Source organism: Hyla sarda, chromosome 3 (assembly GCF_029499605.1).
Source record: "Hyla sarda isolate aHylSar1 chromosome 3, aHylSar1.hap1, whole genome shotgun sequence".
NCBI classification, from domain to species: Eukaryota; Metazoa; Chordata; class Amphibia; order Anura; family Hylidae; genus Hyla; species Hyla sarda.
The window spans coordinates 324,586,027-324,822,230 of record NC_079191.1 but is presented as its reverse complement, the minus strand read 5'-3'; the positions used below and the strand labels follow the sequence as shown (position 1 = coordinate 324,822,230).

Below are 236,204 nucleotides of genomic sequence, written 5' to 3'. Positions count from 1 at the left end.
GTGCAGGACGGAGCCCCGTGCTGCCCACCATCCCCTCAGTTGAAAAAAGTGCCCCTTGCCCCCTTTTCTGTGGCCCCTTGGCAAAGAAATCACACAGGGTTAGCTTTAGATTAGGTAGGGACAGGTTAGGGTTAAAAAAAAAAAGCCTTTTTTTTTTCGGCGTACCTCAGTGGGTGTCCGTGGGTCCGTAGCACCTTTAGCTGCGTGACCCCGGCCCTGCTGGGTCGCTGCGGTCTGCCGCCAGCCTTTTTTTTTGGCGCAGATCTTTTTTTTTTTTTTTTTTCCCTAAGCGTGTGTGCGGACCCTCTTAGTTATAAAAGAGCGGTCCGCCACCGTTTGTTAAAGCCCACCCGCCGCTGATCAGTCCCGTAGTACTGATCAGCGTTTTTTTTGTGGTGCCGGCGCTTTTTTTCGCGTTTTCTAGTGCTTTTTTTGCACCCATAGGCGGTCCGTGCCACCAGTAGCAGGCGTGTACTGTGTGGCCGGACCGTACCTGTGTATGCGGCGTGCCTCACCGCTGTCAGTGATTTATCACTGATCAGTGTTTTTTTTGTGGTAAAGGCACTTTTTTCGGTTAACGCGTATTTTTTTTTTGCACCCATAGGCGATCCGTGCCACCAGTAGCAGGAGTGTACTGTGTGGACGGACCGTACCTGTGTGTGCAGCCTGTCCCACTGCTGTCGGTGATTTATCACTGATCAGCATTTTTTTGGGGTTCAGGTGGGTGCATTTTTTTTTTCGGGGTAAAGCGTTTTTTTATTTTATTTTTCGTTTTTTTTTGTGTGGGGGTCTGTGAACAAGCCACCAGCCACTGTTCTGGGCTGAGTGGCCGGACCCCCCACTGACTTCTGCGCCCCCTGCCGCCACAAGCGCTAATCAGTGCGCACACCACTGATTAGATAAACGCTTTTTTTTGGCGCAGGGCTTTTTTGCGCTAGAAGTCCCCTTTTTAAAAAAAAAAAAAAAGTCCCCTTTTTATTTTATATTTTTTTTTTGTTAGGGCGGGTTAGGTTAGGTTAGGCTAGGGCGGGTTAGGGCGGGTTAGGGAGGTAGTATCGCACCACACCACACCACACGCAGCACACACACCAATAAAGTTTTCCCCCACACACACACACCGCCGTATCCCCATTAGAGTAGGGAAATGGCCCGCAGAGTGTTTTCGGCGGAGGAGGCATATGACATAATTGCCTCCGACACCGAGAGCGGCTCAGAGGACGATGAAGACCCCACCTTCCTTATTTCATCGTCCTCCTCATCATCTAGTTCTGATGATGAGCCACCAAGGCGGCGGAGACGCCGCCGTGCGGTGCCGCAAACCTCCTCTGCCCTTGACCCTGTGCCCCATGCTAGTATGAGTCCCCCTGGCGCTCATACTAGTGAAGCCCCCCTGCCAAGATCACTGGTACATCGTACCGGAGAACTTGACTGGGCTGAGCCAGCGGACCACGAGCCCGTGATTCCTGAGTTTGTTGGCGACTCAGGAATCAAAATTAACATCGCCGGGTTCACTGAAAAGGACTTTTTCGGTCATTTTTTCAGTGACGACTTTGTTAATCTAATGGTTACACAGACGAATCTGTACGCCCAACAGTTCGTCGCCGCTAACCCGGGCTCACTTTTAGCTAGACCCGGCGGCTGGACTCCAGTCGATGCAGCCGAAATGAGGACCTTTTGGGGCCTCGCGCTGCATATGGGTATAGTTAAAAAACCCAGTGTCAGGCAATATTGGACTGGGGACGTCTTTTACCAGACACCCCTCTACAGTATGGCCATGGCACGCTCCCGGTTCGAGGCCATTCGGAGATGTTTGCATTATGCTGATAATGCGGCATGTCCCCCCCGAACTGATCCCGCGTATGACCGCCTGTATAAAATCAGGCCGGTCATCAATCACTTCGGGGCCAGATTTTGGGAGGCCTATGTCCCGGGGCGGGAGGTCTCTATTGATGAGTCGCTCATCAGCTTCAAGGGGAGACTCAGCTTCCGGCAATACATCCCGACCAAGCGAGCGCGGTATGGCGTGAAGATGTATAAACTTTGCGAGAGTACCTCCGGGTACACTTGCAAGTTTATAGTGTATGAGGGACGAGATTCTCGTTTTGAACCCCCAGAATGTCCCCCCACTCTGGGTGTTAGCGGGAAAATCGTTTGGGGCCTTTTGCACCCATTGCTAGATAAAGGTTACCACCTTTACGTGGATAACTTTTATACTAGTATCCCTCTCTTCACATCCCTCGCCGCCAGATCCACGGTCGCTTGTGGGACAGTCCGGAAGAATCAAAGAGGCCTTCCGCCCCATCCCCTACATGCTCCTATCCCCCGGGGTGAGTCCCGTGCCTTTTCCCATGAGAACCTGTTGTTGGTCGGGTATAAGGACAAGAGGGATGTCCTTATGCTCACCACAATTCATGGGAATGGCAGCACCCCTGTCCCTGTGCGAGGTACCGTGGGACCGGTCCTCAAGCCCGATTGTATTCTGGACTACAATCGGTATATGGGGGGAGTTGATCTTTCTGATCAAGTCCTCAAGCCATATAATGCCATGCGGAAAACACGTGTATGGTATAAAAAGGTTGCGGTCTACATGGTACAGGTTGCCATGTACAACTCTTTTATACTGTACCAGAACGCTGGCAACACAGGGACATACCTGGAGTTTCAAGAGGTAGTTCTAAGGGCCCTCATCTTTGGTGACCGCCAAAGAGCGGGTCAGAGCACCTCTGGAACTTCAGTGCCCCGGATCGTCCCCGTCCAACACTTTCCAGGTGAGGTCCCCCACACTGGAAAGAAGGGACGATCTCAGAAAAAATGCAGAGTGTGTCACAGGAGGGGGATTCGGAAGGACACCACTACTCAATGTGACACTTGCCCCGATCATCCGGGCCTCTGCGTTAAAAACTGCTTCAGGGAGTATCACACTTCCATGGAGTACTACATTTTTAATCCTTTTCCCTGATTTTAATTCCCCAGAATTCGGCTCCAATGTACCAGTCCAGGGTACATTGACTTCCAAATTTTATACCAAAATACCCTACCCACAAAAAAATCAAACCCAAAACTCTTTCCCAATGCCCCTCATAACATCTTTGTCCCCCAAAAAATGGGTTATGGGACACAGAGTCAACGGCATTGGAGGTTTGCAGTTGCCTCAAATGCGCAACGCTCTCTCATCCCACCTGAGCGGGTTGCGCATTTGAGGTAACAGAATAGGGACGGCCCCACACATCCCCTTCCCAGAATGATGATTCAGAGTATAGGGTTTGGGGCGGGCATCATTTTTACTTTTGGCTGTACTCTGGGTCATCATTCTGGGAAAATAATTGGCATATCAGTTCTAAAATTGCAATTTTCTTCCCCCCATAGTACTCTTCATCCATTCCTGGAAAATAAATGAAGGGAACACCCGTCTGTTCCAAATCTCCACTTCAACCTATACAGCTTCCCTAGGGGGTGTACTGTTTGTAGTATTCTCACATATGGATGTTCCTTTCTTGTATTTTCCTCTGAATGTATGTAACTGTTAGGTCCGTAACAAACATCCACCTCAAATGCGAAGAGTTCTCGCTGAGCTCTGTCGTATTTCCAGGCGACAATTCGGAGTCACATGTTAGTTGTTCCCAGAAAGATGAAGCAGAGCATAGGTTGAAAATTGCAATTTTCAAAAGCTACCCTTCATTCATTCCTGGAAAATAAATTTAGGAAACACCTGTGCGTTAAAAATGTCCTCTTTACCCCTATACCCATTCCTCAGGGTGGGTACTTTCTGTAATGGTGTCACATGTGGGTGTTTCATTTTTGTATTTTCCTCGGAATGTATGTAACCGTCAGCTACTGATATGCCATAGGCCACAAATACAAAGTGACCTCTATGACTTCTGAGCCTTGTTGTGCGCCCGCCCAGCATGTTACCCCATATGTGGATGTATTTTTATAGTCAGGTGGAAAAGCCCTCAAAAATTTGTAACCCAATATCTCATATTAACCCTTGTGAAAATGTAAAAAATTGGATAACGCCAGCATTTTAGTGTAAAAAAATCAAATTTTCCAATTTATGGACCACTTTTCAAAAAACCTGTGAGGTGTTATTTCCCACTGTACCCCTTGTTACGTTCATTGAGGGGTGTAGTTTCTAAAATGGTGTCAAATGTGGGTTTATTTTTGCTTTTGGGGGCTTTATAAATGCACGGGACCCCCGACTTCAATTTCAACAAAATTTTCACTCCTTCTATTCTGAGCATTGCAGTGCGTCCACAGAGCAATTTACATCCACATATGGGGTATTTTTTTTTCTCAGACAAAATTGTTCTACAAATTTTGGGGGCCTTTTGCCCTATTACCCAATGTGAAAATGAAACATTTGGGGTAACACTATCAATATAGTGCAAAAAAAATCTAATTTTTCACTTTTACGGCCCACTGTTCAAAAAACCTGTGAGGTGTAAGTACTCACTGTATAACTGTTACTTTCCCGGAGGGGTCTAGATTCCAAAATGTGATGCCATGTGTTTTTTTTTTGCTGTCCTGGCACCATAGGGGCTTCCTAAATCCGGCATGCCCCCAAAGCAAAATTTCCTTCAAAAAAGCCAAATGTGACTACTTCTCTTCTGAGACCTGTAGTGCGCCAGCAGAGCACTTTTCACCCCCATATGGGGTGTTTTCTGAATCGGGAGAGATTGGGCTTCAAATTTTGGGGGGTATTTTCTGCTTTAACCCTTTGTAAAAATGTAATTTTTTGGGAAAATCAAGCATTTTAGGTAAAAAATTTTATTTTATTTTTACTTATGCAAAAGTCGTGAAACCCCTGTGGGGTATTAAGGTTCTTTTTACCCCTTGTTACGTTCCCCAAGGGGTCTAGTTTCCAAAATGGTATGCCATGTGAGTTTTTTTTGCTGTCCTGGCACCATAAGGGCTTCCTAAATGCGGCATGCCCCCAGAGCAAAATTTCCTTCAAAAAAGCCAAATGTGACTCCTTCTCTTCTGAGACCTGTAGTGCGCCAGCAGAGCACTTTTCACCCCCATATGGGGTGTTTTCTGAATCGGGAGAGATTGGGCTTCAAATTTTGGGGGGTATTTTCTGCTTTAACCCTTTGTAAAAATGTAATTTTTTTGGAAAATCAAGCATTTTAGGTAAAATGTTTTATTTTATTTTTACTTATGCAAAAGTCGTGAAACCCCTGTGGGGTATTAAGGTTCACTTTACCCCTTGTTACGTTCCCCAAGGGGTCTAGTTTCCAAAATGGTATGCCATGTGAGGTTTTTTTTGCTGTCCTGGCACCATAAGGGCTTCCTAAATGCGGCATGCCCCCAGAGCAAAATTTCCTTCAAAAAAGCCAAATGTGACTCCTTCTCTTCTGAGACCTGTAGTGTGCCAGCAGAGCACTTTTCACCCCCATATGGGGTGTTTTCTGAATCGGGAGAGATTGGGCTTCAAATTTTGGGGGGTATTTTCTGCTTTAACCCTTTGTAAAAATGTAATTTTTTTGGAAAATCAAGCATTTTAGGTAAAATTATTTTTTTTTTTTTTACTTATGCAAAAGTCGTGAAACCCCTGTGGGGTATTAAGGTTCACTTTACCCCTTGTTACGTTCCCCAAGGGGTCTAGTTTCCAAAATGGTATGCCATGTGAGTTTTTTTTGCTGTCCTGGCACCATAAGGGCTTCCTAAATGCGGCATGCCCCCAGAGCAAAATTTCCTTCAAAAAAGCCAAATGTGACTCCTTCTCTTCTGAGACCTGTAGTGCGCCAGCAGAGCACTTTTCACCCCCATATGGGGTGTTTTCTGAATCGGGAGAGATTGGGCTTCAAATTTTGGGGGGTATTTTCTGCTTTAACCCTTTGTAAAAATGTAATTTTTTTGGAAAATCAAGCATTTTAGGTAAAATGTTTTATTTTATTTTTACTTATGCAAAAGTCGTGAAACCCCTGTGGGGTATTAAGGTTCACTTTACCTCCTTGTTACGTTCCCCAAGGGGTCTAGTTTCCAAAATGGTATGCCATGTGAGGTTTTTTTGCTGTCCTGCACCATAGGGGCTTCCTAAATGCGGCATGTCCCCAGAGCAAAATTTCCTTCAAAAAAGCCAAATGTGACTCCTTCTCTTCTGAGACCTGTAGTGCGCCAGCAGAGCACTTTTCACCCCCATATGGGGTGTTTTCTGAATCGGGAGAGATTGGGCTTCAAATTTTGGGGGGTATTTTCTGCTTTAACCCTTTGTAAAAATGTAATTTTTTTGGAAAATCAAGCATTTTAGGTAAAATTTTTTATTTTATTTTTACTCATGCAAAAGTCGTGAAACCCCTGTGGGGTATTAAGGTTCACTTTACCCCTTGTTACGTTCCCCAAGGGGTCTAGTTTCCAAAATGGTATGCCATGTGAGGTTTTTTTGCTGTCCTGGCACCATAGGGGCTTCCTAAATGCGGCATGCCCCCAGAGCAAAATTTCCTTCCAAAAAGCCAAATGTGACTCCTTCTCTTCTGAGACCTGTAGTGCGCCAGCAGAGCACTTTTCACCCCCAAATGGGGTGTTTTCTGAATCGGGAGAAATTGGGCTTCAAATTTTGGGGGGTATTTTCTGCTATTACCCTTTTTAAAAATGTAAACTTTTTGGGAAAACAAGCATTTTAGGTAAATTTTTTTTTTCTTTTTACATTTGCAAAAGTCATGAAACACCTGTGGGGTATTAAGGTTCACTTTACCCCTTGTTACGTTCCCCAAGGGGTCTAGTTTCCAAAATGGCATGCCATGTATTTTTTTTATTTTTGCTGTTTTGGCACCCTAGGGGCTTCCTAAAGGTGACATGCCCCCCAAAAACCATTTCAGAAAAATGTTCTCTCCAAAATCCCCTTGTCGCTCCTTCCCTTCTGAGCCCTCTACTGCGCCCGCCGAACACTTTACATAGACATATGAGGTATGTGCTTACTCGAGAGAAATTGGGTTACAAATAATTGTAAAAATGTTCTCCTTTTACCCCTTGCAAAAATTCAAAAATTGGGTCTACATGAACATGCGAGTGTAAAAAATGAAGATTTTGAATTTTCTCCTTCACTTTGCTGCTATTCCTGTGAAACACCTAAAGGGTTAAAACCCTGACTGAATGTCATTTTGAATACTTTTGGGGGTGTAGTTTTTATAATGGGGTCATTTATGGGGTATTTCTAATATGATGACCCTTCAAATCCACTTCAAAACTGAACTGGTCCCTGAAAAATATCGAATTTCAAAATTTTGTGAAAAATTGGAAATTTGCTGCAGAACTTTGAAGCCCTCTGGTGTCTTCCAAAAGTAAAAACTCATCAATTTTATGATGCAAACATGAAGTAGACATATTGTATATGTGACCCAAAAAGAAATTTAATTTGAATATCCATTTTCCTTACAAGCAGAGAGCTTAAAAATTAGAAAAATGCAAAATTTTCAATTTTTTCATCAAATTTGGGGATTTTTCACCAAGAAAGGATGCAAGTTACGACAGAATTTTATCACTATTTTAAAGTAGAATATGTCACAAATGATATCTAAAAGCATTCCAGAGTTATTAATGTTTAAAGTGACAGTGGTCAGATGTGCAAAAAACGCTCTGGTCCTTAAGGTGAAAAAGGGCTCGGTCCTTAAGGGGTTAAAGAAGTACTACTGCGGAAAACTTTTTTTTTTTAAATCAACTGGTGCCAGAAAGTTAAACAGATTTTTAAATCGCTTCTATTAAAACATCTTAATCCTTCCAGTACTTTTTTGGGGCTGTATACTAAAGAGAAATCCAAAAAAGAAATGCATTTCCTGTGATGTCCTGACCACAGTGCTCTCTGCTGACCTCTGCTGTCCATTTTAGGAACTGGAGAAAATCCCCATAGCAAACATATGCTGCTCTGGACAGTTCCTAAAATGGACAGCAGAGGTCAGCAGAGAGCACTGTGGTCAGGACATCACAGGAAATGCATTTCTTTTTTGGATTTCTCTTTAGTATACAGCCCCTAAAAAGTACTGGAAGGATTAAGATTTTTTAATAGAAGTGATTTACAAATCTATTTAACTTTCTGGCACCCGTTGATTTAAAAAAAAAAAGTTTTCCACGGTAGTACCCCTTTAAGGTGAAAATGGTCTGAGTCCTTAAGGGCTTAAGCAACAGCTGGAGGCACCCTGGTGTTAGTCTCGGCTTCCATTTAACACCAGGGTGCCTCCAGCTGTTGCTTAACTACAACTCCCATAATGGAAGTTGTAGTTTTGGAACAGGGTGCCTTCAGCTGTTGCTAAATTACAACTTCCATCATTTCCAGACAGAGAAAGGCTGGTGGGGGTGTAGATTCCCTGGCCACCCGGTCGCATACAGTATACCACCCACCTGATGGGGGTGTAGATTCCCCAGCCACCCGCACGCCTGCAATCTACCACCCATCTGCTATGTGTTGCAACTACAACTCCCAGCATGACCTCACTGTAAGGGCATGCTAGGAGTTATAGTCCTGCAACAGTTAGCAGGCGGGTAGTAGATGCGGCCGGGTGGCCGGGGAGCAGAGCTTTACAAAGAGTCGCACATAAGTTGCAGTTGCAACTTTTGTGCGACTTTGCAAAAAATGCAGCCAAAAGGCAAGTCTGACCTGGCTTTCACTTGAGACCTTTTAAAGGGGGTTTGCCTGTTTTTATTTTGCCTACGTGCGAAATTCGCACTTCATTAAGTCCCCACCACTGCAAACTGAAAACTGAAATTTGCTTAGGTAGGGCTGATTGGTACTTGTATGCTTACCCACAAAAGTCGCACATAAATTTGGTTAGGCACGACTTTTTGTGCGACATTTTTGTAGGCAAAAAAAAACAAAAACAAACTGTAAATCTCCCCCAATATCCTGCAATCGTGGAGTAGCACCAGCAGGCGTGGACACAATTTTCTGTAAAAAGGTAGATTATTTTTTCCCTTAAATCATTGCTTTCCCTTAAATCAGTAGACCAGAGACTTCTTTTCCTTACTGAGCCCAACTAGAGTAGAAGTGCATTAGCAAGGGGCTCAATTAGTTGGGATCTTCCTTTAATGAACTCCTCCACTGAAGTGAAGATATTACACTAGGGACGCTTGCCTCTCTTGTATAGAGGAAGAGTGGTGCAGTTGCCTACGGAAACCAATCAGATTGCTTCTTTCATTTTTCACAGGTATCTTTAAAAATGAAAGAAGCAATCTGCTTGCCATGGGCAACTGCACCACTCTTCTTCTGCACAGGTTTTGATTAATCTCCCCCAATGGGCCCATTGGGGGAGATTTATCAAAACCTGTGCAAAGGAAAAGTTGCCCATAGCAACCAATTCAATTGCTTCTTTAATTTTGCAGAGGCCTTGTTAAAAATGAAAGAAGCCACCTGATTGGTTGCAATGGGCAACTTGGCAACTTTTCCTCTGGACAGGTTTTGATAAATCTCCCCCATTGTGTGTTAAAGGGGTTATCCACCATAAGGTGATTTTACTACGTACCTGCCAGACATTAATGGACATGCTAAGGCTGGGTTCACACTACGTTTTTGCCATACTGTTTTCAATCCGTTTTTCTAAAGAAAACCGTATGGCAAAAAAACGGATGGAACAGTATGGAAAAAAGTAAACCGTATGCGTTTTTAGACAGTATACTGTTTTTAAAAGTGCATACAGTTCCGTCAGTTTTTATTTTAAAAAAACCCATACGTTTTTGAAAATGTTGTCCATTTTTAATGGGAGGGGTCTTGGGTGGGGACTTTAGGATGCAAATGCGCATGTGCAAAGTAAAAACGTATATGTTTTTCCCGTATGGAACCGTATACATGTGCGTTTCCCATTGACGTCCATGTTAAAAAAACGTATGCGGTTGCAGTATGGTTTTTAAACCAGAGACAAAATTGTGGTCAACCACGGTTTTGACTCCGGTTTAAAAAACGTACTGCAACCGCATACGTTTTTTTTAAACATGGACGTCAATGGGAAACGCACATGTATACGGTTCCATACGGGAAAAACATATACGTTTTTACTTTGCACATGCGCATTTGCATCCTAAAGTCCCCACCCAAGACCCCTCCCATTAAAAATGGACAACATTTTCAAAAACGTATGGTTTTTTTTAAAATAAAAACTGACGGAACTGTATGCACTTTTAAAAACAGTATACTGTTTAAAAACGCATACGGTTTACTTTTTCCTATACTGTTCCATCCGTTTTTTTGCCATACGGTTTTCTTTAGAAAAACGGATTGAAAACAGTATGGCAAAAACGTAGTGTGAACCCAGCCTTAGGAAGGATCTGCGCTTGTCTTGGGGATAAATGGCTATGTTGTGAGATTACCATAATACTGTGGCTAGCTTTTTGTGAACTGGTATTTCCTGTTTGAGTTTTCTTTTTTGCCTACAAATCCCATAATTCCATTTTCCTCCCTCCCACACATAAGCCCCCCCCCAACCCATTGAAACATAAATGAGCTGCATCCATTCAAAAGACCTGTGGTTTTCAATCAGGGTGCCTACAGCTGTTGAATAGTTGCAGATTGATCTTTCTCCCACCAAGCGATCCCTCCACCCATTGAAACAGACAGGCTCCCTGTCATCAGCTGACTAGTAAGGTCTGGTCTCGGCTGCATTGCAACCTGGGAAAAATCTGAGATAACAGCCATTTTGTATGCTGTTAAAAATAAATATTGGAGTGAAAATCACATAAGAATTGTGAGAAAATCATCACACACAGGTACAGACACTATATTATAAACTACACTAACTTTACAGACCCTAGGGGCACCAAAAGCCAGAAGAAGACCAGGACCGGAGGACGGGACTGCGATATTGGCGGCACCAGGGGAGCGGTGAAAGTGCAGTTACTGAGGGGAACACCTTTTCATACATTCCTCCCATTGCTTTGCTACCGGTACTCTGGGAAGTTCCTCGTGGCAGCTGTCCAGCTTTCCATTCATCCCAGACGCTACTGTAGGTGTTGTGCTCTAAGGACCCATCTTTTTCTTCACCCTGATTTACCTTTTGTTGCCTTTTTATTTCTTTGTATTAATTTACAGCCCCTGTAGCATAGACAAATTTTAAAAAATCCTGGACTACCCCTTTAATTTATAACCTTAGGAACTTCCATTATAGAACACTACAGCGTTCCCCATTTATGCTAGAAAAAAATGTACATGATCCAAGCTTGGGCCATTTTATATTTTTATTATTACTTTTGGTGTTAGAAAAAATTTCCTTCTTCACCACTTATCATTCTTTAGATTTTACTTCCAGATATGAAATGTTTAATTTTTGCAACTCATTTTTTCTGAAATAGAAAGGAAAAAAGTATGAGCTTGGGGGCCATCATCATATACATTTACTACTAATCTATGGGAAGAAAAAATTAATACATAAGGTTTCCACACAGGCTTTTTTTTCTGGTGTTTTTTTTTTTTTTTTTTTTTTTAAAGAAAACTGCCACTGCAGTTTTTGAGTCAAAGTCAGATGAGTTTGCTTGCATTGACTACAATGTTATAATAACTGTTTACATTTTCAAGGGAGCATTCCCACTACAATATGGCTGCCGGATTTGTGCCAGAATCTATTCATTTGAATGAGCTGAACAGGGTCAGATAGTAACTCTGGTTGGTTCATTTTTGAACCGTATCAGTTTTATTGCCAGACTAAAAACCTTTTCAGACCACGGTTTTCAGTTCGCCAATAAAAACTAAAACGGTTAAAAAATGCACCAACCAAAATCACTATCTGACTCGGCTCGTTTGGCTTATTCAAATGAATGGGATGTGTCTGGGATACCGCAGAGACCAGTTTTTAAATTTCCCCGCCGGATCCGGCAGCAGTATTGCATAATTGTAGTGAGAATGTAGCCTAATCAGTAAGCATATACAGTGTACATGTAGCAGGTGTTAGCCAGCTCACCCTCTTGCCACCGGAGTGCACAGACTGGCGCGGACCACGCCACACTCGGAGGCACTAAGAAGAAGATTGTCCGGCACAGGAACCCTGGCGAAAAATAGATGCTTTATTGAATAAAATCTGGTGCAAAACAACCATGTATGAGTAAGGCCTCCTGCGTGAGGATGAAATGCGTCACCCTGTGATGTGCTGTTGTTTTGCACCAGATTTTATTCAATAAAGCATCCATTCTACGCAAGGGTTCCTGTGCTGGACAATCTTCTTCTTAGCATATACAATTTAGTATGTAAATAAACTGCTTTCTTTTAGAAAAATCTCTAGCCCCCAAATAATTGATTGAGACATATTAAAAGTGTACATGAAAAACTGTATAAACATTGTAAGAAAATGTGTATTAATCACAAGGGTACTAGCAGAACCTTTATGATTGTGGGTTTGAAAGGAATTAACCCTATGGGTACAGTGGCGTACAGGTACGCTCTTGCACCTTAGGCCTTAATGCACCATGGTGTACCTGTACGTAGGAGCTGTGTTAACTTCAGAGAAGTTAGTGTCGGCTACTATCAATGCCTTTCACGGCATCCAAAGTGAAAGTAAAAGTTGTCGGTAGGTCAATGGAGCTCATAGTACCCCCGAGATGTGATTGCAGAGTTTGATGGGCTAAAAGGGTCCCTTTACCTGCCTCCTGCTACAGATCACCAAGTCACTGATACATCCAGATTTAGCCAGGCTATATCAGATGATCATCGATCTCACTGTTTAATGTTATGCCATAGGCATAGCATTATACAGTGACTGCACTGTAATGATTGCATATAGAATTCTTTAAAAAGACTTAAAAAGTATACAATAAAATCACATTTATTTTCCTATATAAAAAAAAGAACAATAAAGGGGTACTCGCCCCCTAGACATCTTTTCCGCGGGACCCCTGTGCTCAGACATTTAATCCTTATTCCTTTGGATAAGTAGATGTGTGGATAAAATTAAATGTATAAGGACTTCCCAAACGGCGCTTCTCCTCCCAGGAAGAATGTGATAGCAGCAGCTCACAGTGTAAAAGCTGATGATTTATTGATGCAACAAAAAGTTTCGAGCCCGTACTGGACTCTTCCTCAGGCATAATAACAGGGTTTGACACACAGTTTAAAAGACTCGTGGAACAACTTCAACCGGGTCAAAAAGGTCATAATACATGAATAAAACTGTACATAAAATGAGACAATGTAAAACTAAAATTACCTTTAAAACCTATAGGTTAATATGACAGGCATATGAGGATCACATATACAGTCCCGCTCCTGGGTCTCTGACAGCGCAACCTTGTAATCAAGATCGCGCTTCTACTACTGTTTATTTACACAGCCTTGCTTTCAAATTCATTCACATCCAGCTGCAGACAGTGAGCACCGCAAATGTGACATCAGCACTGCCTAATATTACATTCCGCAGTATTTTAGCTGTCTTTTAATATTTATGTGATCCTCATATGCCTGTCATATTAACTTATAGGTTTTAATGGTAATTTTGTTCTTTTTAACCTGTTGGGGACGAAGGGCGTATGCATACGCCCTTGCGTCCTGGTACTTAAGGACGAAGGGCGTATCCATACGCCCATGGGAATTTCGGTCCCTGCCGCGCGCCGAGCAGGGACCGGACCGGGGGGACTGCTGATATCTACGTGCCCCCTGCCCCCCCCCCCCCCATGTCGGCGATTGGCGCAAATCGCAAGTGAATTCACACTTGCGATTTGCGCCGATTCCTGGTCATTACGGGTCTATGGTGACCCGGTGACCCGGAATAGAAGGGGGATCGCGGTTGTCTAAGACAACTACGATCCCCCTACAGCGATAGGAGTGAGGTGGCAGGGGTGCCACCCCTCCTATCTCTGCTATTGGTGGTCTAGACGCGACCACCAATAGCAGATCGGGGGCAGAGGGGTTTACTTTCGTTTTCTCCGTCCTGCCCACCCACAATAGGCGGGGCAGAATGGGGAAAACGAAGAGGACCAGCGCCGACGTTCACTTACCCCTCCGGAGGCTGCGGGCGACGGTGATCTGCGGGCGGCAACGGAGATCGGCGCGGGCGGTGTGCGGCAGAAGAGGACGGCTCCCTGGATCCTACGGAAGCCGGTAAGTTGCCTAGCAACATCTGGAGGGCTACAGTCTGAGATTGTAGCCCTCCAGATATTGCAAAACTACAACTCCCAGCATGCTCAGACAGCTGTTTGCTGTTTGGGCATGCTGGAATATGTAGTTTTGCAACAGCTGGAGGGCTGCAGTTTGAGACCACTATATAGTGGTCTCTAAACTGTATCCCTCCAGATATTGCAAAACTACATCTCCTAGCATGCTCAAACAGCTCTTTGCTTTCTGGACATGCTGGGATTTGTAGTTTTGCAACATCTGAAGGGTCACAGTTTGGAAATCACTGGGCAGTGGTCTATAAACTGTAGCCCTCCAGATGTTGCAAAACTGCAAATCCCAGCATGCCCAAACAGCAAACAGCTGTCTCACCATGCTGGGAGTTGTAGTTGCGTAACCTCCAGCTGTTGCAAAGCTAAATATCCCAGTATGCCCTTCGGCGATTAGTACATGCTGGGAGTTGTAGTTTTGCAACAGCTGGAGGCACACTGGTTGGAAAATACTGTTAGGTAACAGAACCTAACTGAAGGTTTTCCAACCAGTGTGACTCCAGCTGTTGCAAAAGTACAACTCCCAGCATGCACTGTCAGTGCATGCTGGGAGTTGTGGTTTTGAAACAGCTGGAGGTTTGTCCCCCCATGTGAACGTACAGGGTACATTCACACGGGCAGGTTTACAGTACGTTTCCTGCTTCAAGTTTGGTCTGCGGCAAATTTTTCGCCGCAGCGCAAACTCCTAGCGGGAAACTCACCGTAACACGCCAGTGCGAATGTACCCTAAAAACACTACACTACACTACACTAACACATAATAAAGAGTAAAACACTGCATATACACCCCCTTACACTGTTCCCCCCAATAAAAATTAAAAACATATTGTACGGCAGGGTTTGCAAAACGGAGCCTCCAGCTGTTGCAAAACAACAACTCCCAGCATTTCTGGACAGCCACTGACTGTCCAGGCATTTTAGGAGTTAAGCAACAGCTGGAGGCACCCTGTTTGGGAATCACTGGCGTAGAATACCCATATGTCCACCCCTATGCAACTCCTAATTTAGTCCTCAAATGCGCATGGCGCTCTCTCACTTCAGAGCCCTGTCGTATTTCAAGGAAACAGTTCATATACACTACATATACTCCCCCTTACACTGTCCCCCCCCCCCCCCAATAAAAATGAAAAACGTATTGTACGGCAGTATTCCCAAAACGGAGTCTCCAGCTGTTGCAAAACAACAACTCCCAGCATTTCTGGACAGCCACTGACCGTCCAGGCATGCTGGGAGTTTAGCAACAGCTGGAGGCACCCTGTTTGGGAATCACTGGCATAGAATACCCCTATGTCCACCCCTCTGCAATCCCTAATTTAGTCCTCACATGCGCATGGCGCTCTCTCATTTTGAAGCCCTGTCATATTTCAAGGAAACAGTTTAGGGCCACATATGGGGTATTTACGTACTCGGGAGAAATTGCACTACAAATTTTGGGGGGCTTTTTCTCCTTTTACCCCTTATGAAAAGGAAAAGTTGGTGGTTACACCAGCCTGTTAGTGTAAAAAAAAATTTTACACTAACATGCTGGTGTTGCCCCATACTTTTTATTTTCACAAGCAGTAAAAGGAAAAAAAGCCCCCCAAAATGAGTAACGCAATTTCTCCTGAGTACGGAAATACCCCATATGTGGGCGTAAAATGCTCTGCGGGCGCACAATAAGGCTCAGGAGTGAGAGCACACTATGTACATTTGAGGCCTAAATTGGTGATTTGCACAGGGGTGGCTGATGTTACAGTGGTTCTGACATAAACACAAAAACATAAATACCCACATGTGACCCCATTTTGGAAACTACACCCCCCACGGAACGTAACAAGGGGTATAGTGAGCCTGAACAGGTGTTTGATGAATTTTCATTAAAGTTGGATGGGAAAATGAAAAAAAAAAATGTTTTCACTAAAATGTTGGTGTTACCCTAAATTTTTCATTTTCACAAGGGAAAATAGGAAAAAAGCCCCCACAAAATTTGTAACCCCATTTCCTCTGAGTAAGAACATACCCCATATGTGGATGTAAAGTGCTCGGCGGGTGCACTACAATGCTGAGAATAGAAGGACCGCCATTGGGATTTTGAAGAGAAAATGTGTCCGGAATTGAAGGCCACATGAGTTTACAAAGCCCCCATAGTGCCAGAACAATGGACCCCCCCCCACATATGACCCCATTTTGGAAACTACACCTCTCGTGTAATGTAATAAGGGGTACAGTGAGCCTTTACGCCCCACATGTGTCTGACAGATTTTTGGAACAGTGGTCCGTGAAAATGAAAAATTGTATTTTTCATTTGCACAGTCCACTGTTCCAAAGATCTGTTAAACGCCAGTGGGGTGTAAATACTCACTGCACCCCTTATTAAATTCTGTGAGGGGTGTAGTTTCCAGAATGGGGTCACATGTGGGGGGGGGTCCACTGTTCTGGCGCCACAGGGGGCTTTGTAAACGCACATGGCCCCTGACTACCATTCCAAACGAATTCTCTTTCCAAAAGCTCAATGGCGCTCCTCCTCTTTTGAGCATTGTATTTCGCCCGCAAAGCATTTTACGTCCTAACATGGGGTATTTCCATACTCAAAAGAAATGGGGTTAAAAATTTTGGGGGGCATTCTCTCCCATAACCCTTTGTAAAAATGGTAAATTTGGGGAAGAAACCACTTTAGTGAAAAAAAATTTTTTTTCATTTACACATCCGATTTTAACGAAAAGTCGTCAAACACCTGCGTGGTGTTAAGGCTCACTGGACCCTTGTTACGTGCCTTGAGGGGTGTAGTTTCCAAAATGGTATGCCATGTGGGGTTTTCTGCTGTTCTGGCACCATAGGGGCTTCCTAAATGTGGCATGCCCCCAAAAAACCATATCAGCAAAATTCACTATCCAAAATCCCATTGTTGCTCCTTCCCTTCTGAGCCCTCTACAGCGCCCGCCGAACACTTGACATACACATATGAGGTATTTCCTTACTCGAGAGAAATTGGGTTACACATTTTTGGAGGCTTTTTCTCCTATTACCCCTTGTAAAAATTCAAAAACTGGGTCTACAAGAACATGCGAGTGTAAAAAATGAAGATTTAGAAGATTTCTCCTTCCCTTTGCTGCTATTCATGTGAAACACCTAAAGGGTTAACAAACTTATTGAATGTCATTTTGGATACTTTGAGGGGTGCAGTTTTTATAATTGGGTCATTTGTGGGGTATTTCTAATAGGAAGGAAGGCCCTTCAAATCCACTTCAAAATTTCGATTTTGAAAATTTTGTGAAAAATTGGAAAATTGCTGCTGAACTTTGAAGTCCTCTGATGTCTTCCAAAAGTAAAAACATGTCAGCTTTATGATGCAAATATAAAGTAGACATATTGTATTTGTGAATCAATATATAATTTATTTGGAATGTCTATTTTCCTTACAAGCAGAGAGCTTCAAAGTTAAAAAAAATGCAAAATTTTTAAATTTTTCATCAAATTTTTAAATTTTCACCAAGAAATGATGCACGTATCGACAAAAATGTACCACTACCATAAAGTAGAATAAGTCACGAAAAAACTTTCTCGGAATCAAATTTATAAATAAAAGCATCCCAGAGTTATTAATGCTTAAAGTGACAGTGGTCAGATTTGCAAAAGATGCTCCCGTCCTTAGGGTTATAATGGGCTCCGTCCCCAAGGGGTTAAACTGTGTGTCAAACCCTGTTATTATGGAAGAGTCCGGTACGGGCTCAAAACGTTTTGTTGCATCAATAAATCATCAGCTCTTATACCGTGAGCTGCTGCTATCACATTCTTCCTGGGAGGAGAAGCGCCATTTAGGAAGTCCTTTTTACATTCAATTTTATCCACACATCTATTTGCCGTTATCCAGCTGACCTTAAGCCATCTGGAAAGGACACTGTGGCTGCTGACCCCCATCAAAACAGCGATTCTACATGCCTGCTGAGGTGTTGTGCCCTGAGCACAATGTCATCTGGTAAGCCTCCAATCTCAATTGTGCACTTTACCGCCATCTTAACCGCCTGCACTAGGAGCGCACCTTTGTTTTCTCTTCACTTATTTATATCCTTTGGATAAGATGTCTAGAGTACTCCCTTAAAGGGGTACTTCGGTGAAAAACTTATTTTTTTTTAAATCAACTGGTGCCAGAAAGTTAAACAGATTTGTAAATTACTTCTATTAAAAAATCTTAATCCTTCCTGTACTTATTATCTGCTGAATACTACAGCGGAAATTATTTTCTTTTTGAAACACAGAACTGTCTGCTGACATCACGAGCACAGTGCTCTCTGCTGACATCTCTGTCCATTTTATGAACTGTCCAGAACAGCATATGTTTGCTATGGGGATTTCCATTTACCCTGGACAGTTCCTAAAATGGACAGAGATGTCAGCAGAGAGCACTGTGCTCATGATGTAAGCAGACAGCTCTGTGTTTCAAACGGAAAAGAATTTCCACTGTAGTATTCAGCAGCTAATAAGTACAGGAAGGATTAAGATTTTTTAATAGAAGTCATTTACAAATCTGTTTAACTTTCTGGCACCAGTTGATTTAAAAAAAAAAAAAAAAAAAAGTTTTTCACCGGAGTACCCCTTTAACTCTCTGCCACATGATGTTAAACAAATTCAAGGAGAGGGGGCCTGGATTTTTTTTTTTAAACAAAGTATAATATTAAAGAATTTGGATACTAGAGATACAAGGGATGTCATACCTGTCATGAGGCAATTGGCATCAGCCTCACAGTGTTTTTTTTTTTTTTTTTTGCTTTCCTCTGGATTAACACAGTGAACTCAATAGACTCTAGACTTTTTTTCAACCTTACAAACTATGTTACTAACATATTTGGTATCACCGCATGCGTAATTGTCCAAAGTATTAAAAATATTAAAATTATAAACTGGTGTAAATGACAGGAATGTAAAAAAAATACCAAACACCAAAAGTACAGATTTTTAGTCACATCAAGTATCAGAAAAAATTAATAAAAAGCGATCAAAAAGTCCTATCAAAACAAAAATGTTACTGATAAAAAACTAAACTACAGATCATGGCACAAAAAATTAGCCTTCATCCATCCTTTTTTATTGCCCCATTCTGACCCTTATCATTTTTGTTCAGCCTATGAGGCTAAGGGAAGGGTAATGACAGTGATTTGTAGTTTTTATAAGTACCATATTGAATTAGATGGGATTTTTTGATTACTTGAAAAAAATTCTGATAAAGGATGTGACCAAAAAATCTGCAATTCTGGTATTTTCACAATACTGTTTAACATGATAACCAAGTCCCATTGGACTTTCTATTAATGTCAATAATAATTAAACCATAATTTACATGTCCATAAACCTCTACTTGTATTACTCAGTAGCAAAACCCCTTAGACATTGTATACTAGAAAAAATCTTGTCCATAAATGCAATATCAAAATTAATACTTTATTTACTGAGACATTGATATATAGAACAAAATCATGAAAAAAATCATGCCATGTATGAAATATTTGAGAAAACCAGTATAGATTGTTGGGAAGCACCTGAAATATGGTTTAACAATACACATATGTTTATACATCAAGATTATCAGAACAAATATAGTTCATATATAGTTCATAAGTATGCGGAACCATATATTCATGGTACTGCCACCCTAGAGAGATGTTGTACCTGTTGCACATAAACCCACACTAGTTCACAAACTTTCTATGCATGAATAAACATGGAATCCATATATACACCAGGGGGGAAATACCCATAGTTTTCTACTGTGGTAATTCTCCTTAACTCCAATGCACATTGTGTGTACTTTCTCAGTTCTTTATTAACATTTCAGTGGTATATAGTAATTTGCCCTATTGATGTATATATGGCTTCCATATCTTTATATGATGCAGTCCCTTCCATTAATCACATTATATTTTAAATATTTCAGACAATTCCATGTACGGTGATCCCAATATTTTTTTTAATTTATTTTTTTTACATTGTTTAGAAAAAGAGTAAAAGGAGTGATTTGTATTTTTTTTTTTAAAAACATTTTATTCTTTTTATTTTTATTTTTTTCTCTCCATGTTTTAAGTCCCCATTAGATTGCTTATACTATTGCATAGCACTGATTAGTTAGATCTGATAGCAACCATCACTCACTGTCTTTGAACCAAGCTCAGCTGTTAAGCATGCTTCATAACTGTATGACATACATTTCAGCACTGCCCATCAACGCATCGGCAGCTGTGACAAAAATGTACATCATAGGTCATTAAATGAAACTAAATGAATGCTGTGCTGTGATGATTGCTGTTGGTCAGTTTTTCCTTTAGATCATTTTATAAATCTTTCCCGTTATGTATATGCTGTTTATTTTGAATATTTTACCTCCCTTTCCATCATTTTTGTAAATGTACATTTTCTCTCTGTGGAAAGGCACTTCTGGTGTGGAGCTGTAAAAGAGTGTTGTAGTTTACCTGTTCCTTCCTCTCCCCTCTCCCAGCAGAGATCCTCACAAAGACTAAAAGACTGAAGAATTAAAGGGGTATTCCAGTGAAAAACTGGCTCCAGAAAGTTAAACAGAATTGGAAATTACTTCTATTAAAAAATCTTAATCCTACCAGTACTTATCAGCTGCTAAAGTTGAGTTGTTCTTTTCTGTCTGATCACAGTGCTCTCTGCTGACACCTCAGTCTGTCTCAGGAACTATCCAGAGCAGGAGCAAATCGCCATAGCAAACCGCTCTGGACAGTTCCTGAAACAGACAGAGGTGTCAGCAGAGAGCACTGTGGTCTAACAGAAAAGAACTACTCAACTTCAGCAGCTGATAAGTACTGGTAGGATTAAGATTTTCTAACTTTCTGGAGCCAGTTGATATGAAAAAAATAGTTTTTCACCGGAATACTCCTTTTAACTCATCTTCCCTGTTTTACCTACTCTCCTACTATTTGAATGTTAAGAGTTCCTAACCACAAAACCATATGCATGGAGCTTGTTTGTTCTCTCCATATTTGCATGTCATTTTTCCATACACTCCATTTTGCTCCTACAATGCAAAACCGTATTGTAAAATGTTTAATAGTCAGTTTCTACAGTGTATGTGCTACATACAAAAAGTTCCACAAACATTGAGTGAATAGATGAATTATACTTGTTTAACTCACTTGTGCAAATGCTCTGCTTCTTCAATGGTTTCTGGAAGTGCACATCCTTTTGTTTCAGGGAGTAACAACACAAGTATCCCAGAAATTATTCCTATAACAGCTACGTATAAAAATGAAAACATGTGAACTAATGTATCTCCAGCACGTGTAGCATAAACCTTCTTTTTGCAGTTCACACCAATGCATATCAAACACAGATATCCTTACTCATGTCTGAAATGTATTGGTGTGGTCTTTGGAAAGAGGGTTGTTGTTACATATCTAGATTTTTAATATAGATTAAATAAAGGACTTTTTAATGACAAACTGAATTACACATATTGTTTCTCTTATAAACTAAAGAGCAACTATGTTATGGAGACTATTCACATCACTAACCAACTTTCAACCCTTGGCACCTGCTGTATCCTTTTTACAATGTAAAAACTGTCCAAAATTGCCAAACACATTTAAACAAGGTGATTATTTTATACATTGGAGGAAAAGAAAAGTAGATGGAGCCCTAGGGACAAATATTACACTGTACTTGCAGAATGGGGATTTGTCTTTACTAGCAACCTTTCACTATTGTAAAAGTTATACTATTTGTTGAAATACCCCATTTAACTGTTTCCTTCTTACCAAATACTATAAGTGGTAATTCTTTCCATATATTTGCTAGCCGGTAAACAATGAATGGTGTTATGGTTCCACCAAGATCACACATGGATGAGCAGACCATTACGCCAAGGTTCCTGAAAATTACATAAATATGTAAGATAGCAATGTGACAATAGTTGTAGAAAGACAATTTTCAGAGGAGGAAAAGGCATGACCATGTTGCTTGGATTCATCTGAGGTTGGCTCATTTAGGAAATAATGTATAGCTAGTAATGCTCACTCCAGAATATTGGAAACAATCGTTTAGTTCAAACAAGACAGGGCTCTGTTTTAGTTAAACTATATGAACAAGAGTATTGGCCTCTACCTCTTAATGACTGAATTTAAGGTGTTTTATTCAGTCCCATTGTGACAGGTGTATAAAATCCAGCACCCACCAATACAGTCTGCCTTTACAAACATTTGTGAAACAATGGGTCGTCTAAACAGCTTACTGAATTCCAGCATAGTACTATAGTAGGATGCCACTATCACAATAAGGGTGGGTTCGCACTACATTTTCACTGTACAAGTGCCGAATCCGGTGGGGGGGACAAAAACCGGGCGCTCCCATATCAGAGCCGGACCCAGCCCCTATCTAATGCATTTCAATAAGCCGACCGGAGTCAAACGGTGACTCCGGTCGGCACATTTTTGCCCCGTATCTGGTTTTCTGACCGGACCTAAAACCATGGTATTGGCGCAAGCCCATTAGTTACAGTGACCTCACCATTGCTTTTCCTTCCAGCAGAGTGCCTACAACTACATAATGAGGTCTATTGATTTAGAATGGAATGCTCTAAAAGATTGGTGCAAAGTGTAGGTGTTCCAATACTTATGTCCATAGTGTATGTATGAATATTAAGAGTCTCCAGCCGCACAATTGGGCTAATCAACTGTTTCAGGAATTGCTATATAAACAATGTTGACATGGTGTTAAGTAGTAAAACAACCAATGGGCTTATCAGTTACAAAAACTTGTACTTTGAGAAATACATTTGTACCCCCAGAACACAAACACAGGGCAAAATGTATTGAAGTTAAAATATGCACCTCAGGGAACTTTATTGCTTGTTTTATGTATCATTGATGTTTGTGATTGCTTGTTTTTTGGTGTTGGTATCTTTGTAGATTCTCTTTATCGCTGTTACGCCTAGCGCTCCGGGTCCCCGCTCCTCCCCGGAGCGCTCACGGCGTCTTTCTCCCTGCAGCGCCCCGGTCAGTCCCGCTGACCGGGAGCGCTGCACTGTCTTGGCCGTTGGGGATGCGATTCGCACAGCGGGACGCGCCCGCTCGCGAATCGCATCCCAGGTCACTTACCCGTCCCGGTCCCCTGCTGTCATGTGCTGGCGCGCGCGGCTCCGCTCTCTAGGGCGCGCGCGCGCCAGCTCTCTGAGACTTAAAGGGCCAGTGCACCAATGATTGGTGCCTGGCCCAATTAGCTTAATTGGCTTCCATCTGCTCCCAGACTATATCTGCTCACTGCCCCTGCACTCCCTTGCCGGATCTTGTTGCCTTGTGCCAGTGAAAGCGTTTAGTGTGTCCAAAGCCTGTGTACCTGAACTTCTGCTACCCATCCTGACTACGAACCTTGCCGCCTGCCCCCGACCTTCTGCTACGTCTGACCTTGCCTCTGCCTAGTCCTTCTGTCCTACGCCTTCTCAGCAGTCAGCGAGGTAGAGCCGTTGCTAGTGGATACGACCTGGTTGCTACTGCCGCAGCAAGACCATCCCGCTTTGCGGCGGGCTCTGGTGAAAACCAGTAGCTTCTTAGAACCGGTCCACTAGCACGGTCCACGCCAATCCCTCGCTGACACAGAGGATCCACTACCTGGAAGCCGAATCGTGACAGTAGATCCGGCCATGGATCCCGCTGAGGTGCCGCTGCCAAGTCTCGCTGACCTTACCACGGTGGTCGCTCAGCAATCGCAGCAGATTGCCCAACAAGGACAGCAGCTGTCGCAGTTGACCGCCACGTTACAGCAACTTCTGCCTCTGCTACAGCAGCAACCATCTCCTCCGCCAGCTCCTGCACCTCCTCCGCAGCGAGTGGCCGCTCCTAGCCTCCGCTTGTCCCTGCCGGACAAATTTGATGGGGACTCCAGACTCTGCCGCGGATTTTTGTCTCAGTGTTCCCTGCATATGGAGATGATGTCGGACTTGTTTCCTTCAGAACGGTCTAAGGTGGCGTTTGTAGTAAGCCTTCTTTCAGGAAAGGCCTTGTCTTGGGCCACACCGCTCTGGGACCGCAATGATCCTGCCACAGCCACAGTCCAGGCCTTCTTCACTGAACTCCGGAGTGTCTTCGAGGAGCCAGCCCAAGCTTCTTCTGCCGAGACTGCCCTGTTGAACCTGGTCCAGGGTAATTCTTCCGTTGGCGAGTATGCCGTACAATTCCGTACTCTTGCTTCAGAATTATCCTGGAATAACGAGGCTCTCTGCGCGACCTTTAAAAAAGGCCTATCCAGTCGCATCAAGGATGTGCTGGCCGCACGAGAGATTCCTGCCAATCTGCAAGAACTCATCCATCTAGCTACCCGCATTGACATGCGTTTTTCTGAGCGACACCAAGAGCTCCGCCAGGAAAAAGACTTAGATCTCTGGACACCTCTCCCACAGTATCCGTTGCAATCTACGCCTGGGCCTCCCGCCGAGGAGGCCATGCAAGTGGATAAGTCTCGCCTGACCCAGGAAGAGAGGAATCGCCGTAGGGAAGAAAATCTCTGTCTTTACTGTGCCAGTACCGAGCATTTCTTGGTGGATTGCCCTATCCGTCCTCCACGCCTGGGAAACGCACGCACGCACCCAGCTCACGTGGGTGTGGCGTCTCTTGGTTCCAAGTCTGCTCCTCCACGTCTCACGGTACCCGTGCGGATTTCTTCTTCAGCCAACTCCTCCCTCTCAGCCGTGGCCTGCTTGGACTCCGGTGCCTCTGGAAATTTTATTTTGGAGTCATTTGTTAATAAATTCAGCATCCCGGTGACCCGTCTCGTTAAGCCGCTCTACATTTCCGCGGTCAACGGAGCCAGATTGGACTGCACCGTGCGTTACCGCACAGAGCCCCTCCTCATGTCTATTGGACCCCACCTTGAGAGGATTGAGTTCTTTATTCTCCCCAACTGTACCTCTGAGGTCCTCCTCGGTCTGCCTTGGCTCCGGCTTCATTCCCCCACCATTGATTGGACCACCGGGGAGATCAGGAACTGGGACTCTGCCTGCCACAGGAAGTGCCTCTCCCCCCCTCCCAGTCCCGTCAGGCAAGCCTCTGTGCCTCCCCATGGTCCCCGTCCTGGTGTCACACTGCCCCGTGCCAGGCCTCGCCCTCTGCCCTCCCTCCCCATTCCCACTCCTGCTGTACTGCCTGCCGTTGAGGAAATCCTCCATTCTTTCCCGGTGTCCTCATCCCAGGGGAGGCAGTTACCGGACAAAGAGAAGGGGAGACCTAAGGGGGGGGGTACTGTTACGCCTAGCGCTCCGGGTCCCCGCTCCTCCCCGGAGCGCTCACGGCGTCTTTCTCCCTGCAGCGCCCCGGTCAGTCCCGCTGACCGGGAGCGCTGCACTGTCTTGGCCGTTGGGGATGCGATTCGCACAGCGGGACGCGCCCGCTCGCGAATCGCATCCCAGGTCACTTACCCGTCCCGGTCCCCTGCTGTCATGTGCTGGCGCGCGCGGCTCCGCTCTCTAGGGCGCGCGCGCGCCAGCTCTCTGAGACTTAAAGGGCCAGTGCACCAATGATTGGTGCCTGGCCCAATTAGCTTAATTGGCTTCCATCTGCTCCCAGACTATATCTGCTCACTGCCCCTGCACTCCCTTGCCGGATCTTGTTGCCTTGTGCCAGTGAAAGCGTTTAGTGTGTCCAAAGCCTGTGTACCTGAACTTCTGCTACCCATCCTGACTACGAACCTTGCCGCCTGCCCCCGACCTTCTGCTACGTCTGACCTTGCCTCTGCCTAGTCCTTCTGTCCTACGCCTTCTCAGCAGTCAGCGAGGTAGAGCCGTTGCTAGTGGATACGACCTGGTTGCTACTGCCGCAGCAAGACCATCCCGCTTTGCGGCGGGCTCTGGTGAAAACCAGTAGCTTCTTAGAACCGGTCCACTAGCACGGTCCACGCCAATCCCTCGCTGACACAGAGGATCCACTACCTGGAAGCCGAATCGTGACAATCGCTTTAATGTATATGATGCGCAACTGAGATCTGTCTTGTGTTGTAATTTTTGGAATATGTATGTTCATCTTAAATGGTCTTATGTATTATTATGAATTCATTTAGTTAAAAAATAAGTAAATAGATTGAATGCACATAGATGTGGTTTGTGGTAAACTATAGATAAGATAAGGTTTTGCACTAGTCTTAGGTTCTATCATTGTGTCAATTTTTCTCCTAACACTAATTAACTTAAAATGATAAGTTACATTTATCATGGTTAAGGCCAGCAGTTTGAGTTCTTTACAATGTGGGTACAAATAATACACACATTTTGTTTTTTTAAATCTAAAAGTTTGATATTTACTAACTCGGTGGTACTCAACTAGCGCAATGCTGTCCAGACCCAGACTGTGGCCACCAATTGTCAGGACTGGCACCATCTTCAGCCGATTCAGGTAATAGGGCAGAAGAAGCACAGCAGCACAGATCATTAATGGGCAGCGCACAGTTTATTAGAGTGACACAGGGGGGCTTAGGGGCACAATTCATTAGGGGAGCATAGTGGCACAGTTCATTAGGGAAGTGATACAGGGTGTATTAACCTCTGTTACTAATGTGTAAATGTCATCCTTTGCACAATGGAGGTGGGACCCAGCATCCCTGCCTCAGTCCCCTCAGCTCCTATATGCCCACCCACCTTATGAATATTCATGGACCCCTTCGCTATTGTGAGCCGGAAGTAGGTGAGCAAATAGGAGCAGAGGGGGGGGGGGGGTAGGGAGGCAGAGATTCTGATTATGTCGGATCCCGTCTCCATTGTGAATTTAGATATTAGCAACAGAGGCTAATACACCCTGTATCTCTGGACCAACGGCGACAATCCGAGTAAATTATACATAATTTTAATCCGGTTCACCCACACCATATCCCTGTGTATTTAATGACCACTAATATGCCTTTTTAAGGAGGTCATACTAGGTACAATTCTAGCCTGCCATGTTTCAGTAAGGCCGTGCAACTATACAATGTAGGGATCGCGGGAATTCAGCAGTCAATATAACAGCCGGGCTACCACTGTTACTACCAGAAGTGGAGAAACTGCTCCTCTATACCAGGTTGATTAACCTCTTACATATAGTGTGTTTGTGTAGACCATTTATCTGATCAGCTCCCTGGCAACAAAATTGCCAGTGCCAATGGGTTTCTAAAGCAGCCTGGGGCCCCCAGGATTGCCATGTGTGTATGGGTACCTGTTGTTCTGCTGAAAGGCAGAATATTCTACTCTACTGCAGTATTGCAGTGTGTTATATCAGCAGAGATGACAGGTGAAAGCCCCCTTGTGATGAGGAAATGAAATAAAATAAAATGTAATAATAATAATAAATTACTCAAACCCCAAACATTACACATTTTTCATACATAAGAAAATTTGCAAATGTGTTTTATGCATGGATTTTTGGCTGTAATCTGCATAAAAAAAAACTGTTGCGTTTTTTATGCTGTTTTCTCTCAGAGTGATGAGTAAGCAATATATAGTTTTTTTTTATGCCCAGACAACCCCTTAACGACTCAGCCCATTTGGGCCTTAAAGGGGTACTCCGGTGGAAAACTTTTTTTTTTTTTATCAACTGGTGCCAGAAAGTTAAACAGATTTGTAAATTACTTCTATTAAAAAATCTTATGCCTTCCAGTACTTATTAGCTGCTGAACACTACAGAGGATATTCTCTTCTTTTTGGAACACAGAGCTCTCTGCTGAATCACAAGTACAGTGCTCTCTGCTGACATCTCTGTCCATTTTAGGAACTGACCAGAGCAGCATATGTTTGCTATGGGGATTTTCTTCTACTCTGGATCCTTCTTAAAATGGGCAGAGATGTCAGTAGAGAGCACTGTGCTCATGATGTCAGCAGAGAGCTCTGTGTTCCAAAAGAAAATAATTTCCTCTGTAGTATTCAGCAGCTAATAAGTACTGAAATGATTAAGATTTTTTAATAGAAGTAATTTACAAATCTGTTTAACTTTCTGGCACCAAAAAGTTTTCCACCGGAGTACCCCTTTTAGGACTCTTTTATATTTTCATCCACAGATTAGTATGAGTGTTTATTTTTTGCACAACCAGTTGTCCATTGTAATGCCATCACTCAATGCCATCACTCACCATAAAATGTATTGCGCAACCAAAAAAAATACTATTTGTGTGGGGAAATTAAAAAGAAACCGCAATTGTGCAAATTTTGGAAGGTTTAGTTTTCACGCCGTACAATTTACCGCAAAAATGACATGTTCTTTATTCTGTGGGTCAATATGATTAAAATGATACCCATGATAACATACTTTTCCAAATTAGTACGTTTAAAATCCTCCTAAGTTGAAGACCTATAACTTTTTCATTTTTCTGTATAAGCGGCGATATGAGGGCTATTTTTTTGCGCCGTGATCTTTACTTTTTATTGATACCATATTTGCTTATATAAAACTTTTAATACATTTTCTATCAATTTTTTTGGGGAATAAAATGTTATAAAAAAGCAGCATTTTTGGACATTTTTTTTTTGTACGTTCACGCTGTTCACCGTACGGGATCATTAACATTATATTTTAATAGTTCTGATATTTACGCACGTGGCAATGCCAAATATGTATATAAATTATTATTTTTTTTACTTTTTTGGGTGAAATAGGGAAAATGTGACAATTTACATTTTTATTGGGGGAAGGGGTTTTTCAAATTTGTTTCCCTCTTTTTTAATTTTTTTTTAACACTTTATTAGTTCCCATAGGGGACTATTTATAGCACTCATTCAATTACTAATACTATTCAGTGCTATGCATAGGGCATAGCACTGATCATTGTTATCGGTCATCTTCTGCTCTGGTCTGCTCGATCTCAGACCAGAGCAGTAGGCCCGTGGAAGGCAGCGGAGGAAGGTGAGGGGACCTCCGTCTGCCGTTCTGGATGATCGCATCGCCACGACAGAGATGCTGGCCATCCAATCATCCATTTTAGTGACTGCAACGCTGCAGATGCCATGATCTATATTGATCACGGCATCTGAGGGGTTAACGGCGGACATCCACGTGATCGCGGATGTCAGCCATTACCGGCGGGTCCCTGGCAGCTATCTGCAGCTGGTATCTGCTGCGCATGACCCGAGCATTGCTCTGATGCTTGCAGTTATGTATAGGAAGTAAATGTACGTCCTGGTGCGTTAAGTACCACCTCACCAGGATGTACATTTACGTCATGCGTCGTTAAGGGGCTAAATGTGGAGAACCTACCATAATACATAATGGGGACAACCTACCTACCCAATAAGGGAGAGGGACTACCTACACACTGTGTTGGGCACAAAATAGGAGTACTATCAGACTGTGAGCGACGTCATAGGGGCAGCAATGCCATTTTAGCTTTATGGATGGAAAATTTGTTTAGGGTGCAGAAAAAGTGCAGAGTTAAGATGTTTGTCCGGCAGATTCAGCACAGATGATTTGTGTTTGGAAATAGTAGTCATGGTGGTCTGGGCCAGATGGAGAAGAAAAGGGAAAGTAAAACAACTCCAATCAGAGAAGACACCACTTGTGTGTCACTGTTTGTAACTGTGCTGTATTCTCTTATAGGTTTTGTGCTGGTATATACACTTTGAAGGAGATTTATCATTCTTTTCAAACGTATGGCTTTTATTTGACAATTTTTTTTTTACTTACTTTTGCTTACATGCGACCTATTTATCAAATAGTCGCACGACCTTGATAAATAAATCACATGTAAGTAAAACCCGGGAAACCCAAAGCATTTTTTTAAAGCAGAAAAGTTTTCCCTTATGTTAATAGCTGAAGTTCTTTATCTACCCTTTATTACCAGTAGCGTTGCTAGAGAGTGATTGGGAGGGGGGTGTACCACATCGGGTGACACCCTAACTGGCCTGCCTGGCACTAAATAGCTGCACTCCAACTATCCCGCAACAACCCATCCACCCGCCTCATAAAATAAAAAATATGAAAAGCATACTATGCCGCACCATGAATATCTGTACTCTGGAGGCTTTTTTGTTTAATTTTGAGCCCGTATTTTGTGATGTTGGTGGGCGGAGTCTTGCGTCAAGAAGGAAGACAGAGCAGCACCAACAGGCACATAAACAATAGTGAAGCCACAAAAGACAAAAAAACGGCTCGGTACGTTACCCACCCCAAAATGTGCATGAAGCTGTATTACTATGGATGTTTCTTTTTTTAAGGAAACATATTTGTGCCACATATGGGTTATTTACGTAGTCTGTAAAAATTCTTACACAATTACCGTATATACTCGAGTATAAGCCGACCCGAGTATAAGCCGAGACCCCTAATTTCAACCCAAAATTCCAGGAAAAGTTATTGACTCGAGTATAAGCCTAGGGTGGGAAATACATCATCCCCCCCTGTCATCATCCAGACCCGTCATTAACATCCTCATCATCATCACCGCCTGTCATCATCCAGACCCTCATCATCATCATCACCTGTTATCATCCCACACCCCCCTTCATCATCCCCTTGTCATCATCCCCACCCCCCTTCATCATCATCCCACACACCCCCCTTCATCATCCCCACCCCCCTTCATCATCCCCTTGTCATCATCCCCACCCCCTTCATCATCCCCTTGTAATCATCCCACACCCCCCCTTCATCATCCCCTTGTCATCATCCCACACACCCCCTTCATCATCCCACACCCCCCCTTCATCATCCCACACCCCCCCTTCATCATCCTCTTGTCATCATCCGCCCGCAGTGGTCTTCAACCTGCGGACCTCCAGAGGTTTCAAAACTACAACTCCCAGCAAGCCCGGGCAGCCATCGGCTGTCCGGGCTTGCTGGGAGTTGTAGTTTTGAAACCTCCGGAGGTCCGCAGGTTGAAGACCACTGCGCCCTTCGACATCATCCAGCCCCCTCTCGCCCCCCTTTAGTTCAGTACAGTACTCACCTCCGCTCGGCGCTGGTCCGGTCCTGCAGGACTGTCCGGTGAGGAGGTGGTCCGGTGGGATAGTGGTTCCGGGCTGCTATCTTCACTGGGGACGCCTCTTCTCCACGCTTCCGGCCCGGAATAGAGGCGTTGCCTTGACAATGACGCAGAAGTACGTTGGCAATGAACGTACCTCTGCGTCGTTGTCAAGGCAACGTGACTATTCTGGGGCCGGGCCCGAAGCGCTTAGAAGAGGCCTCCCCGGTGAAGATAGCAGCCCGGAACCACTATCCCACCGGACCACCTCCTCTCCGGACAGTCCTGCGGCACCGGACCAGCGCCGAGCGGAGGTGAGTACTGTACAGAACTAAAGGGGGTGAGAGGGGGCTGGATGATGTCGAAGGCCGCAGTGGTCTTCAACCTGCGGACCTCCGGAGGTTTCAAAACTACAACTCCCAGCAAGCCCGGACAGCCGATGGCTGCCCGGGCTTGCTGGTAGTTGTAGTTTTGAAACCTCTGGAGGTCCGCAGGTTGAAGACCACTGCGGGTGGAGAGTTCACTCGAGTATAAGCCGAGGGGGGTGTTTTCAGCACGAAAAATCGTGCTGAAAAACTCGGCTTATACTCGAGTATATACGGTATTTTGTGCCTTATTCTATTTTAACACAACATTAATTTTAGAATTTAGTGGGTACGCCAGCATGTACGTGTCCTAAAATTAACAAGGTGTGCAGGGTGTATTTTTAACCTTAAAATTAGAAGAGTAATTAGTTATATAATTATTTTTTTCTATAATTAACATTAACGTTAATGTAGTAGCTTTGTTTCATGATGCAGAACAAGAACAGTTGTTAAAGTGGGTGTTAATGTTCTTTTCTGCAGACGTATGCGCTTTCTGTAAGCCAGGTTGGACCTGGAATACGTATGCGACTTTTAAATGGAGATGTGACTTTTTTTTCCCATATAAATAGCGACTATCAAATTTGATAAATACATGACCACTGCAAAGTAAAAAAAAAATTACTACGTGAGCAGTTTTCAGAAATGTGCGTTGGAATAAGCAAAAAGTTGCAGCATGTATAGAAAAGTCGCACGTGTGCAAGTTTTACGCCCAAAAAAATCTACTATGGAGCTTGAAAAATCTCCTTCTATATAATCACTGAATGGGGGTAATGTTGATCTTGGTATAGTGATTTTATTCAGTAGCTGTATGATGGTATTACTTACACACTGTTTATTGTCAATGGTAGTATTCTTGGTATGGTGGTATCATATATTGGCAATAGTAGTCTTTGTATTGTGATTAACCATAGTATATATAGTATGTGACTGTGTAGTTGATATAATATTTAAGCATTTGAAATTGTGATGGAGACCTGTATGACTGTGGAATTCTGGGAACTGGAAAATGGGCACCTAGGTGTGGGTAAGATAACTTCAGTTTAAAGTGTATGAACAGAGCATTGGGGTGCTACTAGACACTTAGATAGCAGCAACTTAGCTTCTTAAGGGCACAGCTGGTTTATGCCTTGAAGATTTATAGTGTTGAGCGGCATAGGCCATATTCAAATTCGCGATATTTCGCGAATATATGGACAAATATTCGTCATATATTCGCTAAATTCACATATTCGTAATATTCACGTTTTATTTTTGCATATGCGAAAATTAGCATAAGCGAAAATTAACATAAGCGAAATTTGGCATATACGCAAATTTGCGTATGCGAAAATTAGCATATGCAAAAATTAGCATAAGCGAAAATTCCCCATATGCGAAAATTCGCATATGCTAATTTCCGCATCTGCGAAAATTCGTGCGCCAGTCTCACACAGTAGTATTAGAGCCTTCTTTACACCACACAAGCTGGAAGCAGAGAGGGGTGATCACTGTGATGTGTACTGTGAAAAAAAAAAAAACGAATATTCGTAAGTGCGAATATGCAATATTCTTGAATAAAATTTGCATTGCGAATATTCGCCAGCAACACTATTGAGGAAACAGCCAATATTAAGTTTTTGTGTTTTTTCTCCTCGCCTTTTGAGAGACATAACTCTTATTTTTCCATCCACATCTAAATACCATGTGAAGGCTTGTTTTTTGCGAGACCAGTTGTACTTTGTAATGACACCTTTTACTTTGACATAAAATGTACGAAATATATATTTGTGGAGGGAAATAGAAAAAATGTTTTTACACAGTACACTTTACAGTAAAACTGACCTGTTATCTTTCTTCTGTGGGTCACTGCCATTGCAATTATATCAATATTTACAGTATCTTACATAAGTGAGTATAATCCTCACTTTTTTAAAGTATTTTATTATATCTTTTCATGTGACAACACTGAATAAATGACACTTTACAATGTAAAGTAGTGAGTGCACATCCTATATAACAGTGTTTAAAGGCGTATTCTAGGAATTTTCTTTATTTGACTATGCTATAGAGGCTGTAAAATAAGTGAAGTTTATAATGTAGAGTATGTACCTGTGTTTCATGGATGGTCTCGCAATTCTTATGTGATCTTTGCCCCGAAGATTATTTTTAACATACACAATGAGTGTTGTCTCAAGTTTTCCCAGATTGCATTGCGGCCCGAGACATTACATCACTTGTAAGATGCTTGAAGAAGAGCGCTCTGCTCCTCGCTACATCTGACTTCCGTGGTCTCATTACAGAAAACTTCTATTCTCTTTCTACCCATGGTATGTTACATAGTTCCCTTCTATACTGAGGCATGCCACTTCCTACCACTTCTCATAACACCAGGTGTTTGCCCAGTGGACCAGGCCATCCGCCAGGCCGCCCACTTGTCGTGGACACTAGGCCCCATTCCGTGTGACACCGATGCCAGAATGGAATACCTTTTCTGGGTAATCACATCAGGGCATGGACACAACCACTAAGAGCAGCAGACATGGTGCACGCAGACATGCCACTGATGTCATGAATGCATTCTTGCCCTGACTGCTTCGCAAGAGCAGAGGAACTATTCTATTTTGGTGCCGCCTGCCACACTTCAAGTTACAGCACAGTGCTGCTTGTCTACTATAAACATAGGGGTCTGTGAGGGGGGCACAGGAGTCTGGAGGAGGGGACAGTGGGGTCTGGGGAAGGAGACAGAGGAGTCTGGGAGCATAGGGGTCTTGAGGAGGACAGAGGATCCTGAAGGAGGACAGAGAAATCCGGGGACCAAGGGGTCTTGAGGAGAAGAATAGGGGGGTCTTGGGGGACAAGGGTTGGGAGGAGAATGATAGAGGGGTCTGGGGTGGACAGGGGTCTGGAGGAGGAGGATAGAGGGGTCAGCGGGACATGAGGCTTTTCAGGGGCAAGGGAGTCTGGAGTACATGTACTGGCTTAAACAGGGGGACACGTCTGGCACTGAATGATTTGAGTCCTGGACGGCGTAGTGTGTTACTGGTGGTAGACTTTGTTACTTTGGTCCCAGCTCTCTGCAGGTCATTCACTAGACCCCCCCCCCCCCCCCCCCTATAACGCTGATCCATGCAAAGCTATGGCTTGGCAGGGATCAGTGTAAAAGATCAGTGTGTGCAGTGTTATAGCCCCCTATGGGAGCTATAACAATGCAAAAAAAAAGTGGAAAAAAAAGTTAATAAAGGTTATTTAACCCCTTCCCTAATAAAAGTTTGAATCACCCCCCTTTTCCCATAAAAAAAACTGTGTAAATAAAAATAAACATATGTGGTATCACCGCATGCAGAAATGTCCAAACTATAAAAATATATCATTAATTAAACCGCATGATCAATGGCGTACACGCAAAAAAATTCCAAAGTCCAAAATAGCGTATTTTTGGTCACTTTTTATATCATGAAAAAATTAATAAAAAGCGATCAAAAAGTCTGATCAATACTAAAAAATACAAAAGTCAATACAAAAATGTCCAATCAACACAGCGCAAAAAATGAGCCCTCATACCGGCCCGTATGCAGAAAAATAAAAAAGTTATAGGGGTCAGAAGATGAGAATTTTTTACTTATAAATTTTCCTGCATGTAGTTATGATTTTTTTTAGAAGTACGACAAAATCAAACCTATATAAGTAGGGTATCATTTTAACCGTATGGACCTACAGAATAAAGATAAGGTGTCATTTTTACCAAAAAATGCACTGAGTAGAAACGAAAGCCCCCAAAATTTACAAAATGACATTTTTTCTTCAATTTTGTCGCACAAGGAACTTGTTTTCCGTTTAGCTGTGGATTTTTTGGTAAAATGACTAATGTCACTGCAAAGTAGAATTGGTGGCCAAAAAATAAGCCATCATATGGAATTTTATGTGCAAAATTTAAAGCGTTATGATTTTTAGAAGGTGATGAGGAAAAAATGAAAATGAAAGAGTTATGAAAAAGAGTCCTTAAGGGGTTAAAGAAGAAGTTACAGGTCTGTGAGAGCCAGAAATCTTGCTTGTTTGTAGATGACCAAATACTTATCTTCCACCATAATTTGCAAATAAATTCTTAAAAAATCAGACAATGTGGTTTAATGGATTTTTTTTTCTCATTATGTCTCTCATAGTTGAGGTATACCTATGATGAAAATTACAGGCCTCTCTTATCTTTTTAAGTGGAAGAACCTATACAATTGGTGGCTGACTAAATACTTTTTTGCCCCACTGTAGGGATCTGGAGGAGGACAGAGGAGTCTGGAAAGACATATGGGACTGGGGGAGGAGGACAGAGGGGCCCAATGTGGGACATAGAGGTCTGGAGGAGGATATAGGGGTCTTGGGGGGAAATAGAAGTCTGAAGGAGGAAAACAGTGGTCTGGAGGAGGAGGAGGAGGAGGATAGAGGACATAGGGGTCTGAGGGACACAGAAGGGTATGAAGGAGAAGGAAAAAGGAGTCTGCCAGAAGATATAGGCATCTGGAGACACAGAGGGGTCTAGAGAGAAACAGGGGTCTGGAGGAGGAATTGGACTTCTGGGAGAATACAGTACAGCTAAACTGATAAAAATTTATATGGCAGTTTTATTTTCAGAGTACAGTGTGGCAGGGTTATATTCAGGGAATATGGTGTGCAGCAGTAATATTAATTATTATTAAGTGTCTGCCATGGTTATATTCAGTCGGCAAAGTGTCTGGCAGGGTTATAATAATTATTGTCTTCATATTTATGTTGAGGATCTGCAGACAAAGTATAAAGACCACAGAGAAGACATCACTGATATTATTGTGTATTCTACCAGACTGTCCAATCAGTGCTGTAGTCACTTTCACATTCTGAGTGCTCTGCACTGCAGGAGTACACACGATTTGTGCGACCCTCAGGTATAGTATGTGACTGCACGCTCCCGTCTACAACATACTTAATACCGCCCATGTCTGCAAGTCGCAATCCCAATGCAGTACTACACTGCAGCCTGCTCTATACATCTAAGAATGCAGATGCAGAATTAGTTGGTAGAGAATATATTCTATGTGCTTGGGAGCGCAAGACTATTGGCTCTGTTGACAGATCCTGACACTGGTAACGCATTGCCTTTTTTACACAAAGTCTGGCTCCAGCTTATTTTAAAGCCATTGGCTCTAGCTTGTTTAAGGTAAACGATGGTAGGAAATAAAATTTCTTGGCAAACTCATTTTCCTTCTAATACTATTATTAAAGGGGTTCTCCGCTATAAGGTTATTTTAAGTAAGTACCTGGCAGACAGTAATGGACATGTTTAGGAAGGATCTGCGCTTGTCTTGGGGCTAAATGGCTATGTTGTGAGATTAACATAACACTGTGGCTAGCTTTTTGTGAACTGGTATTTCCTGTTTGACTTTTCTTTTTTTGACTACCAATGCCATAATTCCATTTTCCTGCCTCCCACACATCAGCCACCCCACCCATTGAAACATAAATGAGCTGTATCCATTCAAAAAGACCTGTGGTTTTCAATCAGGGTGCCTACAGCTGTTGCATTAGTTGCAGTTTGATCTCTCTCCCACCAAGTGATCCCTCCACCCATTGAAGCAGACAGGCTCCCTGTCATCAGCTGACTAGTGAGTCAGGTCTTGGCCGCATTGCAAGCTGGGAAAAATCTGAGACAACAGTCATTTTGTATGCTGTTAAAAATAAATATTGGGGTGAAAATTACATAAGAATTGTGAGAAAACCGTCACACACAGGTACAGACACTATATTATAAACTACACTAACTTTACAGCCCCTGTAGCATAGTCAAATAAATTTTTAAAAAATCCTGGAATACCCCTTTAACTAAACAATCACTTGTGCTGATAGAAGTGCTATTGCGTAAAAATAATAGACAATTTACTATTTATTATATGCTCCTATCTCTTAGTAGCCTGATGTATATAATTCTACTTTTTCTACAATAAATAAGTCGGTTTACTAATCAGATTTATTGAATTGTTCTTATAATGTTTTGGAAAGACTCATAGATGTTAAATATAAGAGAGCATCTATAACTCATTTTATTTATTTTATACTGTAATATTGAGTTCACACCTGATAAAAGTTGGATACAACTCAGCATTGACCAAACAAATCATCTCGTAAGAAATTGTAATGCCCATTCTGCTTACACATCCAAGTGCTATCCTGAGCCCAGAGATTTCTATAAAGGAGAAAGACAAGATAGATGTTGCACAATGCTAAATATGCTATAAAAGTTTTGACAATAATTATTCATTCTATTAAGTACAATAGATAGGTAACTTAAATGAGTACTGTAGTGCTTTTTTTTATTATCCCATCGGGCCCGAGCTGCGGCCAGCAATAAGCTGATCGCATTGTGACGTTCCGTGCACAGGAAGCACAAAGAACACTGGGACCAGGCACAGGAAGGTGTTTGTTTTTTTTTTTAACTTTTTGCAGCCTGGGCACAATGGGTTACAAAAAAAAAGCACTACAACCCCTTTAACATAGTTCATTGTTAATTATATATACCGTAGGTGAAATAAGCATTGAACATGTCACCATTTTTCTCACTAAATATATAGGTGATATTGACATGAAATTTTCACCAAATAACCAAAGAAACCAAAACAAATATGCTCAGAAATTAAGTATAATACTAATGGACCCAACAGTGCTCACTGGAACATTCAGAAGTTTAGAAATTTAGATAATTGCAGCGAATAAACAAGATGAATATTATCTTGTCCCTATTAATTTAAAACTACAGTATATTCACTAACACCGAGTACACAAGGAATATAATATTTAAACATAGCTTAACATGTTTAAAATGTTCTAGAAAGTGACAACATTTACATTAATATTTTATTATAATAATGTATTGTTATTATTAATTAGGATTAACACATTTGTCATTCATCAACTCTTTGTGTCAAAAAGTGATGGGCTATCTTCTGCACATGTAATAGGGGATGTGTGGTAACGACTGATGCTTGCAAAGAGCCACATATACAATCCAGCGATAACACATGTGGCATTCCCCACACATTGTTGAGCTATGTAAAGCTACCCCTTGAGAGTGTGGCACTCCTTTTTGCCTCATAGAGGAGTGCCTCAAGTGAAGGACACCCTCTATAATGTCCAAATGCCCTAATAAGGCATTTGGACAGAGGTTGTCTTCATGAGACAACTCCTGTAAATTTGATATAGTAAGGGCCTGTTCACACAAAAAATTTCCACCTGGAATCTTCACATAAAATTTCTGGGTGGAATCCACTTTGTAGCAGCCTTCCATTGCTGTCAGTAGGATTTTGCTGGAAAATCTCCATTGCAGAAATGGTGCTGATTTCTGCAAAAAAAAGAATGAACATGTAAATTCTTTAAAGGGGTACTCCGGTGAAAAAATTTTTTTTTTTTTTTAAATCAACTGGTGCCAGAAAGTTAAACAGATTAGTAAATTATTTCTATTAAAAAATCTTAATCCTTCCTGTTCTTATTAGCGGAAATTCTTTTCTTTTTTAAACACACAACTGTCTGCTGACATCACGAGCACAGTGCTCTCTGTTGACATCTCTGTCCATTTTAGGAACTGCCCAGAACAGCATATGCTTGCTATGGGGATTTCCTTTTACTCTGGCAGTTCCTAAAATGGACAGAGATGTCAGCAGAGAGCACTGTGCTCGTGATATCAACAGACAGCTCTGTATTTCAAACGGAAAAGAATTTCCACTGTAGTATTCAGCAGCTAATAAGTACAGGAAGGATTAAGATTTTTTTAATAGAAGTAATTTACAAATCTGTTTAACTTTCTGGCACCAGTTGATTTAAAAAAAAAAAAAGTTTTTCACCGGAGTACCCCTTTAACCCCTTAACGACGCAGGACGTAAATGTACGTCCTGGTGACGTGGTACTTAATGCACCAGGACGTACATTTATGTCCTGAGCATAACCACGGGCATCGGAGCGATGCCGGCATCATGCGCGGCAGGTCCTGGCTGTGGATCGCAGCCAGGGACCCGCCGGTAATGGCAGACACCCGCGATCCCGCGGATGTCCGCCATTAACCCCTCAGATGCCGTGATCAATACCGATCACGGCATCTGCAGCATCGCGGTCACTGAACAGGATGATCGGATCGCCCGCAGCGCTGCCGCGGCGATCCGATCATCTTGCACGGCAGACGGAGGTCCCCTCACCTGCCTCCGCTGTCTTCTGGGAGTCTTCTGCTCTGATCTGCCTTCCCGCAGACCAGAGCAGAAGATCACCGATAACCCTGATCAGTGCTATGTTCTATACATAGCACTGAACAGGATTAGCAATCGAGTGATTGCTTTAAATAGTCCCCTATGGGGAATATTAAAGTGTAAAAATAAAAGTAAAAAAATAAAGTAAAAAAAATTTGAAAAACCCCCTCCCCCAATAAAAACGTAAATTGTCCAATTTTCACTATTTTACCCCCAAAAAGTGTAAAAAAAATTATTTTATATACATATTTGGTATCACCGCGTGCGTAAATATCCGAACTATTAAAATAAAATGTAACTGATCCCGTACGGTGAACGGCGTGAACGTAAAAAAATAAAGTCCAAAATAGCTGCTTTTTTATAACATTTTATTCCCCAAAAAATTAATAAAAAATGTAATAAAAGTTTTGTATAAGCAACTATGGTATTAATAAAAAGTACAGATCACGGCGCAAAAAATGAGCCCTCATACCACCGCTTATAAAAGTTAAAGGTCTTCAAAATAGGGGGACGTACTAATTTGGTTAAAAAGTTTGCGATTTTTTTTAAGCGCAACAGTAATAGAAAAGTGTATAATCATGGGTATTATTTTAATCATATTGACCCAGAGAATAAAAAACACATGTCATTTTTGACCATAAATTGTACGGCGTGAAAACAAAACCTTCCAAAATTTGCAAAATTGCGGTTTTCTTTTAAATTTCCCCACACAAATAGTATTTTTTTGGTTGCGCCATACATTTTATGATAAAGTGAGTGATGGCATTACAATGGACAACTGGTCGCGCAAAAAACAAGCCCTCATACTAGTCTGTGGATGAAAATATAAAAGAGTTATGATTTTTTGAAGGGGATGAGGAAAAAACGAAAACGTAAAAATAAAATTGTCCTTAAGGTCCAAATGGGCTGCGTCCTTAAGGGGTTAAAGAGTGCCTATGACTAAATAAACATTTCTACACTAACTTAAGCTATGTTCCCTAACTACATCTAACACCTTCCCTGCCCTTAAAAACTTTTTAAAGAGCTTTAAAAAGCTCTGTAACTTACCTATCTTCTTGCAGGAGGATGTGGGCGTGCCCCAGCAGGCTCCGCGTCACTGAAGCCTGCTGGGGGGGGGGGGGGACTGCTTCCTCCCTCACTTGGGGGGGGGGGCATGGCAATAGTACCTGCTTATCCTCAGTGTACGGGGCGCTGCTTGTCCTCACTGCCCGGATGCCTGCTTGTCCTCAGTGAATGGAGCGCCGCTTGTCCTCAGTGTACGGGGCGCCGCTTGTCCTCAGTGTACGGGGCGCCGCTTGTCCTCAGTGTACGGGGTGCCGCTTGTCCTCAGTGTACGGGGCGCCGCTTGTCCTCAGTGTACGGGGCGCCGCTTGTCCTCAATGCCCGGATGCCTGCTTGTCCCCAGTGTTCAGAGTGCCGCTTATCCTCGGTGTTCAGTGCCCTGTATGTGAGCACAGCGCTCCCGCCTGTCTGATTGACAGGCGGGGAGCTGCGCTGAGCTGGTCACGTGCTCAGCCAGCACTGCGATTTCGGACTCACTGCCAGGCCTGCGTGAGTCCGAAATCAATGAAAAGCTTGCGGCTAGGAAGACCCCTAGTGGCCACATTTTCAAAACTAAAAAACACATAAAAGGAAGCATTTTTTAAAATTAAATCTAATTACAAAGTTGTTCTATATACAATCAGCTCTAACATATAAAAAAAAAATTGATGATGGGTACTCTTTAAGGACCCAGGGTTTTTCCGTTTTTGCATTTTCGTTTTTCCTCCTTGCCTTTAAAAAATCATAACTCTTTAAATTTTTCACCTAAAAATCCATATGATGGCTTATTTTTTGCGCCACCAATTCTACTTTGTAATGACTTTAGTCATTTTACCCAACAATCTACGGAGAAATGGGAAAAAAAAATCACTGTGAGACTAAATTGAGAAAAAAATTTGTACATTTTGGGGGCTTCCGTTTCTACGTAGTGCATTTTTCGTAAAAAATGACACCTTATCTTTATTCTGTAGGTCCATATGATTATAATTATACCCTACTTATATAGGTTTGATTTTGTCGTACTTCTGGAAAAAATCATAACTACATGCAGGAAAATGTATACGTTTAAAATTGTCATCTTCTGACCCCTATAACTTTTTTATTTTTCCACGTATGGGGCGGTATGAGGGCTCATTTTTTGCGCAGTGATCTGAAGTTTTTAACGGTACAATTTTGTCATTGATAGGACTTATTGATTTTTTTGTGCGAACGCCATTGACCGTCCTGTTTAATTAACGATATATTTTTATTACAAACTCCAAGGAGAAACAAAAGAGACCGTGGCACTCACCAAAGATGCTTGAGACGACTTTATTCACCGGGTGACACTGCAGGGAGACAAACGGACAGGACAAACAGGGGTGCTTCTGGACAACGGAACCGTTTCGCGTACTTTGACGTTTCAAACGGAAGACCAGTTGAAGCGTCAAAGTACGCGAAACAGTTCCGTTGTCCAGAAGCACCCCTGTTTGTCCTGTCCGTTTGTCTCCCTGCAGTGTCACCCGGGGTATAAAGTCGTCTCAAGCATCGTTGGTGAGTGCCACGGTCTCTTTTGTTTCTCCTTGGAGTTCTTACCTATTGTGCTGTATTGGATCCGTGTTGCACCACTCTAAGCGGACTGTCAGCCGGTGAGGAATCAGCTGCTTGTTAATTTATCCCGGAGGAGTGTCTGCAGTGCCGAGGTTGTCTCTTATGTTGGGATATATTTTTATAATTCGGACATTCCCGCACGCGGCGATACCATATATGTTTATTTTTATTTACACTGTTTTTTTTTTTTTTTTTATGGGAAAAGGGGGGTGATTCAAACTTTTTATAAGGGAAGGGGTTAAATTATCTTTATTCACTTTTTTTTCACTTTTGTTTTTGCAGTGTTATAGCTTCCATAGGGACCTATAACACTGCACACACTGATCTTTTACATTGATCACTGGTTTCTCATCAGAAACCACAGATCGATGATTCTGCCGCTTGACTGCTCATGCCTGGATCTCAGACACTGAGCAGTCATTCGGCGATCGGACAGCGAGGAGGCAGGTAGGGATCCTCCAGCTGTCATGTAAGCTGTTCGGGATGCCGCGATTTCGCCGCAGCGATCCCAAACAACTCCCTGAGCTAACCGGCATGCTTTCACTTTCGACGCGGCGTTCAACTTTGAACGCCGCGTCTAAAGGGTTAATAGCGCGCGGCACCACGATCAACGCCGTGCGCTATTAGCCACGGGTCCCAACCGTTGTTAGAGGCCGGGCCCGACCAGCTATGACGGGGGGCCACGCCGTGGCCCCGCGTTATAGATCGGGAGCGGACTCATGACGTCCATTAAGAGTTTAATACTTGAATTGCCTCTTTTGCATCCACTCCACTAAGTACTGGATCATTTAATGTTATATAGTACAGTATAACTTGTAAGTATCACTAGAGATCTGCTTATTGATTTGTATTTTAAACAGCCAATCATTACCTTCAGGAACAAAAGCAGTAACTAGACATGTCAACCCTGTTATTGTACACGCCACTGCCCATGGGTACCGTCGTCCAATACGATCCACTGTAACAATTATTATTAGGGCTGCAGGAAATTCAACCAAAGCAGAGATAAAAAAGTCGAAGTAAAAGTTACTGCTTGTACTTCCCATGTGCATTATTAGCCCCTGGTAAATAACTGCACAAGAAAACCTGAAGACAAAGATGATTAGAGATTAAACTTCATAACCTTGCAAAGTCAATAAAGGGGGTTCTTCAGGTTTTTTTATACCTAGGTTAGGCTACTTTCACACTGTTGTCTGTCTCTAGCAGTGTGAAGCCCGTTATTTTAGGATCGAGAAAAGCCGGAGAAAAAATAGTGCTTGCACCGTCTTTTTCTCCGGTTTTTCTCTCCAAAAATAACGGCTGCTATTGCATACAATGGGGTCCATCGGGACCCATTATTTGCCAGTATGCTCCGGCAAAATGAAAAAAAAAATATTGAAAGAGGGAGTTTGACAGCCGAATTTGCCGGAGCATACCAGCAGTGTGAAAGGGACCTTAGGCTGTCCTTGATTACTGGCATCTGAACTTTGTGCCTCTTCAGCTCAGTAACACTTAAAAAGTGTTCCTTTATAGTTTTTTCGGTATTGTTTCCACTGGTTTTGGTAAAAATGCCAATCAATATGAGGCTTATATAAGTGGAAACATAGCCTTAAATACAGTAGTCACATAGACAGTATAGCTGAAAAAAGACACACGTCCATCAAGTTCAACCAAATAAAGTGTTATGCTGGTATATACTGTATTGCATTTTGTTGCACTAAGCCCCACAGTGTCTGCGCACCTTGTGGTCCGTGATATAATTGCCAAGCAGGCCATGGTAAACTGGGCAGAATAAATAATAGTAGCCTGGCTGCCAGCTTGGAGGAGGAGGTGCCAACATCAGTTAGGACCCATAAAGAACCTAATGATGATGCAGGTGTGTGCATTTTGGTTCTGAAGTGCTGTGTCACAATAGTGGTAGAAGGGGGTAGAGGTAACTCTATAGGAGGTCAGTGTTTGGTGCCAAACAGAAACTTAGCTCTGTTATATCTGTATGTTAGGCAACTCATACATTAACCCCTTAAGGACGCAGCCTATTTTGACCTTAAAGGGGTACTCCGGTGAAAACCTTTTTTCTTTTAAATCAACTGGTGGCAGAAAGTTAAACATATTTGTAAATTACTTCTATAAAATAATCTTAATCCTTCCTGTATAATTAGCTGCTGAATACAACAGAGGAAATTCTTTTCTTTTTGGAATGCTCTCTGATGACATCACGACCACAGTTCTCTCTGCTGACATTATTATAATAATACCAATGCTTTATTTATTGTTGTCCTTAGTGGGATTTGAACCCAAGTCCCCAGCACTGCAAGGCAGCAGTGCTAACCACTGAGCCACCATGCTGCCCTTAGCATGCATCTGCTATGCATGGTTGCTAAAATGGACAGAGATGTCCGCAGAGAGCACTGTGTTCGTGATGTCATCAGTGTTCCAAAAAGAAAGGAATTTCCTCTGTAGCATTCAGCAGCTAATAAATACTGGAAGGATTAAGATTTTTTAATACAAGTAATTTACAAATATGTTTAACTTTCTGCCACCAGTTGATTTAAAAGAAAAAAGGTTTTCACCAGAGTACCCCTTTAAGGATGCAGACATTTTTTGCAAATCTGACCTCACTTTTAGCATTAATAACTCTGGGATGCTTTAACTTATGAATTTGATTCCGATATTGTTTTTCGTGACATATTCTACTTTATGTTAGTGGTAAATTTTCGTCGATACTCGCATCACTTCTTGGTGAAAAATTCCAAAATGTAATGAAAAATTAAAAAATTTAGCATTTTTCTAACTTTGAAGCTCTCTGCTTGCAAGGAAAGTGGACATTCCAAATAAATGATATATTGATTCACACATACAATATCTCTAGTTTGTGTTTGCATCATTCAGTTGACATGTTTTTACTTTTTAAAGACATTAGAGGGCTTTAAAGTTTAGCAGCAATTTTTCCATTTTTTCATGGAAATTTCTAAATCAGAATTTTTCAGGGACCAGTTCAATTTGAAGTGAATTTAAGGATCTTTATGTTTGAAATACCCCATAATGTACCCCATTATGAAAACTGCACCCCTTAAAGTATTGAAAATGACATTCAGAAAGTTTGTTAACCCTTAAGGTGTTTCATAGGAATACCAGCAAAGTGGAGGAGAAAATTTCATATTCTTGTAGACCCATTTTTTTTTTCATTTTTACAAGGGGTAGAGGAGAAAAGACCCACCAAAAATTGTAACCTAATTTCTCCCGAGTAAGGAAATACCCCATATGTGAATGTAAAGTTCTCTGCTGGCGCACTACAGGGCTCCGAAGGGAAGGAGCGACAATGGGATTTTGGAGAGAGAATTTTGCTGAAATGGTTTTTGGGCGGCATGTTGCATTAAGGAAGCCCCCATGGTGCCAGAAGAGCAAAAAAAAAAAAAAAAAACAACATGGCACGCTTTGTGGAAACGTAAACCCTCAAGGAACATAACAAGGGGTACAGGGAGCCTTTATACCCCACAGGTGTTTGACAAATTTTGGCTAAAGTTGGACATGAAAATTAAAATTGTAATTTTTTTCACTAAAATGCTGGTGTTACCCCAATTTTTTATTTTTACAAGGGGTATTAGGAGGAAAAGCCCCCAAAATTTGTAACCCCATTTCTTCTGAGTATGGAAATACCTCATATGTGGATGTAAAGTGCTCTGCAGGCGCACTTCAAGGCTCAGAAGAGAAGAAGCGCCATTGGCCTTTTGGAGAGAGAATTTGGTTGGAATAGAAGGGGGTCATGTGCGTTTACAAAGCCCCGGTGCTGCCATAACAGAGAACCCCCCTACATGTGACCCCATTTTGGAAACTACACCCCTCACGGAATGTAATAAGGGGTGCAGTGAGCATTCACAACCCACAGGCGTTTGACAGATCTTTGAAACAGTGGGCTGTACAAATAAAAAATTAAATTTTTAATTTTCACGGACTACTGTTCAAAAAATCAGACACCTGTGGGGTGTAAATGATCATTGCATCCCTTATAACATTACATGAGGGGTGTAGTTTCCAAAATGGGGTCACATGTGGCGGTCCACTGTTCTGGCAGCATGGGGGGCTTTGTAAACGCACATGGCCTTCAATTCCAGCCAAATTCTCTTTCCAAAAGCCCAATGGCGCTCCTTCTCTTCTGAGTCCTGTAGTGCACTTTACGTCCACATATGGGGTATTTCCATACTAAGAAGAAATGGTGTTACAAATTTTGGGTGGCTTTTTCTCATATTACCCCTTGTGAAAATGAAAACTTTGGGGTAACACCAGCATTTTAGTGAAAAAAATCAAAACTTCCACTTCCCCAAATTTTAACGAATATTTGTCAAACCCCTGTGGTGTGTTAAGGCTCACTATACTCCTTGTTATGTTCCGTCAGGGGTGTAGTTTCCAAAATGGGATCACATGTTTTTTTTTTTGCATTTATGTCAGAACCGCTGTAACTATCAGCCACCCCTTTGTAAATCACCAATTTAGGCCTCAAATGTACAAGGTGCGCTCTCACTCCTGAGCCCTGTTGTGCGCCCGCAGAGCATTTTACGTCCACATATGGGGCATTTCCGTACTCAGGAGAAATTGCAATACAAATTTGGGGGGGCTTTTTTCCTTTTACCTCTTGTGAAAATTAAAAGTAAGGGGCAACACCAGCATGTTAGTGTAAATTTTTTTATTTTTTTACACTAACATGCTGGTCTAGACCCCAACTTTACCTTTTCATAAAGGGTAAAAGGAGAAAAAGACCCACAAAATTTGTAAGGCAATTTCTCCCGAGTATGAAAATACCTCATATGTGGCCCTAACTGTTGCCTTAAAATACGACAGGGCTCCAAAGTGAGAGAGCGCCATGTGCATTTGAGGCCTAAATTAGGGATTTGCATAGGGATGGACATGGCAGTGTTCTCCAAACAGGGTGCTTCCAGCTGTTGCAAAACTCCCAGCATGCCTGGACAGTCAATGGCTGTGCGGCAATACTGGGAGTTGTTGTTTTGCAACAGCTGGAGGCTCCGTTTTGGAAACAGTTTCCCGCTGGGAGTTTGAACTGTGGCAAAAGTTCCGCTGCAGCTCAAACTCCTAGCAGGAAACTCACTGTAAACCCCTGCCCATGTGAATGTACTCTGTACATTCACATGGGGGGGGGGGGGGGCAGACCTCCAGCTTTTGCAAAACTACAACTTCCAGCATGCCCTTTGGCTCTGCATGCTGGGAGTTGTTGCTAAGCAACAGCAGGAAGCACACAGGCCTCACCTCCTGCTGCCAGATCCTGCCACTGCTCTGGACCCACCGGTAAGGTGACCCCCGCCAATCTCAGATCAATCATGAGTATCGTGAGGTGGCACCAGTGCAACCTTACTCCTGGTGAGCAAGGTTGATAGGTGCAGTCTCTCACAGCACCAATCACCGTTATTTTCCGGGTTACTGGGTCACCAGTGATCCGATTGACCGGGAAAAACCCTAATTCGCTGGTTGGAATTGATCTGCGAATCACGGCCATCACGCCGACAAGGGGGGTCTCAGGACCCACTGGGCAATATGCCGGAAAGGCTGCTGTTAGATAACAGCAGCCATCCCGGTCCGATCACCTTGTTCGGAGACGCGGTGATCAAGGAACGCTGCGTGGTAAATGTATGGCGCTGTGCGCTAAGTACCTCTTGGCAGCGCCGTACATTTACGGTGCTCATCCTTAAGGGGTTAAATTATCAACAATACCATAAATAAAATGATCCTTACCAGATGTACATAAGAATAAATGTGTATTTTCTGATTGTGGGTGTTCTGAAAAGATCTACAAAAGATGGAACTTTCTTATTGTCTGTTTCTTCTTTTTCCATTAGACTCTGTACATAAAATATAGAAAAAAATAAAGATGTATGTAAGAGGATGTTAGGTATATTTTTTTTTTATATAGCTGGTACAGGCTATAACTCTTTTATCTTGGCTGATTCAGGTTGTTCTACTTTTGTCTAGAGTTTTGTCTAGTTCATCAAAACTTCTGACCTAGCCTATCTGTGTTTTACATTTCCCCTGCAGTGGTTGTCTGTAACATAAACAGCTGTTTGACTTCTCAAAAAAAAAAAAAAAGACGTTTTTCTTGAATATTGAACTCAAAAAGAAAAACAGATGGTAATTCCCATTCAGTAAATATTTAATGATGTCTGTGATAGTGTCACGATGCCGGCTGGCAGGTAGTGGATCCTCTGTGCCGGAGAGGGATTGGCGTGGACCGTGCTAGTGGATCGGTTCTAAGTCACTACTGGTTTTCACCAGAGCCCGCCGCAAAGCGGGATGGTCTTGCTGCGGCGGTAGTGACCAGGTCGTATCCACTAGCAACGGCTCACCTCTCTGGCTGCTGAAGATAGGCGCGGTACAAGGGAGTAGACAGAAGCAAGGTCGGACGTAGCAGAAGGTCGGGGCAGGCAGCAAGGATCGTAGTCAGGGGCAACGGCAGGAGGTCTGGAACACAGGCTAGGAACACACAAGGAAACGCTTTCACTGGCACAATGGCAACAAGATCCGGCAAGGGAGTGCAGGGGAAGTGAGGTGATATAGGGAAGTGCACAGGTGAACACACTAATTGGAATCACTGCGCCAATCAGCGGCGCAGTGGCCCTTTAAATCGCAAAGACCCGGCGCGCGCGCGCCCTAGGGAGCGGGGCCGCGCGCGCCGGGACAGGACCGAGGGAGAGCGAGTCAGGTACGGGAGCCGGGGTGCGCATCGCGAGCGGGCGCTACCCGCATCGCGAATCGCATCCCGGCTGGAAGCGGAATCGCAGCGCCCCGGGTCAGTGGAACTGACCGGAGCGCTGCAGTGGGGAGAGTGTAGCGAGCGCTCCGGGGAGGAGCGTGGACCCGGAGCGCTCGGCGTAACAGTACCCCCCCCTTGGGTCTCCCCCTCTTCTTAGAGCCTGAGAACCTGAGGAGCAGACTTTTGTCTAGGATGTTGTCCTCAGGTTCCCAGGATCTCTCTTCTGGACCACAACCCTCCCAATCCACTAAAAAAAAGGTTTTCCCTCTGACCTTTTTAGATGCTAGGATCTCTTTGACGGAGAAGATGTCCGAGGAGCCGGAAACAGGAGTGGGAGGAACAGATTTAGGAGAGAAACGGTTGATGATGAGTGGTTTAAGAAGAGAAACGTGAAAGGCATTAGGGATACGAAGAGAAGGAGGAAGAAGAAGTTTGTAAGAGACAGGATTAATCTGAGACAAAATTTTGAAAGGACCAAGATAGCGTGGTCCCAACTTGTAGCTAGGGACACGGAAGCGGACATATTTAGCGGAGAGCCATACCTTGTCTCCAGGGGAAAAAATGGGAGGAGCTCTTCTTTTCTTATCCGCGAACCTCTTCATGCGTGATGAAGCCTGTAAGAGAGAATTTTGGGTCTCTCTCCATATGATGGAAAGGTCACGAGAAATTTCATCCACAGCGGGCAGACCAGAGGGCAAGGGGGTAGGGAGGGGGGGAAGAGGGTGACGGCCGTACACCACGAAAAATGGGGATTTGGAGGAAGATTCAGAGACTCTGAAGTTATACGAGAATTCGGCCCATGGAAGGAGATCTGCCCAGTCATCCTGGCGGGAGGAAACAAAATGTCGTAAATAATCACCCAAGACCTGGTTAATTCTTTCTACTTGTCCATTGGATTGGGGATGATATGCAGAAGAAAAATTTAATTTAATCTTGAGTTGTTTACAGAGAGCCCTCCAGAATTTAGACACGAATTGGACGCCTCTATCCGAGACGATCTGCGTAGGCAACCCGTGAAGACGAAAAATGTGTACAAAAAATTGTTTAGCCAACTGAGGCGCTGAAGGAAGACCAGGAAGAGGGATGAAATGTGCCATTTTGGAGAATCGATCAACGACCACCCAAATAACAGTGTTGCCACGGGAAGGGGGTAAATCAGTAATAAAATCCATACCAATCAGAGACCAAGGCTGTTCGGGGACAGGCAGGGGATGAAGAAAACCAGCGGGCTTCTGGCGAGGAGTCTTATCCCGGGCACAGATAGTGCAGGCTCGCACAAAGTCCACAACATCCGTCTCCAGAGTCGGCCACCAATAGAAGCGGGAGATGAGTTGCACAGATTTCTTGATGCCCACATGACCTGCGAGATGGGAGGAGTGACCCCATTTGAGGATTCCGAGGCGTTGGCGTGGAGAAACAAAGGTCTTTCCTGGAGGAGTTTGCCTGATGGAGGCTGGAGAAGTGGAGATCAGGCAGTCAGGAGGAATGATGTGTTGCGGAGAGAGTTCAACTTCCGAGGCATCCGAGGAACGAGAGAGAGCATCGGCCCTAATGTTCTTATCGGCAGGCCGAAAGTGAATTTCAAAATTAAATCGGGCAAAGAACAGAGACCACCGGGCCTGGCGAGGATTCAGCCGTTGGGCAGACTGGAGGTAGGAGAGGTTCTTGTGATCGGTGTAAATAATAACTGGAAATCTTGATCCCTCCAGCAGATGCCTCCATTCCTCAAGTGCTAATTTGATGGCTAGAAGCTCTCGATCCCCGATGGAGTAGTTCCTCTCCGCCGGAGAGAAGGTCCTAGAAAAAAAACCACAAGTGACAGCATGCCCGGAAGAATTTTTTTGTAGAAGAACAGCTCCAGCTCCCACTGAGGAGGCATCAACCTCCAATAGGAAGGGTTTGGAAGGGTCAGGTCTGGAGAGCACGGGAGCCGAAGAAAAGGCAGACTTGAGTCTTTTAAAGGCGTCTTCCGCTTGAGGAGGCCAAGATTTGGGATCGGCATTTTTTTTGGTTAAAGCCACGATAGGAGCCACAACGGTAGAAAAATGTGGAATAAATTGCCTGTAATAATTGGCGAACCCCAAAAAGCGTTGGATAGCACGGAGTCCGGAGGGGCGTGGCCAATCTAAGACGGCAGAGAGTTTGTCTGGATCCATTTGTAGTCCCTGGCCAGAGACCAAGTATCCTAGAAAAGGAAGAGATTGGCATTCAAACAGACATTTCTCAATTTTGGCATAGAGTTGATTGTCACGAAGTCTCTGAAGAACCATACGGACATGCTGGCGGTGTTCTTCTAGATTGGCAGAAAAAATTAGGATATCGTCCAGATATACCACAACACAGGAGTATAAAAGATCACGAAAAATTTCATTAACAAAGTCTTGGAAGACAGCAGGGGCGTTGCACAGGCCAAAGGGCATGACCAGATACTCAAAGTGTCCATCTCTGGTGTTAAATGCCGTTTTCCACTCATCCCCCTCTCTGATGCGGATGAGGTTATAAGCACCTCTTAAGTCCAGTTTAGTAAAGATGTGGGCACCTTGGAGGCGATCAAAGAGTTCAGAGATGAGGGGTAGGGGGTAGCGGTTCTTAACCGTGATTTTATTAAGACCGCGGTAGTCAATGCAAGGACGTAGGGAGCCATCTTTTTTGGACACAAAGAAAAATCCGGCTCCGGCAGGAGAGGAGGATTTACGGATAAAGCCCTTTTTTAAATTTTCCTGGACGTATTCAGACATGGCAAGAGTCTCTGGGGCAGAGAGAGGATAAATTCTGCCCCGGGGTGGAGTAGTGCCAGGGAGGAGGTCGATAGGACAATCATAAGGCCTGTGAGGAGGTAGAGTCTCAGCTTGTTTTTTGCAGAAAACATCCGCAAAGTCCATATAGGCCTTAGGGAGACCGGTTACTGGAGGAACCACAGAGTCACGGCAAGGGTTACTGGGAACCGGTTTTAGACAGTCCTTGGAACAAGAGGGCCCCCAACTCTTGATCTCCCCAGTGGACCAATCCAGGGTTGGGGAATGAAGTTGAAGCCAGGGAAGTCCAAGGAGAATTTCAGAAGTGCAATTGGGGAGGACCAAAAGTTCAATCCTCTCGTGATGAGGTCCGATGCTCATTAGAAGGGGCTCCGTGCGGAAACGTATGGTACAGTCCAATCTTTCATTGTTTACACAATTGATGTAAAGGGGTCTGGCGAGACTGGTTACTGGGATGTTGAACCTGTTGACGAGAGAGGCCAAAATAAAATTTCCTGCAGATCCAGAGTCCAAGAAGGCCATAGTAGAGAAGGAGAAGGCAGAGGCAGACATCCGCACAGGCACAGTAAGACGTGGAGAAGCAGAGTAGACATCAAGGACTGTCTCACCTTTGTGCGGAGTCAGCGTACGTCTTTCCAGGCGGGGAGGACGGATAGGACAATCCCTCAGGAAGTGTTCGGTACTAGCACAGTACAGGCAGAGGTTCTCCATGCGGCGTCGTGTCCTCTCTTGAGGTGTCAGGCGAGACCGGTCGACCTGCATAGCCTCCACGGCGGGAGGCACAGAAACGGATTGCAGGGGACCAGAGGAGAGAGGAGCCGAGGAGAAGAAACGCCTCGTGCGAACAGAGTCCATATCTTGGCGGAGCTCCTGACGCCTTTCGGAAAAACGCATGTCAATGCGAGTGGCTAGGTGAATGAGTTCATGTAGATTAGCAGGGATTTCTCGTGCGGCCAGAACATCTTTAATGTTGCTGGATAGGCCTTTTTTAAAGGTCGCGCAGAGGGCCTCATTATTCCAGGATAATTCTGAAGCAAGAGTACGGAATTGTACGGCATACTCGCCAACGGAAGAATTACCCTGGACCAGGTTCAACAGGGCAGTCTCAGCAGAAGAGGCTCGGGCAGGTTCCTCAAAGACACTTCGGATTTCCGAGAAGAAGGAGTGTACAGAGGCAGTGACAGGATCATTGCGGTCCCAGAGCGGTGTGGCCCAAGACAGGGCTTTTCCAGACAGAAGGCTGACTACGAAAGCCACCTTAGACCTTTCAGTGGGAAACTGGTCCGACATCATCTCCAGATGCAGGGAACATTGGGAAAGAAAGCCACGGCAAAACTTAGAGTCCCCATGAAATTTATCCGGCAAGGATAGGCGTAGACCAGGAGCGGCCACTCGCTGCGGAGGAGGTGCAGGAGCTGGCGGAGGAGATGACTGCTGAAGCTGTGGTAGTAACTGCTGTAGCATAACGGTCAGTTGAGACAGCTGTTGGCCTTGTTGCGCTATCTGTTGTGACTGCTGGGCGACCACCGTGGTGAGGTCAGCGACAACTGGCAGAGGAACTTCAGCGGGATCCATGGCCGGATCTACTGTCACGATGCCGGCTGGCAGGTAGTGGATCCTCTGTGCCGGAGAGGGATTGGCGTGGACCGTGCTAGTGGATCGGTTCTAAGTCACTACTGGTTTTCACCAGAGCCCGCCGCAAAGCGGGATGGTCTTGCTGCGGCGGTAGTGACCAGGTCGTATCCACTAGCAACGGCTCACCTCTCTGGCTGCTGAAGATAGGCGCGGTACAAGGGAGTAGACAGAAGCAAGGTCGGACGTAGCAGAAGGTCGGGGCAGGCAGCAAGGATCGTAGTCAGGGGCAACGGCAGGAGGTCTGGAACACAGGCTAGGAACACACAAGGAAACGCTTTCACTGGCACAATGGCAACAAGATCCGGCAAGGGAGTGCAGGGGAAGTGAGGTGATATAGGGAAGTGCACAGGTGAACACACTAATTGGAATCACTGCGCCAATCAGCGGCGCAGTGGCCCTTTAAATCGCAAAGACCCGGCGCGCGCGCGCCCTAGGGAGCGGGGCCGCGCGCGCCGGGACAGGACCGAGGGAGAGCGAGTCAGGTACGGGAGCCGGGGTGCGCATCGCGAGCGGGCGCTACCCGCATCGCGAATCGCATCCCGGCTGGAAGCGGAATCGCAGCGCCCCGGGTCAGTGGAACTGACCGGAGCGCTGCAGTGGGGAGAGTGTAGCGAGCGCTCCGGGGAGGAGCGGGGACCCGGAGCGCTCGGCGTAACAGATAGGATCCTGGGTGTTGTCCTCATGGTAGGTAGCGCACGCTCTTTGCTGTTTAATAAGCAGGTGTGATGGTAGGTATGCGGTGCAATAGTAAATCCAATTGGTCACACTGTGGGTAGTCAGTGGTGATTCCAGTAACTAGCTGGACGCGTTTCAAGACCTTGTATGATATACAAGCTGATGAAGAAAAGACTACCCATAGTGTGACCAATTGGATTTACTATTGCACCGCATACCTACCATCATGCCTGCTTATTAACCCCTTAAGGATCCAGGGTTTTTTCCGTTTTTGCATTTTCGTTTTTTCCTCCTTACTTTTAAAAAATCATAACAGTTTTGCACCTAAAAATCCATATGATGGCTTATTTTTGCACCACCAATTCTACTTTGTAATGACGTCAGTCATTTTACCCAAAAATCTACAGCGAAACGGAAAAAAAATCATTGTGAGACAAAATTGAAAAAAACACACCATTTTGTAAGTTTTGGGGGCTTCCGTTTCTACACAGTACATTTTTCAGTAAAAATGACACCTTCTCTTTATTCTGTAGGTCCATACAATTAAAATGATACTCTACTTATATAGGTTTGATTTTATCGTACTTTTGAAAAAAAAAATCATAACTACATGCAGGGAAATTTACACGTTTAAAATTGTCATCTTCTGACCCCTATAACTTTTTTTATTTTTCTGCGTATGGGGCGGTATGATGGCTAATTTTTTGCGCCATGATCTGAAGTTTTTAGCTGTACAATTTTTGCATTGATAGGACTTATTGATTTATTCATTTTTTCATGATATAAAAAGTGACCAAAAATACCGTATTTTTCGCCCTATAGGACGCACCGGCGTATAAGACGCACCCAATTTTTAGGGACAAAATCTAAAAAAATAAAGATTTTTAACCCAATAGTGGTCTTCAACCTGCGGACCTCCAGATGTTGCAAAACTACAACTCCCAGCATGCCCGGACAGCCGTTGGCTGTCCGGGCATGCTGGGAGTTGTAGTTTTGCAACATCTGGAGGTCCGCAGATTGAAGACCACTGCAGGAGGAGGTAATACTCACGTGTCCCCGCCGCTCCGGACCCGTCACCGCTGCCCTGGATGTCGCTCCATCGCTGTTGCCGTGTCCCCGTCGCTCCGGAACGTCTCTGCTGCCGGCCGGGTATCCTCGCTCTCCGTCGCCGCCATCACGTCGTTACGCACGCCGACGCACGTACGCGACGACGTGATGACGAGGAAGGAGAGCGCCGGCCTTACAGGGGATCCCTGAACGGAGAAGACACCGAGGAGGTAGGTAAGGTCCCTCCCGGTGTCCTGTAAGCACTAACCCGGCTATTCAGCCGGGCTGTTCGAGACCGCCGCGGTGAAATCGCGGCGGTCCCGAACAGCCCGACCAAACAGCCGGGTTAGTGTCACTTTCCCTTCAGACGCGGCGGTCAGCTTTGATCGCCGCGTCTGAAGGGTTAATACAGGGCATCACCGCGATCGGTGATGTCCTGTATTAGCCGCGGGTCCCGGCCGTTGATGGCTGCAGGGACCGCCGCGATAGGGGTGTATTCGCCGTATAAGACGCACCGACTTTTTCCCCCCAGTTTTGGGGAAGAAAAAGTGCGTCTTATACGGCGAAAAATACGGTACACTATTTTGGACTTTGGAATTTTTTTGTGCATACGCCATTGACCGTGCAGTTTAATTAATGATATATTTTTTATAATTCAGATTTTTTTTTTAACTCCTTAAGGACCAAGCCCATTTTAACCTTAACCTCTTAAGGACCGGAGGTTTTTCCGTTTTTGCATTTTCGTTTTTTGCTCCTTGCCTTTAAAAAATCATAACTCTTTCAAATTTACACCTAAAAATCCATATGATGGCTTATTTTTTGCGCCACCAATTCTACTTTGTAATGACGTCAGTCATTTTGCCCAAAAATCTATGGTGAAGCGGGAAAAAAAATCATTGTGCGACAAAATTGAAAAAAAAACGCTGTTTTGTAACTTTTGGGGGCTTCCGTTTCTACGTAGTACATTTTTCGGTAAAAATGACACCTGATATGTATTCTGTAGGTCCATACGATTAAAATGATACCCTACTTATATAGGTTTGATTTTGTCGGACTTCTGGAAAAAATCATAACTACATGCAGGAAAATTAATACGTTTAAAATTGTCATCTTCTGACCCCTATAACTTTTTTATTTTTCCGTGTATGGGGCGGTATGAGGGCTCATTTTTTGCGCCGTGATCTGAAGATTTTAACGGTACCATTTTTGCATTGATAGGACTTATTGATCACTTTTTATTCATTTTTAAATGATATAAAAAGTGACCAAAAATGCACTATTTTGGACTTTGGAATTTTTTTGCGCGCACGCCATTGACCGAGCGGTTTAATTAATGATATATTTTTATAATTCGGACATTTCCGCACGCGGTGATACCACATATGTTTATTTTAATTTTTATTTACACTGTGTTTTTTTTTTTATTGGAAAAGGGGGGTGATTCAAACTTTTAATAGGGGAGGAGTTAAATGATCTTTATTCACTTTTTTTTTTCACTTTTTTTGTGCAGTGTTATAGGTCCCATAGGGACCTATAACACTGCACACACTGATCTTCTATGTTGATCACTGGTTTCTCATAAGAAACCAGTGATCAACGATTCTGCCGCATGACTGCTCAGGCCTGGATCTCAGGCACTGAGCAGTCATTCGGCGATCGGACAGCGAGGAGGCAGGTAGGGGCCCTCCCGCTGTCCTGTCAGCTGTTCGGGATGCCGCGATTAGCCGCGGCTATCCCGAACAGCCCGACTGAGCTAGCCGGGAACTTTCACTTTCACTTTTAGCCGCGCGGCTCAGCTTTGAGCGCGCGGCTAAAGGGTTAATAGCGCGCGGCGCCGCGATCGGCGCTGCGCGCTATTAGAGGCGGGTCCCGGCTTCACTATGACGCCGGGCCCGCCATGATATGACGCGGGGTTACTGTGTAACCCCGCGTTATATCAGAAGAGCAGGACCAAGGACGTACCGGTACGTCCTTGGTCCTTAAGGGGTTAAGGACCAGGCCAATTTTTTAGCGTTTTCATTGTTTTCTCCTTGCCTTCTAAAATCCATAACTCTTTTATATTTCCATCTACAGACCCATATAAGGGCTTGTTTTTTGCGTGACCAATTGTACTTTGTAATGAAACCTCTCATTTTACCATTAAATGTACGGCGAACCCCAAAAAAAAATTTTTAGGGAGGAGATTTAAATGAAAAACACAATTTTGCACAATTTGGAGGGTTTTGTTTTTACACAGTACACTTTACAGTAAAAATTACATGTATTCTTTATTCTGCGGGTCAATACGATTAAAATGATACCCATGGCTAGATACTTTTATATTTTTGTTCCGCTTAAAGAGGTACTCCGGGGAAAACCTTTTTTCTTTTAAATCAACTGGTGGCAGAAAGTTAAACATATTTGTAAATTACTTCTATTAAAAAAATCTTAATCCTTCCTGTACTTATTAGCTGCTGAATACTACAGAGGAAATTCTTTTCTTTTTGGAATGCTCTCTGATGACATCACGAGCACAGTTCTCTCTGCTGATGTTATTATAATAATAACACTTTATTTATTGTTGTCCTTAGTGGGATTTGAACCCAAGTCCCCAGCACTGCAAGGCTCTCAGCATACATCTGCTATGCATGGTTGCTAAAATGGACAGAGATGTCAGCAGAGAGCACTGTGCTCGTGATGTCATCAGTGTTCCAAAAAGAAAGGAATTACCTCTGTAGCATTCAGCAGCTAATAAATACTGGAAGGATTAAAATTTTTTAATAGAAGTAATTTACAAATATGTTTAACTTTCTGCCACCAGTTGATTCAAAAGAAAAAAAGGTTTTCACCGGAGTACCCCTTTAAAAAAAAAAAAATCTAAAACTTTTTGTACAAAATCAGTAATCTAAAATTGCCCTATTTTGACCACCTATAACTTTTTCATTTTTCCATATATAGGGCAGTATAAGGGCTCATTTTTTGTGCCATCATCTGTACTTTTTATCGATACCACATATATAAAACTTTTAGATAATGTTTTTTTTTAATAAAATGTGCCAAAAAAGCTGCATTTTTGGACTTTTTAAATTTTTTACGTTTATGCCATTCACCGTACGGGATCATTAACATTATATTTTGAAAGTTCGGACATTACACACGCGGCAATACCAAATATGTTTATTTAAAAAAAATTAAGCTTTTTGGGGGTAAAATGGGAAAAACTGACAATTTTTATTTTTATTGGGGAAGGGGATTTTTCACTTTTTTTTACTTTTTATTTTTACATTTTTCAACTTTTTTTTTTTTAATTTTTATGTCCCCATAGGGGACGATCTATAGCAATCATTTGATTGCTAATACTGTTCAGTGCTGTGCATAGGACATAGCCCCGATCAGTATTATCGGTGATCTTCTGCTCTGGTCTGCTCGATCTCAGACCAGAGCAGAAGACCCCGGGAGATGGCTGGAGCCAGGTGAGGGGACCTCCGGCCGCCATGCTGGATGACGCCGCGGCATCTGAGGGCTTAATCGCGTACATCCGCGCGATCACGGATGTTGGCCATTACCGGTGGGTCCCTGGCTGCTGCTAGCAGCCGGAACCTGCCGTGTATGACGCGAGCACGTTCCCATGCTCGCGGTCATACACAGGATGTAAATGTATGTCTTGTTGCGTGTCCCGCCAAACCAGGACGTACATTTATGTCCGTGTCATTAAGGGGTTAAATGGGAAAAGGGGGGTGGCTCAAACTTTTAATAGGGAAAGGGTTAAATGATCTTTATTCATGTTTTTTTTCTTCACTTTTTTCTTGCAGTGTTATAGCTCCCATAGGGGGCTATAACACTGCACACACTGATCTTTTATATTGATCAATGGTTTCTCATAAGAAACCATTGATCAATGATTCTGCCGCTTGGTTGCTCATGCCTGGATCACAGGCACTGAGCAGTCAGACATCAGGAGGCAAGGTAAGGGACCCTCCTGCTGTGTCACAGCTGTTCGGGATGCCTTGATTTAGCCGCGGACATCCCGATCAGCCCCCTGAGCTAAATGGCAATGATTGAACGCCGTGTATAAAGGGTTAATAGCGAGTGGCACCGCAAACAGTGCCGCGCGCTATTAGCCAAGGGTCCCGGCCTCCCGCGTTATAGAACGGGAGCGGACTCATGACGTACCGGTATGTCATGGGTCCTTAACCCCTTAACGACGCAGGACGTTTATTTACGTCCTGCGCCGGCTCCCGCGATATAAAACGGGATCGCGCCGCGATCCTACATCATATCGCGTCGGTCCCGGCGCTCATCAACGGCCGGGACCCGCGGCTAATACCATACATCGACGATTGCGGCGATGTGCAGTATTAACCCTTTAGAAGCGGCGGTCAAAGCTGACCGCCGCTTCTAAAGTGAAACTGAAAGTCACCCGGCTGCTCAGTCGGGCTGTTGGGGACCGCCGCAGTGAAATCGCGGCGTCCCGAACAGCTGACCGGACACCGGGAGGGCCCTTACCTGCCTCCTCGGTGTCCAATCGACGAATGACTGCTCCGTGCCTGAGATCCAGGCAGGAGCAGTCAAGCGCCGATAATGCTGATCACAGGCGTGTTAATACACGCCAGTGATCAGCATAGGAGATCAGTGTGTGCAGTGTTATGGGTCCCTATGGTACCTATAACACTGCCAAAAAAATGTAAAAAAAAAGTGTTAATAAAGGTCATTTAACCCCTTCCCTAATAAAAGTTTGAATCACCCCCCTTTTCCCATAAAAAAAATAAAACAGTGTAAAAAAAATTTATATAAACATATGTGGTATCGTCGCGTGCGTAAATGTCCGAACTATAAAAATATATCATTAATTAAACCGCACAGTCAATGGCGTACGCGCAAAAAAATTCCAAAGTCCAAAAAAGCATATTGTGGTCACTTTTTATACCATTACAAAAATGAATAAAAAGTGATCAAAAAGTCCGATCAAAACAAAAATCATACCGATAACAACTTCAGATCACGGCGCAAAAAGTAAGTCCTCATACCACCCTGTATGTGGAAAAATAAAAAAGTTATAGGGGTCAGAAGATGACATTTTTAAACGTATATGTTACGCCGAGCGCTCCGGGTCCCCGTTCCTCCCCGGAGCGCTCGCCTCATCCTCGTTGTTGCAGCGCCCCGGTCAGATCCACTGACCGGGTGCGCTGCGGTCCCGCCTCCAGCCGGGATGCGATTCGCGATGCGGGTGGCGCCCGCTCGCGATGCGCACCCCGGTCCCCGTACCTGACTCGCTCTCCGTCGGTCCTGTCCCGGCGCGCGCGGCCCCGCTCCCTAGGGCGCGCGCGCGCCGGGTCTCTGCGATTTAAAGGGCCAGTGCACCAATGATGGTGCCTGGCCCAATCTTCCCAATTAGCTTAATTAGTTTCCACCTGTGCACTCCCTACTTATACCTCACTTCCCCTGCACTTCCTTGCCGGATCTTGTTGCCCTTGTGCCTAGTGAAAGCGTTCCCTTGTTTGTTCCTAGCCCGTGTTCCAGACCTCCTGCCGTTGCCCCTGACTACGATCCTTGCTGCCTGCCCCGACCTTCTGCTACGTCCGACCTTGCCTTTGTCTACTCCCTTGTACCGCGCCTATCTTCAGCAGTCAGAGAGGTTGAGCCGTTGCTAGTGGATACGACCTGGTCACTACCGCCGCAGCAAGACCATCCCGCTTTGCGGCGGGCTCTGGTGAAAACCTGTAGTGACTTAGAACCGGTCCACTAGCACGGTCCTCGCCAATCCCTCTCTGGCACAGAGGATCCACCTCCTACCAGCCGGGATCGTGACAGTAGATCCGGCCATGGATTCCGCTGAGGTGCCGCTGTCAAGTCTTGCCGACATTTTCACGATGATCACCCAACAAAATCACCAGCTGGCATACTTGTCCTCCGTGAAACAGCAACTGAAGTCACAGTTACAGCAGCTGCTGCCACTGACACAGCAGCTGCAACTGCAACAACCATCTCCTCCGCCGTCTCCTGCAACTCCTCCGCAGCGTCCGGCCATGGATTCCGCTGAGGTGCCGCTGTCAAGTCTTGCCGACATTTCCACGATGATCACCCAACAAAATCACCAGCTGGCATACTTGTCCACCGTGACACAGCAACTGAAGTCACAGTTACAGCAGCTGCAACTGCAACAACCATCTCCTCCGCCGGCTCCTGCAACTCCTCCGCAGCAACCGGCCGCTCCTAACCCCTGCTTGTCCCTGCCGGACAAATTTGATGAGGACTCTAGACTCTGCCGTGGTCTCCTTTCTGGAAAGGCCTTGTCTGGGGCCACACCACTCTGGGACCGCAATGATCCTGCCACAGCCACAGTCCAGTCCTTCTTCGCTGAGGTCCGTGGTGTCTTCGAGGAGCCTGCCCGAGCTTCTTCTGCCGAGACTGCCCTGCTGAACCTGGCCCAGGGTGTTTCTTCCGTTGGCGAGTACGCCATTCAGTTCCGTGCTCTTGCTTCCGAGTTGTCCTGGAATAGTGAGGCTTTCTGCGCGACCTTTAAAAAAGGCCTATCCAGCAACATTAAAGATGTTCTGGCCGCACGAGAGACTCCTGCTAACCTACATGAACTCATTCATCTTGCCACTCGCATTGACATGCGTTTTTCCGGATGGCGTCTGGAGCTCCGCCTGGATATGGACTTTGTTCGCACGAGGCGTTTTTTCTCCCCGGCTCCTCTCTCCTCTGGTCCTCTGCAAACCGTTCCTGTGCCTCCCGCCGTGGAGGCTATGCAAGTTGACCGGTCTCGCTTGACACCTCAAGAGAGGACACGACGCCGCATGGAGAATCTTTGCCTGTACTATGCCGGTACCGAACACTTCCTGAAGGATTGTCCTATCCGTTCTCCCCGCCTGGAAAGACGTACGCTGACTCCGCACAAAGGTGACACAGTTCTTGATGTCAACTCTGCTTCTCCACGCCTTACTGTGCCTGTGCGGATATCTGCCTCTACCTTCTCTACTATGGCCTTCTTGGATTCCGGATCTGCAGGAAATTTTTTTTTGGCCTCTTTTATCAACAGGTTCAACGTCCCTGTGACCAGTCTCGCCAGACCCCTCTACATCAATTGTGTTTACAATGAAAAATTGGACTGTCTCGTGCGTTACCGCACGGAACCCCTCCTAATGTGCATCGGACCTCATCACGAAAAAATTGAGTTTTTTTTCCTCAGGTTCTTTGGCCCCAAGAAGAGGGGGAGACCCAAGGGGGGGGGTACTGTTACGCCGAGCGCTCCGGGTCCCCGTTCCTCCCCGGAGCGCTCGCCTCATCCTCGTTGTTGCAGCGCCCCGGTCAGATCCACTGACCGGGTGCGCTGCGGTCCCGCCTCCAGCCGGGATGCGATTCGCGATGCGGGTGGCGCCCGCTCGCGATGCGCACCCCGGTCCCCGTACCTGACTCGCTCTCCGTCGGTCCTGTCCCGGCGCGCGCGGCCCCGCTCCCTAGGGCGCGCGCGCGCCGGGTCTCTGCGATTTAAAGGGCCAGTGCACCAATGATGGTGCCTGGCCCAATCTTCCCAATTAGCTTAATTAGTTTCCACCTGTGCACTCCCTACTTATACCTCACTTCCCCTGCACTTCCTTGCCGGATCTTGTTGCCCTTGTGCCTAGTGAAAGCGTTCCCTTGTTTGTTCCTAGCCCGTGTTCCAGACCTCCTGCCATTGCCCCTGACTACGATCCTTGCTGCCTGCCCCGACCTTCTGCTATGTCCGACCTTGCCTTTGTCTACTCCCTTGTACCGCGCCTATCTTCAGCAGTCAGAGAGGTTGAGCCGTTGCTAGTGGATACGACCTGGTCACTACCGCCGCAGCAAGACCATCCCGCTTTGCGGCGGGCTCTGGTGAAAACCTGTAGTGACTTAGAACCGGTCCACTAGCACGGTCCTCGCCAATCCCTCTCTGGCACAGAGGATCCACCTCCTACCAGCCGGGATCGTGACAGTATACATTTTCCTGCATGTAGTTATGATTTTTTCCAGAAGTGCGACAAAATCAAACCTATATAAGTAGGGTATCATTTTAACCGTATGGACCTACAGAATAATGATAAGGTGTAATTTTTACCGAAATATGCACTGCGTAGAAACGGAAGCCCCCAAAAGTTACAAAATGGCGTTTTTTTCCGATTTTGTTGCACAATGATTTTTTTTTCCGTTTCGCCGTGCATTTTTGGGTAAAATCACTAATGTCACTGCAAAGTAGAATTGGTGACGAAAAAAATAAGCCATAATATGGATTTTTAGGTGGAAAATTTAAAGGGTTATGATTTTTAAAAGGTAAGGAGGAAAAAACGAAAGTCCAAAAACGGAAAAACCCTGAGTCCTTAAGGGGTTAAGGGGTTAACCCCTTAAGGACGCAGCTCAATTTCACCTTAAGGACGCAGCCCTTTTTTGCAAATCTGACCACTGTCACTTTATATATTAATAATGGGATGCTTTTACCTTTCATTCTGATCTTTTCAAGATGGGTGGTGACCATGGTGGCCATTTTGAAGTTGGCCATTTTGAATCCAACTTTTGTTTTTTCAATAGGAAGAGGGTCATGTGACACATCAAACTTATTGGGAATATCAAGAAAATACTGGTGTGCTTGGTTTTAACGTAACTTTATACTTTCATGAGTTATTTACAAGTTGATATTTGTTTACAGCCATTGACATGTCGCCGAGGTTAAAGGGGTACTCCGGTGCTTAGACATCTTATCCCCTATCCAAAGGATAGGGGATAAGATGCCTGATCGCGGGAGTCCCACCGGTCCGGGGACTGATTACCAACCGGGTGCCGCGTGCAAGATCACGGGGGTCCCCAGTGGCGGGACTCCCGCGATCAGGCATCTTATCCCCTATCCATTGGATAGGGGATAAGATGTCTAAGCACCGGAGAACCCCTTTGACACCTGAGGAGTGGATATAAATAGTTTTGATGTCTGGTGAATGCAGTAACCGGGTCATTGCAGCAGATTTCAATGCAAGACACCCTACGAGACCACCCATCTCCCATGCTACAGTTAGCAAACTGCTTGCTAAGTTTCGTGAAACTGGTTCAGTGTTGGATTTGCCAAAATGTGGACATATGAAATCTGTCACTAATGAAGAAACATCAGTGGCTGTCCTAGCTTCATTCAGCAAGAGCCTACAGCGTAGCACTCGCCACATGTCACTGGAGAGTGGCATTAGTCAAACAACCCTTCGGCAGATATTAGCTACTCACAAATGGCACCCTTACAAACTCCAGCTACTGCAGCATCTCAACGAGCATGACCCAGATCGGCGCACTGAATTTGCAGAATGGGCAAAACAAAAATTGGAACAGGACCCTCAGTTTACGCAGAAGATTTTGTTCAGTGATGAGGCAAACTTTTATGTGAATGGTGAAGTTAACAAACAAAACCACCGTTATTGGTCTGACACTAACCCACATTGGATAGATCCCTCCAAGACTGTTGGAATACAAAAATTGATGGTATGGTGTGGTATAAGGGGTACAAAGATAGTGGGGCCATTCTTCATCAATGGAAACCTCAAGGCCACTGGATATTAGAAATTGCTACATGATGATGTGTTTCCCTCTTTATGCACTGAAGCTGGCACGTTCCCTGACTTTTTCCAGCAAGATGGTGCACCACCACATTATGGGTGTCAGGTCCAAGCATTCCTAGATGAACAGTTTCCTGGAAAGTAGATTGGTCGTCGTGGGCCAGCTGAATGGCCCCCAAGGTCTCCCGATCTGACCCCCTTAGACTTTTATCTTTGGGGTCATCTGAAGGCAATTGTCTATGCTGTGAAGATACGAGATGTGCAGCACCTGAAACTTAGGATACTGGAAGCCGGTGTTAGCATTTCTCCTGTGGTGTTGCTATGAGTGTATGAAGAGTGGGAGAAGAGGGTTGCATTGACAATCCAACACAATGGGGAGCACATTGAACACATTTTATAAGTGGTCAGAAACTTGTAAATAACTCATGAAAGAATAAAGTTACGTTAAAACCAAGCACGTCATTGTTTTTCTTGTAAAATTCCCAATAAGTTTGATATGTCACATGACCCTCTTCCTATTGAAAAAACAAAAGCTGGATTCAAAATGGCCGACTTCAAAATGGCCACCATGGTCACCACCTATCTTGAAAAGTTTCCCCCCTCACATATACTAATGTGTCACAAACAGGAAGTTAATATCATCATCCATTCCCATTTTATTAAGGTGTATCCGTATAAATGGCCCACCCATGTTGGCATCATGAAGTTGACATGTTTATACTTTTTGAAGACATTAGAGGGCTTCAAATTATAGCAGCAATTTTCAAACTTTTCACGAAAAATTCGAAATCTGAATTTTTCATGGAACAGTTAAGTTTGAAGTGGGTTTGAGGGGCCTTTCTGTGAGAAATACTCCACAAATGACCCCATTATAGAAATTGCACCCCTCAAAGTATTCAAAATGACATTGAGAAAAATCAAAATCTCAATTTTTTACACTAACATGTTCATGTAGCCCAATTTTTTTCATTTTTACAAGGGTTATAAGGAGAAAAATCCCTACAAAATGTGTAGCCCAATTTCTTTTGAGTATGGTAATACCTAATATGTTGATGTAAAGTGTTTTGCAGGCTCCCAACATGGCTCAAGAGGGAAAGAGCAACTGTGGGATTTTGGAGGGCGAATTTTGCTGAAATGGTTTTTGGGGGGCATGTTGCATTTATGAAGCCCCCATGGTGCCAAAACTATGGGAAACTACACCCCTCAAGGAACGTAACAAGGGGTATAGTGAGCCTTATCACCTCACAGGTGTTTGACAGGTTTGCGTTGAATTTGAATGTGAAAATGAAAAATGTGATTTTTAACACTAAAATGATGGTGTTACTCCAAATTTTTCATTTTCACATGAGGTAATAGGAGAAAATGGACCCCTAAATGTGAAGCTCAATTTTTCCCGAGTAAGAAAATACCCCATATGTGGACATAAAGTGCTCTGCTGGTGCACTACAGGTCTCAGAACAGGAGTGTCATTGGGCTTTTGGAGAGAGAATTTTGCTGAAATGTTTTTTTGGGGGCAGGTCCCATTTTGGAATCCCCCATGGTGCCAGAACAGCAAAAAAACAAAACAAAACACATGGCACACTATTTGGGAAACTACACCCCTCAAGGAATGTAACAATGGGTATAGTGAGCCTTAACATCTCACAGGTGTTTGACAGGTTTGCGTTGAAGTTGTACGTGAAAATTAAAAATTAGATTTTTAACACTAAAATGATGGTGTTACATAACATTTTTCATTTTCACATGGGGTAATAGGAGAAAATGGACCCCAAAATTTGAAGACTAATTTCTCCCGAGTAAGGAAATACCCCATATCTGGACGTAAAGTACTCTGCTGGCGCACTACAGGTCTTAGGACAGAAGGAGCGCCATTGGGCTTTTGGAGAGAGAATTTGGTTGGAATAGAAGTCAGGGGCCATGTGCGTTTACAAAGCCCCCATGGTGCCGGAACAGTGGACCCCCCACATGTGACCCTATTTCGGAAACTACACCCCTCACGGAATGTAATAAGGGGTGCAGTGAGCATTTACACCCCACTGGCATTTGACAGATCTTTGGAACAGTAGGCTTTGCAAATGAAAAATAGAATTTTCATTTTCATGGACCACTGTTCAAAAAATCTGTCAGACACCTGTGGGGCGTAAATGCTCACTGCACCCTTATTACATGCCATGAGGGGCGTAGTTTCCAAAATGGGATCACATGTGGGGGGGGGGGCACTGTTCTGGCACCATAAGGGCTTTGTAAACGCACATGGCCTTCAATTACAGTCAAATTCTCTCTCCAAAAGCCCAAAGGTGCTCCTTCTCTTCTGAGCCCTGTAGTGCACCCGCAGAGTACTTTACATCCACATATGGGGTATTTCCATTTGGGTGGCTTTTTCTCCTATTACCCCTCAATCTCAGACCAGAGCAGACGATGCCGGGAGACAGACGGAGGCAGGTAAGGGGACCTCTGTCCACCATTACAGATTATCGGATCCCCCGCGTCAGCGCTGAGGGCGATCCCATCGTCCACATTAAATGCCGCACTTCTGCAAATGCCGTGATCTGTATTGATCACGGCATCTGAGGGGTTAATGGTGTGATGGCAGATGTCAGCCATTATAAGCAGGTCCCTGGCTGCTATCAGCAGCCGGGACCTGCCGTGCATGACCCGAGCATCGTTCTGATGCCCGCGGTTATGTATAGGACGTAAATGTATGTCCTGATGTGTTAAGTACCACCGCACCAGAAGGTACATTTACGTCCTGCGTTGTTAAGGTGTTAAAATATTTACAAAAATGTGAGGGGTTACCTCACTTGTTTGAGATACTGTAATGTCTATGATGTGAATCAGTATTTTTATGTAAAAAGTTGGGTAACAGCTAAAAGAACTTTTGTGCTTTCCCTGCTCTGTCAGTAATTAATAATTAAATCATAGAAAACATTATGTCCTTGAACTCAGCATCTCTATTTATATAAATCTATATAATCATGTACTGCCCTAAGAGTTCCAACCTCTGTGAAGACAGATTATTTATGTGCTCAGAATTTTTAATCTGTTTACAGTAAACCAAACTGTATATGTGAGGGGCGCACTGCTGGCATTCTTTATTGTGGAACTCTTTTATGTGATCATCCATAGCCAGAATAGAAAGTGCTATTTACTTGTAGAGCATCTGGAACTTTTTTCTTATTTCTCTTAGCAATTTGCTTGATAATTGCATTAGCTTCAGATGTACGGTTTTGGGAGATGAGCCATCGAGGGGATTCTGGAACACACCTATGACAAAAGAAGTGAATCTATTGATATGATTTATAAAATATAACATTAGCTTTTAATTGTTAATAAACCAGGTGATTGCATCTATGATAAATATGAACAAAATGTATCTGGATTTCAGTACATAGGTCTCTGCAGGGCTTTGCATGCATTTATTTTCTTGGTAATAATTTGGAAAGGGGTGTAGAATGTTATGAATAGTTTATGTACATGGCAATGGTTTGTAAGGACACTCTTTATGGAAGAGCTCTGCAGGTCTGTATTACCCTACAGTTTAGCAATATCCTGTGTGCCTCTATGATATATGAGTAATACCTCAGTTATATTGCATTCCCTAACAAAAACATTTGTGTGTTTCTGTGTAAAAGCAAAACACACACAGGTACCGTAAGGACTATAGAATTTTATAGGTGCCATACCGTAGATCCGTTCCTCACAAATTCATAATATCACCATTTATATAACCCTGAAAGAAATGTACTTTTGTCAAAACAGGCCATTAACATCAGACTGTTGGCAACCTGACTCCTGGCACTCCTGACAATCCACTGTTTTAAGAGACTGTCACATTTAAAGATTCACCAAATAAAACTTTTAATATAGTGTTCCCTGTGTAATTAGCAGACACTTTCCCATTCACTTGCTTTTTAAATAAATATGTTTAAAATGAAATAGAAAAAATGGCCACTAGATGGCTCTGTTCCCTACCACAGTTAATACAATGAGTTTGGTCTCCTTCCAGCCTGGCAGGAGGCCAAACTCAGGAAGTGCTTCTCTGCACTGAGCTTGATTGACAGCTGCACATAGCCTCACTGAAAGCTGCAAAGAGCCTCACTGAAAGCTGCAAAGAGCCTCACAGAAACATGCATAGAGCCTCACTGAAAGCTGCACAGAGCCTGAGGTCTTCTATTCATAGCAGCACTGCAATGATGTGAGGACGGAAGTGGTCCCCCAGCAGGCTTCAGTGATGTCATTCCTGCTGGGAAACTGCACTATGTGAGCAAGAATAAAGGTATGATTTTTTTGTTAAGGGGGGGGGGGGGTGTTAGGAGTAGTTAAGGAACATAGCCTGAGATAGTTTAGTAAAGTTTATTTGGTGACAGGTACTTTTTAGCAAGTGCTGCAGCTATTTCAATATTTAAATTGTCAGCATGTTAATTGATTGTAAACGCTGTACTATTTGTAGAGCTGGTACAAGGTACTGCAGCAGTGTTCCCTTTACTTGAATGGGACCTTGCAATATTCCTATAGATAGTACCGTGTAGGCGATGTGAACATTAAACAGGCTGCAGCGCTCACACTAGCACCAATTTCAAAGAACTAATGGGTAGAGGTGCCAGGAGTTGGACTTCAAAATATCTAATATTAATTGCCTATCCTGAGAAAACGGGCATCAATTTATAAAGATTGTACTCCTTTTAAAATAGTGACAACTGGCAATTCAGTTTGCTGTATAGGTGAGCCAAAAAACAAATAATCATTAAATATATTCTTATAAAGGGTTGTATGAGCTATCAAGTCATTAAACTAACTGATCTGTTTATGAAATGTGAAGACAAAATGTGAAGAAATTAAAGGAATAGAAAATTAGCATGAATAATTTCCCAGTTAGAATGATATTAGTACAGGAATTTACCAGTAGTATGTTAAAAACAAAAAGTTTGGCAAAGTGACAGCAAGTTGCAGCCATCTCCAATTAGGAATGCCATAGGCCACTCCTGCTAATGCTAGAAGTCCAACAGTGAATGCCACTTGGTACACAATTCCTACTGTTCTTCTGTGGTCCAAGCCAACAAATTCTGCAACTAAAAATAATGACATATGTTATTACATTTATGGAACCATTGTGTGAAAAAGCATTTCCAGTTGTTACAAATGGCAAACATAGTTTCGGCATACAAAATACTAAAACTTTCCAATTTACCCTCTTACAGTGTTTAGTTTTTACAGGTAATATTAAAGGAATCCTGTCAAACCGTGGGCAGCACAAAACAGGTGCAGGGAGGACGATCCCAACGCATTATGATTTATTCTGAAACATAGTCACCGGGACCGGTGTAGCTAGTCATTGGGGTGGGTCCTATCAGCTTCAGTCCTCGCCACCAGCATTGAATGATGCATTTCTCCCTATACAGAGATACAAAACAGTAGGCAGCAGCACACTCTGGGGGGGTTGCGTTCCATTGAAGTTACTATAATAAAACTTTTTAATGTTTTTTTCACTACAAGACAGTGCTGTATTGAACTTTTTAGGTGTTGTTTTCTAAACAGAGATGGGTAGAGATGTGTTACTCAGGGTGTCGGGGCAGAGAGCAACCGTTAAGCCTGCACCTCATAACTATTTAGCTAGGTCTAGTCAGTTTTTTTTTTTAACTGTGATGTCTTGAAACACCAAGCGTTATAGCACTTATAGTGTTCAGGATTGTGCTCCCTGCCAATGTTTCATTCTGCTCGTGCGTTTGGACTGCATAAAACAGGTGATAGGTTCCCTTTAAAGTCTAAAATTAGCTGAAATGTCATGGATAGTGATGTCGCGAACAGAAAATTTTCGGTTCGCGAACCGCGAACGCCCGCAATAGTTCGCGAACTGGTCTAACCGCCATTGACTTCAATGGGCAGGTGAATTTTAAAACCCATAGGGACTCTTTCTGGCCACAATAGTGATTTAAAAGTTGTTTCAAGGGGACTAATACCTGGACTATGGCGTGCCGGAGGGGGATCCATGGCAAAACTGCCATGGAAAATTACATAGTTGATGCAGAGTCTGGTTTTAATCCATAAAGGGCATAAATCACCTATTATTCCTAAATGGTTTTGAATAATGTGCTTTAGCCCCCTTTAGGCAGCACATAGAGCCCCCCTTTAGGCATCACATAGTTAGATTCCCCCCTTTAGACAGCACATAGATTCCACCATATTAGGCAGCACATAGTTAGAGCCTCCCTTTAGGCAGCACATAGTTAGATCCCCCTTTAGGCATCACATAGTTAGATTCCCCCATGTTAGAACTCCCCTTTAGGCAGCACATAAGATTCCCCTATATTAGGCAGCACATGGTTAGAGCCCCCCTTGAGGCAGCACATAGTGGGATTTAAACACAAGGCCCCAGCGCTGCAAGGCAGCAGTGCTAACCTCTGAGCCACCATGCTACCCTTAGCATACATCTAATATCCACGGTTGCAAAAATGGATAGAGATGTCAGCAGAGAGTACCAGAAAAAATAGGCATGTACACATGCCTGAAAAATGTGGTATTGTTGCAGCCGCTTCTGTAGCAGCAGCCATAAAAATTGCAGCACCATAACAATTGCAGCAGCAGAGGCCAGAAAAATTAGGCATGTACACATGGATGAAAAATTGGGTATTGTCGCAGCCGTAGCTGTAGCAGCAGCCAGAAAAATTGCAGCACCATAACAAGTGCAGCAGCAGAGGCCAGAAAAATTAGGCATGTACACATGGATGAAAAATTGGGTATTGTCGCAGCTGTAGCAGCGGCCATAAAAATTGCAGCACCATAACAAGTGCAGCAGCAGAGGCCAGAAAAATTAGGCATGTACACATGTATGAAAAATTTGGTATTGTCGCAGCTGTAGCAGCGGCCATAAAAATTGCAGCACCATAACAAGTGCAGCAGCAGAGGCCAGAAAAATTAGGCATGTGCACCTGGCTGGAAAATCTGGTATTGTCGCAGCCGCTGTAGCAGCGGCCTGAAAAATTTCTGTTTGTTTTGCCAGGCAGAAAGTGCCCTAAAACATTGCGGCTTGAACCCTAGTTGGTGGCGGATAAGTCACGCAAGTCATCCGGCATTCAGAGTTCAAATACAGCAGCGTGTGGACAATTTTTAGGCCAAGGCAGCTCATCTGATCAGACCTTGTTCAGTCAAATGTATCGCCCAGTGTCAGTCCCTTCGGGATCCATCCCTCATTCATCTTAAGAAAGGTGAGGTAATCCAGACTTTTTTGACCAAGGCGACTCCTCTTCTCAGTGACAATACCTCCTGCTGCACTGAAGGTCCTTTCTGACAGGACACTTGAAGAGGGACAGGCCAGAAGTTTGAGCGCAAATTGGGATAGCTCAGGCCACAGGTCAAGCCGGCACACCCAGTAGTCAAGGGGTTCATCGCTCCTCAGAGTGTCGATATCTGCGAATAAGGCCAGGTAGTCTGCTACCTATCGGTCAAGTCGTTCTCTGATGGTGGACCCCGAAGGGCTGTGGCGATGCGTAGGACTTAAAAAGCTCCTGTCGGGATCCGGACTGCCGGCTGGTGAGGACACAGGAGGTGGATCCTCTGTGCCAGAGAGGCGATGGCGCGGGTCGTACTGGGGAATCGGTTTAAGTAGTTACAGGTGTTCACCAGAGCCCGCCGCAATGCGGGATGGACTTGCTGCGGCGGTAACTGCCAGGTCGTGTTCCCCAGTAGCGACTTGACCACTCTGGCAGCTGAGACTTGCGCGGTACACAAGGACTAGACAGAGGCGAGGTCAGACATAGCAGAAGGTCAGGGCAGGCGGCAAGGTTCGTAGTCAGGGGCAACAGCAGAAGGCCTGATACACAGGCTAGGGAACACACTATAACGCTATAACAATATCTCGGCTTAATGAGGAGGAGGACCAGCAAGCCCATCTACCAGAAAAAGATGGGTAAGAGCCAGAACCAATGGCACTGATTTTGTTTAAAAAGAAAATGTGGTATTTAATTTACTGACTATTATGTCAATAGATGATATCGTAGAGGACTTTCAGTTACTTACCAACGCAATCTTAGCTAGTATGCTAACCTCAGCATGCACAGGGGATAGATTGTAGGGTGCCAGAGGAGCCGCAGCCACACCAACATATATTAAATGTTCCTGGATAGATTCTAGCCAGGCGATCAGGTGTATAGTACCAATGTAAAAAAAGGGTTTTGAGTGCTTATTCAATGTGAGTAGAACACTGAAAGGCTGCATGTGTTGACTGAAAGGCGTGTTGCCATTCCGCAGTTGTAAGCGACCGACCAATATCCCTCTCCCAGAGACAGAGTTGGTATGACTTATTGAAGGTGTTCGTTTGTAGCAAATTACTATTACTATCTACAATTCAAGATCTAAGTCTGGAATTGAGGCTTTTATAACATGCAAAGGTACGTTTTTGATATCTGCCATCGCAGAGGATTGAGAGTGTCTGAGATAAAATGACCAGGCCTCATATGAAGTTTTAACTAAAGGGTTATCTAGGCGTGGACTTTGTATGTTCTAAAAGGGTAAAAACCAGAGATCCTTGGTAGCATATGGTGAAACAGTTTGGTCTTCAATATGGACCCATGGAAGTTTGGAAGGTCTGTGCCACCAATGCTTCAATGCAGAGACCATCATGGCAGTATAGTAGCTCCGTATGTCAGGTGATCCTAGGCCATCTACTTGTTTGGCTTTAGATAAAATGATCGCAGACAGCCTTGGTCTACCCCCAGCCCATATAAAAGAGGTGAGAATTTTCTGTGCTTTAAGTTAAAAAAAATTGAGGGAAGGGAAATGGGAAGGGTGCAAAAAAGATGAAGAAATCGAGGAAGAAGAAACATTTTAAATGTGGCAACCCTTCCCCTCAGGAAATGTCAGTTGTAGAGAGGGAAGCAGCTTCTGTAGTGATTTTAGACAGAAGTGGTTCATAGTTTTCAGAATACAAATTGCTATGGGGGAAGGAGAGCTGAACACCTAAACAGTGAAGACTGGTTGTGCTTAAGTTGGGATAGAGTGGGTTGGGGTAAATTGATGGGGAGGTCTTGAGTTTTGGATTTGTTAAGGTGATAATACGACAAAGTGCCAAAAAAAAGAGATATTTCCATGACTGCTGGTAGGAACAGAAAAATTGGTAAGAGTGGGTATGATATCGTTAGCATATATATATATATATATCAGAATGATCTCAATCAAACAGCTAGGCATAGATATTGTAATATATAATATAACTTTTACTAGATATCTATAAAATCATATACAAAGACAATGTGATATACAACAACTGTGACAGTTTATAACAGTGAAAAGGACTCAACAATTTTACAAAAGCAGATTCATGCTTAATTGATAACAACTAATAGTGTCAGCAAACTAGCTGACCGGGAGGGAATAAGGATACAGGTGAGTAACCTGAACATTAAATTTCCCTACCTAGTCTTAACCCTTACCCTTACTATTATAAGTGTGGATGGGGAAAAGGGTGTATATATATTAACCACTCAAATAGAATACAATTAACAAGATATTACAATATTATGTACAGATTTCTCATGCTCCATGATCCTACGCGTTTCTCCCATATGTTTAGGATGGGTTCATCAGGGGTGGAGGAGAAATTATGAACATACTGTAAAGCATGTAAAAATTGTGGATTGTGCTTGAGGGGGATACATATAAAAGATGAATAAAGCAGTCGCTGTCGGTCCCAGTCAGAGGTGGTCATAAGCAGTCATGTTGAGATGTATGCATAAATGGAGTGAGGGTATAATAGTAACATAAATGTATCTGTCTCACACAAATGTATATATAAATACACAACCAAACAAAGTTATAACTAAATGCCCAGGGGTTTATTGATCTGATTTATCATAGGATCCATGATAAGTTTGATCTTATTATCTTCATTTATTTTACATCCATTTTCATCATAACTATTGTCTTACCAGTCAGTAAAGTCATTTTAAATAGTTATATTAGTGTTGCTATCATGCTCCTACATTTATCTGTTATAGCACAGGCTACTATACATTATTCACACTAGTCATGATTACTGGGCTATACCTTTGCCCCGGCCACTAGGTTATTTCATTTTAGATCCATCTGATCTAATCAATCTCCATACATATAGTATTGTCTAACAGCACACAGTTTACATGTTCCATCCGCCCTATGGAGCACTGTGCGCTCCACTGTGCACATCATTTATGCACAGTGGGGGACATGTATCAAAGATTTTACCCCTGTTTTGTGTGTATTTTTTTGCGCAAAATTTTGCGCAAGCCCTTTTTTTGCACATTTTTTTGCGCACGTTTTGGTAGAGCATGTCCTCCAGATGTGGCCGAATCAGGGTACCTTGGAGTGACATCTATAGTACGCATGGATTTATTAACTGCGTACTTTTCCTTTACACCAAAATTTTTGCCGCAAGAGCTGTTTTTTTTGCGCAAATATAAGCCATCTTGGACTTAACGTAGCAAGATGCTCTAAATCATCGATTCTATTTTCCAAAGAGTGGATTGAGGAGATTACTATATTTACCCGCAATTTATGAAGCTCATTGCGCTTGATTGATAAATTTAGCGCTTCTGCACATAATTTAGAATTCGGGAAAAGGGGTAAACTGCTTCTACCATACACAAATAATGATACATGTCCCCCAGTGTTCGCACAGTGGAACGCAGTGCATTCCACTCACTAACTTGTGGATTGAGTATGCGCTTCACCTGTGCGCATCACTTCTGCCTGCTGGAACGCACTCAGCGGCACCTGACTTCTGTACAGGGCGGTCTGTGGGCTGCGGACGCTTCCGGTCCTCATTTTTGCGCAGTGCTCGCACAGTGGAACGCAGTTCGTTCCACTCACTAATTGGTGGTCAGAGCATGCGCTTCATCTGTGCGCATCACTTCCGCCTTTTGGAACGCACTCGGCTGCACCTGACTTCTGCACAGGGATGGGCTGTGGTCTGCGGATGCTTCTGGTCCTCGGCCCATATATCGCAGACGCATGGTGCCGGTGGCAGCTTTCCCATTATGCAGTCATCTGGGCTGGTAGGTCCGCCACTACCTTCTTCTATATCATACCCGAATAGCCAACTAACTCTGATGCACACTATATATATCCTTCACGCAAGGTATTGTTCCTTTAACCCCTTAATGACCACGGATGTAAATGTACGTCCTGGTTTGGCAGGACTTCCCGCACCAGGACGTACATTTACGTCGGCAGGTTCCAGCTGCTATCAGCAGTCGGGGACCCGCCGGTAATGGCTGACATCCGTGATCGCACGGATGTCCGCCATTAACCCCTCAGATGCCGTACTCTGTACAGATCACGGCATCTGCGGCAATGCGCATAATAAAATCGATGATCGGATCACCTGCAGTGCTGCCTCAGCGATCCGATCATCTGTAAAGGCGGACGGAGGTCCCCTCACCTTGTTCTGGCCATCTCCCGGCGTCTCCTGCTCTGGTCTCCTGCCAGGCACCCTGGCTGGGAAACAGTGTTCTCCATAACCTGACACTCTGTGAAACTACAACTCCCATCGTGCCCTGACAGATATACAGGCTGTCAGGACATGTTGGGTACAGTAAACTCTCAAACTTTAACTCCTAACATGTCCTGACAGCCTGTATATCTGTCAGGGCATGATAGGAGTTGTAGCACCCGGGCTGGGAAACAGTGTTCTCCATAATCTGTCACTATCTGAATCTCTGGGCTGCATCTCCATCCTGCAACACTGCCGGGGACCATCTGGAAAAGCTGAGTAGATAAGAGTGTAGGGTTTGAAGAAATATGTGTCCAGGCTGTAAGGCTGCAGCAGTGAGCAAAGTGAGACTGCACCCCCCCCCCCCCAATCAACCAATCACAGTGACTCAGCAATTTCATTAGCTGTTCAGGACACAGAACGCTTCAAGACAGTTTTCTTCACTACACTGGGAGCGAGCACAGCAGGGCTGGACCTGAAGAAAAAGTCCCTGACGTAGGCAATGAGCAGGACGTTTCTGACTGGCATGTGTCCCAGAAGGCAGGAGGAATCCCCTAGTGGACAGTTTTTTGACTGGCTTTTTCTACATGAAATCCTAAAAATGTTCAGATGAAAGCAATTGCAAAACTTATTGTTTTGCAATCCTTTATAACATATCAAAAGTTTTTATATCTGACAGTGCCCATTTAATCTGATATTTAAGAGATCTATGGAATATGACTGTTACCTGGGCCATATGGCCCCCTCTTAAGTGGGAATATGCAGTATATCTTGCAGTCTCGACTACTGGGCATCTAAGTTAGGTAAGATTGCCACCAACCAACGTGGGCACTTTTTAAGAGGGGCTAGATTGTTTACTTAAGCGTTTTTTATGCTTGTTTCTACACAGCTATCAAAGTTGGGGGTATCTTTGTATCACTGTCCCCAGACAATCAGACTGTCGTTTTCCATCTCAAGAAGTAAGGAGCATATAGCCTCCTATTAGTATTGTATCAAACAAAAAGTTACAGAAGAGTGAATGGTATTTTTTTTACTCAATTCTATTCCAGGACATCATAACAGATGCACAACTACGTCCAACAAGTGAGCATCTCATTTAAGACCACTGGGCATTTAGCTATAACTTTGTTTGGTTGTGTATTTATATATACATTTGTGTGAGACAGATACATTAATGTTAATATTATAACCTCCCTCCATTTATGCATACATCTCAACATGACTGCTTCTGACCATCTCTGACTGGGACCGATAGCGACTGCTTTATTCATCTTTTATATTTATCCACCTCAAGCACAATCCACCATTTTCACATGATTTACAGTATGTCCATAATTTCTCCTCCACCCCTGATGAACCCATCCTATACATATGGGAGAAATGCATAGGATCATGGAGCATGAGAAATCTGTACATAATATTGTAATATCTTGTTAATTGTATTCTATTCGAGTGGTTTATCCTGTTGGGGACGGAGGGCGTCCCGGTACTTAAGGACGGAGGGCATACCTGTACTCCCTCCGTATTTCCGATCACGGACCAGGAGGACTGCTGATATCTATCAGCAGGCATCCCGTGACATCGCCGTGACCCCCCCTCCATAACGGCGATCGCCATGATTTGCCGGTCAATTCGCCGGCAGAAGGCAGCTCAAGAGCAGCAGCGGCAGGCGCAGGAAGAGCTGCGGCAGAGGAGGAGACTGCGGGCGGCAGTGAAGATCCTCTTTGGTGAGTGATCTTCACTCTGGCCTGCTTGAAGTTACAAAACTACAACTCACAGCATGCCCAGACAGCCTTTGACTGTCTGAACATGCTGGGAGTTGTAGTTTTGCAACATCTGGAGGGCCACAGATTGGAGACCACTATGCAGTGGTCTCCAAACTGTGGTTTCCAGATGTTGCAAAACTACAACTCTCAGCATGCCCATACAGTCCAGGCATGCTGGGAGTTGTAGTTCTGTAACATCTGGCCCTTCAGATGTTGCAGAGCTACAACTCCCAGCATGCCTGGACATTCTTGGCATACTGGGAGTTGTAGTTTTGCAACACCTGAAGGGACAGAGTTTGGAGACCACTATACAGTGGTTTCCAAACTGTAGACCTCCAGATGATGCAAAACTACAATTCCCAGCATGCCCAGACAGTCAAGCATGCTGGGCGTTGTGGTTTTGCAACATCTGGCCCTTCAGATGTTGCCGAACTACAACTCCCAGCATGCCAAGACAGTCTAGGCATGCTTGGAGTTGTAGTTTTGCAACATCTGGAGGGGTACAGTTTGGAGACCACTACTTAACGGTCTCCAAATTGTTCTTCCCCAGTTGTTGCATAACTACAACTCCTAGCATGCCTTTCGGCTGTCAGTGCATGCTGGGAGTTGTAGTTTTGCAACAGCTGTAGGCACACTGGTTGGGAAACACTGAGCTAGAGTCTGTTTCCTAACTCAGTGATTCCAACCCGTGTGCCTCCAGCTGTTGCAAAACTACAACTTGCAGAATGCACTGACAGACCGTACATGCTGGGAGTTGTAGTTTTGCAACAGCTGGAGGCACACGGGTTGGAATCACTGAGCTAGAGTCTGTTTCCTAACACCCCACCTGTTTGCGTACAGCTGTTGGCTGAAGGACCCCCCCCCCCAAGTGAATGTACAGGGTACATTCACACAGATGGGTTTACAGTGGGTTTCCTTCAACAAGTTTGAGGTGCAGAAAAATTTCTGTCGCAGCTCAAACTCCCAGCGGAAAGCTCACTGCGAACCCCCGTCTGTGTCAATGTACCCTAAAAACACTACACTACACTAATCCAAAATAAAAAGTAAAACACTACATATACATATACCCTTACAAGTCCCCCGTTCCCCCCCCCCCAATAAAAACTTCTCATACGGCAGTGTTTCCTAAACAGAGACTCCAGCTGTTGCAAGATAACAACTTCCAGTATTGACGGACAGCCATTGACTGTCCTGGCAGGCTGGGAGTTTTGCAACAGCTGGAGGCATATGTGGAAGTAAAATGCTCTGTGGGTGCACAACAGGGCTCAGGAGTGAGAGAGCGCCATGTACATTTGAGGTCTAAATTGGTGATTTGCACAGAAGTGGCTGACAGTTACAGCAGTTCTAACAAACGCAAAAAAAAAAAAAAAAACACGTGACCTCGTTTTGGAAACTACACCCCTCAAGGAACGTAACAAAGGGCATAGTGAGCCTTAACACCCCACAGGTCTTTGACGAATCGTCCTAAAATTTGGACGTGAAAATTAAAAAATTTTTAAAAAATCTTGAAATGCTGGTGTTACCCCAAATTTTTCATTTTCACAAGGGGTAATAGGAAAAAAGCCCCCCAAAATGTGTTACCCCTTTTCTTCTGAGTAATGAAATACCCCATATGTGTATGTTAAGTGCTCTGCGGGCGCACTACAATGCTCAGAAGAGAAGGAGCGCCATTGGGCTTTTGGAGAGAGAATTGTGCTGAAATTGAAGGCTGTGTGTGTTTACAAAGCCCCCATGGTGCCAGAACAGTGGACCCCCCCCCCCCACATGTGACCCCCTTTTGGAAACAGGGCCGGACTGGGGATTAAAACCATCCCTGGAAATAATTGCAGACCAGCCCCACAGCATCGCGTCAGCCATCGGTAGCCACGCCTAGATTTATCCCTTTACAGTACACACATACATACATATATATATATATATATTTCGAATAAATAAATTGCTACTGTATTTCACTATGCTGGAGGAATTTATATATGTGTCAATTTTCCATGCATTATAATACTGAATATGTCTATATAAGTCATACATTTACCAAGTAACAATAGTATAGGAGGAAAGGAAATATTACCATCACACTGTAACTGACCAAGTCCTCTATACTTAGACTGATATTAACAATAATGGCACTATAAAAGGAGGAATATTATCACCTTACATATTACCATCATACTGTTACTGGCCAAATCCTGTATACTGAGACTGATATTACCAATAATATCAGTATACAGGGAGGAATATTATCACCATTTATATTACCATCATACTGTTACTGACTAAATCCTATATGACAGTTTTTCCCAACCTTTTTCGGCTCGGGGCACCCTCCCAAAAAAAAATTTTCACGGGGCACCCTGACCGAAGTTGACGAGCAAACAAAAAAAAAATTATGTTTAAAAAAAAGCTGCAATGCACACAAATTCCAATATCTATTTATCAGTGGGCATGTAGTTTAAAGTGCTGCTTTATACTGCAACTCACATGTGACATCTTCTCTGATCAGCGTCGTTCTTCTGGTCCGGACCGTCCTGACCATTTCCTCCAGCCACAACTTTTCACCGTTAAACCTGTAAAACAAATCTATTAGGCTTTGCACTTTACCAGCATTTTACAAGTGAAGAAGAATACAGGGGCGTATAGGTGTAAAGGGGTAACAGAGGGGGTGTACATGGGAGACAGGTGTGTAGAGGAGTATACGGAGGAGATAGAGGGCTGTACATGGGTGACAAAGGGGTGTACATAAGAGACAGGTGTTTAGGAGTATGGGGGTGACAGAGGGGTGTAGGGGGGGGTTTACAGTGGTGGCAGAGGGGTGTAGAGGAGTGTACATGGGTGACATAGGGGTGTACATGGGTGACAGAGGGGTGTAGAGGAGTGTACAGTGGTGGAAGAGGGGTGTAGAGGAGTGTACATGGGTGACAGAGGGGTGTAGAGGAGTGTACATGGGTGACAGAGGGGTGTATATGGGTGACAGAGGGGTGTAGAGGAGTGTACATGGGTGACAGGGGGGTGTAGAGGAGTGTACATGGGTTGCAGAGGGGTGTAGAGGAGTGCACATGGGTGACAGAGGGGTGTACATGGGTGGCAGAGGGGTGTAGAGGATTGTACATGGGTGGCAGAGGGGTGTAGAGGAGTGTACATGGGGGACAGAGGGGTGTAGAGGAGTGTACATGGGTGACAGGGGGGTGTACATGGGTGGCAGAGGGGTGTAGAGGAGTGTACATGGGTGACAGAGGGGCGTAGAGGAGTGTACATGGGTGACATGGGGGTGGACATGGGTGACAGAGGGGTGTGGAGGAGTGTACATGGGTGGCAGAGGGGTGTAGAGCAGTGTACATGGGTGGCAGAGGGATGTACATGGGTGGCAGAGGGGTTTAGAGGAGTGTGGGTGACAGGGGGGGTGACAGGGGTGGACAGGAGTGACAAGGTGGTAACAGGGGGGACAGAGGGGTGTACATGGGTGGCAGAGGGGTGTAAAGGGGAGTACATGGGTGATAGAGGGGTGTAGAGGACTGTACATGGGTGATAGAGGAGTGTACATGGGTGGCAGAGGGGTGTAGAGGAGATTACATGGATGATAGAGGAGTGTACATGGGACATAGAGGAGTGTACATGGGTGACAGGGGGTGTAGAGGAGTGCACATGGATGACAGGGGGGTGCACATGGGTGACAGGGGGGTGTAGAGGAGTGCACATGGGTGACAGGGGGGTGTACATGGGTGGCAGAGGGGTGTAGAGGAGTGCACATGGGTGACAGGGGGGTGTAGAGGAGTGCACATGGGTGACAGGGGGTGTACATGGGTGACAGAGGGGAGTAAAGTGGTGGCAGAGGGGTGTAAAGGGGTGTGCATGGGTGGCAGAGGGGTGTAGAGGGGCGGCAGAGGGGTGTAAAGGGGTGTGCATGGGTAACAGAGGGGTGTAGAGGAGTGTACATGGGTAACAGAGGGGTGTAGAAGACTGTACATGGGTGACAGGGGTGGACAGGAGTGACAAGGTGGTAACAGGGATGACAAAGGGACAGAGGGGTGTACATAGGTGACAAGTATGTGGTCAGAGGGGTGGACAATGGGGGGTGAACATGGGTGATACGAGGATGGACAGGGATGACAGTGGGGTGGACAAGGGTGACAAGCAGTTAAAAGAGGTGTGGACAGAAGTGACAAAGAAGGGTGGACTGGGGTGACAGAGGGGTGAATGGGGGGTGGACATAGGTGACAGATGTAGACAGGGGGGGTGGTCTGAGGGATGGAGAGGGGGGGGGGTGAACATGGGTGACAGGGGGATGGACAGGGGTGACAGAGGGGTGGCCAAGGTGGACATGGATGACAGGAGGGTGGACATGGGAGATATGGGGGTAAACAGGGATGACAGAAGGGTGGGCAAGGATGACAAGGGGGATAAAAGAGGGGGGACAGAGGGTGGAATAGGGGGTGGACATGGGTGACAGGGGGTAGACATGGGTGAGGGGGGATGGACATGGGTGAGGGGGGGATGGACATGGGTGAGGGGGGGATGGACATGGGTGAGGGGGGATGGACATGGGTGAGGGGGGATGGACATGGGTGAGGGAGGGGGGGATGGACATGGGTGAGGGAGGGGGGGATGGACATGGGTGAGGGAGGGGGGATGGACATGGGTGAGGGAGGGGGGATGGAGATGGGTGAGGGGGGTGGGATGGATATGGGTGAGGGGGTGGGATGGACATGGGTGAGGGGGTGGGATGGACATGGGTGAGGGGGGGATGGACATCGGTGAGGGGGGATGGACATGGATGAGGGAGGGGGGATGAACATGGGTGAGGGAGGGGGGATGGACATGGGTGAGGGGGGATGGACATGGGTGAGGGGGATGGACATGGGTGAGGGAGGGGGGAGGGGGGATTGACATGGGTGAGGGAGGGATGGACATGGGTGAGGGAGGGGGAGGAGGGGATGGACATGGGTGAGGGAGGGGGGATGGACAGAGGTGAGGGAGGGGGGATGGACATGGGTGGGGGAGGGGTGTGGAGGAGTGTACATGGGTGGCAGAGGGGTGTGGAGAAGTGTACATGGGTGGCAGAGGGGTGTAGAGGAGTGTACATGGGTGACAGAGGGGTGTACATGGGTGACAGAGGGGCGTAGAGGAGTGTACATGGGTGACAGGGGGTGGACATGGGAGATATGGGGGTAAACAGGGATGACAGAAGGGTGGACAAGGATGACAAGGGGGATAAAAGAGGGGGGACAGAGGGTGGAATAGGGGGTGGACATGGGTGACAGGGGGTAGACATGGGTGAGGGGGGGGATGGACATGGGTGACGGGGGAATGGACATGGGTGAGGGGGGGATGGACATGGGTGAGGGGAGATGGACATGGGTGAGGGGGGATGGACATGGGTGAGGGAGGGGGGGATGGACATGGGTGAGGGAGGGGGGGGATGGACATGGGTGAGGGAGGGGGGATGGACATGGGTGAGGGAGGGGGGATGGAGATGGGTGAGGGGGGTGGGATGGATATGGGTGAGGGGGTGGGATGGACATGGGTGAGGGGGTGGGATGGACATGGGTGAGGGGGGGGATGGACATGAGTGAGGGGGGATGGACATGGATGAGGGAGGGGGGATGAACATGGGTGAGGGAGGGGGGATGGACATGGGTGAGGGGGGATGGACATGGGTGAGGGGGATGGACATGGGTGAGGGAGGGGGGAGGGGGGATTGACATGGGTGAGGGAGGGATGGACATGGGTGAGGGAGGGGGAGGGGGGGATGGACATGGGTGAGGGAGGGGGGGATGGACATGGGTGAGGGAGGGGGGGATGGACATGGGTGGGGGAGGGGTGTAAAGGGGAGTACATGGGTGATAAAGGAGTGCACATGGGTGACAGATGGGTGTAGAGGAGTGTACATGGGTGGCAGAGGGGTGTAGAGCAGTGTACATGGGTGATAGAGGGGTGTAGAGGACTGTACATGGGTGATAGAGGAGTGTACATTGGTGGCAGAGGGGTGTAGAGGAGATTACATGGATGATAGAGGAGTGTACATGGGACATAGAGGAGTGTACATGGGTGACAGGGGGTGTAGAGGAGTGCACATGGGTGACAGAGGGGTGTACATGGGTGGCAGAGGGGTGTAGAGGATTGTACATGGGTGGCAGAGGGGTGTAGAGGAGTGCACATGGGTGACAGGGGGGTGTAGAGGAGTGCACATGGGTGACAGGGGGGTGTACATGGGTGGCAGAGGGGTGTAGAGGAGTGCACATGGGTGACAGGGGGTGTAGAGGAGTGCACATGGGTGACAGGGGGGTGTACATGGGTGACAGAGGGGAGTAGAGTGGTGGCAGAGGGGTGTAAAGGGGTGTGCATGGGTGGCAGAGGGGTGTAGAGGGGCGGCAGAGGGGTGTAAAGGGGTGTGCATGGGTAACAGAGGGGTGTAGAAGACTGTACATGGGTGACAGGGGTGGACAGGAGTGACAAGGTGGTAACAGGGATGACAAAGGGACAGAGGGGTGTACATAGGTGACAAGTATGTGGTCAGAGGGGTGGACAATGGGGGGTGAACATGGGTGACACGAGGATGGACAGGGATGACAGTGGAAGGGTGGACTGGGGTGACAGAGGGGTGAATGGGGGGTGGACATAGGTGACAGATGTAGACAGGGGGGTGGTCTGAGGGATGGAGAGGGGGGGTGAACATGGGTGACAGGGGGATGGACAGGGGTGACAGAGGGGTGGCCAAGGTGGACATGGATGACAGGAGGGTGGACATGGGAGATATGGGGGTAAACAGGGATGACAGAAGGGTGGGCAAGGATGACAAGGGGGATAAAAGAGGGGGGACAGAGGGTGGAATAGGGGGTGGACATGGGTGACAGGGGGTAGACATAGGTGAGGGGGGGATGGACATGGGTGACGGGGGGATGGACATGGGTGACGGGGGGATGGACATGGGTGAGGGGGGATGGACATGGGTGAGGGGGGATGGACATGGGTGAGGGGGGGGATGGACATGGGTGAGGGAGGGGGGGATGGACATGGGTGAGGGAGGGGGGGATGGACATGGGTGAGGGAGGGGGGGGATGGACATGGGTGAGGGAGGGGGGGATGGACATGGGTGAGGGAGGGGGAATGGACATGGGTGAGGGAGGGGGGATGGAGATGGGTGAGGGGGGTGGGATGGATATGGGTGAGGGGGTGGGATGGACATGGGTGAGGGGGGGGATGGACATGGGTGAGGGGGGATGGACATGGATGAGGGAGGGGGGGATGAACATGGGTGAGGGAGGGGGGATGGACATGGGTGAGGGGGGATGGACATGGGTGAGGGAGGGGGGAGGGGGGATTGACATGGGTGAGGGAGGGATGGACATGGGTGAGGGAGGGGGAGGGGGGGATGGACATGGGTGAGGGAGGGGGGATGGACATGGGTGAGGGAGGGGGGGATGGACAAGGGTGGGGGAGGGGGGATGGATATGAAACAGTACCATAAGAAAGCCATTTTTCTTCTCCGTTCTTCCCCTCTCCTGCAGGGCACCGACTCAGGGCTCCGGCAGGGCAATCATTCACGGCGCCGTAGGGGAGAGGGGAATGCTGGGGCACGGGTCACTACAGCGGCCCGGCGCAGCTTCCGTATACTTCACCCTCTCTGGGCTGCAGGGGGAGGGGGAAGCTAAGGGAGGCTGGGGGGCGTAGGGGTACGCTGAGGCCTAGAACAGCGGCCCCTGATCATGTGACTCCGACTCCTCCATGTGACTGATCACATGACGGTGACATCATCGCAGGTCCTGTTAGCCTCACAGCACACACAAACTTCCCTCCCCCCCTGTGGCGGAATCACTGCGCTCTGGATGCGCAGGTACTGGGTTGAGTGGCGGGGCTGGGAGCCTACAGCTCATAGCTCCGCCTCTCTGTGGCCACTTCACACAAGGTCCTGACTTAGTGTCAGCACCTTGTGTGAGTGAGCAGCCCCTGTGTGGCCGCACACGGGCCAGTGTAGTGCAGAAAACCGGCCCCTGCCGGCCCACTGTGCGGTCGGCCCACCGGAAATTTTCCTGGTATCCCGCTAGGTCAGTCCGGCCCTGTTTGGAAACTACACCCTAACGTAATGTAACAAGGGGTGCAGTGAGCATTTACACCCCACTGGTTATTTTTATGTCCCACTTTAATGAAAGTTCGTCAATCACCTGTTGGGTGTTAAGGCTCGCTTTACCCCTTGTTACGTTCCTTGAGGGGTGTAGTTTCCAAAATAGAGTGCCATGTGTTTTTTTTTTTTTTTTTTTACTGTTCTGGCATCATGGGGGCATCCTAAATGCGACATGCCCCCCAAAAAACCATTTCAGCAAAATTCGCTCTCCAAAAGCCCAATGTCACTCCTTCCCTTCTGAGCCCTTTAGTGCACCCACAGATCACTTTACATCCACATATGAGGTATTTCCTTACTCGAGAGAAATGGGGTTATAAATTTTGGGGGGCATTTTCTCCTATTACCCCTTGTGAAAATGAAAAGTTTGCGGTAACACCAACATTTTAGTGTAAAAAAATCAAATTTTTCATTTTCATGTCCCATTTTAACGAAAGTTTGCCAATCACCTGTGTGGTATAAAGACACAATTTACCCCTTGTTACCTTCCTTCAAGGGTGTAGTTTCCAATATAGTGTGCCTTGTGTTTTTTTTTTTTTTCTTTACTGTTCTGGCATCATGGGGGCTTCCTAAATGCGACATGACCCTCAAAAACCGTTTCAGCAAAATTCGCTCTCCAAAAGGCCATTGTCGCTCCTTCCCTTCTGAGCCCTTTAGTGCACCCACAGAGCACTTAACATCCACATATGATGTATTTCCTTACTCGAGAGAAAATGAATTACAAGTTTTTTTTGGGGGGGAGGCCTTTTTACCTTTTAGCCCTTGTAAAAATGAAAAAAAAAATCTCCATTTTGCTGCTATTCCTGTAAACTTTTTGAATGTAATTTTAAATACTTTGAGGGGTGCAGTTTTCATAATGGGGTCCATTATAAGAGATTTCCAACATAAAGACCCTCATATATTCACTTCAAAATGTAACTGGTCCCTGAAAAATTCAGATTTTGAAATTTTTGTGAAAAATTTGAAAATTGCTGCTATACTTTGAAGCTATACTTTATGATGCCAACATAAAGTTAACATATTGTATATGTGAATCAATATGTAATTAATTTGACATGTTCCCTTTCCTTACAAGCAGAGAGCTTCAAAGTTAGAAAAATGCAAAATGTTCAAATTTTTTCAGAAATTTTGACATTTTCACCAAGAAATGATGCAATTAACGACACAAATTTACCACTAACATAAAGTAGAATATGTCATGAAAAAACAATCTCAGAATCAAATTTATAAGTTAAAGCATCCCAGAGTTATTAATGCTTAAAGTGATAGAGGTCAGATTTGAAAAAAATGCTCCCGTCCTTAGGGTCATAATGGGCTCCGTCCCCAAGGGGAAATATAAACCCTTTTCCCCATCCACTCTTATAATAGTAAGGGTAAGGGTTAAGACTAGGTAGGGAAATTTAATGTTCAGGTTACTCACCTGTATCCTTATTCCCTCCCGGTCAGCTAGTTTGCTGACACTATTAGTTGTTATCCATTAAGCATGAATCTGCTTTTGTAAAATTGCTGAGGTCTTTTCACTTTTATAAAGTGTCACATTTGTTGTATATCACATTGTCTTTGTATATTATTTTATAAACACCTAGTAAAAGTTATATTTTATACTACAATATCTATGCCTGATTGGTTGAGATCATTCTGATATATAAATATATATATATATATATATATATATATGCTAATTCCTCTCCAAGGGTATTATTATCAGGTTCACCTAGAGGGGTGTTTCCCTCTATCTGTTTAGAGGGGTGTTTCCCTCTATCTGTTTCTTTGGTTCTTAATCGTTAGTGTATAACAAGATGGTCTTGATACCAGAGATCCGGCCATCTGATCTAAGTCTGTGCTAGAGGCTCTATGGACAATATATACACAATAGGGGGAGAGAGAGCACCCTTGTCGGGAGCCATTAGTAATGATAAATTCATCTGAAAGGGCACCATTAGCAAGGACCTTGACAGTCAGATAAGAATATAGGGAGGAAATGGCAGAGATGATATTGCCCAAAAAAAACATGGAGCGGGGAACCGAGAAAGGCATAAGACAAGCGGAGCCTATCGAATGCCTTCTTGGCGTCCGGGGCAAGGACCAAAGCAGAAGTATTTGACTTTTCAAGAGGATAGAATATATTTAAGAGTCTCCTGGTGTTGTCAGAGGCCTGATGACCAGAGACAAAAACTGATTAATCAAGGTTGATCAATGAAGGGAGAACTAGCGCAAAGTGGGTGGCTAACAATTTGGCAAATATCTTGACATCTTGATTTAATAGGCTGATGGGGCGAAAATCCAAAGGAACATAAAAGGATTTACCAGGTTTGGGTAAGGTAGTTATGGTAAGTTGTAGATTTTCCTTAGGTAGCTCACCTGAGGTCATAGCGAATTGGCCAAAATCTCTGAGGTGGGGTGAAAGGATGTCTTTAAAGCTTTAAAAATAAGAGTTTACACACCCATCTGGGCCAGGAGCTTTATCGGAGGGAAAACATTTGATAGTAGTTAGTACCTCATCAAGAGAAATGTTGCAATTTAGTGAAGAGAGCTGTAAGGCAGAAAGTGTAGGAAGATGAAGGGCTTGAAGGTAGTACTGAGTGGCTTGGGATATGTAGGGAGGGGAAGAGATAAAATAAGAGATTATTTAGATGATAATAAAATGATTGAAACCCATTGGCAATATTTTGTGGAGAGCAGTTGGATTTAGTAACAGGGTGAATTAGATATGGTATTTTGGACTTGAGTTGCCGTTTTTTCAAGCAGTTGGCAAGAAGCTTACCAGCTTTGTTATTTTTGGAATAGTATTTGGCTTGCAGTTTTCGGAGGGCCTCCTCATAGGAGAAAAGAAGAAGACACCTAATGTCTTTTCTGAGAGTGGTCACCCGGGTGGCCATAAATCCGGAGGAATTAGATTTATTAGCAAATTCAGTTAGTTGAAGTTGTGTAAGAGTTCCTGTAAGTTTTTGATCCCTCTGATGTTTAAGGATTGAACGATGTTAAAATCCCTGCATACTACCAGAGAACCCCAAGGCTGTTTATGGACCATCTCCAATAAACCATGGAGAAACCTAAGCTGACCAGTATTTGGAGCTTACACTGAAACAATGGTTAACCATGTGGCAGTGCAGCATAGTATCACAAACCTTCCACGTGGGTCAGATGTAACATCCATTAAAGAGAAGGCGACCAATTTCTTAAAAGCTACTGCGACTCCCCTGGACTCAGAACTGTAAGCAGAGTAAAACATTTGTAGATAAGCAGTGAGAGAGGTGGTGGATTTCCTTCTGAAAGAGATGGTCTCCTGGATGCACAACACATCACAGCCCTGAGACTGATCCCTTCCAGAGATGGGAGCGTTTGTGAGGCACATCGAGACCATTCACATATAAGCTAGCCATAACAATTACCATTTATAGATAGGAAGAGAAATGCTGAAGATGAACGGTGGAAAATACATGTATGGGGGACAGGACACCTCTCCCAGCCAGCATGTGTATGTCAAAAGAAAAAATAAATGGTACCATAGATTTAGCATAAGAAAGAGACCACTAAAAAACAGTAATCAAAACAAGCAGAACATTCAAGGTGTTTTGAAAGTGGAACTCTGTGAGCTCGGTCTACTTCTAGTTCCTGAGAGGTGCAATCAGGTAATGCTGCCTTCAGCAGGGATCTGACATAATTTGGAATGTCAGGTGGTGTGACAGACTCGAGGACACTGCGTCGTCGCTTTATGCTATTATAAAGTCCTCCAAATCCGCCGCTTTGGCTTGTAAGGCAGCAATGTCAGCTCTCATGTCATCACATGAGTCTATAAGTGAGTTATAAAATGTGGCAAACTCACCAAATTTGGTCTCTATGTGGTCACTCTGTCCCATAGAGCATGGACAGTAGTATGTAGAGGATTAACCATGAGGTGCATATCTTGCAGGAAACATTTTTGTAAGATTAGTAGCATGTCTCTCATGGCTGTATCAGTCAAGGCTGAGTTGGAGACAGAGAGATTCTAGAGGATTATCCTCCTCAGCAGGGTGAAAAAGCAGTGAGTCCCATGATCCTACCTTAGTGCCAGGTTGTGTAGCAGAAAGCCTCAGGCGCTGCTTTGCTGGGCTTTGAGAGGGAAAGCTGGTAGGAGAACTAGAGGCAGCTCCTGGAGTGGAGCAGCCGCCATTTGCAGTTGTAATGTCCTCTTTGCTGCAAGAGGAATGAGGAAGGACTCCCGAAGAGCCATGGGAGCTAACCCCAGAGACCGATAGGTGCAGGGCCGGGTCTGAAGTGGAGCGCCTAGGTAGAAGGAGCTGGGGAGTGCGATGCACTGTACCTGTCCCTGTGCACCATCAGCGCCATTTTGGCTGAGGACCTCTCGCCGGGTAAAGTAGAATTTAGCCAGCGTATCTTGCTGGACGATTTAGCTGCTTCTTCTAGGCATGTCGGGTAAGTGTTAGGAACGGGCAAGTATAAAATACAAGCGGTGGTTTGCTGAATATTACTCGCTTTTTCAGGTTTGCGAGCTGAGCTCCTCTAGCGCGCGTCCATACGCTTCAGCAGCCAGGCCACGGCCCTATTCTTTGAAATGCTGGTCTTAGTAAATCCCCCCTGTGTCTGCACTGTATAGATGTATGTATAAACAAACAAAAATACAGGTTTCCCTATCGTCTCTCCAGCAGCACACTGAGGGTTAACACATTCTTATTCCTTAATTGAATAAAGTAAGTTTAATAACAATTAAACTATTGAGTAATTAACAAATCAGGCCATAGCCTGACCAGCATTATATAACCCCCCCCACCCCCACCACCACCACACACACACACACACACACACACACACACACACATGCTCTTATGTCTATGAAGGGGATTCTTTCAGCTCCAGCTCTGCTCCAAGGTGTCTAGGTGTTTCCGAAGCACAGATATAATCATGGCTCTACCTGGAGGTGCTTCTGCCGTATCCCATCCTGGCAACAATCGGTGCCAGGGGCGTAGTGCAGCAGTGTCAAGTACGATGTATCGGCATGCCTGTTATTTCACTGCATCTCACCCCACTTCCAGGTCAGCTGAAACCCTGGATATCTGTCAGAACTGCTCCCAGGGAGTCGTGATTCCAGTCCAATGTTCAGGAATTCTTTGGATAGTTCAGGTCATAGCAGGCAGAGGCAGTTTCGAAGGTACAAAAATGCGCTTACCACACCCAGTGCGGGATCGGCTCAGCAGGTTCCTCTTGCCGCCCCTGTCCTACAGACACCTTCTGTTATCTTCAGCGGAATTTAGGAAATGTGAGTTAGGGTCTTCAAATTAGGACGACTTTCTCATAAAAGCTCCAAATTATTACCTACTCCACAAAGAAAAAAACCTTATCTCTTATTAAGAAAGTGAAGAAAACTGGGGAATTTGTACCTAGTGACGAGAACCTACCAGTCCACGAGACCATGTTCTATTTTCCTAAAAAAATAAAAACCCTTTCCTGTCTGCTCAAACCCTCTTGGACCCCTTTATACAGGCGGATTGGACCAGACCTGATAAGAAACCTGACGCAGGGTACAGGTTTATGTCTGTCTATAAGTTGGACCATGCCTGCTTGTGCTCAAGTGGATCTAACGATCACTGAGCTCTCGCGCAAATCAGTTTTTCCTTCTGATGATGCCTCTCTTCTAAAAGACCAGATGGTCAAAAGAGCAGAGGCTATGGACAGGAGAACAGATAGTTTATGCGGTTGCTTCCACGGCTTGCAAAGCCTCTTTAGCCTTGGTGTAGGTGAGCAGACATTTATGTATCTGGTTTAGCCAGCTTGCAATGGATCTCCAAGAGGGGGTATCAAGGCAGGATATTCTCAAGAACATCCTGATTATGAAATAAGCTTCAGATTTTTTGGTCAGATCTCTTTCTTTCAATCTCCTTAATTTGAACTCCAATATTCTAGCTTTATCAACTGCTAGGAGAGCATTGTGGCTCAAAGAATGGGCAGGTGACATACCCTCAAAAAACTGTTTCTGTTCATTGCATTTTCAGAAAGGCAGTCTCTTTGGTCCACAGCTAACTCAAATTCTGGAAGGCTTAAGTGAGAAGAAAGGTGTGTCTTTTCCCAGCCAAAATGTAAACTTTGTTTTTGTCTAGATCGAAGACAGTCTAGAAAGTCTCCGCTCCATCTGCTCCACTTCCCTCAGAGGGGAAGACAAAGAAACCAGTTGGATGCAGATTCCACTTTCAAAAAGAAGTCGCTTGCTCGTGGAGATAAGAATATGGGGTTTTGATGCCATCTTGGCAGATCCAAGCTGCCAATAAGATCGATTCTGGCTGTACTAGAACAAAGGGACTTAATGGCTATGGTCAATCTAAAAGACTCTTATCTGCATGTGCCGATTCTTCCATCTCATCAGAAATTTCTGAGAGTTGCAGTCTTGAAGGAAGGCAGAGTGAGACACTATTATTTCATCTGCCTGCTGTTTGGCCTGTCATCAGCGCCTCATGTATTCAAGTAGCTTTGGTCCTTGCAGTACATCTCAGTCTCCTAGGGGTATGTGTGATACTCTATCTGGACTGATGGCTAGTGAAAGCCCCATCCCAAGACCAGTTATTGAAAGATCTGCAGTGCACATTACCGGTTTTCACAGAACATGGATTCACCTTGTACATAGCCAAGTCCCAGTTGGTACCAGCCAATGTTTGTCTTTTCTTGGGATTCAAGATAGATTCCTTGAGCATGAAGGTGTTTCTGTTCGAAGATCACATTGCCAAGATCACTTCAGAAGTTCAAATCATCTGGGCTTGTGCGGAGGTATCAGTGCGATCAGCCATAAGCGTCCTAGGGCTGATAGTATCCTCCTTGGATGCAGTTCTCTGGGGGGAGAGCTCACCTGAGACTTTTGCAGTGCAAGATTTTGGATCAGTCGGACTGGTGGCGTTGGGGTCTGGACAGGGCATCTCTTGGATATCACGAAAAGATAATGGGCTTTGTGGTTACGGCCGGACAAAGTCTTGTTGAGCAGAACCCCATCCAGTCCGCCCCAAGTGATTCTCACCACCGATGCATCTGCAATAGGTTGGGGGGCTCATCTGGGCATCAGATGGGTCCAGCAGAGGTGGTCGAGGTTAGAGGCATAGAGACATCTCCTCGACATCCAGGCGGCCCACATTCGTGGCTCTCTGAATACTAGAGCGGATCTCCTAAGCAGACATCAGTTAAATCCTGGGGAATAATTTCTCCATCAGGAAGTCTTCATCCAAGTCATCAAGATTTTCGGTATGCCGGAGATAGACATCAGGCAACCAGGGTGAACTGCCAGGTGCAGATTTTTTGCTACATCTACAGGAAAGACCACCCGGACGGGTTGGATGGCCTGTCAATATCTTGGAAAACAGTTTCCTATACACGTTTCTACCATTTCCTCTGATCTTTAGAGTTCTGTCCAAAATCAAGGAGGAACAGACCAGAGCAATAACATTTGCCTTTGGTGTTGGATGCGTTCATGGGTGCTTTTGAACCCCTCATTGAAGAAGAGTTGAGGTAACTGTCTTGGAAGACTTTATCTCTGTTGGCTATAACCTCCGCCAAGAGGGTTGGAGAAATTTTAGCTCTCTCTTCTACTGAATCTTTTTTGAGGGTTCATCAGCACTGTTTATTATGCCTTCCTTAAAGTAGCTTCTACTAGCAACATCAATCAGGAAATCTTTTTGCCTGAATTTTTTTTCCAGATCCTCAAGATGATCATCAGTTCAAGTTGGATGTAAAAAGAGCAGGCATGTGCTATTTATAGAAAACTAAGCCATTTAGATCATCAGAGGCAAAAAAGAATCTAAATCCACCCTTTCACAATGGATAAGGGATACTATTTTGCATTGTTATTTTATCACAGGACAGGAGCCTCCAGCTGAGCTTCGAGCACAATCAGCCCGATCAACATCTACTTCATGGGCAAGATTGGCACAGGTTTTCCTGGATGACATCTGCAGGGCAGCATCTTAGGCTTCTCCTGGGTTTGGAACTCAGTACCAATTCAGAGGTGTCCTTTGGCCAACAAGTGCTTCAATTTGCGAGTTCCTGCCCCCCTTGTTTCTTTATTGCTATTTATATCCCTCAGTGTGTTGCCAGAGGGACGATAGGGAAAGTTAAAATATTCTTACCAAAATTTCTCCTTTCCATAAGTCCCGAAGGCAGCACAAGAAACCTTCCCTAATTGCAAGTGCAAATTGCATTGCTTAAAACTTCATGTATGGCTTTATTTGTTAATTACTTTATGGCTAAATTGGTATTATGCTTACTTTGTTCTTCTAATCCCCTAGGAATAACAATGTGTTAACCCTAAGTGTGCTGCCTTTGGGACTCATGGAAAGAGGAAATTAAAAATGCTCAACTTTAGAGCTCATGTTTAAATAATAGCAAAAAAAAATACTTGCCTACGTTTCCCTGCTGTAAGGCTACATGCACAGGAGTCTTAGCAGTCATCTCCATGATATCGCAGACTTTAAAAGTGCTTTCTATGCAGCACTATGCCTATGCATATGTCCTGTTTGCAGACTTATAGTAAAGAAATGCAAGTGATAAGACAGATTAAAATTACAGATCCAGAATCTGAATATTTTAACCCTTTTATTGATTACTGTAGTTTAGGGGTTGTTTTTGAAGATGACAGTGTCTCTTTAAAGGAAAACAGCCATCCCGAACACCCACACTAAGCCCAATACACCGAGTTATAGTGCGGGTGAACAGGAAACCGATGCGGAGTCTCTGACTAATATACATACCTTCAGTCCGGCGCCCAGTCCCTCTGAAGATCGCTTCTAGGCTTCTATCTGCGCTGAATTGTGCACTGGAGGTGGGCCAGTCGGCTGGATTTGAATATTCATGGTTGCTGGTCACGTGAATGCTTGCACATACTGAGCGCTCACGTGACCCACAAACTTTAACATTCAAATCCAGCCGGCGGGCCTACCTTCAGCGCGCAATTCAGCGCATATAGAAGCCAATCTTCCAAGAGACAGGGCGCCAGACTGAAGGTATGGATATTAGTCAGAGACCACGCATTGGTCTCCTGTTCAGCTGCACTATAATCCGGTGTATTGGGTTTAGTGTGAGTGAATGGGATAACCATTTTCCTATAACCCCTTTAGGACCCAGCCAATTTTCACCTTAAGGAGCCGGGCATTTTTTGCACATCTGACCACTGTCATTTTAAGCAATAATAACTCTGAGATGCTTTTACTTTTCATTATGATTCCGAGAGTGTTTTTTCGTGGCATATTCTACTTTATGTTAGTGGTAAAATTTAGTCCATACTTGCATAATTTCTTGGTAAAAAATTCCAAAATTTTTAAATGTTGCATTTTGTTTACTTTGAAAAACTCTGCTTATAGGGAAAATGGACAGCCCAAATAAATTATATATTCATTCACATATACAATATGTCTACTTTATGATTGCATCATAAAGTTGACATGTTTTTACTTTTGGAAGACATTAGAGGGCTTTAAAGTTCAGCAGCGATTTTCCAATTTTTCACAACATTTTCAAAATCAGAATATTTCAGGGACCAGTTCAGTTTTAAGTGGATTTGAGGGGCCTTCATATTAGAAATACCCCATAAAGGACCCCATTATAAAAACTGCACCTATCAAATTCAAAATGACATTCAGTAAATGTGTTAACCCTTTAGGTGTTTCACAGGAATAGCAGCAAAGTGAAGGAGAAAATTCAAAATCTTCATTTTTTACACTCATATGTTCTTGTAGACCCAGTTTTTGAATTTTTACAAGGGGTAAAAGGAAAGAAATCACCCTAAAATTTGTAACCCAATTTCTCTTGAGTAAGGAAATATCTCATATGTGTATGTCAAGGGATCTGTGGGTGCACTAGAGGGCTCAGAAGGGCAGGAGTGACAATGGGATTTTGAAGAGTGAGTTTTTCAGAAATAGTTTTTGGGGGCATGTCACATTTAGGAAGCTCCTATGGTGCCAGAACAGCAAAAGAACACCCACATGGCATACTATTTAGGAAATTACACCCCTCAAGGAATGTAACAAGGGGTCCAGTGAGCCTTAAGACCCCACAGGTGTTTGACAACTTTTCGTTAAAGTTGGATGTGTAAATGCATTTTTTTTTCTTGAAAATGCTGTTTTTTTCCCAAATTTTTATTTTTACAAGGGGTAATAGGAGAAAATGTCCCCCAAAATTTGTAACCTCATCTCTTCTGAGTATGGAAATACCCCATGTGTGGTCGTCAAGTGCACTGCTGGCATACTACAAGGCTCAGAAGAGAGTCACATTTGGCTTTTGAAAAGCAAATTTTGCTGAAATGGTTTTTGGGGGGCATGTCACATTTAGGAAGCCCCTATGGTGCCAGAACAGCAAAAAAAAAAACACATGGCATACTAATTTGGAAACTACAACCCTCAGGGAACGTAACAAGGGGTCCAGTGAGCCTTAACACCCCACAAGTGTTTGACAACTTTTCGTCAAGGTTGGATGTGTAAATTAATTTTTTTTTTCACTAAAATGCTGGTTTTTACCGTAATTTTTTATTTTTACAAGGGGTAATAGGAGAAAATGTCCCCCAAAATGTGTAACCCCATCTCTCCTGAGTATGGAAATACCCCATGTGTGGACGTAAAGTGCTCTTCTGGCGCACTACAATGTTCAGAAGAGAAGGAGTGCCATAGAGCTTTTTGAGAGAGAATTTGGTTGGAATAGAAGTCTGGGGAATTGTGCATTTACAAAGCCCCCCGTGGTCTAAGCAAATTAAAAATTTCATTTTTCATTTTCTCGGACCACTTTTCCAAAAATCTGTCAGACACCTGTGGGGCATAAATACTCACTGTACTCCTTATTACATTACGTGAGGGGTGTAGTTTCCAAAATGGGGTCACATGTGGAGGGGTCCATTGTTCTGGCATTATGGGGGCTTTGTAAACACACGTGACCTTCAATTCCGGACAAATTTTCTCTCCAAAAGCCCAATGGTGCTCCCTCTCTTCTGAGCATTGTAGTTCACCCGCAGAGCATTTTACATCCACATATGGGATATGTTCTTACTCAGAAGAAATGGGGTTACAAATTTTGGGGGACTTTTTTTTCCTATTTTCCCTTGTGAAAATGAAAAATTAAGGGTAACGTCAGCATTTTAGTTTAAAAAATGTTTTTTCATTTTCCCATCCAACTTTAACAAAAATTCTTAAAACACCTGTGGGGTGTTAAGGCTCACTATACCACTTGTTATGTTCCATGAGGGGTGTCGTTTCCAAAATGGGGTCACATGTGGGTATTTATTTATTTTGCATATGTGTCAGAACCGCTGTGCAAACACCAATTTAGGCCTCAAATGTACATAGTGCGCTCTCACTCCTGAGCCTTGTTGTGCGCCCCCAGAGAATTTTACACCCACATATGCGGTATTTCCGTGAAATTGCGTTACAAATTTTGGGGGGGTCTTTTTTCCTTTTATCTCTTGTGAAAATAAAAAGTATGGGGCAGCACCAGCATGTTAGTGTAAAAAAATAAAAATGTTTACACTAACAGGCTGGTGTAGATTCCAACTTTTCCTTTTCATAAGGGTTAAATGGAGAAAAAGCCCCCCAAAATTTGTAATGCAAATTTGCTCCTGAGTACGAAAATACCCCATATGTGGCCCCAAACTGTTTCCTTGACATACGACAGGGCTCCAAAGTGAGAGAGTGCCATGCGCATTTGAGAACTAAATTAGGGATTGCATAGGGGTGGACATAGGGGTATTCTATGCCATTGATTCACAAACAGGGTGCCTCCAGCTGTTGCTAAACTCCCAGCATGCCTGGACAGTCAGGGGCTGTCAGGAAATGCTGGGAGTTGTTGTTTTGCAACAGCTGGAGGCTCCGTTTTGGAAGCACTGCTATACAATACATTTTTCATTTTTATTGGGGGGGACAATGTAAGGGGGTGTATATGTAGTGTTTTACCCTTTATTATGTGTTAGTGTAGTGTGTTTAGGTTACATTCACACAGGCGGGGGTTTACGGTGAGTTTCCCGCTAGGAGTTTGCGCTGCCGCAGCTCGAACTTGAAGCAGTAAACTCACTGTAAACCCGCCCGTGTGAATGTACCCTGTACATTCACTTGGGGGGGGGGGGGGGGAAACCTCCAGCTGTTGCAAAATTACAACTCCCAACATGCACTGACAGACCGTGCATGCTGGGAGTTTTACTGTTGCCACAGCTGGAGGCACACTAGTTGGAAAACCTTCAGTTAGGTTCTGTTATCTAACTCAGTATTTTCCAACCAGTGTGCCTCCAGCTGTTGCAAAACTACAACTCCCAGCATGTACTGATCGCCGAAGGGCATGCTGGGAGATGTAGTTATACAACAGCCGGAGGTACGCAACTACAACTCCCAGCATGGCGAGACAGCCGTTTGCTGTTCGTGCATGCTGGGAGTTGTAGTTTTGCAAGATTTAGAGGGCCACGGTTTAGAAACCACCACACAGTGATCTCCAAACTGTGGCCCTCCAGATGTTGCAAAACTACAAATCCCAGCATGCCCAGACAGCAAACAGCTTTTTTTTTGTCACATTTTAATAAAAAAAAGAAATAATAAAAAGTGATTAAACAGTAAAATATAAGCAAAAGTGGTACCAATAAACACTACAGATCATGGCGCAAAAAATTAGCCCTCACGCCACCCTGTATGCGGAAAAATTAGAAAGTTATAGGTGGTCAAAATAGGGCAATTTTAAACATACTAATTTTGTTAAAATAGTTTGAGATTTTTTTAATGCGTTACAATTATAAAAAAAAAAAAGCATATAACATGGGTATAATTTTTATCGTATTGACTCACAGAATAAAGAAAACATGTAATTTTTACAGTTTTAAAAACCTTCAAAAATTTCATAAATTGCAGTTTTCTTTTCAATTTCCCCACATAAATAATGTTTTTTTTGTTTTGTTGCGCATACATTTTGTGGAAAAATTAGTGATGTCATTACAAAGTAAAATTGATGACACAAAAAACAAGCCCTCATATGTGTCTGTATATGAAAATATATAGAGTTATTATTTTTAGAAGGTACGGAGGAAAAAATGAAAATGCAAAAATAAAATTGGCCTGGTCCTTAAGGGGTTTATACACCATCCAAGGACCACAAATTTAATTATATGTTACAGTGGAAAGCTGATTTTAATACTACATTATCCATATCCCACTGACAGGCTTGCTGCGAGGCAATGAACAAAGGGAGCTAGAAGTTGATGGAGACTTCCTTGAATGTTCCGGCTCATTTGCGTACTATGTTTCCATCCTTTTCTCCTTATTTTTTCAGAGGTTGTTCTAGTATCGCTAGTATGCATCATACATGGTGGAGCTGCCCTACCGTCAACGTGACTTTACCGGGTTAACATGTCCTTTTACTCCCTCCTTTTGTCTCCATAGTGACAAATCCTCTTGGATGGCCTTTAGACTGTTTCGTTTATCTAACTTTGTGTAGTTAGCTTCCCGTATCTATATCGCTACTAGGTGTAAGCAACCTGATCTCTCTTGGGATGCTTTTATTGTCATGGTTAATCTTATAGTTCTGTTTGAGAATCTCGCGGCTATATGGGAGGACGTGGTGGATAGGTTTCAGAAGGTGTGGAAGCCCTGGTTATCTTTTTCTTATTGTCCTGATCTCAGGTGGTCGTGATGTCACAAAATGTTCAGAATGCTGGGGCACGGGAGTACCCCTTTAAACTTAAGGCTTTAAACTTAAGGCTTCTGATGGTTTAAATTTTAGATAATTGGGACATTGCCAGACAATTTTCTTTTTTATATACAGATCTTTATACCTCACGCCATCCAAGGTAAATCTGTCCTGGCTGGGGACCTTCCCCATTTGTGCTTAATCGCCATTGACAATTTGTCCTCTGTAAGGGGCGACTTGAGAGCTAGTACATCATCCTCACTGAATAGGATATAACAACACTGAATATATAACAGTATTCTATCCCGAAAACCAAAGCCAACAACAGCAGGGTTGGAGGTGTCAATAGAGTACTACTCCAACACTTAGTGAGGAAGGCCTTAGCCTTGGGAGGAAGAAGAGAGCGTATCTCTCTTCATGTCTGGAGAAGGCAGAGCTTGAGGGAGCAGTCTTATGATGCATTTCCAAGTCACAGAGCTGCATCAGAAATTTAAAAGCCAAAACACCCCCTCTCTTTCTTAAGATGTGCACCATGTGTTATCAGAACCCCTGAGCAACACACTTATGTGCTTTTTAAGAGAACACAGAGATGTATCCTCCAAGGTATTAGTGAGTAAGTAGTCAGAGAGAGTAAAAAGATTATCAGTGACTACTTGGTCTTTCAAGAAAGAAGGGTTCAGCTTCCATTGCCACTGGAAGGGTTACCGGAAAGGCAAGGAAACCTTGAACACTACCAGGGCATGGTCATAAAAGGGAATGTCAATCACAGAGCCATGCAGAAGTGGTAGATCCCTGTGCCCATGTAGAGGGGATAAAGGGGTAAAGGGGACTAAAGGGCTGTGGGAGGGGGGCAGGGAATGGGGAAGAGAAAAAGGGGGAAGACAAGAAGGAAAAATTTTGTAGGAAGTAAGACTATTAGAAGAGATGGATAGACAACCTAAGGAAGGAAAAAATAAACCCTAAACCCTTAGGTAGAGATAGAGATTCCAAACGTTCAATGGAGAGCCAATCTCCAGGATGGAGATCAAGTCCTCATTCAAGAGAGAGCAGAGATCAGGAACATCTGTATGGCAACAAAGGAAAAATGAAAAACGTGTCCCCAGCAATACCTCGCCCCGGGGTCTTGGATTTTTGCTAACAGTGATTGAAGGAGGCATCTCATATACAAGGTGTGGGTGTAAACAAGCGTACTTGAATAGCTTCAACCCAGAGTAGGGCACCAAGCGCAAGATGAGTTCTTTGCCAAATTAGTAATGTAGACAGCATATGATAAAATGAGGGCCCGTCCTTTCAGCAGTCACAGCTCATGCCACTCTGTTCACCCAAACAAATGCAAATAAGGCATTTCTTAGCTATCTTGAAAATTCCCATGACTCTGCGCTGTAAGTCATTCTGGGGGTGTAGTTCTTGAAGCCCTTTCAGGTGGACATTTCCCTCTATTCTTTTAGTCATCCAGATTAGAGCTTGGAGTTGGATACAGTAATTTCCATTGCCTGTACACAGGCAATTAAGTAAATCTGGCAGTCTTCATGGCTGAAGTGCGGACTTTTCACTGCTATCTGAATGTGCTTTAGCGAAGGCCTTCTGCTGTGAATCTTCTATGCGTTGTAGTGCAGCATCTAGGTCCTCCTTGGATGGCAGAGCTTGAATGAAGGACCTAATGAGTGGCAACTCACCATGTACTGAGGTTTGAAGATTAGCATGAGGAGAAGCCATGGAGTGAGAGGCAACTGGAACCATCAGTCCAGAAAAGGGGGATTACAGTCTATGGAGAACAAGTACTAGGGGTTGGAGGAGTCCAGGCATGAGGACAGTGGACCCTGGGCTATGCTGCAGCCAGTCATCACTTATGTGAAGAGGGAGAGGAAGAAAAGGCAGCCACCAACCATCTTGGAGGAACACACACTGCTGGAACTGAGGGAGAGGCCCCTGGGGCAATACAGTGAGTGCGGCATCCGGAAGGGAGAAGAGTGAAGAGCCAGCATGAAGAATGGAAGGCCAGCCAAACTGGAGAGAAAGAGCAGGCAGAGGCAGCTACCAAGACTGTTTTGGTGGCGGACATCTTCGAATGGCACCTGGAGGCCAAGCCAGATCACAGTGCTTGAGAGTACCTACTATTTCTCAGCAGGAGGGAGGCTTAGTGTGTGGCAAGGCATGCAGGTGAGTGGAGCACTGTCTAGGCAATCCATAGAGGACAATACAGTTGGGCAAAACTATTAGAAAAATGTTTCTGACATGAAGCTCCCTGAAGTAGTGTCTTCACAGCTCTATGCCTAAGCCATGTCCCCGGAAAGTTAACCTCTGACAATATTAGGAGAGTCTAGGTATCAATCCAGATGGGAATCATGCTTGGTAGAGATTGGGTGAAGCTGAGGTTAGCTTCTTTTTGCAATGACAGTGGAGGCCCTGGCCCTTCTCATTCACAATGACCCTAAATATCTCACCATGTGCATAGTGGGTAGAGCAGAGAAAATCAGGTATTAATGTCTCGACCAGATATCACTCTTCCATATGCAATATAGTTGATGGATAGGTTCAGGTACTTTTTTGGCCTTTATATTATCTGGTCTAAATCAGCGAACATGCCCCTCCTAGAAAAATCGTTCAGGGAAATGCTTCAAAACAGAAACACAGGATCATCCAGCGCTGGATGGACCGACAACCAGGTTGATAGCAAGGAAGTTTATTTGGACCAGCTGGTCCAAATAAACTTCCTTACTATCAACCAGGTTGTTGGTCCCTTCAGTACCGGATGATTCTGCGTTTCTGTTCTGAAGCATTTCCCTGATCGATTCATTGCACCCGGGCAGGAAGGCTGCAGGAGGAACTCATATATCTTATGCTCTTTTCCATTGTTGTGTATTGTGTGCACAACGACTTGGGGTAAGCACCAGTTACATTCAGCGATTCCCCCAGCATTGCTGTTTTACGCTATGAAGCGCTCTTTTGTCTGTTTATAGCCTCCTAGAAAAAGACTGGTGTCAGATCATGTAAGGAGCACATGTAAGTACCTTAGCTCTGTTATACTGTCTTCTTCCTGAGGTGACAAATGCCAGTGAGGCTAGGTACTGTTAATGTCAGTCATACTTCTGACGTATAGGCCACGTTGAAGTCACTAGTCTTGTTTGCAACAAAGTAATTCTGTAGCCCCAATGCTAAAATATTTCTGCTCTTCAGCATTTCTTCAAGAGATTTAGCAAGGATTAGTTGTACAAGGGCATTGTTGTGTCTTCACCGGTCCTAAAATTGTCCTCCGGTGAGACCAATGCCAGCCTCTCTACCACGTCAGGGAGAACTTCACCCTGGAGTCATGTCACAGTTTGCCACAAGTAAGTGGAGTAAGTCCTTAAATTTTCGTCCAGTTCATTTCTGTAATTTGGACAATAAGCTAGTGCATCAGATAACTGTTACACTTTGGATATGTGTAGCAGACATCTTTACAAACACATGCCAAAGCACTAAACGGTTATTCCTAAAAAAAACATATCTGCATAATAAGTATAATTTAAAGTGACCATGACTAGATTTTACTTCTCCTCAATCCCAAAGTTGCACTATCCAAGCTGTTTTATCTCAAGCTACATTCATGTATATGTATTATATAGGGTCTGAGGACAGCTGTCACCCATTTGCTTGGGAGAGCCACGTCTTGTCCTTGTATAGCACCATGCACCTTACCTGTTGAAGTTGATTAAAAAACGGCTTTTGTCAGTTCTAGAGAGGTGAGTGCGAATTCATTTTCTACGTTGCTGGATTTACTAGAACTGTGTTTCTTAGAATACGCACCCCACACTTTTCTGTTATAACTGCTACTACTTCCATTGTGCACCTCATTGCTCAGGATTCTCCTCGGGTTGGAGTGCCGACTACTGTGACTGTGTTTCTTTATATGTATTATACTGGATTGTATCAGGAGAAAAGTCAAATTAAAGTTGTTTACCTGAACCCTGGCTTTTTAAAGTCTCGCTCCTAGGCTTTGTTTGTGGGAACAGCTTTACTTTGAAAAGATATGTGGGACACAGAAGGGATATATGGGAGTTAACATAATTTGGGAACATGATACAAACATTAAGGGACTACTACTCACATCATACTCCTCCTGTGGTTACCACACACTTCCTGAAACCATATGAAATTCATATGAAATTCATATGAAATTCCTGAAATTCATATGACAGGTGTCTTGGGGAAATGTAGCCATCTCCAACCATCATTCTCATGTCTCACAATGCTTATAGAAGTGCTTAAAAAAACTATATGAAGCACATATAATAAAAAAGAAGGATAAATTTATAGGGACAGGGGAGAAAATGAGCTCTGGTAACTGTGACATTAAAGAGGTTATCCAGGATTAGAAAAATACTGCCTCTCTTGCAAAAATAGCACCACTCCTCTCTATAGATTGTGTCTGGTTTTGCAGCTCAGCTCTGTTGGAGTGAATGTGACTGAACTGCAGTACTACAACCAACCTGTGGACACGAAAGAGACAGTATTTTCCTAATCTTGGAAAACACATTTAACAAATGGCACCAATGACAAAGTAAGAGGCAGGTGGAGAGTCCTTAAAAATGATTTCAGGGACTTAGGCCGCAAGCTTAAGGCAAGGACCTCCAAGGTAGTTTTTCTGAAATACTACCAGTATCACGAGCCACACCAGAGAGGCAGCGGGAGATTAGGGAGGTAAACAAGTGGCTCAGAAGCTGGTGTAGGAAGGAGGGGTTTGGGTTCATGGAGAACTGGGCCGACTTCGCTGTCGGTTACCGGCTCTACCGTAGGGACGAGCTGCACCTCAATGGGGAGGGTGCAGCTGTGCTTGGGGAGAAGATGGCTAGAAGGGTGGAGGAGTGTTTAAACTAGGGACTTGGGGGGAGGGAACCTACAGCAAAGAGGCAGAAGATAGCGTAGGTAGAGAGGTGGGAATTATTAATGTACCTGCGGGTGGAGCGGAGGGAGGGGTTAGGATAGTTAATAGGAATAGGCTTCATAGGAAAATAAAACCTACACCCTTGAATCCCATTAACCCCAATAACATAAAGGATGGAAATGTAAAGTGTATGTTCACAAATGCCAGAAGCCTAGCAAATAAAATGGGGGAGGTGGAGGCCTTGATACTTGAGGAACATATTGATATAGTTGGGGTCACTGAGACATGGCTGGACTCCTCGCATGACTGGGCTGTCAATCTGTTGGGGTTTACATTGTTTCGCAAGGATAGAATGAACAGGAAAGGTGGTGGAGTCTGTCTGTATGTAAGAAGTGGTATGAAAGTCAGTGTGAACAATGCCATAGTGTGTGATGATTCTGAGGATGTGGAATCACTGTGGGTAGAATTACAAAAGGAGGGAAATACTGAAAAAATAATATTTGGTGTAATCTACAGACCCCCTAATATCACTGAGGAAATAGAAGGTCGGCTGCATAAACAAATAGAGAGGGCCGCCCGGGCCGGTACAGTGATAATAATGGGAGATTTTAACTATCCAGACATAGATTGGGGTCGGGGGTTGGCTAAAACTTCAAAGGGGCGACAATTCCTAAATTTATTGCAGGATAATTTTATGGGCCAGTTTGTGAAGGACCCAACAAGAAGTGATGCCTTGTTGGATCTGATCATTTCCAACAACGCAGAGCTGGTTGGTAATGTAACTGTGCGGGAAAACCTTGGTAATAGCGACCACAATATAGTTACTTTTGATTTAAAATGTAGAAAACAAAGACAGGCGGGGAAGGCAAAAACATATAACTTTAAAAAGGCAAACTTCCCTGGGCTGAGAGCTGCACTACAGGACATAGACTGGGGGGAGGTGTTCTCAAATACTGATACAGAAGGTAAATGGGACATCTTTAAATCAACTCTAAATAACTATACAGCTAAATATATACCAAAGGGGAACAAATATAAATGATTAAAACTAAATCCTGCAAGGCTGACAAATGATGTTTAAAGAGCAATAAACAACAAAAAATAGCCTTCAAAAAATTCAAATCTGATGGGTCAGCTATAAAATTTAAACAGTACAAAGAGCTTAATAAAATCTGTAAAAATGTAATAAAAACAGCAAAAATTCAAAATGAGAGACAGATGGCCAAAGAAAGCAAAACTGATCCTAAATATTTGTTTAGATATATAAATGCAAAAAAAAACAAGGACAGAGCATGTAGGACCCCTTAATAATGATAATGGGGAGGTTGTCACGGGCGATCAAGAGAAGGCGGAGCTAGTGAATGGTATATACTATGGAAGAAGGAGGAGCTGACATTGGACAGGTCAGTGCTGGTTACACATCATGTAATGTACTGAACTGGTTTAACCCCTTAAGGACCCAGCCATTTTAAGCCTTAGGACCCGGCCATTTTTTGCACATCTGACCACTGTCACTTTAAACATTAATAACTCTGGGATGCTTTTACTTATCATTCTGATTCCGAGATTGTTTTTTCGTGACATATTCTACTTTAACATAGTGGTAACATTTTGTGGTATCTTGCATCCTTTCTTGGTGAAAAATCCCAAAATTTGATGAAAAATTTGAAAATTTAGCATTTTTCTAACTTTGAAGCTCTCTGCTTGTAAGGAAAATGGATATTCCAAATAATTTTTATTTTTATTCACATTTCCAATATGTCTACTTTATGTTTGCATCATAAAATTGACGTGTTTTTACTTTTGGAAGACACCAGAGGGCTTCAAAGTTCAGCAGCAATTTTCCAATTTTTCACAAAATTTCCAAACTCACAATTTTTCAGGGACCAGTTCAGGTTTGAAGTGGATTTGAAGGGTCTTCATATTAGAAATACTCCACAAATGACCCCATTATAAAAACTGTACCCCCCAAAGTATTCAAAATGACATTCAGTCAGCGTTTTAACCCTTTAGGTGTTTCACAGGAATAACAGCAAAGTGAAGGAGAAAATTCACAATCTCCATTTTTTGCACTCGCATGTTCTTGTAGACCCAATTTTTGAATTTTTACAAGGGGTAAAAGGAGAAAATGTATACTTATATTTGTAGCCCAATTTCTCTCGAGTAAGGACATACCTCATATGTCTATGTAAAGTGTTCGGCGGGCGCAGTAGAGGGCTCAGAAGCGAAGGAGCGACAAGGGGATTTTGGAGAGTACGTTTTTTTGAAATGGTTTTTGGGGGGCATGTTGCATTTAGGAAGCCCCTATGGTGCCAGAACAGCAAAAATCCCCCACATGGCATACCATTTTGGAAACTAGACCCCTTTAGGAATGTTACATGGAAAAAAGTGAGCCTTAATACCCCACAGGGGTTTCACGACTTTTGCATATGTAAAAAAATAAAAATAAAATTTCACTAAAATGTGTGTTTCCCCCCAAATTTCAAATTTTTTCAAGGGTTAATAGCAGAAAATACCCCCAAACATTGTAACCCCATCTCTTCTGAGTATGGCGGTACCCCATAAGTTGACCTGAAGTGTATTATGGGTGAACTACAATGCTCAGAAGAGAAGGAGTCATATTTGGCTTTTTGAGAGCAAATTTTGCTCGGGGGTATGTCGCATTTAGGAAGCCCCTATGGTGCCAGGACAGCAAAAAAAAACACATGGCATATCATTTTAGAAACTAGTCCCCTTGAGGAACGTAACAAGAAATAAAGTGAGCCTTAATACCCCACAGGGGTTTCATGACTTTTGCATACGTAAAAAAAAAAAAATAACTAAAAGGTGTGTTTCTCCCCCAAATTTAACATTTTTGCAAGGGTTAATAGCAGAAAATACCCCCCAAAATTTGTAACCACATCTCTTCTGAGTATGGAGGTACCCCATAAGTTGACCTGAAGTGCACTACGGGCGAACTACAATGCTCAGAAGAAAAGGAGTCATATTTGGCTTTTTGAGAGCTTTTACCCCCCACTGGTGTCTGTCAGATCTTTGGAACAGTGGGCTGTACAAAATTTTTAATTTGCACAGCCCACTGTTCCAAAGATCTGTCAGACACCTGTGGGGTGTAAATTCTCACTGCACCCCTCATTACATTCCGTGAGGGGTGTAGTTTCCGAAATGGGGTCACGTGTTTTTTTTTTTTTTTTTGCGTTTGTCAAAACCACTGTAACAATCAGCCAGCCCTGTGCAAATCACCTCAAATGTACATGGCGCACTCTCCCTTCTGGGCCTTGTTGTGCGCCCCCAGAGCACTTTGCGCCCACATATGGGGTATCTCCGTAGTCGGGAGAAATTGCGTTACAAATTTTGGGGGGCTTTTCTCCCCTTTACCTCTTTTCAAAATGAAAAGTATAGGGCAACACCAGCATGTTAGTGTAAAAAGTTTATTTTTTTACACTAACATGCTGGTGTAGACCCCAAGGAGAAAAAGACCACCAAGATTTGTTAGGCAATTTCTCCCGAGTACGGCGATATCCCATATGTGTCCCAAAACTGTTGCCTTGAAATATGACAGGGCTCCAAAGTGAGAGCGCCATGTGCATTTGAGGCCTGAATTAGGGATTTGCATAGGGGTGGACATAGGGGTATTCTACGCCAGTGATTCCCAAACAGGGTGCCTCCAGCTGTTGCAAAACTCCCAGCATGCCTGGACAGTCAACGGCTGTCCGGCAATACTGGGAGTTGTTGTTTTGCAACAGCTGGAGGCTCCATTTTGGAAAGAGTGGCGTACCAGACGTTTTTCATTTTTATTGGGGAGGGGAGGGGGGCTGTGTAGGGGTTTGTGTATATGTAGTGTTTTTAGGGTACAGTCACATGGGCGGGGGTTACAGCAAGTTTCCCACTGCGAGTTTGAGCTGCCGCGCAAAATTTGCTGCATTGCAAACTTGCAGCCTGATACTCACTGTAAGCCCCCTGCCCATGTGAATGTACCCTGTACATTCACAGGGGGGGGACCTCCAGCTGTTGCAAAGCTACAACTCCCAGCATGCACAGTCTCAGTGCATGCTGGTAGTTATAGTTTTGCAACAGCTGGAGGCACACGGGTTGGGAAACACTGAGTTAGGAAACAGACAATGTTTCCCAACCAGTGTGCCTCCAGCTGTTGCAAAACCACAACTCCCAAACATTCTCAAGCATGCTAGGAGTAGTAGTTCGGCAACATCTTTAGAGCCAGATGTTGCCGAACTACAACTCCCAGCATGCTTGGAGTTGTAGTTTTGCAACATCTGGAGGACTACAGTTTGCAGACCACTAATACAGTGGTTCCCAATCTGTGCCCTTCCAGATGTTGCAAAACTACAACTCCCAGTATGCCAAAACTGTCCAGGCATGCTGGGAGTTGTAGTTCTGTAACATCTGAAGGGCCAGATGTTACAGAACTACAACTCCCAGCATGCCTGGACAGTAAGGGCATGCTGAGGATGTGTAGTTTTGCAACATCTGGAAGGGCACAGTGGTCCAAAAACTGTGGACCTCCAGAAGTTGCAAAACTGCAACTCCCAGCATGCCCAGACGCCAAGGACTGTCTGGGCATGTTGGGAGTTGTAGTTTACAGGGTCCTAATACAGCAATGCATGTCTCTTTACGGCGACGTGCATTGCTGTAAAGGGCTCGACCGCGGCTGAAGATATACTCACCTGTCGTCGCCGCCGCCATCTTCCTCGCCGGGATCCGGGTCTTCAGGGACGAGGTCAGTACCGGGGCCGGTCCCCAGCAGTCCCCCGTCCCCCGCCGCGTCCTCCGGTCTTCCTCCCGTCCTCTCCGGACTTCAAGTGGCCGGGCAGGACGGGAGGAAGTAACCGCCCCCCCTCCTGCGATTGGTCGGTTAACCAACCGACAGATCGCAGGGAATAGGAGGAGATGGCAGGCTTGCCACCTCGCTCCTATACGTTAGCATGGTCCTGGCTGTCTGTGACAGCCGAGATCATGCGAAATTACCGGGCGGTCGGGTCCCAGAGACCCGATCAGGCCGATATCGCCGCAGATCGCAAGGGCGATTTCCCTTGCGATTTGCGGCGATCGCCGACATGGGGGGCCTACATGGCCCCCCTCGGCGTTTGCCCTGTATGCCTGCTAAAGGATTTCAGCAGGCATCCAGTTCCGATCTCTGCCCGGCGCGCAGCAGGGACCAGAAAACGCCAGGACGTACGGGGACGTCCTGGGTCCTTAAAGCCCAGGGTGCGGGGACGTCCCCGTACGTCCTGGGTCCTTAAGAGGTTAATGTAGAGATGGCACAAGGTAAGTTAAGTAAAGTAAATGTAAGCAAATCTCCAGGACCAGATGGATTACACCCAAGAGTTCTTAGAGAGGTAAGTTCAGTAATATCTGTACCCTTGTTCATGATATTTAGAGATTCTCTGGTGTCTGGTATTGTGCCAAGGGACTGGCGCAAGGCGAATGTGGTACCAATCTTCAAAAAGGGCTCTAGGTCTTCCCCAGGAAATTTTAGACCGGTAAGTTTAACGTGCATTGTGGGTAAATTGTTTGAAGGACTCATAAGGGACTACATACAGGAATACATAGGGTTTATTGTATTATAAGTGATAGCCAGCATGGGTTTACTAAGGATAGAAGTTGTCAAACCAATCTAATTTGCTTTTATGAAGAGGTGAGTAGAAGCCTTGACAGAGGAATGGCTGTGGATATAGTGTTTCTGGATTTTGCTAAAGCGTTTGATACTGTCCCTCATAGTCGTCTGACAGGTAAGTTAAGGTCTTTGGGCTTGGAAACTTTAGTTTGTAACTGGATTGAACACTGGCTCATGGATCGTACCCAGAGAGTGGTGGTCAATGATTCGTACTCTGATTGGTCCCCGGTTATTAGTGGTGTATCCCAAGGTTCTGTACTGGGCCCGCTGTTGTTTAATTTATTTATCAATGATATAGAGGATGGTATTAACAGCTCTGTTTCTATCTTTGCAGATGACACCAAGCTTTGTAGCACAGTACAGTCTATAGAGGATGTGCATAAGTTACAAGATGACTTGGATAGACTAAGTGTCTGGGCATCCACTTGGCAAATGAGGTTCAATGGGGATAAATATAAAGTTATGCATCTGGGTACTAATAACCTGCATGCATCTTATGTTTTAGGGGGGATTAAACTGGCAGAGTCACTGGAGAGAAGGATCTGGGTGTACTTGTTGATCACAGACTACAGAATAGCATGCAATGTCAGGCTGCTGCTTCCAAAGCCAGCAAGATATTGTCATGTATCAAAAGAGGCATGGACTCGAGGGACAGGGACATAATACTCCCCCTTTATAAAGCATTGGTACGGCCTCACCTGGAATATGCTGTTCAGTTTTGGTCGCTTGTCCATAAAAGGGACACTGCGGAGCTGGAAAGGGTGCAGAGATGCGTGACTAAACTAATATGGGGCATGGAACATCTTAGCTATGAGGAGCGATTAAAGGAGTTACAATTGTTTAGTCTTGAGAAGAGACGTTTAAGGGGGGATATGATAAACGTATATAAGTATATAAATGGCCCATAAAAAAACATATGTAGAAAAACTGTTCCAGGTTAAGCCCCCTCAAAGGACAAGGGGGCACTCCCTCCGTTTGGAGAAGAAAAGGTTTAGTCTCAAGGGGAGACGCCTTCTTTACCGTAAGATCTGTGAATTTATGGAACAGTCTACCACAGGAACTAGTCACAGCAGGAACGATTAATAAATTTAAAACAGGCTTAGATACATTCCTGGAACAAAATAACATTAATGCTTATGCAGAAATATAAAATCCCATCCCTTCCCCCAATATCTCACCACACCCCTACCCTTCAATTCCCTGGTTGAACTTTTTTTTTTTGACCGTACTAACTATGTAACTATGTAACAAGGGCCAATCTGCAAGGCATCCTGGAAAATACAATTGCTTCCTGATCACATGATTCACAATGGCGCCTGCCCACAGAAAATAAAAAGACTAGAGCTGCAGGGGAAAGGGACTATAAAAGGTGAAAATTACACAGGATCCATTTGCATGTAACATTACTCCAGAGCTTTTTTCCATTTTGTGGGATGACCCCTTTAAGGACCAAGGGAATTTTAAGGCCAAGGCCCCACAAGGTATTTTTCCATAGGAAAAATATACCATTAAATATGTGGAAGAAATCTGAGGCATACCCTTAGTTTTTTGTCACATATCTTTGGCTGAAAATGTTGCCACAGTTTTAAACACAGATTATCCTCAGTCAATGGGACTAATCTGAGTCTTGGCTTCATGAAAACATGGACATTTTTTAGGCTATATTTTTTGCAAATGAGCTGTTTTGTAAGGCATTCATTTTGTACATACACAGTATAGTAGCACTTTTTTATTATTTTTATTATTTCAATTATTAATGTTGTTGTTCTAATTATGTTTTATGGGGCTGACAGGGACAAGACAAACTAAATTCCCTTTTCCAGCCCCAGCATGGGGAGGTGTAGGTTACGCTGGGTTGTACAGTTGCCGAGGCAGCCCTACCACTCTCAGCAAAGTTCCTTGCACCAGTCCCATTCATCAGAAAAGGGCTTGTATATGGAATTTTGCTAAGAGTGGTATGGTTGGCTTGGCATCTGTTCTGTCCAGCATTTCCTAACTCTGGAGCTGAAGAACGCACAGGCTTGAAACTCGATTTGCACTTTAATGACTGGGAACAGAGACAAAACCAGTAAAGTTCAGTAAAGTTTACTTCAGTTCTTTAGCTTACCTAGAACATATGCTGACAACCAACTGCCTTTGCTAACTAATCCTTGAATGAAGCGAAAGGTAACAAGCCATGGATATGTTGGAGCAAATGCCACAAGGACACCAAACACAGCACTGATGAAGAGTGATATTAATAAGCATGGTTTGCGACCAAATCTGAAAAATAATATGCATATAAAGTTTTTTTTTTATCAATACAACCAATACCTTTTTTTTGGGGAGATTTAATAAGCTGCACCAGTGGTGTAGATGCCCAAATATCAAACATTTTTGTGCATAAATGGCTTTTTTTTTTTTTTTTTTTAAACAAAATCACCATTTATGCATCAAAATGAGAGACATTTGGAGCATGTACATCGCCTGTGCCAACAGGGCGTCAAGGAGGGATGAAGGAGGCAGAAAGAGGGCTTGGCCTCGCATTGAGGGGATGTGCTGTAGCTTGCCATCCTCAACTGTAACTTTTGAGCTGACAGGTGACACCGAAAGTCACTGAAATATATGCCAGCTTCTAGCAGCCACTGGATTTATTAATAGGTGTGTGTCTCTTTATAAATCCCGCAGACTGAAAATGGCTGCAACTTTACTAATGTAATGTGTCCCAAATATTGCAGTTAGTAAATCTCCCCCTTTCTCTTAAAAATACAATATAAATAATACTTCAATTGTGTTACACAGTTGAACACTTAATAAACAGTACAGTACCTGTCTGCAATATATCCAATAAATATAGAGCCAATAAAGAATCCAAGGTTCACAAATGATTGAAACAGATCCAGCTTCCAAGCGTCATCACATACAAGGTTGAACTGGAAGAAAAGAAGTGCTCCTAAGAGTTATGTAAGGTCTCAACTTATTTTGGATCTGGAGCAGGGCTGCCCTTTATCTTACTTAGAGTTGCCAGGATATAATGACCCTTTTAACTTTTTTTTTTTTTTTTTTTGTATACGGGGCTGTAAAAGGAATCTTTTTTTTTTTCACCATGATCTGTAGTTTTTGTCGGTACCATTGTTGCTTTGATGGAAATTTTTAATAGCTTTCTGGTCATTTTTTGGGCATATGAAGTGACCAAAGATTTGCATTTCTGCTGTTCAGTTTTTTTTTTTATGTTTATGCCACTCACCGTACAGGATAATAAACATTATACTTTAATAGCTCAGAGACTATTAATAGCAATCATTAGATTTCTGTGTACTGTTCAGTAATATGCATTGTCATAGTATTGATCAGTTCTATCGGTGATCTTGTACAGCTTGGCTATTTTTCGGTGGCACAGTGAGTACCAGTGTTCTATTCTGAGGACACAGTGTAGAGAGCATATGATTTAGGGAATACTGTGTGTGGGACTTTGAGAAGCTTGTCGTAGTTTAGATGATTAGGTTTTACTGAAGAGGTAAGGAACCAAATATTTCTGGGTGGACAACTCTTGCTGAAAGAGGTCTGGACCAGATGAAGAAAATAAGTGTCTATACAGAAGCTGTCACCGATTGTCAGTGGAGGGAATTTATCAAGGGTGCTGTAGGTGAACAATTTATGTACACCTTTAATTTGTTTGGTGGTAATGTGCATGTGCACCAATTTTATGAAATGGTTGCATGGTATGCGATAAATATAGTGCTAGTACACTTTTTTTTTTAAATTACAGTTGAAAAGTCGCAATAAAGAGTCTCGTAACAGCAACTGAGACAAATTGTGCTACAAGTCAACACCACAGAAGCAGGGTAAAACCAATGATAAATCCCTCCCATTGTGCATTCTGTCCCATCAGTATTGTGCTCACTGGTAAGGTCTGTAGTGAACTCTAAAAAGCAAATACGTTTTATATGTTACATTCACATAGGGGATAAAAATACAACTTCTTAACCCCTTAAAGGAGTACTCCGGTGCACACTTTTTTCATGTTATCCCGTCCGGGCTGCAAAATAAAAGAAAACGCACTTTATCTTACCTGCCAACGAGCCCCCGGAGCGCCGGTACAGGTGTTCGGTCCCCATGCTGTATTCTTCTTACATCCGGTTAGCCCGGCACGTCACACGGAGCTTCAGCCTATCACTGGCCGCAGCGATGTCCCGCCTCAGCCAGTGATAGGCTGGAGCTCTGTGTGATGTGCCGGGCTAACCGGAAGTAAGAAGAATACAGCCCGGGGACCGAACACCTGTACCGGCGCTCCGGGGGCTCATTGGCAGGTAAGATAAAGTGCATTTTCTTTTATTTTGCAGTCCGGACAGGATAACATGAAAAAAGTGTGCACCGGAGTACTCCTTTAAGGACGCAGGGTTTTTCAGTTTTTGCACTTAGTTTTTTTCCTTCTTACCTTTTAAAAATCATAAACCTTTCAATTTTCCACCTAAAAATCCATATTATGGCTTATTTTTTGCCTCACCAATTCTACTTTGCAGGGACATTAGTCATTTTACCCAAAAATCCACGGAGAAACAAAAAAAAAAATCATTGGGCGACAAAATCGAAGAAAAACGCCATTATGTAACTTTTGGGGGCTTCCGTTTCTACGCAGTGCATATTTTGGTAAAAATTACACCTTATCATTATTCTTTAGGTCCATATGGTTAAAATGATACCCTACTTATATAGGTTTCATTTTGTCACACTTCTGGAAAAAATCATAACTACATGCAGGAAAATTTATACGTTTAAAAATGTCCTCTTCTCACCCCTATAACTTTTTTATTTTTATACGTACATGGCGGTATGAGGACTAATTTTTTTTGACGTGATCTGAAGTTTTTATCGGTACCATTTTTGTTTTGATCGGACTTTTTGATCACTTTTTATTCATTTTTTAATGGTATAAAAAGTGACCAAAAATACGCTTTTTTGGACTTTGGATTTTTTTTACATGTACGCCATTGACCGTGCAGTTTAATTAACGATATATTTTTATAGTTTGGACATTTACGCACGCGGAAATACCACATATTTTTATTTTTATTTACACAGTTTTATTTTTTTATGGTAAAAGGGGGGGGGATTCAAACTTTTATTAGGGAAGGGGTTAAATGACCTTTAGTAACACTTTTTTTTTTTACTTTTTTTTTTTTTGCAATGTTAAAGGTCCCATAGGGACCTATAACACTGCACACACTGATCTCTCATGCTGATCACTGGCGTGTATTAACGCGCCTATAATCAGTGTTATCGGCGCTTGACTGCTCCTGCCTGGATCTCAGGTACGGAGCAGTCATTCGTCAATCGGACACCGGGAGGCAGGTAAGGGCCCTCCCGGTGTCCTGTAAGCTGTTCGGGACGCGGCGGTTTTCACCGCGGCGGTCCCGAACAGCCCCACTGAGCAGCCGGGTCACTTTCACTTCAGACGCGGCGGTCAGCTTTGATAGCTGCATCTGAAGGGTTAATACAGGGCATCACCGCGATCGGTGATGTCCTGTATTAGCCGCGGGTCCCGGACGTTGTTAGCCGCCGGGACCGACCCGATATGCCGCGGGGAAACCGCGTGACCCAGCGGCATATCGCGGGAGCCGGCGGAGGACGTAAATACACGTCCTTCGTCGTTAAGGGGTTAAAGGGGTTATCCGGGTATAGATAAACAGAGCTAATTTTTTCTTTTTTTTTTAAACGTTCCCCGTCTGTTTCCAGGTTGGCTGTGGTTCTGCAGCTCAGTTCCATTGAAGTGAATGGAGCCAAGTTGTAAAGCCACACCCAACCTGGAGACAGACGTGGAGCTGTTTTTGAAAGAAATTAGCTGTGTTTTTTCATTCCTGGATAACCCCTTTAATTTTGGTTGTATTAAAGATTAAATTATTAAAGAACTAGTATACAATGGAAATTATATAACCTTCTAATATTTTAGTAGTTCAAAGGATAAAGTTCTTATGTACATGATCTATATAGAAACTACTTGTACGTTATATGTATTATTTTCTACAGCTCTAGCTACCCAATTAGGCAGAAGTATAAAATGTTAGAAGTTGGGTAGAATAAATTATACTGATTCTGATTTGGGGATTTATATGTAGTAGATATGTATGTTGACTAGAGATAGGCCAATTTTAGAAAAATTCGATTTGGCCGATTCGCCGAATTTTCCCCCAAAATTTGGTTCAATCCAAATTTATTTGGGGCAAATTTTTTATTAAAAACGGCTATTTCCAGGCTACATAGAGCCTCCGCAGGGGTGTAGAACACTTTTCCTTGCCTTAACACGCATAGGGAGTGTGCTGGGGTAGTGAAATAATACTGTTATTCAGTATGACATGCTGATTACAGGCATCGTTATTAGAATCACTGCTGCAGAGCGGAACAATGATATGAGTCTGGATGTGGCAGCATGGTTAGGAGACCATATGGTATCACAATTGAAGAGATTAAAGAGATTTTTTAAATGTCAATAGAAGATTTTGAAGAGATTAACAAGTTTAATGTGCAGCAGCATGAGGAGATCACATGGCGGCACAATGACAGTTTGGTAAATGGAATGAGCAAACTTTAAATCCTTTTTTAAGGACCCATTGTAGAGCAAGTCTGGTGCCAGCAGCTGCAGTAATTCAAGCTCCAATAGTGTATAATTGCGGCAGTGTATAAGTTGCAGAAGTGAAAAAGCTTGTACTTGTATTTTAAAAACGAGCTGGTGGTCCGCCGTGAGGCAAGCTACCGCTTGTCCCAGCCCCTGCCTCTCAGCTCCCCGCCCCCCTGATGCTCATGACGGAATGTCCCGGGGGCCCGAAGTTTACTTTGAAAAACATACTGTATTATCACAAAATCAATAATAAAACAAGGAGATCACATGGTGGCACAATGACAGAGCCTGGAGGTGGCAGAAGCATGAGGAGACCATATGGCAGCAGAATGAGACAGCCTGGAGGTGGCAGCAGCATCAGGAGACCATATGGCAGCAGAATAACACAGCCTGGAGGTGGCGGCAGCATGAAGAGACCATATGGCAGCAGAATGACACAGCCTGGAGGTGGTGGCAGCATGAGGAGACCACATGGTGGCACAATGACAGAGCCTTTAGGTGGCAGCAGCATGAGGAGACCATATGGCTGCAGAATGACACAGCCTGGAGGTGGCGGAAGCATGAGGAGACCACATGAGAGCACAATGACAAAGCCAGGAGGTGGCAGCAGCATGAGGAGACCAAATGGCGGCAGAATGACACAACCTGGAGGTGGTTGCAACCTATGTAGGGCGCAGAGCAGCACAATGACAAAGCCTGGAGGTGGCAGCAGCATGAAGAGACCATAAGGCAGCAGAATGACACAGCCTGGAGGTGGGGGCAGCATGAGGAGACCATATGGCGGCAGAATGACACAGCCTGGAGGTGGCGGCAGCATGAGGAGACCAAATGGCGGCAGAATGACACAGCCTGGAGGTGGCGGCAGCCTATGTAGGCCGCAGAGCAGCACAATGACAGAGCCTGGAGGTGGCGGCAGCCTATGTAGGCCGCAGAGCAGCTCAATGACAGAGCCTGGAGGTGGCGGCAGCCTATGTAGGCCGCAGTGCAGCTCAATGACAGAGCCTGGAGGTGGCGGCAGCATGAAGAGACCATATAGCAGAAGAATGACACAGCCTGGAGGTGGCAGCAGCATGAGGAGACCATATGACGGCAGAATAACACAGCCTGAAGGTGGCAGCAGCCTGAGGAGACCATATGGCGGAACAATGACACAGCCTGGAGGTGGCAGCAGCATGAGGAGACCATATGGTGGCAGAATGACACAGCCTGAAGGTGGCGGCAGCCTATGTAGGCCACAGAGCGGCACAATGACAGAGCTTGGAGGTGGCAGCAGCAGCATGAGGAAATCATATGGCAGCACAATGACAAAGCCTGGAGGTGGCAGTGGCAGCAGCAGCATCAGGGGTCCTGAAAGTGACCTAGTGACAGAGTGGGCGGTGGGTGGCAATACCAGTACTCGCTGAAGAAGGTGGGTGAAAGAAGGAGCACTTGGCATCAGATGTGTGGCATCAGGCGGGTGCCAGGATCAGAATAGTAGCTGAGGCAGCTAGGCAGAAGAAACCAGTCTCTTTTGTCAAAGTGTTGGTGTGGCTCTATGGATAATCTAGTCTGATGCATCAGGCATTGGTGGGTGGAAATTCTGGCTGATCCAAGCCTGATTCATCTGGACAAAGGTCAGTCGCTCCACATTTTTTTGGTGGACAGTCAAGTTCTCCTTGAGGTTACTATGGCCCCCTCCACACTAAACACCTGCTCTGATGCCACACTTCTGGCCTGGCAGGACAGCTTTTCCAGGGCAAACTCTGCTACTTGCAGCCACAAATCCAGTTTGGCTGCCCAGAAGTCCAGTGGATCTTCAATGTGGGTTGGCAGGGTCAAGTATGCCAGCACCTGTTGTTTCAGGTCCTGTTAAAGGTCTACCTGCTGCTGCTGATTAGTTGCTTCACTATGCGGTTGAAGAAAGCTACTCATCCGCAAATGTAGACTCAGGCTGCTGCTGATGGAGCTGGTAGTGCTCCTGCCACCCCACCACTCCCCAGCAGCCATGGCAGTGGAATGTAAGCACAGAGCCCCCCCCCCCCCAGTCAGATCTGCGAGAGAATGGACGATGGTGCAGATAGACATCGGCCAACTGACTACGTAGGATGTCTCTGTAGTAGGTCAGTTTGTCCTCCTTCTCAGTGGGTATAAAAAAGTAGTGAGGGTCCAACAAGGTGGAAAGCCAGAAGTCATCCCACTGCCGAATGGTGACAATTTGGCTGTCACTACACAAGCAAGTGAACATGCATCGTGCCATTTGTGCAAGTGACTCGAAGGGACTCCCTGCCTCCATCTTCACTGCATACTACCACGGTGTGTCTGGGTCCTCTATCTCTCCTTCCTCATCACCCTGTAGCTCCTCTGGCTGCTCCTGCTCTTCCTCTCCTGTCAGCGGAGTATCAAAACCGCTCATTTTGCTACACATTGCCTATGCTCCACTGCCCCCCTCCCCCTGCTCCTCTTCCAGTTCAGCCCCCACAGGGCTCATGTGGCCGTGAGATGTAGGCACCATGTCTCCAGGGCACTGACCAGCCATTGTTTCCACCATCTGTTGTAGGAAATTAAGCAGTGGAATGATGTAGTTCATCCCATAATCCTGGTGACTGACAAATAATGTGGCCTGAGCAAATCGCAGGTGTCACGTATGAGCTTCCACTGGTTGACATCGAAGTTACACAGGGAAGTACTCCTATATTCTTGGATCATCAAGTAATCGTTGATGGCCTTTCTCTGTTCGTATAGTCGGTCCAACATATGGAGGGTGGAATTTCAAAGGGTGGAAACGTTGCATATCAGACTATGTTGGGGGATGCCGTTTTGACGCTTCAGCTCAATGAGGGTGTGCTTTGCGGTGTATAAGTGGCTGAAGTGCATGCAAAGTTTCCTGGTCATTCTTAGGATGTCTTGCAGATGAGTGGAACACTTTAGGAACTGCTTGACAACCAGATCGAACATGTAGGCCATGCAGGACGCATGGCTCAGCCTTCCTTGAGGCAGTGCAGGCAAGATGTCCTTCCCGTTGTCGGTCACCATGGTTCCCATTTTCAGTTGTCGCGGAAAAAGCCATAATTCCATTTCTTGATCAATCACTTTGAGCAGTTCCTCACCCGTGTGACTCCGTTCGCCAAGGCAAACCAGGTAAAGAACAGCGTGACACCGCCGTGCCCTGCACAATTGGTATGCTGGAGGGGCTCTGTGACTTGTCCATGCAGTGGAGGCTGAGGAAATGGTGGAGGATGAGGAGGCAGAGTCGGACATTGTCACAGGGCCAACGGCGTGAGAGCATGGAGGCGGAAGTGCCGTGACCTGGTCAAGTTGCTGGTGTGGCTGTGCAGGAACCACATTCACCCAGTGGGCCGTAAAGGACATGTATTGTCCCTGACCGTAGTTATAGCTCCACACGACGGCGATACTGTGCACTTTGGTACACACCGACAGACTCAAGAACTGGCCCACCTTCTGTTCTACATATTTGGGCAGGGTTGATACTGCCTTTTTTGGAAAATAAATTACGGCATGGGACTCTACACATCGGCTCGGCACAAGCCATCAGTTCTCTGAAAGGTGCAGAGTCCACCACTTGAAAAGGGAGGGACTGCAGCACCAGCAACTTGGACTGGAGCACCTTCAGCTTTTGCGCCGTTGGATGAGTGGGCGTATTCTGTTGTCTCTTGGAAATTGCTTCGGTGAAGGATTGCTGCTAGAATGACTGACGAGAAGTTGAAGGAGCAGGAGCATCTTGGCCAACAGAACATGGGAATGACAGACAGTTCCCTTTGGCTGAGGTGGTAGAGCCTTGGCTGGCTGAAACAGTGAGCGACGTGCCATTGGATGATGCAGCAGTTACTGCAGCAGGCTGGACCACCACATCGGAGCGTCGGTTCTCCTAGGCCGCTTTATGGTGATGCTACATATGTTGACGCAAGGCCATGGTGCCAACATTGGGTCCCTGGCCCTGCTTCACCTTCTGCCCACATAGCTTACATGTGGCCATGTTAACCTCCTCCTGATGCTTGATAAACAAACTGCCACACCACCGAGTAGCTGATTTTCCCCCCAACAGTCTGCACTGACTGACTGCTACTGCCGCAGACTCCAGGAACCCCTGCTCCGCGACCTCCCGGGCAGGTAGGCTGCCACAAAACAGGTGGTCTATCCCGGGCACGTTGGGCTCCAGACTTCCCACTGCTGCCACCCTCCATGCTACGACCTTGCTGGCTCAGCTGCTGCCTCACAGGCAACCTGTCAGCCTCTTCTCCTGGTGATGATGAAGTTCCTGCTGCACCCAGCTCCCAAGTGCGATCGGTTTCTTCATCATGGAGTTTTGTCTGCACAATACTGATGTCACCCTTAAGTTCCTCAACCATGTCTGTTTCAGGAGCCTAAACGCTTGCAAAACCACATCATGGCTGGGCAGTAGCTGCTCACTGTCCTCTAGTTCATCGTCCTCACTGTATAGTGGAGCTGAGCCCACAGCATAAAATATTTCACTGCGTGAGGGAACAGTATAGGACAGAGGGTTGTGTCTGAGGAACCCACCGACTGTTGACTGAGGGGGTGTCGGATGTGTCGGATGTCACTTGGGATGAAGTGGATGACCGAGTTAACCAATCAATGACGGCTGCTGGTTTGCTGGTCGAGACACGACCGCTAGCTGACTCCGGGAGCTCAGACCTCTCGCTGCGACTCCTACTGGCAAGCCCCCACTCTGCTGAGACCTCTGCCTGCGCCTGATGAATTTAGGCCTCTGTCACTCCTCCTGTGCATGGCCTGGCACTTCTCTGCCTGACATACTTGTAGAACAGTGGTGTGCGTATATATTTAACTTTTTTTTTTAGTAATACGCCCCTGTACAGTTGCACCAGAAATAAGCGTAACAATCTAGTGCTTTTATACTTACTGCCCCCTATTAGCTTTAACCAGAAAAAAATTAGAACTGCTGAGTGTGTATATATTTCACTTTTTTTTTTTAAAGTAATATGCCCCAGTACGGTTGCACCATAAATAAGCGTAACAATCTAGTGCTTTTACACTTACTTCCCTCTATGAGCTTTAGCCAGAAAAAACGTAGAACTGCTGAGTGCGTATATAGTATTTCTCACAAAAAGGATTGCAGTAACACATGTTTTGCTATACACGTTTATTCCCTTTGTGTGTATTGTGGAACTAAACCAAAAAAGGGAGGAGAAAAAGGGAAAATTTTACAGAATGTCACACCAAACTCCAAAAACGGGCTGGACAAAATTATTGGCATCCTTTCAAAATTGTGGAAAAATAAGATTGTTTCAAGCATGTGATGCTCCTTTAACCCCTTAACTCCTTGGGGACGGAGCCCATTATAACCCTAAGGACGGGAGCATTTTTTGCAGTTCTGACCACTGTCACTTTAAGCATTAATAACTCTGGGATGCTTTTACTTTTCATTCTGATTCCGAGATTGTTTTTTGTCCATACTTGCATCATTCCCAAATTTGATGAAAAAATTAAAAATTTTGCATTTTTCTAACTTTGAAGCTCTCTGCTTGTAAGGAAAACAGACATTTCAAATAAATGACATATTGATTCACAAATACAATATGTCTACTTTATATTTTCATCATAAAGTTGACATGTTTTTACTTTTGGAAAACATCAGAGGGCTTCAAAGTTCAGCAGCAATTTTCCAATTTATCACAACATTTTCAAAATCGGAATTTTTCAGGGACCAGTTCAGTTTTGAAATGGATTTGAAGGGCCTTCATATAAGAAATACCCGATAAATTACCCCATTATAAAAACTGCACCCCTCAAAGTATTCAAAATGACATTCAGAAAGTTTGTTAACCCTTTAGGTGTTTCACAGGAATAGCAGCAAAGTGAAGGAGAAAATTCAAAATCTTCATTTTTTACACTCGCATTTTCTTGTAGACCCAGTTTTTGAATTTTTACAAGGTGTAATAGGAGAAAAAGCCCCCCAAAATTTGTAACCCAATTTCTCTCGAGTAAGGAAATACCTCATATGTGTATGTCAAGTGTTCGGCGGGCGCAGTAGAGGGCACAGAAGGGAAGGAGCAACAATGGGATTTTGGAGAGTGAATTTTTCTGAAATGGTTTTTGAGGGGCATGTCACATTTAGGAAGCCCCTATGGTGCCAGAACAGCAAAAAAAACACACATGGCATACTATTTTGAAAACTACACCCCTCAAGGCACGTAACAAGGGGTCCAGTGAGCCTTAACACCCCACAGGTGTTTGACGACTTTTCATTAAAGTCGGATGTGTAAATGAAAAAAAATTTCACTAAAGTGCAGTTTTTTTTCCCAAATTTACCATTTTGACAAAGGGTAATGGGAGGAAATGCCCCGCAAAATTTGTAACCCCATCTCTTCTGAGTATGGAAATACCTAATGTTAGGGCGTAAAATGCTCTGCTAGCGAACTACAATGCTCAGAAGAGAAGGAGTCACATTTGGCTTTAGGAAAGCAAATTTAGCTGAAAGGGGCATGTTGCATTTAGAAAACCCCTATGGTGCCAAAACAGCACAAAAAAAACATATGGCATGCTATTTTGGTAACTACACACCTCAAGGCACGTAACAAGGGGTCCAGTGAGCCTTAACACCTCACAGGTGATTGACGAACTTTTGTTAAAGTGGGACATGAAAATGAAAAATTTGATTTTTAACACTGAAATGCTGGTGTTACCCCAAACTTTTCATTTTCACAAGGAGTAATAGGAGAAAATGCCCCACAAAATTTGTAACCCCATTTCTCTCGAGTAAGGAAAAATACCTCATATGTGTATGTTAAGTGCTCTGTGGGTGCACTAGAGGGCTCAGAAAGGAAGGAGCAACATTGGGCTTTTGGAGAGCAAATTTTGCTGAAATGGTTTTTCAGCATTTAGGAAGCCCCCATGATGCCAGAACAGTAAAAAAAAAAAAAAAAAAAAACACATGGCATATTATTTTGGAAACTACACCCCTCACAGAACTTAAGGGGTGCAGTGAGCATTTACACCCCACTGGCATTTGACAGATCATTGCCACAGTGGGCTGTGCAAATGAAAAATTAAATTTTTCATTTTTACGGACGACTGTTCAAAAAATCCAGACACCTGTGGGGCATAAATGCTCATTGTACCCCTTGTTACATTCCGTGAAGGGTGTAGTTTCCAAAATGGGGTCACATGTGGAGGGGGTCCACTGTACTGCCTCCATGGGAGCTTTGTAAACACACACAGCCTTCAATTCCAGCCTAATTCTCTCTCAAAAAGCCCAATGGTGCTCCTTCTCTTCTGAGCATTGTAGTTCGCCTGCAGAACACTTTACTTCCACATATGGGGTATTTATATACCCAGAAGAAATGGGGTTACAAATTTTGGGGGGCTTTTTTCCTATTACCCCTTGTAAAAATGAAAAATTGGGGGTAACGCCAGCATTTCAGGGGAAAAAAACAAATTTTTTATTTTCATGTCCAACTTTAACGAAAATTTGTCAAAGACCTGAAGGGTGTTAAGGCTCACTATACCTCTTGTTACGTTCCGTGAGGGGTGTAGTTTCCAAAATGAGGTCACATGTGGGTGTTTTTTTTTTTGCGTTCATGTCAGAACCGCTGTAACAATCAGCCACCCCTGCGCAAATCACCAATTTAGGCCTCAAATGTACATGGCGCTCTCTCACTCCTGAGCCATGTAGTACGTCTGCAGAGCATTTTACGTACACATATTGGGTATTTCCGTACTCAGAAGAAATTGTGTTACAAATTTTGGGGGCCATTTTCTCCTTTTACCTCTTGTGAAAATGAAAAGTATGGGGCAACACCAGCATGTAAGTGTAAAAATGTTTATTTTTTTTACACTAACATGCTGGTGTAGCCCCAAACTTTACCTTTTCATAGGGGTAAAAGGAGAAAAATCCCCCCAAAATTTGTAGTGCAATTTCTCCCGAGTACGGAAATACCACATATGTGACCCTAAACTGTTGCCTTGAAATATGACAGGGCTCTGAATTGAGAGAGCGCCATGCGCATTTGAGGCCGAAATAAGGAATTTGCAATAGGGGTGGACCCGGTTACCTACAGTAAAACCCTACAGCAGTGTTTCCCAAACAGGGGGCCTCCAGCTGTTGTAAGACTTCCAGCCTGCCAGGACAGTCTATGTCTGTCTGGCAATACTGGGAGTTGTGATTTTGCAACAGCTGGAGGCTCCGTTTAGGAAACACTGCCGTATGAGACGTTTTTCAATTTTATTGGGAGGGGGGGGGACGTGTAAGGGGGTGTATATGTAGTGTTTTACTTTTTATTATTTGTTAGCGTGGTGTAGTGTTTTTAGGGTACATTCACACAGGCGGGGTTCACAGTAAGTTTTCCGTTGGGAGTTTGAGCTGCGGTGGAAATTTGCCGCAGCTCAAACTTGTAAAAGGAAACCCACTGTAAACCCGCTCTTCGTCCCCAAAGACTTAAGGACTTAGCGTTTTTCTGTTTTTGCGCTTTCATTTTTTCCTCCTTACCTCATAACCCTATCATAACCCTTTAAATTTTGCACCTAAAAATCCATATGATGGCTTATTTTTTGCACCACCTATTCTACTTTGTAATGACATCAGTCATTTAACCCAATAATCTACGGCAAAACGGAAAAAAAATAATCTTACGAGAAAATTGGAGAAAAAAGCAGTTTTGTAACTTTTGGGGGTTTCCATTTCTACGCAGTAAATTTTTCAGTAAAAATTACACCTTATCTTTATTCTGTAGGTCCATACGATTAAAATGATGCCCCACTTATATAGATTTGATTCTGTCGTACTTCTGGAAAAAAATCATAACTACATGCAGGAAAATGTATTCGTTTAAAATTGTCATTTTCTGACCCCTATAACTTCTTTATTTTTCCGAGTATGGGGCGATATGAGGGCTAATTTTTGAATTGATGGGACTTTTTGATCGCTTTTTATTCATTTTTTCATGATATAAAAAGTGACCAAAAATACGTTAAATACTAGGGAATGGGTTAAATGATCTTTATTCACTTTTTTCACTTTTTTTTTTCAGTGTTATAGCCCTCTCTATGCCTGGATCTAAGGCACTGAGCAGTCATTCGGCAATCGGACACCAGTAGGCAAGGTAAGGGACCCTCCTCGTGTCATGGTGGAGGGTTCTGTACCAGTTTAGCAAATGAATTTCAATGCGGATCCATAAAGTAGGTGGATAATGGGTGTAAATGAACGAAGTCTCTTCAGAGAAGAACTCTCCGATAAACGCTGTATAACCGCAGCTGTAGTGTGAACTGGATATAACTTACAAAGGCTCAATCACAGTCACCAAACGCGTTTCGGGGTTCAAAGCACATTAGTAGTACCCCTTCTTCAGTGGTGTATATGGTGTATGATATACACCTATGAAGAAGGGGTACTACTAATGTGCTTTGAACCCCGAAATGCGTTTGGTTACTGTGCTTGAGCCTTTGTAAGTTATATCCAGTTCACACTACAGCTGCGGTTATACAGCATTTATCGGAGAGTTCCTCTCTGGAGAGACTTTGTTCATTTACCACCCATTATCCACCTACTTTATGGATCCGCAGTGAAATCCATTTGCTAAACCGGTGCAGAACCCTCCACCATTGGAATAATACTTCTATCTGCATGTACCAACTATCTACATTCAACGTTATCCAGTGCTTATCAGCCTCCCGCACAAGGTCAGCTGACCTGCCATCAGCTGACCTCTGATGTCAGACGCCAAGGGACAGCTCGCCAGTGAGAGCGGCTGCACCTCTTGCGACCATCACGCCGCCCCGGCTAGAGCGCATCTGACCATCTTCCATCTGCTTACCAGCGGTGCGGTGAGTGGCACAACTGTGCCAGCCATTATATTTCTTTTGCAGACAACTTGAATGTGGAGTGGAAAAACCAGTGACAGCGATCCAGCTTCAATATTCATTATACAAACTGATTTGTATGCTATACCTGTTACAGGATACTATTATATTACAGGACACTTTTTCAGGACAATTCTAGGATATATATTTATTTTACAGGATACAACTCTACCATCTACAGGACTGCCATTTATATCATTTACAGGATATTTTTGAACATTTATTGTACAGAAGGTTTCTTTGATCAGTAAGCATATTAAGCAGATTTTCTTTCCAGGAGGAACGTTCCTATTTTTTCATTGTGTATACCAGATACACTATCACTCTGATAAGTGTAGCACTATATGCAACAGTTACATATAGTGTATCACTATATGGCTGGCAGCCATATTAGATACATTGTAATTGAGAGCATTATCATTACCATTCATGTTCGCTCTGTAGTGTAACACTCAATTGCTTCTATATATTTTATTGTATCTTTTAACCATTTGTGCGCTACCGTAGGGCCCTGCGGGAACGCATTATTTAATATCTCATAATAAACAACACATTATTTATTATATCCTTCTTTTTCTCTATTATTGTCACCAGACATCCACCATTTAATCTTTTTGATATTGAGCTGAGGACTAATACTCTATTTTTGCCAGATTTGTAAACTACTTCTATTAAAAAATCTTAATCCTTCTAGTACTGATTAGCTGCTGAATACTGCAGAGGGAATTCTTTTCTTTTTGGAACACATAGCTCTCTGCTCACATCATGACCACAGTGCTCTCTTCTGGCATCTCTGTCCATTTTAGGAACTGTCCAGAGCAGCATATGTTTGCTATGGGTATTTTCTTCTACTCTGGACAATTCTTAAAATGGACAGAGATGTCAGCAGAGAGCACTGTGGTCATGTCAGCAGAGAGCTCCGTGTTCCAAAAGTTTAACTTTCTGGCACCAGTTGATTTAAAAAAAAAAAAAAGTTTTCCACTGGAGTAGCCCTTTAACCCTGTAACGACACAGGACGTATATTTACGTCCTGCGCTGGCTCCCGCGATATGAAGCGGGTTCGCGCTGCCCCGCATCACATCGCGTCGGTCCCGGCGCTCATCAACATCCGGGACCCGTGGCTAATACCACACATCGCCGATCGCGGCGATGTGCGGTATTAACCCTTTAGAAGCGGCGGTCAAAGCTGACCACCGCTGACCACCGCTTCTTAAGCGAAAGTGAAAGTATCCCGGCTAGTCAGTCGGGCTGTTCGGGACCGCCGCGGTGAAATCGCTGCATCCCGAACAGCTTGCAGGACACCGGGAGGGCTCTTACCTGCCTCCTCGGTGTCCGATCGACGAATGACTGCTCCGTGCCTGAGATCCGGGCAGGAGCAGTCAAGCGCCGATAACGCTGATCACAGGCGTGTTAATACACGCCAGTGATCAGCATAGGAGATCAGTGTGTGCAGTGTTATAGGTCCCTATGGGACCTATAACACTGCAAAAAAAAAGTTACAAAAAAGTGTTAATAAAGGTCATTTTACCCTAATAAAAGTTTGAATCACCCCCCTTTTCCCATAAAAAAAATAACAGTGTAAATAAAAATAAACATATGTGGTATCGCTGCGTGCATAAATGTCCGAACTATAAAAATATATCATTAATTAAACCGCACGGTCAATGGCGTACGCGCAAAAAAATTCCAAAGTCCAAAAAAGCGTATTTTGGTCACTTTTTATACCATTAAAAAATGAATAAAAAGTGATCAAAAAGTCCGATCAAAACAAAAATCATACCGATAAAAACTTCAGTGCGCAAAAAATGAGCCCTCATACCGCCATGTACGTGGAAAAATAAAAAAGTTATAGGGGTCAGAAGAGGACATTTTTAAACGTATACATTTTCCTGCATGTAGTTATGATTTTTTCCAGAAGTACGACAAAATCAAACCTATATAAGTAGGGTATCATTTTAACCATATGGACCTACAGAATAATGATCATGTGTCATTTTTACCGTAATATGTACTGCGTAGAAACGGAAGCCCCCAAAAGTTACAAAATGGCATTTTTTCTTCGATTTTGTCGCACAATTATTTTTTTTTCCATTTTGTCGTGAATTTTTGGGTAAAATGACTGATGTCACTGCAAAGTAGAATTGGTGACGCAAAAAATAAACCATAATATGGATTTTTAGGTGGAAAATTGAAAGGGTTATGATTTTTAAAAGGTAAGGAGGAAAAAACGAAAGTGCAAAAACGGAAAAATCCTGAGTCCTTAAGGGGTTAAAGGGTTAAACTCATCTGGGGCAAGTAACAGGTGTGGGCAATATAAAAATCACACATGAAAGCAGATAAAAAGGAGAGAAGTTCACTTAGTCTTTGCATTGTGTGTCTGTGTGTGCCAGACTAAGCATGGACAACAGAAAGAGGAGAAGAGAACTGTCTGAGGACTTGAGAACCAAAATTGTGGAAAAATATCAAAAATCTCAAGGTTACAAGTCCATCTCCAGAGATCTAGATTTGCCTTCGTCCCCAGTGCGCAACATTATCAAGAAGTTTGCAACCCATGGCACTGTAGCTAATCTCCCTGGGTGTGGACGGAAGAGAAAAATTGATAAAAGGTGTCAACGCAGGATGGTCCGAATGGTGGATAAGCAGTCCCAAACAAGTTCCAAAGATATTCAAGCTATCCTGCAGGCTCAGGGAGCATCAGTGTCAGTGCGAACTATCCATCAACATTTAAATGAAATAAAACACTATGGCAGGAGACCCAGGAGGACTCCACTGCTGACACAGAGACATAAAAAAGCAAGACTACATTTTGCCAAAGTTGACTTGAGTAAGCAAAAATCCTTCCGGGAAAAAATCTTGTGGAAAGATAAGACCAAGATAGAGCTTTTTGGTAAAGCACATCATTCTACTGTTTACGGAAAACAGAATGAGGCCTGCAAAGAAAAGAACACAGTACCTACAGTGAAATATGGTGGAGGTTCAATGATGTTTTGGGGTTGTTTTGCTGCCTCTGGCACTGGGTACCTTGAATGTGTGCAAGACATCATGAAATCTGAGGATTACCAAAGGATTTTGGGTCACACTGTACAGCCCAGTGTCAGAAAGCTGGGTTTGCATCCAAGATCTTGGGTCTTCCAGCAGGACAATGACCCCAAACATACGTCAAAAAGCACCCAGAAATGGATGGCAACAAAGCGCTGGAGAGTTCTGAAGTGGCAGCAATGAGTGCAGATCTAAATCCCATTGAACACCTGTGGAGAGATCTTAAAATTGCTGTTGGGAAAAGGTGCCCTTCCAATAAGAGAGACCTGGAGCAGTTTGCAAAGGAAGAAGCTTATTGATGGTTATAGGAAGCCACTGATTTCAGTAGTTTTTTCCAAAGGGTGTGCAAAAAAATATTAAGTTAATGGTGCCAATAATTTTGTCCAGCCTATTTTTGGAGTTTGGTGTGACATTATGTCCAATTTGCTTTTTTCCTCCCTTTTTTGGTTTAGTTCCAATATACACAAAGGGAATAAACATGTGTATAGAAAACATGTGTTACTGCAATCCTTTTCTGTAAGAAATACTTCATTTTCTTGAAAAATTTCAGGGGTGCCAACATTTATGGCCATGACTGTATATATTTCACTTTTTTTAGAGTAATATGCCCCAGTACGGTAACACCAGAAATAAGCGTAACAATCTAGTGTGGAAGTTTTTTAGTGCTTTTACTCTTACTGCCCCCTATTAGCTTTAACCAGAAAAAACATAAAACTGCAGTGCGTATATTTTTCACTTTTTTACAGTAATACACCCCAGTACGGTTGCAACAGAAAAAAGCGTACTCTCTCTCTCTGAACTCTGCCTGCCTGCACCATGGTTGCTTGCAGTCTTTGAATGGGGAGTCACAGTGCTTCCTGTGATGATCTCAATTGGCAGACTATGAAATGACTTTTAAACTCTCCCTCCCAGTGATGCGGGCTTGAGGTCAGTGCCGGCGTTAGGGCGGGGGCAACCTAGGCAATTGCCTGGTGCCCCCATTTCCAAAGGGGCCCCGTGTCAGGAGCCTACTTCATCTTCCAAATGGCTCCTGTCACTGTGATCCAGCAGTACCAGGAAGCCAGTGGCAGCCAGAGTCAGTTCAGGGACATTACAGGGTAAGTGTTACAGTAAAAAAAAAAAATTACAATACATACACTAATACACACACACTATAACCTAGGTGTCCAATCTGTGTCCCTCCAGCTTGTTTGTAAAACTACAATTACCAGCATGCCCAAACAGTCCTTGGCTGTCTGGGCATGCTGGGATTTGTAGTTTTGCAATAGCTGGAGGTCTACAGACTGGTCACCTTGGATGTAAGGGTGGATTCACATGCTGGTAACTAGCAGCGGGTTTCCCGCTGTGGAAAATCCGCTGGGAGTTACGCTACCATTCGTTTCAATGGGTCTGCCAACAGTCTGCAAATCTGCCACTATTGCAGACTGACTGCAGACCCATTGAAATGAAAGGTAGTGTAACTCGCAGTAGATTTCCCACAGCAGGAAACCCGCTGCTAGTTACCAGCATGTGAACGCACCCTGATACATGTAATAAAATGTCTTAATTACCCCTGATAGTAGTTCCAGTTCCACATATTAATGGCCTATCCCCAGGATAGGCCATCAATATCTGATTGGTGGGGTGCTGAAACTGATCAGCTGTTTTGCGGAGCTGCCGCAGCTGGATCTACACTGTGAACGGGTCCGGAAACAAATGGCCCCATTCACTGTGTAGTGGCCGTGCTGAGTTACTGTAGCTCTGCTCTGTATACAGTGAATGGGAGCAGAGCTGCAGTAACTCAGCACAGGCACTACACAGTGATTGGGGCCATTTGTTTCCGGCCCCGTTCACAGCGCAGATCCAGCTGCGGCAGCTCCGCAAAACAGCTGATCGGTTTCAGCATTAAATGCGCCTATATTTTTGGTAGAATATTAAAAAATTTGGGGCCCCCTTTTTAGGTTTGCCCAGGGCAACACTTTGTCTAAAACCGGCCCTGCCTTAGGCCAATGGATTTCCCCTGTGCTGATCTCTCTGTATTGTCAGTAACAGTAAAGCTGATTAGTGACCACACAGGGCCTGCTCTCTCTCTAGCCAGAACAAATGCAGGCTTGAGATGAATGGATTCGCCGCTAGACAGATCTCTATTGTCAGTAACAGTCTCTGCTCTCTCAGTAAAATGCACGTCTTTGGTAATGGCTGCAGAATATATAGGGCTGGCTGGCTGCTGATAGGCTGCATGTCTCTATGTGATTCAGGGTGATCCTGCCTACCCGCCTTTCCAGAGTTCCTTGCCCCATGTCCTTACACATGTAGCCACCATTTTAGTCCCCTGGCCCGTACAAAATGTAGTAAATGAAGCAATTCGTTACCACGAACCGCGAGGAAATTCAGATTCATTCCAAATAGAATTTTTCATTAAATTTGGAATGAATTCGACTTCGTCAGCTTCGATTCGCCCATCTCTAGTGTTGACCTAAATATGAGTCTAGTAAACACCACAAAAAGGTACTCATCCAGGTCGGAAGTTGGGACATCTGGTGCCTCAGAGGAACATGGTTGTCTAAAAGTAAAGTTATCTCTTTTTTTTTAAATTTGTTTTCAAATAAAGAAATTCAACAATAAGAATCATATAGTTACAAAGTTACATAGTTCTTAAAGGAGTACTCTGCCCCTAGACATGTTATCCCCTATCCAAAGGATCTCCCTGCTGCACCCGGGGTTCATTGAGAGCATCAGGTGTAGTGCTGGAGGCTATAGACTTGCATTGAGGGGGCATGGCCATGACGTTACGAGCGAGACGTGACTGTGACGTCACGAGCCTCCTCCCCGCATCGCCAGTCATCCGGCACGGAGCGAAGTTCGCTCTCTGCACCTGATGTCTGGGGGGCCGCAGCTGAGACCGCGGGGGTTCCGCCACTGGAAACATCCGACATCTTATCCCCTATCCTTTGCATTGGGATAAGATGTCTTGGGGTGGAGTACCCCTTTAAGGTTGAAAAAAGACCAGACTCCATCAAGTTCAACCTATAACCTTATTTTGTCCCTCCTGTGTTGATCCAGAAGAAGGCAAAAAAAAAAAACCCTTATGAGGCTGATGCCAATTGCCCCATACTAGGGGGAAAAAAATCCAATAGGGCATCAGAATAAATTCCTGGATCAACAGTCTATCCCTATAAATCTATTATCCATAATTTGTAATGTTATTACTCTCCAGAAACACATCCAAGCCTCTTTTGAACTCTTTTATTGTGTTTACCATGACCACTTCCTCTGGCAGAGTTCCATAGTCTCACTGCTCTTACAATAAAGAACCCCCGTCTGTGGTGTTGTAGAAACCTTCTTTCCTCCAGATGTAGAGGATGTTCCCTTGTAATAGATACAGTCCTGGGTATGAATAGATCATGGGAAAGATCTCTGTACTGCCCCTGATTAACTTATACATAGTTATTAGGTTGCCCTTGAGCCATTTTGTAAACTATTTAACCCTAATTCTGATAATCTTTCTGGATACTGTAGTCCTCCCATTCCCCCTATTACTCTGGTTGCCCGTCTTTGAACCCTCTCCAGCTCCACTATTTCTTGTACACAGGTGGCCAATACTATACACAGTATTCCATGTGTGGTCTGACTAGTGATTTGTACAGTGGTAGAATTATTTCCTTGTCGTGGGCATATATGCTCCTATTGATGCACCCCATTATTTTATTTGCCCTGCAGCAGCTGCCTGACACTGGTCACGACAGGTAAATTTACTGTTAACTAAAACTCCTAAGCCCTTTTCCATGTCAGTTTTTCCCAGTGTTTTCCCATTTAATACATAATCCCAGCCTGGATTTTTCCTCCCAATGTGCATACCTTTCATCACATTTATCAATATTGAACCTTATATGTCACTTCTCAGCCCAAGCCTACAATCTATCCAGGTCATAGTGCACTGTCCTCTATTGTGTTAACCACTTTACAGAGCTTGATAACACTCAGTATGTACCATTAAAAACTACCCCCAGCGATGCACCCTGGTCCAATCTTGAGCTCACTTTCTCGTAAAAGCTGATCAGGTTAGTTTGACAGGACCGATCCGTCATAAACCCATGCTGATATGGAGTCAGACATTTATTTTCATTCAGATACTCCAAAATAGCATCTCTAGAAAAAACCTCAGTTAACATACAACTGAGGTTAAACTAACAGGCCTCTAATTCCTGGGGTCACTTTTGGTCCCCTTTTTGAAAATTGGCACATTTGCTATGCGCCAGTCCTGAACACAGACCCTGTACCTATAGAGTCCTTGAATATTAGATATAGCGGTTTGTCTATATTCCATTACTTAACTCCTATTACTTAACTCGAAGAGGTGAATGCCATCTGGACCTGGTGATTTGTCTATTTTGATTTTGCACTTGGGCGTTTATCTTATCCTGCTGCATTTAACCTGGCATTTTATTTTTCTCCGTCAGCACAGTGGAGAAGAATGTGTTTCATATATTTGCTTTTCCTTATCCCCTTCTATAACTTCTCCCTCATCACTTTTTAAAGGGCCAACACTTTAATTTTTACTATTTATACAGCTAAATAACATTTTTGGGTTAGTTTTACTCTCTTTCACAATGAGTCTTTCTGTCTCCACTTTTGCTCCTTATATCTGATTTTTAAATATTTTTTTTTTTTCTCAATAGCTTTTTAGTGCTTCTTCACTACCTTCCTGTTTTAGTAGCTTAAAGGGGTACTCCGGTGGAAACCTTTTTTCTTTTAAATCAACTGGTGGCAGAAAGTTAAACATATTTGTAAATTGCTTCTATTAAAAAATCTTAATCCTTCCAGTACTTATTAGCTGCTGAATGCTACAGAGGAAATTCCTTTCTTTTTGGAACACTGATGACATCACGAGCACAGTGCTCTCTGCCGACATCTCTGTCCATTTTAGCAACCATGCATAGAACTGTGCTCGTGATGTCATTAGAGAGCATTCCAAAAAGAAAAGAATTTCCTCTGTAGTATTCAGAAGCTAATAAGTTCAGGAAGGATTAAGATTTTTTAATAGAAGTAATTTACAAATATGTTTAACTTTCTGCCACAAAAAGGTTTTCACCGGAGTACCCCTTTAAATGCTTTTTTGTCATTTATTGCCCCATTTACATTTTTATTCATCCACATTGGTTTTCTCTTGTTCCTGACTCTTTTATTCCCATACAGTATGTATTCACATTAGTTACTCTATCAGGTCTGTTGGTTAATATTAAGTCCAGTAGGGCACCCCCTCTGGTTGGGCCCTGCACCATTTGGAACAGAAAATTGTCTTTAGCTATAGTCAGAAACCTGTCTCCTTTATGAGATTCACAGGTCTCAGTCTCCCATTTTATATCAGGATAGTTAAAGCCCTCCATTATTATCACATCATTCTGATTTGCTGCCATGTTTATTTGCCTCAGTAATTAATCTTCTGCCTCTTCCATTATATTTGGTGGTTTATAGCAAACCCCTATCATAATTTTTTCATTTTTATCTCCATATAATTCTACCCATAATGACTCCATTCCCTCCCGTATATCCTCCCGCACACTGGACTTTACATAAAGACAAACTCCTCCCCCTTTAATTTTTTCCCATCCTTTCTGGTTGTGTGTGGTATTAGTTTGGCTCCATTCACCTCAATGGAACTGAGCAGCGATACCACACACAACATGTGGACAGAGGCGGTGCTGTTTCTGAAAGAATTTAGCTCTGTGTCTCTTTCCCTGGATAACGCCTTTAAAAGTCCTATGAATGTTTACAGTATCACACAGTTTTGCATACACCATGACTAGTAACATTAAGTAGTTACTGTTTTTATTGTATATAGTACACTGTAGTATTTAAAAAACTGAAGTGTACTGTCATTCTGTGTCCTTTTACATCTTGCCTATAGCAGAATGTAATATGTAATATGGCAGCCACTCCCTTCTGCCATGGGGTGGGATAAGGGGGGTGGGTTGGATTGATTATCTATAATTATATATTTGTAAGGAGAGGTGCTCTGTCCGACCAAAGCCAGTAGTAATAACAAGATGGGTAGGTATTAGGCTAGGTTTCCACTTGTTTTTTTTTTGTACACCTAAAAAAACGCCAGCAAAAACTGCCACAGGTTTTTCCTGAGTTTTGGCAGTTTTTCTGGCGTTTTTCCTGGTGTGTGGAAACAGCCAAATTTTTACCCTGTGGCAGTTTTCTCACTGTCTTCTGGTACCACTCTGTGGGTCGGATGCTGAGAGCCCAGTCCACAGAGTGTAAGGAGGTGAAGAGGGATGTACAGTATCACTACTCACCTCCCCCGGCCGTATAGTATACAGGGGTGCATAGTGTACCCGTGTATACTATACAGGAACCGGGAATCCTGTCACCAGACTGACAGGACTCCCTGCTCCTATAGCCCCTTTGTGTGGTATACACTATACACAGCTATCTATAGATAGCTGTATATAGTGTATACAGAACAGGAGGTCCACTTACCTCCCTCGTTTCTGTCCCAGCCGGTCCGTGTAGCTCCGCCCTCTGGTGATGATGTCATTAACGGTGGAGCTACAGACGGGATCCAGGCTAGTAAGTCTGAAGCTCTGTTAACATTGTCCATTTTGGATAATGGGAACAGACCCTTCTGCCAGTGTCTACCCAGACAGGGAGACTCCAGCTGTTGCTAAACTACAACTCCCAACTGCCAAAGTCTTTCTGGCCATGCTGGTAGTTGTAGTTTTGCACCAATTGGAGGCTGCGGAGAGTGCAAAAAATGTCCTAACCTATTTTTTTATGTTTTTTTCCCTTCTCGTTTCAGATGCGTGTATGCAGAGGATTATGGCGGATTCGATGGATTATGACGGATGAACTGGATTTTTTTTATTTTAATAAAATGGTTAATGAGGGCTGTGGGGGAGTGTTTTTTAAAATAAAATAATTTTTCCAATGTGTTGTGTTTTTTTTTTATAGAATATTCAGGCTTAGTAATGGAGGCTGTCTAATAGACGGAATCCATTACTAAGCCGGGGCTTAGTGTTAGCCCCAAAAACAGCTGGCGCTAACCCCCAATTATTACCCTGGTACCCACCGCCACAGGGGTGCCGGGAAGAGCCGGTACCAACAGGCCCGGAGCATCATAAATGGTGCTCCTGTGCCTAGACAGTAACAGGCTGGCGTTATTTAGGCTGGGGAGGGCCAGTAACAATGGTCCTCGCCCACCCTGGTAATGTCGGGCTGTTGCTGCTTTGTTGGTATCTGGCTGATGCTTAAAATAGGGGGAACCCTATGCATTTTTTTTTTTTTTTTTTATTTATGGAAAAAAAACGCATAGGGTTCCCCGTATATTCAGTATCAGCCAGATACCAACAATGCAGCAACAGCCTGACATTACCAGGGTGGGCGAGGACCATTGTTACTGGCCCTCCCCAGCCTAAATAATGCCAGCCTGTTACTGCCTAGGCCCAGGAGTGCCATTTTTGACTCTCCGAACCTGTTGGTACCGACTCTTCCCGGTACCCCTGTGGTGGTGGGTACCTGGGTAAAAATTGATGGTTAGTGCTAGCTGTTTTTGGGGCTAATGCTAAGCCCCAGCTTAGTAATGGATTCCGTCTATTAGACAGCCTCCATTACTAAGCCTGAAAATTCAATTTAAAAAAAACACAACACATTGGAAAAATTATTTTATTTAAAAAAAACTCTCCCACAGCCCTCGTTAACCATTTTATTAAAATTTAAAAAATCCAGTTAATCTGTCGTAATCCATCGAATCCGTTGTAATCCTCTGCATACACAGATCTGAAATGAGAAGAAAAAAAACACAAAAAAATGGGTTAGGACATTTTTTGCGCTCTCCGCAGGGGAGAGCGCCCATACTTCAATGTCTTCCCAAACAGGGAGCCTCCAATTGGTGCAAAACTACAATTCCCAGCATGCCCAGATAGCCTTTGGCTGTCTGGGCATGCTGGGAGTTGCAGTTTAGCAACAGCTGGAGTCTCCATGTCTGGGTAGACAATGGCAGAAGGGTCTGTTCACATTATCCGAATCGGACAATGTTAACAGAGCTTCAGACTTACTAGCCTGGATCCCGTCTGTAGCTCCCCGTCATCACTAGGGGTGGAGCTACACGGACCGGCGGGACTGGACGGAGGTAAGGGGACTTCTTCATCTTCTGTATACACTATATACAGCTATCTATTGATAGCTGTATATAGTGTATACTGCCCAAAGGGTTAACCTACACTGTCCAGCAGTGTAAGTTAACTCTTTCCTTGCTGGCCTAGCTTAGCGCACAGCTCAGCAAGGGGTTAAGTGAGCCAGCAATGTGAATACTGTATACACATTGCAGGCTCACTGTTAGTTCCTGCTGGGCATCAGCTGTTCACCCGGCTCTGTAGCCTTGAGAACAGCTGATCCCGACAGTCACTTCAGGAGGATCGCAGCGGGTGTCAGGAGGAGTGACATCAGCTTTGATCTGTCCCTTACTGCAGGTACTACTACTCCCAACGTGGAGCACACTCTGCTCCATGCTGGGAGCTGTAGTACCTGCATTAATAGACAGATCACAGGGAGTGTAACTCCTGACACCTGCTGAGATCCTCCTTTATAATGTATAGATGGGGCTGCTCTTCTATGGTCCCCTGCACTGACGTATATATATACACATATTCCTATTTCCCACAGAGTTGTGATTGGCTGGAACCGTCTGACCGACCAATCACAGCTCTCTGTGGGAAATATGAATAAGTGTATATATACGGTAGTGCAGGGGACCATAGAAGAGCGGCCGCATCTATAAATTATACAGAAGGATCGCAACGGACCCCGGCGATCTTTCAATTAGTACAGGTACTACTACTCCTATCATGGAACAGTGTGTTCTATGCTGGGAGTAGTAGTACTACCTAAAAAATATAAAAAAAATAAAAAGTAAAAAACACACACACTACATTTTTATTATTTTCGGCTACATTTTTAGTGCCCTACCCGCCCACATAAATTGATCCCTGTTTAAAAATTTATTAAAATTTTGTTATAAAAAAAGATACATTTCATTAAATACATTTCATTTATGGTACCCTGCTAAATTTTTATAAAAAAGGCATCTCCATCACTTTTTTGGATCGCTAAAGTCCAAAAGAGAATAAAAACCGCCTGAAAAAACGCCAAAGTTAAAACCCACATGGCGTTTTTCTTGGTGTTTTCTCACTCCCATAGACTTCTATAGGAGAAAAACGCCAAGATTTTCCCGAAGAAACGCCAAAGTCTCGACAAGAGGTCGTTTTTTTAAAAACTGCCAAGGAGCCCAAAAATGACAAAAGGATTAAAAAAACGCTAAACTGAAAAACGCCAAGTGGATTTGGCATTTTGCAGTTCCCTATTGACTTGCAGCTAACATCTGGGCGCAGCGTTTTTTCACAAAAAAAACGCCATGCGGCAGAATGGGCATTTTTATTGGCATTTTTGTAAAAGAAAAAAAACAAAAAAACAAGTGGAAACCTAGCCTTATTGTCTTTTTTTTTTCTCTTTTTTTTTTCCTTTCTCTCTTCCTTGTTTGTTTGTTTTACTTTGTGTTTTTTTATGGCTCTCCTCCCTCGCTCCTCTTTTCTCCAAGCTGGAACGAAAATTGAGCGCTTGAGAGTCCTTGCACTGGATTAAGTGAATAAATTAAATTTGAGTAGCTCCCCCTATTAAAAAAAAAAAAAAAGAGAGACAGAAAGGAAAAAAAAAAGGAAAAATATAGTTTGAAATGCCCTCCCCGAAATTGTTGATCCTGGAGGGTGCGTAATAAACGCATCAGCAGTGGAGGACAAGTAGTCAGGGAGGAGTGGGGCATGAAGGCACAGTGCTTCTTGCTGGCAAGGGGAGGAAACTGATACTAAATTTAAAAAAAGGAGGAAAAATAAATAATAATAATAATAATAATAGGAGGATTGAAGGATGATATGTATGGTAGAGACCAAGAGAGCGCGAGTAGGTGAGAGGGAGAAAATGAGTAATGTGGTTGGGTCTGGATGGAAAGTTGGATCCAGAGGGGGCGCAAGAGCCAAATGTTTATTTTTATTTTTGGGGGTTTTTAGCGATAGGAAGGTCTATATACGGGGGGGGGAGGAAGAGGGGGAGGTAGCATCAGATAAAGAAAAAGGAATATTCAGTGGGGAGGGTCAGACAGGGCACTGGAACTGGATTGGAGAAATGTACAGGGGGAGGGGGAAAAAGGATAATTCTTTTGGAATATTGATAATAGATAAAGAAAAATGGAAACTGATTTTAAATGAAATGTATAATTGTTGCTGAAATAAAAATAATTTAAAAATAAATAAATAAATATGGCAGCCACACAGGCCTCCTTGACAATCATCTAGCACTGTAATTATGCCGGGGGACAGCAATCGGAAGACACAACAGGTTTGGAATGTATTATCTAATAATACCTTAACAAAATTCACACCATGGATTTGTTGCAGATTTTCAGTGTGGATTATGCCAAATAAATTTAAGGGTATATATTTAAGGGTATATATTTACGCGTACAGTATCCTGCACATATATGAAATAGAGAGTTTAATGATAACTTGATAACTGAACACAGCTTCAAATCTGTAGCTTTAACGCCTGCAAATCAGATGTGCACAGCATACTGTACGTGTAAATAGACTTTAAAAATCCAAAGTTTGGATTTTGATGCATGAACTCTATACATATAATAAATAATGTGACATCAACATAACAGATTAGGAGAATAAAATAAAACAATTCTAGATATGTAAGGCCAATAGATATATAATAGATATCAAATGCTGCAAAGTAACTTACCTCTGTTACTATAGATGACCCAGTAGTGTCATAATCCCAACCATTTGTACAACTGGTAAAAGTGATGTTGCTGTAACCAGATTTAGTAAGATTCCTTAATGGGTCGATGCAACTCAGGGATGTCCTGTTCCAGTCAATATCATATTGAAGACATTGACTGGTCTGAGTGGAGTCATCCAGCAGTGGAACAGTATAATTTATCTGCTCTTCAAGGCTCCAACCACATTTGTCCTTTAAGTCTTCAACCACAGGATTACTGCACCTAAATTCAGGCACAAAGCCTAGAAACACAATGCCTACGTATATTGGGGTGAACACAGCAGAAATGAGGCACATGAGAATGAACATCTGTCTTTGGAACAAACCAAACTGTCCTATGTCTTCTAAAATATCATCAAAAGATGTCATTTTTTGAATGTATAACAGATTGACTGTAAGTGAAGAGGATCCCAGTTTTACCAACTGTGATCTGAAGTAAAAGCTTCTGTAAAATATCTGGTATCTGTAAATCTGTTATTATCAAGTGTCACCTTATCTATTGCTCTGCCTTTCACACACTTTTCTTTAGACTACATGCTAATCCAGCAAGGAGGTGCTTGGCACAGTTAAAGTATTTTAGGATTTATAAGTCACTAAATTACGGAATTTAGCCAAGTTGCAGAGTACAAATGCACATGAAAATTATTTATTTGAGGATATAGGAGAACATTGTGCCTGTAAACACATATAACCTATCTGGTATATATACTGTATATAGTATATACTGAAAATAGACTATGATATTCATCCACTAGAGGTATCTGTGTGCCCAGAAGCCATATAGCAGGTTTGGGAAACTGTTCAACATTCTTCCCATTAGGAGGTTACTGTTGTGCTACAGTCCATTTTTTACTGACTGTACTGTAAGAAGGTTTATGTATGTGTGAGGACTGCATTTGTTTTATTTTAGCATAGTCCTTCAGCAGACTCCTGTTGATTGGGGGGGGGAAGATATATGGGAACATAGGATCTTTCCCAAGCAGCCACAATTCCCATCAGTTATAAGAGTAGCACAGATCACAGGGATAAGAATGAGTGACAGGGCAGGACAGGTGACTTTTGTACATTTCATTTTATAGGGTGCACTTAAGGGTCCACTATGATTTTATGGGAATCCCTGTTAGTGCAGGCTAATTTATATGATAAACCAAACCTCTAAGCGGGAAAACATGTTGGCTGAGCTGCTGTGCATTTTAGAGGATGCTATGTGTATGTTGAAGAAGGCCACAGTCAGATATCTCTGGAACTTTACATTGCAAGGGTTGTACAGAAAGGGTTAAATAGGATTACAATCAATGTGTCTGTGAGTAGCCTTTTTTTGTGTGTTTGTGTGTTTTTTGGCTTATGTGTAAATTTATAAAAACTGCGCACAGACTTTGATCAATTTTGCACAAATGAAAAATCACCTCGAAACTTTAGGTGGTATAAATTTGCGTTTTTTTATGTTTGCACAATATTTTGTTTTTGCTGTGCAATTTGGGGGGAGTGGCTCCCTCTGTAGCCGTGCATCCCCTCTCCTATTTCACAGGAGGTGGTTTGGATTGATAGTGGATCCAACATGTCACCCAGTCAGAGGCTATATGCCCAGCAGAGGTGAGTGTTATGAGTGTTAGGCTCAATATTTGTGTTAGGGTCCACCTATATGAGGCCACCTCCGCGTGGTGGATGGGGGACATGTTTTGATCAAAAAGTGTGCTAAGAGCCTCCATTTTGTTGACCAAGTGTGTTGCTGCCATTTTCTTTTTTGACATGTTTTGTACTTGCCACAGCAGCGTGGACCTGTGTATTGGGTATAGGTGCTGGCTACATTTTTGTTTTTGCTGCACAATATTGTTGCCCATTTTTAAAAAGACAAAGTCAAAAGATCTCATTCACTGCATAGTCAAGAATGTATTTCACAGTCACTTTTGCCAAAGTTGTCTATTTTGAAATTGCGCTAAATTTTTGCGCACAAATTTCCGCCAATAAAATATCTCCCCATATATGAACAGTACATAGTAGTCAACTGCTGGATGTGGCTTTGGTAGTAAGTGTAGATCCAGGAGATGGTCGGATGTTACTTCAGTGGTGTACGAAGGACTGGGATGTGTTTATACAACTTATATTACAGAGTAAGTGGGTTGTATGGGAAACAAAAGTACTAGCCTAGGAGCAGACGAAGGCTAGGTTTTATGGAAAACTGTAACTGCGGTTTTTGAACCAAAGCCAGAAGTGTATCCAAATGGAATGGCAACTATAAAGGAAGGACTTATACTTTTTCTACCTACTGGATCCACTTCTGACTTCTTCCAAAAAACACCAGAGAAAAACCTATGTGGAATCCTACCCTTAAGGGTCTAAATATGTATAGATACATGTCCCCACATTACAAAGGAAGACAGGCAACCAGCGAATTATGTTTTTTTAACCAACTTAAAAGATGCAATAATCTAATTATTGAGCCTGTTTTATAGGGCATTATGCCTGTTTGACCAATACTTGCCTTGTGTAATACAGCCCTTACATGCCACTTTAGTCTTCAAGTTATATCCACTCATTTGTGATTGTTAGGTACTTTTACATGTTAATATTATTGTCCGCAATAAAAAAGTAGAAAGGATCTAGGCTGAGATTTATCAAAACCTGTAAAGAGGAAAAGTTGTTGAGTTGCCCAAAGCAACCAATCAGATCGCTTCTCTCAGTTTTAAGGAAGCCTGTGAAAAATTTCCTCCGGACAGGTTTTAATAAATTCCCCCCCCTAGCTTCTACGGAGCAGCAGTGGTTTCTTTATTAGAAAGTTGCATGAAATGATGAAGAGCATATTCCACGCTGGAAACATGTCAGGTATAAACAGCTACTAATGTACGGGTTTTCATTAAAATTTCTATTGAAGAAAAAACACTGCTCTGTAGAAGCGGGACCATTTCTACTTATGCATTCTATGGGGCCCATGTGCCTAGGAGGGATCTTTGCATGCTTGAAGGGTGGAACCCTTGGATGAGCTGGTTTTCCTAGTATATATTAATTTTATTGTTAACTTTTCTTGAACTAGAAAAAAGAAAGTGACAAAATGTGAATATCCAAGAATTAACCAAGCAAATCATTTTTATTTAATCAGTGTAGGTCAGAGTTAATATTTGAGCAAGTCATATATGTCACATCTTGACTGCAACATAAGCAGCAATAGTGTACAGTCATGGCCATAATTGTTGGATCCCCTGAACTTTTCTAGAACATTAAGTATTTCTCACAGAACAGGATTGCAGTAACACATGTTTTGCTATACACGTTTATTCCCTTTGTGTGTATTGGAACAAAACCCAAAAAGGGAAGGGAAAAAAAGCAAATTGGACATAATGTCTCACCAAACTCCAAAAATGGGCTGGACAAAATTATTGGCACCGTTAACTTAATATTTTGTTTGCAGAACCTTTGGAAAAAATAACTGAAATCAGTCGCTTCATATAACCATCAATAAGCTTCTTACACCTCTCAGACGGAATGTTGGACCATTCTTGCTTTGCAAACTGCTCCAGGTCTCTCTTATTGGAAGGACTCCTTTTCCCAACAGCAATTTTAAGATCTCTCCACAGGTGTTCAATGGGATTTAGATCTGGACTCATTTCTGGCCACTTCAGAACTCTCCAGCGCTTTGTTGCCATCCATTTCTGGGTGCTTTTTGACGTATGATTGGGGTCATCATCCTGCTGGAAGACCTAAGATCTCGGACACAAACCCAGCTTTCTGGCACTGGGCTGTACAGTGCCACCCAAAATTCGTTGGTAATCCTCAGACTTCATGAGGCCTTGCACACATTCAAGGCACCCAGTGCCAGAGGCAGCAAATCAACCCCAAAACATAATTGAACCTCCACCATATTTCACTGTAGGTACTGTGTTCTTTTCTTTGTAGGCCTCATTTAGTTTTTTGTAAACAGTAGAATGATGTGCTCTATCTTGGTCATATCTGTCAACAAGATGTTTTCCCAGAAGGATTTTGGTTTACTCAAGTTCATTTTGGCAAAATGTAGTCTTGCTTTTTTATGTTTCTGTGTCAGCAGTGGGGTCCTCCTGGGTCTCCTGCCATAGCGTTTCATTTCATTTGAATGTTTACGGATAGTTCGCGCTGACACTGATGCTCCTGAGCCTGCAGGACAGCTTGAATATCTTTGGAACTTGTTTGGGGCTGCTTATCCACCATCCAGACGATCCTGTGTTGACACCTCTTCCGTCCACACCCAGGGAGATTGTCCACAGTTTGCAACCCATGGCACTGTAGCCAAAGGCAAATCTAGATCTCTGGAGATAACCTTGAGATTGTTGATATTTTTCCACAATTTTGGTTCTCAAGTCCTCAGACAGTTCTCTTTTCCTCTTTCTATTTTCCATGCTTAGTGTGGCACACACAAACACACAATGCAAAGAGTAAGTGAACTTCTCTCCTTTTTATCTGCTTTAGGTGTGATTTTTCTATTGCCCACACCTGTTACTTGCCCCAGGTGAGTTTAAAAGAGCATCACATGCGTGAAACAATCTTATTTTTTCACAATTTTGAAAGGGTGCCAATAATTTTGTCCAGCCTATTTTTGGGGTTTGCTTTTTTTTTTCCTTCCTTTTTTGGTTTAGTTCCAATACACACAAAGGGAATAAACATGTGTATAGCAAAACATGTGTTACTGCAATCCTTTTCTATGAGAAATACTTCACTTTCTAGAAAAATTTCAGGGGTGCCAACATTTACGGCCATGACTGTATAATCTAACTCCTACGTATTGGCATGGTGTACAATAGGGTTCCTGATGCTAGGGATCATCGGGAAGTGTATTGAGAATCAGACGTAAAATATTCTAAAGTTAATGCTTACTGGAAAAGCCTTTTAATACTCACAAACATGCATCACTTTAACCCCTTTCCGCTATAGGACATATGCACACGTTTGCGCGCTGGGACGTATGCATACGTCCTAGCGATCTCTTGCACTGCCGCGGGCAGCAGAGGAGATTGGCAGCGGGGCTTGGCTGTCAATCACAGCCATAGTCCCGCTGCAGCTGCCAGGGCCACGACGCACCGGTCCCGGCAGCATAAACCTCATAGATGCCGTGATCAATCCTGATCACGCATCTGTGGTGTTGACAGGGTGAGCGCACTAAGCTCATTACCTCCTGTCTGCCTGCTACAGAAGCCTGTGAGATCCGGCCACAGGCTGGATCGCACAGGCTGTACTGTGTGCAGCTGATCGGGTCATACTGTGCTGCAGTACAATTGTATTGCAGCATAGTATAACCTGTAAAAAGTGCAAAACATTTAAAGTTCTTCAATAAAAGTATGAAGTGTAAAAAAAAATGCCCCTTTCCCAATAAAAGCCCTGTATTATCACCATAAAAAGATCAAAAACACAAACATATACATAAAAGGTATTACCACATCCGTAATGACATGTACTATAAAACTAAAAAAAAAAAAAAAAAAATCGACACATCCACAGGTACCACAGATTTGTGGACGATGTGTTTTTGATATAGACAGATACAGAATGTACTTTTTCTGATTTTGTTCAGCATTTAAACTCCACTAATAACATGAATCTTAGATTCACCTCTGTCTTCAGCAATGTTGGTCTAGAATTCCTGGACGTCCAAATCCAAAAAGAAGCAGGAGGTAGTAAAGTGGTGGGGTTCAGAAAAGAAACCGCAGGCAATTCTTTGCTACACTTTGATAGCTATCATCCCGCACACATGAAATCTTCCATCCCTTACAGCCAGTTTCTGCGTCTACGACGAATCAATGAGGACGACAAAGATTTTGAGATGCAAGCTAGAGATTTATATTCAAGATTTCTCGATAGGGGATATCCCCCCAATATACTCGATAAACATTGTATAAAGCTAGATTGCAAAGTCGTGCCTCGTTGCTTCATAAAAGACGCAGAAGAAGAACCTCAAATGCCACCGCTCAGACTGGGCAGTTTGCATTTACCTTTAAATTTTGTCCAATGGCAGAAAAAATCAAATCTATCATTCAGAAACATTGGTATATCATCCAAAATTATACCGATTTGCAAGCCATCAGTAGCCAGAAACCAGTTATTTCTTTTAAAAAAAAGTGAAAACCATCGGCAGTTCCATTGTACACAGTAAGTTCACCGGAACAAATCCAAATGCAAACTGGTTACAAAGATCGCTCCCAGCAGGGAACTACAAGTGTGGCTCCTGTGCTTGGTGTAACCATATGGATACGAACAAAGCCGTTTGCATTGGAGGTGTCCCGGTGAACTTAAATGGAATAGTGTGTTGCAGAACAAAAAACCTTGTGTATGCAATGGTGTGCCCTTGTAAGCGTTTTTACATAGGGTGCACTATCAGATCTCTAAACACCCATTTTAGGGAACACATCTATTCACTCAAAACTAGGAAGGGTTCGCCACGTTTCATAACACACGTCCAAGAAGCACATAACAATGATCCTTCTTGCTTAAAGATGTGCGGCATCGAAAGGGTGTTCCCCATGCAGGGTATTGAGAACCACAAGCTGCTCCTCCAACGAGAAGCAAGATGGATCATTGATACCGGAGAACTAGGTAACCTCGGCGTAAATGATCGCTCGGATCTTAGCATGTTCATATGAATAGGATAATGGATGGCGTTTTATGTTTTTTAATTAATTTTTTATGTTGTTCATCTAGATGTTCACATGATACACCTGTGTCACGTGGGTCGGAAGACTTTTTTACCTCCCGCTTACACAGGTGCACCATGCAGTCTGATGAAGCACGTAATAGTGTGAAACAGCCGCTGTAATTGCAGTCCCACCCAGGCATCTGACCCAGTCTTGCAGGCGAATTTTATGCACTGAATATTCAAGAATAAAGCTTTGGAACACGGACTTGGTGAGTGGCCTCTCAACCTTTTCTACATGTTTACTATAAAACTATAATGTAAATTATCCCGCAAGGTGAACGCCGTAAAAAAACAAAAACAAAAAGCACAGAATTTGCAAATTTTGGTACAAATAGCGTAATAAAAAAGATCAAAAGTTAGCAAGTATCACAAAAATGTACCTGTACACCCCTCGCCCGGTCCCGGTGTTTAAAACGGGGTCACGCCGTGACCCCGCATCACACCGGGTCGGTCCTGGCTGCTAACGATAGCGGGGAACCTGGGCTAATAGCGCACGGCACCAATCGTTGTGCTATTAACCCTTTAGACGCGGCAATCAAAGTTGATCGCCGTGCCTAAAGATGAAAGTAAACGCTTCCTGCCAGCTCAGTCAGGCTGATCGGACATCGCGATAAAATAGCAAAGTTCCAATCAGCTAGGATGCAAGCGGAGGTATACTTACCTTGTTTCGTCACGTCCGATTGGCGTTTGATTGCTCCAAGCCTGAGCTACAGGCTTGAGCAATCGAACCCCTATCTCGCTCATCCATGCAAAGCTATGGCTTTGCAGGGATCAGCATAAGAGAACAGTGTGTGCAGTGTTATAGGTCCCTATGGGAGCTATAGCACTGCAAAAAAAAAAATGAAAAAAAATTAACGAAGGTCATTTAACCCATTCCCTAATAAAAGTTTGAATCACCCCCCCCCCCTTTTCCCATAAAAAAAAAATTGTGTAAATAAAAATTAAAATAAACATATTTGGTATCGCCGTGTGCGGAAATGTCCAAAATATAAAAATATATTGTTAATTAAACCGCAAGGTCAATGGCGTATGCACAAAAAAATTCCAAAGTCCAAAATAGCTTATTTTTGGTCACTTTTTATATCATGAAAAAATGAATATAAGCGATCATAAAGTCCGATCAATACAAAAATAGTACCAATAAAAACTTCAGATCACGGCACAAAAAATTAGTCCTCATGCCGGCCCGTACACGGAAAAATAAAAAAGTTAGTGGTTAGAAGATGAGAATTTTTAACATATACATTTTCCTGCATGTAGTTATTATTTTCTTCCGAAGTACGACAATATCCAACCTATACAAGTAGGGTATCATTTTAACCATATGGACCTACAGAATAAAGATAATGGCCCTCATTTACTTAGAAAATCGGGTTGTAAGTCTATCTTGCTTTCTTATCCGACTGCTTTTTTTCCCCTGGTATTTATTATTATGTCGCATCCTGTTTGTCGCACGTGGGTTTTGTTGGTTTTGGTTTCCAACTCCTCTGAGCTGTCAGGAAAAAATCCACAACAATACAACAAATTCGGGTTGGAAACCTTTATAAATACGTGGGAAAGCTCAGAAATGTCGGGTTACACCCCTTTTTCGGGTTTGGGAGAATCCACATCGGGTCCGTCGGGAAAAAATGTCGCATCGTGTCGCAGACTGGCGCACGATGTCTGCGACATGGCACAGACAAAGATGCGACAAAAAAACCCGACAAAAGAGGTCGGGTTTAGAATAGTAAATGAGGGCCAATGTGTTATTTTTACCGAAAAATGCACTGCGTATAAACCGAAGCCCCCAAAAGTTACAAAATGAAATTTTTTCTTCAATTTTGTTGCACAATTAATTTTTTTTCCGTTTCGCCGTGCATTTTTGGCTAATGACGACTAATGTCACTGCAAAGTAGAATTGGTGGCGCAAAAAATAAGCCATCATATGGAATTTTTTTTGCATTTTCATTTTTTCCTCCTCGCCTTCTAAAATCCGTAACTCTTTCATATTTCCATCTACAGACCCATATAAGGGCTTGTGTGTTGCGTGACCAATTGTACTTTGGAATGAAACCTCTGATTTTACCATAAAATGTATGGTGAACCCAAAAAAATATTTTTTTAGGGAGGAAATTTAAATGAAAACCACAATTTTACACATTTTGGAGGGTTTCGTTTTCACACTATACAATTTACGGTAAAAATGACAGGTGTTATTTATTCTGTGGTTCAATACGATTAAAATGATACCCATGGCTAGATACTTTTAGATTTTTGTACCGCTTAAAAAAAAAATCTAAACTTTTTGTAAAAAATCGGTAATCTAAAATCGCCCTATTTTGACCACCTATAACTTTTTCATGCGACGATACCAAATATGTTTATAGAAAAAATATTTACGCTTTTTGGGGGTAAAATGGGAAAAACTGACAATTTTTATTTTTATTGGGGGAGGGGATTTTTCACTTTTTTTTTACTTTTTATTTTTAAATTTTTCAACTTTTTTTTACACTGTACAGATCACTGCATCTGCAGGGTTAGTGGTGGACACCACGCGATGGCGGATGTCGGCCACTACCGGCGGGTCCCTCGGCTGACAGCAGCCGGAACCTGCCGTGTATGACGCGATCACCGCTCCGATGCTCGCGGTCATATACAGGACAGGACGTAAATGTACATCCTGGTGCTGGAAGTCCCGCCAAACCTGGACGTACATTTACGTCCTTGGTCGTTAAGGGGTTAAGGACTCAGCACATTTGTGCCTTAAGGACTCAATTTCATTTTTCCTCCTCGTTTTCAAAAAAACTATTTTATATTTTCATCCACAGACTAGTATGAGGGCTTGTTTTTTGCGCAACCAGTTGTCCGTTGTAATGCCATCACTTACTTTACCATAAAATGTATGGCGCAACCCAAAAAATACTATTTGTGTGGGGAAATTTAAAAGAAAATAGCAATTTTGCTAATTTTGGAAGGGTTCGTTTTCACGGCGTACAATTTACGGTAAAAATGACATGTGTTATTTATTCTTTGGGTCAATATGATTAAAATTATGCCCATAATAACATACTTTTCTATTACTGTTGCGCTTAAAAAAAATCGCAAACTTTTTAACCAAATTAGAACATTTAAAATCCCCCTATTTTGAAGACCTATAACTTTTTCATTTTTACTTATAAGCTGCGGTATGAGGGCTCATTTTTTGTGCCGTGATCTGTACTTTTTATTGATACCATATTTACTTATCTAAAACTTTTAATACATTTTATATAAATTTTTGTTTGGAATAAAATGTTATAAAAAAAAGCAGCTATTTTGGACTTTTTTTTTTTTTTTTGCCTCCACAGGTTTTGATAAATCTCCCCCTTTGTCCACAAACTGCAGAATGATTCAGCGAAGATAATAAATGCACTAAAATGTACCTTTATAAGTAGAAAACTTTAAAAAGTCACTAAAAAGTTATTAATCTTCCTAATTGGGTGTGGTAGCCCTTGGGGGGTGTATGGTAGGGATGGTATGATGTTGGTATATGAGGGGTTAATATTAACCCAGTCACTCGTGACGCCAGGGTGAGGGCTGGTATGCTGAATCTATGTTCCGGCCTATCGCCACCCTTCCCAGAAGCGATAGGTGCAATGAAATGACTGAAGGTCCACAAGCAGATTTAACTTGAACTTGAATAACTTTACTGCAGTGCTTGCAATATCCAATGCGTAGTAACAGTCTCATATAACAGTTCTTAGGTTGCTTAGCGACTGGCAGAAGTTGCGGACCTTGCATTAAACTTATAGTCTCTGAATTTAGGGAGTGATGTGTAGATCCATCCGGATTTAGGGGAAATATTGGGTCCGGTGATACTGCAGAGTGCTTAGAGGATGACACACTCTATAATTTAGATCATTCAGCCGTTGCCGCAAGGCTCAGGCCTAACTCACTGCGATTACTGATATACAGGTCTTGCTTGCTTGCTTGCTATCCCAGGAACAAGAGAGAGATAAGATGGCCGCTGCTCCCTTATATGGGCAGGGGGCGTGGTGATTTTGATTGGTCCGAACGTCTGCCACTCACTTTACATGGTATAATGGGATTGCTTACAACACAGGATCTATATACATTGCAAAACCCAAAATGAGGCTAGAGATACCAAAGTGAGGCCTGGAACGCATCCAGAATGAAGCTTGGAACGCATCACATGACCCAAAGGCCCTGCGACAACATGGAAACAAGTAATTAACCATTTATATGCAGAAATAATACTATATACATTATTCTATGGATAAATTAGGAATCTATTCACTATAATAGAGGCAACTAGGGGCGGACTGACTAACAGAGTCCTAGGGACTCTGGTTATGGGGACCCATAGATAAATAAATACTGTATGAAATGCGGTACTGGGACACCATATGGGTATGTGAGGTCACGTGACAGGATGATGTAGCCTGCCAGCACTGGTTTGCACAACATACCTCTCTCCCTCTGGGATTCCTTTGAGGTGCCGGGATCGAGTGCCGGAGCTCAGTGAGGAGTGGCTGGCGGGGTTCCCCTGGTCCACTTGGCGACATGGAGTGGCGGTCTCCGGTGCAGAGGTGGCGTTGGTGGAGCGGCGCCACGACGCGGAAGGTGGTGGATGGAGCCGACCGGGGCTGGATTGGGCCAAGACGCCGAGGTGGCAGCCGGCAAACTGCACCACAAGGCACGCGAGTAGACTGGAGCACGTGCAGGAGGGACAGAGTGGATACCAGCAGCAAAAAGAGCCAGCGCAGTGAGAAAGTGCTGGTGCTTCGGCGGTGAGGGGATGGGGCCCACTGCTAACAGACTACAAAAACAAAAGGGCGCATCTGCTGCGGTAAGACACTCAGAGCTAATAATAAATGTAATAAATGTTAAGAGTGAGAAGGGAGTGAAGCTTAACAGTATGACAATACGGTGCTAAGCTATGGAACAGCATGGGAATTAACTCTCTGGACTGTGGGTAGAACCTTTGGGAAGTACAAATTGCGGACTGATAGCGCCGTTAGAGTATGAATTCCGAAACTCTCTTATTAATAGGAGGATCTCGGTAACTACAGATAAGAAAGGGGAACTTTGAATGCTGATTTCAAAGTATGTAAGTAAATATGCAAAACTGGCTGAGGCTGTGATGTTGACAAGAGGTATTCATGAAAGTTTTTTTTTTTTTTTTGCAGTACTGGGGAAACAGTGATCTAAAAGAGGCCTTTTAACTTCGTGTGAGTGAGTGGGAAGGTGAATAAAGTAAGGCAGACCTCTGTAAGTTGCTGGAATTATAGACACTAACATATGTACACTGCCTAGAGTATGAATATACTCTGACACTATGAATGTGTATATTATTTCAGGAGGACTCTGCAAGAAAAGTGATCCATCTGTGTTGCCCAATAAGCCAAAACAACAGATTAGACGCTCGGGTAAAAAGGGGGGTAGAGAAAAAAATGCTAGATGTCACAGGGAAAAATGTAGTTTATTCTAAATGGTCAAATACAATTATAACATACAAAAACAGAGAGGATGCAGGATCCTTGCATGCCTCCCTGATCAATGAATAAAAAAAAAAAATATATATATATATATATTAAATTAAATAAAGAATAATAGTGAAATTATAACAGTTGCTGCACCACTAAGTAACCACTGTCTATTGAGATGAACCAGCTTGAGGTAGAGGAGCGCGGTCTGTTTTCAAGCGCTGCAGTCCCCCAATTTTTGTCCCACTGTGCCAGTACAATGGTTTGTAGCTCAAAGTCTCTGATAGTGAGCGAGGTTTAGGCTGGGTGGCTGTGAAAGCAGCACAGCCTGGGACCCCATCCGTGGCTTGGGAGTATCAAGTTAGTAATTCGCTGCAATATTAACGGCTCAGCGGCCGCAACAGAAAGAATGAATGAATGAATGAAGCGCTGGTATTATGTACCGCTTACCCGTCCTGGCAAAGGTCTCAGGTGAGTGTCCTGCCCTGTTCTGATGTTCGTCGGCTTCGTCCTGGTGTAGGTGACGGAGTCTGCCTGCCGACAGACAGGTCACCCTCGGTGGAGATGCCGGTTTTCAGAGTGGTGTCCACAGGTATCTGGTAGGAGCGTGCGCTATAGTGAGGGAAGCAGCTTCTTTTGTTGACCGTGTAACTTGCCGTTATTAGGGTCGGCTATCCAGTGGTTGTGTAGTGGTTTTTGGGTATAAATGAAGCAGATCAGACGCGTTTCGGACCCCCAAGGTCCTTCCTCAGTGAAGAATGGCTTGCAAAAGCTTACACTTTATATATGGTGATATAAGAGTGATTAGCAAAACCTGATGTAACCTGGACATGGGCTGATGTAAATGTCAAAACCCGGATTAGATTTCTGTTATATAAGAAATAAAAAACATTTAAAAAAAACCCGGATTGGATTTCTGTTATATAAGAAATAAAAAGATAAAAAAATAAATAAACAGATTGGATATCTTTTTTTTTTTTTTCTTTGTGATGTATAAAAAAAAAATGTATTACATTTTTTTATCCAATTTTTTTTTTTTTATATAAAAATGGAATACATAGAGTAAACTATTTTTGCTATATGGTTGCCACCACGCCGATCTTTCTTTACTGATTATTTACAATGCTGCTGTCACAGCCACCCAGCCTAAACAGCCCTCACTATCAGAGACTTTGAGCTACAAACCATTGTACCGGCACAGTGGGCCGAAAATTGGGGGACTGCAGCGCTTGAAAACGGACGGTGCTCCAATACCTCTACCTCAAGCTGGTCCATACCAATAGAGAGTGGTTACTTAGTGGTGCAGCAACTGTTATAACTTCACTATTATTCTTTATTTGATTTATATATATATATATATATATATATATATATATATATAGTTAAAATCATTAATCAGGGAGGCGTGCAAGGATCCTGCATCCTCTCTGTTTTTGTATGTTATAATTCTCAACCACCTCACACTCACACGTTTGCCTCAAGTGAATACATATATTCCACCATCTCCTCTCAGCTAACACAATCATTTTTTTTTTTTTTCACACCATTACATATCCATCTGACACATATCACTGACTGACATCTATAGTCCCACATCATCCATCTATGCACTCAATTCCATTTACGGTGGCATTTACAAGCAGTCCTTGAGAACCTGCCAAAATAAGAGGAATATTTGAAATTAGGTAGGGGGTGAATATTTGAAAGGGTTTAATGAAGAAATTACAATAACAGAGATACAAGGAGCACTTAAGAAAATGTCAGGGAATTCGGTGCCAGGATCAGATGGTTTTGTTTTTGAGGTATATAGGCGATTAGGAGACCCGTTGCTGTATCCTGTGGAGAGATGAAGGACACGGCACTCAGGAAACTTCATGCAATCTGCAACTTTATTGCTAGGAGCGGGGATACACGAGGATGCACAACCGACAGCGCAGTTGTTTTGCGTCATTATGACGCTTTATCAAGGTAAAAGGGGGGAAAGGGCGGTACCATCTGTTAATCCCTTGTGCACACATAAGAACAATAATAAAGTGCTCTATACAAAAATAATACTAAAACATGCTCATACATGTATATAAACAATATAATTACAAAGAATGAACACAAATGGAAGCAAGTCACAACTCAATAGCTCGGGGACATCTTACAGAAAAGGTGACAGATCGTTTCTGTCATTTAGACCCAAATTGCCGGTGGCTTCAGTCCGGATTATCCCCCTAGCTTCTGTTTGAAGCAACCTGGCATGTCTGTCCATATTGCTGTCAGAATTATGAATTCGCTGTAAACCAGCAAACCGGACTCCAGCTGTATTCCCCTTGTGAACGTCAATCATGTGGGTGATAAAACGGGGACATCCTTTGCCTGTGCGAATAGAATAAAAATGTTCACGTATTCTATGGAATAATGGGCGAATAGTTTTTCCAATGTAAAACAATGGACACATAATAACATAAACAATGAAATCAGACTTTCATGTTATAAAATCCTTCACCACATGATTGACAGGACCGAAGCGAACACAGCGAGAGGTGTCCAAATATTGGCAGAATGAGCACTGTCTATAACGAAAGTTGCCCGAAGGCAAACTCCGCTGCAACCAGTTCCCACTTACAGGAGAGATGCGTTTTTTTTACCAGTGCATCCCGCAGGTTCTTAGTTCTTCAGCATGAGATAAGGGGGCGTTGTCTGTTTGGAGAAGGTGCCAGTTCCTATTAATACTTAATTTTATTAAGTCAGATAGGGGGTTAAATTCAAAAGAGAAAATGGCCCTTTTGACCGCTGTTTTTTTTTGTTATTGTGTTTTCTAGCCCCCAAAAAATTAGTTGACGCCAATCCTGAATTCTAGCTTTATGGAACGCCTGTTGGATAGAGGAATCAGGGTATCCCCTCTCCCTGAGTTTGATTATGGGAATTTTATTGAACAGTCCTGTGCCCTAATGGACAGAGTTATTACGATGCAACCTCAGGAACTGGCTGTATGGTAGGGCCTTAGTAACATGTGAAGGGTGGTAACTGGTATACGCCAACAAGGAATTAGTTGCAGTAGGTTTTTGAGACCCTTTAACTTCTATTCTGCTTTGTCGTAAGTATAACTCCAAGTCAAGGAATTGGATCCTGTTGCCCCCAAAACTTGCCGTAAACTCCCTGTTGCTGTATTTCCTCTCAGAGGTATTTCATGTATCCTTGAAAGTGGGGAAGTTGTCCCTGTCAATGCTTGATGCAGTAATTATCTTAATACCGAAGAGAGTAAATGATAGCGGGGAGATGGATGCGTTTAGGCCAATCTCACTGCTCAATACTGATAGTAAGATCTTTTAAAAAATTTGGGCGATGAGATTAGCCAAGGTAATGAACCAAATTGTGGGGGAAGAGCAGAAGGGATTTGTCCCAGGCAGGTGTATGTTTGAGAATGTTAGGAGGTTGTTTTAGAACATGCAGAGGGAGTGTGGGGAGCCCCGTTCCATCCTGTCTTTGGATACCAAATAAGGCTTTTGACAGGGTGGAATGGGGCTTTCTGTTTAAAGTACTAGAAGAGTTTGGTCTGGGGGAAAACTTCATAAGAGGATTTCTAACAATCTATAGTGAACCTACAGCTAGGATAGAAATCAATTGGGAATTAACAACTAGTTTTAGCCTTAGTCAAGGTACAATACAGAGGTGCCCTTTGTTACCCCTGCTTTTTGCGTTGTTTGTGGAGCCACTGGTAAAAAAGATACGTAATACTGATAACTTTGAAGCATTTGGAGTTAAGGAGGGGATCCTTTTATACGCGGATGACGTGGTACTGTTTGTGCGTAACCCAGGAAGTAGTGTTTTAGGAGTAGTGGGGGAAGTGGAAGAATTTGGAAGGAAATCAGGGTTCAGAATAAATTTGAAGAAATTAACCCTCCTTCCAATTGATAAAGCCATAGTTGAACCAATAGGTAACATCAAAATAGTGAAGATAACCAAATTTTGAATATCTTGAAGTTCATGTATCGAATAATATTCAAGAATTTTAAAAACTGAACATCAATACGTTGGCGGAAAAAATAGTCAACAAATGTCGGATATGGAGTAAATTAGGGTTATATATGGCGGATAAAATTGCCTTGGTAAAAATGGTTTTGTTACCAATGGTGTTGCATTATTTCAGGGTTACCCCAAGTGGGATTAGAAATACATTTTTTGTAGAAATAGATAGGAAGATAAATGAGTTTATATGGGGTAGGAAAAAAGTTCAGCTTAAGAGTTATTTAAATCCACCTATTGAAAAAGGGGTTTGAGTTTGCCTAATGTTTATTATTATGTTGTAGTAACACAATATATATCACAAGAAAGTGAACTTTTTTGGAGTTTTTTTTTAGAGAAAAAGGAATTAAAGGGAATTATGTTTTTGAGGTGTTAGAGAGTGGAAAATTAGGGAAGAGAGAATTTAGGAAGGAGTTGGGCCCTTACACGCACTGGATTTGTGGTGGTAAAAATTTAGGAGTTTTGAGTTTACCCCAATCTGGGATAATTTACACATGAACGAATTTTGTAAAATCATAAAATTTTATAAATTGAGAGAGAAGGGTATTGACAGGGTACACCATTTATTTGAAGGAGGCAAACTGAAGGGGTGGTCACACATTTGTAATGACTTTGGGTTAGGCTGGAACTCCACTGAGTTTTTTTTTGCAAAAACGCCATTAAAAATGCCAATTTTCCCGCACGGCGTTCTTTTCAGTGAAAAAACGCCGCGTCCAGATGTTAGCTGCAAGTCAATAGTAAACTGCAAAATGCCAGATTCACTTGGCGTTTTTCAGTTTGGCGTTTTTTTTAATCCTTTTGGCGTTTTTCAGCAATTTCGGGCTCAGAGGCTGGATTTTCAAATCGCCCGACAAAACCTAGTTTGACGTTTTTTGCCTTGAAATCGTGGCATTTTCCTCCCATAGAGGTCTATGGGAGAGCAAAAACGGCATGTTGGTTTAAAATTTAGCGTTTTTGCAGGCGGTTTTTATTCTTTTTTGGACTTTAACGATCAAAAAAAATTAGGGAGATACCTTTTTTATAAAAATTTCGTAGGGTACCATAAAAATTTTTTATAAAAAAGGTACAGTAGTGATGGAAAAAATTTTACCTAACGAATTTTTTCTTTTTTATTATGAAATGCTTATAAATTTTTAAACAGGGATCAATTTATGTGAGCGGGTAAAGCACTAAAAATGTAGCCGACAATAATAAAAATGTAGTGTGTTCGTGTTTTTCACTTTGTTTTTTTTTTTTTTACATTTTTTAGGTAGTACTACTACTAGCAGCATGGAACACACTGTTCCATGATGGGAGTAGTAATACCTGTACTAATTGACAGATCGCCGGGGTCCCTTGCGATTCTCTTGTATAATGTATAGATGCGGCGGCCGCTCTTCTTTGGTCGCCTGCACTGCCGTATATATACACATATTCATATCATATTCATACCAGCCAATCACAACTCTGTGAGAAATAGAAATATGTGTGTGTGTATATATATATACATACATATACACGGCAGTGCAGGAGAGCAGCCACATCCATACATTAAACCGGAGGATCGCAGCGGGTGTCAGTAGTGATACCCGCAGTGATCTTTCCTTAACTACAAGTACTACTACTCCCAACATGGCCTATACTCTGCTCCATGCTGGGAGCTGTAGTACCTGCATTAATAGACAGATCGCAGCGGGTGTCAGAAGTTACACTCGCTGCGATCTGTCTATTAATGGAGGTACTACAGCTCCCAGCATGGAGCAGAGTGTGCTCCATGTTGGGAGTAGTAGTACCTGCAGTAAGGGACAGATCACAGCAGATGTCACTCCTCCTGAGACCCACTTCGAACCTCCTGAAGTGACTGTCGGGATCAGCTGTTCACAAGGCCACGGAGCCGGGAGAACAGCTGACGCTGAGCCGTAGGTATACATCGTATATAGTGTATACAGAAGACGAAGTTCGCTTACTTCCCTCGAGTCCCGAGCAGGTCCATGTAGCTCCGCCCTTAGTGATGAAGTCATTAGGGGGCGGAGCTACAGAAGGGAACCAGGCTAGTAAATTTGAAGCTCTGTTCACATTGTCCGTTTTGTATAATGTGAACAGACCCTTCTGGCAGTGTCTACCCAGACAGGGAGACTCCAGCTGTTGCTACACTACAACTCCTAGCATGCCCAGACAGCCAAAGGCTGTCTGGGCATGCTGGGAGTTATAGTTTTGCACCAATTGGTGGCTCCCTGCTTGGGTAGACATTGCATCATGGGTGCTCTCCCCGTGTATGCAGAGGATTACGGCGGATTCGATGGATTATGGCGGATACATTTTTTTTCTTTTAATAAAATGGTTAACGAGGACTGAAGGGGAGTGTTTTTTAAAATAAAATAATTTTTCCAATGTGTTGTGTTTTTTTATTTATTGAATTTTCAGGCTTAGTAGTGGAAGACGGTCGTATTGACGGAATCTATTACTAAGCCAGGGCTTAGTGCTAACCCCCAATTATTACCCTGGTACCCACCGCCACAGGGGTACCGGGAAGAGCCGGTACCAACAGGCCCGGAGTGTCAAAAATGGTGCTCCTGGGCCTAGGCAGTAACAGGCTGGCGTTATTTAGGCTGGGGAGGGCCAGTAACAATGGTCCTCGCTGAGAATGAAAATACGGGGAACCCTATACGTTTTTTTATTTAAATAAATAAAAATAAAAAACGCTTAGGGTTCCCCGTATTTTCATTCTCATCACAATACCAACCAAACAGCAACAGCCTGATGTTACCAGTGTAGGCGAGGACCATTGTTACTGGCCCTCCCCAGCCTAAATAACGCCAGCATGTTACCGCCTAGGCCCAGGAGCGCCATTTTTGAAGCTCCGGGCCTGTTGGTACCGGCTCTTCCTAGCACCCCTGTGGTGGTGGGTACCTGGGTAATAATTGGGGGGGTAGCGCTAGCTGTTTTTGGGGCTACCGCTAAGCCCTGGCTTAGTAATGGATTCCGTCAATAAGACCGTCTTCCACTACTAAGCCTGAAAATTCAATAAAAATAAAAAAAACGCATTGGAAATTTTTTTTATTGAAAAAAAACACTCCCCACAGCCCTCGTTAACTATTTTATTAAAAGAAAAAAATTAACCCGCCGTAATCCATTGAATCCACCGTAATCCTCTGCATACACGGATCTGAAATGAGAAGAAAGAAAAAAAAAACACAAAAAATTGGTTATGACATTTTTTGGTGCTGTCCGCTGGGGAGAGCACCCATGATGTAATGTCTACCCAAACAGGGAGCCACCAATTGGTGCAAAACTACAACTCCCAGAATGCCCAGACAGTCTTTGGCTGTCTGGGCATGCTGGGAGTTGTAGTTTAGTAACAGATGGGGTCTCCCTGTCTGGGTAGACACTGGCAGAAGGGTCTGTTCCCATTATCCAAAACAGACAATGTGAACAGAGCTTCAGACTAGCCTGAATCCCATCTGTAGCTCCGCCCCTAATGATGTAATCACTAGGGCGTGGAGCTACACGGACCGGCGGTGACAGAAACGAGGAAGGTAATTGGACCTTTTGTTCTGTATACACTATATACAGCTATCTATAGATAGCTGTATATTCTGTATACCACCCAAAGGGGCTATAGGAGCAGGGAGTCCTGTCAGTATAATGACAGGATTCCTGGCTCCTGTATAATATTCACGGGTACACTATGCCCCCCTGTATACTATCCGGTCTGGGGAGGTGAGTAGTGATACTATCCATTACTCCTCATCTCTGTGGACCGGGCGCTCAGCATCCAACCCACAGAGTGGTACCAGAAGACAGTGAGAAAACTGCCACGGGGACAAAACTGGCTATTTCCACACAGCAGGGAAAACGCCAGAAAAACTGCAAAAATGCAAGGAAAATTCCTGGCAGTTTTTCCTGGCGTTTTTGCTGGTGGTAAAAAATCTCAGTGGAGTCCTAGCCTCAGAGGAAGAGAAGAAATTGAATATATGCAAGTCAGAGATGCATGGTGGAGGGATAAGGAGAATCAAAGGTAGAAGTTGGAAACACAGGAAATAGCGGAATTTGTGTGCGGTATAAAAAAAAAGGTTAAGAATTTGTTAAGGATAGTGTACAGAAAGGTGGTAAACAGTATATAGTGGGCCTAACACGTTTTTTTGAATAAATCACCTTTCTTTTTTTGACACTTGGTGTGCCACTGTTTATTCAATTTTTTGGATAAATAGTATAGGCATGTTGGGGTTTATGATTTGTAATTGATGTATCTTTTTGATGTATGGTAATTTATAAGAAAAGAAAAAAAAACTTCCTAATTCACATCTTCTTGAAAGACATTTAGCGGAAGAGAAAACAAAAGGGAATTTTGAACATTGAGCATTTTCTGGCCAGGTATCTATTGGGGGAGAGTTATTAAAACCTGTGCAGAGGAAAAGCTGACCAGTTGCCCATAGCAACCAATAAGATCGCTTCATTTGTTCTTAGAGGCAACTGTGTGAATTGCCTAAAGCTGTAGAAGAATTCAGTCAAAAGACACTTTAATAAAACTTTGCTAATGCAGGACAACATTATGGCTAGTGACTTGCTGAACTGGCATTTCCTTTGATTTCCTGTCTGTCAGCAGATTGGTCAAGTCTGTCCATTTATTTAAAAAAAAAAAATAAAAAAAAAATCCTGTTGAACAATCCCTTTAACCCCTTAAAGGGGTATTCCAGGCAAAAACTTTTTTATATTTGTGGTCATGGCTCGAAAGGCCGAACGAGCAAGTATACGAAAAAAGGAGAACAAGAGTACTTACCGTCCTGAGCCTTGGAACCCCGGTAGACCTAGTACAGAATTAAGAAATACAAACAGCGGATGAGGTGTGCCCAATAACCGCGACCGAGGGCACGCCTATAGAGGGCATGCCCTATGTATGGATTATGATAGAAAAGGGAGGGTTGGGTGGGTGACGCCCACGAGTCATACGCCCCTACCTGAGGGAGAGGGGAGTTTATATACCCCACGCCACTCCCACAAATGCAGCCAATTAGGCTTTTTACTTGTGGTCATGGCTCGAAAGGCCGAACGAGCAAGTATACGAAAAAAGGAGAACAAGAGTACTTACCGTCCTGAGCCTTGGAACCCCGGTAGACCTAGTACAGAATTAAGAAATACAAACAGCGGATGAGGTGTGCCCAATAACCGCGACCGAGGGCATGCCTATAGAGGGCAAAGAGTCAAGAGTAGGGTGTAACTCTATTTTATTTGTATCACAATGCCAAAACTTTAAACACATTAGCCATTTCGGTAGAGGGATCCGGAATGTACCGGTCAAAACAGCTGGAGTTCCAGCGGCCTAGCTTCTTAATGATGTGAGCTGGGACATCATGTTTGGAGGCTGCGGAGGCCGCTCCGATCCTGAATGAGTGTCCTGAGATGACAGCGGGATCATGACCTAGCATGGTGACTAGGGAGCGGACGTATCTGGTAAACTGGGAGGAAGACAGAGCATGCCCAGCCACCGGGAGGAGCGGACTGTCCGCTGCTTGCCCGGACAGCATTGAGAGGAGGTCGGTGAGAGACGAGACTGGGCACCACTGATGTGAGGTGGGGAAATATCTGATGGATGCTCCCCATCTGCAGGTTTTGGTGGACGGAAGGGTGAAAGTGAAACCTAGCCTGTTGGATGATAGCTGGCTCAGGGTCGGCCCGGGTGCTCGGCAGCCAGTGCGCGTGAACTCCCCCGGTCTAAGGAAGCCGTAAAAAGCAAGGTGTATGGCAGCTTTGATGACCGTGCTGAGGTGAAAACCAAAAGGGTGCGTGTCCAGTAAGGAAGACATGGCCCGGAAAAGATCCCCCGTGACCGGTGCGCGAGAAAGAGATTTGGGGTGCGACAAGACTGAAATGCCCTTGAGTGCTGCTTTGATCGGATGAGCAGAGAGTAGAGAAGAGGCGTGAGGGTGCGAGAGTGACCTGTGGTGTTGAAGACCTGTTAAGTGAAGTTTGATGGTGTTCTGGGATAAGTGTAAAGAAGAATGGCAAAAACCAACAAAAGCTAGGGCAGAGTGTAAAGTGATTGTGGGGGAAAGCCCTAAGCCCTGCATGAAGGAGGAGAAAACCGCCAAAGCGGTATCATAAGCCCGGATCGTGCTGGGAGCTAAAGACTTCTTGATTAGAGTGTTGGCAATGGAGACGTATCTGGCTAGTCCGTCAGCAGTTGTTGGAACGGAGGCACCGGGACTCCGACCCGGTCTGCGTCTGGCTGTACCTGAAAAAACACACCCAATTTAGCCCGAGAGAGTGCATCAGCCGCCAAGTTCTTCCTACCTTCTATGTGCTCGATCAAAAAATGGAAATTGTGCTGGAAAGACAACAGAATGAACCTCCTGACAAAGCGCATTATGTGGGGGGACCTAGAGCGTCCTCTGTTGAGAATGTCGACTGTAGCGGAATTATCGCACAGAAATCGAACTGTGGAGTTAGCCCAGGAGTTTCCCCAGACAGCAGCGGCGGCTACGATGGGAAATGTTTCAAACAGGGCTGAAGTTACTGTGAAGTCAGGAATGTTGCGGATCTCAGCTGGCCAGGGGCCGGCTAACCATTTGTTCCCGAAAATGGCTGCGAAGCCAACCGATGAGGCATCGGACACTATAGTCGGGGACCCGTCTGATAAAGGGGGAACGAAGAAAGAGACACCGTTCCAGCTCTCCAAGAAGTGATCCCACATGAGTAGGTCAGCCATCGCCTCATTGTTGATGTGGATGACCTGCCTCTGACCCGATACTGAAGGGAGAAGGTCCAAAAGTCTGGATATGAAGGCTCTCCCCTGCGGGATGATCCTCATAGCGAAAGCCATCATGCCCAGGAGGCTCTGGAGTTCGACCCTGGTTACTGTGCGACTCCTGGATAGGTTGTGTATCATCTCCCAGGTTCTGACTAGTTTCTCCTGGGGAAGCCTAGCCTGCATGTTTACAGTGTCTAGGATGACGCCCAAGAACACCAGTTGCCTGACGGGGCCCTCCGTCTTGTGAGGTGCCACTGGGACCCCGATTTCCTTGAACAGAGACAGTAGTGAAGTGAGGTTGAGAGGAGCGAGACTAGGATGTTCGAGTAGTAAGAAGTCATCCAGGTAATGTATGACGTGCTGGCAGTCAGCCACGTTCTGGAGTGCCCAATGTAGTGCTGTGGCTAGTTGGTCAAAGAGCCAGGGGCTGCTCTTTGCCCCGAACGTGAGCTTAACTGCGAAATAATACTTGTCCAGCCACCTGACACCGTGCCATTGCCAGAGGTCTTGTCTGATCGGGAGTAGTTTGAAAGCGTCCGTTATGTCCGCTTTGGACAACCAAGTGTTTCTCCCTAACTGTAGGATGATCTGTATGGCTCGGTCAACAGTAGCATATTTCATGGAGAACTCGTCAGAGGGGATTAAAGCATTGATGCTGGGAATGATGGAGGAATAAGGCGCTGAGAGGTCATAGATTAATCTTCTTTTATTGGAATATTTGCCTGTGGCAAGCCCCAGAGGGCTGACTCTCCAACATGGAAAAGGGGGCACATCAAAGGGACCTATCATGAAACCTTTTGCCAATTCCTGCTGGATTAGCCCGGACACGATCTCTGGCTCGGAAAGGGCTGATGACAGGTTACCACATTCATGGTTGCTTTGCAGCAAAGCGACCAAACCTGTGTGGAACCCATCGCAGAAACCCGCCACCAGCCATCTCACCCAGTCGGGCTCAGGATGACCAGCTAGGACCTGGGCGAGGACCTGGACCTGTACCACGCCTAGTCATGCCTGAGGGCCCTTCTGGGAGCAGATAGAGCTGGGGTGAGCCCTGAAACAAATGAAACACACATGTAGTAGTCTGCAATTGCTGTACACGCAGGAGGAAAGATTGAAGTTATTGCAGATCTGGGTCTTGCCCAGGTACCTCACTGGTCTACCGAGCCTATCTAGGGCGGCCACGTTCCTTGGAGCTGGAGGGGTGAAGGCGTTCAGGCTCCTACTGGTGCTGGGTTCCCCTGGGTTGCTGACCTGTGGGCACCAGCTGGAGGAATGCGTGGTCACCCCGCATGCGGTGCAGGAGGGGGCTTTCAGACCCGCGAAATGTTCGCAGTATAGCTCCGTGTCTATGGACCCCCAGTTGGTGACGTAGCCGAACTGCGCGTATGCGGCTGCTACTTTTGCTGAAAAAGACTTGTGGTACTCGTAGAACGTGGTACCCCCGTATTTGTACGCCATCTGCACAACCCTGTGTAAGTACAGGTCCAACTCCTCCCTGCGGCCAGGGCTGACTGAACAGAGTACGTCCCTGAATAGTCCAAATGCCAGCACAAACTTAGTGACACTCAACTTCCTGCTGAGCCTAGCGTCCTTGCTTTTGAACGTGACCGCCAGCTCCCCGCAGGCAACGGTTTTGGTATCATGTACGTCCGTGGTGGCAATTAGCAGAGAGGCGAGGTTGACCTCTTTTCCCTCAAGGATGTCCTTTTTTATGGCTGCCGGGATGAAATGTGCGGGCGTGATGATCGGTGGAGGATGTGGCATACCTGAAGGTGTGGCCTGAGAGGTAGAAGCCGTGGGCGACGCTGCGGTCGGGACTGCTACGTCGCTCCTGGAGAGTTCCATTAGGTCTAGCCTAGCCTTGAAACCTGACACCGTCGTAAGCACCTCAGTCATCAACGTGTGAAGCTGAGACAAGGAGGCGCTTGAAACTTGATCCTGGACCGCAGCCTGGCTACCCTGGGGGGCTTGGTCAGCATTCAGCAAGTTGAATAACTCGCCCTTCCTAGCTGAGGCCGGAAAGGGGACACCCCTCCTTCTCAACTCTTCCATTAGCCTGGGGATGGTCCAGGACCTGTATGAGGGCAAGCTGCCTCGGTCCGAGGCCCTGGCAGGAGTCTCAGGAACCGAGAGTGCCTCCTCGATATCCGCTGGCTGAGACATGCTGCTGGCAACCTGTCCGGGCCATAGAAGGGTGCCGGCAAGAATAAGAGGAAAAGAGAACAATAAAAAATGACTAGTGAAAAAATATATATATACCCTCCCTATATATGTATATATACTCTCTGTACACAGGTTTTTTTTTTGTTTTTTTTCCAAAATTTTTTTTTTTTTTCCGTTCTCCTGGCTACAGGAGGGAACTGACCTGCTGAATTTCCTGAGGGGGGGCTGGAGCAGTGGTGGGAAAGAGTTGCTGCCCCCTGGAGAAATCCGGCGTGATTAGTAGGGCCTACGTGCCACTGGAGGGAAGCTGTGGCCTCCGTGCGTGGCTCTAACTGAAAACCGGATCGACCCCCCCCCCCCCCCCAGCCGAGCGGCGAAGGGGAGCGGGACTGTATTGCAGGTCCTGGGAAACCCCTCCCCTATGGCCGGGGCCGTTTGTGTGGAGGCCGTCAGCGGCAGCGTCCTCCGGCTGAGCAATGGCAGCGCCGCGGCGCCGGACGACGCCGTCACTGAACCCCGCCCCCCCCCCCCCCGGGCCAGAAGCCCCGCCCAGCCAGCGCACGAGGCAGGAGATGGCGTGGAAGCGGGGCACCCGGCCCGGACGGAGCGGCCGGGCCGACGGGCGGCGGCGGCGCGGCTGAACCAGGGAGGTCCCCCTCCCACACCCGGAAGCGCCACACCGGGGAAAACGCCGCAGTGCAGGGCCCGACAACCCGTTTCCCCTCCCCGGCCAGCCGAGCGAGTGCTGACAGCCGGCAGGAGAGGACGGGCCGCGCGACCCGCAGGAGCAGCGCTCCCCCAGAGCGGCAGCGAGCAGGTGGCAGGCGGGTAACCAGTGCAGGGGCCTGGGCCTGCGGCAGGAGTGATACTTACCGACCTGAAACACGAAACACGAAATAACTGCAACCCACTGCAAACAACTGACACCTCCGAGACGTACGCCCTAACACGGTATCCTGCAAGAGAAATACCGCCCACGAGTCATACGCCCCTACCTGAGGGAGAGGGGAGTTTATATACCCCACGCCACTCCCACAAATGCAGCCAATTAGGCTTTTTACATATCAACTGGCTCCAGAAAGTTAGAAGAGGTTTGCTACGGGGATTTGCTTCTAAACTGGGCATTTCCCGAGACAGGTGTCATCAGAGAGACAGAAAAGAACAACCTTAGCTTCAGAAGCTCATAAGTACTGAAAGGATTAAGATTTTTTAATAGAAGTAATTTACAAATCTGTTTAACTTTCTGGAGCCAGTTGATTATATATATATATATATATTATATAAATATATAAAAAGTTTTTTCCTGGATAACCCCTTTAAGGACGCAGCTCATTTTCACCTTAAGGACCCAGCCGTTTTTTTTGCAATTCTGACCACAGTCTTTTTAAGCATTAATAACTCTAAGATTCCTTTACCGAATATTCTGATTCTGAGACAGTTTTTTCGTGACATATTCTACTTTATTTTGGTGGTAAATTTTCGTCGTTACTTGCATCCTTTCTTGGTGAAAAATCCCAAAATGTCATGAAAATTTTGCATTTTTCTAACTTTGAAGCTCTCTGCTTGTAAGGAAAATGGATATAAAATGGATATAAATTATATATTGATTCACATATACAATATGTCTACCTTATGTTGGCATCATAAAATGGACATATTTTTACTTTTTGAAAAAATTAGAGGGCTTCAAAGTAGAGCAGCAATTTTTAAAATGTTAATGAAAATTGCAAAATCTGAAGGGACAGATGTTACAGAACTACAACTTCCAGCATGCCTGGGCAGTCTAGGCATGCTGAGAGTTGTAGTTTGGCAACATATGGAGGGCTACCGTTTGGGCACCACTGTAATAGTGGTCTCCAAACTGTGACCCTCCAGATGTTGCAAAACTACAACTCCCAGCATGCCCAGACAGCCTTTGGCTGTATGGGCATGCTGGGAGTTGCAGTTTGGCACCCTCTAGAAGAGCAGCAGTAAATATTGCTTACTACCCCCTTCCTTAAACCCCCACACCCACCCACCGTCGTCTCCCTACCTGAGCCGCTGATCTCCACAGTCTCCAGCGATGATCGCGGGGCCCCATCGCATCTTCTTTGTAGGTACCGGCCGCCATCTTCTCCCCCCGTTCTGCCCGACATCAAGGGGTGGGCAGAGCGGGGGGTTTCCTTGGCAACCCCCTGTCGTGCGCTGCCATTGGTCAGAATTAATTTCTGACTAATGGCAGGGGATAGGAGGAGATCGCAGCGCTGCAATCTCGCTCCTATTCCTCAGGATGATCGGGGCTGTCACTGACAGCTCCGATCCTCCCTATTTTCCGGGCGATCAGGTCACCAGAGACCCGATCAGCCCGGAATAGCAGAACATCGCATTTCTGAATTGAGCGGCAAGGACCGGAATTCCCATGGGCGTATCCATACGCCCTATGTCCTTAAGGTTAAACACATATGGGGGGGAGGAGAAGATTAATTAAAACCTGTCCTGCAGGGAAGATTCCTTCTTTCATTTTAAAAAAGGCCTCAGAAAAATAAAAATAGTAATCTGATTGGTTGCTATTGGCAACTGCACCACTTTTTTCTCTGCACAGCTTTTTAAAAAACTGTGTATGGACATGCCCTCAGACAATGTTTACATGGCAGAAAATAGGCGGAATGAAGACTATGCACTTCTGAGTGGTCCTAATGCTGCGGAATTAAGCAAATGGGCAGAATGTTCCACTGGGAAGTGCACCGTCTTTATAAGTGGCAACGCATTTCTGAGCAAAATCTTCAGAAACACTGAACTGTTTCTGCAGATGGAAGAATTGGGATTTCCACCGTGTGCACAGTATGGCAGAATTCCATTGAAATCAACCACGGAATACTGCTCAGAAATTCGCCCATGCAAACATAGCCTCAGAGGGAAGCTGTCAGCTCTATTTGCTGGTAAGGGCTGCAGATACTGTTGGCTAGCTGCTAGGATATAAAAGCAAACTGTATCTGTCCTGGAGCGGACTGTCATTACCAAAACTTAAAATCACCTTTTTATTTCTCAACAGTCAAGGAGGTGGAACTAAGCGCACCACATGCCACAGCCAGACATATCTTATCTTGCAACCTTGCCTCCTTGACTGAAAGCTAATCCCTTTATGTCAAAATGTAAGACAAGAGTAGTAGTCTGTAGGTGAATAGTAAACCTGAGGATGATACTAACTTGCTTTAAAGGGGTACTCCGGTGGAAGACTTTTTTTTTTTTTTTTTTAAACCAACGGGTGCCAGAAAGTAAAACAGATTTGTAAATTACTTCTATTAAAAAAATCTTAATCCTTCCAGTATTTATTAGATGCTTAATACTACTACTAAACTCTTTTCTTTTTGGAACACAGAGCTCTCTGCTGACATCGCTGTCCATTTTAGGAACTGTCCAGAGCAGCATATGTTTGCTATGGGGATTTTCTACTACTCTGCTGACATCACGAGCACAGTGCTCTCTGCTGACATCTCTGTCCATTTTAAGAACAGTCCAGAGAGCTGTGTTCCAAAAAGAAAATAATTTCCTTTGTAGTATTCAGCAGCTAATAAGTACTGGAAGGATTAAGATTTTTTTTAATAGAAGTAATTTATAAATCTGTTTAACTTTCTGGCACCAGTTGATTTAAGAAAAATAAAATACAAGTTTTCCACCAGAGCACCCCTTTAACCCCTTAAGGACTCAGCCCATTTAGGCCTTAAGGACTCAGACAATTTAATTTTTACGTTTTTATTTTTTCCTCCTCGCCTTCTAAAAATCATAACTCTTTTATATTTTCATCCACAGACTAGTATGAGGGCTTGTTTTTTGCGCGACCAGTTGTCCTTTGTAATGACATCACTCATTATATCATAAAATGTATGGCGCAACCAAAAAACACTATTTTTGTGGGGAAATTAAAACGAAAAACGCAATTTTGCTAATTTTGGAAGGTTTTGTTTTCACGCCGTACAATTTCTGGTAAAAATGACATGTGTTCTTTATTCTGAGGGTCAATACGATTAAAATGATACCCATTATTATATACTTTTATATTATTGTTGCGCTTAAAATAAATCACAAACTTTTTAACCAAATTAGTACGTTTATAATCCCTTTATTTTGATGACCTATAACTTTTTTATTTTTCCGTATAAGCGGCGGTATGGGGGCTCATTTTTTGCGCCATGATCTGTACTTTTTTTATACCACATTTGCATATAAAAAACTTTTAATACATTTTTTATAATTTTTTTTTTAATAAAATGTATTAAAAAAGTAGGAATTTTGGACTTTTTAAATTTTTTTTCGTTCACGCCGTTCACCGTACGGGATCATTAACATTTTATTTTAATAGTTCGGACATTTACGCACGTGGCGATACCAAATATGTCTATAAAAAATGTTTTTTACGCTTTTTGGGGGTAAAATAGGAAAAAACGGACGTTTTACTTTTTTATTGGGGGAGGGGATTTTTCACTTTTTTTTTACTTTTACTTTTACATTTTTTTTTACACTTGAATAGTCCCCATAGGGGACTATTCATAGCAATACCATGATTGCTAATACTGATCTGTTCTATGTATAGGACATAGAACAGATCGTAATATCGGTCATCTCCTGCTCTGGTCTGCTCGATCACAGACCAGAGCAGGAGACGCCGGGAGCCGCACGGAGGAAGGAGAGGGGACCTCCGTGCGGCGTTATGAATGATCGGATCCCCGCAGCAGCGCTGCGGGGGATCCGATCGTTCATTTTAATCGCGAACTGCCGCAGATGCCGGGATCTGTATTGATCCCGGCACCTGAGGGGTTAATGGCGGACGCCCGCGAGATCGCGGGCGTCGGCCATTGCCGGCGGGTCCCTGGCTGCGATCAGCAGCCGGGATCAGCCGCGCATGACACGGGCATCGCTCCGATGCCCGCGGTTATGCTTAGGACGTAAATGTACGTCCTGGTGCGCTAAGTACCACCTCACCAGGACGTACATTTACGTCCTGCGTCCTTAAGGGGTTAAGGGAAAATAGCATTGACAAGACTATGTGAGAGAATAACTGTACTTTGATGATCTGCTCTGCACTCTAACAAGTAAACAACATCTTCATACTGAATCACACATAAAGAAGTTACAGACACTTGTTTTTGCTTTGGTTTAAATTATGTTTTAATTAATTTGCTCAATACTTTTATATTACAAGTGGATCAAAAATTGAAAAAGTCCATTGTACCAATCAACCCAAAGAAATCAGAAGATACAAAACTGGGTAGAAGATTAGACAAAAAAGAAATGCCTGTAGTCAGGATTCCACAATGAATAATGCAGAGTATTTACTCTTAAGCAGCTCTATAACAGCCATGTTACTTATTAGAATATGACTGCTCTTGTGTATCTCAATTCACCTTTACGAAAAGAAGCTATGACTTCAAGCAGTACCTGCCCTCATTCGACCAAACGTTACAGTGTTATAAAGCACAGTACCATTTCTTGTTCAAACTTAATAATAAATAATGCTGCAGCCCACTTTACAATCATGTTAAATAAACAACGTACCTATGTGCCACATATGTCCATCTGGGGCTTTCTGGTTTTATGCAAATTAAGCTGATTTAGTGTAAAATTACAAGTCATGCAGTAACTTCCTTATTTACTTTGTGTTTTGAACCTTGATTCCAAAATCTGTTTGCGGTCAGTAAATAGTAAAGTTAGTTCATGCTTACACCTATGCTGTTCATTATGTGCATAGGAGATTCTTATTCTACAGATTTTCAACCTAAAAAAATGTGCAATCAGTAATAGTATGAAGAAAAGAATAGAACTAAAAGAGAAAAAAACAAAGTAGATTAAAAAGTTGCATCACTTAATTATACAATAATTAAACTTCATATACATACAACTGGAAGTCCCCATTAAATTTTGGGAAAAAAATGACAATATTGCATACCAGCTTATTAAAAGATGGCAGAAATAACTGTACCGCGCATAAATTAAAAGGTGAACTTAGCCTTACGTACATGTACAACGATATACCCAGTGTCTTTTACATATCACTGAAGGATGGCTATAAGAATAGACAATTTGCTAGATCAGCCACTTACCATAAAAAGCTCATTTTCAAGATTGACTTTGGATTTGTTCACATCTGAAAAGAAGTGTATGTCTGGGATATACCTGCAAGCTCCATTGAGTTCAACAGACCAAGCAGAGTCTACTAGTTACTACGGTACATTTTATCCACTCTACAACACAGAAGGCTGCGCTTTTGAGTATCACAAAATAACAGTGCATGCTTGAAAATGGAGTCACTTTTACATTGCGGTTGGTCTACTAAACTCGATGGACCAAGCACAGGTACAACACAGTCTATGTAGGCATACCAGTCCAAATCTAGGCTACTTTTCTGATTTGAATGCAGCCACAGAGCAGAGTAGAGCTCTACAAAAATCTAGAAGCAATAGTAGAAAGAAGAAGAAAAAATGCAAAATGAGAAAGAACTCAATACGAGGGAAAGTATGTTTTTGTAATGAGACGTTCTTGACATTATGGATGTAGTGCAGTTACACATGGCATACAAACAGTTTTGGTGTGTTGTAATCTGCACATGACTGCCTATTTAAAGGAGTGGTCAAGTTTACAAAACCCATGTTCCAATACCCTAGGGAAAGCTGAGGGGGTTTTCTGTTTAGCACCCTCATCCATAAGGATAAAATACAAAAAGCATATCTCTAAGTGCCTGCATTAGTTGTAATGTGCACAGTGTATGCCTTATTTCCCTTATGTTGGCACTACAGGTATACTGAACACTGCTTAGTACCACAGATCACTGGCTGCAGAATACTCCATGATCATTTTATCATTAGGAAACACTAACAATGAAAGATGTCCAAACTCTACCGCTTAAGTCCATGGGGGACATTAAGACATCTGTAGGGAATCACTTTATGAATATAAATGGGTTCACTGACTGGCATTAAAAAAAAAATTCTAATCTGATGGCATCAATACAAGTAATTTTATGCCTCGTAAAGATCTTCCTGGTGCAAGTTTAATGATTGTTTCCTATTGACACACTGTAATACTTTATTATTTCCATTGGACACCATGCACAGGACAGCAGCATATATGTACATATACGGATATAAGAAATACTTCTTCAGAATTCACCACTTAAACCTAAGAGATTATTAACACACAAAATCATCGTCTGGATTTAACGCGATGGTATCAGTAAATATTACAACTGGGAGTGCACTTCTTGATCAGTCCCTTTATGGATTTAACACCCTGCCGGCAGGAATAGTATAATGCTTTATTCAGCCAACCTGAGTTGTAGTTCAAGTGAATAAATAAGTAGTCAAACTTGGATTGTGATGGCAGAGTCAGAGGATCCAATAGAAATGGAAATTGCTTGTATCTTCTGACTTTATTGATTGCGAAGAACAATTTACATAATACAAGAAGATGCCAGCTCCCGTAGTAAGAAAGGATATTCCAACTATTTACCATTTAGTGCAGGGATTCTTAAAACAAAATACTGCACATAAAGCTTCCTTAAAGTCTCTAGAGCAGAAATTCAACAAAATTCCATCATTGCTGTAAACAGAGAATAAAAAATAATCCCCGTCTTCCCATGTATTGATTTTATTTCAACCTATAAAAGGTAAAAAAAAAAAAAAGTTACGCATATTTGGTTGCAACAGCATTGTCCCTTCAAACTATTTCATTTTAGGCACAATTAGGAGGAGGGGTTAAGATTGCAGAGTTGCACTAGACATTAAGCAAGTCCTCATCACTGTCATCATGAAAAGATGTTATAGTAGGCTTGTCCTCCTTTTTATATAGACCAGATCTGGATTTTCCGGCCTGTTCTTGTCCACCGTTAGCTACACCTATTATGTTCTCATCACTTCCAGAAGCATACTGGCCTAAAGACCGGTTTAAATTCTTCTGTTTGTTTCTTGCAGACTGTATTCTGACTTCAGGGACAGTCAAGACCTCGTCTTCACTGTCAAGATCATCAACGTGAAGTGAGGTGAAGGCTCCAGCTTTAACGCTCCTAACGTGACCATTTTCATGGAGTGATTTTCCATGGTTGGCAGATACTTCTTCCATGAGCCACTCCGTTTCATTGTCCACTTCTTCTTCTGTGTTGATCTGAATAATGTAAACCAAAGACGCAAGTTAAGATAACTGAAAAACTGAACAGGAGGCCATAACACGAGTATAGAAGTTCTTAGTAGAATTTTAGGGTTATGTAATTGTGTATCTATGTTATTAAAGGAGGATTCCAGTTACAGATAGATTTTAATCATTGTGTAGATGAAACATTTTACAAGTTTCTAATAGTGTTTTAATGCATCACCCTTTACAAGATATCAGTTTGTTGTCAATTAAAGAGAACGTTTTTTACTTTCACAGACTGTAATCCAGTACATACATAGTTCTACTTACAAGAACTCTATCCAGTCTAGGCAACGCTTTATAGGATATAACAACCTAGACTCTACACTAATACATTCTAACAGCTACTGCAGCATAGCAACTTTCTAATATTCTGTTTGTTTCAATTTCTTACCATACTTCTGGTGAGGGAATGTGAAATTTCCTACTCAGGCTGGGTTCACACCACGTTTTTGCAATACAGCTCCTGTATATGTTTTCACTTTGAAAACCATACGAAACTGTATTGAAAATCGTATGCCAAACGATTCATCCGGTTGCGTCCGTTTTTGTACGGCTTTGTCGGTTTTTTTCCCGTACCAAAAACAGTAGCCTACCACGGTTTTTGGTCCGGGTGAAAAACCATATTATACCATATACTTTTTTTTTTTTTCATTTACATTTTTTTTTAACATGGGAGTCAATGGGAACTGTACAGGACTGTATGTGCGTACGGTTCCATACGGTTTTTGACTGTGCACAGTTTTTTTTCTTGGAATTTCAATCAAACAAGTGAAACTTTATATAGAATTGAGTGAAAAGTTGAAAACTTACACAGTTTTTCTCCTAAACGGATGCAACTGGACATCATTTTGAAAATCGTATATGGTTTTAAAACTTGTACACACGTTATGATACAGTTTAGTCCGGTTTTGAGGAATCTGTTTTTCATCAAAAACCTGATACGGGAACTGAATTGCAAAAATTTGGTGTGAACACAGCCTTACATTTAGAAGCTGAAAATCCCCTAAAAAGGAGTACATCATGCTTCTGACAAAATACATTTTTTGCTAGCCATAAAAAAAAAAAAAAAAAAAAATGAATACCTTCATGTACCTGATTTCCTTTTTTCTTTCAAAAGGAGAGCTCAGGGAAGGACCTGAAAGCTCAGCCAATCACTGGGCACAGCGCTCTCTTGTCTCGACCAGTAATTGTCTGAGCCAGCAGGTCCTGCACTGAGATCTTATCTTGGAAGCAGGAAGAATATTGGAGATCAGGGGACCAGAAGGAACTAATAGGGAGCTGTGGGGACCGAAAGTACATAAAGCTTTTTTTTCCCCCTATACAAAAAAAAAGACCAAGGAGAGGTGAGCTGAAGATTTTCTGCATTTACCATTACACACTTATCAATCGAACGCAGAGCACACAGATCAATGCAGTTCTATGGAACTGCATTGATCTGTATGAGGAATCTAATGGTTCCTTCTAAAAGTCCCCTAAGGGAAGCATTAAGTGTATAAAAAAAAAAATAAAAAAAAAAATATTTTCTAATAAAGGTTTAACCCACATACATTAACCTTTTCCATATTAAAAGTTTAAATCACCCCCCTTTTCCCAAATTCCATATAAAAATATGTAAACATAATAAAAACAAACATATTTGATATCGCCTCGTGCGTAATTGTCCAAACTGTTCAAATATAACATTATTTATACCGTACGGTGAATGGCGTAAACAACCCCAGAATAGCTTTTTTTTATCACAACATACTCCAGAAAAAATTTAATAAAAAGTGATCAATACAACAATGGTACTGATAAAAAGTACAGAAGACGGCACAACAAATGAGCCCTCAGAGCCTGGTAAACACAAAATGGCAATAAAAAAAAAAAACAATTCTAAAACGTTTAGAATTTTTTAAAAATAAATAAAACATGATGCAAACTTTACAAATTGGGTATTGTTTTGATCGTGTCGACCATGTTAGTTTAACTGCACAATGAATGGTGTAAAAAAAAAAAAAAAATAACATTTGCAAAAGAAATTTTTTTACTTCACTTCACAAATATTTTTTTTTTCCTTTTTGGAGCATATGTTATGGTAAAATGAACAAAGACATTATAAAGTACAATTGGTCCTGCATAAAATAAGCCCTTATATGGCTGCGTAGATGAAAAAATGATGTGTTAAATTATGGAGTGATTAAAGGGGTACACCACCCCTAGACATCTTATCCCCTATCCAAAGGATAGGGAATAAGATGTCAGATCGCCGCGGTCCCGCTGCTGGGGAGCCCTGGGATCCCAGCTGCGGCACCGCGCTCTCATTACAGCACAGAGCGAGTTCGTTTTGCACGTAATGACGGGCAGTACAGGGGGCGGAGCATAGTTACGTCACGGCTTCGCCCCTCGTGACGTCACGGCCCGCCCCTTTCAATACAAGTCTATGGGAGGGGGAGTGGCGGTCGTCACGCCCCCTCCGATAGACTTGCATTAAGGGGACGGGCCCTGATGTCACGAGGGGCGGAGCCATGACATCACGCTGCTCCGTCCCCCGTATCGCCCGTCATTACGCACTGAGCAACAGGGGGTGCCGCAGCGGGGATCCCAGGGCTCCCCAGCAGCGGGACCGCGGTGATCTGACATATTATCCCCTATCCTTTAGATAGGGATAAGATGTCTAGGGGCAGAATACCCCTTTAAAGGGTGAGGAGGAAAAAACGAAAATACAACAACGAAAATTGGCCTGGTCCATAAGGGGTTAAACGAAATGCCATGCTATGAGACTAGTATTATTTGTTTTATTTCCCTATCAGCTATCTGTCCACGTTTGCAGCTCTGGGCAAGATGTACAGCTGACAGATTCCCTTTAAAAGCTGCAGCCCAAAACCATACATGGTTTTTCATTCATGCAGTTGCCATTAAATATTAGGCTGGTGTCACAAAAGTGCTTTATGTAAAGACACATTTAGCAAACATTTAGCACACAAACAGATCAGGCACTTGAATCTCCAGATTTCCATAGAAAGCAATGTCTACCTTCGTATATTTGTAAGACACACTGGAACTTCTCCGGCAGCAGTTGGTTAGCTTGTACATAACAGTTTCCCTTAAAATAAACAAAGTTGTCAACATGTAAATTATAAACTGAATCACCAGAATTGTTAGGAAAATAAGTAAGCCAACTGTAAATCAGCAGAGAGACAGATTAACAATTACCGGGCTCCATGTAGTTTGTTTGAAGGTTACAGAGGAACCTTTGACTGTGGAAGCTTTAGCAAAAATGGTTTAAAGAAATGTGGATCAATTGCTAACAGCAACCAATCAGGTTTCATAGCTGGAAATGTAACTGGTTGCTACTCCCTTACTTTCCCTTTACATCAAAATTTAAAAAAAATCTTTTCCAATAGATCTTGGCGCTGGAAGAATGAATGGAAACCCGGTTTACTGGTATCATACACACAGTATATCACAGTATAAATTCTGTGGACCCGTTTGTGTGCGAGTTTCAATCGCTGAAAACAGAGGCCCCAGTGCAAAAACAATATATACAATCCTTGTTTTTCAACTGCCAGCAGCCATAGATCACCTCATTAATTTCACTTAAAAAAAATAAAAATAAAAAAAAAACGTCACCTGTGTGCCAATCTACCAGTAAGGCTATGTTCCCTGGCACAATTTCAGAGCACTGTGCTCAGAAATTCCGCTGCATCTGAGTCCCATTGATTTCAATGGGATTCTGCTGCACTGTGCACACTGCAAAATTTCTGAATACAGCATCTGCAGAAACATTGAACCTGTTCAATACTTCTGCGGACTCTGCTTGGAAATGAATTGCCATCTGTGGAGAATGCAGTATCCAAGCAGTCCTAGTGTTGCCGCATCAAGTAAATGTGTGGAATGTTCGCCTGTACTTTTTAGCGGTCATTCTGCACATTTTCTGCCATGTGAACATGGAATAAGAGTAAGACATAAAATGGGAATAAGCATAGCCCTCTGGGTAATATATAGGCATTAGGGAAATATAAGGTAGAAATGGGCCCCTTTGCAGCTACATAGGCTGCACACATGGTATATGTGCCCCTGAAGTGTATAGCAAACTTGTCATAGGAGAGGTCCGACACTCTCCATGAGAAAGAAGTTAGATATCTAGCAGCGATAATGGTCATCCATATAAACTCTCACACAGCTAAATTTTTGGTCACCCTGCAGATCCTCCGCCTTGATTCTCCTTTTATCTTAATTTCATAGAAATTATTATACAATACATTTGGAAAATTTTCAGACAATTTCACTTTTTCACGTTGAGGCCTTGGGGTAAAAAAAAAAATCTATTTTTTTTCCCCACCAGACCCCCGCACAAAGCGGAGCCGACACGCCTCCTTTATGCATCTCTGCAGGATAGCCGTTCGGCTATCCTCGGCTTTCCCATAGATGGAGGGAACGAGTTGGCCGCCGCTTCGTGTGGGGGTCGTGATGTGCTGTTCCCAGAGAGAGCCAGGGCCCCCTTCAGGAGATCACGGGGGGGTGTTTGGCTTAAGTTTTTTAGCATGATACTTCTCCATTAATACCCCATAATGACATGTGAAAAAAGTTTTCACATTCTTGAATGGACAAAAGTATTCAGGCCCTTTGCTATGACATCTGAATTTTGGAACTCTGATGCCTCCTATTTCTCTTGGCCATCTTGGAGAGGTTTCTACACCTTATTTGAAGTCACCTGTGGTAAATTCAGTTGATTAGACAAGATTTGGAAAGACACACCCCTGTCTATATAAGGTCTCACAGCTGAAAATGCATATTAGATCAAAAAGCAAAAAACTGCCTGTAGAGCTCAGACAGGATTGTGTAGAGACAAAGTTTCCAAGAGTAGCCTCCACAGTTCTTAAACAAAAGGGGTTTGGAACACCAGTATTCTTCCTAAAACTGACAACCCCACCAACCTAAATAATTGGTCAAGAAGGGCTTTGGTTTAAGAGGTGGCCAAGAACCTAATAATCACTCTGACTGAGACCCAAATCCTGTGTGCAAATGGGAAAGACTTTGAGAACAGCAAAATGCGCTTGGATGACAGGTATCTTGTCTGGAGGAAACCAGGCCTGCCGAATACCATACCTACAGTGAAGCATGGCGGTAAAAGCATTATGCTGTTAAGGTGTATTTTAGCAGCTGAGGCAGGAAGAGTGGCCAGTGTTAAGGAAAACCTAATCCAGAGTACTCTGGACCTCAGACTGGGGGTTGACCCTTCAACAAGAATTCCTTCCTCTTCAAAATATTGAATCCCTTTCCCTTCATTCACCCATACCGCTTCCCCTTTACCTCCTTGGTTGAACTAGAGGGACTTTTTTTTCCCAACCGTCTCAACTGTGTAACAGCCAAGACAACACAGGAGCGGCTTATTGACACCTCTGTGAATGCCATTGAGAAGCCCAACCAGAGTCTTGACCTGAACCCAAGCAAACATCTCTGGAAAGACCTGAAAAGGTCTGTCCACTGACTGTCCCGATTTATCCTGACAGAGCTTAAGAGGATCTGCAGAGAAGAATGGGAGCAAAACCCCAAATCCATGTGTACAAAGCATCATACCCAAGAAGACTGGAGGCTTCTACCAAAGGGCCTTAACTGAGTGAGGCTAAGTTCACACGAGGGAATGTCCACATAGGAAATCTCCATGCGGACATTCCCCTGAATGCGGAGAACCGGCATAACAAGCCAGCTTGAACTGCTCCCTGCATTGACTGCAGAAAGAATAGACATGCATATTCTTTCTGCAGACACCAGAAGTTGATTTTCCGTGCACATTTCTGGTACGGAAATTCTGCTATGTGAACAGCGCAGCAAAATTCCATCGAAATCAATGGGACTCTGCTGCTGCGGAATTTCCAGGCGGGATTCTAATAGCCTAATTCATAGCATAAAGGGTCTGAATACTAATGGCAATGCAATATTTTAGTTTATTATTTTCAATAAATTAATAAAGATTTTTAACACTTTATTTCTTTTTATTTTAGCACAGGGCAGCAAAGTAACAAAATGGTAAAAAAGCTGAAAGGGTCTGAAAACTTCCCTAATGCACCATATATCTGGAGACATGTTTCTGGCCTCTCTTTTAAGACTATGAAATTATTAAAAAAAAAATCTGAGCTGCTTACCTTCTCTCTTTCTTGTACAATAACAGCACAACTAAACAAGCAACAAGAATCACCAGAAGAATACTAAGAATGGCCCCCACAGCTTGGCTCCTACCAGACAGGCCTTGGTATGAATTACCATTAACAGGTTTGCCATCATCATCATCTTTCGGGCTGTGGAAAACAACAATATACAAGTCATATAATAAATGTAGAATGTCATTTAACATTAACATTCTGCTTTAAAAAGGAAGGAAGCAGCAAGTGGGATGCTACAATATTAACATGACAGAGACATAGACACCTAATGGTTAGGGCAGAACTGGGACTATTCCCAGCTGCGCACTATAACTTACACCAGTGGGCAAACAGCAGAGGTGTGCCAGGTGAACACATACTGACAGTCCGCCGTTTCATGAAGGAATTCTGGTTGTCCCTCCCCATGGGATGGGCTGCAACGCAACAATATGGAAGAAGTGGCATTTTTGGTTCTGTCTTTACCACACTGTGAGCTTGAGGTGAAAACTACATCCAAATCATCATCTGTAAAACATTTAAAAAAGTAACGTAATGATAAAAAATATTTAAAATGGAAAATAGAACAATCACAGTGATTACTGAAGATGTTTTATACTATTTATTAAAAGTAAAAAAGACATGCATACATAACGTGGCCCTCCAGCCATACATTTTATTTGATAAGGGGCATTAGCAGGGTGAGGCTCAAGAGCCATCCAGCTCCCCCCTCTTACTGAGGGGCTCCTTTTCCCCCATTATCACCAGGAGTTTCACACGTGGGTTTGCGTGTGAAGTGGAAGTTACTTTCTCTATGTAACTGTCTCTCAGAGTTAAATAAAAAGAGAAACTAGGACCGTTGGTCCTCATGCCCCTGGACCCACTACCTCCGGTCCCTCAGGTTGAGGAGTCCCATATAGAGCTGGTCACTAGTTTTAAGTATCTCTGAATACAGGCGACCAGCTCTTTTCATGACTTTGTCTCCAATAATTTATTGCCTCTCCTGGATAAGAGTTCTAAAAAAGTATCTGTCTGGTGCAACTTGATCTGGTCAGTGGTTGGCAGTGCTAATCTGGTAAAGATGGTGCTGATGCCCCAATTATTGTATATTCAGCAAAATTCTCTGGTGTGGATTGCGATGGTATACTTTCAAAGAATACAATGCCAGCTCGTATAGGGTGGCTGGTATGCTAGGATTTAGTTAGAGACACTGCAGGGGGTAAGGATTCTGGCGGACTGGCGTAACCTAACCCCTGGTTGTACTGCCTAGGATGGGCAGATGTAACCACTCCTGGCCCGACGGATAAATTGTTTATGGCTAAATATGGTGGACATTAGGGCTGAAAGATATGGGAAAAATGTGCGATTGCGCTTATGGAGGTAAATATTGCGATTTCGATATAATAAACAAATGGTGAAATCCCCCCTATTTAATGTCCAATCCCTCTATTTCATAAAAACAACTCGCCCAATTTCATGTTGATTGACTGAACACAAAATGGAGGGGATTGGATATGAAATGGGGAGAAATGAGCTTAATTCCTTCTCTGCATTTCATGTGCCTGGAATAGTGTAGTCTCCACCCTCTCCTGGTTTATTTTTATTTTTTTTTAACGTTTACACCATTGACCATACAATTTCATTAATGTTATATTTTAATAGTTCTGACATTTACGCACGCGGCAATACCACGTACGTTTATGTACATTATTTTATTTAAAAAGGGAGGCAATTTAAACTTTTATTAGGGGGAGGGGCTTCTTAACATTTATTAACTTTTTGTTTTTACTTTTTTTTTTGCTCACAATTTTTTAGTTCCCATAGGGCAGTGTTTTCCAAACAGTGTGTCTCCAGTTGTTGCATAACTACAGCCCTCAGCATGCCTGGGCAGCCTTTGGCTGTCAGGGCATGCTGGGAGTTGTAGTTTTGCAACACCTGGAGGCACACTAATTGGAAAACACTGCCCTATTGGAACTAAATATTGGCAGTACCACACAGATGAAAATATCAGGTTCAGGTAGGTTAGCGGAGAGGCAGTCACTGAGGATTTGTAGGAATGTAGGGTTAAGATCATGGGGGTATCTAGATGTGCGTCATCAGCTGAAAGCCAAATCTGCTAATAGTTTGTTCAATAGGGCCTGTGTAGAGAGAAAATAGTTGAGGGCCCAGGACAGATCCTGGAGGAACCCCAACAGCAAGAGGGGAAGTAGTAGTGCAGGCAAATAATACACTAAAGGAGCTGTAAGAGAGGTAAAAAAGAAAACCAGGGGACAGCAGAGTCCTTAAGACCAATGATAGAATTGGATAGGAAAAAAAAAATGTCTCCAAACAGGTTCTCCCAATAAAAGCTTTGCTTTATTCCATTAAAGTAGGCATAAAAGATTAAAAAGCACTTTCAACGCGTTTCTAGCTCGGACCGAGCTCTTTATCAAGACGAGCTAGAAACGCGTTGAAAGTGCTTTTTAATCTTTTATGCCTACTTTAATGGAATAAAGCAAAGCTTTTATTGGGAGAAGCAACTGTTTGGAGACATTTTTTTTTCCCTATCAAAGTCTAATATTGCCTGCCGACTTCCCTGGATGATCGGGTGCTCCAAGGCTGCTGACCCGCTATTTGATGAGCTGATATAGATGTTATGCTCTAAGCATAACCAACTCTGGTGAGCATAATTTAATTGCAAACGCTGCCTCTTGTCTTTTTAGGTCTCTATAGTGCACTTAAGACCAATGAAGCAGGCATAGTAAGGAGGAGTTGGTGATCTACAGTGTCAAATGCAGCAGAGAGATACAAAAGAATCAATAGGTAGAAATTGCCTTTGAATTTAGCAGTCAGGAGATCAGTAGAGGCTTCAGTAAAGGGCAGTTTCCAAGTGTGTTGTCTTTGCTGTGTGCTAATGTGAACCTTTGGTCTACAGATGGCAGGGCCGTTCCTGACAGCTGTTTGTGTGTCTATGTGCACTTACTGTAGCAGACGGATAGAGGAAGTGCACAGATGCACAGAACTGCTGACCTGAAAGGTCCAGCCATCTGAGTTATTCCGTTAGGTTGTACTATGCACTATTATTTAGAATAAAGAAGAAAAGTTCTGCTATTGGTGAGTGCCGATTGTACATTTCTCTTCTGTTGGACTTTTGCAGTTATCTAGCAGAGAAAAGGTGTCCTATGTGGTGCCAGATTTTTGTTCTATTGCACGACTAAACAGAAAATAATTAAGTTCTACTTCTATCCTAGCCTGGCTCTTGAAATATAAAAGGAAACCTTTTCTCACCGTCAAGGTAATATTTGGCATTTCCGGGAGAGCCAACAGCTCTAGTAAAGTCTCCAGTAGTCTTGACTTGGCATATGCTTGCTTTGTTACATTTCTGGTGAGTAGAGTTCTCTTTTCCAGATAGCTGAATTTCATATAAATACTGATCCTTAGTCCTTTTATCACCACCAGCAGTGTATGATCTGTGGGGGGGGGGAAACATTTAGATTTTTCGATGTTAAATGCTGTCTATAATATGTGAATATCTGTTAGCATGTTTTTTATTTTTTTTTATTACATTACATTTATTTATTTATATATATTTTGACTTTCATATTTTTTAAACACAGCAAAAGCAAACCATAACATCCTATAAATTCAGGTCTAATGGTAGAATAAATGAACAGATGATGCACCACTAGGGAAGGAGACTGTAAAAGATTGCCTCTACTAACAACTGACCCCTGTTAACTTGCTATTGCTCTTCTTTTGGCGTACACACCAGGAAAAGCTTCCCACATATATCCCTGACAGAAGGCCGTACAGGCATGCCGCAGAGTTCGTCGTCTTTTGGCTCATTGTGGAAAAAAAACAAAAAACAAAACAGGCAGTATACAATTGTATACTGTACACCTTTCTATGGAATATCGTACTAATCAATTTTTTGAGTACATGGACATTTACCAGCCAAACTGGCATTCTTTTGGCATCTGTGAAGTAAAGAGAGAGCTTATAAATATTGTAGGCATGTATACCAGGAACTTTTCACAGCATACATGCCAAGTGCAGATCACCGAGAACAGGGTTTAACATGATTTTTCCACTGACCCCATCTTTGGGATTTTCTAATCTTTGCAGAAAGACAATAATTGCATCCTACAAAGAAATTGTCCTTCTTTGACACGAAAGTATGGTGCATCCAGATGTAGACTTGACCTTGATCAGGATCCTGGTAGATTATATGAAAATTCTGGGACACTTTTCATTTGATCAAAATTTCCGTCTTGTGCACCATTATTTTTGGTGGCAGACTTGTCTCTTATTGATCTCACATCCCAGATTATAGTTACTCAATCTAAAAATGTGGATAACTGAGAGTAATAGACTGCATTCAATTGTGTTGGAAATGTTGCACTTACTTGATGTAGATCCTGGTTAAATCAATGTTTATACCATTTTCTAAATGGATTATTCCATTTGTCATTGTAACTTCTTCTGGAATAACAGCACATGCTGCTCGTGTCTCCCACTGAATGTAATAGCGACAAGCCTGTGAATCAAACCTATAATAATAGATAAGATACTGGTAAAGATGCTGCCCATAATAAGTAGATATCAGTGGGTCAAAATAATTATGGCAGGATCCATTGAATGCAATATGTAGCGCAAGAGTTGCCTGGTTATTTTATTAAAGGGGTTTTCCATTTAACAAATGTATCCTCTACTAAGAGGATAGGGGATATTTATGTGATGGCAGGGGGTCTGAACACTGTGGCCCCCTGGAGTCTTGAGAATGGGGCTTACATAGACTTCTTAATTCTAGCAGGAGAATAGCGTCCCCCAACGGTCAGATAGTTATTCCCTATCATGTGGGTGGGGTTACCTTTGCCAGGAGGACTGGAAATTTTGCATAAAACTGTATTAATGCATTTAAAGCGCTAATAAGAAGGCTCCAACTACAAGTACCACATTGAACCTGCATTATGCAAAGTATCGCCATTGCAAATTCTTGTATCTTTTGTCAACATTTTCCAAAGGAGGACACAATAAGACTAGTTAATATCAGAGATATGGGGCTCGCATATCAATCCACATCTATTTGGGACTACATGAATTTAACATTACTCATTTTTTTTTTAATTGTAATTACAATTTATTAACAATTAATAGTTAAGCTTGTTTTGGTCAAATATATTGGTGAGCTAAGCCTCCTACTCACAAAATCTTGGCACATGACTGCTTTAATCTAGAGGTGATATCTGAAAGGGGGTCTGGTAGATGGGCTTCTCAACCTACATATTGCAGGGCTGGTTGTTGCCTCACAAGGGACTGGGGAGATTTGTGTCCACTGGCTCTGTAGACAAAGTAGTCAAATCTATGAACATTTTATCATGTCATGTACTACTTACCTTTGTAACACAGGCTTGCTAGTTATAGTGTTACATATTAGATTTATAGTAGTTGAGAATTTTTGGTCTTTTCTGCACTCGTCTCCATTTGAATAGGTGACTGAAATGGCTTTATCTAGTGGATAGAAGAGAAGTCATTGATAAGTATTATATTCACTGACTAATAGAGCTTGCATGAAAAGCAGCTCCCTTTATATAACTGCAGATCATGCTAATGTTCTACATGGGTGGTATATGTCAGGAGTATTTCCTGATGTATGCCTCTGTATAGCTCAACATGTTCACATTGTGTGATGTGAACACAGCCTTAAAAAGGGAAGTATCATACTAAAAAACTTATCCCTCCATATCTCTCTTTGGGAGTGCCGAAGATTGCCGAAGGGCCCTCCCATAGAGATGTATGAAGGGGTCATGATGCAGGGGTCATGATGCGCTGCTCCCGGGGAGAACCGGGGCTCAGGACAGGAGATTGTGTGGGGCCCCAGCAGTCTGACCCAAGTTATCTAAAACTTATCCCCTATCCACAGGATAATTTTTTTTTAGTATGATACGTCGCCTTTAAAGCGCAATTGTCATTGATATTGTACCCCCTCAGACTAATACAACGATAGTGTAGATAACAATTTCAATGCAACTTTACCTTTGGCTGCTCTTTATCACACTTTATCAGCCAGAAAATAGTTTTATTGTGTGGAAAGCAACAGTTGGATAGGTGTGGCCGGGGGTTTGCCCATCACCCACACAGGTCCCCAGCGCAAGAAGCCCTGATTTTTATGATGTGCGGGCTAGTGTGAATCCTCTGAGGCTTTACATAATATGTGCACCTTTATAATATACAGTACCCGTACTCTTTTTCTCTGGGTGCGGGAGACACGCTGCTTCTGCTTTCACTAGAGGCAGAGAGCTCGCTCGCTCCCTGCATCTTGCACTGCAAAGGCGCACAGAACTGGTGGCAGACAACATGAGTGAGTGCTTTCTCTCTGCCTCTGGTAAAAGTAGAAGCAGCCCTTCTCCTGCATCCAGAGAAGAAAGAAGAGGAGTAAGGGCATTGTATATTATAAAAGGAGCGCATTTTATGTAAAGCCTCAGTGGAGTCACGCTGTCTCACACATAATAAAAATTAGGGCCGCTTGGGCTGGGGACCTGTGTGTCAATCAATCATACAGCAGTCCCAGCGCTCACTTACAGGGGATTGGCATGGCTGAGGTGGGGCATTGTGAACCCCCGGTCACGCCTATCCGACTTTTGCTGTCCGCACAATAAAAACTATTTTCTGGCTGATAAAGAGCAGCCAAAGGTGTGGCTGCATTTCAATTCTTATCGTCTATACTATCATGGTATTAGTCTGGGGGTACAATATCAATGAATGTTGTACTTTAAGTTTGAGCCAATTAGGTGTACTTGGGTTCTGTTCACACTTGCTACAAAAAAACGGGGTATATTGTGTCTTTGCTAATTCACTTTATATAGGCAATTCATGAAGTACACTGCTCCAAAAAAATAACACACTAAGATAACACATCCTAGATCTGAAAGAATGAACTAATCGTTTGAAATACTTTCGTCTTTACATAGTTGAATGAGCTGACAACAAAATCACACAAAAATTATCAATGGAAATCAAATTTATCAACCCACGGAGGTCTGGATATGGAGTCACACTCAAAATCAAAGTGGAAAACCACACTACAGGCTGATCCAACGTTGATGTAATGTCCTTAAAACAAGTCAAAATGAGTCTCAGTAGTGTGTGTGGCCTCCATGTGCCCGTATGACCTCCCTACAACGCCTGGGCATGCTCCTGATGAGGTGGCGGATGGTCTCCTGAGGGATGTCCTCCCAGACCTGGACTAAAGCATCCGCCAACTCCTGGACAACGTGGCGTTGGTGGATGGAGAGAGACATCATTTCCTAGATGTGCTCAATCGGATTCAGGTCTGGGAAACGGGCGGGCCAGTCCATAGCATTAATGCCTTCCTCTTGCAACTGCTGACACGCTCCAGGCACATAAGGTCTAGCATTGTCTTGCATTAGGAGGAACCCAGGGCCAACCGCACCAGCATATGGTCTCACAAGGGGTCTGAGGATCTCATCTCAGTACCTAATGGCAGTCAGGCTACCTCTGGCAAGCACATGGAGGGCTGTGCGGCCCCCTCAAAGAAATGCCACCACACACCATTACTGACCCACCGCCAAACCGGTCATGCTGGAGGATGCTGCAGGCAGCAAAACGTTTATCACTGCTCCTCCAGACTCTGTCACGTCTGTCACATGTGCTAAGTGTGAACCTGCTTTCATCTGTGAAGAGCACAGGGTGCCAGCGGTGAATCTGCCAATCTTTGTGTTCTCTGGCAAATGCCAAATGCCCTGCACGGTGTTGGGCTGTAAGCACAACCCCCACCTGTGGATGTTGGGCCCACATACCACCCTTATGGAGTCTGTTTCTGACCGTTTGAGTGGACACATGCACATTTGTGGCCTGCTGGATGTAATTTTGCAGGGCTCTGGCAGTGCTCCTCCTTGCACAAAGGCAGAGGTAGTGGTCCTGCTGCAGGGTTGTTGCCCTCCTACAGCCTCCTCCACATCTTCTGATGTACTGGCCTGTCTCCTGGTAGCGCCCCCATGCTCTGGAAACTACACTGACAGACACAGCAAACCTTCTTTCCACAGCACGCATTGATGTGCCAACCTGGATGAGCTGCACTACCTGAACCACTTGTGTGGGTTGTAGACTCAGTCTCATGCTACCACTAGAGTGAAAGCAACGACATCATAAGTGACCAAAACATCAGTCAGGAAGCATATGAACTGAGAAGTGGTCTGTGGTCACCACTGCAGAGTCACTCCTTTATTGGGGGTGTCTGGCTAATTGCCTATAATTTCCACCTGTTGTCTGTTCCATTTTGCACAACATCATGTGCAATTGATTCTCAATCAGTGTTGCTTCCTGAGTGGACAGTGTGATTTCACAGAAGTGTGATTGACTTGGAGTTACATTGTGTTGTTTCAGTGTTCCCCTTATTTTTCTGAGCAGTATATTTACATACAAATTTTACAAATACATCAATCTTGTGAATAAAAAGCACAGAGTCAAATTGAACGCCAAGGTATAGAGTCCTTAAAGGAGATGTCCGATGCAGACTTTTTCTATTCCGTCCTGCCAGGGCTGCAAAAAAAAGACAAAACAAACTTTCACTTACCTCCATATGTTCTCCCAGAGCTCCACAACAGCTGATCAGTCGGCCGGGCTGTCTGCTTCCTACTTCCTTTAGTCCGGTACGTCACAAGGCGCTTCAGCCCATCACCGGCCGCAGCGATGTCCTGCCTCGGCCGGTGATAGCCCGGTACATCACACGGGGCTTCAGCCTATCACCGGCCGAGGCAGGACATCGCTGCGGCTGGTGATAGGCTGAAGCGCCTTGTGACGTACCGGACTAAAGGAAGTAGGAAGCAGACAGCCCAGCCGACCGATCAGCTGTTGTGGAGCTCCGGGAGAACATATGGAAGTAAGTGAATGTTTGTTTTGTCTTTTTTTGCAGCCCGGGCAGGACAGAATAGAAAAATTCTGCGCCGGACATCTCCTTTAATATCCTTTGTTCCAATGCAAATAGAAATGTCACAGGAGTGTATGATTGCATGTTACAAGTCAGTTGCAACGTTTTAGAGGCCACAACACCTTTCTCAGACATGTGTAGAGGATTTTTTAAATGGGCACTGTCAGATGCAAAAGCTATTTATATGTTGTACATCTTGGTAAAACATTAATCTTTCTAAGATACTTTATAAGAAAATTATTTCCTTTTTATAGAAATCATGGCTTATAAAATCATGGCTTTGTCCAAGCTGAAGCAAAGACAAAGTCCAGTAAGTGAGGGGGGCTAGCACTTCTCTGTGCTCTCTCCTGTCTGATAGCACTTCTCTGTGCTCTCTCCTGTCTGATAGCACTCCTCTGTGCTCTCTCCTGTTTGATGGCACTCCTCTGTGCTCTCTCCTGTCTGATGGCACTCCTCTGTGCTCTCTCCTGTCTGATGGCACTCCTCTGTGCTCTCTCCTGTCTGATGGCACTCCTCTGTGCTCTCTCCTGTCTGATAGGACTCCCCTGTGCTCTCTCCTGTTGGATAGGACTCCCCTGTGTTCTCTCCTGTCTGATAGCACTCCTCTGTGCTCTCTCCTGTCTGATGGCACTCCTCTGTGCTCTCTCCTGTCTGATAGGACTCCTCTGTGCTCTCTCCTGTCTGATAGGACTCGTCTGTGCTCTCTCCTGTCCCATCAGACAGAGGGGTGTTAGCCTACCCTCAGTTAGTTTTTGCTTGAACCTATTTTGTAGCGACACCTTTTATTTTACCATAAACTATAAAAAAAAAAATTGTGTAAGGTGAAAAAAATAAAATAAATGATATATTTCAATTTTGGGGGATTTTGTTTTTATGCAGTGTACTATACAATAAAAATGGCATTATCAATATTCTATGGGTCAATACAATTACAACGTCATACAATTTATATAGCTTTTATTTTACTATATTAAAATAACTAAAAAACTTTAAAAAAAAAAATATATATATATATATATATATTCTTAAAATTTTGTGATCTTATAGTTATACATTTTTTCAGTCTACGTGGCTGTGTGAGAAATATTATTTAACTTGTGACACTGACCATGTGATCTACATACTTTGGTACCCTTACAGGTTACCGTATGTAGGAAAGACCAAATGTGACCTAAAGACTGCCTAAAACAACACAGCTACACAAACAGAAAGAAAAGGGTTGATCTCTAAGTATGCAAGCACTCAACAGAGGCTGGATACTGTGAGGGTGGTTTGAGACAGGTTCCATAAAGTATAATGGAGTAGGTCTCCTGTATTTAGTTGGATAGCACATGAAGCAAGGGAAATAACCCTAGATAACTTTTGACAAGTCTGTGCCAAATGTCAAAAGTTAATATAAATGACAGTAACATTTTAAAGTGGTATTCCAGTCCTTAAAAATATATTCACAGGATAGAGTATACGTATCTGCTCGTAGGGGGTACATGACCCCTAAGATCCCTGTGATCTCAAGAACAGGGACTTTACTATCTCTGCTTAATAGAGAGTAGGGTACATGCTCCATTTATTGACTATGGGAGCACATGAGAAACCAAAGTATAGGGCACATGTGGCGCTCCCATATACAATGAATGGAGCATGTGCCAAGCCCCTGCTCCATTAACCCCTTCACAACGAGCGACGTACATGAACGGAGCCGCGAAGTGTCACTTGGCGCGCGGCGACGTACATGTACGTCGCGGGGTTCCGGGAGCGCCGCGTCACCGGTAGTGGTGATCGGGCTGGGATGACTGCTGTTATCTAACAGCAGGCATCCCGTCTCATCGCCGAGGGGGGTCCTGAGAATCCCCCCATGGCCGCAGATCGCAGGTCAATTCAGACCTGCGATCTGCTTGATTCCGGGTCATACAGGTCACTGGTGACCCGGAAAATAAGAGGGATCGGGGGTGTCCGAGACACCCTCGATCCCCCTGAAGGGATAGGATGGTGCCACCCCTCCTATCCCTGCTATTGGTCGGCCGAGCGACCGACCGTTAGCAGACGGGGGGAGGGGGGTTTAAAGTTCGGTTCCCCCGCTTTGCCCACCTATCGGTGTCCGGGCAAAACAGGGGAACTGTCCAGGGACCGGCGCCGAAGGTCCCTTACCTGGATCCCGGAGCGCGATCCTCCATGCAGGGATCCCCCACGTGCGGTGGCAGCAGCAGCAATTCATCCGGGTCCTGCCACATGAGTTTTTGCCTAGCAACATCCGGAGGGCCACAGTTTACAGTGGTCTCTAAACCGTGGCCCTCCAGATGTTGCAAAACTACAACTCCCAGCATGCCCAGACAGCAGTTTGCTGTCTGGGCATGCTGCGAGTTGTAGTTTTGCAACATGTGGAGGGCTACAGTTTAGAGACCGCTGGACAGTGATTTACAACCTGAACCCCTCTAAATCTTGCAAAACTACAACTCCCAGCATTCCGGAACAACATAAGGCTGTCTTGGCATGCTGGGAGTTGTACTTGCGGCCTCCAGCCATTGCATAACTACATCTCCCAGCATTCCCTCCCGCAATCAGTACATGCTGGGAGTCATAGTTTTGAAACAGCTGGAGGCACACTGGTTGGAAAATACTGAGTTAGGTCATAGAACCTAACTCAAGGTTTTCCAAACAGTGTGCCTCCAGCTGTTGCAAAACTACAACTCCCAGCATGCATGGTCTGTCAGTGCATGCTGGGAGTTGTAGTTTTGACCCCCCTACCGTGTGAATGTACAGGCTACATTCACACTGGCGGCAGATTACAGTGAGTTCCCCGCTTCAAGTTTGAGCTGCGAAACTCCTAGCGAGAGACTCAGTGTAATCTGCAACCAGTGTGAATGTACCCTAAAAACACTACAGTACACTAACATAAAATAAAGAGTAAAACACTACATATACACACGTACACTGCCCCCCCTACCACCCCCCTTCCCCAATAAAAATGAAAAACGTATTGTACGGCAGTGTTTCTAAGATAGAGCCTCCAGCTGTTGCAAAACAAAAACTCCCAGCATTTCTGGACAGCAATTGACTGTCCAAGCATGCTGGGAGTTTTACAACAGCTGGAGGCACCCTGTTTGGGAATCACTGGCATAGAATACCCCTATGTCCACCCCTATGCAAGTCCCTAATTCAGGCCTCAAATGCGCATGGCTTTCTCGCTTTGGAGCCCTGTCATATTTCAAGGAAACAGTATAGGGTCACATATGGGGTATCGCCGTACTTGGAAGAAATTGCCTAACAGATTTTGGGGGGCTTTTTCTCCTTTTACCCCTTATGAAAAGGAACAGTTGGGGTCTACACCAGCATGCTAGTGTAAAAAAATTAACATTTTCATTTTCAAAAGGTGGTAAAAGGGAAAAACGCCCCCCAAAATTTGTAACGCAATTTCTCCCGAGTACGGAGATACCCCATATGTGGGCGCAAAGTGCTCTGGGGGCGCACAACAAGGCACAGAAGGGAGAGTGCGCCATGTACATTTGAGGTGATTTGCACAGGGGTGGCTGATTGTTACAGCAGTTCTGACAAATGCAAAAAAAATAACACACCCACATGTGACCCCATTTTGGAAACTACACCCCTCACGGAATGTAATAAGCGGTGCAGTGAGAATTTACACCCCACAGGTGTCTGACGGATCTTTGGAACAGTGGTCCATGAAAATGAAAAATTTTGCACAGCCCACTGTTCCAAAGATCTGTCAGACACCAGTGGGGGGTAAATGCTCACTGTACCCCTCATTACATTCTGTGAGGGGTCTAGTTTCCAAAATAGTATGCCATGTGTTTTTTTTTTTTTTTTGCTGTCCTGGCACCATAGGGCTTCCTAAATGCGACATGCCGCCCCCCGCCCCCCCCGAGCAAAATTTGCTCTCAAAAAGCCAAATATGAAGCCTTCTCTTCCGAGCATTGTAGTTCGTCCGCTGTTCACTTCAGGTCCACTTATGGGGTACCTCCATACTCAGAAGAGATGGGGTTACAAATTTTGGGTGGTCTTTTCTGCTATTAATCCTTCAAAAAATGTGACATTTGGGGGAAAAACAACATTTTAGTGAAAAAAAAATTTTTTTTTTACACATGCAAAAGTCGTGAAACACCTGTGGGGTATTAAGGCTCACTTTATTCCTTGTTACGTTCCTCAAGGGGTCTAGTTTCCAAAATGGTATGGCATGTGTTTTTTTTTTTTTTTTTTTTTGCTGTTCTGGCACCATAGGGGCTTCCTAAATGCGACAGGCCCCCCAAAAACCATTTCAGAAAAACGTACTCTCCAAAATCCCCTTGTCGCTCCTTCGCTTCTGAGCCCTATGCTGCGCCCGCCGAACACTTTACATAGACATATGAGGTATGTCCTTACTCGAGAGAAATTGCATTACACATACAAGTATACATTTTCTCCTTTTACCCCTTGTAAAAATTCAAAAATTGGGTCTACAAGAACATGCGAGTGTAAAAAAATGAAGATTTTGAATTTTCTCCTTCACTTTACTGCTTTTCCTGTGAAACATCTAAAGGGTTAAAACACTTACTGAATGTCATTTTGAATACTTTGGGGTGCAGTTTTTATAATGGGGTCATTTATGGGGTATTTCTAATATAAAGACCCTTCAAATCCACTTCAAACCTGAACTGGTCCCTGAAAAATAGTGAGTTTGAAAATTTTGTGAAAAATTGGAAAATTGCTGCTGAACTTTGAAGCCCTCTGGTGTCTTCCAAAAGTAAAAATACGTCAATTTTATGATGCAAACGTAAAGTAGACATATTGTATATGTGAATCAAAAAAAAAAATTATTTGGAATATCCATTTTCCTTAGAAGCAGAAAGCTTCAAAGTTAGAAAAATTGCAAAATTTTCAATTTTTTCATCAAATTTGGGGATTTTTCACCAAGAAATGATGCAAGTTACCACAAAAATGTTAAGTAGAATATGTCACGAAAAAACTATCTCAGAATCAGAATGATAAGTATAAGCATTACAAAGTTATTAATGTTTAAAGTGACAGTGGTCAGATGTGCAAAAAAGGGCTTCGTCCTACAGGTGAAAATGGGCTGCGTCCTTAAGGGGTTAAAGGGGTACTCCGGTGGGAAAAAAAAAAAAGTCATATCAACTGGCTCCAGAAAGTTAAGCAGGTTTGTAAATTACATCTATATAAAAATCTTAATCCTTCCAGTACTTATTAGCTGCTGTATGCTTCACAGGAAGTTCTTTTCTTTTTGAATTTCCGTTCTGTCTGACCACAGTGTTCTCTGCTGACACCGCTGTCCATGTCAGGAACTGTCCAGAGCAGGAGAGGTTGGCTATGGGGATTTGCTTCTGCTCTGGATGTTCCTGACATGGACAGAGGTGTCAGCAGAGACAGAAAAGATGTCAGACAGAAAACAACAACTTAACTTCCTGTGTTTTATAATCAGCTAATAAATATTGGAATTTTTTTTAATAGAAGTAAATTACATATCTGTTTAACTTTCTGGCACCAGTTGATTTAAAAACTAAATAAATAAATAAATAAATTTAAGTACCCTAAAGTACCCCTTTAGGCAGAGAGAGTCAGGTCCCCATTTTCGAGATCACTTGGGGGGTGGGGTATGTGGAATGGGTGTGTGTGTGGTTTGGGTGAGTGTCCCAGAGGTCGGAGCCTCTGTATAGGTGTATTCCAGCTCCTGAAAACTAATATGTATTAGACACAACAATGAGCACGTAGTATACATATAGTCATCCTTTAATGCTATAGTCATCCTCAACAATTTTGTATTAAGCCATCCTACAGTTTTACATTTTACTAAATGTAAGTTTTTATTCACTACTTAACCAACCCCTATCACTTTAAAAGAGTTCACCAAAAATGACACACTCAAACATAGTACCTACAGAAACACATTAAAGCATTATTCTATGTTAAAAAGGATCTGTGGCCAACCCCAAGACATGAGGATTTACAGCTTGTCTGACAATTCACGGAATCAGTCATATGGGCAGGTGATGGGTATTAGGCATACACACCCCTCAATGTACATTTAGACCCCCTGACTATAATCCTGCTCATCACCTGAAAAATACAAGACCCTCTCTTCCTATTTCTTCACATTTCTGTGTCCTCGGAGAATCTGTAAACCGTTGTTTTACCTGGATCTCTAACTCTCTCCACATAATTATTTCCCAATATGTTCATATGGGTTCCATACTCAAGAGCAATGTGCAGTTCAGAAGCGAACAAGCTGACTATGAGGTATACCCTTGGGGAGCATGGTGTCTATGCCTGTATACACATACAAGGGTACAAAGGTCAGGTGTTCACTCCTCCTACTTTTACAAAGAAAGGACTTTCTCAGGGAACATTGGGAAGGTCTGTGAATTCCACTAGTGTATTTGAATATATACCAATATTGATGCTGATCAAGTTTTGAGGAGTATGGTGGATGATGCCTAATTTTTTGATACAGAGATACCCGAGGCTGGAATCTAATGGTTGTTTTCCTTGCAGAGGCTTACGTCCTTCGACAATCAAGGAATACCACATGAAATACTATTTAATCTGTGAAACTGACCATGTGATCTACTTTCTTTGGTATCCTTGCAGCTAACCACACGAAGGAGAGACCAACCAAATGTTACCTGAAGACACGCCAGCAGAAAGAAAAGGGTTGACCTCCCAGTGTTCAAGCACTTAAAGGGGTACTCAGCAGTCACGCCCCCTCCCATAGACTTGCATTGAGGGGGCGGGGTGTGATGGCATGAGGGGGCGGCTCCAGCACTCAGAATGGTTTGTTCCAAATGCTGAGCAGCGGAGTACCCCTTTAACAGAGGCTGGATACTGTGAGGGTAGTTTGACATTTAAAGGGGTACTCCGGCGCTAAGACATCTTATCCCTATCTAAAGGATAGGGGATAAGATGCCTGATCGCGGAGGTCCCGCCGCTGGGGACCCCCGTGATTTTCCATGCCGCACCCCGTTAGAATCAGCCCCCGGAGCGTACTCGCTCCGGGTCTGATTACTGGCGATCACGGGGACGGAGCATAGTGACGTCACAGCTCCGCCCCCGTGTGACTTCACGCTCCGCACCCTCAATGCAAGCCTATGGGAGGGGGCGGAGCCGTGACATCACTATGCTCCGTCCCCGTGATCGCCAGTAATCAGACCTGGAGCGAGCACGATCCGGGAGCGGATTCTAACGGGGTGTGGCGTGGAACATAACGGGGGTCCCCAGCGGTCAGGCATCTTATCCCCTATCCTTTGGATAGGGGATAATATGTCTTAGCGCTGGAGTACCCCTTTAAGGGTTTGGACCATACTATGAAATGAGGTGGATATAGAGTCACAAAATTACAATGGTGTGAACTCAAATGGATTTAAATGGGCACTGTCACCAACTTTATTTTTTGATATGTTGTAGTACTTATGTACTACAACATATCTGTAATATATTTTCATTATTTATTTTTTCATTTTATGGGTGAATTTTACGTTTGAAAACCGGCCACTAGGGGTCTCCCTCCTAGTGGCCGGCTGCCGCACGGCGTGACGTCACGCCTGAATTCGGACTGATTGCGGCCAGGCAATTGGTCCTAATTCATTTACACTGCGCTCGCTCCCTGTCAATCAGACAGGCGGGAGAAAGCAGATTGGCTCCCCGGCCACTGGCTGTGAGGCCACTCCTCCCACACATGTCGTCACCGCTGCTGCCCCTGCACGCCCGCTGGCGAACTCTGCAGTATCAGTAAGTAGCAGAACGGAGGGAACGGGGTATGCGGAGCAGGGGGTTTGTGACGGAGGGAACGGGGTATGCAGGGCAGGGGGTTTGTGACAGAGGGAACGGGGTATGCTGGGGGGGGGGGTTGTGACGGAGGGAATGGGGTATGCTGGGGCGGGTTGTGATGGAGGGAACGGGGTATGCTGGGGGGGGGGGGGTGGGGGTTGTGACGGAGGGAACCGGGTATGCTGGGGGGGGGTTGTGACGGAGGGAACAGGGTATGCTGAGGGGGGGGGGCATACAACATGGCACTAACTTATAGTTTATCTACACACGGTGCCTCCAGCTGTTTAACTACTACAACTCCCAGCATGCCCTGACAGTCAATAGATGCCAGGGCAAGCTGGGAGTTGTAGTGGTGTTACAGCTGGAGGCACCCTGTGTAGATGAACTAAGGGCGGAAGTCCCCCCCAGCAGGCATCAGTGACGTGGTGCCTGCTGAGGAAGTCTGCCTGGTAGTGAGCACACTACCAGGCAGACAAAAAAAAGTTATTTTTAATATAGTAAAAAGAAAAATTAAAAGCAGGGAGGGGGTGAGGGATAGATGTGCAATAGGCAGGGACAGAACAAAAAATAGGATAGTGGGAGCTACCCTTTAAAACTTGACACCCTAAAACCAAGAGGCCTTAATGTAGAATTTGTGTAAAACATTAAAGTGATGTGATAAATCCTCCATAGCCTCATTATTGTGATATGCATCTTCTCAGTATAAGTAAGAAACAAATGATTCTTATAAAAATTATACCTTTTATCTATATTCTATTTCAGATCTTATACTTGTATCTCACCATGGGAAGAAATGTTTAGTGCATCGTTGTTGATTTTTCTGTGGAGGAGTGTGTCTAAATATGTGCCAATCTATTTTGTAATTTGGCCTTGACTTTTTTTTTAGCCTTTACTCTGAACCTCAGTATAGATATACTCCAGAGGTGTGTGTTGTTTAATACGTGGTAGGCATATGGACACTTCCCTCCAAAATTGAGGTGGTCCCTGGAAGAATGTGGGGGGGGGGGGGGAATTCCTGTGTGTCCTTTGTACATTTCGTTATTCACATTACTGGTTCCTGGCAGGGACATGGTTGCTACGTGCTCCTATTTGGCGCCACCCAAGGACTTTCCTGCTGTAGGGGATTGCTGCTCTTTTTTAGTATTGTTCTTTTCTATATCGCTACAATGTCCATGTATAAATATGCACATACACCATAATAGAGGTTTTATATTAATATCAGTGAGCCGCCCGTACTTACTAACACTAGTTTACCTTTTTTAAAGACTGCACTTCTTTTATGAGCAGGAGCTTCTGCACAAATGATGGCGGTCTGCGTGAGGGAACTGTAAGCAGTTACTAGCTCTGCTATTTTGTTTCTGTGTGGCCTGTTTATATTGCCATTGTGTGTTCAGATGTTGTTGGATCCATGTCAGATTGTGAAGAGATCTCTACTGGCAACACCAGTTGGCTATTTAGCCATACCTTTCTTTAAGAACAACAGAGGACTATAAGAAAATATGTTTCCGATTTGCCATTTCTTTGGGATCCCAAGTATTTACAATAACAAGCAGGTCAGCAGAGTGAACATGGCCTCTTTAAGGCAGGAATAGGCAAAACACATTGCCTGGTCTTCATGGTAGTCCTATCAGATGGTAACTGGGTTTTGCTCCATACTCTTCATACATATAGCAGATGGGTGATTCCACTTTATGTGACATGCATGGAGCTACACCAAGCTCTCTCGCAGCAGAAGAGGTCATAGACTGCACCTGCTAAGAGGAGGAAGCCCATAGACGATGCCATATTATCACTGTGTTGTATGCCCCCTGAATCAGTCTCTGTCAGCACGGTAGAATAAGTTATTGCTTACCTTGTAATATTACATTCTGTGTATGAAGTTGCCCTAAAACCTGGACACGTCCATTACTTTCCCGGCACACACTTGCTGTTTCGGAGCAAGCACTAGGCCCTTGATTCACTCTTTGGCAAAGGTTAAGATAATACCTATGCATAAGACAGACGGATAATAATCATAGTAAGAAAACACTCTATGTTCCTTTGTTCGGCAGCCACTTGTGTATAACATATGATTAATTTACCTGTTGCCATTATCTGTAAAATCCCAGTGTCCAGTCATCGAGGAGAGCATGCTAAGGTCATAGGTCTGGTTGTTGAATATGAACTTGCAGTCCAATTTTCTTGGAAGACAGGCTAGCTGTGTTTTCCATTCAAAGGTAGCCAAACAGCCTTTGGTCTCACTCAGCAGAGCAGGAGAGCCCTTCCCAGCACTTTCATCACATTTAAACAAGATGGTGGACTGCCTGTTCTCAGTAGCTTGAGGCAAGCAACGGAACAAGAAAAATATGTTTAATAAGGCTAACCGGTGTTTCACAGTTCTTTATGTTCTTTTATTTTAAGCAATACAAGGGGCACTAGACATCGCGTAGTCATGCAATGACCAATCAGGCCCCAGCCCTTGGCACTACAGCGTTTAGGTTTTGTCTGACGTGTTTCTTATTAAACCAACCTGAAGAACAGTGGGTAAGCGGTTTATTAGATAATTAAAATATAAAAATACACTAAAAAATGTGTACTACTGTTTAGCAAAATGTAATATAATATCACACACACCAACCATCTCTAAGTAGTCAGCGTGAGTTTGCTTGTCCTGCGGGTTCACATTCTCCAGTGTAACATGAACAGGTGACTGCCACAGCCATAACATAAGGGGGAGATGAGGGGACACTAATGACAGACACAGGGGGAGATGAGGGGACACTAATGACAGACACAGGGGGAGATGAGGGGACACTAATGACAGACACAGGGGGAGATGAGGGGACACTAATGACAGACACAGGGGGAGATGAGGGGACACTAATGACAGACACAGGGGGAGATGAGGGGACACTAATGACAGACACAGGGGGAGATGAGGGGACACTAATGACAGACACAGGGGGAGATGAGCGGACACTAATGACAGACACAGTGGAAGATGAGGGGACACTAATGACAGACACAGGGGGAGATGAGGGGACACTAATGACAGACACAGGGGGAGATGAGGGGACACTAATGACAGACACAGGGGGAGATGAGGGGACACTAATGACAGACACAGGGGGAGATGAGGGGACACTAATGACAGACACAGGGGGAGATGAGGGGACACTAATGACAGACACAGGGGGAGATGAGGGGACACTAATGACAGACACAGGGGGAGATGAGCGGACACTAATGACAGACACAGTGGAAGATGAGGGGACACTAATGACAGACACAGGGGGAGATGAGGGGACACTAATGACAGACACAGGGGGAGATGAGGGGACACTAATGACAGACATAGGAGGAGATGAGAGGACACTAATGACAGACACAGCGGGAGATGAGGGGACACTAATGACAGACACAGCGGGAGATGAGGGGACACTAATGACAGACACAGGGGGAGATAAGGGGACACTAATGACAGATACAGGGGGAGATGAGGGGACACTAATGACAGACACAGGGGGAGATGAAAAGACATTGCGTGATGTACATCATCCTGGCTCCTAACTTTTTGCTGGCTCCAAGCTCTACCCTACAACTTCAGATACTAAAGATAACTTTTTACTAAACTACTTGGGGTACATTGAAAAAAAAAAAAAGAAGAGCTACAAATTTGGCAAACTAGAAATTAATAAATTGTCCAAGTTTGCTTTCCTACCTTGTGGACAAGGGTCTCCTCCTGCATACTGAAGTTTAATCATATCCTCTTGGTGCAGATACTCCATTTTTAGTGCATTTGCTTTCCCAAAAGAGACGGATGTGTTTCCAGACTGAAGACACACTGCCCCGCTACATTTGTCAGTCAGCACATTTTGTGCTGGAGAACACACTCCAATGTAGAAAGGCATTGAACCAGATGCCTAAAATAGAAAAATATTAATGCTAAATCTTCTGTACATTTTATAGACATATAAATAGATAATGACAATTCTCTAAAAGGCCTTCTTGCTTCCTAAACTGCCATATACCAAAGTACACCATGTATTACTTACACTCCACATACATTACTCACAGTATAGTCATAAACTATTTGCTTGCCAACAGTTAAATCTATTCCATTAGCAGGCATTCAAAAATGTTATCTTACTTTGTATGTCTCTTTGGAGAGGCTGGAGAAATTAAAGGTGTATTGTAGTTGCTGATCTGTCAGTGAACACCCCAAGACACTTTCTTCATCCGGACACACTAAAGGGGTGTCCCATTCAAAAAGATAGTTGCATTCAGAAAGTTGAACAAACTTCGGTCTTCCCTGTGGACGAATGAAACATTAAAACAAATTACTTACCAAAGTACAATATAATGAAACATAAAAAACTAAAACAAAATCTAAAACTATAAGTTACAAACTTACCAGATCTGTCCCTGCATTGCAATGAAAGATGATGGTGGTAGAATAGTTTCCCTTCGCCTTGTCCGTAGAATCACATGGTGTCTGGCTTTCCATTTTGATAAAAACCTTTTGTGTAGCTAGATCAATCTGTGGAGGACCTGATGGGTGGCCAATGTCCTTTAATTTATATAAAAAGGTAAAAAAAAAAATGTGAAATACCGATCAAACCCAACTAAATGAACGGAAGGCTACATTTCTTCTCTCACATTAAAGGGGTACTCCGCTGCTCAGCGTTTGGAACAAACTGTTCAGGATGCTGAAGTCTGTGCAGGGAGTTCGGGACTCCATAGCCCCGCCCCCTCATAATATCACACCCTGCCCCCTCATGACATCATGCCCCGCCCCCTCAATGCAAGTCCATGGCATCATAAAGTAGACATGTTTTTACTTTTTGAAGACATAAGAGGGCTTCAAAGGTTAGCAGGAATTATCCAATTTTTCATGAAAATTTCAAAATCTGAATTTTTCAGGGACTTGAGGGGTCTTCATGTTAGAAATCCCCCATAAATGATCCCATTATAAAAACTGCACCCCACAATTGTCCCCCTAAAAGTATTTAAAATGACATTCAGAAAGTTTGTTATCCCTTTAGATGTTTCACAGGAATAGCAGCAAAGTGGAGGTGAAAAGTCAACAACTAACATGTTGTTGTAGCCCGAAATTTTTTCATATTTACAAGAGGTTAAAAGGAGAAAAAGCCCCTCAAAATTTGTAACCCAATTTCTCCCAAATACTAACATACCCCATATGCGGACATAAAGTGCTGTGTGGGCATATGGCAAAACTCAGAAGGGAAGGATCAACATTTTGGCTTTTGGAGAAAGAATTTGGCTGAAATCGTTTTTGGGCCATCAGTCATTCCAATGCAAATCACCAATTTAGGCCTCAAATGTACATGGTGCTCTCTCACTCCTGACCCATGTTGTACAACCACAGTTCGTTTTGTGTCCACATATGGGGTATTTCTGTACTCGGAAAAAATGCCGCTCACCCCCGATGCAGGTAACTCTGCTCCCGCTCTGCTCGCCGTCCGGGCTCAAGATCGGGTGGGCAGAGCAGGAGGTTCCCAGGCAGGAGCCCTGATTGGTCTTTAAAAACTTACCGTCCAATCAGGGCAATCAGGAGGTGGCATCAGATCCACCACCCTTCCACTGCTAAAGGGTGATTGGTGATGTCTCTAACTACAAAGAAAAATTACTTAAAAGGCAATAATATTTAATGGCTAAGTACATATTGGCAAAGATTTTTTTTATTGTTCATTTGCTTCCTAAATACAAAAAATGAAACAACTTTCTACATCCTACCTTCACATAGCTAGCTGAAAACAGCAGAGAGGTTGTATATGGCAGAGAGTGTATGAAAAGGTGTCAGGAGTAGTTTGAAACTAGGAACAGGTTGCGAACCCCACATTGCAGTCTGAAAGTTAGTGCTAGTTTTTCTTCTCATTTTTCACTTGAAATAACCTTCTAAAATATCTAAAAAAAAAAATTTTCATTTCAAAGGTGGTGAAATGTGCACTTACAGTGGGTTCTTCCCCGGCAGGGACTCTACAGACTGATGCCCCGGGTGGACATTTCCCATCATTTAATGGCTGGCAAATATTGATGTAGAAAACTCCAGAGCCCTCTTTCTTTGTGCTTTGTAGGACTTCATAATAACCAGCGCGCTTGAGGAGGGGACTGAGATCAATATGGGACGTGCCATTTCGAACAGAGCACTCAATCTATGCGGTAAATAAATTAAACAAATATTTCAGGGATTCAAAAAAAATAAAAAATAAAAATAATAATAATAATAATTATATATCCACACACACACACACACACATATATATATAAATATATATATATATATATATATATATATATATATATATATCTATATATATATCTCTCTCTCTCTCTCTGAAGACCAGGACTGATTTTTATCTCATGGAATTAACCATTGAAGGCTCCTCCAGAAAGCAGTGTTCTTGAAAAACATGCATCATACAAAAACTATAGTGGAAAATTGTATAACCTTGAGCTATACAAAAATTTTTTTTTATTAATCTAAAAAATAAATAAATGACTGACTGAATAAATAAATAAATGACTGACTGAATAAATAAATAAATGAAATCCCCCTTTACAGACAATATTAACATGTCAAGCCCCCTGTATAAGCTGGGCAATCATACACACCTCTTGTTCACAGACTAGGGGCGTATTCCAGGAGAACTGCCATGTACAAGTGTCTTCACTATAGTAGGTCAATGAAGGGAGACTGCCAGTAACTGTATTTGCTCCACATACAAAAGTAAAGACACTACGATGTTTCATAAAGGGATTCTTTTCACATTGGTCCCCATCTTCATAAGTTAGTTTCAGCACCCGGTCTACATAAGTGATATTCCTCGATGATCTCCCCGCATTTATATGTTTGCCTCCATCTGTCACACACACACCTGTCCAACAAGCAAAAGCATTAGGAGGGTAATTTCACTGGATGTTATTTATCCTTATGATTATTATGCAAATGTGTTAATTATCATAATGAGATAATCTACAAATATATAAGAGGAACCACTTCCTGTTTCCCGGGCCCAATACGCTGCAGCTCAGGATGACGCTCGCCCCTGGCACTGGAGCAGAACAGCGGAGGCACCATGGAAGCACAGTAGCCAAGGAGAGGTTTATTTATTTATTTATTTATTTTTATGTACTGCAGAATATGTATAGTTATGAACTTCCCATACCACCACCTCGCTCCCCTCCCCCACGATAACCCCTTTAAAAGCATGTTTACACACAGTAAAATAGTAAACTCATTAAAATTATGGTATTTGATATCATAATATTTGATATCAATTTTTTTTTTATATAGCTTCAAATGCCAATGTTTGCCTAAACCAGGACCTTCTGCTGAAGGTATATGTCAGGCAATACTTTTCATATGTACCTCAGATGGAATGCAAAAACAAAGTGTGAGCAGAGACCAAGAGAGCGATGAAAGAGAACTAAGAGTCATCAGGGTGATCCCCGGCAGCTTCTTCCCACCCCACCAGCCATGATGGATAGATCTTTTCCAGTTAACAAATAAGGAACAATCAAACCATCAAGTCTAATTCACTTTGAGTGCACTGCCATTTGAATCATTGGCTATTGGCGCAAGACTAAACGCATCTGACTCATTATAGAAGAGTACATATAAAGAGTTTCATCAACACAGACAGCTACCACAAAGGTACTATTCACTTTGTTAACAAGCAGCTACATAACACTGTCAGCAGCTCAGATCATGTTCGAGCGTTGACCAGATCCCTTTAACTAACGTCATTTATAAAATGCTGCTGTAACAGTTGACCGGCAGCCAGAGGAGGCATCATATAGTAAAGACAAAGACTTCTTTCATATAGGAGGTGGTCTTTTTAACTCATGGTGATTTTGTAAAAGTGAAGAGTTGAACCAATTATCCATGTTTTTCTGACTACAGGAAGCCTTAAAGGGGTATTCCAGGCCAAAACTTTTTTTTTTATATATCAACTGGCTCCGGAAAGTTAAACAGATTTGTAAATTACTTCTATTAAAAAATCTTAATCCTTCCAATAGTAATTAGCTTCTGAAGTTTTCTGTCTAACTGCTGAATGATGATGTCACGTCCCGGGAGCTGTGCATGATGGGAGAATATCCCCATAGGAACTGCACAGCTCCCGGGACGTGAGTCATCAGAGAGCAGTTAGACAGAAAACAGCAACTCAACTTCAGAAGCTAATAACTATTGGAAGGATTAAGATTTTTTAATAGAAGTAATTTACAAATCTGTTTAACTTTCCGCAGCCAGTTGATTATAAAAAAAAGTTTTGGTCTGGAATACCCCTTTAAGCTAAAAGAAGCAGCTAGGTTTTAGACAACATTATATATGGAAAAAATATTTATTACTACTAAAAACTTCTCTGGGGGTGTAAGAAAGTGAAGGGGACAATGTGATAAATTCTAAACAGGTCACTAAGCAGACATGCTTTGTTCTCTGCAAAAGAAAATAGGGGGCCCCAGGCACAGAGGTACAGTAATAGCCTATGAAGAGAAGGACCAACATTATAGGACACTAACAAAAGACTTCAGTGAGTCAGCTCCTGGTCGGCTCAGAGTTCAAATCTTTGTGAAAAGTTAGACTGTTATTACAGGATACTATAACAGAGAACAATGCAGAGCAAGGAAATATCCTAAAAAGCACTTTGTGTACACTGTGCCCAAGCCCCCCGTCCATTACAACCCTGAAGGAGGATCCAGTACTTCTGGTCTGGGCACATGTGCATACCGCTCTCTCTCTGGATGCTCCTGTCTTCTTATCACAAGTTTTATTTATTGCAGAAACAAGTTAAACCCTTCCACTGCTTCCCTGCTATAATCTAACTGTAAACTCTTCAGGGAAGTAGAGCAAGGGTAAGACTTTCTGGCTGATTTCTGCAATGAATAAAACTGTGAATAAAAAGGAGACAGGACCATCCAAGGGTAAGGAGAGGGCTCCTCAGGTGTCCATACTAACCAGCCAGCTATTGTTCACAATAACCCTCCACAACCTGCACACCAGCGGTTTTATAAGACAAGCAGTGGGGAGGTCTATAAAATCTGCATCTCAGTACCCGGAAGAGCTTATTAAGAGAAAGCAGGTCACAGCGTAAACATTTCAGAGGTGGCTATAATTAATAATCACACAGTGTGCTTTATGAGCTCATTGTTGGATCATTAGGGAAGCAGTCAGGGGCATCCGGCACTGGTGACCCCTCTGACCGTGGACTATAAGACACACACATTTTTCTTAACCCCTTAACGACGCAGGACGTATATTTACGTCCTGCGCCGGCTCCCGCGATATGAAGCGGGATCGCGCCGCGATCCCGCATCATATCGCGTGGGTCCCGGCGCTAATCAACGGCCGGGACCCGCGGCTAATACCACACATCGCCGATCGCGGCGATGTGCGGTATTAACCCTTTAGAAGCGGCGGTCAAAGCTGACCGCCGCTTCTAAAGTGAAACTGAAAGTATCCCGGCTGCTCAGTCGGGCTGTTCGGGACCGCCGCGGTGAAATCGCGGCGTCCCGAACAGCTGATCGGACACCGGGAGGGCTCTTACCTGCCTCCTCGGTGTCCGATCGACGAATGACTGCTCCGTGCCTGAGATCCAGGCAGGAGCAGTCAAGCGCCGATAATGCTGATCACAGGCGTGTTAATGCACACCAGTGATCAGCATAGGAGATCAGTGTGTTCAGTGTTATAGGTCCCTATGGGACCTATAACACTGCAAAAAAAAAGTTAAAAAAAAGTGTTAATAAAGGTCATTTAACCCCTTCCCTAATAAAAGTTTGAATCACCCCCCTTTTCCCATAAGAAAAATAAAAGTGTAAAAAAAAAAAATAAATAAACATATGTGGTATCGCCGCGTGCGTAAATGTCCGAACTATAAAAATATATCATTAATTAAGCCGTACGCGCAAAAAAATTCCAAAGTCCAAAAATGCGTATTTTGGTAACTTTTTATAACATTAAAAAATGAATAAAAAGTGATCAAAAAGTCAGATCAAAACAAAAATCATACCAATAAAAACTTCAGATCACGGCGCAAAAAATGAGTCCTCATACCGCCCCGTACGTGGAAAAATAAAAAAAGTTATAGGGGTCAGAAGATGACATTTTTAAACATATAAATTTTCCTGCATGTAGTTATGATTTTTTCCAGAAGTGCGACAAAATCAAACCTATATAAGTAGGGTATCATTTTAACCGTATGGACCTACAGAATAATGATAAGGTGTAATTTTTACCGAAATATGCACTGCGTAGAAACGGAAGCCCCCAAAAGTTACAAAATGGCGTTTTTTTTTCGATTTTGTCGCACAATGATTTTTTTTTCCGTTTCGCCGTGCATTTTTGGGTAAAATGACTAATGTCACTGCAAAGTAGAATTGGCGACGCAAAAAATAAGCCATAATATGGATTTTTAGGTGGAAAATTGAAAGGGTTATGATTTTTTAAAGGTAAGGAGGAAAAAACGAAAGTGCAAAAACAGAAAAACCCTGAGTCCTTAAGGGGTTAAAGGGGTACTCCGGTGGAAAAACACTTTTTTTTTTTTCTTTTTTAAATCAACTGGTGCCAGAAAGTTAAACGTATTTGTAAATGACTTCTATTAAAAAATCTTAATCCTTCCTGTATTTATTAGCTGCTGAATACTACAGAGGAAATTAATTTCTTTTTGGAATGCTCTCTGATGACATCATGAACACACTGCTCTCTGCTGACGTTATTATAATAATAATAATGTCTTTATTTATTGTCATCCTTAGTGGGATTTGAACCCAAGTCCCCAGCACTGCAATGCAGCAGTGCTAACCACTAAGCCATCATGCTGCCCTTAGCATACATCTGCTATGCACGGTTGCTAAAATGAACAGAGATGTCAGCAGAGAGCACTGTGCTCATGATGTCATCAGTGTTCCAAAAAGAAAGGAATTTCCTCTGTAGCATTCAGCAGCTAATAAGTACAGGAAGGATTAAGAATTTTTAATAGAAGTAATTTACAAATATGTTTAACTTTCTTGCACCAGTTGATTTAAAAAAGAAAAAAAATATTTTTTTTTTAACACCGGAGTACCCCTTTAACCCCTTAAGGACTCAGCCCATTTTGGCCTTAAGGACTCAGACAATTTAATTTTTACGTTTTCATTTTTTCCTCCTCGCCTTCTAAAAATCATAACTCTTTTATATTTTCATCCACAGACTAGTATGAGGGCTTGTTTTTTGCGCGACCAGTTGTCCTTTGTAATGACATCACTCATATCATAAAATGTATGGCGCAACCAAAAAACACTTTTTGTGGGGAAATTAAAACGAAAAACGCAATTTTGCTAATTTTGGAAGGTTTCGTTTTCACGCCGTACAATTTATGGTAAAAATGACGTGTGTTCTTTATTCTGAGGGTCAATACGATTAAAATGATACCCATTATTACATACTTTTCTATTATTGTTGCGCTTAAAAAAAATCACAAACTTTTTAACCAAATTAGTACGTTTATAATCCCTTTATTTTGATGACCTCTAACTTTTTTATTTTTCCGTATAAGCGGCGGTATGGGGGCTCATTTATTGCGCCATGATCTGTACTTTTTTTTGATACCACATTTGCATATAAAAAACTTGATTAATTTTTTATAATTTTTTTTTTAATAAAATGTATTAAAAAGGTAGGAATTTTGGACTTTTTTTTTTCGTTCATGCCGTTCACCGTACGGGATCATTAACATTTTATTTTAATAGTTCGGACATTTACGCACGCGGCGATACCAAATATGTCTATAAAAAAATTGTTTACGCTTTTTGGGTGTAAAAACGGACGTTTTACTTTTTTATTGGGGGAGGGGATTTTTCATTTTTACATTTTTATTTACACTTGAATAGTCCCCATAGGGGACTATTCATAGCAATACCATGATTGCTAATACTGATCTGTTCTATGTATAGGACATAGAACAGATCAGTGTTTTCGGTCATCTCCAGCTCTGGTCTGCTCGATCACCGACCAGAGCAGCAGACGCCGGGAGCCGGACGGAGGAAGGTGAGGGGACCTCCGTGCGGCGTTCTGAATGATCGGATCCCCGATCCGATCATTCATTCAAATCGCGCACTGCCGCAGATGCCGGGATCTGTATTGATCCCGGCACCTGAGGGGTTAATGGCGGACGCCCGCGAGATCGCGGGCGTCGGCCATTGCCGGCGGGTCCCTGGCTGCGATCAGCAGCCGGGATCAGCCGCGCATGACACGGGCATCGCTCCGATGCCCGCGGTTATGCACAGGACGTAAATGTACGTCCTGGTGCTTTAAGTACCACCTCACCAGGACGTACATTTACGTCCTGCGTCCTTAAGGGGTTAAAGATGTATTAATGTTAAAAAACGTGTTTCTCAGATGGAAAGGTTTATATATCTTTTATTTTTTTATAACAATATCTTTTATACATGTGGGAGCCTTAAGCTGTGAAAGCCCATTTAACAGAACCTTAGGTAACAAACTTACCCGCTGCAGCTCCACATGGACTATTGTTAACCATACTGCAAACATTTAACTGAATAGATCTTTCACGATCCTTAATAAGATAACCATCCTTGCTTGACAATGAAGACAGATCAAATTCATGGCCTGGAAGAAATCATCATTTTATTTTGTCAGTAGTTAAACAACTCAGTGTACATATTTCTCATCATAGGTATAGAAGATATATGAAAAAAATGTCTATGAAACTCTGTAGCCACTGTCCCTAAAATAGCAAAGTTCTGTATTTCAAGAAGTGAAGAACTGTCACTACCTGTAACAGAGTTCTTAACTCGGCACTCATCATGTGTGCTTATTGTCAAAGGACATGCATATGCGGTGATCCACAAGAAATTATAGTCACAGTTCTGTATGTTACTGATTAACTCCGGTCCTGATACCTGTAAAGGAAGAAAGGTAAACTTAGATATATACATATAAACAAAACTTAACCATCTCATCCCTATATGACTTACCACTTTATTTAGGTCACACATAAATCTTATTGTAGTAGTTCTTTTTCTCGTACCATCAGAGCAGAGGTCCCCATTCTTATACTCAAGCACAGACACTGCACTGTCCCATCTTGGACTGGATACAAGTTCTCCCAGATTTGTAGCCTTGTTACCTTCTAATAAACAGGCAGCAGAGCCGTGGGGGCAAGAAGCAGGCCCTTTAATCAAAGAACACACCAAGTTTAATTTTAGATTTGTGAAAAACAGGACAAGTGTAGACGACGAATTCAGAAGAATAGGCTATCAGTTCACAACCATACTGTCTACAAATCATTTTTGGATATTACAAATAATTTAGCAGGTGCCCTTTATACAAAAAGTCTTACCAGTGTCTGGCACCAGAGGTCTGCATACATTGATGCGGAATTTAATCTTTGGATCAATCAAAGAATCTGCTTCCCAGTTTTTATCGTAATGTGATAGCTGTGACAAATCATATGACCTTCCAAGTGTGTCCCTATTAATGTAAAATATAAATAAAACACTGCAGCAATAGTACTAAAATCTGATTACAACTTAAAGCATTACTATCAGACATGTCAAAAGTTTTGAACACCCCACCGATCTCTAGAAATCAGTGCTCAATCCATTACGTTGCAAGTGACAGGCTCTATAAACTATAATGGGGAGGGGGGCACCTTCTTCATTGATATAAAGTGCCCCATACCTCAGTCAAGGAGGGCTAAGATGTGAGAGCAATCTAGGCTGTGGCACTTGAGCAGCTCAGCTCTGCCTCCTTGACACTTGGCTGAAGAAAAAAAAAAAAAGATTTTATCGTTTGGCAACCACCATCAGTGCCAGGAAATGTACAGTTTGCTTTTATACCATAAAAGTTATTTAAGAGTGTATGTAGCTCTTAGCAGCAAACAGATTCCCTTTAAGGCTTTGTCTGTGGAACAATTTGTTTTTCTTTTTTTTCTTCATGTGTCCGAGAGTAAAAATAAAAAGGTGTACACTTACCAACTCTGATCCCCTGCAGCTGCTGCACCAATGCTCCTGGTCCCCTGTTCCTTTGCCTACTTTCTGACAATCAATGATTGGCTGGGCAGGGACAGTGCATTGAGGCAGGACACCGCTGTGGCCAGTGATTGGCCGAGCAGGGCAGTTCTGTCACGGACAACACATCATTCACAACCAGGAAGCGGTGGTAAGACAGAGGAACTAGAAGCATCAGCACAGCAGCTCAATGTGATCTAAAAGTCAGCCATGAATAGGAAATTCTAAAGTCACGATTCTGACAAATACATATGATGGTCAGGTGTCTTTTTAACTATGTTTACAGCATTTACAGACTGAAGACAAAAACATAACCGTACTTGAAGCTGCAGTCAATAGGCTTAAAAGGTAGACAGGCTCGTGGTGTACGCCACTGGAATTTGTATATGCAGTCTGGAGTCTCTTTTAGAAATTCAGGCTGAAATTTAACAAAAGAAATAAATCAAATATCTGTTCTTTTTCTCGAGTCCCGTAAACAACAACTTGACAAGTAGGAAACACATCTGCACTACTATGAAATTCAAAGATTTACCACAGTCATGAGAAGCCAGGAACACTTTAGAAAACGTGCAATTCAGCGGTTGGAGTGAACATGATTTACTTGGGCACAGCTGCTGCGCTGGTATAACCAAAAAATAAATAACAATGGCTAACTCATCACAATGGACCCTGTGAAGGGGTGGGATATATTTAGCAGCTCACAGTCAGTTCTTGAAGCAGGAAATAAGAGCAAATGTTAAGATGAGCCAAAGTGTGACAGAGAAATGACTGGTTCAGGTCTTGTGGGGCACTCCTGGTAGGCAGTGTTTAGTAGGGATCGACCGATTATCGGTTTGGCCGATATTATCAGCCGATATTCACGATTTTCTAAGTTATCGGTATCGGCAATTACCTTGCCGATAATGCAGGCGCTTTAAATCAATGAACTGCTGCGGCTTTTGCGGGGCCAGAGGCCGCCGCCCGCTTCTCTCCTCCTGCCTGTCCTGGGGTCCTGAGTCCAGTCACCGCCGCTGCCCGATTGCCTCCCCCTGCCTATCCTCTGGCCAGAGACCGCTGCTGCCCCATTGCCTCCCCCATCCCTGGTTTTATAATTACCTGTTCCCGGGGTCCGTGCTACTTCTGGCTCCTGCGGCGTCCTGCGCTGTTGCTGTGCAATGACATGTGATGTCCTCAACACGACGTCACCGTCAGTGGTCCGGCGCACAGTGACAGCTCAGGACGCTGCCAGAGCCAGAAGTAGCGCGGACCCCGGGAACATGTAATTATAAAACCGGGGATGGGGGAGGCAATGGGGCAGCGGCGGTCTCTCGCCAGAAGATAGGCAGGGGGAGGCAATCGGGCAGCGGCCGTGGTTGGCCTCAGGACAGGCAGGGGGAGAGAAGCGGGCAGCGGTCTCTGGCCTGCAAAAGCTGCTGCCGTTCATTGATTTAAAACGCCCGCTTTAAATTAAATGCACAGAATATCGGAATTAAAATGCACAAAATATCGGTATAAGTTATCGGCTATCGGCCTGAAAGTTCACAGGTTATTGGTATCGGCTCTAAAAAAATCAATACCGGTCAATCCCTAGTGTTTAGTACCAAGTGGTGTAAGGTAGGACAACCGGTGAACAGATGACAGGGTCATGAGGGCCCAAGCCGCACTAATGTGAATGGGGAATGAAGGCCGGTCCATCTAGCCCTATCTGGCTATAATATAATGGTGTTAGAAAACACAGTGCGTTGTGCTCTTCCTATATACAGGGCTGCATAGCTGCAAACTGGTCAGTGGCTTTTCTTTTTTTGCCTTATGTGAAAACCCTGCTGCCTGTCCATCACTTTCCTTGAGAAAAAAGATGCACTATGGGGAAAAAAACACAAGTCAGCAGAGGTAATGTAATGCCCTGGATAATGGGGGAGAGTTATCAAAACCTGTGCAGAGGAAAAGTTAACCAGTTGCCCATAGCAACCAATCAGATTGTTTCTTTCATTTTTAAAGTGGCCTGTGAAGAACCAAAGAATTGGTTGTTATGGGCAACTTGACACTTTTTTTCCTCTGCACAGGTTTTGATAACTCTCCCCCCAACGTTTTGCTGGGAAACCCAGCATTCTTGTAGATGTACATTAACAAATACTACTTACCTACAGAGTGCTGCAGACCCAGTAATAGAATTTTGTAATGATAGTGGCCTCTTTCAACAGGATATAGCACCCTTCCACACTGCAAACCCTGTACTGCAATGGTGTTGACTTGGCCTCCAAATTCCAAAAATCTCAATCTGACTGAGCATCTGTGGGATGTGCTGGAAAAATATGTCCTAGCCATAAAGGCCAAACATCACTTAAAGATCTGATACTAATGTATTGGTGCCAGATACCACATGACACTTTCAGAAGTGGTCTATCTGGTAATGTCCACGTCTTAATGGATTAGAGATGTGATGGGATCAGGAAATTCCTCCCTCCCTCCCTAATTTGTCTCCTGCATCTACATCCCCTCCCATTGGCACGTGATCAGAGCAGGATGACAGAATAAGTGTCTCCTTTGCTAGTTATAAGGCAACTTGTTACTAAAGTTTAACATTTGCTTAAATAGCTATGGTTCTTAAACATGTTTATAGGAACAAATCACAATCTTTACATGTTGCATGTCCCATGAGATACCAAAGCCTGAGTAACCATACAAACCTTTCCTTCTGTCTTGTCACATTGGAATATTATAAGAGTTGAACGTTGATATTTCTTGTGACAGAGTGCTCCTCCAGTGTAATTTATCATAATAATCCCATCTTCATATACCAGCTTTTGATTTGTCAAACCTAACGATAAAAAAAACAATGAAAATACCTACTGTAAATACATAAATGCAAGCCACAACACCAACTTATAAAAACAATGGCACTGGCCAACTTATTTGCCGGGTGAGATGACTTCTATAACTTCCATACACTTTAAGGGTTAATCCGCTCCCAAGCATCCGGAACTTCCGAACGCTGGCTGCGGGCTTCCGTGTTCATGCCCGCCCTCTCGTGACGTCACGTCCCGCCCCCTTAATGCAAGTCTATGGGAGGGGGCGTGACGGCCGTCGAGCCCCCTTCCCATAGACTTTGATTGAGGGGGGCGGCGTGTGACGTCACGAGGGGGTGGGGCGTGACTTCACGAGGGGGGTGGGGAAGCTTTGCCTGGATGAGGCAGATTACTCCAGTTGGCCATTGACCTCCATTTTACAGATAAGTCAAGGTCATTTACAGCATATATATTTTGTAGCTAAAGCATAAAACCACCTAAAGCATGAAACATATGTGCCCCTGTGAAGAATGTGTTGGGAGCCGTATAATATTAGTAAGCTAACCCAGCATCAATGAGACCCAACATGTCCCAGATTTTGAAATGTCTGAGTCTCATAATTGCTTAACTTTGCTCGGTTGTCTGCACACAATCATGGCTTTGTCCACATAATTTAGCAATTTTATGGAGCCAGATGATTTACATTTTAGTTATTGAATGGTGAATGAATTACAATAGAACTACCCTTTAAGAGAGGCATTTTATAATTTATGTAAATGTGTGGGTATGTTGCATGAGTCTAATATTTGGAAACATACCTGCTAACATTCCTTTATCACCCTTTACTTGACAGGATGACACAGTTGATCCAGATGGTGCCTGGGATGAACATGCAGATGCAGGAACTTCACCACAAACCTTGAGCTGGTATTTATATTCACCATCTTCCACTGTTACAACTTTTTCTCCAAGTGGACTCAGGTCATAAACATAGTCATACTTTGGATCTTTAACTTGGCAGTTGTCACCTGTATAAAGCAGACCATAAATAAATATCTTAACATGGGGAGTATATACATTTTTAACATATGATGAGTAAAGGCTTATCTACACCATAAAGACAAATGTATTAGGACATAACTCTTAAAAGTTTTTTGGGGATTCAGTAATCGATCGCCTGCCATCAATATTGGATCATTTGGGTGCCCCAATACATCCAAGCACCTACTAAAACAATCTTTCACATTAGTTAAAGGGGTACACCAGTGGGAAAACATGGTGCCAGAAAGTCAAACAGATTTATGAATGACATCTAGTTAAAAATTATAAGCCTTCCAGTACCCGTCAGCTGCTGTATGCTCCACAGGAAGTTGTGTCATTCTTTTCAGCCTGACCAAAGTGCTCTCTGCTGCCACCCCTGTCAGTGTCAGGAATTGTCCAGAGGAGAACCAAATCCCCATAGCAAACCTCTCCAGCTCTGGACAGGTGTCAGCAGAGAGCCCTGTGGTCAGAATGGAAATAACTACACAACTTTCTCTGTGGTGTACAGCAGCTGATAAGTACTGGAAGGATTAAGATTTTGAAATAGAATTTACAATTCTGTAAAACTTTATGGCATCAGTTGATTTGAAAACATATGTTTTCGCACCATAGTACCCCTTTAAAGAATGTGTTGTTCTAAAGAGCTCACTGAATTTCATTTTAGTACTGTAATTGGATGACACCGATCAACTGTGAGTGGACTTATTAAAAAGTGAAAGAATAGCAAAGTCAGCCATAAAGTAAAGACCATGTAAAGTTACTGACTAAGGTATCCAAGTGCTAAGGCGCACACAGTGATTAAAGCCAAGCCTTTGCTGACTCAATAACTGCAGAATTGCACTCTACCTCACCAGGATCTTGACGGCATAGGTTATCATGGCCGTTCAGGTACATACAAGCCTTTCATCATGAAGATCAATGCCAAGCATCGGATGGAAAGGTGTAGAACACACCAGCACTGGAGTAGTAAAAATGTGTTATGTGTAGTGAAAAATCACAATTCTCTATCTGGCAGTCTGATGGATGAGTCTGGATTTGGTGAATGCCTGAAGAACCTGTTTGATTTGTGCCAACTGTACAGTTACGTGGTAAAGTGATAATCCTATAGGGTTGTTCCTAGGCCCTTTATCAACAAGAATACATGCTGATCGGTGGACCCACACAGTTTATAAGGACAGGGACAAAACTACATGCTGGCAGCATACTTGCAGTGTGCTCTATTCTGCGGTTGATTTGGTCATATAAAATTTTTTACAAAATGCCAATAGTAATTATCTGATTTACAAAAAACATTCAGTGAAATGTGTAAAATAAAACGAGGGATGAAGCTTAGTAATGCACCTAAACTCATCAATATTCTGGAGCTTTAAAAATACAGGGGTACAGAGGGAAAATGTTAACATAACATGAACAGGTTTATTCCCAACCTTCAGCTCTAGCAACAGGACAAGCCTCTGAAGTTCTCCATAAGAAGACGTATTCACATCCCTCTTGTTCTTGGAACACAGGAGACCCCTGTTAAAAATAAATAAATAAATCACTAATAGTAAGATAAAGTACAATATAAAGTTATGGTTAACCTATGACAGTTGCAAGAAAATGATCTGTTGTAGCAGAAAGTCCAAAGTGTATTCGCTACAGTGTGCACGCACGGGTCCCAATGGCTTTTTTGAGAGGCAACTCCTCTCAAAAAAGCATCTGCCATTCCACTCCTGTCACCCCCGGCACACGTAACATTTTTGGGCAATGCACAGGCAGCCAGGTAATGTGGCCATTCAGATGAATTACTGTCAATGCAATACAAGGATGGCTTGAGTAAGATAGAATGGGAACATTTCCGAGTGTGTGACCCCCCTCCCCCCCTTCTATTCCCCGATAGGACATATGGAAAAGGGTTACCTCTATAAGAGAATCCGTTTTAAGGAACACTCTGGTAAGTGGGGGGATTCAATCCTGCAATCATTTTTCGAGAACACTGTAATTGCTGCTGGTTTAAGGACATTGTCGCTCATTTAGTGGACTGTAGTTTTCTTTGTGGCTTTTTCTTTCCAGACATGTATTTTTTCACAGTATTTACTAATGTTTTCCTACGTTTTGCACTTTTTCTTGCGCAATGCGACACATTTTGGCGCACAACCCAACAAAACTTATTAGGTTTACAATAGTAAGTCAGGGCCATTGTAGTCCTGGCTGGTTACTGTAATAATTTGGTTGTAAGGAATAGTATGTATCTGTTATTGTTCAATAGTGTTCGTATAGTATTATCGGTGATTTGTATTTCTTTTCTGTCACCGTTCTATAGACATCTCAAAAAACCTGTAGACGTAATTTTGCATGTACAACATATCAGTTTTATACACCCACTTGTGTACTTTATTTATTGTACCTAACCTTAGAATCTAAACCCAGGAGGGGCCCATCCACTACACAATTTCCCAGCAAAATTCCACAAAATTCTGGTCCCATTGCTGTCAATAGGATTCCACTGCAGGGTGCACACTATGGAATTCCAGCAACGGAGCTTTACGCTGCTGAAATTCATGCTCATTCTTTTGGCTGAATATGGAGCGAAATGCATTTATGACAATGGGGAGCGGTAACATCCTATTCCTGAATCAGTCGTCACAAGCCTCCCTCGAAAATCCCATAGTGTGTATAGACCCTGAGAGGATGAAGTCATTTTTTTGCTTTAGTTTTGCTACATATTTATCATACTTTTACGGGGGTTGATAAATTTGGAACACATAAGCAAAAAAAAAGTCTCTGTTGAGATTTTCAAAAAGTGCTTCCCACAGGCAGCTTTGTACTCCAGGTCAGACCTGAAGTAGACTTGAGGACTTTTTTTTTTTGCCTATGTGTAACATTCGCACATCATAGATTCTTAACCACTGCAAAGTAAAAACTGAAAATAGCTTAGGTAAGGCTGTTTGTAACTTTATGCCTACCCACAAATGTCACATAAAAAAGTGCTTAGGCACATGTGCGACTTTTTGTGCCTGGAGAAAGCAAAAAAAATAAAATAAACTCAAAATATCTTGATAAATGTCCCTTATAAACATTCCATACTATAGAAGCTTGCAAACTCTTCTAAAAAGAAGCTACCGTATTCATCGGCATATAAAACATTTTTTAGGCTAACATTTTTAGCCTAAAGTCTATCTGCGTGTTATACGCCGATAAGCCGCTGCAGTTCAATGATTTAAAGCGGGCGCTTTAAATCAATGAACTGCAGTGGCTTTTGCAGGTCGAGAGACCGCCAGCTTCTCTGCCCCTGCCTATCCTGGGGTCCAGAGACTGCCGGCGCCGCTGCCCAATTACCTCCCCCGCCCCCCGGTTTTTCTGACCCCGCAGAAGCCCCTAGGAAGGGCAGGGGGAGAGAGGCCGTCGCTACCCACTTCTCTCACTCTGCCTTTCCTGGGGTCTAGAGCCCTGCTGCAGTCGCCGCTTCTCTCCCCCTGGCTATCGGCACTGCTGCCCCATTGCCTCCCCCCATCCCCGGTTTTATAATTACCTGTTGCCGGGGTCGGGTCCACGGTGCTTCTGACTCCGGTGTGGCGTCTATGCGTCGTTGCTATGCGCTGCGTGGCGCAATGATGAGTGACACGACGTCACTCGTCATTGAGTAGCGCAGCGCATAGCAACGACGCATAGACGCCACACCGGAGCCAGAAGCACCGCGGACCAGAGCCAGAAGCAGTGCAAACCCGACCACAGCAACTGGTAATCACAAAACCAGGGATGGGGGAGGCAATGGGGCAGCAGCACCGATAGCTAGGGGGAGGGAAGTGGCGGCAGCAGGACTCTAGACCCCAGGAAAGGCAGGGGGAGAGAAGCGGGCAGCAACGGCCTCTCTTCCCCTGCCTTTCCTGGGGGCTTCTGCGAGGTCAGAAACAGCGCATCGGGGAATACACATGCACACACACGCACCCTCCTTTTACCAAGGATATTTGGGTAAAAACCTTTTTTTACCCAAATATCCTTGGTAAAATGAGGGTGCGTGTTATAGGCAGGTGCGTGGTATACCCTGATAAATACGGTACTTTGTTAAAGGTGAAACACTTTATAGAGTGAATACCCTGCAGCCACAATAAAAATGTTGAGCGAATATGTGGGCATTCCTCATGCCTCCAGATCTCCAATTAACCACACTTCTAATTAAAACTTACTAAAAAGCTGTTACAAATAGAAATGAATCCTGAAAAGAACAGTTTCTCCCCTTACTACTTTCAGGGTTGACAGGTGACATGTACTCTATGCAAAAACAACAATCTAACATCCACACCTATAACCTTATTCTCACTTTCATAGGAATCAATACGATGAAATCCATCCGTGAAAACTAACATAAACCCAATAAGATAAAGAAAAAATAAAGAAAAAAGATACATACTAAATTGTGATCACACTGAAAAATGATCCTTGTCGAGTAATGCTTAGTATTTGAGCATTTGTCCCCACTCATATAAACTATGGTAAGAGATCCATCATCAGAAGCCTGGGGACTCATCTGGATGAAGCCAAGATTCAAGTGTTTATTGTCTGAAGTCTTCATGCAGGATCCGACTGCTCCGCCTACAATTATACACAATACAGAGACATTCAACAAAAATGTGCAGTTCAGATCTAAACACCATTGTCCTCCAGTCCCTGAAAGCAAGATATCAAAAATGTCAGATATTCAAATTCGTTAGCAATTTCCTATGTATGGGTTTATTCCTGCTCTAAATTAAGTTTTCATTAGTTAACCAGGATAAAGTGGGAAATGCACTGCCAGACTATAATATATAATATTTGGTTGGCCAGTTACGGTACCTGTATTGGTGGCTCTTCCCCGCTAGTATGCCCAGCTCAGAACATTATCTACCTAACTTTCTAAATATTCCATTCCAATGGCCTGACCTTATAGAGAATTTGTCTAATGCACATTTTAAATCCAGGAACCAAAAAGCCTGATACCTGCCATATATTTTGGTAACACTCAAGACCATTGTATATAGTACACTTGCACAGGTATGGGAAGTCTGGCGACACTCATCCCTTACAAATTATTCTCACTCTATATTAGGGAACAAGTGTGATTTCATAAAGCAACACTATGTACTGTTGATACTTTGTGCCACACTTTAATGGTACAGCAACCCAACTTATCCCACACTGCAGCTTAAAGTCACGTTTTTGTTCACCTACTTTTGCATACAATACATCTGCATCCACTATTAGAGTGTATGATCTGTTTTTTCTCACGATTCTTTTATGTATGAAGATACATGTAAAATTAGAAAAACTCAAATCAAAGTAAAAAATGTTCTCTATTGTTAGATTTTTTGTGTATTTGTTAAGACACTTAAAGGGTAGCTCCCCCCATCCTTTTAAAAAAAAAAAAAAAAATCTCTCCCTGTCTATTGCCCATCTATCCATAACCTCCTCCCTGCCTTTACATTTTTTTTTACTATATTAAAAATTTATTTCTGTCTGCCTGGTAGTGTGCTCACTTACCAGGAAGACTTCCCCATCAGGCGCGACGTCACTGATGCCTGCTGGGGCCGGCACTTCCGCCCTTAGTTCATCTACACAGGGTGCCTCCAGCTGTTTCACCACTACAACTCCCAGCTTGCCCTGACATCTATTGGCTCTCAGGGCATGCTGGGAGTTGTAGTGGTGAAACAACTAGAGGCAGCGTGTTGAAAATAATATCTTTAATGCCGTTGCTCAGAAAATATGAATCTATGCCTCTTTTGATTTTATTTGCCTTGGCAGCAGCTGCTACAGTTACATTTACTATTGACTAAAAGTCCTTTTCCATGTCAGTCATCCCTAGTATTTTCCCATTTAATACATATTTCCAGCCCGGATTTTTCCTCCGTGTGCATAAACCTTACATTTATTTGTGTTGAACCTCATCTGACACTTCTCAGCAAAAGCCTCCAGCCTATCCAGATCCATTTGTAACTGTGCACTGTCCTTCATTGTGTTAACTGCTTTACAGAGCTTAGTTACATCTGCAAATATTAACATTTTACTATAGAATACATCCACAAGGTCATTAATATATATTGGAATAGGACCCAAAACTATCCCCTGTGGTACCCCACTGGTAACAGTCACCCACTCAGAGTATGTACCATTAATAACCACCCTCTGTTTCCTATCACTGAGCCATTCCAACATAAAAGGAATATCTCATCACAAACAGGGATGTCAGATACTTTTTTTTAATTTTTTTTTTTTTTAAGTACTTGTCGATACCAATTACTGATACTTTTTTCTGCTACATCTTACAGAAACTATGTACAAAAGATTTTATTTTATTTAAAGGGGGGGGGAATTCGAACTTTTATTAGGGAAGGGGTTAATTAACATTTTACACACATTTTCCCCCCCCCCACTTTTTTAGTCCCCATAGGGCACTATTACATGCAATATGACATGCAATATACGACCTTCAGCCGTCCTCACAGCTGATCGGGACACCGCGATTTCATCACGGTGACCCTGATCAGTATCCCTGAGCTAACTGGCAGTTAACTTCAGGAACTTTAATACGTCGCAATCAACTTTGATTGTGGCATCTAAAAGGTTAATGCCGGACATCACCACTGCTGACCAATCGGTGATGTTCAGCATTAGCCACAGGTGCCACAAGCGCTCAGTTGCTGGGCATGTTGCATTGTTCGGCACCTCCGTAATACTTGCCGGCAGGAGTTCTGCCGGCGAGTATCGGATTAGGTACAAGTACACGAGCAAATGTCCAGTATCTGTCCCGAAACAGATACCTTTATCTGTATTGGGACATCCCTAATCACAAAACCCTTGCAACCCTCAAACCTTTTCGTATAGAATAAATCTGCTGGAGGTCTATAGGGATGGTCTGAAGAGCCACAGTCTGCCAGCAGTAATTCAGGAAAACTGTAGACAGTGCGGTCATTCAGATGAATAGCCATCCTTGTATCTCATGGATGACCGAAGTCCGACAAAGTTAGAGACACTGCTTTGGCTCATAAAGAAAGTCCTGCACAGGGATTCCCCTGTATAACACCCATATGCCCTAATAGGACAAATGGATAGAGGTAGTAATGATTGAACAATTATTTTAAGAGGGATAACACACAGGCACATAAAATGCTCTTACATTTCACCTTGTTGCTCTTTTGGGGCAAATCTCCAATTTCTCCATAACCCTTAACAACTCAAGTCTATCTTCTGTGCCAATTACTCTAAAAAGTAGCAAAAAGAATAAAAACTACTAAACTTGCCTGAACATCCATAAGCATATGGCAGAGGCTTGCAGATGCTGAGATAAAATGTTCTTTTATCTTTTTGGTCGGCTGTATCAACAGCAATCCATGGTTCATCCTCCCTACTAAGGTCACTTAGATCATATTCATTACCCCTGGAATCTAGAAAACAGGTAGGAAAACAGGTTAAAAAAAAAAATAATAAAAAAAAGAAAAAACACAAAACCTTCATTAGAAGAAGATGTCCTCTAACCTGTAACTTGACAGTCAACTGGGGCTGGGGAACAAGCCATGGCCGTTTCAAAATCAAAAAAAGTGTGGTAAAGATGTGTCTCAGAATTAATCTCTTCTCTCTTGAATGACAGCTGACCCGGATATAGATCATCATTACATACGAAATTTATCGTGAAGCTGTCTCCGGACCCTGCAACGTAGAAATTAAAGGGCTTGTTAAAAGAAACGGATATAAAACAGTAACTTTTTGATATATCACGGAACACCATTTTAAAGTATGCAAAAGTAGTAATAGTTTTAAAAGTGAAGCACCTCATATCTACACCTAATACATTCGGACGAGCCCAGCAACACAATGATCATCTGGACCAGGTTTATTAATCATCATGACTGAGAAATGTGTCCGATTTGTCCATAACAACCAATCACAGCGCATCTTTCATGTGTTGGCGAACTCTGGTAAAGTGAAAGCTGAACGGTTATTGGTTGCTATGGGCAAATCATACATTTTTGTTTTAGATTGATAAATCTGGGCTCATGGTGGTTGTACCTATTCCAATTAATTCAATGCCAAGATATTAGCATGGATAATACTAAATATACAAGTTCTTTAAAAATATAATAAAACTGTTGACATTTAAACTATTGTTTATTTGAAAACAAGATATTGTTTTGCGGGGAAAGCAGACTTTAGGTACCTCGGTGGTCTCCCTTACCCACCTGTTTTGTCATCCTTTGCTCCACTATAAGTAAGAGTAATGGTGTCCTCTGAAGATAGATCCAGTGACTTGCTTGGTTTCACCGGTCTAGATTTTACCTGGTTTTCAATTTCACAACCAGCTGCAGGACTGCCGTCAACCTGGCCACAATCACTGACAGGGCCACAGATATTCAGCTATAGAAAGGGGACAAAACCAATTAGATACCAAATAACGAAGAAGTACTCCTAGACAACATCAAACAATACATTTTGTACATGTGGTTTTGGTTGTAATATGGAGAAAGTTGTAGAAATAGCAGTGTGTAACCAAGAAAAACAATGCTATGCCTTTTTAGTTGTCACCTGACAATATATATATATATATCTCAGTATGAATCAGTTTGCACGGACTGAGCGCTCACATAACCAGCACTAGGACATGGAGACCAGTGCCGAAGAATATGCAAATACAGCCGATAGGACCCACCTCCAGCACACAATTTAGTGAGGATAGAAGAGGATATTCGGTGGGACATAACTCCGGACCTAAGGTATGTATGTTAGTAAGTGACCCCTCAACAGACTCCTGTTCACCAACACTATGACCAGGTGTATTGGGTTTAGTGTGGGTGAAGAGAATAACAGCTTTCCTTTTAGTACAGAACAAGTGAAACTTCTCCAGAAGTCATCCAGCAAACCAATTTTCCATCAAAACGTGTGATGTTTTGTGTCGTTTCTATTTCTTTAGCATACAGAACTGGAGCCACCACTGCTCTGTACAAGATTTGTGAGATGGAGCTAAGTAGAAATACCAAAACCACCACATGTACACACATAGTACTACAGTTTGTAAGATACAGTGAAACTTCTCAAAATTACTTGAGAGGGCAAAAAAAAAAAATTTAAAAAAAATTATAATCTTAGCACAATTTACACCAATTGAATGCGTACCACAAGTGCAACCGCCCAAAATCTTAGAACTGGTGCAGGGACAGCATTCTTCCAGGAATTATTATTATTAAATTTTTTTTTTTTTAAATAAACCAAAAAATTCTTTATTCTTTAGTAGTAAAATAAAAAAAATCCTCTGTCACTTTGCCCTTTCTCACTTTGAATCACACCCCTAGAAGACTACTTTTAAAAGCAATTTTGGGTCATTTTCCCAAAGAAGTTTCACTATATATGAAATAATATATACTTTTTTTTTTCTGTCTTTCACTAAGTTCACATCTCTGTCAGAAGCTACATTCTACAAAAACACACAAAAGAGCGCTCCGTAGTGCAATGAAAAGATGGTAAGGTTCCGCAATGTAGTTATTGGAAGCGCTTACCTAGATGGTTGTGCTGTCAGGCAGGCACAACACTGGTGAGAGTATACAATATATTTCCAAAATGCAGCCAATCCCATCCACCAGGGAACTGATGTCCGATAATACACAAAGAAACCTCCAAACCACTCAGGGACTCGTCCGGCGCAAATCAGGAGATAGCGGTACCGCTAGTGAAGCAGTGTAGGACCCAGTAAAGTACGGTCAATGTCAACCTGAGGAAGACGCCTGCTCTGGCATTGAAACGCATTGTTCTTAATAAATTGACATTGACCGTACTTTACTGGGTCCTACACTGCTTCACTAGCGGTACCGCTATCTCCTGATTTGCGCCAGACGATTTCCTGAGTTGTTTGGAGGTTTCTTTGTGTAGAAGCTACATTCTAACCCTCTTCTAAAGAGGCAGTCATATTGGGCCTTGTTCACATAACATTTGGTGCCTTCAAGGAACGGATACATCAGGAAAATGTCAAAATGACATGTTGACATGTCCGTGCTTTCAATTGTCCGAGCACAGTCGGCTAGTGACTACGCACAGGTGATTTTCCCTTCGTATCCAAGTTTTGTCTCAGACTGAAAATCACTGTAACCCGCATTTCTTAGTCGGAGTCAAAACAAGAAATGACCTGAACGTAGTCACTAGCTTACTACTCTCGGGCCATTGAAATTAATAGGGCCTGTGCGTGTCTGACCACAGAAATGTCAGCAGGTCATGTTGTCATTTTCCCGTGTTTTGGAGGCTTAAAAATGTGATGCGAATTCAGCCCTAGACTGAAAAAACAGCCCTATATGCCCTGGCATCTGTCAGGGGTTGGTATGACTGTCACATAATGAATGAGGTAATATGTCAGGGTTTCTGTTCACATAGCGAATACAGATGTAACAGATGTGAACATTGCCTTATAAAGAAGAATGCTTACCTTATATGTTTTACCATTGCCTTGTGCCATATAACCAGACTCATTCTTCAAAGATTCAAAGTTATAAATAAAACCAGTGTTTGGATTTTCTATTAAACAGTCCTGTAGGCAAAAACACACTTTAATGCAGGTATGATTTACAGGTTAACCCTTCAACTTTACTCTTTCCCCCTTGATTAAAAGCAAAAAAATAAGTCCATAATTTAAGTTCGTCCTAACTTACCTCATTTCCATGTTTGCTTTTGAACATAGGACAAGCGGCTTCTGTATTCCACAGAAAGGTGGCTACACAGTTTTCATCAGAAATAAATCTAGGACTGGTGAACTATAAAACAGAAAGGAGAGATCATTCAGCTAAGCTAAGAAGTAGGATTGTCTGATAGAGGACATAGAGGGAGTCATTACTCTGCTTCCAATCTATTAGCCAGATTAGGAGAGCTGCAGACCACCCAGTGGCTGTTGTTGTGGATCAAGCTTGTCTAAGGATTACAAGTATGGCTACTCATTATATGACATTCAAGAAACACTGTATTTGTATATTTGCATGAAAGACCTCCAACTATAAATGGATTACTGAGCAGAATTAATTTTCATAAAGGGTCATCATGATGGCACAATCCCTTGAAAGCGTACCTGTAATGTTAATCTTGCATATATTCTTCAGATAGGATGTGAAGAAATGCAGGTCCATGCTGGGCTGAGGCAACCATTTGATACCCGACAAGCTCGGGGCATAAGTCCTATGTACCGTACAAAACTACAACTAGTGACGTTGCCTTGACGACGACACACAGGGACGTCCATGCGCAGGGACGTCCCTGTACGTCGTCGTCAAGGCAACATCACTAGTCCGGGGCCAGCCCGGAGCGTAGAAGAGGGCTTCCCGGTGAAGATGGACAGCCCGGAACGACTAACCCTCCACACCGGACGGTCCCTGCAGCATAGATGGCCCGGACCAGCTCACCCTTCCTTCCCACAGAGGGGAGGTGAGTAAAAAACTAAGGGGGGTCTGGATGATGATGAAGGCCCGGCAGTGGTCTTCAACCTGCGGACCTCCAGATGTTTCAAAACAACAACTCCCAGCATGCCCGGACAGTCGATGGCTGTCCGGGCATGCTGGGAGTTGTAGTTTTGAAACATCTGGAGGTCCACAGGTTGAAGACCACTGATTGAAGGTATTGACAGGTGGTGATGATGAAGGGGGGGGGATGATGACAGGGTGATGATGACGGGGGTCTGGATGATGACAAGGGGGATGATGCATTTCCCACCATAGGCTTATAGTCGAGTCAATAACTTTTCCTGGGTTTTTGGGGTGAAATTAGAGACCACTGCTTATATTTGGGTCGGCTTATGCTCGAGTATATACGGTATTAGAAATTGACCCATGCAAACAGCTTGATGGGTGTCAAAAGTAACTGCTTCAGTCACTGAAGATTGAGTAGGAGAATAGCATTAGAGTTTAACAAAGAATTTCCAATAAAAAGTGCCCACAAAAGGAGATAATAGAAACATAATAGGTGATCTTCCTTTTTTAAATGGGCACTGTCAGATATAAAAAAAAAAAAATGTATATGTTGTACATGTTGGCAAAACAATAGTTTTCTAATATACTTCTTTACAAAATTCATATTTTTTTTTAAAGAAAACTGCCCTTGAAAATCCCACCGCTAGGGGTCCCCCCCATACCTCCTGGGACACTGATGAGCATATGAGCGTGTCCTAGGGTCATGGACACGAGATGTCTGATTGACAAGGCTGCAGTAGAAACACAGCCTGCAGCAATACCACTGTAACACAGAGTTTTACCAAACATGTGCCTCCAGCTGTTACAAAACTACAACTCTAAGCATGCCGGGACAGTCAAAGGATGTCTAAGCATGCTGGGAGTTGTAGTTTTGCAAAAGCTATAGGCACACAGCTAAAAGGCAACACTGCTGTAAGAAAAAGAAAGAAAAAAAAACTTCAAGTCTCAGCATTACAGGACTGCCAAAGGAGGATACACATGAATCACATAGGAACATAAGAAAATGTATGCATAAAAAACACTGTTCTTTTCCCACTAAACCTTTGTACTAATTTAGGAGGATGCAAGTTATACACTCCGCATATTGGTAGAGTACAGGAAATCTCCAATAATCATTGTGTGTGTGTACAGCATAATACCAGAGAGGAAATGGTTACAGAGCAGGGTTGCCAGGCTCCTGAGAGCAGTGAGTCAACAGAGTGAGGGGGGAGTCATCACAGTGCAGGCAAGAGTAGGACACACGCTCTCCCTCTGGGCAGAGCAAAAAGACATTGAGCAGCTGTAATATGCTATAATTTTTTTTTTTTTTTATATATCGGTGATCGATACATAAAAATGTACATGAACAGAATTAGGTACTGAGTAACATACAAGTTTTTTTTTTGGTTTTCTGTGGGATCTGATAGGTACACTTTAAAGTGTTATGGTACTTTTCATGATCCCCTTTAGAAGGAATCATTATCCCTTGTTTATATGCTGACTTTGATTCAAGAAATCGAAGACACACGGCTTATATTAACCATGGTGGCAGGCCAGCAACTCCTGACTCTGCTCACTCTGCTTTCCTTATGTACACTATACAATATCACTATACATCCTTCCAACCAATGGGACAATGGTACAAAGACATGATGCATTACAGGGTGTGCAGGAATACAAGTTTTGCAAAAGATTATTCTGTAACTAGCATGTATATATGAATACATTTTATACATATGAAAATGACTATATGGGCAGGGTCACATGGGGGGCATTCCCATCGTATTTTACAATGCGGACATGCCAACGGCAGTCACAGAGGGACTGCAGAACGAGCTCCCAGCTGTAGTCGCATACCTCTGTGTGTCCCCTTATAGCGGTGGATTTCTATATCGGGAAATCCGCACTCTGTGACTACCATCAGCGCATCTGCGGTGCGAAATATGCTGCGGATGTGCTATGTGAGACCCTGCCCTGTCACTGGTAACACATGTTCAATGAGGATTAAAAAAAAAAAAAAAAAACTTGCGCTGTGGAACGCGGATGCGTTCCACATAACACACATCCGGCCGGGTGGATGCGCTGTGGAACATAGATGCGTTCCACATGACGCACTTCTGGTCAGGTGACTGCACCGGCCAGACACAGCGGGAGGAGCGGCAAAGCTCACAAACCAGTTAATTGCACATGTTAATTACACATCCCAGCACTGCTCTTCCCCTTCACCACTCCCCATCACACTTACATCTTAGTTTACCCCTTCTATTATTCTACACTGCTCAAAAAAATTAAGGGAACACCAAGATAACACATCCTAGATCTGAATGAATGAACTAATTGTATGAAATACTTTCGTCTTTACGACCTCCGGCCGGAGGAAGTACATTTCTTGTACGAAACGGAGCTTTGTCGCCCTGAATCCCCCCCCCCCCACTGTATGTCTCCCTTCCTTTTTATGTGAGCATTTTATCTGCAATAAAGCAGGAAGAAATGAAGTTCTGGTGAGTGCCGTTTTTTCCTTGATCTCCCATCAACTGTTTATATGGAAATATTTTGAAAACTGAGCACCACCCACACTTCACTGCAGCTAACATCCAGTAGCACCCTGTTTTCACCGATCCAATATACCTGCAGTGCCGCTCGCACCTCTTCATATTCAGTACAATATGGACTATGTTCCTTATGTATATATACTCATACTATGTTGTTCTACGTAGGTCCGAGTAAGGTCTTAATTGACCAAAACGTCACTTTGTTTATTGGATTGCTTGACTAAAAACTTATTTTCACTGCAAGTGCTGTGCTACGTTATTTTCTATATTGGATTGTGGACGGCTTGGGACCCTAATCTAGCACCCACGCTAGTAAAGAGTGCTGTATTTATCAGAGTACAAAAAAAACAAAATACAAAATAAAAACTTACCACAGCTCCCTTTTCACATATAAGATGCAATTGTGATGAATATAAAACATCATTATTTTCTTGATCAATACATTTAGAGCCATTTGTGTATTCAATGAGTATTTTTCCACTGCTTTCTATAATAGGTTTCTTGCTTGCTACACCCAGGTTGTTGTTCGTCGCGGTTTCTTCAAGCTTATCCTGCATTAAGAGGACAGAGTGTAAGAATTGAACATGCTTGCTGTGGTTTGAAGAAAGGAAAGCTTGTAAGCTGCCTAAAAGCCGAACATATCAGATATCAATATAGTCTGAAACCAAAAAGTCCTAAATGGCAACCCATCTATTAAACAGGGTTATCCCAAGATTAAGTGAACCCTTATTAATCGTTCACCCCAGAGAACCCTTTTGTTGAGCGTATCCAGTGGGTTGGCCGTTTCATAGAAGACCTTTTAATCATATGGATTGGTGCAGAGCAACAATTCATATCACTTGTACAATACATACATGACAACAATATGAATTTGAGGATTACCTCCCACTTTGATAAAAACATCATTCATTTCTTAGCCAAAACCTCCAGTTGGCAGTAAAATTTAGATTTTCTATTTAAAAAAATAAACAGTCAGTAATTCCATTTTACTGGCATCTTCATGTCACCCCAACACGTGGTACGGAATATTCCCAACGGAGAGTCGTGCCATCTTAGATGGAATGGCACTGACAATTCCGTATTTCAGAGGCATTCAAAGGAACTTGGTGTATGCCTTAAATTAAGAGGATGTTCAGACTTAAAAAAGGCTTGGAATAGGGCTCGAGATTCAGATCGTACAAAATTAATAAAGGTTAACAGCAAAAAGGACAGACAAAAATCATAAAAAGAAGATAACCTACTTTTGTTGCCTCATGTAGCAGCCAATTTGGCACATATAAACATATTTAACAAAAACATCCCCATATTGGAACAGAACCCGATGTTAAAGGAGATTTGGGCATCTGGGGTCAATATGGTCTACAGGAGAGAACCGTCCCTGGGGTCCACTTTATCCCTTAGGCTATACAGTAACAAGCCCATATCAGAAGGTATTAGCCCTGGGCTTGCTTCTGTGGGGAAATTGTAAGCGTGGCAAGTAATAGTGCCAGACACTATTCAACTTCATGCCAGACACACTCCTTCTTTACCAAACTCTTATTAATCGTTAATTGGTCGGGGTCCAAGCAGTGGGACCTCCACAAATCACGAGAATAGTCGTCAATGTTCCCCCAAATGAATGGAGCAGAAGACTGTATGCTTGGCCACAGCTAAAATTAATGTCTATAGGACATTAATTCAAACATATGCAATGTTCAGAAGTCCAAGATGTGATAAATGGAGTGGCAATAAAGAATGCGCATAGGCACTACATTCACTTTGACCTTCGTTCTTGGTAGGGATCCTATTGGACAGATAACCACTAATTAGCTAGTTATGCCCTATCCACATAATTACCTATTAAGCTAAGAATTCCTTGAACCCTGGGAACTTATAAATGGATTTTTTAAATGACAAATAGCAACTTTAAGAATACTTACAGATACTTTGGCATAGCCCATTTGGCACACTGCCGCAAATGGATCACATCCCCACACTGGCACCAATGACCGACATACATTAATGTAATATTTTTTGTGATGATCCTGTGTTTGATCCATGGCAAACCAGTTGGTAGAATGTTCTCCTTGTACCTTAGATAAACTATTAAATGAGGAAAACAGTTATATAGTAATAGAAATGAGACATAACCTCACCCAATATATACTACATAAAAGTCAATAAAAAAAATCCAACTAACGTTTACTAACCTCTGCTGCAGTCCCCGGCTGCGCTCCTCTTCTGCCTAGAAATAGTGATGACCAGGCACGGAGTGACATCAGAGCCCGAAGCTTTACACGATATTGTGACACTCTGGGCCCTGACCTCACTCCAGGCCTGGGCATCACTATTTCTCAGAGATTGAGGAGCGCAGCCAGGGGACACACCAGAGGAACCATGGGAGGCAAGTAAAATCTTTTTTTTTTTTTTTTTTTTTTTTTTGTAATCATTAAAAGAGAAAAAAAAAAAAAAAAAAAAAATATATTATATATATATATATATATATATATATATATATATATATATATATATATATATATATATATAAAAGTTGAAATACCCCCTCCCCAATAAAAGTGTAAATTGCCCCTTTCTCCCCCATTTAACCCCCAAAAATCATAAATAAAGATATTTGTTATTGCTGCATGCATAAATGTAAGAACTATCAAAATATAATGTAAATGATCCCGTATGGTAAACTGTGTAAACGAAAAAAATAAAGTAAGTCCAGAATTGCTGTTTTGGTCATATTCACATAAAAAATAAATAAATAAATAGAGATCAAATAGTCACATATCTGCAAAAGTGGTACCAAAAAAAACTACAGATCACGGCACAAAAAATGAGCCTTCATAAAGCCCTATATACAGAAAATGAGAAAGTTATAGGTGGCCAAAATATGGCAATTTTAAATATACTTATTTTGTGAAAAAAGGGAGTTAAAAAAAAACAAACTGTACAATAATAATAAGAAAAAAAGTATGTAAAAATCGGTATCCTTTTAATCGTATTGACAGAATAAAACATGTCATTTTTACCGTAAAGTGTGCAGCGTAAAAATGAAACCTTTCAAAATTTGCTAATTTTCAGTTTTCTTTTCAATTTCCTCACACAAATTTTTTTGGGGGGTTTGCCATACAGTTTATGATTAAATGAGTGAGGTTATAATGCAGTACAATTTGTCACGCAAAAAACAAGCCCTCACATAGGTCTGTGGATGGAAATATAAAAGAGTTATGATTACTAGAAGGCGAGGAGGAATAAAAGAAAATGCCTGGTCCTTAAGGCCAAAATGGGCTGTGTCTCTTAGGGGTGAAGAACATGGCTCCATGCCATTTTTGTCAGATTTTAGACTTGCATGATAAGAATGCATAAAAATTCATTAACAATATTCAAGAATTGGAATGGGATCATCATTACAGGTTTTAAGATTACAGTATTCATTCTTTTTCTTCTCATACCTGGAAAGATCGTATTGTTCATTTTTTTCCTTGTCCACTACAATGCATTCCACCGGTAGAGCCGGACAAGCATATTTTGTGTACCACTTGAAGTTGTACGTATAGTTGTCTTCTTTCTAAAAGGAAAATAGGTACTTTGTGTATTATTGTATCACTTGTTAGGCTGGGTTCACATCACTTCTTTTGCAATACAGTTTCCGTATCAGGTTTTTGAAGAAAAACGGGTTCCTCAAAACCGGACTAAACTGTATCAAAACAAGTGTACAAATTTTAACCTGTATACGGTTGAAAACCGTAAACGGTTTTAAAAAATGATGTCCGGTTGCATCCGTTTTTAAAGAAAAAAAAACTTATACGTTTAACTTTTCACTCCATTATGAATAAAGTTTCACTTGTTTGAAAACATATGGTCAAAACCAGATGGAACCGTACGCACATACGGTTCTGTACGGTTCCCATTGACTCCCATGTTAAAAAAAAACGTCAACAGTTTACAAGAACCGTGGTAGGCTATGATTTTGGGTGCGGGAAAAAAACCTGACAAAACTGTACAAAATGCAAAACGGACACAACCGGATGCATCCTATGGCATACGGTTTTCAATGGAGAGTCAATGCATACGGTTTTCAATAGGGTTCCGTATGATTTTCACATTGAAAACATATACTGGAATACATTAGTGGTAACTGATCAATGGTCCTGACCCTAAGGACTCCTCTAAGTAGCACAATGATTGCTCATACAGGACAGTGGCTCTTCCATGGGGGCAGTTGTTGCTTATATTTCAGCATGACCCAAGTCTGATCTTCACTGTTTAAACACTGATTACCTATGCTAATGATAAGACATTAATGTTCATGACCTGGAGAAGCCCTTAAAGGGGTTTTCCAGTACTTTATCCAGAACCATTATTATTATTATTATTATTATTAACCCCTTCCCGCCCTAGGTTGTATGCATGCGTCCAAGTTGGTAGCTAGTTAGCGCAAATGGACATATACATACGTTCTAGCGATCTCCTTGAAAGCGCAATGTGCTACAGGAGATCACCAGCGGGACCCGATCAGATCGCGCCGCTCTCTGCAGTATTAACTCATTGCACAGGCTGTTGGTGCAGTACTGACTGGTATACTGAGCTGCAGTATAGATGTACTGCAGCATAGTATAACCGGTAACAAGTGAAAAGTAAAAAAGGTTTTTAAATAAATTAATACAGTGTAAAAAAAAAATAAAAAAAAATAAAAAAAAAAAATATTTTTATGTCCCTTTCTCAATAAAACCCAATATTCTCACGCCCCCCCAAAAAATGCCTAAACCTATACATAGTAGGTATTGCCAAACATTGCCATAGTGATAGGTATTGCTATAATGACTTGTAGACATTAGCGAACTTACAGTAAATTCGATTCGTCTCGAATTTCTCGGCTCGGCAGTTGATGACTTATCCTGCATAAATTAGTTCAGCTTTCAGGCGCGCCCGTGGGCTGAAAAAGGTAGATACAGTCCTAGGAGACTCTTTCCTAGGACTGTATCCACCTTTTCCAGCCCACCGGAGCACCTGAAAGCTGAACTCATTTATGCAGGATAAGTCATCAACTGCCGAGCCGAGAAGTTCGTGACAAATCGAATTTACTGTAAGTTCGCTCATCTCTAATGACTTGTACAATAAAGCTATAATGGTATTTATCCCGCACGGTGAACACTCAAAAAAGAAAATGCTAATTTTGGTCCAAAACTTGGAACAAAAAGAACGAAAAGGTAGCAGGAATTGCAAATATGGTACCAATAAAAAGTATAGCTTGTCCCGCAAAAAAAAAAAAAAAAAAAGCCCCCACACAATGGCGCTGGATGAAAAAAGAAAAAAAAAAAAGTGTCTGTCAGAACATGATAAAAAAAAATATATATTTAATTTTTATTGAGAAAAGGAAAAACAATTGTACCGACCCACAGAATAAAAATAATGTAGTTTTTACCATACAGTGAATGCCATAAAAAAAGAAAATTTTTTACAATATTTTGGAATTTGAAATGCTGCATGAATCAACAAAAATGTACCACCAATATAAACAATATGTTACAGAAAAAAAAGAATTGCGTCGCTAAGTAAAAGCATGTCAGATGTATTACTACTTAAAGAGACACAGGACTGATTTGAAAAATTGGGCCCGGTCATTAAGGTAAAAACAGGCAGTGTCCTTAAGGGGTTAATAATAATAATATTTAAGGCCTATTCTCTGGATAGATCATAGAAATCAAATCAAAAGGGCACCAACACCTGGCAGCCCAGCCGAGCAGCTATTTGCCAGAGCTGCAGCACCAACATGCAAAGAGCCAGATGCAGACCGCTCCGTACATTTTATAGTGGCCAAGCTGATCTGGGGCCGCAATGTGCAGAAATGTCTGCTAACGGCTAAATTTACTGTATATGGCGACTCTCAGGTTCTGGAAAACGGATCCGCGGTGGTGGGCATTAGAGACCAATCGATCTGATATTGATGAGTTATCCAGGGGAAAAGCTATCAATATCATGATAGCTTTTCCCCTGGATAACTTTTCATTTTTCTGTCACTGTAGTTTTTGATGTAGCATTTGGGTCAAAGCCACAAGTGGATCCAACAGGAAGAAGTTTACCGTATTTTTAGGCCTATAGGACGCACCGGCGTATAAGACGCACCCAATTTTTAGGGGCAAAATCTAAAAAAAATAAAGATTTTGAACCCAATAGTGGTCTTCAACCTGCGGACCTCCAGATGTTGCAAAACTACAACTCCCAGCATGCCCAGACAGCCGTTGGCTGTCCGGGCATGCTGGGAGTTGTAGTTTTGCAACATCTGGAGGTCCCCAGATTGAAGACCACTGCATAGGAGGTAATACTCACGTGTCCCCGCTGCTCCGGACCCGTCACCGCTGCCCTGAATGTCGCTCCTTTGCTGTGTCCCCGTTGCTCTGGAACGTCTCTGCTGCCGGCCGGGTATCCTCGCTCTCCGTCGCCGCCATACGTCGTTACGCACGCCGACGCACGTACGCGACGACGTGATTACGAGGAAGGAGAGCGCCGTCCATACAGGGGATCCCTGAACGGAGAAGACACCGAGGAGGCAGGTAAGGTCCCTCCCGGTGTCCTGTAAGCACTAACCCGGCTATCCAGTCGGGCTGTTCGGGACCGCCGCGGTGAAATCGCAGCGGTCCTGAACAGCCTGACTGAACAGCCGGGTTAGTGTCACTTTCCCTTCAGACGCGTTGGTCAGCTTTGATCGCCGCGTCTGAAGGGTTAATACAGGGCATCACCGCGATCGGTGATGTCCTGTATTAGCCGCGGGTCCCGGACGTTGATGGCCGCAGGGACCGCCGCGATAGGGGTGTATTCGCCGTATAAGACGCACCGACTTTTTCCCCCCAGATTTGGGGAAGAAAAAGTGCGTCTTATACGGCGAAAAATACGGTAGGTCCTTTCTTAATATTTCTCTCTCTGCTTAAGTCCACTCCTGGCTTTGGCTAAAATAAATGAAAAACTGCTATAAAAATTCCAGCCTTTTTCCAAAAATCACTGCGCGTGACACTAAAGGTGGCTCCTAAAATTGATAGGCCAACAATATCATATTGGTGGGATCGGATTTTTCCGCATTCCTGCTGACCAGCTGTTTGAAGTGGCAGTGGTCTTTAGTGCCAGCAATTCGTTACAGCTTTGACTAAGTGAATGGGAGAGAGAGCTGTAATACCAGGTACAGCCACCTCTGAAGGTGCACAGCACTTGCTACAGAAATGAGGCCCCTTTAAACAGCTCATTGGCATGGGTACAGAGAGTCAGACCCCAATCTAATGTTGAATGTCTAGCCTTAAGATATTTAACATAAATTCAAATTAAGAGAGTGTGTTCACACTACCAACAATTTTGTGTGCAGAATTCCGCTGCTAAAATTGTTTTTTTGCGCGGACTGCATTGCAGTCAATGGTGACGGTGCAGGTCCATGCGGTCTACCACTGAAGGATTTTGGCGGCGGCCTCCAGACAGAATCTCTAAGCAGAATTCCATAGCGTGAACATACTTTAATAAGAAAAGAAAAAAACTACTACAGACATTCTTTTTTACATCATCTTCCCAGACAATTCAATGAATAAACACCCTTTTTTCAGCAGGTTGTACCTGATATTCTGGCTGACCAAGATCAACACTTCTGTCACACAAGAAAGTTATCAGTGCTGTGCGAGGCGTCTTCTTATCATCATTGTAAGCAGTTCCATCAGTGTAGCTGAGCTGGATCATTCCGTCATAGTAGGAAAGCTTAGAATTGCCAACACCAAGATTCCAATTTTCTTTGTTCCTGGAAAAGAGAACAGAAACAAGAAAGCTTCAGCATTAAAGGGGTACTCCGCTGTTAGACATCTTATCCCAAAGGATAGGGGATAAGGGGCCCCCGCAATCTGCCGCAGCACCCGGCGTTCTAAATAAACACCTGGGTCCTGCGACAGTGATCGTGACTTCACGGCCACGCCCCCTCCTTTCATGTCTATGGGAGGGGGCGTGTCGGAAGACACGCCCCTCCTATAGACATGAATGGAGGGGGGCGTGGCGTGAGGTCACAAGGGGCGTGGCTGTGACTACACAATCACGGCCTCAGTCTCAGTGTTCTGAACAAAATGTTCAGAACGC

At 43.3% G+C, this 236,204-nt stretch overlaps 2 protein-coding genes across 3 annotated transcripts in view; both read right to left on the bottom strand.

Moving 5' to 3' along the window:
* Window positions 1-10,753: 10,753 nt before the first annotated feature.
* SLC22A2 (solute carrier family 22 member 2) lies at window positions 10,754-140,799 on the bottom strand. Its single transcript, XM_056567240.1, has 11 exons — window positions 140,276-140,799; window positions 112,837-112,940; window positions 112,136-112,290; window positions 69,473-69,641; window positions 67,722-67,836; window positions 47,915-48,021; window positions 43,065-43,279; window positions 37,407-37,515; window positions 21,816-21,928; window positions 21,195-21,294; window positions 10,754-11,262 (listed from the first exon to the last, which is right to left on the bottom strand). The coding sequence occupies exons 1-11, from the start codon at window positions 140,681-140,683 to the stop codon at window positions 11,205-11,207; spliced, it is 1,653 nt and encodes a 550-aa protein (XP_056423215.1). The 5' UTR covers window positions 140,684-140,799; the 3' UTR covers window positions 10,754-11,204.
* Window positions 140,800-171,030: 30,231 nt separating this feature from the next.
* The window catches only part of IGF2R (insulin like growth factor 2 receptor), a 138,730-nt gene continuing 73,556 nt past the window's right edge, over window positions 171,031-236,204 (bottom strand). For both annotated transcript variants that reach the window (XM_056567238.1, XM_056567239.1), the window contains 32 exons: window positions 235,698-235,875; window positions 231,554-231,669; window positions 230,033-230,195; window positions 228,485-228,664; window positions 224,779-224,880; window positions 224,556-224,657; window positions 222,328-222,502; window positions 221,627-221,797; window positions 221,392-221,535; window positions 218,529-218,710; window positions 215,566-215,653; window positions 213,916-214,125; window positions 212,999-213,129; window positions 210,653-210,750; window positions 209,663-209,793; window positions 209,298-209,494; window positions 209,096-209,222; window positions 208,807-208,929; window positions 202,938-203,200; window positions 202,277-202,477; window positions 200,716-200,871; window positions 200,452-200,613; window positions 200,023-200,224; window positions 198,404-198,638; window positions 198,175-198,308; window positions 184,999-185,113; window positions 184,009-184,152; window positions 182,891-183,072; window positions 179,965-180,151; window positions 179,630-179,782; window positions 176,517-176,586; window positions 171,031-173,471 (listed from right to left, as the gene is read on the bottom strand). In XM_056567238.1, coding sequence (XP_056423213.1) covers window positions 173,085-173,471; window positions 176,517-176,586; window positions 179,630-179,782; window positions 179,965-180,151; window positions 182,891-183,072; window positions 184,009-184,152; window positions 184,999-185,113; window positions 198,175-198,308; window positions 198,404-198,638; window positions 200,023-200,224; window positions 200,452-200,613; window positions 200,716-200,871; window positions 202,277-202,477; window positions 202,938-203,200; window positions 208,807-208,929; window positions 209,096-209,222; window positions 209,298-209,494; window positions 209,663-209,793; window positions 210,653-210,750; window positions 212,999-213,129; window positions 213,916-214,125; window positions 215,566-215,653; window positions 218,529-218,710; window positions 221,392-221,535; window positions 221,627-221,797; window positions 222,328-222,502; window positions 224,556-224,657; window positions 224,779-224,880; window positions 228,485-228,664; window positions 230,033-230,195; window positions 231,554-231,669; window positions 235,698-235,875 — 5,209 coding nt within the window. In that variant the 3' untranslated portion in view covers window positions 171,031-173,084. The remainder of the gene's footprint in view (window positions 173,472-176,516; window positions 176,587-179,629; window positions 179,783-179,964; window positions 180,152-182,890; window positions 183,073-184,008; window positions 184,153-184,998; window positions 185,114-198,174; window positions 198,309-198,403; window positions 198,639-200,022; window positions 200,225-200,451; window positions 200,614-200,715; window positions 200,872-202,276; window positions 202,478-202,937; window positions 203,201-208,806; window positions 208,930-209,095; window positions 209,223-209,297; window positions 209,495-209,662; window positions 209,794-210,652; window positions 210,751-212,998; window positions 213,130-213,915; window positions 214,126-215,565; window positions 215,654-218,528; window positions 218,711-221,391; window positions 221,536-221,626; window positions 221,798-222,327; window positions 222,503-224,555; window positions 224,658-224,778; window positions 224,881-228,484; window positions 228,665-230,032; window positions 230,196-231,553; window positions 231,670-235,697; window positions 235,876-236,204) is intronic.

Excerpts from the sequence above, each read along its gene's own strand:
- SLC22A2 (XM_056567240.1), bottom strand. The coding sequence starts at position 140,683 with ATGACATCTTTTGATGATATTTTAGAAGACATAGGACAGTTTGGTTTG. Across the intron at positions 48,022-67,721 it reads AAGTTCCAGATGCTCTACAA|AGTCTAATGGAAAAAGAAGA; the intron begins GTAAATAGCACT and ends TTTTATGTACAG. Across the intron at positions 43,280-47,914 it reads TTTATTCTTATGTACATCTG|GTTTTCTTGTGCAGTTATTT; the intron begins GTAAGGATCATT and ends CTTTGTCTTCAG.